The following is a 288,358-nucleotide window of genomic DNA, read 5'->3' as shown; positions in this document are numbered from 1 at the left end:
ATTAGAGGTGCAATCAGGAAGTCCTTTTTTATACACAGGGGGAAGTGAAAATTTAGAAGCCATTCTCACTAAAGGCTACAGATCAATTGAAACTTCCATGTCAAGTTCAATAGATTATTGTTAGATAAAAAATATCAACGAACACGGAACAAAAGCAGGTAAATGGAACTGAGGTACAGATCAGCCCTGACTGAATGGCACAAGAGATCCAATGGCCTGAAAGGCCTATTCATGTTTGAGTACTCATTTAATGTTGCTAAAGATTTGAAGGGGAACACGTCTCCTTAAACTGAAGCTGAGATCATTGGACACCGAGAGAGCAGTAGTCAGAGCTATGCTACAATCCATTTAGAATGTTTTTATTAATGATATGATTTATACTCAACAAAGCCATCATGCTACTATAGTAACTCAATGGGAATAGTGTTAACTTCAGATGATAGTGTAAAATGCTTGACAAAAGTGTGATGACAGCTTCCTGGGTAGTGGTATAACATGTAGAGAAGGTGATTGGCATCACACACAAGCTGTACATTCATTGAATGAAAACATTTGCTATTCATAAAACTTAAGGGGTTGTCACATAGGGCTTTTAGTGTCATGTGTTTTCTTTCACTTGTTCCATATGCCTTGTCAGTCTGTAGAACTGGATAGCTTTCTCCTTATCAAGCTCATTAAGAAAGAAATGGGGGGGGGGGGGATTCTCCCAGCTCACTGCACTGTTTTTGTAGTGCTGTAGGCCAGGACACTCTAGCGGAGGCCATTTCGTGGGCTTCTCATTGGGCACCATGGCCACTGCACATCTCTGGCAGCCGGATTTTCCAGTGCAGTCAGCTCCACGCCAGAAATTGGCATGGAGTTGCATGGTGTATGCAGGCTCTCATTTTAATATAATTTAAATTCCATTAGTGGACCCGGGACTGAAATCTTCGGGGCCGCTACCCTCTCCCCCTCCCCCCGCCAGGAGTGGTTCACTCCAGCGGGGTTTAGTATAGTTCCCCACTGGCGAGGAGCTGGCGACCCAACCCCGCTGGAGTAAAAGTGGGGACAATCCAGGCACCCCCCCAAGTGTCGGGTGCCATCTGCGCATTACCACCTTGGCAGTACCAGCCTGCCCCCTGACACTGCCCAAGGGGCAAAGTGCCAATGCCGAGGGGGCATCTTGGCACTGCCCATCGGGCATCAGGCAGTGGCAAGGGATGGGGCATATTGGGGTGGGGCCTGCTGGGTAGGGCTCTGGGGGGGCGGTGATCTGTGGGGTTGCAGGGTCCCACTACCACTCTGCACTTTGGGCTGAGTGACAGAGAGAGGGAGGTCAGTTATCGGGGCTGGCAATTGGGGTGCGCAGCCTTCTGGGGGGGAGGTTGGGGCTGCAGCGATGGGGGGGAGGGGTTGGGACCACGGGGGGCTGGGTCAGGGCTGCTGATGGGGGGGAGAGGGGGAGGGAGTTCGGGGCTGTGAGGGAGTGGGAGGCGGGAGGATCAAGGCTGCCCCGGGCATGTTCGGGGGGCCAGTGATCAGGACATGGGGGGGGTGCTGCACGGCCGGCGATGCAGGGATCGCAGGGCTGGCCAGCAATCGGGAGGCCAGTAGACATGGGCCACTGCATATGCGCCAATCTCAGCCCTGCAAATCGCCGCATGCAGAGTGGATTGCTCAGCGTTATGCTGCTGGATTCTCCAGCGGGGATTGGCCCCACCCACTGCTTTTTGGACTGATTCACTCTTGTGCACTCAGCAGTGCACAGAGTTTGGGAGATTCATCTTGAAACTCGCACTGAAAAAAACAACAGGATTTCCTCCAGTTTTTATGCAAAATTCAACATTTATGGGGGAATTTTACCATTTTGAGCCTAAGTGCCGAATCTGGGCGTCAAATAGATCTGCTCCTCGAATCCTCTTTCCAGCGCGCCCATACGCGTTTTGCCGGCTCCGGTCCGATCCGCGCTGTGGGCGGGGCTTAGCGCTGCCGGACCAATCGGAGCTCTGAACTGTGCATGCGCAGTTCGAAACAAATCTGACAGAGCGCACCCGGGCTCGAAGAAAAAGGCAGAACGCGGAGAGAGCGGCTCTCTGACATTCATCCTCTGGTCGGGTGGGGGGGGGAGGTGGGGTGGGAAGTGAGGGGGTGTGACCGATCATCCCCTGGGGGGGGGATGGGAGGGGAGGGGGTGTGACGTCTCATCCTCTGGTCAGTGGGGGGGGGGTCGGCTGCCAGTCTGCGGCCGATGCCTCCTGCCAGAATGGATGTGCGGCCATGCCATCCCATGAAACCTTCAGGATGGAGTGATTCCTCGCTAAGAAGATGAAGCAGAACCGGCCGATTCCACAGTGGCCAATTCCACAGTGTAAAGGGATACACCATCACTGGTACACTACCAACCACAGCCATCTCTCCCGCTCTCTCGCACCTGCAGGGAAGAGTAATCTCTGGCTGGTAGTGAACCAGTGATGGTGCCAGGAGGCATCGGCCGCAGGCTGGCAGCCGACCCCACCCCGACCAGAGGATGAGATGTCACACCCCCTCCGCTCCCACCACCATCCCTCCCCCCCGCTCTAGGGGATGAGACATCACACCCCCTCTCCTCCTCCCACCCCCCTCCCGCCCTGACCAGAGGATGACCTGGGTCAGAGAGCCGTTGCAGTCTCTGACCCCGCTCTTCGGAGGCTGCAGCGGTGACTTCGGACTTTTATTCAGCAGGTCGGTAACAGCGCAGACGCAGATCGGGCCAGAAGACGGTAAAGTGGGATTTGGCGGTAGAGTTGGGCGCGCGGTTCATTAAGTCGATTTAAATGCATGCAAATGCATTTAAATTGTCGCGCCGCCCGATTCGGGTGCGGGCCGGACCCGCGCCCAAATCAGATGTCGGTAAAGGCGCGATCTGCTCGGATTCGGGTGCAGATCGCGTTAAAGGCCCGACGCCCAACTTTACCGTCATTTCGCGCCCGAAAATGGGCGTGAAGTTTTGGTAAAATCAGGCCCTTAGAATATTTTTGGTAGAATCGTCCCGATGAACTGTACATCTCACCTGAAGAAGGCATAGGGATTTAATTTATATAGTGAAGAGTTATTGTCCACCTTATGTGGCAAAAGCTTTTGTAAAGGGTAACATCAAGAGCACCTGGTATTGATGTAACTCACGATGAAACTATAATGCAATGTCACATTGCTAAAAGACTGAGATCTGGTGGAAATCAGGAATACAATCACGTGTACGGTACTCAGATACATCTGTAAATAAGCAATGTTTTTTATGGATAGCAGTCCATGGTATCAGTTTTGGGGTAAAACCCCAAAGAAACCCCATCTAGACCCTAAATCCCAAACAAAACATGATGGCCACTGGTGATTTCTGGTCAACTGTTCACGTGCACCACCTGAAACAGAGAGCATAATGAGCCAGAAAAACTGTAACAGAAGACTGAAAAACTACGAACAGTTGGAAAAAGGACAAGAAGAAAAAATGATTGGAGATTCACCTGGGAACGGAGCACAGTGAGTGCTGCAGAGGCATATAGACCCAGAGTCCAGACAGCAGAGTCATCAGGAGTCTAGAAACACAGAGGGACCTAGGTGTGCAAGTCCACAAATCCTTGAAGGTGGCAACACAGGTGGAGAAGGTGGTGAAGAAGGCATATGGTATGCTTGCCTTTATAGGACGGGGTATAGAGTATAAAAGCTGGAGTCTGATGATGCAGCTGTATAGAACGCTGGTTAGGCCACATTTGGAGTACTGCGTCCAGTTCTGGTCGCCGCACTACCAGAAGGACGTGGAGGCATTGGAGAGAGTGCAGAGAAGGTTTACCAGGATGTTGCCTGGTATGGAGGGTCTTAGCTATGAGGAGAGATTGGGTAGACTGGGGTTGTTCTCCTTGGAAAGACGGAGAATGAGGGGAGATCTAATAGAGGTATACAAGATTATGAAGGGTATAGATAGGGTGAACAGTGGGAAGCTTTTTCCCAGGTCGGAGGTGACGATCACGAGGGGTCACGGGCTCAAGCTGAGAGGGGCGAAGTATAACTCAGACATCAGAGGGACGTTTTTTACACAGAGGGTGGTGGGGGCCTGGAATGCGCTGCCAAGTAGGGTGGTGGAGGCAGGCACGCTGACATTGTTTAAGACTTACCTGGATAGTCACATGAGCAGCCTGGGAATGGAGGGATACAAACGATTGGTCTAGTTGGACCAAGGAGCGGCACAGGCTTGGAGGGCCGAAGGGCCTGTTTCCTGTGCTGTACTGTTCTTTGTTCTTTGTTCTTTGTAGCAGTAAGTACAGATCATAGTCTAAAATCAAACAACTGAAACAGCAGCAGATCCAAAGTTTAGGGTAAGCATAATGTCCACACCCAGAACCATTCCAAAGCAATGAAAGCTCACAACAGAGTAAACACTGGAACAATTGGTGGAAGAGATTCTCCACATAGAGAACAGCTTCAGCTTTGCATAAAAAGAACCAGAAGGATCAGGTCAGTACTTTACTCTATGCAGTAGGGGCCATAGTGGATGGTGTTATTGCAAGACATGGTGTTGATGAGACTTTGAACTCATATGGAGAAGTCTTTCAGGCAATCAACTTGTACTTCAGAGTTCAAAAAAATGATCATTGAGCAAGCAAAATTTAATAAGAGATGGAAAACAATGGGCAAAACCATGGACTCATTCAAAGATGGCCTGTCCAGACTCATGGAGAATTGCAACTGTAAGCTTCTCAGAGTTAGAATTTCATAGAATCCCTACAGTGCAGAAGGAGGCCATTTGCCCATCAAGTCTGCAGCGACAACAATCCCACTTCGGCCCTACCCCCGCAGCCCCACGCATTCACCCCGCCAATCCCTCTAACCCATGCATCCTGTGACACAAAGGGGCAATTTAGCATGGCCAATGCACCTAACCCACACATCTTTGGACTGTGTAAGGAAACCAGAGCACCCAGAGGACAGACACAGGGAAAACGTGCAGACTCCGCACAGACAGTGACCAAAGCCAGGAATCAAACCCAAGTCCCTGAAGCTGTGAGGCAGCAGTGCTAACCACTGTGCCACCTTGGTTAGCACAGATATTCCAAAGAATGATGTCTCAGTCCCGAGACAGCATGGAAGGGGTAATATGCCATATGGACAACATTCACAGTTCATCAAGGGAAGAACATGACCATTGAGTGAGAGCAGTCCTCAGTCTTACAAGAAACAGGTTTGACATTAAACAGCAAATATGAATTTGCAAAGCCTATGATAAAATTCTTAGGGCACATTGTGAAAATTTCAGAAATTATTACCAACCCACAGAAAACCAAAGGAATTAGACAATTCCAACAGTATAAAAACATCAAATAATTACAAAGAATCCTTGGAATGGTCAATCAAGTAGGCATGTTCCTCCCAAATTTGGCAGAAATCAATGTGCTGTACGACAGTTGTTGAGACAAGGTCAACAGTGGTGTTGCAACGTGGACCAGCTAGAAGGACAAGGGCAGCAAAAAGTCCTTCTGACAAGATCAAAAACTTCCCTAATTAAATCAGTGATTCTAGTGCACTGTGATCTAGAGTTGCTAATAATTGTAGTAGTGGATACATAATCTAAAGGATTGGGCACAATGTTATTTCAAGTTAAAAAGACAGACAAAGAAAGCCAGTTTATTACTCCGCAACATCTCTCACAGACACAGAGAAGAGGTAGGCAATCATTGAGAAAGAAGCATTAGCAACGATGTGGGCTTGTCAAATCCAGTTATGTCAAGGGATTAAGGTTTAAAATTGAAATCAACTCCAAATTTTTGGTTACTTTTCCTAACCTGAAGGAAATTTCAAAAATGCTGCATAGAATTCAGCATTTTAGAATGAGACTTCTGAGATACAATTCAGTTATGGAGTATGTTCAAGGGAAGTACCAGACAACAGCGGAATGCATTGCCATGAATACCAGTGGAGGAAGATTTAAATTTTATTGAGGAAGTGGAAGCATATACTTCACTGATAATCAAACACGTAAGAGCCACTGAGATGGGATTACAAGAAATCAAGCAAGCACAACAGCAGGATGACAAATGCATCAAAATAAAAGTGTGTTGCCAGAACAGATTTTTTTTTTACTCTTTCGTGGGACATGGGCATCGCTGGCCAGCATTTATTGCCCATCCCTAGTTGCCCTTAAGAATGTGGTGGTGAGCTGCCCTCTTAAATCGCTGCAGTCCATGTTCTATGGGTTTACCCACAATGCTGTTAGGGAGAGAATTCCAGAATTTTGACCCAGTGACTGTGAAGGAAGGGCGATATATTTCCAAGTTAGGAAGGTGAGTGATTTGGAGGGGAACTTGGAGGTGGTGTTCCCATTTATTTGGTGCCCTTGTCCTTCTAGATGGAGGTGGTCGTGGGTTTGGAAGATGCTGTCTAAGGATCTTTGGTGAATTGCCGCAGTGCACCTTGTAGATAGTACACACGGCTGCTACTGAGTGTCGGTGATGGAGGGAGTGAATGTTTGTAGATGTGGTGCCAATCAAGCGGGCTGCTTTGTCCTGGATGGTGTCAAGCTTCTTGAGTGTTGTTGGAGCTGCACCCAACCAGGCAAGTAGGGACTATCCCATCACACTCCTGACTTGTGCCTTGTAGATGGTGGATAGGCTCTGGTGAGTCAGAAGGTGAGTTATTCGTTGCAGTATTCCTAGCCTCTGACCTGCTCTTGTAGCCATTGTGTTTATGTGGTGAGTCCAGTTGAATTTCTGGTCAATGGTAACCCCAAGGATGTTGACAGTGGGGGATTCAGTGATGGTTACACCATTGAATGTCATGGGGCGGTGATTAGAGTGTCTCTTATTGGTGATGGTCATTGCCTGACATTTGTGTGGCGCGAATGTTACTTGCCACTTGTCAGCCTAAACCTGGATATTGTCCAGATCTTGTTGCATTTGAACATGGACTGCTTCAGTATCTGAGGAGTCACGGATGGTACTGAACATTGTGCAATCATCGACAAACATCCACACTTCTGACCTTATGACGGAGGGAAGGTCATTGATGAAGCAGCTGAAGATTGTTGGGCCCAGGACACTACCCTGAGGGACTCCTGCAGAGATGTCCTGGAGCTGAGATGACTGACCCTCCACAACCACAACCATCTTCCTATGTACCCGGTATGGCTCCAACCAGTGGAGAGTTTGCCCCCTGATACCCATTGATTCTAGTTTCGCTAGGGCCCCTTGATGCCATGCTCGGTCGAATGCGGCCTTGATGTCAAGGGCTGTCACTCTCACCTCACCTCTGGAATTCAGCTCTTTTGTCCATGTTTGAACCAAGGCTGTAATGAGGTCAGGAGCTGAGTGACCCTGGTGAAACCCAAACTGGACGTCACTGAGCAGGTTATTGCTGAGCAGGTGCTGCTTGATAGCACTGTTGATGACCCCTTCCATCACTTTACTGATGGTCGAGAGTAGACTGATTGGGCGGTAATTGGCTGGGTTGGATTTGTCCTGCTTTTTGTGTACAGGACATACCTGGGCAATTTTCCACATTGTTGGGTAGATGCCAGTATTGTAACTATACTGGAAGAGCCTGGCAAGGGGAGCAGCAAGTTCTGGAGCACAAGTCTTCAGTACTATTGTCGGAATGTTATCAGGGCCCATTGCCTTTGCAGTATCCAGTGCCTCCAACCGTTTCTTGATATCACGTGGAGTGAATTGAATTGGCTGGAAACTGGCATCTGAGATGCTGGGGACCACTGAAGGAGGCCGAGATGGATCATCCACTCGGCACTTCTGGCTGAAGATTGCTGCGAATATTCAGCCTTATCTTTTACACTGATGTGCTGGGCTCCTCCATCATTGAGGATGGGGATATTTGTGGAGCCTCCTCCTCCAGTGAGTTGTTTAATTGTCCACCACCATTCGCGACTGATGTGGAAGGACTGCAGAGCAGAGATGGCCAGATTATATTTCTAATAACCAGTACCTCAACAATACTTCGACCAGAGAAAATATCTCACAATCATTGATAATTTCTTAGTTGTAAATGACAGACTGATCATCCTTAAAAACTTCAACATGACATTCTCCATAAAGGACATCAAGGTCACTTGGGAATAGTGAAATGTTAAGCAAGAACACAACAGCCAGCCTAGTGGTCAGGTACCAGTCACTCCATTTAATCATTACTGGCTTTATACATGCAGAAAATAGCCGCCAACAGAGGAGACCATTGGGACCCTTCACTTTTCCTTTGAGGCCATAGCAGCACCTGGGAATAGATTTGAGTTCAAAGGCAAAGTTTTCATCGTCGTCATTGGTTACTACTCCAGATAGTTTGAAGTGAGTAGAATGCATAACAATGCGACAGAGGCAGTCATTACATCACCACAAAAAATCTTCATGACACAGGGAACCCAGGGCATTGGTGTGATGTTACCCAATAGATTTCAGTTGGCTATTCCACAACTTTGCTCAGCAACATTGTTTTGTGCATGTTACTAGTTCGCCTAGATATCCTCAGTCGAACGAGGAGGCGGAAAGAAGAGTTCAAAACAATCAAGGAGTTGATGAAAGAGAACAAAGTGATTAACCTAATCCTTCTTAACTACAGAACCTCATCACCAAAACATCAGCATCAGAATGATTGATGAGAAGACCGCTGTGGACACAACTTCCAGGGTCTACAACAAACACTACTGCTGGAATCTTACCACCGTTCACGCCAGCGGGATTTTCCCATCCGACTGCAGTGAATGGAGATTTGGCTGGCTGCCAAATTCTCCAACTTAGCTGCAGCGAGAGCATGGCATGAACAGCTGGTAAGATCGCACCCTACAACATATCATTACCTCAGATGATCACAAGAGAGTTAGAAAGCATGAGAAGAAACTAAGAGACAGTTAAGCTGGTAATTTTAACTTCAGGCGCAGAGCATGAAACTGGAAAATACAACAGCCTGGGGAAATAGTATGGATACAAGAGCAACAGAAAGAAATCATTCTAATAGAACTCTATGGCTGATATCTTACAGAATTGAGGTGGACCAGGGAAATTTCAAAAGGAACTGAAAATACTTGATATCATTGGGAAGGAAATCAATGGAAGCTTGGACATACTATTTAGATCCGAATGAAAAGAAGGAACCAAAACTGGAAAATCTCCAACAACCCAGGTGGAAGACACTCCTATCAAATGACAAGAGAGTGCAGTTCATCCACAACCTGGAAATTAAATCAGGAGTAACCATGTGAGGTCTGAGATGTTGGGGGAGATGTCGGAGTATGTGTATCACTGGGATTAAGACCAGGGGGGGAGATGTAAAGATAAAGGTTAGCATCAGGGAACACCTGATACTGATGTAACAATGATGCAATGTCACATGATTAAAATATCTGGTGGGAAGCAGAATTACAACCTTGTGTACAGTTTCTGAGGTGTATATAGATCTGTAAATAAACAAGAATAAATAAGAAGGGGATGAAGTAGAAAGGGTCGAGAGCTTCAAGTTTTTAGGTGTCCAGATCACCAACAACCTGTCCTAGTCCCCCCATGCCGACACTATAGTTAAGAAAGCCCACTAACTCCTCTGCTTTCTCAGAAGCCTAAGGAAATTTAGCATGTCAGCTACGACTCTCACCAGCGTTTACAGATGCACCAGGGAAAACATTCTTTCCAGTTATATCACAGCTTGGTGTGGCTCCTGCTCTGCCCAAAACCACAAGGAACTACAAAAGGTCATGAATATAGCCCAATCCATCATGCAAACCAGCCTCCCATCATTGACTCTGTCTACACTTCCCGCTGCCTCGCCAAAGCAGTCAGCGTAATTAAGGACCCCACACACCCCGGACATTCTCTCTTCCACTTTCTTCCGTCGGGAAAAAGATAAAGAAGTCTGAGGTCACGTGCCAACTGCTCAAGAACAGCTTCTTCCCTACTGCCGTCAGACTTTTGAATGGACCTACCTCGCATTAAGTTGATCTTTCTCTATGAATGTAACACTACATTCTGCACTCTCTCGTTTCCTTCTCTATGAATGGTATGTTTTGTTTGTAAAGCACGCAAGAAACAATACTTTTCACTGTATGTTAATACATGTGACAATAATAAATCAAGTCAAATCAAAGAATGGTTTTATAAATAACTGCCTATGGTAACATTCTTAGGGTAACAGGCAAACCCTAAAGAAACTCAATCCCAAGGCAAAACAGTTACCTGATATTACTTGCAAGGATCCAGCTGCAAAGAAATTCAAGGCAGTTGTGACTTTAACAGGTACTGATATGTTGGTCTCCTGCAGGAGGTGCACTGCTAGTCTTCAGCCAGCACCTGGCTTATCGTCTCAGAAGTCGGGGTTAGGGGCTGCAATATACAGATAAAGGTAAGTAAGACCCTTTGGCCTATGTACCCTGCTGAATGGTTATCTACTCTAACAAAACAAATATCTTCTGTGCTGGCTCACATAAAAAGTTGCCAATCTAGTTTTCTCCATATTCTCCACATCATCTTCAAAACATAGAAAAATTGTGATTCCCAAACTAAAGTAGCCAGAAATGTTCTGATAAATGTGTTGGAAATTTTGAATAGTGTCAAGATAGATAAGTCGCCGGCACCGGATGGGATGTACCCCAGGTTACTGTGGGAGGCGAGGGAAGAGATTGCAGAGCCTCTGGCAATGATCTTTGCGTCATCGATGGAGACGGGAGAGGTTCCGGAGGATTGGAAGATTGCGGATGTGGTTCCTATATTCAAGAAAGGGAATAGGGATAGCCCAGGAAATTACCAACTGGTGAGTCTAACCTCAGTGGTTGGTAAGTTGATGGAGAAGATCCTGAGGGACAGGATTTATGAACATTTAGAGAAGTTTAGTATGCTGAAAAGTAGCCAGCACGGCTTTGTCAAAGGCAAATCGCGCCTTACGAACCTGGTGGAGTTCTTTGAAAATGTGACTAAACACATTGACAAAGGAAAAGCGGTAGATGTGGTTTACATGGACTTCAGCAAGGCGTTCGATAAGGTCCACCATGCAAGACTTCTCGAGAAAGTGAGAGGGCATGGGATCCAAGGAGCTGTTGCCTTGTGGATTCAGAACTGGCTTGCCTGCAGAAGGCAGAGAGTGGTTGTAGACGGGTCTTTTTCTGAATGGAGGTCGGTCACCAGTGGAGTGCCCCAGGGATCTGTTCTGGGACCCTTGCTGTTCGTCATTTTCATAAATGACCTGGATGAGGAAGTGGAGGGATGGGTTGGTAAGTTTGCCGACGACACGAAGGTTGGTGGTGTTGTGGATAGGTTGGAGGGATGTCAGAAGCGGCAGTGTGACATAGATAGGATGCAAGACTGGGCGGAGAAGTGGCAGATGGACTTCAACCTGGATAAATGTGTAGTGGTCCATTTTGGCAGGTCAAATGGGATGAAGGAGTATAATATCAAGGGTAAGACTCTTAGCAGTGTAGAGGATCAGAAGGACCTTGGGGTCCGGGTCCATAGGACTCTTAAATCGGACTCGCAGGTAGAGGAGGTGGTTAAGAAGGCGTATGGTGTGCTGGCCTTCATCAATCGAGGGATTGAGTTTAGGAGTCGGGAGATAATGATGCAGCTTTATGAGACCATCGTCAGACCCCACTTGGAGTACTGTGCTCAGTTCTGGTCGCCTCATTGCAGGAGGGATGTGGAAATGATTGAAAGGGTCAGAGAAGATTTACAAGGATGTTGCCTGGATTGGTTGGCATGCCTTATGAGGATAGGCTGAGGGAGCTCGGTCTTTTCTCCTTGGAGAGACGAAGGATGAGGGGTGACCTGATAGAGGTGTACAAGATGTTGAGAGGTATAGATCGGGTGGATTCTCGGAGGCTTTTCCCCAGGACTGAAATGGCTGCTACGAGAGGACACAGTTTAAGGTGCTGGGGAGTAGGTACAGAGGAGATGTCAGGGGTAAGTTTTTCACTCAGAGGGTGGTGGGTCAGTGGAATCGGCTACCGTCGGTGGTGGAGGCAAACTCGATAGGGTCTTTTAAGAGACTTCTGGATGAGTACATGGGACTTAATAGGATTGAGGGTTATAGGTAAGCCTATATATAAGCCTAGGTAGGTAGGGACATGACCGGCGCAACTTGTGGGCCGAAGGGCCTGTTTGTGCTGTATTTTTTCTATGTTCTAAATTCGGACCATTAAACTTTTCATTTACTTACGTGTGATAAATCAAAAGGGTTTCATTTTCACCACCGAGGCAGGTAGCTCAAGTTGGAAAATCTCCTGGCTTACAGGACCTGCTTGATAAAAAGTACCCCAAGTTATATGATTTGCACTGTGGGGTGTGGGGTTGAGGGGTGGGGGATGGAGTTGAGCTCACGCAGAATGTAGGCAGACACAGAGGCAGTTGAGTGCCAAGTGAGGCTGGTGAGATGGCCCACCTCAGTTCTCCAGGATTCTGTCCAAGTTGTTTCAGAAGCTGATAGGCCCTCTGGTCCTCACCCCTCACGTTCCTCACCATCAGTCCAATACAGCTCTCACTCATACACACTTGATAGTGAAAGGAAACTCTCATTTATGAAACCCATCCCAATCTTTTAAATCTCCTGAAGTAATTAATCTCTTATAAAACGACCAGTCTTCTATTCCAACTGCATGTCAAAAAGAACTAATCCTTTAATAGCCTCTTTGAACTGTCAGTTAAACTGTAAACTCTCATGCTCAGAGAACTTTAGATTTTAAAACTCAGCCAAGCATTCATTAATAACACCCCTTGGGGAAATGTCAGCAATGAACTCTATTGAAACTACACAACCAGATGCTACTTTTCATCTGACTTACACCAGATGGCCTGTCAATCAAAGCAGTGCAGCAGAGGATTTCTTTTAATTCTCAGTGATAGCTGCAGCCTTTTTATTTAAAGTTAATGAGCAGGGAATTCAAGAAAACTTCATATTATGACAGTTATACAGACATTATCTGCCTTTCAAGAATGTTTACATATGCTCCATCATTTCATGGCTCCCACCCTGCCTTTGTGACAGCCAAAATAGAAATCATAGAAACCCTACAGTACAGAAAGAGGCCATTCGGCCCATCGAGTCTGCACCGACCACAAACCCACCCAGGCCCTACCCCCATATCCCTACATATTTACCCACTAATCCCTCTAACCTATGCATCTCAGAACACTAAGGGCAATTTTTTTTAGCATGGCCAATCAACCTAACCCGCACATCTTTGGACTGTGGGAGGAAACTGGAGCACCCAGAGGAAACCCACGCAGACACGAGGAGAATGTGCAAACTCCACACAGACAGTGACCCAAGCCGGGAATCGAACCCAGGTCCCTGGAGCTGTGAAGCAGCAGTGCTAACCACTGTGCTACCGTGCCGCCCCAGCTCCACTTGAGGGTTGGTGTAGGTCTGTTTGAATGCAGCACTGAATTAAAATGGCCTCCTGAGTTTGGTGTATTCATTCAGCATGAATCATGCCTTGCCCCCCTTCCCACCACTGGCAAAAATTTAGTCTGGCGGAAATGGAATGGGGCTTCCACATCCTGGTCCCACCCACCATTTTTAAATGTCCACATATTCTTCCTAACTCTGAAAAGTCAGCCCATAAGATTTTATTCTCAATCCTTCATTTAGCACTGATACACTGTAATACTTAATATCCCAGCAGCAGAAACATATTTTACATTACAGTATGGAATTAGGCACTTCTAGGTCAATATTTAAAGTTTAATTTAAGAGCATTTTCAGTAGGCTTTAACAGTGCAATGAATGTGTGTCAATGGCAAAATATAATTACCTCAAGATCCCTTTTCATGGTACGATATTATCAATTTTAAAAACCTGTAACAGCATGAATGCTATTTAAAATGTTATCAAGGTAAGAGAGGCTTTTTGACATTGTAGTTTTCAGTTTAAAAACTTGAATATGGAATCAGTGAAAATGTATTAGTACTATGCTGCTTCACATGTAGCATGATGTGTATTTTTAATCCTTATCCCTTCCTTAAGTACTGCAGCGCACCAAACATGTAGCACCATTAACAACACAGGTATCATATGCCATTAAGATTAAAACAATTAAATTAGAATATTGAGACTGTCCTGAAGTCATTCATTCCTCTCAAGGATTTGGCACCATAGGTATCATTAACTTTCCAATACCTTGGTCAGGTTCATGTGTGGACCTCCACTGTAGGCTATTTAGAATCATAGGTTGGAATGTTATTAGGCCTTTGGTGACAAGCTGGGAGGCAGGAAAGTTGTCAAAATGGCAAGGATGACATTGGGGAAGTGACCAATACCTTCCAGCCACCATGACAAGTTATCAAACTTACCATGTCCTGCAAACCCAGACATATTCCTGTAACCCATGTTGAAATATAAGATCGTGAGGGGACCTGACAGGGTGGATACTGAAAGAATGATTCCTCTAATGAGAGATGAGAACGAGGGGACACAGTTTGAAAATAAAGGGTCTCCCATTTAAAATGGAGATGAAGAGAATGTTGTTTTCTCTCAGAGGGTTATTAGTCCGTGGAATTCTCTCCCCAGAGAGAAGTGGAGGTATTTTTAAGACTGAGTCACTTTTGACAAAGAAGCCGAAGTGGAGTTGAGGCTACAGTCAGACCAGTTATGATCTTATCAAATGGCGCAGCAAACTCAAAGGGCCCAATCACAACTCCTGCTCCTAATTCTTATATTCCTATGTTCGTATGACCCCCATTTTATCTTCTAAAAGACTGTGACAGCAACCCAGCAGCACCGTACTCACATAGCAAGAAATAATTCTTAGTTGTGTACATATTGCTAAAGAAATAAAAATGCTGGTAAGTCATCACACAATAAAGCACAAATTAATCTGTTGTCTATGGATTGAATTCTGACAGAGAAGGAAGGAATGGGCCTCCGAGTATTTAATGTTGACTCAAGACCATTTCTCTCCAGGACACACTGTTATCCTTTATCATTACAACCATTCTTCTTCCTTTCTTTCCTTCCTGATCTTTCCTGAACACTGTGATTCTAGGAATATTCAGGACATGGCCCTCTCCCTTTTTGAGCCAGATCTTCATCACTGTCACAACATCATATTCCCATGTGCCTATGCTCCTGCAACTCACCAACCTTATTGCCATGCTTTGTGTATTTATATACATGCATTGTAAGCCTATTGCTGACCTTATTGTATTCCTTCTAAGTCTGACTCCATATGTTTCTTACTCTAGTGCTACCTGTTTCTCCCAATCCTTTATGCACCTTGTTCCTAAGTTCTAATGCTATCTCCTGATTCCTATCCCCTTCTTCAGCAGCACTAGCAAACTGCCCGTGAGACTATGGGTCCCAGCTCTGTAGAGATGCAACGCTCCAGTGTATGTGGATCTCATTTGCCCCTGAACTGGTTCCAATGTCCCAGGAATCTAAAGCCCTCCCTCTTGTACCATCTCTCCAGCCATACAATCCTCTACTCAATCTTCCCAATTCTATTCTCACTAATACATGACAGCAGAAGCATTCAGGAGATTACTACTTTTGAAATGTTGCTTATTCATCTTTTTCCTATCTCCCTAAAATCTGGCTGTAGACCCTTATGCCTCTTTCTACCTATGTCATTGGTACAGAAAAGGACCACAGCCTCTGGCTCAGAAAGTTCTACAGCTGCTCAGAAACACCATGGACTTTGGAGACTGCAGGGAGGCCACATATCACCCTGGAATTGCATCTGCAGCCAGAGAGCCTGTTTCCCTAACTATTCAATCCCCTATTACTATTGCTTTCTGATCTTCCTCCTTCCCCCTGTACAGTTGAACCACCCATGGTGCCATGGACTTAATTGACACTGGCTGCACACCCCAGAGGAACCAACATTCTACTAGTTGGCAAAATTGAATATCACTTAGAGAACAGGATAGGTGCAGGGACGCCTGCATTGTCTGTCTGGTCCTCTTTGACCCCTTTCCACTCTGCCTGCACACTTTGAAGCTCTGGGGTAATCATCTCCAGAAATGTGTTATCCATTTGGCTTTCATACTTGTGGATGCTGGGGTGGCATGGTGGCACAGTGGTTAGCACTGCTGTCTCATAGCCCCAAGGACCCAGGTTCGATTCTAGTCTTGGGTTACTGTCTGTGTGAAGTCTGCACATTGTCTGCGTGGGTTTCCTCCAAATGCTCCTGTTTCCTCCCACAATCCAAAGATGTGCAGGTTAGGTGGATTGACCATGCCAAATTGCCCCTTGGTGTCCCAATATGTGTAGGTTAGGGGGATTGATGGGGTAAATATGTGGGATTACCCGTGGATAGGGTCTGATGGAGAGTCAGTGCAGACTCAATGGGCTGAATGGCCTCCTTTTGCACTGTAGGATTTCTATGATTCTCAGTAACAGCAGCTGCTGCTCAGGGTCTGAAGCCCAGAACTCTTCCATTTGACAACACATTGAGGTTATTCAGGGTATGCGAAACACTATTACTAGAACAAAAACTGACTTAGCAGAAGTAAACCTATGACTCATATGAAAATATTCACCAGCTTCTGTAGGTAGAAAGGAAAGAAATAAGCAGCACTTCCTTCAACTTCCCACTTGTACCAAATTTCCAACTTGAGCACTCTGTTAACAATGTACTCTGCTCTGTGATCACTCTCTGTTCCCCGCCCTCCCCTCGATTTATTTTCCAATGAAGCACAATGTTTTGGTTAGGCTCTTCATGGCCTTCCTGACTTAAAATTCAGTTTAACAATTTCAGATCATAACTTCTGCTGCCATTTTGTGGAACAGCAGCCTTTGGTAATGTTCTGCTGTTCCAATTTACACCTCCCCTAGATCCATGGCTTGTTTCAATACTCACCCCTTTGCCTCATTCTCCATTTGCCTCAGACTATCTTCCCTTTTATCATTTAATCTCTCCTGTTTTCCACCCCAAACAGGCCTTCCCTTTTATTATTTTGCACCTGCCTTCTCAGTCCTTGCACTTGTGGAAAGCAGTTAAATTTGTAACATTTTCCAGTTCTGATGACCCGAAATGTTAATTCTGTCTTCCTCTCTCCCTGTCTGCGTGGGTTTCCTCCGGGTTCTCCGGTTTCCTCCCACAGTCCAAAGATGTGCGGGTTAGGTTGATTGGCCATGCTAAAAATTGCCCCTTAGTGTCCTGAGATGTGTAGGTTAGAGGGATTAGTGGGTAAATATGTAGGGATATGGGGGTAGGATTGTGGGATTGTGGTCGGTGCAGACTCGATGGGCCAAATGGCCTCTTTCTGCACTGTAGGGTATCTATGATCTAGATGCCTGGTCTGTCGAGTATTTCCCCTATTTCCTGTTTTTATGTCAGATTTCCAGCGTCCACAGTGTTTTATTGTTATCCTGAATGCCTGTTGTACTGTTGTGTCAGTGAAGATCACTTTAACACTCAATTTCTACGCTACTGGAGGGCTTCAAAAGGGCTGCTGAGATACAACTTGTGTATATGGGTGCGTCCACCATATCACAGTTGCCTTGTTAATCAGAGCGAATCACTACATCATGTTGCCCATTGTTGCCAGGAAGCAGCAAACATGTACACTTGGCTTCTACTAACTTACTGGCTTTCATAGCATTGATTGATAGGAGCATATTGGCCTACATGAATCTAAAGGGGTACTTAATGTCCAGGTTGTGTGTGTGATCACTGAATTATGCAGGTGAGTACCAGGATCCCTGACAGCTCACACAGTGCCTTCATCCTCAGACAATCCATCATTACAGAAGGACAAACGTTAAAGAGCTGGTTGCTGAAGGACCACTGTTGCTGTGGTTAATGACACCCTGCAGACTCCATCTTTTGATTCAGGGAAGCAATATAATAAAACTTGCACTACTCGAGTGACCCAGTGAGAACACCATTAGCTTTCTGAAACAAAGTATTCAGTGCCAATGTAATCCCATGGGTGTTCTGTAAAATAATCTAAGGAGATTATCCAGGATTGTACAAACATGCTGTAAGCTTCACTATATAGAATTGACAAGGAAATCCACATTGATGATCAAAAGGTGGAGTGAGCAGACGAGAAACAGGGGGCTATGATAGTTGAATACAAGGATCCAAACAAGCTGGAGAGAGGAGAGGCTTCTAATGGCAAGAACTATCGGAGAAATCGCATCTTGAAATCTCCCCAATACTGTATCATCCAGAAGAACCTCTTCATTCCATCCTTTCCTCTTTACCTTCTCCAACAATAAAGATACTATTGGAAAATTCTGAATCCATCCAGTCCCTCTCATCATCATTTGATCTTCTAAAATACTCTCAACTCCCAGTAACATCAAAGGGATTTTGCACAATGCATAATTTGCTGCCAATAAATTTATTGGTTGAGCACCTAATTGTGATTCTCAACTTAATGCTTTCCATCATGGTGCTTCATCTTTATAATAGTGAGTGTCTTTTGTGCGTCTCAGACCAGTCTGGTGTTTCTCTGTGATTCCCCTGAGGCAGAGGAAGGCAGCAGTATGGGAACTGTGTCTATTACTGAGGTGGCTCTCAAACCTTCTGCAACTCACAGATCAGACAAGTCAGCTGCAAGCTTCAGCTCAGTTTCTGCAGTGGGGACAGTCTGGCCCTGCCTGCTTTCAGATCTTTGTCTAGTGAAAGAGGTAGGTTGTCAAATGTCAAAGTTGAGCCTTTTGGAGGTAGAACATCAATATGTCCTGTCTGTTCCTCTCTGCCACTGTCTGCCGATCTAAGGATTGACAGATGCAATGGCAGAAGTGGCATTGAATGGGTATCCATTATGTGTGGGTTAGGTGGATTGGCAATGTTTAAAATAAGTTGCCCCTTGGTATCAGAGAACTAGCAGGATAAACACGTGGGGTTCTGGGGATAGGGCCTGGATGGGATTGTTGTCAGTGCAGGCTCGACGAGCCAAATGGCCCCCTTCTATACTGTAGGGATTCTATGATTTTATATCCCTCCTTTTACACAATCTCATCACTGAGTCTATTTAAAGGCCTATACTACAACAATCTGATCATTCATGAGCAGCCCTAAGATTGGCAATAAGGCCTCAGCTACGATGATCTGCACTGGATATGGACATGGCCCTAGAACTGCCTCTCATTCTAAATGACTGTATGTCATAGCAACATCCAAATAGGATAAAGATCTATCAATGCTGAAACTGGGCTGATAGTGAATCAACAATCCATTTAACATTATGCCTGAATTTCATTCCCTTTGAATTCTACTGGGCACACCATCCAGAGACAGCCACAGTTTACCATGCTCTGCTCTCATTCTTCTTTTCAAAACAGGCCTCAGAGATCTCAGTCTACTGCCTATGGAGCTGCACGAAGAGGTGCTATCCTTTTTCAACCAAGAGGTTTCCTCTTCATCCTTCTCCTGCATCTCTTGCTCCTGCTCCACTGTGCTAGTCACTCTGCTTTAGTATTCCCCAAATGTTCTTATCTAGCTTTCCCTGGGCTGTATGGAACTGGCTTGCTGCGTGTCAATCTAGAGTGACAGGATGCCAGATCCACTTATTGTGGATATCTAAAGGAACAGCCATAAAAGCAAGTGTTAAATGAAATTAAGGTAAGGCTCTATCTGTACCATAATCTGCCAGGAACAATCATTGGAACAGACATAACGTTTGACAATTACTAGGATTGGAAGGGAGCAAAGATAAGCGAATCCTCATAAGGATTGGCCACTGGAACACCTCTCTTGAATCACATTGTTGGATCCTGTCCTTTCTTTGAACAGGATCACTTTATGGATTGTAAGAAATCCTCTCGGTAGCGGTGGCCTCTTTGCTATTTGGTGCCACCTACGTCTGGAGAGACATATTTAATGGGTCTTTTACTCTTGATCAGGTCATGTTCCAATGTTAGTTGAAACATCTCCTTGTACCAATCTAAGAAGGAGTAGTCACAGATTTGAAGTTGCTGCGACTTTATTGTTCTTTCATGCATTACTTTTTCCAGGTTGGAGGGTCTATAGATTATGCTAGAATGAACACTTGACTTTGGATGATCACATACCATACTGTGATAGGAAAAGGCAGGTCACACTCATCTTCCCTCTCCTGGTAAAGTCTCCAGGCAATTAAGGGTGACAACTACTGATCTAGTCAACAATGCCCACATTATGTGGAAGAATAATAAAAGTCATTGAATGACATTCAATGTTGGACAATGCTTCCAGAGCTGATGGCCTTAGTGACCTATTGCCAATCTTTACTTCAGGACCTTCTTCACCGAAATTAGTCTGTCAGTAGGTTGTAATTGAACATTATTTCTATTAACAAAGCAAAGGTGTCAAATAATTTTCTTTCTTCCCTCATTTTGGCATAGTTCCAATAAAATTAAACCCATTATCCACTACATGTTCATCAACAATTTAGATCTGAGGTGGGGCTGTGGGTTACTACATGCTATTCTTTATCTAAAGATGGTTTGACTAATCAAATTTAGAAACAAAACTTGCAGTAAGTGCATTAGCAACCTACATCTGTCAGAAATGAAGTGATATACGTAAGATTTTAGAGTTACTGAGCCATGGATTGTTTACGTTGTTGTACATCTGAAAAAGCAGTCATCAAACCACTCAGGGATTTTAGTTGAAAGGTACCTTACATTCGCTACTCCCTGATGCTCTGTAGGTTCTCCATGTGCTTTCAGCCATAAAACCATGATGGTTGATTTTAAGATTCTCCCTGAAAAACCTCTTTTCTGTTAAAGTCAATCTGCCTAGAATGTCATACACACAATTTGAGTAAATACGATGGTTTCTGTGGATGTCCAAGTAATAATGAGGTTTTCGCTGAATTTTGTGTTGGAGCTAAGATCTAAGAAGGCCATTTATTTCTTAGGTTGACAGTCTAATTATTCTAACCTCAGTCATTTCTCACATATTGAAATTCTTGGTACAACCACAATTTTCTCATCTGCGACCCCTCTTTCTTTTAAATTCAATAGTAATTCTAGATGGTTAGAATGTTGTGACTTGTGTTTAATTTCTGTAAGCTGAGGCTGAAGCAGAAATGGATAACTGTGTGAATTGTCCTTCAGATGCATTACTATGAGTGAGCAAGTTGCAGAGGTAATTAGCTTCAGAATGTAACATCTTCTTGCAAGAAATTACCAAACAGTTATTTGATAGTACAGAACTTTAATATTGCTGAAAAGAGGTATGTTGCTGAAGCTTTTCATCTTGCACTCATCAGGACAAATAACCACAACAATTTATACTGCAGGAGAAGAGGGTCCTGATTGGTTAACAAGATGTCTTTGGCTGAGGCATTGCCTTGGATAAAGCAACAGGGAACTATAGATTCCCGAAGTCCACCAGGATCTACCTCTAACACCTAAATGAAAAAGTGCAGCAGGCGCATGGGAGAATCATCATCTATAAATTCTCCTTCAAGTCAGGCACATCCTGAATTGGAAATACATTATCATGCACTGGTACTAAGTCAAAGACCTGGAACCCCCACTGCCTAAGAGTGCTATGGGTGTTACCTACAAGTACTGCAGTTGTTCAAGAAGGTGGCTCACCAGCACCTTCGCTGGTACAATTCAGTAAGTGCAATAAATGCTGATCTTGCCAAAAACTCCCACATCCCATGAACAAATTAAAAGAACCTTTGTTTAGAAACTGAATTCCGAGTTTGAAAATCTATGGCCTAAGGGCGAAGTTAGATACAAAAGATTCCATACTGTTCAAATGTGGATACATAAAATTGTATTCGCCGCAAAGGATGTTAGATACTAAGCCAAAACCTGAAGCTTTACAGCACATGCTAATATTTGATAATGCACTAGCATATATATTCATGAGGTCAAAGTCTAGCTATAATGATCACTGTGTTCTTCAAAACTGGCAGTAATAAAAAAAAATTCTCTCCAGTCTTTACTTAATAATGACTTAATTCTGGAAAATGCCATCCTTATTCACACCAAATTACACCAACTTTTTTTAAATTAAATTTGATAGTTGCAACATTAACAATGAGAATTATTTTCTTTCCAAAGATATTTTTCAATTCAAATGATTGAAAATTATAAATGTGATGCTCAGTGGTGACCTGAAAAAAACATTGCTGAAATAGAAAAGATGTCTAAATTTAAGTAACATTTTAATCATTTGAAAAAGAGTCTGTGCAACAAAATATTTGTATGACTGGCGTCTGCTGGCTATGATTTAGAATAGGACAGCTGTTTCGATACTGAGTGAACATTGTGGAGCAACTGTTGCTATTATTGTGGACAGATAATGCTCCATTAGAGCAGGTTCAAAACAAAAGCCAGGTGGTTCAGCAACTCTGTTGCAAAGTATTAGTTAGTATAGGTCCTCTTATTCTAGGCGACTGGCATTTGAAATAATCCCAGCCTTAAATGACAACCAAACTGCTTAGCTCAATGGAGCAATAAAAGAAAGTCCAATCCAACAGAAGCACACATCATGTAGGCTCTTCAGATGGCTTTTGAAGAACGCTGAATACATTTCAAACCTGAACTGGTCCACCTTTCCGAGTTGAGTTAGGGATTGTGAACGCCGACAGAAATGTGAGAGCAGGAATGTGAGAAAGTCAAAATAAATATTTGCAAGGCCTTCGTGGGAAGAGTTGGGGAGAATGGGACGAATTGAATGGCTCTTTCAGAGAGCTGGCACATGCATGATGGGCCGATTGGCCTCCTGCTCTGCTTTGCAATCCTATGATAAATAAAGACAAAACTAATCAGCTTAAGCCAGTAGTAACTTTTAATACTAGCCACAATGGAAATAATTACTACACCTCACTGTAAACCTGTCAAAAAAACTGCAATCATTGAAACGTATGGTTGTAATTTGACGACTGAATTTAATAAAAGATCACACATATGCTCGGACTGTAGTTTCAAAGCGTGAAGGGTCACATCTCTAACAAATGATGCAAGCTATGGTTGGAGTGACTCTTTATTTTGTCCAAGAAGGAGATATTTTAATCTGCAATTATATTTGGAAATTTATACCTGCAGTTTAACGACTGCAGTGGTTGAAGAAGTCTAACAACACCAGGTTAAAGTCCAACAGGTTTATTTGGTAGCAAAAGCCACTAGCTTTCGGAACAGGCTGTTCCTTCGTCAGGTGGGTGGGAGTTCCGATCACAAACAGGGCACAAAGACACAAACTCAATTTACATGAATAATGATTGGAATGTGAGTCTTTACAGCTAATCAAGTCTTAAAGGTACAGACAATGTGAGTGGAGGGACTCACATTCCAATCATTATTCATGTAAATTGAGTTTGTGTCTTTGTGCCCTGTTGGTGATCAGAACTCCCACCCACCTGACGAAGGAACAGCCTGTTCCGAAAGCTAGTGGCTTTTGCTACCAAATAAACCTGTTGGACTTTAACCTGGTGTTGTTAGACTTCTTACTGTATTTACCCCAGTCCAACGCCGACATCTCCACATCGTGGTTGAAGAAGGCAGCTCACTGACACCTTCTCAAGAGCAGTTGCGGATGGCCTCGCCAGTGAAACTCACACCCTGTGATTCCTTTTTAAATCACAACACAAACCATGGTACTCATTTGATTAAAACATTTCATTTCTGTTTCATTTTCTCAGCCCCCCTTCACCCCAGACTAGTTAGCGTTCAACATTTTCTCTTCTTCTTAGCAAGGAAGAGCAGTGATGTTTATGAGTATTCTCACAGAAATTGAATTCACTTGGCAGATTGGAGGATGAGCTGGATCTATTTCAGGAAGGACCTCTTGTCCCTTTGTTTCCAACAACCCAACCAAAAAGTGCTTACCTTGAGAAAAAATCTCAATATAACTGCAGAGGGATTTTCTCTTTTTCAAATAGAAGTCTACTCATGCCATATTAATTATAATTTAATTTACCATAATAGACAGTGTACACAATGCCACTTTGGGGGCTAAATTTGATATATTCCTAAATTGGCTTAGGGTTCGCGATGGGCAGTTAACTTGCAGCCATTTCAAGTGATAAAGGCAGCATGTCAACTTTGTACTGCTTGCTCATTACCATGTTTGTAGCATGCAGCCAGTGTTAATTGTATTGCTAAGTGACAGCATATCTCAGCAGGAGGCCCCCAACTTTGTAAGGCTAGCACCAGTTAAAGCATCACTTTAAACCAATCTGTGCCCCTTAAAGGGGAGGAACATTAAAGGGGAGGTACATTAAGGATTGAGCAAGTGCTGGAAGTCATTTTACAATTGATTCTGACCTGGGAAAAAACAAAAGCATGGCACAAGAGAGAGGAGATGTAAGTATTTTTGGTGGAGGATGTGGAAAGTAGGAGAAACATCCTGCCCCCACAAGAGGCCAGAAAGGTCTTTAAAAATATGTTCAAAAGGCAGTGGGAGCAGATAGCAATGGAAGTCAATGGCAGGAGTCAAGACCCGAGGACCTGTGCCGCAAGGAGTTCAATGATCTCATATAAGTGGTCAAGGTCAATGGGATATCATATCTCACTAGCTACACTACTAGCCTCATACGCTAATCAATTCACACAACTCCATCACTCATCTCCCAACAATTTCCATCAATCAAGACTCAAAACAAACATTAATTGGCTTCACCTCACTGTCACACACTGTAAACCTCACAATCACACCTGCCAGCTATTCAGTCATGACAGTCAGATCACCAAACACATTACACAACACTCACTGGTACAATTCTCTCTCTCTTTCCCTCTTGTAGGACAAGGTGGTGCACAACCTGAGGCAGCAACATCTAACTGGTGGGGGACATCTGGAACTTACATGTTCTCACCCTCAAGATCGTGGTCATCATTGGAATGGCCATTGCTGAGATGGAACCAGCAGTGAGGTCGAAAACATTGATAATGATGGTATCCTTATATCTAATCCTCCTCATTTCCTATCGCATCCTCCATCATCCCTCATCCAACACTCTCCTGGTTTAAAAGCTGCAGTGGTGTACTTCCCTTCTTCTTTGCATGACACCTTACTCCAGAACCTTCTCCTTCCAGATAGCCTACGAAGTGCAGCCTGGTCTGGCAGAGGAGGAAACACGAGAGAGAGAGTGATGATGAGCCATAGCACCTTCACTTGACTTTCTCCTCACAGCCACAAGTTCACTTACTGATATTGCGTGTCTCTTAGAGAATAAATGAGAGATGGAATTTACATGTGATGAGACACTGGGCACAAGAGCACAGCAGTTTGAGCTGGGCACAATGATAATGCAGATGCAGAGCTTGCCAGAGGGCAGGATGACACATGGGTTCTGCTGCAGAGGACTCAAATGTGCACTTCAACGGGGCAGGCTTCAGAGGAAGTCTACATTGAAATGCTTGGTGCAATGGGAAGTGTACCGGAGAGCCAGTGGTCGATATTAAGGAGCATAGAGGATTTCGCAATATCTGGACACAGGGCTTTCGTGCAGAACTTAGAGCATAGTGGTGGTGGCCAACTCTGTTTGCAAACCTTTGGATCTATCCCTGATGCACTGTCTGATGTCCAGTGTTGCAGCTCCCATTGCAGCACAAGCAGCTTCCAACCAATGCTTGGGTTTTGCAGTGAAGGTCACATTGCCCTAAAGAAAAATCAGCTTTCTGCCATACAAGCTGAGAACCTGTGGATTATAGTGTGCAAATGGGTGTTTCATTTCTAAGCAATGCCATATAGGGGAATGTCCACTTGTGCATTCATGTACGGGAGCACTACCTTGTGCAGATGTCTTGAAGTCAGCAAAAAGGCCTCCTCCATCTGCCCCTGTAGACTTTTGCAACTAGAAACAACTATAGAGAACACCAATAATAAAAACAGAAAATGCTGGAATAACTCAGCAGGTCTCAAGTTTAGCAACATCTGTGGAGGGAGTGATATAAGAAGTGCCAAATCGGACTGAAGACATTAACTCGCTCCACAGATGCTGCCAGACCTGTTGAGTTTTTCCAGTACTTTCTGTTTTAATTTCAGATTTCTGGCATCCCACAGTACTTTTACATAAGAACATAAGAAATAGGAGCAGGAGTAGGCCATCTAGCCCCTCGAGCCTGCCCCGCCATTCAATAAGATCATGGCTGATCTGAAGTGGATCAGTTCCACTTACCCGCCTGATCCCTATAACCCCTAATTCCCTTACCGATCAGGAATCCATCTATCCGTGATTTAAACATATTCAACGAGGTAGCCTCCACCACTTCAGTGGGCAGAGAATTCCAGAGATTCACCACCCTCTGAGAAAAGAAGTTCCTCCTCAACTCTGTCCTAAACTGACCCCCCTTTATTTTGAGGGTGTGCCCTCTAGTTCTAAACATTTAGTTCTACATTTATAAAAAGCGCCAAAAACTTGTAGGATCATAAAAACAGCCAGAAAAAATCAACCAGTAACTAACCTATAAGGAGTTGGTGATCCCTTTAAATGGTCCTGGTGGGATGTTCAACCATGTAACATTAAGACAGGGTTTTAACTGGAGACTTAAGCTCCGAAATTGCACTGCAGATGTCAAATCAGCATGCCAGACTGAATTATGTCTCTCCCTGGCTGCTCTGCTTCCATCCACTGGCTATTTACTGCAGACACGCTAATGCCCTCACCAACATGGCATCTTGTGTGATTTAGAACAGAATCTCTACAGTGCAGATGGAGGCCATATGGCCCATCGAGCCTGCACTGATAACAATTCTACCCAGGCCCTATCCTGTAAACCCACGCATTTAAGAACATAAGAACTAGGAGCAGGAGGAGGCTCCCTCGAGCCTGCTCCGCCATTCAATAAGATCATGGCTGATCTTTTTGTGGACTCAGCTCCACTTACCCACCCGCTCACCATAACCTTTAATTCCTTTACTGTTCAAAAATTTATCTATCCTTGCCTTAAAAACACTCAATGAGGTAGCCTCAACTGCTTCACTGGGCAGGGAATTCCACAGATTCACAACCCTTTGTGTGAACAAGTTCCTCCTCAACTCAACGGTGTATTTACACCGCTAGTCTCCTCAACACTACGGGGCAATTTAACATGGCCAATTTACCTAACCAGCACATCTTTGGACTGTGGGAGGAAACCGGAGCACCCAGTGGAAACCTACACAGACACTGACGTGCAAAATCCATACAGACAATTACCCGAGGCCGGATTGGAACCCACATCTCTGGCGCTGTGAGGCAGCAGTGCTAACCACTATGCCTCACAATTGTGCGCATTAGGAGCACTAAGGACAATCGTAGTGTCGATTCAATGAGTTGAGTTCAATTTCTCACTCTTTGGGCAAGGATCTTCTGGCCTCGCCCGCCTCAAAACCGGAAAGTCCCGCCCGAGGTCGACAGACCTTTCCATGGTCCTCCCCTCACCTACTTCTGATTCCCGTGGTGGGCGGGTCAGTAAAATTCTCCCCTTTATGTTTTTCTCACAATACTGTGCCGATAATTACTGTGAGTTGCATATTCATACACTTGCAATTACAAATATTTTGTATGCTAATTCTGAACCTTCAACATCTGTTGGCCATTATTACCGTGACCAGTGCTGCTATAGAAACCTCCTTACTGGTGAGCTCAGAGAACCCTAACACGTACATCATCCTGATTATTTTGGGTGCAATTACATGCAGGGAAAAGTGCTTATATCAAAATAACAGATGGTTTGGATGTATTACAGATGTGTATGGGCAAAGACCTTGTTGATTTGGTGTCTCTTTGTGGTTTTGGTGTACTTGTACATACTTGACTTAAACCAACTTGAGACCACATTCACATGTACAATTCACTTCTCACCATCTGTTCCGCATGCTCTTTTACTGCAGTGAATTGGCTTATCCCCGAGCAGACAGGCTGATATGCATTGAATTATCCTTTATAACTTCATTCAGAGCATCTTGTGATTGAAGGAGGGTTCACATTATGCTATGTTTTTTCTAATTCTTCAGTTCTGGCTAGAATTAATCATTTTGCAGAGACCAGAATGTGTTCGAGAAGTGTAAAAAAAATTAGTTCTCTGAAGGTTTTGTACAAGAAGTTATAAAGCTTGGCAAATCCATTAGCACGAAACCACACAGTAGGCAAATTGTTAATTAAAAAGAATGGCATGTGTTTTCCCTTGAGTATTGTTAATAGATTTTACAAGATAAAGTGCTGATTATCTAATATTAGCCTGATTGTGCTTTATTGGTTTCTACCATCTTCATGTGATGAGTGAGGTTTGACTGCCCCCTGCTGTTAGGTGCCATTTACTACAAACAGCAAATGACAAATGCAGCGAGGTTCAAACCTATGAAAGGATGAAAAGTATTACAGTATACATTAACATCTCAGATGAGAGAGGATAATGCTGTTGAAAATTAGTAAAATAAAATAGTTTGAAAAACTCACTTTTGTTCAGCACATTTAGGAAGTAGAGGAATAAAAATGGTAGATTCAAAAATTCAAATGATTTATCAGTGAAAAGATTTGAGGATCTTCTCAAACTTGAAAGTATTAGTTCAGCTTGATGAAGTCAAATTGAGCCAGTGGAGTTTTCCTCATGAGTAAGACAAAATGATTTTCTGGTGTATTGGACATGATTCATTCAAATTGGCTCTAAGTGCCCATGCCAGTTGGAAAACCAAAGTGTTTCCTTTTGGTGTTAGCAATGGTTGTGAAGTGTGTTTCTCCCACTTGGTCAATGCATATTTACACATTGTGTGAAACACCCCCAAGATCAGAGCGCCATTTCTAAAGGGCACCCCGATTTCCATGCAGACAGCCACCGCCCCACCCCCACAACGGAAATGGTGACCACCCCACCCCCCCCCCCCCCCCCACCACCCCCAAACCATATAGGCATGAGGGTGACCCGATCCCTGCTCCATCCAGAGACCTTGATGGCCCCAACCCCCCATAAGAGAGACACTCTCCCAGATGGACCCCCCTTCATGACCGCCTGATGGCCCCTCCACCCATCAGGACTCCTAGTGCCAACCTCTGGCAGTGATATCCTGACCTTGTACTTTGTATTCCAAGGTGGGTCTGGGAGGTAAGTGCAGTGCCCTGTGCTCCGCTATCACTGCAGGCTGCAGATGGAGGGTCCTAGGGGTTGAGTGGACTTGGACTGGTGGCAAGGGGTCGAGCTCAGCACTCTCTCCCAGAATGGGAGTCTTGTGGCTAGACTGCCCCTTCTCGGAAACCTGGGAAACCTGAACATCACTTTTGGCTTGTTAATTTCTGTCATCTTTCTGATCAAAGTCTTCATTCTGGTCTGTGTACTGTGAAAACTTTGATGTGGGTTGATCACTTGAATCTCCATGTTTTCTGGACACCTGGCAGGCTTCCAAATCACAGCAGCACTCCATTCTACAGAAGGAATTCACCTTTCTCTCTTTTGGAAGCTGAAGGTGTGAGAATACCGCTTTGACTGACAAGAAAAGTCACTTTCACTGGGGAGGGGAGATTCGCTTCTCCACAGCTGTTCATTCAGCCCAATTTTTTTAACACTGCATTTATTCCTAGTCTCAGAGCCTTCCTAGAAAGCACACATCCTTGGAAATCATTTGACGTCCTTAGCTTTCCCTAGAAAACCGTTTTTATCTTTCCCTTCACAGCTGAATGTATCTGAATTATCCCCCACCACCATTGTTCCGAACCGCAATGTTTACACAAGACAGTACTCAATGAATGGCAGGACATTAGGAAGTTCTGTGGAACAAAGGAACATTGGCATGTTTGCCCACAGATCTCTGAAGGCAGAAGGGCATATTAGTAGGGTGTTTAAAAAGGCATATGGGACACTTGCCTTTCAAGGCATAGATTACAAAAGCAGGGTAGTCATGTTGGACTTGTACAGAACTTTGGTGAGGCCACAGCTAGAGTACTGTGTGCAGTTCTGATCACCACATTATTGGAAGGATGTGATTGCACTGGAGGGGGTGCAGGAAAATCTCCTGGGGGCATTCACCAGGATGCTGCCTGGGATGGAACATTTAAGTTATGAAGAGAGGTTAGGTAGGCTTGGGTTGTTTTTGTTGGAGCAGAGAAGACTAAGGAGCGACCTAATTGAGGTGTACAAGATTATGAAGGATATGGACGGAATGGATAAGGAGCAGCTGTTCCCCTTAGTTGCAGGGTCAGTCATGAAGGGACATAGGTTCAAAGTGAGGGGCAGGAGGTTTAGGGGGGATGTGAGGAAGAACCTTTTTACCCAGAGGGTGGTGACGGTCTGGAATGCACTGCCCGGGAGGGTGTTGGAGGCAGCTTGCCTCACATCCTTTAAAAAATATCTGGTTGAGCACTTGGCGCATCATAACATTCAAGGCTATGGGTCAGGTGCTGGTCGATGGGATTAGGTGGGAGTTCAGGTGTTTCTCATGTGTCAGTGCATACTTGATGGGGTGAATAGCCTCTTCTGCACTGTATGATCCTATGATTCTTTCATGTGGAAAGCACTGGTATAATCAAAATATGGTTACGGGTCAAAAAAAGGAGTCATTAGGAAGGGAGACCAAAAACTTGGTGAAATGAGTTGGTTTTAAGGAGACTGTCCAAGAAGGATTGGAGAAATGAAGTGGTTTCAAGAGAAAATTCCAATGCTTATCGCCAAGGCATTATCACCATTGCTAATATTAAGCTGATGGAAGATGACATGCACACAAGAGAGAAACAGAAAGTTCATAAAGTGGGTTGTAAAACTGGAGGAGGTTACAGAGAGAAGGAGTAAGAACAGCTTTAAGTATGAATATGAGAGGCTGGAGTTGCTGTCTTTAGAATGGAGAGGGATGGGAGGAGATGTGATAAGAGATGTTTCGAATGACTGTGAATCAGAGCATACAGATTTAAGGTGATTGGCAAACCCAAAGAAAACATGAGGAAAAACTTTATAGGAATTCCTAATGGGTGTTGGATATGCTTTAAGAGTTGTCTTCAAAAGGGAATTATAAAAAGACTTGAAGCAGAGATAATTTCAGGGATATGGGGAAAGAGTAGGGGAGCGGGTTGAACTGGTTGAACATTGAAAGTGCCGATACAGGCAAAATAGTCCTTTTGACTTTGTTTGGTGCTGTAACATTCCATGATCCTATATTTTCTTTTATTTTGAGCTTGTGACATTTGAGCCAGAAGCAGTATAGAAAGGAAAATTTATAATTTCTCTAAAATGCCTCTGTAATGTGTAATTGGTTTTAAGAATGTTTGAAAGGGACATTTAAGACTTTGCATCAGTTGTAAAGGGATCAATTGTAATTTTCTTGAATAATTAGAAATACTGGTCGATGTGATGTGGCAACCCTTGACCTGGAAGCAGTACCAAAAGGAAGGAAGTTCACATAGGAAAGTTGTGTGACCAAACACAAAGGTGGGCTGCAGCAGATCGGAGAACATAGAAGGCATTCTTACAACAAATGGGTGGTGGATATGCAAAGAGGACAATTTAGAAAGTGAACTGAACAATTTTACTGCTGCTTCATCAATTTTGCCAGAGCCAACCAAACCATTAAATGGGGTTTATTAAAGGGAAGGGATAAAGGAGTCTCTGGGGAATCTGTGCCATCAAGACTTCCGTGAACCTAGCTAAGGAGGTTATGCAGGAGTGTGCCATTTGGGTGATGACCACCTCCGAGGACCTTGGATGGAATAGAACCACCAATGAATGCAATTTGAGTGCTGAATCATTTGAGTGGGAAAGTGAGAGAGCCTACATAACAGAAGCGGAGTTAAAGAACCTTGGAATTGCACATGGTGCCTCATGCCTCTGGGGTGTGATGTGGGTGCTTTTATAAGGTATCTCTTGGTATCGACTATTTAAAGAAAAATTTATATTTCTTTTGAAATACGGTTTGTCTGTTAATTAATGTTTAATTACATTGGTTCTGATAAAGTAAAGCTAGTGTTAAGTGAAATCTTGTTGGTGATTTTTCTACTTGGAGATTGTTTGTTTGGTTATTTTGTTGTGGTATTCCCCACTGGGACTGTATCAGACACTCTGGATTGGGAACCCAGGGAATCAGTGAAGTGGGGTGATGGGTGAACAGGACTTGTTACAAGATAGGGTACAAGCAGCTAGCAGATCTTTAAATGACATATCTATATAACATTGGAAAATGCAGTACTTTTATTTCCTTTGAATTAAAGTTAAATGATGCAAAATGACTTGGGAATGAAAACAATGAAATAATTTCCTTATGTATATCCCTGGGGTGGTGTTATGGAATGGTGGGGTGGGCAGAGGATGTGGTTGAGGATTTCATACAGCAATACATGATGTGTACAGACAAACGTTATTACCAGCGCTTGTGTCAATTGATACAATTTCAGGATCACAGTCAGTTTACAGGAGTGAGGGCTGGGTTGTCAGTCTTGGCACAGTCACTTCCTGATGAAGGTTTCAGTGACAGACAGCTTGAGGTGGGGCAAGGCAGACAATATTATACAGATATAAGTGTGCAGTGTTTGCAATGGAGAGGAGATCGCGTTGGAAACTTGGCTCAGTGTCAAGTTCAATTATTAGATTGCAAAGCAACACATGGAAGGAGAGAGGCCAAGAATAGGTCCATGAGTGAGTCCCAGGTACCAGCATGGAGGGACCAAGACAAGATCATTGCTGAAGAAACTCAGGGTGAGATCAGATCAAATAAGGGCAGCTGTGTTGAGTTAGACCATGGAAAAAGCAGCTTGTAACCATGAACGCTGTACTTTCATTTCCCTTGAATTAAAGTTAAATGATGCAAAATGACTTGGGAATGAAAACAATGAAATAATTTCCTTATGTATATCCCTGAGGTGGTGTTATGGAATGGTGGGGTGGGCAGAGGATGTGGTTGGGGATTTCCATTTTGCAATACATGATGTGTACAGGCAATGATTATTACCAGCACTCATGTCAATTTATTTAATTTCAGGATCACAGTCACATTAGAACACCTCAATTAAAAGCCCAAGTTGGGGATGCCAGGTTCAGCAAGTTGCAATGTTTTGTAAATCTAGACAGCACATATGTGAATTTATTACCTCACTTAATTTGATGCAATCCTGTGCAACAGTCTCACACCACAATTAGCAATCTTTCACCAATTCAATTAAACTGAAAACAAAATAGCTGACAATTAAAGTTTGCATATTTAATCAAATAGGCTTATTTAAAGTACTTCAACAAAGTAATTAATTGAGTTTAACTTCAGGCATAAGCGTATGCCCTACTTGTGATCCAATTCACAATGCGGTCTTTCACCCATGCCACCCACTGACGCACAGGGAGAACTCCTCAAATTGACTGAACTCTCAGTCTTGCCCTATTAACTCCACTCTCTCTCTCCCGAGTCACTTCACTCCACTCTTTGCCTCACACTATTCACTCCACTCAGCCCCACCCTATTCGCTCCACTCCCAGTCCCACCCTATTCGCTCCACACTCAGCCCCACCCTATTCGCTCCACTCCCAGCCCCACCCTATTCGCTCCACACTCAGCCCCACCCTATTCGCTCCACTCCCAGTCCCACCCTATTCGCTGCACTCTCAGCCCCACCCTATTCGCTCCACACTCAGCCCCACCCTATTCGCTCCACACTCAGTCCCACCCTATTCACTCCACTCAGCCCCACCCTATTCGCTCCACACTCAGCCCCACCCTATTCGCTCCACACTCAGTCCCACCCTATTCGCTCCACACTCAGCCCCACCCTATTCGCTCCACACTCAGTCCCACCCTATTCGCTCCACACTCAGTCCCACCCTATTCGCTGCACTCTCAGTCCCACCCTATTCACTCCATCTCAGCTTCACCCTGTTCACTCTGCTCCAGATAGATTTTTGAACAGTAAAGGAATTAAGGGTTAGAACATAGAACATAGAACATTACAGCGCAGAACAGGCCCTTCGGCCCACGATGTTGCACCGACCAGTTAAAAAAAAAAACTGTGACCCTCCAACCTAAACCAATTTATTTTCGTCCATGAACCTATCTACGGATCTCTTAAACGCCCCCAAACTAGGCGCATTTACTACTGATGCTGGCAGGGCATTCCAATCCCTCACCACCCTCTGGGTAAAGAACCTACCCCTGACATCGGTTCTATAACTACCCCCCCTCAATTTAAAGCCATGCCCCCTCGTGCTGGATTTCTCCATCAGAGGAAAAAGGCTATCACTATCCACCCTATCTAAACCTCTAATCATCTTATATGTTTCAATAAGATCCCCTCTTAGCCGCCGCCTTTCCAGCGAAAACAATCCCAAATCCCTCAGCCTCTCCTCATAGGATCTCCCCTCCATACCAGGCAACATCCTGGTAAACCTCCTCTGCACCCTCTCCAAAGCCTCCACATCCTTCCTGTAATGTGGGGACCAGAACTGCACACAGTACTCCAAGTGCGGCCGCACCAGAGTTGTGTACAGTTGCAACATAACGCTACGACTCCTAAATTCAATCCCCCTACCAATAAACGCCAAGACACCATATGCCTTCTTAACAACCTTATCTACTTGATTCCCAACTTTCAGGGATCTATGCACACATACACCTAGATCCCTCTGCTCCTCCACACTATTCAAAGTCCTCCCGTTAGCCCTATACTCAACACATCTGTTATTCCTACCAAAGTGAATTACCTCACACTTCTCCGCATTAAACTCCATCCGCCACCTCTCGGCCCAACTTTGCAACCTGTCTAAGTCTTCCTGCAAACTACGACACCCTTCCTCACTGTCTACCACACCACCGACTTTGGTGTCATCAGCAAATTTGCTAATCCACCCAACTATACCCTCATCCAGATCATTAATAAATATTACAAACAGCAGTGGCCCCAAAACAGTGTAATGGTGAGTGTAAGTGGAGCTGAGTCCACGAAAAGTGTTATGGTGAGTCCACAAAACAGTGTTATGGTGAGTGTAAGTGGAGCTGAGTCCACGAAAAGATCAGCCATGATCTTACTGAATGGCAGAGCAGGCTCAAGGGGCCAGATGGCCTACTCCTGCTCCTAGTTCTTATGTTCTGATGAGGGGTGGATGTACAAAGCTTGTCAAAGGAGACATGAGGGACAATAGGGTTGGGCGAAAGGGCAGAACTTGGTACCAAGGGAATGAGTAGCCATGGGACGAGGTGAAAGTGTAGAGCTTGGCATTAGGGGGCATGAAGGGACATAAGGTGGACATGGGGAGTGGGGTGTGGGGGTATGAGGTGGCACGGATGGGGCATGGGGAATGTTTGGAGCGTGAGGGAATGAGAGTTGAGGGCTGGAGGGCCTTTGTGTTTTTATTTTAACTGGGACAAAGTCGCACAGCTGAGTTGTGGGCCTTTGAACAGCTTGCGTCCTTACCCACATGCAGCAGCTCATGTGGCTGCCTCTAAACTTCTTCCTGGGTCAGCGAGCCCGATTCCAGCCTGCAGCCACCCCTGCCCTCTGGCAATGAAGATCCCACTTTGCGGGCACTTTCTCCCAAGGCAGGCAGGTGGGCCGAGGTGGGAATCTCCCTAATCCTGCTACTGGCTTTGAGGATGAAAATCTTTGCCCCAGCCTTTCCCTTTTTACTCTGCACTCAGCCTCACCTCTTTCCTGCTTTGCTCTGTTCCTGGTCTTTCTTTAGTTGCTCCTGCTGACCTATCCTGTTATCCCAATAAACTGATATTTTAACTGTAAACTGGAATCTTATTTGAGGAAAAACAGACAGAAGCCATCCAAATAAATTACTTGGTCTCACAGGATGTTAACAATAATTGTTAGGTAAAAATAACCATGTGAATAAAGGGCTGGCCATTATGTTCCAGATGTATCGATGTTCCGGGACGTCCATATTGAGGCTTTTCATCAATTGAAGAATCTCAATTTCTCAGCTTTCTCACAGCTTTCCAAGTCCGCATTGGTTTTTCTAATGCCAATATGCCTCTAGTAAGCACCAGTCTGCAGACAAGTGCATTTTACCTGGCTCAGTAGGGGAGCAGGTGTGGAAATGATGGTGATGTCCTGTGGGACAATGGTACTGGGTTTGTGCTAATAATGTGAGGATTGCACCACTGACTCCAGAGTTTCATGCTGTGTTTAGCACTCTGAGCTGTTTGCTGTTCCGTAGACATAAATAGTTGGCTTGATGCAAGAAACACGTGATGGTATTCCACCTTTAATTCAATTTCCGGATGGGACAATTCTACTTCAAGGAACCTAATTCCCTCTGGTTATGCACTAGTTGATGTGCTTGCACAGAGTTCCGATCTATGTTCTTTTAACGCAGTCATCAATCCATCTATTTTAAACCGTAACTAACAATTGTAATGGTGCTGTCAAGTTTCTACTCAATTGATAGACTGTTAAAATGAGACTTGACACTGACCCTTGGCTCCAAGTCACAGCATGAAATTATTTTCTGAACAAATGTCTTGAGTTTGGGGTTTCATTGCACCAGGTGGATTATGGCAGCTTTACATTTTAAATCTTTATTCAAAATGCCTGAAATTTCAATTATTTTGGTATGAGTTTGCACCTCTTGAGCTGCTACAGGGGGGAGTTGATTCATGCACAACTTCAGTAAAAGGTTTATTCTCCACGTCGTGCTTTTAATTCTTGAACATGACCATTAATATGAATACAAGGTAGTTTGCATAATTTATGTAAAATATCTTTTGGTTCCTTTGATATTAATTTTAATAATTTAAATCATGTTGTAGTTCAATAAAGAACACTTTCAAGTCTGAATTGGACATTTTCATTTACGTAGAGTATAAACTCTTCCTTCACAGATCAGAAAAATTACAGTTGAAAAGATGAGAGCAAACTGACCCTCTATAATAATAGTTGTATTAAAACTACATGCGCCTCAATCTGATAGCATGTCAATTCTTTCCAGTGTTTGGCAACTATTTCATATTAACACCCATCGATAAGCTACCCTCTGGTTTCAATAAAGCTTTGCACTTTGGTTTTTATTTTTCTTGGAGGAATAATGTTTGCAAAGCTGCACACCCCAACAGGATCTCGCTTTCAATTAGAGGGGATTGCAAAATGGTCAGTGGGGAATACTGATCATAATATTACAATTTAGTATGTAGCCTGCTTCTAATCACAAGATTGAGATCCTGAAATTCTATGTAGATCATTTAATCTTAGAATATAATTTTAACAGAAGACCCTTGAAACTTACAGAGAAATAGCATAAATGGCTAATACACTCGTGTTGGTGTGTGTGTTTAGATAGCAGTAGGCGAAGAGCACAGGACTGGCGAACAGGAGGAGGTGAGAGAGGCGGAGGCAGCTGTTGGCAGTCCTCCTCGATGGATGGAAGATAGCCCTGCTCAGTTGAGTGTAATTTGGAGAATCACGAGGAAGGAAGATCTAATAGATCAGCAACGACGGATGTGTCCCCACGTGTCCGGCTTTCCTGAGGGTCATGGGCTGAGAACAGAGGAACACATCCAACTTGGGTGCATAACCGCGGCTCTGGCATTTGTGCATATGAGCTTCTGCATGGAGTGGCCAACCACATGGAGAACTGTCACAACCACATTAAAAAGGCATTCATTTGGGTCCATGAGCCAAGAATTTGTTTGTGTGTATGTAATGCCCTTGTTAAAAAACTTGCAAATGATTCGATTTAAAATTAACCAGCAACAAAGCTTTATCCTTAAATAAATTAAAGGTTGGTTTATTATGAAACTACTGCTCAAAGTTATTTAGGTAAAAATGTTAAAGTTATTATCTAAAATAAAGACACAAGGATTAAAATGCAAATAAGGGAAAAAGACACTTAAAACTGAGATTTTAAATCACTCTCTGAAACATTGGTGAGGGCCCATTGCTTGAATTCCTTCTTTCCCAAGTGAAGGGATTGAAACTTGAAGTCCTGGAGATGTTCATCAAGCCCTGTTGTTAAATCTGACACACTTCCAGGAAACTCATCCTTCCCAGTTCCTAGCCAATAAACCCCGATCTCCTTCCCCCAGCTCTACCCCACATCGTGCTCCCTGTAAATTTCAGGGCCTTTTTTTTCACTCTTGGCACTTGCTAGGGCTAGAACACCACATCTGTAACCTTCTTCATTTGAAATTTGCATGGACACGTTCCTTTGTACTTAGCAGCTTATGGTTGCATTACTTCAATAAGTCCCTCATTACCCCTTGGCTAATTATGTTATTTCTCATAGTTTCATAATCATAGATATAAACAGCCCACATTATAATCTAATTTATTTTATTACCCACTCTTGTTTAAGATTATATTATGGTTAATGACAAATTATAGCCCTATCCTTCTTCCTGATCTCATTAAGGGTTGCAACTTCACTAACTGCGAAGAATGTTTTATCAGTGTTTCCTTGGTAACCTGCCTGCAACAAAGTGCCTGTCTGAGTTTCTAACTCAGGCTAACTCCATGTTCCCATAATGAATATTAAACCAGCTATTATGTCTCAAAGTATATTTGCAATTTGATGTTAATATCTCTCAAACCTATAATGATGCAATCAAAGATTTCATACAATAAACATGTGGACTTATCTACTAATCAGAACAAATAACGTACAGCCTGTACATGGAGCTGGAGGAATACTAGAAAATAAAGTCTCCCTTCCTGAAAGCTGGGATCATTCCTAATTAGAGATTTACCTGTAAATACTGTAGAATATGTGCAAAATGTGCAAATAGAAGAGTGTTTCTCCAGCCTGTACATTATTTGTTCTGATTAGTAGATAGTCCACATGTTTATTGTATGAAATCTGGTGAACTGGTGCGACGACAATAATCTCTCCCTCAATGTCAACAAAATGAAGGGGATTGTCATCCACTTTGAGAAGCGTAGTGGAGAAGATGCCCCTGTCTACATCAATGGGGACGAAGTAGAAATGGTTGAGAGCTTCAAGTTTTTAGGTGTCCAGATCATCATCAACCTATCCTGGTCCCCCCATGCCAACGCTAGTTAAGAAAACCCATCAACGCCTCTACTTTCTCAGAAGACTAAGGAAATTTGACATGTCAGCTACGACTCTCACCAACTTTTACAGATGCATCATAGAAAGCATTCTTTCTGGTTGTATCACAGCTTGGTATGGCTCCTGCTCTGCCCAAGACCACGACAAACTACAAAAGATCATGAATGTAGCCCAATCCATCACACAAACCAGCCTCCCATCCTTGACTCCGTCTACACTTCCCACTGCCTCAGCAAAGCAGCCAGCATAATTAAGGACACCACGCACCCCGGACATTCTCTCTTCCACCTTCTTCCGTCAAGAGAAAGACACAAAAGTCTGAGGTTACGTACCAACCAACTCAAGAGCAGCTTCTTCCCTGTTGCCATCAGACTTTTGAATGGACCTTCCTCACATTAAGTTGATCTTTCTCTACACCCTAGCCAAGACTGTAATACTACATTCTGCATTCTCTCCTTTCCTTCTCTATGAATGGTATGCTTTGTCGGTATAGTGCGCAAGAAACAATACTTTTTACTGCATACTAATACATGTGACAATAATAAATCAAATCAAATCAAAAAAGCAGTATTGTGTAAAAGACCATGTCTTAAGAACATGTAAACTTATATAAATACAATAGCAACATTTAAGGAGACGTATTAGAAGCAAGATATACACTGGTGAGATTTTTTATTTCCCTCTTTTTTGTTTCTTGAGTATTGCTGAAAAGAGAGACATGTCAAAGCATTTCTTAACTGTTCTTCATTGCTCACTTTTCCATCACCTTCACTTTGCTCTTTTATTCTGCCTACCTCCACAAGGCGGCACAGTGATTAGCATTGCTGCCTCACAGCACCAGAGATCCAGGTTCAATTCCAGCCTTGGGTCACTGTCTATGTGGAGTTTGCACGTTCTCCCTGTGTCTGCGTGGGTTTCCTCTGGGTGCTCTGGTTTCCTCCCTCAGACAAAGATAGAGAAAGAGATACAGAGAGCCAGGTCAGCCTTGAAAAATAATCCTCACAACGTCTGGGGGAAATCCATCTCACAGATTATTCAGAAAACTGTTTGATGGAGTCATATTTACAGAATAATTGGGCCATAATGCCCATGTAATGGCAATCACAGTCGGACTGGCACTCTGCTCCTAGTTACTTACCCTAAAATGCAGCCACACCTTTCTTACCCGACCTTCCAACTTAAGCCAAATGAGAACAGTGCTGTCCATGGGTACCTCAGGCCTTCTGTTGAGTGCAGGAGAGTTGAGGGAAATGAGGACATGTTCTTTTTTTTACAGCACTAGCTGCCATGAGGTACATTTCAAGGTGAAGCCAGGGAGAAGATAAGTGAGTATGGTAGGTGGGTAGAATTGGGCTGTGGGATCGAGGTGTTCAGTGGGGGAAGGAAGAGGGTAATAGGGGTGGGTGGATAGTCTGGGGGGTGGGGTGACTAGTTGAGGAGGGGGGTGAGAGAGTAGTCTGGGGGTGAGAGGTGGGGTTTCCCCAGTGTACATATGGGACCCCAGATACAACGTTCCAGAGATTGGAAGTTATGGGCCAATATGTCACGGTCAATATCCCAGGCCAAAATGATGATTGTTTTGATATGGCCTATCCCATTGGCAGAATAAACCCACCAGAGCTTGGGGATAAGTGATATGAAGCCAGGTGGGACTATCCCTTGGAATATTCTACATTAACTCCAACTCCTGCAAGGCCAAGGAAATATCCAGACGATCATCATCTCTTAACTGATGAATTAATACTCCTCAATGTTGAACATCACTTGGAGGAGACACTGAGTGAGATAAATGCATAACATTTGCACTGAGTAGGGGTCTTCAGTGCACACGATTAAGAGTGTCTCAAGAGTACCCCGTTAGATCAAGGTGACTAAGTCCTGCGAGACACTGTATCTTTGCCAGCATGAAAAGGGAATCAGCATGAGGAAATAATTACCTTGATTTCATCCTCATAGAAACATAGAAACTAGAAGCAGGAGTAGGCCATTCGGCCCTTCGAGCCTGCTCTGCCATTCATTTTGATCATGGCTGATCATCAAATTCAACATCCTGATCCCCCTGCCTCCCCCCCACATCCCTTGATTCCTTTAGCCCCAAGAGTTGTATCTAATTTCTTCTTGAAATCAGACAACATTTTAGCCTCACCAACCTACATGTTGCCAACATGGTCATGTAGGATAGCATTTTTAGAATTGACTGCCGCACCATCCTTACGAAGACTAAATGCCAAGTTCACTGCAAAGATATCCATTATCGTGTGATGTGGCATTACCATTGTCTTCAGCCAAAAATGCAAAGTGAAAGATCCTACCTCTATCCCCACTATCACTGATATCAATATGCTTCACTCCCTATAGAATTAAGAAGTTATGCAATACATTAAATATAGCAAATGCCATGGGCCCTGGAAACATCCTGATTGGCGTGTGAAGTAATACATTCAGTATAGCTATGACATTGGCATTTATCTGACTACAGAAAAGACTGTTCACATAATGTCCTTTTCACAAAAACTGGATAAATCTAATTGGCCAATTACCACTCTTTTAGCCTCCTTACAATCCTCAGTGAAATGATGGGAAATGTAATCCATAGTACGATAAAAAAAACTTCTACTCACCAATAACGTGCTCATTGACATTCAGTTCAGTTTCAGTCAGAGCCACTCAGCTCCTGATCACAGTCCTGATCTATATGTGGGTGCAAGAATGTCTGCCCTTGTCATTAAGACAGCATTCAACCAAAAATGCTACAGTAAAGACCTAGCAAAACTAAAACACTTTGGGTCAAGAGAAAACAATTCCTGAATATCAGTTTTTGGCTGTCAGAGTGCAGGTAGAGTGCAGTCATCACTGTAACCAGGACAGAATTGCAGGATTGTTCATTTTTTAAAATATTGGATGGCATGGTGGCACATTGGCTAGCACTGCTGCCTCACAGCGCCAGGGACCTGGGTTCAATTCCCTGCTTGGGTCATTGTCTGTGTGGAATTTGCACATTCTCCCTGTGTCTGCATGGGTTTCCTTCGGATGCTGCAGTTTCCCCCACAGTCCAAAAGAATTGCTGGTTAGGGGATTGGCCATGCAAAATTGCCCCTACGTGTCCAAGATGTGTAGGTCAGGTGTATTGGCCATGGTGGATGCACAGGGGTACGGGGAGAGGGCAGGGGAGGGGGTCTGGACGAGATGTTGTTTCGGAGGGGCGGTACGGGCTCGGTTTCTGCATTGTGGGTATTCTATGATTCATGGGATGTGGACATCACTAGCATTTATTGCCCATCCCTAATTGCCCTTCACCGAATGTCTCAGCCATTTCAGAGAGCATTTAGGAGTCAACCACATTGTTGTGGATCTGGAGTCATGTGTAGAGTCATAGAGTCATAGAGGTTTACAGCATGGAAACAGGCCCTTTGGCCCAACTTGTCCATGCAGCCCTTTTTTTTTAAACCCCTAAGCTAGTCTCAATTGCCTGCATTTGGCCCATATCCCTCTATACCCATCTTACCCATGTAACTGTCTGAACGCTTTTAAAAGACAAAATTGTACCCGTCTACTACTACCTCTGGCAGCTTGTTCCAGACACTCACCACCCTCTGTGTGAAAAAATTGCTCCTCTGGACCCTTTTGTATCTCTCCCCTCTCACCTGAAACCTATGCCCTCTCAGTTTTAGACTCCCCTACCTTTGGGAAAAGATAGTGACTATCTAGCTGATCTATGCCCCTCATTATTTTATAGACCTCTATAAGGTCACCCCTCAGCTTTCTACACTCCAGAGAAAAAAATCCCAGTCTATCCAGCCTCTCCTTATAACTCAAACCATCAAATCCCGATAGCATCCTAGTAAATCTCTTCTGCACTCTTTCTAGTTTAATAATATCCTTTATATTATAGGGTGATGAGAACTGTACACAGTATTCCAAGTGTGGCCTTACCAATGTCTTGTACAACTTCAACAAGATGTCCCAACTCCTGTATTCAATGTTCTGACCAATGAAACCAAGCATGCTGAATGCCTTCTTCACCACTCTGTCCACCTGTGACTCCACTTTCAAGGAGCTATGAACCTGTACCCCTAGATCTCCTTGCTCTGTAAATCTTTCCAACGCCCTACCATTAACTGAGTAAGTCCTGCTTTGGTTCAATCTACCAAAATGCATCACCTCGCATTTATCTAAATTAAACTCAATCTGCCATTCATCAGCCCACTGGCCCAATTGATCAAGATCCCGTTGCAATCCTCACAGTGCCAGCGACCTGGGTTCAATTCCGGCCTCGGGGTGACCGTCTGTGTGGACTTTGCACGTTCTCACTGTGTCTGCGTGGGTTTCCTCTGGGGGATTAGCAGGGTAAATATGTGGAACTTACAGGGATAGGGCCTGAGTGGGAATGTTGTCAGTGCAAGCTCGATGGCCTGAATGGCCTCCTTCTGCACTGTAGGGAATCTATGATTCTATGAAATATGTTTCACTGTTCTGGTGTCAGTCTTGATTCAGCAGTAGCACTCTCATCTTTAAGTGCGATCCCACTTCATTTTTGGAAATTGAGCACATAACCCAGGCTGAGACATCAGTGTGGCTCTGGGGGCATGTTGGGGTGCTGTCATTTCATAAAGTGAAGCCCCCCACACCCTGTCAGATGAATACAAGAGATACGGTGGCATTATAAGAAGAATGGAGTTTTCCTGCTGTCCTGTATAACATTTATCCTTCCATCAACATCATTAAAATAGATTACCTGGTCACTCTGCTCACTGTTAATTTGGTGCTTTGCATAATTCATTTGCTGTGTTTGAATTTAACTGAAAACTATTACATTCAGTCATGTATTTCATCCACTGGAAACGACTTTTACAGTTCACCATTCACCTCGTCTCACCATTCTGCACATCAGTTCATCTTCCAGAAGATAGGAGAAATGCACTGAGGGCAGGCACAAGATTTCACAACCCAGGTCTTCTGTTATTACCACAGTATCACACTATTGTGTGCCTGGAAACTAGGTGATAACAGTACTTTCTTTCTTGTAGGAGATGCACGGTTCATTTATGGGTGTGACTATATCAACTGCATACCTGAATTTTTGAATATATGCATCAGTTATTTGGAAATGCAGATCAGGTTGTCTGTTTATTGCTACTCACTGGTGGTTTGATATTTTAGTGCCGAGTCTACCATAACTCGAAGAATTGTGTCGTGTTGTTCTTCAGTTATTTTTCCAATATACAAGCTAAGCTGTATAACATTGTAAGAAATTTCACAACACCAGGTTAAAGTCCAACAGGTTTATTTGGTAGCACGAGCTTTCAGAGCGCTGCTCCTTCATGAGGTGAGTGGAGAGTTGGGTTCACAAACAGGGCATATATAGACACAGACTTAATTGCAAGACAATGGTTGGAATGCAAGTCTTTGCAGGTAATCAAGTCTTTACAGGTACAGACAATGTGAATGGAGAGAGGAATAATGACAGGTTAAAGAGGCATGAATTGTCTCAAGCCAGAGCAGTTAGTAGGATTTTGCAAACCCAGGCCAAATGGTGGGGTTACGCGTAGTGTGACATGAACCCAAAACCCCGGTTGAGGCCTTCCTCATGTGTGCGGAACTTGACTATCGGTTTCTGCTCGGTGATTCTGCTTTGTCGTGTGTCGTGAAGGCCGCCTTGGAGAATGCTTACCCGAAGATCAGAGGCTGAATGCCCTTGATTGCTGAAGTGTTCCCCGACAGGAAGGGAACACTCCTGCCTAGTGATTGTCGAGCGATGTCTGTTCATCCATTGTCGTAGCATCTGATGGTCTCTCCGATGTACCATGCCTCGGGGCATCCTTTCCTGCAGAGTATCAGATAGACAACGTTGGCCGAGGCACATGAGTACGTATCATGTACCTGGTGGATGGTGTTCTCACGTGCGATGATGGTATCTGTGTCGATGATCCAGCACGTCTTGCAGAGGTTGCTGTGGCAGGGTTGTGTGGTGTTGTGATCGCTGTTCTCCTGAAGGCTGGATAGTTTGCTGCGAAAAATGGTCTGTTTGAGGTTGCGTGGTTGTTTGAAGGCAAGTGGTAGGGGTGTGGGGATAACCTTGGTGAGATGTTCGTCTTCATCGATAACATGTTGAAGGTTCTGAAGAAGATATCGTAGCTTCTCTGCTCCTGGGGAATACTGGACAACAAAGGGTACTCTATCGGCCGCATCCTGTGTTTGTCTTCTGAAGAGGTCAGTGCGGTTTTGCACTGTGGCGCTCGATGAGTCGAGCGTCATATCCTGTTCTTACGAGGGCATCTTTCACTGTCTGTAGGTGTCTGTTGCGTTCCTCCTCATCTGAGCAGATCCTGTGTATATGGAGGGGATGGCTTCTTCAATGTGTTTAGCGTGGAAGTTGGAGAAGCATCGTGAGGTTATCCGTGGGCTTGCGGTACAGTGAAGTGATGAGGTGACCATCCTTGATGGAGATGCGTGTGTCCAAGAATGCAACCGATTCTGGAGAGTAGTCCATGGTAAGTCTGATGGTGGAATGGAACTTGTTGATGTCATCATAGAGTTGTTTCAGTGATTCATCGTCGTGAGTCCAAAGGAAGAAAATGTCATTGATGTGTCTAATGTATAGCATACGGTGAATGTCCTGTGCGGTGAAGAGGTCTTGTTCGAACTTGTTCATGAATATGTTGGCATATTGAGGTGCGAATTTGGTCCGCATGGCTGTTCCGTGTGCCTGTATAATATTGACATTTGCCCCAAAATATGGATGATTATCCAAAATAACAAATTATCTCAAAATTTAAGAATAAGCTAAAGATCCAAACAAATGCAATCCTGAAATGTGATAGAGTAAGGTGAGAATTGAAGATAAATTTCTTCACACAGAGAGCTGTTGGAGTAGGAAAAGCTTTGCCACAGGGATTACTTTTTCATCATTTGTTCATGAGATGTGAATGTTGCTGGCATGGCCAGTTTTTTTGTCCATCTTTAATTGCCCTTGAAAGGGTGGTGGGAACCACCTTCTTGAACCGCTGCAGTCCATGTGGTGCAGGTACATCCACAGTGCTGTTAGGAAGGGAGTTCCAGGATTTTGACACAACAACAGTGAAGGAATAGCAGTATAATTCCAAATCGGGAGGTGATTGATTTGGAAGTGAACTTGCAGGGGGCGGTGTTCCCATTCCCCTGCTGCCAGTACAGGTGATAGAGATTGTGAGTTTGGAATGTGCTTCAATGGAGCCTGAGTGAGTTGCTGCAGTGCATCTTGTAAATGATACATACTGCAGCCAATAATGTTGAAGGTGGTGGATGGAGTACCAATCAAGCAGGCTGCTTTGTTCCTGAAATGGTGTCGAGCTTCAAGCGTCCTTGGAGCTGCACCCATCCAAGCAAGTGGGAAGGTTTCCATTATGCTCATGACTTGTGCCTTGTGTATGATAAACAGTTTGGTGCAGTCAAAAGGAGTTATTTTACTTGCTGCAGGATTCCGAACCTCTGACATGCTCCTGTAGCCAGAGTATTTATATGGTTCATATAAAAGCCAAATACTGTGGATGCATGAACCAAAAACAGAAAATTCTGGAAAATCTCAGCAGGTCTGACAGCATCTATGGAGAGAGAATAGAGTTAATGTTTTGAGTCTGAATGAACCCTTGTCAGAGCTGAGAACAAAGAGAATCAGCAGAGATTTATACTATGAAGGGGGGGTGGGGGGTGGAATTAGTCAAAGGGAATATAAATGAGGATACAGAAGATCTGAGAAGATGCTAAAAGTGTCCATTAAGTGATCAGCATGTGTGAATGGCAGAACAGAGGTGCAGATTGTTAAAGGACTGCCTGTGGAATGTGACAGTTGCCCTGAGAGGGGTTGGGGGGGAGGGGGGTGGGAGGGGGCAAGGAAGAAGGAAAGCTGGAATGGAGAAATAGAAAAAATGGAAGTGATAAAGCAGGATGATAAAACGGATGAATGAGATGAAATGAAATGAAATAAAATAAATAGAAATGGGGTGAAGGTGGAGTTCATGCTCTGAGGTTGTTGAACTCAATGTTCAGTCCGGAAGTTCTGTAAAGTGCCCAATCGGAAGATGAGGTGCTGTTCCTCCAGTTTGCGTTGCGGTTTGCTAGAACATTGCAAAAGGCCAAGGATGGACATGTGGATAGGAGAGCAGGGTGGTGTGTTGAAGTGGCCAGCGACAGGAAGGTCTGGGTCCTGCTTGTTGACAGACCGAATGTGTTCAGCAAAGTAGTCACCCAGTCTGCTCATGCGCTGCTTTACATGACAGGGGTTTAAACATAGGCGTGTTTCCCATTGGTGCTGGCAGCATCTTTCACCCAACTAAAAGACGCTAATAAGCTCGTTTCAAGCAACCCGTCGACCAGCCCCACCGTTCCGAGACCAAGTGCAGCCCATCTCAGAAACAGGCCCCTCTCCCCGCAAACAATGAAATAGTCCCTCCCCCCACACTCCGGGGGAGCACCACCACCCCCAGTGATCTGATTTCACTGGCATGTCCAAAATGAATCTCACTGGTTTCCTCACCCTGGCATTGCCAGGGTGAGAACTGACATTCTCTCCCCCTTCACTCCCCTCACCCACAAATAATGGGTCACCCCCCCACACGCACCACGCAGGCATGAGAGTTGCCCAACCTGACTCCCTCCAGCACCCACCCAGCACTCCCCACTGAGGCCCCCTTCCCCCTCTTATCCCCCACCCATCCCCCCTTCAGGCCAGACACCTTGGCAGTGCCAGCAGTGCACTGCCCACTGGCACTGACACCCTGGCCTGGTGCCTTGGGCCCTGATAGGCACTGCCCGGCCATGCCCCTGATCACTCAGGGGCTTCAATGGCCACTGATCCCCCCGCCGTGGCCATGGCACCTGGTCTCCCCTACTGCAAAGCAGTAGTGATTCTTGCTGGCGAGTTGGGAAGCATTGGGAGAGGGAAAGCAGTGTGCCAGTCTCCCTAATAATATGGAGATCCAGGCAATCCCATGGTGATGAGCTTTATGCCCTTTCTGGGCATGAAGCCGTTCTTGCCAGTAAAACGGGGCAGTGAAGGTAGCAATTTCTCTCCTCTCATGTTACCTTCCCAGCTCACCGTACTGGTCAACAGGTGCAGCAAGCTGGTAAGATGGCATCTGATGAGTCCATTCAAGGCTGGATTTTCCCTGCTCCTGGGATTTTCCGACCCTCGGGTGCAGTTGGAGCCCAGCGAGAATCACTACTGATCTTCACAAACGGAGACTAGGTGTGATGGCCACGACGGGATTGTGGGGGGTGGGGGGGGGGGCTCTCGGAGGCCATTGAAGCCCTGCTGGTCAGAGTCCACCTTCCACCTTCTTCCTTTGGGAAAAAGATACAAAAGTCTGAGGTCACGTACCAACCGGCTCAAGAACAGCTTCTTCCCTGCTGCTGTCAGACTTTTGAATGGACTTACCTTGCATTAAGTTGATCTTTCTCTACACCCTAGCTATGACTTCTAGCTATACATTCTGCACTCTCTCCTTTCCTTCTCAATGAATGGTATGCTTTGTCTGTATAGAAAGCAAGAAACAATATTTTTCACTGTGCACTAATACATGTGACAATAATAAATCAAATCAAATCAAAAATCATGATTGGGCATTGCACACCTGGCACTGCCAACTGACATTCTGACAGTGCCAACCTAGCACTGCCAGTTAGCACCCAGGCACTGCCCAGGTGCTGTTGACAGTGCCAATGGGGATGGGGCATGAGGGAGGGTGGAGCCTGAGGAGGCTGGGGCATGAGCAGAGGATCATAAAGGGGGGAATGTGGGAGGGTCATTAAAAAGGGCATCTAATCTCTGTGAAGTCGGGCTTATTGGTGTGTTTAGGGCTCACCCTTCTCAGAACTGGCGCAAAACTCACCACTCTCCCAAAAGACGATGATGTGTGGGAAAACAGTGATCTGATTTCGCTGGCATGTCCAAAATGAATCTCACCGGTTTTCTCACCCGAAACGACACTCAAGTCATTTTTTGGAAAAATTCCACCCATTATGTTTAGGTTCACATTCTGTGCCGATCAACCTTTTGCATATTTCTGAACTTATCACCTTAAATATCATACTGCACTCAAGCCAGATGTGTCCTGTGTGTTATATTGGTGTCAGACTAATCATCACCTATTCAGAGATGTCTGGGGTATCAGGCTTTATTGGATGGAAATGGCCTCATGGAATGGATGCGTGTTTAGGATGATGATATTGCCCTCTGGCGTTGTGGGAAGGCATGTCAGCCGATCTGAAGAACTGCTGAATCAGCGCATTCCTGGTGTCTCTGCCCCGTGGATGTTTCTCATTGCATCCTTGTTGTCCTCGCCCTCTGGCTGCCTGACATCAGCAGAGGAGCCCTCGACTGTGTACACATGAGTGGCTGGAGTTGTGCCAGGCCTCCTTGATGCCATACTTAGTCAGATGTCAAGGACAGTCACTCTCACCTCTGGCTTTCAGTGCTTTTGTCCATGTTTGAACCAAGACTGTAATGAGGTCAGAAACTGAGTGACCCTGGTGAAACCCAAACTGAGCGTCAGTGAGCAGGTTATTGCTGAGCAAGTGTTGCTTGATAGCAGTGTTGAAAACCCCCTAACAACACTTTACTGATGATCGAGAATAGACTGATTATGCAGTAATTGACTGGGTCGAATTTGTGCTGTGTTGAACCTGTTTGAAGGGTTTTGTCTATGGCAAGGATTTTGTTTGATTGGAACATTTTAGATATAGTTGTTGAGGGTTATACATTTTTTTTAATTTTTTTTATTTTTTTAAGCCACAGCACAAACAGGCCCTTCGGCCCACAAGTTGCGCCGATCACATCCCCACCTCTAGGCCTATCTATAGCCCTCAATCCCATTAAATCCCATGTACTCATCCAGAAGTCTCTTAAAAGACCCCAACGAGTTTGCCTCCACCACCACCGACGTCAGCCGATTCCATTCACCCACCACCCTCTGAGTGAAAAACTTACCCCTGACATCTCCTCTGTACCTACCCCCCAGCACCTTAAACCTGTGTCCTCTCATAGCAACCATTTCAGCCCTTGGAAATAGCCTCTGAGAGTCTACCCTATCCAGACCTCTCAACATCTTGTAAACCTCTATCAGGTCACCTCTCATCCTTCGTCTCTCCAGGGAGAAGAGACCAAGCTCCCTCAACCTATCCTCATAAGGCATGCCCCCCAATCCAGGCAACATCCTTGTAAATCTCCTCTGCACCCTTTCAATGGCTTCAACATCTTTCCTGTAATGAGGTGACCAGAACTGCGCGCAGTACTCCAAGTGGGGTCTAACCAGGGTCCTATAAAGCTGCAGCATTATCTCCCGACTCCTAAACTCAATCCCTCGATTAATGAAGGCCAGTACGCCGTACGCCTTCTTGACCGCATCCTCCACCTGCGAGGCCGATTTAAGAGTCCTATGGACCCGGACCCCAAGGTCCTTCTGATCTTCTACACTGCTAAGAATGGTACCCTTCATATTATACTGCTGCTTCATCCCATTGGATCTGCCAAAATGGATCACCACACACTTATCCGGGTTGAAGTCCATCTGCCACTTCTCCGCCCAGTCTTGCATTCTATCTATGTCTCGCTGCAACTTCTGACATCCCTCCAAACTATCCACAACACCACCTACCTTGGTGTCGTCAGCAAACTTACCAACCCATCCCTCCACTTCCTCATCCAGGTCATTTATGAAAATGACAAACAGCAAGGGTCCCAGAACAGATCCCTGGGGCACTCCACTGGTCACTGACCTCCATGCAGAGAAAGACCCCTCCACAGCCACTCTCTGCCTTCTGCAGGCAAGCCAGTTCTGGATCCACAAGGCAACAGCCCCTTGGATCCCATGCCCTCTCACTTTCTCAAGAAGTCTTGCATGGGGGACCTTATCGAACGCCTTGCTGAAGTCCATATAGACCACATCCACCGCTCTTCCTTCGTCAATGTGTTTGGTCACATTTTCAAAGAACTCAACCAGGCTCGTAAGGCACGACCTGCCCTTGACAAAGCCGTGCTGACTACTTTTGATCATACTAAACTTCTCTAGATGATCATAAATCCTGTCTCTCAGGATCCTCTCCATCAACTTACCAACCACTGAGGTTAGACTCACCGGTCGGTAATTTCCCGGGCTGTCCCTGTTCCCTTTCTTGAATATAGGGACCACATCTGCAATCCTCCAATCCTCCAGAACCTCTCCCGTCTCCATCGACGATGCAAAGATCATCGCCAAAGGCTCCGCAATCTCCTCCCTCGCCTCCCACAGTAACCTGGGGTACATCCCATCCGGTCCCGGCGACTTACCAACCTTGATGCCATTCAATAGTTCCAACACATCCTCTTTCTTTATGTCCACATGCTCGATCCTTTCTGTCCACCGCAAACCAGCAGTACAACCACCCAGATCCCTTTCCACCGTGAATATTATCGTGGTTGTTTTGTTTTTGTTTGTAATTGATAAAAGTTATTGCTATTTTTCTTTCCATACATGTTGACTATATTCTTAAATAAACTTTGTTGGATAAAAGTTCCCAATGGGTCATTCGAATCATACCTGAAGTGAAACATATCACCTAGCCAAATGCAAGGTGCAAAACTTATGATCCAGGCGAGCTCCATAAAACACTTTGGAGTTTCTGACCTGAACCATAACACCAGGTAAGAATGATGGATTTCCTTCCCTAAAGGTTATTAGCGAACCAGATGGGTTTTGGATTTTTACGACAATCAATAAGGTTTTCCTGGTCATTGTTGCACTTTTTAATTCCAGATTTTAATTAAATTCAAATTCCACCATCCGCTGTGGTGGCATTCGAACTGGATTACCATTCTAGTGACAATAGCACTGGTGCCACCATCTCTGGTCGTTGCTGGTCTCTCGGTCAGTGTCTGCTGGTTCCTGTTGCAGTATCTCTGGTCTCTGCTGGTGCATGTGCGAGTGTCTCCGGTCATTTCAGGTTCCAATGAGAATGCCTCTGGTCTCTGTTGGTACCAGTGAGAGTGTCTCTGGTCTCTGCTGGCCCTGGTGGCAATATCTCTCCTCTCTGCTGGGTCTGTTTCAGTGTCTCTGATATCTGCTGGCCCCTGTGGCTGTGTTTCTGTTTTCTGCTCGTTAATTTGGTAGTGTCTCTGCTTTCTGATGGTTCCAGTGGCAGTGTCTGCTGTCTGTTGGTCAATATGTCTCTGCTTCCTGCTAGCTTCTGTGGGAGTGTTTCTTTCCTCTGCTGGCTCCAATGAAAGTGTGCTTATATCTTCTAGTTCCCTTGGCAGTGTCTCTCTTCTCGGCTGGTTACTGTGTGAGTGACTATGGTCTCTGCTAGCTTCAGTGGAAATGAGTCTAGTCTCTGCTGGTGCCAGTGGAAGTGCCTCTGGTCTCTGCTAGATCAGGTGGTAATGTCTCTAGTCTCTGCTGGATCAGAAGCTTTTTTCCAGGATGGAAGAGTCAATTACTAGGGGGCATAGATTTAAGGTGCGAGGGGCAAGGTTTAAAGGAGATGTACGAGGCAAGTTTTTTACACAGAGGGTGGTGGGTGCCTGGACTTGCTGCCAGGGGAAGTAATGGAAGCAGATATGATAGTGACTTTTAAGGGATGTCTGGTCAAATACATGAATAGGATGGGAATAGAGTGATATGGTCCCCGGAAGGGTCGGGGGTCTTAGTTCAGATGGGCAGCATAGTCAGTGCAGGCTTGGAGGGTCGAAGGGCCTGTTCCTGTGCTGTAATTTTCTTTGTTCTTTGTTCAATGGCAGTGTTAGCAGTCTGGTGTCTGCTAGTCAATGTGGGAGTGTCTCTGGTCTCTGCGGGATCCAGAGATAGTATCTCTGGTTTCTGATGCTTCCAATGGCAATGTCTCTGTCGAACCCAGTAGGAGCGTTCCTGGCCTCTCTCTTAGTTCCAATTGGAGTGTCTCTTGTGGTTCCAGTGGGAGTGTCTCTGGTTCCAGTGGGAGTGTCTCTGACTGCACTTGGAGTGCCTCTGGCTCCAGTGGGGGTGTCTCTGGCTCCAGTGGGGGTGTCTCTGGCTCCAGTGGGGAGTGTCTCTGGTTCCAGTGGGGATGTCTCTGTTTGCTGTGGGAGTGTCTCTGGCTCCAGTGGGGGTGTCCCTGGTTCCAGTGGCAGTGTCTCTGTTTGCTGTGGGAGTGTCTCTGGTCCCAGTTGGAGTGTCTCTGGTTCCAGTTGGAGTGTCTCTGGTTCCAATTGGAGTGTCTCTTGTGGTTCCAGTGGGAGTGTCTCTGGTTCCAGTGGGAGTGTCTCTGACTGCATTTGGAGTGTTTCTGGCTCTCGTGGGGAGTGCCTCTGGCTCCAGTGGGGGTGTCTCTGGCTCCAGTGGGGAGTGTCTCTGGTTCCAGTGGGAGTGTCTCTGGTTCCATTGGGGATGTCTCTGTTTGCTGTGGGAGTGTCTCTGGCTCCAGTGGAGGTGTCTCTGGTTCCAGTGGCAGTGTCTCTGTTTGCTGTGGGAGTGTCTCTGGTTCCAGTGGGAGTGTCTCTGGTTCCAGTTGGAGTGTCTCTGGCTCCAGTGGGGTGTCTCTTGTGGTTCCAGTGGGAGTGTCTCTGGTTCCAGTGGGAGTGTCTCTGACTGCATTTGGAGTGTTTCTGGCTCTCGTGGGGAGTGCCTCTGGCTCCAGTGGGGGTGTCTCTGGCTCCAGTGGGGAGTGTCTCTGGTTCCAGTGGGAGTGTCTCTGGTTCCATTGGGGATGTCTCTGTTTGCTGTGGGAGTGTCGCTGGCTCCAGTGGAGGTGTCTCTGGTTCCAGTGGCAGTGTCTCTGTTTGCTGTGGGAGTGTCTCTGGTTCCAGTGGGAGTGTCTCTGGTTCCAGTTGGAGTGTCTCTGGCTCCAGTGGGGTGTCTCTGGTTCCAGTGGCAGTGTCTCTGTTTGCAGTGGGAGTGTCTCTGGTGCCAGTGGGAGTGTCTCTGGTGCCAGTGGGAGTGTCTCTGGTTCCAGTGGGAGTGTCTCTGGCTCCAGTGGGAGCGTCTCTGGCTCCAGTGGGCGGTGCTGTCGTGTGGCTGCGCTTTCTGTAGTGAGGCCCTGGCTGTGTTTTCCGGAGCTGATGTCGCTTTCTCCCAATGGCTTTTGTGAAGAAACAGCAGCAGCAGCGCTGCAGGGAGAGGTGGGTGCCTGGCGGCGCGGGCAGCTGTACTCGAGGCTCCGGCTTGGGGCAGAAAACTAGGCCCCAGAACTGGGACAAACTTTGAGGAGGGGTGCGGGGAAGGGGATCAGGGACCGGCGGCTGGGGGTGGGTATCTGGGGCGGGGTCTGCGGGGGGTGGCAGGGTGTGTGGGGAGAGGGGTTGGGTGGGGGGGGGGGGGGGGGGGTATCAGTGTCGGGGCCTCCCGCTCTGAGCCCCGCTCCTGCGGGGGGTGGGGAGGGGGGTTTGGGGGGGTATCTGGGGGACGGGGGTATCAGTGTCGGGTGCTCCCGCTCCTGCGGGGGGTGGTTTCAGGCTGCAGCTGTTGATTGGAAACTCTATTTTGTTGTTGATTGAGCCACAAGATGTTGCGGTTGGAGAGGCTTCTGTCTTTAGCCGGTTCCTGTTGTCAGGCTTGGATCATTCACGTTTCTTGCCTTAAAATCCCCTGAGTGTTTTGTCTTTGCTGCAACTTACATTCTTTTTCCTTTTTTTTGCAAGTTGATTTCCTTGTCCAGGGCATTACAGTTTGAAATGATTTCAGTTTCTTGACCTGTTGTTGTGTCACTGCTATTTCAGTTTTCTCAATGTGGTGAAGGCTCCTCGGCCTTCACTCTGGCTGTTCTGAACTAACTGCTGCTGCATCTGCCCATGGTCTCTGCTGTCTTTCCCACATTGGTTTGAACAAAATCAACATTCAATCCTGCGAAGGATCATAGGAAATCTCTGAAGCTTTTTGTGGATTGTGTTTGTTAGATTGTAAATAGATATTTATCCAGTGAATAACTGAGCCACAGAGACCAGGGAGAAGCCTTTATTTCTTCATGGGGCATGAGTGTCACTGGCTAGGCCAACATTTATTGCCCATTCCTAACTCCCCTTGAGGAGGTGGTGGCGGTATGCTTGCCTTCTTGAACCACCGCAGTCCATGCCAAGTTTAATAAAATACTTGTGGCAGTGTCTCAGATGCCAAGTTTGATAGCCCCTCGTAGCCACAGCGGTGACAGCGATTACATTTTCTGTGCTTCAGGGTTAGAAAGCAGGAACTCAGACTTGCTTCATGCTCTTAATCACTATGCAGGAAATTATGTTCAAAGTGCGGTATGCAGGCAGTGAATAAGAATAGTATTGTTTTGGCTCTTGTACTTAAATAATTTGCTGATGTCCATTGTTGAAGCTCGGAGGTGAATAATGGGTACCATCAGTTGGACATGATATCAACTTTGGCCTAGTGCTTATGAACTGAATACTTGTCAGGAAGGGAGAATATTTTTTAAAGGTGCAAGCCATAAGCTTGCAATTTAATAGCCTTCTGATTGATGTCTAGCAATAGTTATTTGTAATTTAAATCGAGTATTGCGTTGCATCATTTACTTTGCTGATCTGCTGAGTAAAGTGTAGAGTGACTTGTGACTCCTGCGCTTGCTGCTACTTAACTGAAAAATACTTGTCTTAATTTTTGCCATGTTGATGTAACTAATTTCTTCTGTGGTCATTTTGGGAGCCACTCTGAACTTGAAACCATTACATTGCTATCTCTTTTTCCCTACTTTTTTTTTCCTACTTTTTTTTAAAGTTTATTTATTAGTGTCACAAGTTGCATTAACACTACAATGAAGTTACTGTGAAAATCCCCTAGTCGCCACACTCTGGCACCTGTTCAGGTGTACTGAGGGAAAATTTAACATGGCCAATACACCAACCAGCACGTCTTTTGGACTGTGGGAGGAAACCGGAGCACCTGAAAGAAACCCATGCAGACACAGGGAGAATGTGCAGACTCTGCACAGACAGTGACCCAAGCCAGGAATCGAACCTGGGTTCCTGGCACTGTGAGGCAGCAGTGCTCGCCACTGTGTCGCCCAACTTGCACTCCTCTTACTGTCTCCTTTCACTCGGTGTCTACTTTTAGATGATGATGTTCTGTGTTTTCCTACCTTAAATATGCTATATAAATGTCAATTGCAATAATTGAATACAAGGCATGAAACATTTCTGGCCTTGTGTGAGTTCTATTTGTGTAAGTCCACTGCAACTATTTGTTGGTAGTTTATTTCTTTCAAGATCTACCAATCTTTAGATGTTATATTAAATTTTAAAATGACAAAAAAGTGAGAATGATGCACGTTCCTGTTTACTGCATCAGAATTTCACTATTTTCATTTAGTGTTCATTCCACAGTTGTGTAAAATATTATCGCAGAACAGGAACTAGATTAAAGTTCGTGCTTTAAGTATGTTGGATTCTTTGAGAAGCCCATGCATTCCTTGTGATTCACTGCATAGTATTGTAAGAAAATTGATTTGCAGTTGGAAGCAAAGCTATAGGTTGCTTGTGATTAATTATATATTGGAAAATACACAGTACAATGAAATATGCTAATGTGTCCATATTACTTCACGGTGTGACTGTAATGAGTTATTGAATTATTAAAGTTGCTTTCGAGACATTAGGAAGCACGTCTACACATAAAGGGTGGTAGAAGTTTGGAACCAAGTTCGATCAATTAATTTTAAATTTGAGTGATAGAATTTTATGAGGCAAAGGTTTTAAGGGATGTGGAGCAAAGAGAGGTCTGTGGAGTTAGGTTAAAGGCCAACCATTATCTTGGTCAGCAAAACAGGTCTCGGACTAAATGGCCCTACACGTGTTCCAATGTAGCTACAATCTATCTTTTGTATACAACTATGGATGACCCCACTGACCTACAGTGTCATTGTAGGCGGCACGTTGAGTGCTTCAACTTGCCCTTGTTTAGGCATCCTCAGCATTCTGAGTACTACTGTTGAGCAGCGGCTTGAACAGGTGACGCCCCATCATCAGTGACCTCGGTTCCATAAATACCTCTAAGCACCTCACTCAATTACCCTATGCTCGGTCTCGACCTGTGCAGTCTCCCATTGGCTGTGCTGTCAGTACCCCAAGTCTGAGTGCTGCATTCCCTGACTTTGTGCGCAATCAGTCTTTTGAAGTACAGTTTCTCACCCAGTCCTGGTTCCAGCACTTTCCTATTGAAATACTGCTAACTCTTTAAGCTGAGTTGCATATTTCTGCTGAGTCCCCCACCTCTTCATTCCCTTGCACCCAGACCGTATTCTCAAGGTACTAAAATAAATTGAAACCAAATCTCTTGGGTTCAAACTATTTAATGACTTTTTTTTTCCTTTCTTGTGTTTGAGTTTCCATTGACTTAACCAGACAATGCATCCCCTCATTGGTTTTAGCCTTGTGCTGCAATGACCCAAGTCCCCTCACACTTCCTTTTTTCATCAGTAAGATTTCTTTCTTTAGTTCAACTTCCTTTCAATCCAAGTTCTCTACTATGTAGAGTTCTCTTTTCTGTATCTAGCCCATATCCCAGTATTCATCTCTGACAGTTGGCCACCCGTTACCAAAAAAGGTACAAGATGTGAATTGAATAAATCAATAAAATGTTTATGAGAGATTTACATGTCGACAGGAGAGGAAACTGAATAAGAGACATTATAGAAAGTTGATTTGTTGTAAAGGGTCATAGGGTGTCAAATATACAGAGGGAATAAGGAAACACCCAAGCTGTATAGCGAGTGGAAGGCAAATTGAATATGGATCGGTCTAGCTACTTGCTCCTGAGTGAGTGGGAGCCCAACTTAAATCCAAGCCAGGAGTCCTGAGTGCATATTCTTTGTCAGTGGGGGAAGCCTGGCATCCTTCATTAGTGGTCAACTGAACAATGCGGCAATGAAAAACATTCTCCATGCTGCAAAGCAGCATGTCTGCCAGGTCCAGGCTGCCTATCAATGTTAAATCAGACTGAGAAAGAGGAGACAAATGGACTGACAAACTAGGCTTCAGCATCATAGCCAGGGATCCTTGATCAAACATAAGCTGAGGAAATATAGGATAAGCCCCAAAGTAAAAATCATACAAGGCTATGAGGATGCCCTAATTTCTTCTCTATTATTATTATTTTTTAATATAATGAAGTTAATGCTGGTAGACTCAATGATATGTACTGAGGAAGGTTCACACAGTAAGAAGTTTAACAACACCAGGTTAAAGTCCAACAGGTTTATTTGGTAGCAAAAGCCACACAAGCTTTCGGAGCCTTCAGCTCCTTCTTCAGGTGAGTGGGAATTCTGTTCACAAACAGGGCATATAAAGACACAAACTCAATTTACATAATAATGGTTGGAACGCGAATACTTACAACTAATCAAGTCTTAAAGGTACAAATAATGTGAGTGGAGAGAGCACCAAGACAGGTCAAAGAGATGTGTATTGTCTCAGACAGGGAAACCTGTTGGACTTTAACCTGGTGTTGTTAAACTTCTTACTGTGTTTACCCCAGTCCAATGCCGGCATCTCCACATCCTGAGGAAGGTTGGCCGAGTAAGTTCCTGGTCCTGTTGTGCATTTAGTGACAGCTCTGAGAGGCCCTGTTTGCTAATCCTTTGAGCAAAGTGAGCCAGAAATTCAACAGCATACCTATGAGTCATAGGCTATTTTTACCACACTTCAGAAACATAGCTATAGCAATGAACAACTGTTTGCCACATGCTGGCAATTATATATCTCTACAAGTTGTGATTTCTGCTCCAAGCAGGAAAACCTTTTTTTGCTTGTTGCTTGTCTTCCTAATTTTATTGTAGTGTTCTATATTTTGGCTAAATTTGGAAACAACCTTTTGCTGATATGGTTTTGTAAGTTTGAAGAGCTGTTCATACAAACGTACTTATTGTTTAAATATATTGAATCCACCCTAACACCTGTTTCAGCTTGCCATTGCTTGGAAGTTTCTTATTAAAGACAGATTCAAGTGAAAGGAAAAGGGCTAGACCAATTATGTTTTAGACCTGATAAAGTACTAAAATTGCTAACAGCTTGGGTAGCCCGTAGTCTAGAATGGTGGTGTCCTTCCACAAACATATAAGCCAATGGGCAAACCTCTTGACTGCCAGAAACATCAGCCATAATTTCTTTGATCCAATTTATGCCAAAATTTACCCTGGTTTCTTTGCTGATTACACGAGTGGCAGCTTGCACAGAAATTTATTGAGAATCTTAGTAGTAGACAGTAGGATGCAAAGACTAATGCAAAACAGGCCTAAAGTGGGGCTCATGGGAAGCATGGGGCATATGCCATATTCCTTGTTTAGGTCCCATTTAATCACAGTGATATGAAAATTGAAATTTGAAGACCTCAAACCATCATTCTTCCACATTAAGCATGACATGTTTAAAAATAAATACACTCATGATCAATTTCTGACATAATAAAACATTCAAGGATTTAGAAAATACTTCGCAGGTCTCTTCTTTTAGAAGAACACAAGTAGTGGCTTTGGATTCTGCTACAGCTAATATATTTAACATAACTTTTTGCTGTTCAGAATTGGTGTAAGTGCATGAAATCTGTGTTTTCTGGTCTTTTGCTTTGGGGCTGAGCAATATTAACCAGCTGATTTGGGTTTTGGTGGATGTAACGGGGAATGTGCCACCGATAAAAGAAATTTGCGCACATTGATGTTGGTATAAATTACTTGCATGTAGAATTCTGAAGTGGGAGATAAGACACAACTCCATCATTGGGGGTAGTGTGTTAAAGTGGATTGGGGACTGGCTATCCGACAGGAAGCAAAGAGTCGGAATAAATGGGTGTTTTTCCGGTTGGAGGAAGGTAACTAGTGGCGTGCCGCAGGGATCGGTACTCGGGCCGCAACTGTTTACCATTTATATAGATGATCTGGAGGAGGGGACGGAGTGTAGGGTAACGAAGTTTGCAGACGACACAAAGATAAGTGGAAAAGTGAACCGTGTGGAGGACGGAGAAGATCTGCAGAGAGATTTGGACAGGCTGAGTGAGTGGGCGAGGATATGGCAAATGGAGTATAACGTTGAGAAATGCGAGGTTATACACTTTGGAGGAAATAATAACAAATGGGATTACTATCTCAATGGAAACAAATTAAAACATGCTACCGTGCAAAGGGACCTGGGGGTCCTTGTGCATGAGACGCAAAAGCCCAGTCTGCAGGTACAACAGGTGATCAAGAAGGCAAATGGGATGTTGGCCTATATTGCGAGGGGGATAGAATATAAAAGCAGGGATGTCTTGATGCACCTGTACAGGGCATTGGTGAGGCCGCAGCTGGAATACTGTGTGCAGTATTGGTCCCCTTATATGAGGAAGGATATATTGGCATTGGAGGGAGTGCAGAGAAGGTTCACCAGGTTGATACCGGAGATGAGGGGTTTGGATTATGAGGAGAGGCTGAGGAGATTGGGTTTGTACTCGTTGGAGTTTAGAAGGATGAGGGGGGATCTTATGGAGACTTATAAGATAATGCGGGGGCTGGATAGGGTGGAGGCGGAGAGATTCTTTCCACTTAGTAAGGAAGTTAAAACTAGAGGACACAGCCTCAAAATAAAGGGGGGTCGGTTTAAGACAGAGTTGAGGAGGAACTTCTCCCAGAGGGTGGTGAATCTCTGGAATTCTCTGCCCACTGAGGTGGTGGAGGCTACCTCGCTGAATATGTTTAAAGCGCGGATGGATGGATTCCTGATCGGTAAGGGAATTAAGGGTTATGGGGATCAGGCGGGTAAGTGGTACTGATCCACGTCAGATCAGCCATGATCTTATTGAATGGCGGGGCAGGCTCGAGGGGCTAGATGGCCTACTCCTGCTCCTATTTCTTATGTTCTTATTACGTTTTAGAACATAGAAAAACTACAGCACAAACAGGCCCTTTGGCCCACAAGTTGTGCCGAACACATCCCTACTTTCTAGACCTATCTATAACCCTCCATCCTATTACGCTCCATATACTCATCCAGGAGTCTCTTAAAAGACCCTATTGAGTTCGCCTCCACCACCCCTGACGGCAGCCGATTCCACTCGCCTACCACCCTCTGTGTGAAAAACGTACCCCTAACGTCTCCCCTGTACCTACCCCCCAGCACCCTAAACCTGTGTCCTCTCGTAGCAGAAGTTTCCACCCTGGGAAAAAGCCTCTGAGAATCCACCCGATCTATGCCTCTCAACATCTTATACACCTCTATTAGGTCTCCTCTCATCCTTCGTCTCTCCAAGGAGAAAAGACCGAGCTCCCTCAGCCTATCCTCATAAGGCATGCCACTCAATCCAGGCAACATCCTTGTAAATCTCCTCTGTACCCTTTCAATCTTTTCCACATCCTTCCTATGGTGAGGCGACCAGAACTGAGCACAGTACTCCAAGTGGGGTCTGACGAGGGTCTTAAAGAGCTGCATCATTATCCCTGGAGTCCTAAACTCAATCCCTCGATTGATAAAGGCCAGCACACCATACGCCTTCTTAACCACCTCCTCCACCTGCGGGGCCAATTTTAGAGTCCTATGGACCCAGACCCCAAGGTCCTTCTGATCCTCTACAGTACTAAGAGTCTTTCCCTTTATATTGTACTCCTTCATCCCATTTGACCTGCCAAAATGGACCACGACGCATTTATCTGTGTTCAAGTCCATCTGCCACTTGTCCGCCCAGTCTTGCATCCTATCTATGTCCCTCTGTAACTTCTGACATCTCTCCAGACTATCCACAACCCCACCAACCTTCGTGTCGTTGGCAAACTCACCAACCCATCCCTCCGCTTCCTCATCCAGGTCATTTATGAAAATGACAAACAGCAAGGGTCCCAGAACAGATCCCTGGGGCACACCACTGGTGACCGACCTCCATTTAGAAAAAGACCCATCTATACCCACTCTCTGCCTCCTTTGGGCAAGCCAGTTCTGGATCCACCGGGCAGCAGCCCCTTGGATCCCATGCCCTCTCACCTTTTCTAGAAGCCTTGCATGGGGGACCTTATCGAACGCCTTGCTAAAATCCATATAAACCACATCTACCGCCTTCCCTTCGTCAATGTGTTTAGTCACATTTTCGAAGAACTCCACCAGGCTCGTAGGGCACAATCTGCCCTTGACAAAGCCATGCTGAGTATTCTTGAGCATACTAAACCTCTCTAAATGCTCATATATCCTGTCCCTCAGGATCTTCTCCATCAGTTTACCAACCACTGAGGTTAGACTCACCAGTTAGTAATTACCTGGCCTATCCCTATTCCCCTTCTTGAAAATAGGAACCACATCCGCAATCCTCTGGCACCTCTCCCGTCTCCATCGACGACGCAAAGATCATCGCCAGAGGCTCTGCAATCTCTTCCCTCACCTCCCACAGTAACCTGGGGTACATCCCATCCAGACCCGGCGACTTATCTATCTTGATGCCATTCAAAGATTCCAGCACAACCTCTTTCTTAAAGTCCGCATACTCAACCCTTTCAGTCCACCGCACGCCCACAGTACATCCACCCATGTCCTTCTCTGTGAAAACCGAGGCAAAGTACTCATTGAGCACCTCTGCCATTTCTACTGGTTCCGTACAGACTTTCCCGCCTTCACCTTTTATTTTGGAATGCTAAATTTGCCAGGAAATTCAGATCCAATGTTTTACTTTTACAAGAGTAATTCTTACAATATTTTTAGTACATTTCTTAATTTTCTGGAGTAATTTGCTGTATGTTGTGTATATAATTGACTTATTGGTAGAATTTTCCCCTGGTATTTTATACTGTATACATAATATATGCTATTGTGAGTCTGACGGGCACATGTTTTGCATCTGTAATGTTAAGGCTACATAGTTCTTGAATACTGTAATTTGTTTGATTTTAAAACTGCAATGACTTAGACACACTAAGTAAATTGTGTATAAATCTAATAACCGTTCCTCTTAATATCTGCTAAACAATTGCCTAAATTTATAGCTTTAACTTTTGGCAATGAAAAATAATTTCTTTTTTGGTGCTCCAGTTCATTTTCTTTATATATTGAACAGGTTTTCTCTGCTGATGCTTGACCTCGAAGAGTATTACTTTGACCATCACACATTTTATTATGTATTTACCAACAACAAAGGAGAAAAAAGGTACTGTATGAAATTTGGAAAAGTCAATTCAAGTAATTGTGTTGCGTGATTATTGTCTGCTTCTTACTATTTATAAGCAACAAATGGGGAGGCTGTGTGAAATATAGCTGTAACGTGAAAAATTGTACACGAAGAAAGAAACTACAGCGCATTTGGAGAATAGTATTCTCTGAAGTTAGTTCTGAGTTGGAAAATTCCTTTAATTTTAAGCTTGCCGAGGGCTAAAGATTTCTAGTCCTTGATCCAAAAGGTCAAAGGCCAAACACTTTGGCCCATGTTCTTTTATTTAAAATAATTAATTGATGCAATTTTTATATACAACAGAGATGCTACAATTGGGTCTCTTTCACCCAGAGTTAGGGATGAGACTCAATATTGTCACCCTTCTGATTGACATCTGGTGACTGTAGCTGCAAGTGGATAAATATGAACATCAGCTGAGGCCGGGTTAAACCTGGTTGTGATGTCCTTCACAGATACTAGACTGCCACTATCTACACATGATGGATGGCCACTTGGGTGGGGGCTGTCCGTACTTATGGTATAGTTTCAATCATAAAGTCAATTAACATTTTTCAACATTTATCTCTAATCTTTTTTCTGGTGCACAACCTAACAAAAAGTTCAGATCCAGAGAGATGCTTCTACTTGTCTATGAGAAGAAATTTTTAATGAAAAATAACTGTATCCTCCAAAACTTGATGCTAATTTTAAATATCCTTTCCAGTTTGTAAGAAACTGAACCTGGTCAACTTTGTGTTGTTTTAACAACTACAGAAAACACGTACTTTGGTGCTCATCTTTTATTAGAGTCACTTGGAAGCACCGCTATGCATTCCTTTCTCTTTACCTTTTTCAGTGTGTTCTTTTGTTTCATTAGCTAACATCGGTGTATCCATGTTATAGTAACACTTTCAATGGGGGAAAGTAATTTTTTCCAACACATTTGTGCACTGTTTTGTGCTATGGGACAAAAAAGAGATGCGTAGGCCTGAGCACAGTATGATTAGTTTTCTATTCTGATATGTTTGCCTGGATATAGAACTTATAATGCCTTAATTTGTTGCAGATCGATTAAAGGTTCTTTGAAGATTTGTTCAAAATCCCTGATCTTTGAACCAGATCAAATATCAGAACCTGTTTTAAAGGTACAGTCAGCAAGAACTGTTTCACATATATACAATACTTGGTGTTTAGTTATCATTTATGTATCTTTACGATATTTGGAATGTTTTACATATCCCACACACTTATTCTTCAAGAATAGATATTAGGTGTACACTGGAAAGGATTAAATTTGCCATTTACAGATATTTGCCTTTCAGTTCTTTTAACTCCTAATTTGCATTTGCAATGTCAGTGGTGTGACCTTCTGTAGCATCACTGTGCATTTTCTTTCCTCTGATAATCTCTGGCCTCAGATTTAGAGCTTAGTCACTAGCCTGATGAACAAGAGCTGTGTTCCCTCATCAAGTATTTGGCAAGTGGACCCTTATTTTCTTTATATCTTTTACAGTTGACGAGAAACTGAATTTGTTCAATTTTGGATTGTGTTTAAAAGCTGCAGTGACCAAGTTATTTATTACTTCAGTTTTCATGTTTCAAATCTTGAATTCAAATCACTTGGAAAACACCACTGTTTGTTTTTTTTCTCTTTCTCTATTTTAATTATGTTCTTTTGTTTCATTGATTTACATTTGTGAATTCCTGAAAGATTTTCTTCAACACTTGTCCCAGCCAACCATCTGCACCCATTAATTGAAAAAAAAATGCCCGGCACCCCAGAATCTACTCCAATCACCACTTGCTGCGCTGCCTGCATCTGCAGATAATGTAGCTCTTGATGGCAACCTTACATCCCACACCCTACCATATCATCCCACTCCACCCATCAGCTCAGCTCCCAGTCAAAAATGCAGAAGTGAAAGGAGAGAAAGAGAGAAAAGGAGATGTAACATAAGAGGAAATAGGAGGCAGAATAAGAGACACGCAAGCATAAGAGGAAAAGGAAGGCAGAAATGGAGAGGTTGGCGAGAGAGAGAGAGATCAGGAGAAATCGGGACAGCAAAAGAGGAAATGAAACAGAAGAGAAAAGAGCAACAGCAGATAGCTGAGGCTGAAAGAGGTTTTCTTACCAACTATATCACATGGTTTCGATAATGTATATATGGAATTTCAGGTTAGCTCAGTTTGTATCTTGAATTTCAAGTAGTGTATAGTCAAGTAGCATATTGAGACATTTTGAACATTTATAATGCATTTTGTGGGACAATGGAGCATTAATTTTCCAAGTGTATCCAAAGAAAAGAGTAAATTATCACATTTACCCTAGCAGAAAAGCTAATTGAGCTGAGGAAATATTTGTCTTATGAGCGATGCTTCTGGCCTGAGTTGACTTTAGAGTTGTACATTCAAAAGTTACAGTATGGTTTCTGTGTTTTTGGCCAGGATTGGCATTTTAACAAAAGTATTCATTTAAAATTGTTCACCTAAAGGATTGTGAATCTTTGAAATTCTCTTTCCCGGAGGGCTGTGGATGCTCAGTCTTTGAGTATACCCAAGACAGAGAGAGAGATAGATTTGTTGGATACAAGGTGGATTGAAGAATATGAGGATAGGATGGAAAGTGAAGTCGAGCTGGAACTTTACCTAAATGCAGAGAAAGCTCAGAGGGCTGAATAGCCTACTCCTGTTCCTATTTTATATGTTATATTTTGTATCTAAATGTAAGAGACAAATAGCCACTTGCAAGAGAGCATGCTTAAGAGACAGTGCAGGAAAGAGAAAAAGCACATGTGAAAGAAATAAAGATGGAAAGATTGCAAATCTTATCATTTAAATTTTTCAATGAGTTTCATTGAAATAGGTGCAGACGCTGTAAACAGACGCTATGCTATGAAATTCCTTAGTACGCAACCCTTTAGTGCAAAACATAGCAATAATCAGAAATATGCATCTATATTTAATTATAATAAAAATGTCCATAAGAAATAAAAACAGAACAGTATTAATGATTCAGGACTGTCACCTTTAATCAGAACCAGTTGTTAACTGTTTCTCACCACAGATGTAGCCTGATCTGTTGAGTATTTCCAGGATTTTGTGTTTTTATTTCAGATTTCCTGATCCACAATTATTAACTGCTTTATAAGAGTTGTTTTCAAATTTTGTTAGAAGCTTTCTGCAAATATTGGTATATTTATCACTGATTGCTCATGCAAAATTTCCAAAAATCACCTTCAATGAACCAATATTAAACGGTACCAATAGTGCAGGCATTTTTCAGTATCCAGTGTGATTTAACTTGCTCAACAACTACTCATTTATACAGAGTTAAAATTGAGCCATTGTGTGTGAATTCTAATCTGTTGAAGCTTCAGGTCGTGAACAGAGATCTGGATTTCACATTATGACTCATGAACCCTTTGGCAATGTCCTGTTCACCCTGGGGTATGCAAATTTTAGTTTTAAAAAACATTACTGGAAGGATCTGCTACATTAGTGCCCAATATGTGAAATAATCTTATGCATATATAATTTTGAACCAAGATGGAAATGTTTCCACTTTTAGTTGTGAAGACTGCAATTACCTGTCCGTGTGCAATGTTTTTACATTTTTACTGAAAAATAATTTGTTGCATTTGAACTCAAGTCCTTGTTTATAACTTGAGAGTGGAGCTTTTTCTGTATACTAACCTTTGGAAATTTGCAGTTCCCTTTCAGAGAGTGCAGCAGAATTGAAGAGATAGAAGATAAGAACAGTAATAATCCTTTTGAAGAGTGAGTTTCGGCTTTTGCATATACAGGTTTTCAATTTTATTTGAAGTACAATACTCAGAGTGGTGGATTCACATTTATTCCAATTAAAACATGCTTTTCCAGAAATCGAATTTGTGGATTTTGCATCACGTGCTGTCAGGTAAGATTCTTTCAATATTGATTTGCCCTGTGCCTTTTCACTTAGTGTTCTCTCTCTGGTGCACACTTTCTCTGTCTTTTGCATACGGTAATTGTCTGTCATTTCCTTCATTCAATTTATCAATTTTGTTACTTGCTTATTCTTGTGTCCTGGGGCTTGCTCATTGCCTCCTTTCTCTACTTCTGTTTCTCTCTATTTCTTGCTTCCCCTGCTGTATTTCATTTCCCTTTTCTTTCTGCTCTCATTTTAGTCTATCTTTTTTTGTCTTTTGGACCTAAGGCTGGGAAAATTAATAACATTAGCCTCTGGCAAGCAGATTAGAGGCTGCCACATTGGGTGTTTGGTGGGAAGGGGCTATCTGCTATGGTGGGAAGGAGTGCTGAGAACATTCTCTCCATTTGCAGCATTTAATTACATGAATTTGATGCGAGTGCGCATGTAACAAAACTCGCGTTGGAGGATGCTCTGCAACACAGCAAAATTAAACTTACTAAATGTTTTTGAAGGGCGAATCTCTCAAGATTTCCTGTGTCACAAAACAGGAATAGCGCATTATTACAAGAAAATGACTTTAGCTGAAGTGAAATTCATTTATTTGGCTTTGTGGATGTGAGGGCTCTGAACCTGTTGATCTAATGTATATCATTTTATTTTCAAGGCATTTGTATTTACATGCAATAACATAGTGATTCCAGTGGATTTAATATGTTAAAATGTGGATGGGAATTGTGCATAGGGAGAATAAAGCAGACTGACATTCAAAAAAGCCCAAATGTCCTACATACAAAGGCTTAGCTTCATTGGAATGTCAGGACAGCAGTATCTCTGCTGCCTGACTCTATGTAGGCAGGTGGTTGCTGACCTATGCAGAATGTTGGAAGAGGAGTTGTGGTCATTGGGATGTGGTAGGCACCCACTTTTGTGCATCAGGATTGTTTCAGGAATCGTCTGGAACAAACAGCTAACTGGAACTCTGACAGATTTCCACACATTACACACTGTTGTTCCAGTATCTGCCACTTTGATGATGACTCCCGAGGCTTGCCATCAGTGGGAAGCTGAGCATTGCTAGCCCTACCCTCAGTCCTCTGATGGAAAATGGCCAGAGCAGTCACTGCCTCCATCACCAGCTGCTGAGCATCTGTGCCAAGTGCACTAGCTGGTGCATCTTGTTCTAAATATGTATCATTGCCCACTGACATGAATGAAGGCTTTGTGCCCAAGACCATCGTTTTTCTCATCCTCCCTGGGCTCCACATTCACATTGTCCTCGACAGGCTGGCCTGCTGCAGCTCATCCAATTTCCATCGCATCTCTCGTGATCTGTGTACAGTTCTGGTCACCCTATTATAGAAAGGATGCTATTGAACTAGAAAGAGTGCAGAAGAGATTTACTAGGATGCTACTGGGATTTGATGGTTTGAGTTATAAGGAGAGGCTGGATAGGCTGGGACTTTTTTCTCTGGAGCGTAGAAGGCTGATTTTATAGAGGTCTATAAAATAATGAGGGGCATAGATCAGCTAGATAGTCAGTATCTTTTCCCAAAGGTAGGGGAGTCTAAAACTAGAGGGCATAGGTTTAAGGAGAGAGGGGAGAGATACAAAAGTGTCCAGAGGGGCAATTCTTTCACACAGGGTGGTGAGTGTCTGGAACAAGCTGCCAGAGGTGGTAGTAGAGGGTACAATTTTGTCTTTTAAAAAGCATTTAGACAGTTACATGGGTAAGATGGGTATAGAGGGATATGGGCCGAATGCAGGCAATTGGGACTAGCTTCAGGGTTTAAAAAAAGGGCGGCATGAACAAGTTAGGCCGGAGAGCCTGTTTCCATGCTGTAAACCTCTATGACTCTATCTGTATGACTAGAGCAATCAATACTACAACACCTCTTGTGTGTCTCTGCTCCTATGCATTATGAACTTGTTTCTCCTGCAGCAACAGCAATGCACAGTGTCATGCTTGTTTCATGACCCAGCAGTGCTTGTCAGACAGTGCAACTTTAAATGTCCATCATTGTGTCACTTGGAGGCCATTGACTCAGACTATTGCAGTGAGCAAGTGTGTGGCTCACTATGCATGGTGGTCCTTGGAGATTCTCTATGCTTAGGTCAGCCACCTCGCCTCATATTACATTGATATCATACAAGACATGCAGGGTTGCCACCTTGCTGTTCTGCATTTCACTCACCGTACCAGATCTCTGAAGGTTATTGAATCACTGCACCCATGTTCATATGACAACCCTATAGCTATTTGCTTTTTTGAGCATCTCCAGCCATGCTTTCTTTGTGATGCTTGCTGGCCTCCTCTTCCCCTCACCCATCCATCATCCTTTCTACTAGAAACAGATCCTCTCTACATTCCCTTGTTGCCTGCAGGAGTACAATCAGGAAGACATCACTGAAATATAGTGCAACTCTTCCTCTCACTGAAACCATTCTTCCACAGGCTCACTTCTGCTGCGCCCCTTCCTCTACCCTTTGTTTGCAGCCTTTAACATGGTATTGTCAAACCACCTGTCAACGCCAGCTCCCACCTGCCTTCTGTAATTTTCTGCTCTCCTGGCAGGATGCTAACTGGCTGCCTATAGGAAGTCCTGCCAAACGACCTGCAAATGGCCTCAGCGTCAGGACATGGATTCCTTTTTCTATTCTTTGTCGGAAGAGAGTGTTGCTGGTTAGGCCAGCATTTGTTGTCCATCCATAATTGTCCTTGAAAACTCAATTGGTAAAATCATTGGAAAAGCTGTGAATCCTGGATAATATACAGCAGTGGATAATTTTCCCTTTTTGCAAAATGTAAATGATTCAGAATATTCTTTTAGAGCAAAATGGCACCGTTCACATTCTAAAGTTAACTTATATCCTTGCCAGAACAGATTTTTAACATAGGTGCTATGTTTTTATTGGTTACACAGTAAGAGTTTTAACAACACCAGGTTAAAGTCCAACAGGTTTATTTGGTAGCAAATGCCATTAGCTTTCGGAGCGCTGCTCCTTCATCAGATGGTTATTGGTTACAACAGAGGAAAGCATGAAAACATATAATAATCCTACAAAAACATTTCTTAAGGCTTTCGATTTTCTTATAATTTAATTACAGGGGACAGATCAGCACAGCAGTTGTGATAGAGTAGTTAAGAATGTGGGCTCATTTCTTTGCTTGTAGTGAGCTTCCCATCCTGGCTGTGTTAGCTCGGCATGGCACAGGGTAGAAGAGGAAAAAAATGATAGCTTCAGAATGCCATTGTTGGAAGTCTGAGAACAAAACCCACTTGCCTGTCATTTTGAATGTGGGTATTTGAGCATATTTCAGTGACCGCTTTGGGGAAATGGAGGAAAGATAAAGGCTGGGATTCTTTGGTCCTGCCGGCAGTGCACCCCCGCCCATGGGTTTCCTGCCGGCGTGGAGTGATGTCAGTGCGAATTGCCATTGACAGCGGTGGAACCAGAGAATCCCGCCGCTAGCAAGCAACACGCTACCTCCCGCTGACAGGAAACACGTGGCTGGGCGGTCGGAGAATCTTGCCCAAAGACGTTGTATATGTCAGGATTTCACACATCCGTAAGCTACCAACTAAAATCAAGTTGATTGTTGAAGTCTGAAAATTTGGGAGGATTTTTGCATTTTGCTGCGGCAGTAATTGTGTTTTGTTTTCTCTTTTAGATCTGTTTAATCAAAGAACAAAAACTCGTGGCTCCATATAAAATTGAAAGGGTAGGTTAATCTCTTTAGTTATTAAACTTTGTTAATGTGCTGTTGAATTTGGTGACTGTGTGTACTAACTTTAGCCCTGTGAAAGAATAGACTTTGCACTAAAATATATGCTTGCAGCAAACTCTTACTTGATGTGTTGTTTTGCTTGTAATGATCTTTTCTCACATAGTTAAGTGTGATCTGCTCAGAAGTTAAATGTAACCCTTTTCAAATTAAATTTCATAGCCTGTGGCCTTTGAAGATGTGGTATTTGTAGACCTAGTGTCAGCCACCTTCTACATTGAAATTGCATCAGCTCCAGTTTGTTTTGTAAATGTGCCAAGTGGGTTTATTGCTGTGGACCCACCTCATCAAAATGTGGTTGGATAGAGGAAATTCTACTAATCCATTAAAAAAACATTTTTCTGTGTGTTTGTTTTTCAAAATCGTATTGTTTTTGTTCGGCTGTTACTCTGCAGTATTTTTGTCATTTTTATTTATTTGCTGGAACTCACGTTGCTGTACTTAAAGTTTCTACTATTTAACAATACTGGACAAGTAGTGATGCTTCTCCCGTGAAAGATCGCAATATAGAAGGAGATAAAAGATCAGTTATGGGCGTAAGTTAGATGAAACTTTGCAATCCATGCAAACACTTTTTAACTTTGATTTTCCAAAAAAAAAAGAGACAAGGTTCCTGTGAACCAAAGTCTGCGTTTTTGTACGAATCACTTTGCAAGATTGAATAAGTTAACATGAATGACAGTATATTGGTCATTGAAGAATATACTGGATGCTTCCTTCTGGCATCTCATTTCTTCTCAAAGTTGGGCAATGACACCGTCAGATCAGGATGCAAAAGCTTAAACTGCTTGCAACAAAAGAAACAGAAAATACTAAAATTAGTCCACAAGGGGTCAGTATATCTTTTTTCAAGTGGGGTCCTTGCCAGATAAGCAGCAGCAAGACTTGTTAATCTCAACAGATTTGTTTCTTGATAGATCTTCAAAATGGGATGTTTGTGAATGATGCACGTGTTTGTTTGCCCAAGGAAATTTGGTGTTTTTGCAGAACTAAAGCTTTGCAGTTGTGTTTTATGCCTCAATATTTTCATTTTGAAACCATTTGTTTGAAGAAAACAAAGTGACAGCTTTAACAATTCTTCTGTATTGTGAGGCAAGGCGTTAATAACTGGATAGAGTAATGACTAATGGTTTCTTGTGAAAAGTAAGGATTTTGTGTAGCCTGACGTGCTTTGAAACCGGAACGCAATGAAACCAGGGGCACAAAAGTAACTGTTAGGAAAGACATTTATTGGATGCAATGTGTTGGTCTAATTTTATGTGATCATTCACATGTATTACTTACCGCATAATCAACTTTATCGAAGAACAATGAGATCTTCATATTAGACTGCAACCCACTCCCCAAAATGTAGCTGGCTGAGACCATTTGTTTCTTAAATTGAACTTAACCTATCTAAAATCACACAAAATAGAAATGTCTGCTATTATGAAATGATTCAATTTTCCTCATATTGCGCAGTTTAGTTAATGTATCATTGACAGGTTAAATAAGTATTGGCATTTTTAAGTTGAACTCTATAGGAGATATTTAAAATAAACTAATTGAAAATAATTTGAGTAATGTAAGTAATTTCATCTTTTTAACCAGGGCCCGAAGGACTATATTTTCAGGATAGACAACATTTCAAAAGCAGAAGATGTTGTGCAAAGTTTACTTCAGGTAAAATGTTATGAGATGAAAGTTCTGAGCCACACTGTGATTCCTTGTAAAAGGTTTTTTTTTGTTTCCATGTATAATTGCAAAGTTAATAGAAAATAGTTGATGTGAGATCAGGTTTGGCAATGAATAAATCTCAGCCACCTTTTATAATCCATTCCAGACAATGGTGTGATGATACACATGCAATTAATACAAAGATACATATTGCTTTTTTTTCTTGTTTAAGAGGAATGTTTAAAATTTCAGATTTAGTCTGCCAGCAGCCAGTGTGTCTGGAAAACATTTAGCTCAGAATGTGAAAGTTAACAATTCATTTTCAGCTAGGAATTTGTTACTTAGTTAGAGCTAATAGACTTGTGTTGTAAAGAAGTTCCTCTGGGATTTCTGATTAAAGTTGATTAACGGGGTCATGTGATAAACTGGGTCTGTAGCGGAGAGAAATGAGCTTTTGCAGTTTTTAGAGTTGCAGTTCTGCATAAAAACTAGATGCAGGAGTAGGCCATTCGGCCCTTCAAGAATTCTTCTGTATTGTGAGGCAAGGCGTTAATAACTGGATAGAGTAATGACTAATGGTTTCTTGTGAAAAGTAAGGATTTTGTGTAGCCTGACGTGCTTTGAAACCATTCATTTTGATCATGGCTGATCATCGAATTCAATATCCTGATGCCTCCTTGCCCCCAATATCCCCTGATCCCTTTAGCCCCAAGAGCTATATCTGATTTTTTTTCTTGAAATCAGACAACATTTTGGCCTCCACTACATTCTGTGGTAGTGAATTCTACACATTCACCACTCTCTGGCTGAAAAAATTTCTCCTCACCTCAGTTCTAAAAGGTTTACTCCTTATACTCAAACTATGACCCCTAGTTCTGGATTCCCCCACCATTGGGAACATTCTTTCTGAATCTACCCTATCTAACCTTGTTAGAATTTTATACGTTTCTATGAAATCGCCTTTCACTCTTCTAAACTCCGGTGAATATAATCCTAACCGATTTAGTCTTTCCTCATATGACGGATCTGCCATCCCAGGAATCAGCCTGGTAAACCTTCGCTGTACTCCCTCTATAGCAAGGACATCCTTCCTCCGATAAGGACACCAAAACTGCACACACTATTCCAGATGTGGCCTCACCAATGCCCTATCCAATTGCAGAAAAACATCCCTACCCCTATACTCAAATCCTCTCGCTATAATGGCCAACATACTATTAGCCGCCTTTACTGCCTGCTGTACCTGTGCGTTTACTTTCAACGAGTGATGCCAGGACGCCAAGATCTCGTTGAGTAGCCACCTCTCTCAATTTACACCCATTCAAGTAATAATCTGTCTTCCAATTATTGCTACCAAAGTGAATAACCTCACATTTATCTACATTATACTGCATTTGCCATGTAGATGCCCACACACTCAGACTGTGCAAATCACACTGAAGCATCTCTGCATCTCCCTCACAGTTCACCCTCCCACCCAACTTTGTATCATCTGCAAATTTGGACTTAATACATTCAGATCCCTGTTCCAAATCATTAATATATAATGTGAATAGTTGGGGTCCTACTACAGATCCCTGTGGAACCCCACTAGTCACTGACTGCCAATCAGAAAAATGCCCATTTATGCCAACTCTTTGCATCCTATTTGCTAACCAGCTTTCTATCCATCTCAAGACATTACCTACAATCCCATGTGCTTTAACTTTGCATTGTAGTCTGTTATGTGAAACCTTTGTTGAAAGCCTTCTGAAAGTCCAAACAAACCACATCCACTGGTTCTCGGTCAACTCTACTAGTTACATCCTCAAAACATTCTAATAGATTCGTCAAGCATGATTTCCCTTTTGTAAATCCATGCTGACTTTGTCTGATGATACCACTGCCTTCCAAATGCCGAGTTATGAAATCCTTGATAATAGACACTAGCAACTTCCCCAGTACCAACGTACTGGCAGTTACCCAGGCTCACTGGTTGATAGTTCCCTGTTTCTCTCTACCTCCCTTTTTGAATAGCGGGCTTACATTAGTTACCCTCCAATCTGTAAGAACCAGTCCAGAGTCTGAAGAATTTTGGGAAATAACCACTAATGGATCTTTTCCAGGGCTATTTCCTTAAGTAATCTGGGATGAAGATTATCAGGACCTGGAGATTTACCCACCTTCAATCCCATCAATTTCCCCAAAACCACTTCTCTTCCTTCCTTCAGCACCTAACTAAAACATTTTTCTCTCAGCACTTCTGCTACATTCTTTATGTCTCCCTTTGTGAAGACTGAAGCAAAGTACAAATTTAATTCCTCAGCCATTTCTTTATTCCTCTTCATGAAATCTCCCATTTCTGACTGTAAGGGGCCGACATTCTTTTTTGTCAATCTTTTTCTCTTTACATATCTAAAGAAACTTTTACAGTCAGTCTTTATGTTCTCTGTTAGCTTACTTTCATAGTCTATTTTTCTCTTAATCAATCCCTTGGTCCTCCTTTACTGAATTTTAAACTGCTCCCAATCCTCAGGTCCATTGCTTTTTCTTGCCAATTTGTATGCTTCTTCCTTGAATCTGATACTATCCCAAATTTCCCTTGTAAGCCATGGTTTGGCTACATTTCCCTTACCACTTTTGCGCCAAACAGGAATAAACAACTTCTGAAGTTCATCTTTTCGTTCTTTAAATGCCTGCCATTGCCTGTCCACTATCTTTCCTTTCAATAAGGTTTCCCAGTCCATCATGGCCAATTCATGCCTCATATCATCATTGGTACCTTTATTGAGATTCAGGACCCTGGTCTCAGAATCAGTTACATCATTATCCACCTTGACACAGAATTCTACCATATTATGGTTACTTGTCTCTCTCAGCTAGATTGCCTACTAATCCTTTCTGATTGCACAACACCCAGTCCAAGATGGCCTGCTCCCTTGTTGGTTCCTGCTCCAGAAAACCACCCTGTATGCATTCCAGAAATTCCTCCTCTATTGTGCTGTGACTAATTTGACTCTCTCAATCTACATGCAGATTAAAGTTGTCAACAATCATAGATGTTCCTTTAATACATGCATCTCTGATTTCCTGTCTAATGCTTTTCCCAACATTACCATTACAGTTTGGTGGTCTGTATACCATCCCCACCAATGTTTTTTGCCCCTTGTTGTTTCTTAACTTGAGCCATGCAGATTCCACATCATCTGTGCTAATATCTTTCCTCAATATCGTATTAATATCTTCTTTGATCTACAATGTAACTCCACCACCTTTTCCTTTCTGTCTGAGCTTCCTAGACACTGAATAGCCCTCAATATTTAGTTCCCATTCTTGCTCACTTTGGAGTCACGTCTCCATAATGCCAACTATATCATACCCCTTTATCTGTGCAACTAATTCATCCATTTTGTTTTGAATGCTCCAAGTATTCAGGTACAAAACCTTAAGGTGGACACTTTTAACATTTCTTTTCCCATTCCTACTATTTTTTTACTCTGTCCTTATCTGACTCTGGCCATTGATTTCTCCACCTGTCACTTTCCTTATTTTCTTTACTCTCTTTTCCTCTTGTTATTAATTCCCCCTGCTCTGAACCTTTGCAAAGGTTCCCATCTCCCTGCCATATTAGTTTAAACCCTCTCCAACCACTCTTGCAAGTACCATCCCAAGGACATCAGTCCCAATCCTGCCCAGGTGTAACCCATTCAGTTTGTACAGGTCCCACCTCCCCCAGAACCAGTCCAAATGTCCTAAGAATCTGAAACCCTCCCCCTCACACCATCTTTTCAGCCATGTATTCATCACCTGCTGTTTCTACACTGACTGACTAGCACGTGGCACAAGTAGTAATCCTGAGATCGCTACCTTTTGAGGCCCTACTTTTCAGCTTGCTTCCTAACTCCCTATGTTGTTTACACCAACATGTTTGCGCCCCCCCCCCCCCTTCAGAATGTCCTGCGGCTGCTCTGAGACATCCTTGACCCTAGCACCAGGGAGGCAACATACCATCCTGGAGTCTCATTTGCAGCCACAGAAATACCAATCTATTCCCCTTACAATTGAATCCCCTATAACTATTGCATTCCCACATTTTTTACCCCTCTGCCGTGCAGCAGAACCAACCATGGTGCAATGGATTTGGCTGTTGCTCTTTTCCCCTGAAGGCCATTCCCCTCAACAGTATCTAGCTGGGAGTCTGCTGAAGACAAGAGTTCTGTAAGCTGTTCTAAAACTCATTTTTTCTCTGAAAGCTTCAAAACTGTTAACACAATTATAGCAAGGAGATTTATGGTTGCTGACTGTATTTAAAGTGGTATTTTAGTCCCTCAGAGGAAAGTTGCTGATAGGGAACTTAAGCAGTCATAAGCCAGAAAGTAAAGTTCCTTCCATAGAATTTTAAATATTGTTCAACTGTTAATAGTTAAGCTGCTTCATTTGTTACAGCTATTTTTAAATTGTATTAAATAAAGTTTGTTTTCTTATAAAAGATCCCTAATTTGCCAATGGAATCATTCCTGGAAGGGAGTATCCTTTCTTCACATTTATGCCAAAATACAAAAATTGTTGCAGTCTAGCCTGGCTTCCTAATATATCTTGGGGTTCGTCCAGGATCCTAACAATGGAATTCGTGGTATAATATTCTTAAGACAACATGACTAACTCCAATGGCGACTCTTTTCCTAACTAATATAGACACATTGTATTTGTACGGTCTGCAACAAATATGGAGGTCAAACATAAGTTGCAAATCTTCAAGTATGTCTCTACATTGCATCAGTAATATCCATTTTTTAAGCTTGCATACACCAAAGTAATGAAAGGTAAACTGAAGGATTTGATTCTAGCTCCCTTGCACATTAACTAAAGGTTAAGCCTTGACAGAGTTTTTAATGAGACTGAGTATCCGCCATTGTCTGGGTTGTATGATCATTACAAACTCCTCTTGTATGGATACCTCATGATCCAAGCTTGACACTGCCAAAGCAATCACCACCAAGCCACTACCAAAATGGAAAAAGCCAGACAAGGACAACAATGTACAAGTGCTCTTTAACACCAGGGTCCTTACTACTAATGAGAACAAGTGAGTACCCTGAACCATAACAGTTGAAAAAAACTGGTCACCCTATATATTCGCTATATATCCAATAACCATTGGATATAATGTCCAATATTAATAGTTTGTATAATATCCATTATCAGCCATGGAGAAGCCCTCTAAATGAAAACAGCCTTGCATTGGTCATGGCAAGTTGATTAAAAGATGGCATATAGTATAATTGAAGTAATTTGCTTTGTTCATTTTAACCAATAATTGTAGTTTTGATTAAAATGCTTCAGTTCTATAAAGACTGACTAAAATTCTTAATTTATGAATGTTTCTTTCATAGCTTCACAGAGCTTCTCAGTTGGACAAAATGGCAGACCAGCTTGCCATGGTAAGTGGCATTTCTAAACGAAGATAAAAGTGCATGTTTTTTTAAACCACTGATATAGCTCTGTTTTATTCAATTTAACTTGAGACCAGTGTTATGGTAACTGGTTATTTGGATTCTGAGCAGCAAAACATTCCAAACAAAAATTGACTCTTGTATCACTAAATTTGTATTTAAGTTCATGAATTGTAATCAAATGAATGGAGAATTTGTAAATTTTAGAAAGGTGAGCGTATATGTTTATTACTAAGTAGCTTCTACATATTGAGCTTTCTGTACATGTCATTTAATTTAGTTTATAAACTTTAAAACCAAGCTCAAATAATCCTAACCCAAATAACCTTAACCTAAACAATCCTAACCCAAATAAAGTGAATGTACTAATATTTTTTGGTATGAACTTGACTTCCTCCTCTTACTCTTTCTCTCTCTTTTTCTTTCCCCCACCCCCCCCCCCCCCTTCCCCCTTTCCCACTGTAGGTCACAGCTATTTTGCAATCTCGATTGGCTCGGACCTCATTTGATAAAAACAGGTACTGTATCTGAGCTATCACAGTTTAACACAAAATGCTCAAAGCCTAGAAATATGACTATTGAATGCTATTTCTACAGCACAAGATTGAGAACAGGTTTCCAGTATGTAAATAGACATTTCCACTGCTTTTAGTTTTGAACAGTATTGGTGGGGAGTCCTAATATTGCTTGGTGATGACACTTGATTTTTGACAGTACAGTGCAGTGATTGTATTACTGGAATATGCTGAAGCATATTTCTCGGATCCTATCTCATAAAATCAATTTTCAAATTATCAGTTAAAAATGAACACTGGTTTAAATAGAAGTATTTGCACAGCACCAACCTCCCCACCATTATCCCTCCCCACCATTATCCCTCACCACTGCTATAACAGCCTGCATTTATATGTTGCTTTTGATGTGCCAAACATCCCAAATCCTTCACAGAAATCGACAGAATGAGGAAAATTAGGGGAACCAGCCAAATGCATGATTCAAGTGTCTTAAGGTCATTTGAAGCTGACAGGATTTTGGGAGAGTTAAAGGGTGCAGTGTTCAAACAATGGAAAGCATGCTTCTTTGTTCTGAAATATTATAATGCATATATGGTCTGTTTTTATATTATGCACATTGTTCTTAGGATGATGTTAACTCTCCCTTTATTTTGTCAATCAGTAGTAACTGATGTCTCTTGTAGATTTCAGAGCGTTACTGAAAGGCCCCACATGGAGTGTGAGGCTGAAATGGTAACTCCTTTGGTATCTAATCCGGGACATGTCTGCATCACAGGCCAAAACTTGTACTTTCAGCCTCTGAATGGCTATCCTGTAAGTTACTTGCTATGCAGTATATAACTTCAAAATTTTGTTTGGAACCTTGATGTTGGATATTTATTAAAATTGATTTCCTCCCACTAGTTGAGCTAAAAAAAATTGCAGATATCCCTTCATAATTCACTGAGTATATGTCTTGCCTTTTGTTGTGGTGAGCTATACAGACCAAGGAATCCCGGATTTAATCAGTGACTGCTGGAGATGTTTAACATGTTAAAAACGCTGAGTCATGCCATCTCACCATGAGGATGGCTGCTGCACAATCAGTGATGGCTGTACACTCCTTTTTGCAATCTGTTGTATTCAACCTTGTTAGAATTATTTTCTACTTTTCTGAAAAAAAATTCCTGTCACATTTTTAAAAAAAAAACAGCATTTCAGAATCCCAAATAATGCACCCAAAGTACAAAAGATTTTGGCCGGGATTCTCCCGAGAAAATTCCAAGTCTCTAATCTGCGTGAAAATGGGAGTACCTCCCACAGGTTTTTTCAGTCTGATTTCTAGAGCGAATCTCCAACACTCTGCATCACAGAGTGCCCTAGCGGGATTCCCTCTGAAAATCTGAGGGTGGGCCTATTCCCACCCAGGAGGCCAGCAGCATAGTGCTGAGCGGGCCACTGTGCATGCACCGATTTGTCAGCGCCAAGATTGGTGCGTGCGCAGTGATCCCACATTGCCAGTCTCCCGATCGCTGGCCAGCCCTGATCTCCTCAACTGGATCAGGCCCGATCTCCTGACTTCAGTCATGGGCCTTGCTAATGATATGGAAATGAAGTTTTCCATATTGTAATCTGCTCCGCACTGACCATTGATGTACATAGGGGCATGTCCTCCACTATGCTTCCTGAAGTCGATGACTGTCGCCTTCATTTTATTGACATTGAGGGAGAGAATATTGTCGTCTCACCATTTCACCAGATGCTCCACGTCTTTCCTGTACTACTACTTGTCATTGTTTGAGATCCGACCCACTATGGTGGTGTCATCAGCAAAGTTGGAAATGGAGTTGGAGCGGAATTGGGCTACACAGTCATAAGTGTATAAGGAGTATAGTAAGGGGCTGAGGTCACAGCCTTGTGGGGCTCTGGTGTTGCGGGTAATTGTGCAGAAGGTATTATTGCCTATCCTTACGGATTGCAAAAGGCTTTTAATAGGTTTTTTTCACATTTGGTTAATATTTGTAAGAAAAAATGAATCAGTTGATAATAATTTGAACTTTTGGAAAATAAAGTATTGGCTAGACTGTTAATGGTGTACAGCTTCTGAGGTTGCATTTAATAGTGCTAATTTAAAGTTGAAACGTAAATACAGAGTCCCGAGTGGTGTGATTCATGGAGAGCCTAAATAAGCAATCCATGACTGCAATGTAATTATGGCCGTCACCAGTTTTTGTTGTCAAATCTGGACGGTCTTGTTAAGTCATCACATCAAAATGCCACATGACATGAAAGCTGGCTTCAAAAAGAGGAAGTGAGTGGATTTGGAAGAGCCAGCGCAAAAACATTTAGCTGTATGACATGGAAATGCATCCCGAGTCAGCCTGTTGAATGTGATGCTGTTTAATATTGACTGAATTAAATTCAGCCAACTTGATCACTGACTTAAATGTGAGGATGCGTAGGTTATTGTGAGAAACATCTCTTTACAAGGTTCATCTCTGAATCTTAATAACCTCCCTATTCTCCATCGGATTGTATGGAGCAGGCAAGCCTGGGTTGAGGCAAGTCAGGGATTGTGATTGGCAAAACTGCTCCAGAGCAAGGAATCTTTTGTCAGCCTAGTAGCAACAGGCCTCGGTGAGATTTTGCTTCCCAAAATTGTTTATGGCACGATGAAAGAGATTCATGTCAGCTGACCCCTTTCGAATATATGAACTTCATAAAAGCTGCTAGGGATCTTTGTTTACAGAGGAGCTTTGTGTGAAAATGATTTCTCCCCAACCTAAAATTCTGGTTCTTTTTCAAATCTAATATGAAACAAACTGACAGGAAAAATAGATCTCTGAACAATCAGATGTGTTTGTGGTCAGAAAAGGGACTGATATCTATTTTCATAGATATTTTCATATCTATTTCTATATAGAGATATATAGATATCTCTATATCTATAGATTAATTTATAGATATAGATCTATATCTATAAATCATATATAGATTTATATATCTATAAATCAAATCAAAGACGGGCATATCTTTGATTTGATTTATTGTCACATGTATTGGTATACAGTGAAAAGTATTGTTTCTTGCGCGCTATACAGGCAAAGCATACCGTACATAGGAAAGGAGAGAGTATAGAATGTAATGTTATAATCATAGCTAGGGTGTAGAGAAAGATCAACTTAATGTGAGGAAGGTCAATTCAAAAGTCTAATGGCAGCAGGGAAGAAGCTGTTTTTGAGTCAGTTGGTATGTGATCTTAGACTTTTGTATCTTTTTCCCGATGGAAGAAGGTGGAAGAGAGTGTGTCCGGGGTGCTGGGGTCCTTGATTATGCTGGCTGCTTTTCCGAGGCAGCGGGAAGTGTAGACAATGTCAATGGATAGGAGACTGGTTTGCGTGATGGACTGAGCTTCATTCATGATCCTTTGTAGTTTCTTGTGGTCTTGGACAGAACAGGGCCATACCAAGCTGTGACACAACCAGAAAGAATGCTTTCTATGGTGCATCTGTAGAATTTGGTAAGAGTTGTCTAGGACATGCCAAATTTCCTTAGTCTCCTGAGAAAGTAGAGGTGCTGGTGGGCTTTCTTAACTATAATGTCAGCATGGAAGGACCAGGACAGGTTGTTGGGGATCTGGACACCTAAAAACGTGAAGCTGTCAAACATTTCTACTTCGTCCCATTGACAAGGGCATCTTCTCCACTATGCTTCCTGAAGTCGATGACAATCTCCTTCGTTTTATTGACATTGAAGGAGAGATTATCGTTGTCGCACCAGTTCCCTAGATGCTCTATCTTTTTCCAGTACTCTGTCTCGTCATTGTTTGAGATCCGACCCACTATGGTGGTGTCATCAGCAAACTTGAAAATCGAGTTGGAGGGGAATTTGGCCATACAGCCAAAGGTATATAAGGAGTATAGTAAGAGGCTGAGGACACAGCCTTGTGGAGCACCGGTGTTGCGGATGATCGTGGAGGAGATGTTGCCTATCCTTGCTGACTGCTGTCCGTGGGTTAGAAAGTCTAGGATCCAGTTGTAGAGGGAGGAGCCAAGCTCCAGGCCATGAAGTTTGGAGATGAGTCTCATAGGAATAATGATGTCGAAGGCTGAGATGTAGTCTATGAATATGAGTCTGACATAAGTGTTTTTGTTATCTAGGTGTTCCAGGGTTGAGTGTAGGGCCAGGGAGATGGCGACTGCTGTGGACCTGTTGCAGCGATAGGTGTACTGTAGTGGATCCAGGCAGTCTGGGAGGCAGGAATTGATTTATGCCATGACTAACTTTTCGAAGCACTTTTCGTGCCGCCCACTGTGCTACCGTGGGCGGCACGGTAGCACAGTGGTTAGCACTGCTGCTTCACAGCTCCAGGGACCTGGGTTCGATTCCTGGCTTGGGTTACTGTCTGTGTGGAGTTTGCACATTCTCCTCGCGTCTGCGTGGGTTTCCTCCGGGTGCTCCGGTTTCCTCCCACAGTCCAAAGATGTGCGGGTTAGGTTGATTGGCCATGCTAAAATTGCCCCTTAGTGTCCTGAGATGCGTAGATTAGAGGGATTAGCGGGTAAAATATGTAGGGATATGGGGGTAGGGCCTGGGTGGGATTGTGGTCGGTGCAGACTCGATAGGCCGAATGGCCTCTTTCTGTACTGTAGGGTTTCTATGATTTCTATGATAATGATGGACATCAAAGCCACCAGACGATAGTCATTAAGGCACGCTGCCTGGGTTTTCTTTGGCACCGAGATGATGGTTGTCATCTTGAAGCAGGCAGGGACCTCAGGTTGTTGTAAAGAGAGGTTGAAGATGTCTGCGAATGCCCCCACCAGCTGGTCCACGCAGGACCTAAGTGCTTATTGGGGTATCCCCATCTAGGCCAGTTGCTTTCCATGGGTTGACTTTTGAGAAGGCTGCTCTGATGTCAGTAATGGTGACTTCGGACACTGATTCGTCCGAGGTCTGGGATGGAGGGCATACTCTTGCTGGCCTCTTGCTCAAAATGGGCATAGAATGCATTGAGCTCATCAGAAAGGGGTACATTAGAGCCAGTGATTTTACCTGTCTTCATCTTGTAGCCTGTTATGTCTTGCAGACCTTGCCATAGTCAGCTGGGATCGTGTGGCTAGCCTGGGATTCTAGCTTGGTTCGGTACTGTCTTTTGGCATCTATGATGGATCTCCATACATCATATCTGGCTTTCTTGTATAGATCAGGGTTTCCTGACTTGAACGCCTCAGACCTGGACTTCAGCAGGCAGTGGATATCCCCGTTCATCCATGGTTTCCAATTGGGAAACACATGGATTTGCTTCTTTGGCACACAGTCTTCTACACACTTACTAATGAAGTCAGTTACTGTAGTAGCATACTCGTTCAGGCTGGTCGCAGAGTTAATCTGTTGAATAAGAAAGCTTGAATACAATAGGGCATTTTCAACTGAAATTGCTGCAGTGTATTTTTGGTGCAGGAAAATATTGCAAGATCCGAACAGACTTACTCAAAACTGAATTACAAGTTTCTTATGATAGAAGCCGTACTGCATCATCTAATATACTTGATACCGTTCAAATCTTTGCAAGTTCTTTAACCATTGCACCTCACAAGCATGGTTTTGAATTTCTTTATAATAAATTAAGTAATTAGTGAATCTTTTAGGATGAACAATGGAATATCAAAGAAATTAGCATATAGATTGCACTATGTGTGCCAGATTACATATTATGCTAAAAGACAAGAACAAACTAAACATTAATGTGACACATGGATGAATAAAGACATAAGGAAAAAAAAAGATAGACAAAGACATTAAAAACACAGATATCAGGGGAGAAGAGCATGACAAGAGAGAATACAAAGTGATTATGAAAGAAGTGGAAAAAAGGAAGGTAAAGAGGAACCATGAAATTAAAATATCGAGGAACGTAAATCAAAACGTGTGAAATATTCTACAGGGAGATGAGTAAAATCACAGGCAGCTATAGAAAAATGGCAGAAGTATTAAATACCAGGGAAAGGATCTTTTTCAGTGACATCAGAAGTGAAATTAGAAATGAGTATGCCCATACTTAAAGTAAAAAAACAGCTATTAAGTGAATTAATCAAACTCGAAAGGAGTTCCTGAACAGGGTGAATTGCATCTGTGCATCTTAATTCAGGGAGGAGATAGCATTATTACAAATATTTAATGGCCCAGAATTGGCAGTTGCAATGATGGTGAAACTGTCAGCGTTCTTCATCATCACTGTCTCAAATCGACTGCGAGTTCTGACATCTGCATATGCACAGTTAAACACAAAAAACTGAGTTTTCTATCAGGATTCGCTGCTGAGGTTTGCGCAGATGTAAACAGCACAGAAATCAATGCTTTGGTAACTTCAACTTTTCAGGTACCATTCTCACAATGCAAACCATTGAAAGCGTAATGCTTTGTTGAATGACATGGAACTTTTTAAATGGTGTACTAAATAACAATTGCTGCTGACCAGCTTCTTTGGCCCCGAAAAGCTTATTTTTTAAAGTTTCTTTTTGCACATGGGATTAAGGACAAAACAGAAATGTTTGTCCCAACCTTTACTCCGCACTTTAACATGAATAAAAAGTGAATAGTTGTGCATTTTACTTCCTGCTTTGCTCTTGGTGAGAATTTTTCAATCTGATTGGCTGCTCAGCTGCTTGATGACTTCACTGTTCCTGGAGACCAGAGGTCCCCTTTAAATGGCAACAAAATGAAGCTGACACTGTAATAGAGAAAATCGCTTTGTAGAACTTGCTCAGACTTCATGAGCAGGTTTATTTAAGGTATTTTCTCCTCTAAAGCTATTGGTCTCTATAGGGATCACAACATTATGACCAGTCAATCTGGACCAGATGGGAGGGAAAAATAAAAACTATTAAAACAGCAAAAGCATCCAGAAGTCAAAAATAATATAATGAATAGTTACCATGGATTTTAAACGGGGAATTCTTTCCTATCTAATGTAATTAGATTTGTTGAAAAGTATCAGAGTAGTCAAGGGCAATGAACTTGAAGCAATTTATCCAGATTTCCAAAAGGCCTTTGATAAAATGCTGCATAATGAAGTAATGAATAAGGTCTGTGCATGTGGAGTCAGGAGACAAGTAGCAGAATGGATAGCTAGCTGGGTGCAAAACAGAAAACAGAGAGTGGGGTAAAGAGTAACTATTCAGATTGCCCAAAGTGGGTAACTTTATGATGAGACCACTGTTCACAATTTATATTAATGATATAAACTTTGGAATCTAAAGCATAATTTTTAAATTTACAGATAACACAAAATTTGAGGGGGTAAGGAGGAGTATTTGATGCTGAGAAGACTGAAATAAATTGCAAGGAAACATTAATATGCTTCATCCTTGGCATTTAATTGACAAATGAGCTTCAACATTGAAAAGGATGAAAATGAGAAAGTCACAGATTACTTGGAAAATAAGAGTAAATTGATGAGATGGAGGGTCAAAGGAATCTGAGAGTGCAAATATGTCATCCACTAAAAATAGTGATGCAGGTTAATAAGGATGTTGAGAAAAAAAAACAAACCAAGCATTCAGGTTTAATTCTAGAAACATAGAATTGAGAAGTGATTGCTAACTTGTATTGAATCTTTTATTCAACACACTTGCAATACTGTGCACTGTTCAGGTCACCACATTATAAAGAAAGATATAGAGGTACTGGAGAGGGTACATAAAAAGATTAAAAAGGATGCTAACAGAAATGCAAGGTTATACCTATCAAAAACGATGAGTAGACTGGGTCTCTTTCCACTTGTAAAGTGAAGACTGAAGGGTGATCTAATGGAGGTATTTAAAAGTATTCAATGTTTAGATAGAGTAGACACTGTGGGGGCGATTTTACCATTTTTTTTCTAAGTGCTGGGCGGACTTGAAACTAGGAGAGTTTCAGAACCGTCTTTTCGGCGTGTTTTCAGCCCCCCCCCCCCCCCCCCCCCCCCCCCCCAATATGTACTCTGCCTGCAAAAGATTGAGCGAGCCTGTCGGTAGGCTTATTGCACCTGAAAGCATGCAGAGAGAGGTTGTGCGCATGTGCAGGCCTCTGATGCTGCACATTAGCAGTAGCAGGGGTCTGACAGAAAAGAGAGAGCTGTCAGGCCCCTGCGAGTGCAGGCAGCCTGAAGCAGCTCCCCCAGGCCCCCTCCTGCAATTGCGGGGCCTGCGGCCCAAGATACAGCCCCCACTGAACCCCCTGCTGCCCTCTCCCCCAATGATCGCTGCAGAGTGGCAGCAGGCTCCTGCCCTGGCATTGCCCAGGTGCCAGGGTGACACTGCCAATCTGGCACAGCCCAAGGGGCACCTCCCCCTTGCCCTCCGCCTCCGGTTCCACTGGTGGGGCCAAGTTCATGGGGAGCATGTCTATTCCTCGCCGGTGAGAACCTCTGCCGACGAGTTCATAAAGGGGGGCGGGCCCGGACGATTGACTGCTGGGCTCACTAAGCAGATGTTAAACAGCATTTAAATAGATTTCCATACATTAACCTGCCTCTTACGGGCTGACCACGTCGGAAATCCAACGTTCGGAAAATGGCACCGGTTGTGAAAACCGGCGCCAATCATGCTAAGCGCTTTACGCCCCACTTTACCACTGCATTATGCTCAAAAATGGGTGCAACGTGATGGTAAAACCGCCCCCTTTGTGTTTCCATTTGTGAGGCAGTGCATAACCAGAGACCATCAAAAGATGACAGCAAGAAATCCAGTCGGGAATTCACAAGAAGCTTCTTTACCCAGAGAGTGATAAAAATGTGGAACTCCATCACATTAGTGGCTGAAGCAAATATTAGAGATTTAAGCTGAGGCTTGATTCGCCTAATGAGGGAGAAGGAATTAGAAATTTATGCTAAAAGAATTAAGAGAAAGAGGCTCAAGTGGACCATTAAAGCTGCATGGACTGACAGAGACAAATTGTTTGTTTATTGTACTGTATATTCCTGCCATCTATTATAGAAGCTGTGTAATGTATTATTTTATGATACTCCCAAATAACTGATGCATATAACGGAATGTCATGTCTCTTTAGGAAACTGTTGTACAAGTAAAGTTGCACGAGGTGAGACGCATTTACAAAAGGCGGCATGGATTAAAGCCTTTGGTGAGTAGCTAATGACATTAATTTGTGTGAATTTTGGAACAATTTACAATTGATGTACACGATTTCAAGAAACTTAAATCATCATTCAGTGTTATATATTTGCCTAATATCATCCACATTACAATAAGGTGTCTGCTTTTAAAGTGAGGTGTTCATTTTAATTTCACCATAGAACTTTGGTGTGCTGTCATTATAGGTTCTCCTGGAGTTGTAATGCAGTGACATTAACACCTTTTCTTGTTCACTCCTTTGTCTCTCCCTTTAGGGTCTTGAGGTGTTTTGCACAGAAGATGATCTTTGTTCTGATATCTACTTGAAATTTTATATTTCCAAAGATCGTGATGAACTCTACTACTATATTGCAACATTTTTAGGTTAGTTATTCACAAATATGCTGACATCTATTTAAACTGACTACCCATTTAATTATTGAACATCAAATACCAACTCTATGGGAGGAGAAAAAACATCTTTTCCCAATTCTACTTGAAAACTGACTATCTTTTTTGAACTGAGATAGGATGATTCAAGTGTTAGTCACCTTTCAAACTTGAACTAGTTTGCTTTGGTCTGGGAAAAATGCTACAACATGCTCTTTAATTTGTTGACATGTCTAAGGATTATTTTCTCAGATTACAAATTAATTTAGTAAAACCCATGCCCAGATTTGTACACACTAAATTTATACATGATTCTTTTTCAAAATTGTGAATCACCATATGGTTGTTCTCCACCTTTCTGTTTATTTGGTGAGTGCAATGTTCAGGGTTAGTCGGGGCTTTGTGAAATCCTACAGTACAATAAACTGAATTTATGTGTGATAATGATTCAGCTCCACCATTCTCAATATGATTGTCCTCAAACCGAACTTCTTGTTTCAGTCCCTGTTTAACTAAGTTCTTATCAGAAATACATTTAAAGGACTGTGTGACGATGACCCTGCTTCTCTACAGTGTATTTTATGGTCTATTGATGTGAATTTACAGAGTTTTAAGCAATAACACTGAAAAGTAGCTTTATTTACTACTTTGGCCATGTCTTAACATTAATTTACTTTTATACTTTCAACATTGTGGAGTGTCCTGAAAGTATCCTCAGTTTAAATATGTTTAGCTGCTGATTAGAATCATAAAGTAACATCTTGTTGCTCGGTTTGTCATTTTTTTGTGGTTTGTCCTAAGCCGCATTAGTAAGGTTGAATTGAACTGTGAAAGTGGTTAAGAGGTAGGATTCCCCGTGCGACTTATTGCTAATCTCAGTGGAAATAGTAAAGCAATTAAATCCTTTGTCAACAGAAGAAAGGAAAACAAGTTAGTCACAGTTAGAGTTTTGTGCACCTATTGCCCCTCCTCCCAACCACATGCTTGGCCTGCCAGCATGGTCCCAGTGTCCAATGCCACCTATAAAACTTAGCCCAATTTGTTGGGGTTGACAAATGACCAAGGTACTTGTCCTGAGTCCCTTCTGATAAAAGACATGAGTGGGATGGGTGGTAGCTAAGCTCACTTTATGAATGGTCTTATAGAAGAGGGAAGTAAGTGAAGTTGGTTATTTGGGTTTAATTTAACCTCTTAATTATCTACTCTTCCAACTGCTTAAGTATCTGTCCCTGTCCACACTCCTTTGCTGTGGTTAAAGATGCCATAGAATTGCAAGCTGTTCTTGGGCTTGTTTCACACACCATGGTTGGATTTTATGGTCCTCGGGTGGGTTAGCAATTGGCGTGGTAGTGTATGGCCGTGAAATTGGACATCATGCCATGTGCGCTGTTTCTGGTGCCTACCTGCCTGTCCCAGTTATACAAGCCTTTGGGGAGGCATTGAGAGGCCAGACTACCCATGGGCCAAAGACATGTAAGTAGCCAATAATTGGCCGCATAAGGCTTCTTGTTGCTGGAATGTAGTTTGCAGTGGGAGAAGCCCATTCTGAATGTGTAGCAATGGCAGTTTTGATTGCTTGGGCTGGTGTCCAGGCAAAGTTGAAGTGCCTCCTTTGAGTTCCCTGAGCCCATTGGAGGCACCCCCTGCCCTACCCCCCAACCATCTGCTTGGCCTGCCAGCATGGTCCCAATGTCACTAGAAAACCTAGTCCCATTTGTTGGGGTTGGCAAAGGACCAAGGCACCTTTCCAGTCTCCCTTCTGACAAAAGATAGAGTAAGATGGGAAGTAGCTAAGCTCACTTTTTAAAAACTTTTCCTCTTTGTTTAGAAACCATTCTCTAAGAGGGCATTATGGACTTCCATTAGATTGGTCCATGAGTATGTTTGGCAAAGTACTGCAATGGTTTGCCATTGCCCTCTGTCATGTGGCTGACCAGGAAACTCTCCCACTCTTGCTGTTTGCCATCAAGTCTATTGGAAGGATGTAGAGGCTGATAATCAACCTGCTTGGCCACATTATGAATGCTCCATCCATGGCCATCAAGTCCTGAATTGGGACTTGAACCTGGAGCTTCTGTCCCGGAGGTAGGGACACTGTGCCACAGGACCACCCCGTATTGAAACTATGTGCCAATAGAAAATTGAAATTACGTGCCATTCTTTTCTAATTTAAAACAAGATTATATGGCGATCCATTTTATTTTGCAAACTACATATAATTTTAAAAAATAGATCAGAACCGAATTACTTGCTCGCATATGGAAAGAAACAAATATTTAGCTGCATTATGAAACAGTGAAGGTTTTATTTCCCTCAACATTTCTTTCTACAGAAAATCATGTTACTGAGCACACAGCTGAAAGCTATATGCTACAATGGCAAAAAGGACATCTCTCAAATTATCAGTATCTCCTGCACCTCAACAATCTGGCTGACCGCAGTTGTAATGACCTGTCCCAGTACCCAGTCTTTCCCTGGATCATAGCTGATTATACGTCCTCAGAACTAGGTAACACTGTCAATTACTATTTTCAGAAAACAAATGATCCATTTGTATCTTAAAATGAGCGTGCTCTTTTAAATGGTGTTATGTACATTTACAGGCAGAAATAATAGCATATCTCTAACTTTTGTTTTGTAACAGACCTGTCAAATCCGGAAACATTTCGAGACCTCAGGAAGCCAATTGGTGCCTTAAATAAAGAGCGGCTTGATCGATTGTTGGTATGGTTTCTTTTCAAATGGATAAATCATCTTTGGTGAATTCTCCCGTATACTTTGACAACTTTTCAGTTGAAAATATTTTGATAACAATTAGTTAACTATTGATAGTTATTTCAGAAAAAGTGCTAATAGCTTTAAAAGCAATTTAGTAGAAACAATATCCTTCCTGGCATTTTCCATCTTCATTTATTTAGTGCAGGCTACTTAAAATAGTGATGGTTAAACATAGCTATTAGCTGTACATGCGTTGAGCCCAAAGATGAGACTTCTCATTACCATGTCACCACAAGTCAACAGTTCACGCCAATCCTAGTTACTGCTGACTGGAGGTCTCGTTCACCATTGTTTGGCTGATTTAATTTTAAATGTTTTGGCTGTACAATGGTGAATCCTTCAGGCCCAAATTTAAGTGGTATGAACACAAGTAATGTTGACTGCTTGACTGCATTCCTATTTCTCTCTTATTTATGATTGACACTACTGTATTTTGCTATTTTTCCCTCAGCCCTATGTTTTAATATCCCTGACAGTAAACAGTAAAACGATTTGGTTGTAGACAGAAATTTTGAGGAAAACAAAACCTTTGTAATTACTTCAGAATGTAACTAACTATTAGTTTCAAGAGACAAATGTAAGTCAATTTGTGAGTTTATCACTTATGGTTACATCTAAATCAAATCAAGTAAATATGGACAAACACAGCAAATAGACTCTCAATGTTCTTTCGTTTTAGGCTCGCTATCGAGAAATGCCCGACCCAAAGTTCATGTATGGAAGTCATTATTCTTCCCCAGGATATGTCCTCTTCTATCTTGTGAGAATTGGTAAGATTACTTTTTTTAAAAATTACTATTTGGTTGAAAATTATCTCTGACTTTTTTAGGTAGAATCACAGTGCATATCAAAGCAAATAAGCACAACTTCCTTTGCAGCTAAACTGTAATATTGTGAAATCTAGTGCTAACGTTATCCTATACTTTACATTATCTATAATGTTTTTTAAAATTGAGTGTCCGTCAGGTTTCCAGGTTTTTAAAATGGCCTGGATTTTCCAAGCAGCAGCACCAAATTGCTGCTGCACTTGGGAATTTGCTCAACTCTGTGTTACTGTGCATTTCTACTGGGGTCTTTTGAGTCCAGCTTTCACAGAAATGCACAGTGCAGTTTCACTGAAGGAACTCCAGCAGACTGCAGTAGAGTCGGGGGAAAGACAGGATACCCCCACTTTTTTATGATACTAGCTGCCACGTGGCCAGTTTAAAGGTCCAGTTTGAATGTTAGTGAATGGATAGGTAAGAGAGTGACGTGAGTAAGTGAGAAGGTGAGCTAGTGGGGATATTGGGTAGTTGGATTGGGCATAACTGGGGGTTGTCAGATCAATTAGGGGGGGAGGCGGTGAGGAAGAGTCAAAAGGATGGTAGGGTCGGAGGGTGATTGCGGTGGAATGTGTATGTAGTCAGGTGGTTCTGGGGTGTAAACAGATTAGGGGGTGATATTAACAGATTAGGGGGTGATATTTGGGTGTCGGGAGGATACTCTGATGAGGAGGTAGTTGGAGGTCAGGACAGGTAGTCAGGTTGGGGGAAGGGGTATTTTGGTGCATGCAATGGGTAGTCAGGTCAGCTCTGGGAGGGTAGGTCAGGAGGTAATCAGGGGTTTGGGGGATTGATTGAGGGGGGTTAGTTGTGTAGTAACTCGGGTGTTTATCACATTTTATTTACTATTCACCATCCTATCAATTCACCAAAGTCAACCAAGCTGTGACCGTAGCACTGCTGGGTCATCAGGAAACTGCCATTGAAAAAGCAGTCTTCAAAATTGTGTTTCATTGCTGAAGTCTTGACTTGACCAATAGTACCACCACTATAGAGTTGCATCACCTGCATTTAAGTCACTAAAGCCAAACAGTTGAGAAGTGAAAGGGAGAAAAGCAAGGTAAAGATTATAATTTTTAAGTGACCTATTTCCATTGGATCCTGTCTCCTTTATTCTTCCATTATTCTGTATAGTACTTTCTAGTAATAAATTTAAAGGTGAACATCATAAATGTGTGCTCTTGTGTTCGAGCCTTGATGACAGGTCCTTATCTTGTTTCCCCACTGCACCTTTTAAATCAACTAAGGTTAATAAATGAAAAAAATGAACATGTGTGGTTTCATGATATATGCTCCTGTTAGGCTTATTTTCGTTTCTAACTTGAATAAATGTTGCATATTAAGTGTATGCTTTTAATTAGCTTTTTTCTGAGAGCTTCAAAATAAACTAATTTATAAATTAAATATTAAAAATCTTCAAATCCAAGAAATCTTAAATATAAGCTGTGAATGCAGGCAATACACAGCACAATATATTAACTGGCGCTTACTCTTTAGAGATACTGACAGACCTGCTGTACATTTGCAACATTTTCTGTTCCAAATTGGAGGATTATGCATGGAATTGTTTTTGAAAAATACTGATTTACTGTTTTCTTTTTCAGCCCCTGAGTATATGTTGTGTTTGCAAAATGGAAAATTTGACAATGCAGATAGAATGTTCAACAGGTTAGTATTAATTCCTTTGGGACAATCTGTCTCCTCATTATGAATATTTGTAGTGTTTGTGAGTGGATATGTATATTTACACTAAATATCTATGATGTGTTTAGTCTTGCAGAGACCTGGAGAAATTGTTTAGAAGGTGCAACAGATTTCAAAGAGGTAGGAGGTGAATGTCATATTTATTCTAGCTGCATCTGCAGAATGAAGTGTCTGAATTCCCAACCATCTGCTAATCATTATTTCACTTTCTAGTTGATCCCAGAGTTTTATGGCACAAATTCCAGCTTCATTGTGAACAGTTTGAAGTTGGACCTTGGGAAGAGGCAGGGAGGCAAGATGGTAGACTCTGTGGAACTTCCTCCATGGGCTTCAGGTACTTGATAGAGATTTTTAAGTTCTTTCTTCCATTCCATGTATATTTTAATACTCAAAGTCATTATTTGTGTTCACGTATCTGGGCATTAAAGGATTTATTTCCTAAAAACTACAGCAAGTGTTGTTGAATTGGTCAAAAGCTTTTTTCTGATAGGAATGCAAATCATGAAACTCTACTTGAAAAATCTCAGAATTGTCCTACATAGAAGACAGCCATTTGGCTTAATGTGTCCATGCAGTTATCCAATTGCTCACTTATCTCGCCTTTCCCTAGACTGTTGCAATTTTTCCCTTTAGAGACCTTTGATCAATCTTTTCCCATGCCAGCAGAACCCACATCCGTGAATGAATTTTAAAAGAATGAGAATAGAGAATAGTGGAGGAATTAGAAACAAGTATAAACTCAAATAAAATACATGCAACATATAACACAATATATTGTTATTGTTAAAATTACCTGAGCCTGAAGTGTAACAATAATGCTGTGCATTTGATTACTAAATTAGGGATTACTAGTTAGAATGATTCTCTTGATTTTATTTTTTAATGTACAAGTCTGTGTCACTCCACCCCACTGCCTACCAGCATATAAACTTGGGGAGGGGGGGAGGATTTGGTAACTTGCTCAAATTGTTTTAAATGTTTTATGTATTTCACTTGAGTGCTTGTAATCAGGTAATTATTTTATACTTGCTTCCAAATTCTCCACTATTCTCTATTTTAATTATTTTTTAATACACTGACAGGATGTGGGCTTCGCTGGCTAGGCCAGCATTCGGTCCATCCATAATTGTCCTTCAGAAGGTGAAGGTGAGCAGCTTCCTTGAACTGTTGCTACACCCACAGTGCTGTTATGGAGGGAGTTCCAAGATTTTGACCCAGTGACAGTGAAGGAATGACAATATAGTTCCAAGTCAAGGTGGTGCGTGGCATGGAAGGGAATTGCAGATAGTAATGCTCTCGTGCTTCTACCACCCTGTCCTTATGAGTGGTAAAAGTCGAGGGTTTGTAAGTTGTTGTCAAAGGTGAGTTGCTGCAGTGCATTTGTAGATGGTGCTTTCCTGGACCCTCGGGGTCCAGTACAACATGTCCCCGCTTGTGATTAGCAACACCAAAGCCCGCTGGGGGGCAGGGGACTGGCCAAACCCACTGATTGTGTTAAAATTAACAGGTTTGCATAATTATCGGGTTGCTGCCTGCTGGGGACGGGAACCCTGATCGGGGCCAACGCTGATCAGGTGAATCCCAATTGACTTATCTATTGGGAATCCCAATTTTCGGCTGACACCCCATTCTGTGGGACATTCTGTGCTGGCAATCTCATGAAGCTGGAGAGTCCCACCCAATGTCTAATATTAGATGATTGGACAGCAGTTGCTGAATAATCCCAAGTGTGCTAAAAATTACTCTCACAGCAAATTTTAAGATTCAGTTGGGCCTACAATGTGGTTCACTTGCACTTGCTAGTAGCTACATATATTCATATGTAGAGACCCATCCTCTGCAGGCAGATGGAACATGTCAAGTCTAAGGGACGATATATCCCCGGTGCATTCTCCACAGCAACATGACCAATCAGAGTTGAGTTGTCAACCAATCAGCATCCCTTTATCAATAGGCATCTGTTGCTGCCTTTGAAAGACTGATTCTAAACTTGCGTAATACAATCAAATACTAGGCACTGCAATTTTGCAAATTATAATGTTCCTTTATCATTCTTTCATGTGCAGTGTAAAATAGAATTTAATTTCAGAACTTAATTTTCAATTAAAATTAACTGAAGTAAACCAGTATGATTATTCATAATTTTTAAGCAAAAGCACAATAATATCATAAAATGCAACTTAGAACACATTTTTTGTGTCAGAATTTTTAGTTACAGCATTACAGTGGCACAGCAGTCAACACTGCTGCCTCACAGCGCCAGGGACCCGGGTTCGATTCCTGTCTTGGGTCACTGTCTGCATAGAATCTGCACGTTCTGTCCATGTATGCGTGGGTTTCCTCCCAGTGCTCCAGTTTCCTCCCACAGTCTGAAAGACGTGCTGGTTAGGTGCATTGACTATGCTAAATTCTCCCTCAGTATACCTGAACAGGTGCTGGAGTGTGGTGACTATGGGATTTTCACAGTAACTTAATTGCAGTGTTAACGTAAGCCTTCTTGTGACACTAATAAATAAACTTAAACTAGTAATTATTGACATTTAATAAGATGACACCAGTGAAATGAGGTAGAGGTGTTTTTTTTAAGTCTTAAAAAAAATTGACAAAATTTGAACTGTTCAGCCAGTTTGAAAACAAGCACAATTTTTGAGGAAACATGTTAGATCAGTTGTTTTATCTTTTGTGCACTGCTGTGTAAATGTGGCTAATGAAGAGTTAAAATGAATTGTGTCCTTTAGACCCTGATGATTTCCTCCAGAAGAACAGTGATGCTTTAGAAAGCCAATATGCCTCTGAACATCTACATGAGTGGATCGATCTAATATTTGGTTACAAGCAAAAAGGGAGCGAAGCTATTGCAGCTTACAATGGTATGATTTTCCTAGCATTGTCAGAGAAAAATCAAATTTTAAAAAAAACTTCTGTTAGTGAGTCATTACAATATGTGGTTTTGGATAAGTAAATGCATATTTAAGTGTAAGTGCTCGTTTCCCCTTGCCACTTAATAATTTCAGTAATTGAAATGTCAGATATGTGAATTTAGAAGTATAAAATGTGTTTTACCTTCCTTTTAAAGTTGTTACAAAGTTAAGAGCTTAAAAAGTTCAGGAAAATTGGGAGTTGTAGTGACTGAATAGAAAGATAAAATTGTCTAATCTTCTCAATCTTTGATTTGGACATCAGATACAGGGCCCGATTTTACCAAAACGGGCGCGAAATCACGGTAAAGTTGGGCGTCAGGCCTATACTGCGATCTGCACCCGATTCCGAGCAGATCGCGGCTTTACCGACACCCGATTCGGGCGTGGGTTTGGCCTGTGCCCGAATCGGGCAGCCCGACTATTTAAATGCATTTTCATCCATTTAAATCGACTTAATGAACCGCACGCCCAACTCTACTGCCAAATCCCACTTTACCGTCTTCTGGCCCGTTCCGCATCCGCGCTTTTAGCGACCTGCAAAATAAAAGTCTGAAGTCATCGCTGCAGCTTCCGAAGAGCGGGGTCAGAGCCTGCAACGGCTCTCTGACCCAGGTCATCCTCTGGTTGGTGGGGTGGGGGGGGCGGTCTGCGGCCAATCGGTGTGGAGGGAGGGGGCAGGGGTGTCCGCTGCCAGTCTGTGGCCGATCCCTCCTCCCCACCGGAGGAACGAATCCCTCCTGCTGAAGTGGACGTGCGGCCATGCCATCCCACAAAATCTTCAGGATGAAGCGATTCCTCGCGAAGAAGATGAAGCAGAACCGGCCAATTCCACAGTGGATCCGCATGAAAACTGGCTACAAGATCAGTACAAGTCCAAGAGGAGACACTGGAGAAGGACCAAGCTGGGCCTGTAAAGGGATGCACCATCACTGGTACACTACCAGCCACAGCCATCTCTCCCGCTCCCTTGCCCCTGCAGAGAAGAGTAATTGCAGAGAAGAGGTAACCAAGAAGATAGATGAGGGCAGTGCAATTGGTGTTGTCTACATGGACTTTAACAAGGCCTTTGACAAGGTACCACATGGTAGATTGTTGCATAAGGTTAAATCTCTTGGGATCCAGGGTGAGGCAACCAAATGGATACAAAATTGGCTTGATGACAGAATGTGAAGATGCCGGCGTTGATGACAGAAGCCAGAGGGTGGTTGTAGAGGGTTGTTTTTCAAACTGGAGCCTGTGATCCCTGAGGTGTGCCTCAGGGATCGGTGCTGGGTCCACTGTTACTTGTCATTTATATTAATGATTTGGATGAGAATATAGCAGGCACGGTTAGTATGTTTGCAGATGACACCAAGATTGGTGGCATAGTGGACAGTAAAGAAGGTTATCTAGGATCGCAATGGGTTCTTGATCAATTGGGGGAGTGGGCTGACGAATGGCAGATAGAGTTTAATTTAGATAAATGCGAGGTGATGCATTTTGGTCGATCTAACCAGGGCTGGACTTACTCAGTTAATGGTAGGGCGATGGGGAGAGTTACAGAACAAAGAGATCTGGGGGCTCATAGCTTCTTGAAAGTGGAGTCACAGGTGGACAGAGTGGTGAAGAAGGCATTCAGCATGCTTGGTTCCATTGGTCAGAACATTGAATACAGGAGTTGGGACATCTTGTTGAAGTTGTACAAGACGTTGGCAAGGCCACACTTGGAATACTGTGTACAGTTCTGGTCACCCTATTATAGAAAGGATATTATTAAACTAGAAAGAATGCAGAAGAGATTTACTAGGATGCTACCGGGATTTGATGGATTGAGTTATAAGAAGAGGCTGGATAGACTTGGACTTTTTTCTCTGGAGCGTAGAAGGCTGAGGGGTGATCTTATAGAGGTCTATAAAATAATGAGGGGCATAGATCAGCTAGATAGTCAATATCTTTTCCCAAAGGTAGGGGAGTCTGAAACTAGAGGGCGTAGGTTTAATGTGAGAGGGTGGAGAGATACAAAAGTGTCCAGAGGGGCAATTTTTTCACACAGAGGGTGGTGAATGTCGGGAACAAGCTGCCAGAGGTAGTAGTAGAGCCGGGTACAACTTTGTCTTTTAAAAGCGTTTAGACAGTTACATGGGTAAGATGGGTATCGAGGGATATGGGCCAAATGTGGGCAATTGGGACTAGTTTAGGGGTTTTTTTAAAAAAAAGGGGGTGGCATGGACAAGTTGGGCCAAAGGGCCTATTTCCATGCTGTAAACCTCTGACTCTATCTTACTAAAGTCTCTGCATTTAAATTGATTGTGACTGGGACAAAACGAGCAGTCTCTGTTTCTATTTGTTTTGCTATACAAATATATTTGAATATGATTAATGCCTTGCCTACTGAGTCAATATTTGTAAGTACATTCCAGCTCAATTGCCTGTGGCTGCAGACAAAATTTAAAATGGTCAGCCATGCCTCATAAATAGGTATTAAATATATCAGAGACTTTATGAATTAGAATATGACAACTCTCCCCATCTGTCGCAACCAAATAGTTTTCTTAAGACCCTGTTCACTTCCAAACTGTTAAAACTCAAATCTGTAGCAAAACGCACAAACAAGTAGATTCATAGCATGTTTACAAAAGCAAATGCTGCAGATGCTGGAAAGCTGAAATAGAAAATTCTAGACGTATTCAGCAGGTCATCGACCTGAAAGGTTGGTTCAATTGCTCTTTCTCCAAAGATGCTGCCAGACATGCTGAGTATTTACAGAATTATATGTTTTAATTCCCCAGAATTAATAATAAAATAAATCGTATTACAATATACTACCCTTAACTTAAACTGGTCCGATGCTTCAGTGTAGTTTTTAAATTGTGATAAGTTTCACTAGGCACTCCTGTGTCTGGTTGCCAACCCCCATGGACATGAGCACTGTAATTTCTTGTGCTAATCCATTCATGCTTATGCATCCAGATATTTTATTACACAAGTCTTCTTCTATTTAAGCTTAAAAATATTCAAGGTAAACTTCAGTAAAGATCAAAATTTTATCTATTTTGAAGTTAGTGTCACTTTAAAAAGATGGTTTCACACCGATGACTTAATTGCTATTTGCTCACATCTGATACTAACTTCAGTGAAGACTCGTGTTACAGAGTTGTCAGGTATCATGTCATCAGTCATTGTTCATTTATGCATGCACCTAGAAATAAACAGATGCATTAATAATGTAGCAACCCAATGATGTCAATTGTTTTCTGCTCAATTCTTTCTTCTTCTTGTCTCCCCCACCAAGTTTGACTTTAGTCATTGTTATGGCGCGTTGGATGTTGTATGGTACCATTTTCCTCTGCTTATTTTGATCATGCAAATTATGAAAGTACACTTCCTCAAAATAAGTGATTCAGATTGTTGTAATGCCTGCATAACTAGGCTTGCTGACACTTGCAGGATGTATTCTTGAGCATTTCATCACACAACTTCCCATGCCTATCCACTGTAAAATCTTTCTCTTGGCTTGCTCACAGTAACTGTTGCGAGTCTGTAGGACAATCCTAGAAGGTTGGCGACTCTGCACAAGATTTGAACTCGCTCAAAATCCATTCACTTACTAAGAGTTAAAATCAGGCCCTTTATCTCCAAAATACCACTTTAACAAAGTTTTTCAAGTTAAGCATCTCATTCACATTAGGTAAAAGTTTTGGAATTATAGAAACTTACAGCATGGAAAGAGGCCCTTTGGCCCATCATGCTTATGCTAGATCTTAGAGCAGCCATGGTTAGTCCCACATCCTAACTTCTTCAGACTCCTATAAGTTCTGCCTCTTCAAGTACCCTTCCAACCTCCTTTTAAAACTGCTTACAGAATCGACTGCTATGACCTTTTCAGGTGGAATACCTAACTCTGAGGGAGAAAATTTCTACTCATTTCCTTTCGCGATTCTTTGGCATTGATTTTGAATAGCTTATCAGAGGGAATAGTTTTTCTCCATTTACTTTATTAAACCTCTCATCATTTTGAAAACCTCTGTTTTAGGTCACCTCTTAATCTTCTCTGTTCCAAGGAGAATACAGTAAGAAGTTTAACAACACCAGGTTAAAGTCCAACCAAAAAAGTTGGACTTTAACCTGGTGTTGTTAAACTTCTTACTGTGTTTACCCCAGTCCAACGCCGGCATCTCCACATCATGGTTGGACTTTAACCTGGTGTTGTTAAACTTCTTACTGTGTTTACCCCAGTCCAACGCCGGCATCTCCACATCATGGTTGGACTTTAACCTGGTGTTGTTAAACTTCTTACTGTGTTTACCCCAGTCCAACGCCGGCATCTCCACATCATGGTTGGACTTTAACCTGGTGTTGTTAAACTTCTTACTGTGTTTACCCCAGTCCAACGCCGGCATCTCCACACCAAGGAGAATAGTCATAACATTTCCAAACTCTCCTCATATCTGAAGTCTCTCACTCTTGGTGCATCCTGGTAAATCTCCTCTGCTGCCCTTGCTTAATTCCTTTGCATCGCTCGCAATATTCCGGCTAAGGCCTAACCAGTGATTAATAAAGTTCTCTGATACTTCAGCATGGACCCAGTGGGCTGAAGGCCTCCTCCTGTGTCCTCATGATTCTGTGACTCTAATGTTCTATTTGTCTATTTACAGATCCGGGTAAACCACATACTTTTCTGACTATCTTATAAACTTGGCATGTACCTTTAAAAGTTTATGCATTTGGACACCAATGTGTCTCTCTGTTCATAGACATTTTTCAAAATTCTGCCTTTTATAGTGTACTGCCTTTCCTTGTTAGTATTCAAAAAGTACATCACTTCAGACTGAACTCAGTTTGATATTCTTCTGTGCAATTCACCATTCAGTCTATATCATCCAGAAGCCTATAACTAACCTCATCGCTATCTACTACTTTCCTAAGTGTTGTCATCTACAATGCTGCTACCTACATCTCAATATAGGTAATTTTAAAATGTGTAAAGATTAATGGTTAAAATAATCCATGGGGAATGCCACTGCAAACCTCCCAGTCTGAAAAATATCCATCTGCTATCGCCCTTTGCTTCCTGAGCTGTTTTTGAATCCATACTGCTCGTTTCCCTTTAATTCAAAGGTTTCCATCTTATCAGTCAGCCAGTGTGGCACTTTATCAAGTGCCTTCTGAAAGTTCATATATAAATTGACTGTACTGCCTTAATCATCCTTCTGTTACCTCAATACACGATATATTTAAGTTAGTCAGATGCAATATGTCTTCTGTGCTCTTCTAGTTACAGCTTGCCAACTCTAAAATGACACAATTATCCTGACTGTTTTCTTACTGCCCATTGTCTGTTATGGGACTAGAGGGACTAAGTCTGTTTCCTTGAGTAGGAAATAAAAATAAAATGGGAGTTGGATTGAAAGAGATGGGGTGCTGAAAATATTGAGGTTTAGAAAGCTTAGAGGGTTTTCAGGAAGCTGAAGGCTGGTAAAATCCCCAAGGTGCAGTGCCTACTATAAGGTTCACTTGTTGGCACTGCCTGATTTTTTTTTTATTACACCCCATAACAAAACTGAGTCTTGGAATGTTTGAGGCTCAAACCAGAGAATCTAAGCATAAAATAGATACTGTGTTTGACCTACATGTTCCTTAAAACTTCTTATTTTAATCTTTGTTACAGTGTTTCATCCTTTGACTTACGAAGGAGGAGTTGATTGGGGCAGGTAATGAATATTCTCAAGTCACATAACTTTGTAGAAGTCGCAAGATATCAGGATAAAGGATGTAATTGAAAATGAATAGTACTGTGCATTAATTGTTTTGAGCCAATGTGGGACTAAAATGTTGCTGTCTTCATAGTAACTTTCATTGAGCGGTTGCAAATGCAGCAACTGGATCCGTTCAATTCCCATATTTACAACATTTGTCCACAGCATTGAAGATCCAAATCAGAAGATAGCAATGCTAATTCAGATACTGGAATTTGGACAGACTCCAAAGCAGTTGTTCACCAGCCCACATCCACAAAGGATAATGCCAAAGTTTCAGAGTCTTTCCAGAGGATGTAGCCGAAGTACTTCCATCACAGAGTTGCCTCCAGGTAAAGTTGTATATATTAACTGCAATTAAAGCTACTGTGTACTAATTAATGATGAACAAATCAGGGATGCAGAGGCTAGCATTCTACCATGGGGTCATTTCAGTGGTTTCAATACCACATTTACTTCAATGCTTTGCCACCCATTTTCAATCTTATGTTTGATTGCAAGTCAGTAAAGTAAATCAACTGGTGTTTGTCTAGCTTCCCCTTAAATTTATCTATGCTATTTGCATAGCAAGTTCCATTTGGTAGCAAGTTCCACATTTTTACCAGTTTTTGAGTAAATATATTTCTTCTAAATTCCCGACTGAATTTACTGGGGATGGCATGTAGCCCCTAGTTTTGGTTGTCTTCAAGAGTGGAAATATCTTCTGTACTTCATTGTTTGTTTCTATTGGGGCTAATGGGATCAAGGGATATGGAGGGAAGGCAGGATATTGAATTTGATGATCAGCCATGATCAAACTGAATGGTGGAGAAGGGCTGAATGGCCTACTCCTGCTTCTGGTTTCTATGTTTCTATCTGCCTTATAAAATCCTTCATAATCATAAAGACCTCCATTACCTCCAATGTGACTAAACACGTTGACGAAAGAAAAGCGGTAGATGTGGTTTACATGGATTTCAGCAAGGTGTTCGATAAGGTCCCCCATGCAAGACTTCTCGAGAAAGTGAGAGGGCATGGGATCCAAGGGGCTGTTGCCTTGTGGATCCAGAACTGGCTTGCCTGCAGAAGGCAGAGAGTGGTTGTAGATGGGTCTTTTTCTGAATGGAGGTTGGTCACCAGTGGACTGCCCCAGGGATCTGTTCTGGGATCCTTGCTGTTTGTCATTTTCATAAATGACCTGGATGAGGAAGTGGAGGGATGGGTTGGTAAGTTTGCCGACAACACGAAGGTTGGTGGTGTTGTGGATAGTTTGGAGGGATGTCAGAAGCTGCAGCTGCAGCTGGGCGGAGAAGTGGCAGATGGACTTCAACCCGGATAAATGTGTAGTGGTCCATTTTGGCAGGTCAAATGGGATGAAGGAGTATAATTTCAAGGGTAAGACTCTTAGCAGTGTAGAGGATCAGAAGGACCTTGGGGTCCGGGTCCATAAGACTCTTAAATCGGCCTCGCAGGTAGAGGAGGTAGTTAAGAAGGCGTATGGTGTATTGGCCTTCATCAATCGAGGGATTGAGTTTAGGAGTCGGGAGATAATGATGCAGCTTTATAAGACCCTGGTCAGACCCCACTTGGAGTACTGTGCTCAGTTCTGGTCGCCTCACTATAGGAAGGATGTAGAAATTATTGAAAGGGTGCAGAGAAGATTTACAAGGATGTTGCCTGGAATGGGTGGCATGCCTTATGAGGATAGGTTGAGGGAGCTGTCTTTTCTCCTCGGAGAGATGAAGGATGAGAGGTGACCTGATAGAGGTGTACAAGATGTTGAGAGGTATAGATTGGGTGGATTCTCAGAGGCTTTTTCCCAGGGCTGAAATGGCTGCTACGAGAGGACACAGGTTTAAGGTGCTGGGGAGTAGGTACAGAGGAGATGTCGGGGGTAAGTTTTTCACTCAGAGGGTGGTGGGAGAGTGGAATCGGCTGCCGTCAATGGTGGTGGAGGCAAACTCGATAGGGTCTTTAAAGAGACTTCTGGATGAGTACATGGGACTTAATAGGATTGAGGGTTATAGGTAAGCCTATATATAGGCCCAGGTAGGAAGGAACATGACCGGCGCAACTTGTGGGCCAAAGGGCCTGTTTGTGCTGTAGTTTTTCTATGTTCTACATTACCCCTCAACCTTCTCTTTTCTCGAGGAACCAATGTTTCCTATTGGGCATAACCTCTCAGCTCTGATATCAACCTTGTAAATCCTTTTTGTATGTTCTCCAATGCCTCCATGACCTGAGTTTTATAGCCAGTTGTGAAGCAATGGCATTTGCCACTCGCCTTGAAAAATGCTGTTCACAAACATGTAGACTGAGATTCTCCCATCCCTCTGCACTAAAAAACCAGCTAGGTGAGAGTGGGAGGGGGCAATCAGTGGAGGTAGGGGGGTTCCTGCTGCCACTCTGCAGATGGGATCGGTGGGGGAGGGAGGCCAGCGATCAGGGCTGATGTGGGGGGAGCAGTCTGCTGAGAGGGTCTGGGATGTGGGGTGATGGGTCGGGGCTGGGCTGGGGAATGTTCAAGGGGCCGGTGATTGAGCCGAGGTGGAGGCTGAGTGGGCCAGTGTTCTGGGGGTTGTGGGGTTGGCCAGCAATCAGCAGGCTGGAAGACGGGCCACTGCGCATGCGCCGAACTTGGCGCTGACAGATTGGTGCAAGCGCAGTGTCCCCCTCAGCGCAATGCTGCCAGCCTCTCCAGCAGAAATAGGCTCACCATCTGAATTCTGGAGTGAATCATGCTGGTGCTCCCTGCTGTGCACGGAGTGTGGGAGATTCTTCTCTGAACACCCACATTAAAAAAACCAGGATGATTCACTCCAGTTTTCATGTGAATTGGACACGTCGATTTTTTGGGGAGTATTTCATCCCTGGTGCCCTCTGTGATGGTAATTTATCTGCCTTGACTTTTGAATCTGGCATCAAGTCAAAGAGATCTTCAGGTATCCACCGAAACTGATGTCATCAAGCAGAATAAACTGCCAATCACATTGAAAAAATCTCAGACAGTAAAGCTGGAAGTAAAATCCATCGATTTAACTTTCACCTTTTGTAAATAAAGAGAGTCATAGAGGTTTACAGCATGGAAACAGGCCCTTCGGCCCAACTTGTCCATGCCACCCTTTTTTTTAAAACCCCTAAGCTAGTCCCAATTGCCCGCGTTTGGCCTATATCCCTCTATACCCATCTTGCCTATGTAACTGTCTAAACACTTTTTAAAAGACAAAATTGTACCCTGCCTCTGTCAGTTTGTTCCAGACACTCACCGCCCTCTGTGTGAAAAAATTGCCCCTCTGCACCCTTTTGTATCGCTCCCCTCTCATCTTAAACCTATGCCCTCTAGTTTTAGACTCCCTTACCTTTGGGAAAAGATATTGACTTTTTAGCTGATCTGTGCCCCTCATTATTTTATAGACCTCCATAAGATCACCCCTGAGCCTTCTACGCTCCAGAGAAAAAAGTCCCAGTCTGTCAAGCCTCTCCTTATAACTCAAACCATCAAGTCCCGGTAGCTTCCTAGTAAATCTCTTCCGCACTCTTTCTAGTTTAATATCTTATCTGTGATAGGGTGACCAGACTGTACACAGTATTCCAAGTGTGGCCTCACCAATGTCTTGTACAACTTCAACAAGACGTCCCAACTCCTGTATTCAATGTTCTGACCAATGAAACCAAGCATGCCGAATGCCTTTTTCACCACTCTCTCCACCTGTGACTCCACTTTCAAGGAGCTATGAACCTGTACCCCCAGATCTCTTTGTTCTGTAACTCTCCCAGCGTCCTACCATTAACTGAGTAAGTCCTGCCCTGGTTCAATCTACCAAAATGCATCACCTCGCATTTATCTAAATTAAACTCCATCTGCCATTCGTCAGCCCACTGGCCCAATTGATCAAGATCTCATTGCAATTGGAGATAACCTTCTTCACTGTCCACTATGCCACCAATCTTGGTGTCATCTGCAAACTTACTAACCTTGCCTCCTAAATTCTCATCCAAATCATTAATATAAATGACAATTAATATAAATATTATGAAATAATATTATAGATAATAGTGAAGAAATAAAGGTTGGGACATGCCATTAAAAGCTAAAATATCATATTTTAAATATGCATAAAAAACCTATGGAATTCCTATATTAATAGAAACAGTTTATATTAAACAGATTTAAAATTGTTTCCAGGGCCATAGAGGTGGGTTAATTTTGCTTAGTATGCCATTTAAAATCCAGTTACGCATTGTTAATAAGGTGCAATTATTTCAGGAGTTTTAACAGCTATACTGCAGCATAAAAATCCTAGTTCACTGACTTCTAAAGCTTCCTTTCTGTGGGGACTTCATTTGTGTAACCTGTGGACAAGCAGGGAATGACTGACAGCAGCTTCAGGATTTCCATGTTTTACTGCACAGGTGGGAATGCTCGAAGTTGCTGGCAGTTTCACAGTTGTAATGATGGCAGGTGCTGATACTTCTACTGTCGTTACAACTGCAAAATCTGATCCTATATATTATTTAACATAAAGAGACCAGACCTGTGCACAGTGCTCCAAGTGTGTTCTAACCAGTTTTTTATGCATATTTAACACACATTCTTTTCAATTTATTCCTTTAGAAATGCTTGTTTTTTTAAAAATGATTTTATTAATCTCTATAAACCACCACCTCTGAATGAAACCTATCACTGACAATCATCTAAGTCATTGGACCAGATCGTATAACTGCCTAGGTGGTCACACTTTTTTGCCCTGCATGTTGTCTTCTCCAGGCATTGCAATGTCTCATGTTAAAATGTTGATTTTTTTTTTGTTGGAGTAACTGTTGTGTGAAATAGCAGTTTCTGGTTTTAAAGCTGAAAGGAGCTGCTTTGTGGAATTGTGTCTTGGTTGTTTTGCAATGAGAGCACAGTACTATATAAGGCAAATTATGTCTGTTACCATTCTGCTCTTCTGCAGACTGTTCATTAATTACAATATATTGCACTTAGAAAAAGTTGTGGGGAGAAAAGAGGTCTGCAGCATAAATTTTGGGCTGTTCATTAAAAAGCTGATACAAATAATTGAATTGTCTCCTTCTGTATTTGAAGCTTATTAGCTATGAGGAGAGATTGAATAAACTGGGATTGTTCTCCCTGGAAAGACAGAGGCTGAGGGGGGACCTGATAGAACTTTATAAAATTATGAGAGGTATAGATAGGGTGAACAGTTGGAAGCTTTTTCCACCAGGGCAGAAATGACAACTACAAGTTGTCATTTCTGGCAAGTTCAAGATAAGGGGGGAAAGGTTCAGTGGAGATGTGTGGGGGAAGTTTTTTAGACAGAGGGTGGTGGGTCCTGGAATGTATTGCCAAGTGAGGTAGTTGAGGCAGTCACATTAGTCACATTTAAGACTTATCTTGATAGGCATATGAACAAACGGGGAATAGAGGGGTATAAGCAGTTGGTCTAGATAGGACAACGTGATCAGCGCACGCTTGGAGGGCCGAAGGGCCTGTTCCTGTGCTGTATTGTTCTTTGTTCTTTTGTTCTTGTACAGCAATGCAGGTTATTTCATTATGTCATGGAAAACTATAACTCTGAAAATGGCTGTACCTTTTTGGTACTTCTATTTATTAAATTAATACAGATTTCAAGTAGTATCATGACATAAACTCATTTCAACTAGGAATGTGATTCTTAAAGTTGGAAAGAGTGATAGAGAGTACAAATGCATTTCATCAAAGAGCGTTTAGAAATGGATAACCTCCTTTATAATGGGTTTGGATTTTAGGTACTGCTCGATCCTCTTATCAAGTTAATTTTTATTTTTAAATCAAATTAAATTATGTTTAAGTATTGAAATAAAACAGTATACCACTTTCTTGTTTGATGCTGGAGCTTCCTGTACTACAGTATTTTCTGTATTGCAGTTTCTTCTTGTGAAGATTCCTCATTTGAAGATTTGACCGAAGAAAGCATAAAATTAGCATGGAGCAATATCAACAAACTGAGTATGGTTTACCAGCAAAAGATTCACAAGGAGTAAGTTGTGTGTGTTTACTCTGTGCAACTGAGTGACTAACAGGATAGCAAAGATAAGCTTATTAATTTATGTGCCGATATAAATATAGTTGGATTCTAGCTCTGTACTGATATTTATGTATCCAGGAAGAGAAAAAAAATAAATATTTTCTCCGAACTGATGTCATCCATACGTTCCACATTCACACCCTTCCCATTTCCTGGGAAAGGCAAAAGAAAGAGAACTAGTCAATTCAGAAGTTTAAAAAAATCCTTTCCAGCTCCCCGCAAGTGATTACTTTAACTCCTAAATGCCCCAAGTCCACAAATTATTTTTCAGAATAATTAACTCTTGCCTTCCATATGCCTTGATCATCTCATTTTCCAGAACTCGGTAATATTAATATGGTGCATTTCACGTGATTAAAATATGCCAAAGTGCTTAATAGTGTTAAAGGCAAAATTTGACACATAACCATATAAGGAGATATTAGAGCAGATGGCCAAGGAGGTACATTTTAGGGAACATCTTAAAGTTGGAAAGAGAGATAGAGAGACAGACAGCTTTAGGCAGAGTACTTCAGAGTTCAATGCCTTGGCAGTTGAAGGCATGACCACCGTTGGTGAAGCAGTTAAAATCAGAGATACTCAAGAAGCAAGGAATAGAAGAGTGTGGATTGGAAGGTTGTGAAGCTGGAGGGCATTAGAGAAATGAGATCAAGTATGTAGTTAATAAACGTATGGATGAGGACTTCAGCTGAAGATAAGCTAAGGCAGCCAAGTCAGGTAATGGTAATGGAGGTGGAAATGTGCAGTCTTAGTAATGACTTGACTACGTAGCAGTTCTCATCTCGGGTCAAATATCGCACCATTGTAATGAACCGTTGCTTTAGCCTCATTTGCCAAGGAGAGGGATGATGTTGATGGCTAAGGAATCAATTTTGTCATGGGGATCAAAGATGTTTCACCTTCTCAATGTGTCATTGGAGGAAACTTCTGCTTATCCAATGCTGGATGTCATTCAGGCAGTCTGACAGTTTACATACAATAGAGAGGTCAGAAGAGGTGGTAGTGAAGAAGAGTTGGGTGTCTTCAGCATACATGTGGAAATTGATGCTGTATTTTTAGAAGATGTTACTGGGGGCAGCACATAGATGAAAAATAGGAGCCACGGATAGATTCTTGGAGGACATCAGGGAAGAACGGGGGAAAAAAACCACTGCAGTTGATTCTCTGATTGTGATTAGATCGATAAGAATGTAATGGCGTGCAGCTGCACACAGCTAGATGACACCCTTTGGAGAAGGATGGTGTGCTTAACCACGTCAAAGACTATGGACAGTCAAGAAAGATGTGGAGAGATAGTTTGCCTTTGTCACACTCGTATAGGGCAGAATTTTTCAGATGGCAGGTTTTGCCCCTAGAATGCACCCCACACCTTATGGCTGACCTGCACTATTTAACACCCATTACTTGGCTGGAGATAGTTCCTCTGCCCATAACTCCTACCTCTGCCAGCTACCAGCCACCTGATTGGTCAGTGCTGTGGCCACTGTTGGGACTACATTTTGTACCACAGAAAAAAGTGCTGGGGCACAAGATGCAATTAAGTCCAGGGTACTCTTGTTGGGCAGAGTAGAATCCCAGTGGCAGGGAGGGGAGGTTGTGTGGATTGGGGAGAGAGGAGGTGCAGCAAGATGGGGAGGTTTTTGGGTTGAAAAGACAGATGGGGGTGGTGAAGACCTGAGGGGGGAAGGGGGGTCTGGTCAGGAAAGGGCCTATGAGGGAGTCTCTCCCTACTTGAGGCCCATGCAGGCTAACCTGCTGGGCTTCCCTGCCATTATCCCTGACCACCTCCTGCTGGCCTAAAAATTGCAGTTTGGCAAGAAGCATCCTTTAAAATGTCCTCCTTTGCGGCGAGGGCTGGCAGGCCACCCCAAGCCTCGCCTGCATTCCCAACTATGTAAAATTGCTGCCAGGTTGAGAATGGGCGAGTTGTGACAGGAAGGATGCCAGCAGAATTTTACAGGCCCCTCCATCTGTAAATCAGCCAATTGAGGACCATATAATTCTGCACACATCCGCACTGTTGTTTATTTGACTTTGATAAGAACTGTTTGGGTACTATGGTAGTGGCAAAAATTTGATTCAAGGGATCCAAATGTGGAATTCCTGGAAAGATGGGCATGGATTTCAAAGGCAGGAACAAGTTTGAGGACTTCAACACCCTTTCCCCTCTGAAGTGAGACAGTTTGTAAGGATGGAAGAACCAAGGATTGATTTTTTTTTAAGAGAACAGTGATGACAACAGATCTGAAAGAGAGGCAGACACTATTGAAGAGAGGGAACCATTTAAGATATTAACTAACATGGGGGCCAGGAAAGGAGGCTGGGTGGTTATCTAACAGGGATAGGGTTGAAGAAGTTCTTTGTCTTATGGACAAGATGAGATCAGAGAGGGCATGAAGGGAGATAGCAGAGAAACTAAAGAACAATGTGGGTTCAGGGGTTGACTGTGGGGGAACCTGAGAGAAGGTTTGGTCCAGTGGGTGAGGAGAAGAAAGGCAGCTGGCAACAATAGCTGATCAGATTGTTTCAATCTTAGTATCAAAGAATTCCATGAGCTCCTCAAACTTGTTGGAGGTGAAGCTGGAGGAGACAATGGTTTGAGAAAATCTTTTGCAGTAAAGAAACAAAACTTATCTTTGCATTCCAGGATGATCCTGAAATGATGAATAGGTTTGGCAGATGAGAGAGCACAGGATCCACTAGTGCTTTCTGTGGTCTAGCCAAATTTGGCATAGAATAATTAAATCAGTTGTTCTCCATCTCTGTTCAGGTTTTGTTTGCCTTGAACTTAATGGAGTGGAATTGAAGGCTGTCCCACAAGAACGGCTAGGGTGAGAGAGAACAATGTTTTTTTAAAAATGGGGATTAGGGTATTAAAGGTGGATATGAGATTGTGGTTCAACAGATTGATAACTACAGATCTACTGTGGGGATCGGAGGGCCAAAGTATAGACAACAGAATTTTGAAAGTAAACTCCATCTTAAAAGATCATAAAGAATCAATGTGGATAATTTTAACATTTCTTTAACAGAATAAAACACGGATGAGAACATTATTATTGTGGTCTTACTTTATTTTCCATAATCAATTCATTCAATGCCATTGCCACTAATTTTTGCTATGAAATAGAAAAGCTCGGCATTATATAAAATGGGCTGTCAATCCACTAATGATGTAGAGGTGCCGGCGTTGGACTGGGGTAAACACAATAAGAAGTCTGACAACAGCCGGCATCTCCACTAATGCCCATTCCTTTGCTTAGCAGTGAAAGATAAAATGATGTTGCCAGTCTTCACTGTCTCCTCGGAAAGTTTAACTGTGATTGTTGTGGCTTCTGATTGTCTTTGGATTTTATCTTGGCTCCTTTTTTTTTACAATTAGGGCAGTGACTGGCATCGCTGTAGCAAGTAATGGAACTTCAGTCTTTACAACTTCTCAAGGTAATTTACTAAACCTCTTAATTTATAATCACCTGTTTCTAGGAAAACGTTTTCTCTGTTCAGTTTACAAATTTAGATTTGTGTAAAAGCCAATTTTTACAAACCTTTGTTTTATTTATTAGTGACACAATTGTATGGCAGTGACCCTACAGTCTCTCAATTTCTGTATCTGCAATGGTTTGATTTACACAGCCTCTCCATTAAGTTACGAATAATATTCCTGATTTAAACTGTAAGATGACTTTTTAAACATTTTTCAACAGTTTGTGTTGCTGACTAGTATAATATTCCATTTTTAGTACATTTCTCTGTTTTTGTTTGCATTCTGTAATGTCTGTATATCTTTAATTCCATACCCATTAATTTATGTTATACTTTCTTTTAATTCAAAACACAGATTCAACACTAAAAATGTTTTCCAAGGAAAAAAAAATGTTACAACGGAGCATGTCCTTTTCAAATATGGTGAGATCTGGTGCTATAGAAAAAGAATAATAGCCAAACAAAAGTATCCCCAATTGGAGTTCATTGCTCCTAAGGGTAAAGTAACAGATAATTTTAAACCAAACAGAGTATATGTTTTTGTCACGGTCTATTCCAGAGGCTCAGTGGGATACTGTGCTGAGACATAACCTGGAGTTTGCCAAATCTGATGCATTTGTGGTGTGCTGAGTTAGGTGGTCTCGGAGCTGAGAGTTCTGCACTATATGTGTTCCTGGATACGGGCAGGCACAAAGCAGTGAGGGTTTTCCTATTAGTACCTTTTTGGTAAGCTGCACATGTGACCATTGGGTGACAGTAGGATTGAGCTTGGCAGTAATGGTCCTACAAGAGGGAATAGCTTTTGATCATTACGTAGCTTCCAACTGAAGAATGGATTCTGTGATAAAGTAATAGAGGACAATTAGTTTAGTCTTTCATGCAAGGTACCAAATCCGTATACCAACTGGAGGATATTAAATATATTTTTGTCCATAATTGTGTCCCTGTTTTCACTGTTTTAGGTCATATGGATCTCCATCAATTTCAAATCTGGTCATTCTGTGTGCATTCCTAGCGAAACCTCACTGTTGGATTCTCATTAGTATTTCACGATGTAAAATAAGTAATTACTTGTTTCTGTGTTTTTGAGGGCTGAAAACTCTTTACTAACATTTTTGTCTTGTGCTAAGTTAGGGAGGAAATGTCAATATGAGAGCCTATATTAAAATGGTTACAAAATTTAAAATCATTAAATAAATAAACAACATTTTCAGTAATTTCTGCAGGGCTTTCTTGATCTATCTGTAACTTTGGCAGGAGATTAGAGGGAACCCGAGAGAAATGGCCATAAGCCTTGCTTTCAGGTTTTACTTCAGGTTTTCCACCAAGTGTCTGCCATAGTTACATCATGAGATTGCTGTGTTATATTTACCCTCCTATATTTAATTAATTGGTCTGCGAATAGTCTGCCAAACTAATCCCTCAATCTTTTATTAGGCCCTGTCATCTTGTTTGCTACTGGAGGATACGACTGTCCTGTGTTCATCGTGGGACAACAATGTGTATGTATCAAATTGTCTGCTTAACATGTTGTTTGTGCAATATTTTTTGAGCAAAATTTCCATAATGTATCCAGGTGGAATAGGGAATATGGTAGTTGCGATCAAGGGTAATATTGCAGTTCCACAGAGACAATATGCTAGAGGCTTCAAAGACTATTTGGCTAGTGCTAAGGAGCAGAAAAGATGTTGATATATTGCTAGGTGTAGTTCCACAAATATTTCGAAGGAGATGGACAGAAAATGTGTAGGCAAATTTCAGAAAAATGTGAAAATATTAGACAGTGATGCTGGGTAAGATAGACTGGGGAAGAAAGTGTGTTAAGGTGGTGAAGAATTATCAAGTGTGTACAAGAGAACTTAATCGTTATGTTTCTAACCCAATGAAGGAGGCAATACTGGACCAATTCTGAGGAATGTGGTTCTAATGGAGTCCATTTCAGTTGGAGAGCACCTGCATAATAGTGATCATTATATATTAGAGTTAAAGTAGTTAGTCATTGAGTCATTATGGGATAGAATGCCAGCTCTATCCAGAGCAATCTAATCCATCCCACACCTCCACTCTATCCATTAGCCCTGCAAGTCTATTCCCTTAAAGTGCTTATCCAAATTCCTTATGAAATTATTGGTCCTCTCCGATTCTGCCATCCTCATTGGTACTTAGTTCCAGGTCATTACTCACTGTGTAAATACATCATTGCTCACATCTCTCTTGCAAACCTTGCCCAAAACCTCAAGTCAGTGTTCCTTTGTCCTTGTATAATCAGCTAATAGGAACAGCTTTTCTTTGTCTATCTTATCTGAACCTGTCATAATCTAGTGCACCTCTATAAAATCTCCCCTCAAACACTTTTGCTGTAAGGAGAACAATCCCAGTTTCTCCACCCTAACCATCTAAAGTCCCTAACAGTAGAGTCAGAGAGGTTCAAAGCATGGAAACAGGTCCTTCGGCCCAACTTGTCCATGCCGCCCTTTTTTTAAAACCCCTAAGCTAGCCCCAATTGCCCGCATTTGGCCCATATCCCTCTATACCCATCTTACCCATGTAACTGTCTAAATGCTTTTTAAAAGACAAAGTTGTACCCACCTCTACTACTACCTCTGGCACCCTCACCACCCTCTGTGTGAAAAAATTACCCCTCTGGACACTTTTGTATCTCTCCCCTCTCACCTTATGCCCTCTAAGTTTAGACTCCCCTACCTTTGGGAAAAGATATTGACTATATAGCTGATCTATGCCCCTCATTATTTTATAGACCTCTATAAGATCACCCCTCAGCCTTCTATGCTCCAGAGAAAAAAGTCCCAGTCTATCCAGCCTCTCCTTATAACTCAAACCATCAAGTAGCATCCTCGTAAATCTTTTCTACACACTTTCTAGTTTAATATCCTTTCTATGATAGGGTGACCAGAACTGTACACAGTATTCCAAGTGTGGCCTTTTTGGTGGGGGGAGCGGGGGATGGTTGAATTAGACTTTGTGTCCGTGTCAGCTCTTGCAAGAGCTGCTCAGCAACTCAACTGTCTCACTCCCTGCTTTCCCTATAGTCCTGTAATCTTTTCTCTTCTGATAATTATCCAGTTCCCTTTAAATCTGTATCTGCCTCCATCCATACACAGGAAACACATTCCAGATCCTAACCACTCGCTTGATAAAATATATTTGACTCTCCTCACTCCTGGTTCTTTTTGCATTTGCTCTAAATTGGTGTGATCTCTGCTTCTCAACCCTTCCACTAATGGAAAGTTTCTCCCTATTTGCTGTGTCAAACCCCTTTGAACAGCTCCATTAAATCTCTTCTCAACTTTGTCAAAGGAGAGCAACCCCACTTTCTCTACTCGATCTTCATGAGTGAAGTCCCTCATTCCTGGAAGCATCCTTGTAAGGTTTTTCTGCATTTTTACAAAGGCTTTCGCATGTTTTTTAAAGTGTTGTGCCTAGAATTGAACATGATACTCCAGTTGAGGCTGAACCTATGTTTTAAGATGGCTCACCATAACTTCCTTGCTTTTGTATTCTGTTGATTTACAAAGCTCAGGATGTTTTTTGACTGGAGAGAAGTTTACACTATGTTCAACAGGAGTTGTATTCGAGCCATTGTTTATCTTATTATGTATAAATGAAATAAACTAGATAGACCATTGAAATTTGCAGGTAGAGACATCCAAAATTTTCAAGGGTTTTGCCAGAACAAGTAGGCAAAGACTTCAGCTGGCAAGTGATTAGTAATAAGAGGTCATAGATTTAAAATAATTGGCAAAATAACTAGAGGGGTGTGGAACTATACCTCTTTTAAAAGGTACAACAGGTCAAGTGGCTTCATTCTGTGCTCTAAGATTCTATGATTCAAGTAAATATGTTAAGTTGGCACTGTCATTAGGCAGCCTATGATATTTTTCTGGATTCCTTGTTATAGATATTTTTACTCAGTAGCTTATGGACGAAGACAAGATACACTCATGGGTCATGATGATGCTGTTAGCAAGATCTGCTGGTACAATGACCACTTATATACCTCTTCTTGGGATTCTACAGTCAAGGTTAGTGCTGCTGTTTGAGTGATACTTGATATTTTGTGACTGCGGATGTGAAGTCCAGCCCAAGTGCCGTCTTCAGGTGCCGGCTGATTAGAGGAAAGGGAATGATTGGACCAGAGTATGTAATTATAATGCAGATCTAGTGATTACATTTTTAGCACCCAGCTGTGACTCAATGGTGGCACACTTGCCCATGTAATCAGAAGGCTGTGGCTTCATGCCATATTCGAGGGTGATTTGAGTTCATAATCTGGCCTGACACTTCAGTGTATTACTGGGCGATGCTGCACAATCTGAGATGCAGTTTTCAGATGAGACATAAACTGAGAAAATGGATGTAAAAGATTCATGGCATTGTTCAAAGAGCATGATACTTCTGGTGCCCAGCCATATATTTATTCCTCATTGAGGATTGTTGCAATCTCAGTAGTAACCAATAATGTTTCTGGTTTCTTTTCAGAATCCAATTTTATTTTTAAAGTTATTCACTAAAAGATTGAAGTCACAAGGTTAATGGTTTAAATTTACGACACAAAAATCAAGGAACATGAACTATAATAACGACACAATTTTAAATGGTCAGTTAATTCAAAGATAGAAATACAATGAACACAATTACTCGCATACCAAATCAAAGGGCCCACTTTTACCATTTTGATTCTAAGTGCTGAATCTGGGTATAATTCCGATCCAACTTGTAAAACTGTTCCCAGGCACCCCATACGCACTTGGGCTGAAAAACAAATCGTGGGTCTGAATCGCACTGTGAGCGAAGCTTATCGCGCCCGAAACGCTGCAGCTCCGATCGGAGCTCTGAACTGCGCATGCACAGTGAGGAAAAAAAAGTTGAAAAAATGCGGCCCTGTCACATTGCTGTCGGGCCGCAAAAAGCAGATAAAGCCCCCACAGACATCGTCCCATCCCCACAACATAACCCCCCCCCCCCGCTCTGAACTTACCTCTTCAGAAGCTGGAGCGCCCGAAACAGACCTTTGCCAAGCATGTCTGTTTCGTGTCGAATCTGGACAAAGAACAATACAGCACAGGAACAGGCTCTTCGGCCCTCCAAGCCCGCGCCGCTCCCTGGTCCAAACTAGACCATTCTTTTGTCTCCCTCCATTCCCACTCCGTTCATGTGGCTGTCTAGATAAGTCTTAAACGTTCCCAGTGTGTCCGCCTCCACCACCTTGCCCGGCAGCGCATTCCAGGCCCCCACCACCCTCTGTGTAAAATATGTCCTTCTGATATCTGTGTCAAACCTCCCTCCGCCCCCCCCCCCCCCCCCCTTCACCTTGAACCTATGACCCCTCGTGAATGTCACCACCGACCTGGGGAAAAGCTTCCCACCGTTCACCCTATCTATGCCTTTCATAATTTTATACACCTCTATTAAGTCTCCCCTCATCCTCCGTCTTTCCAGGGAGAACAACTCCAGTTTACCCAATCTCTCCTCATAACTAAGCCCCTCCATACCAGGCAACATCCTGGTAAACCTCCTCTGTACTCTCTCCAAAGCCTCCACGTCCTTCTGGACGGGCGAACGCGATGGTAAAGTAGGCAGTGCAGATAAAGTTGGGCAGGCAGCCCATTAATTCAATTCAAATTAATGCAAATGCATTTAAATCGCTGTTGTGCCCATTTCGGGCGTGGTTCGGATCGCGGCCATTTTCGGGCCTTGGTAAAGAGGGCATCTGCGTGGGCGTGGATCGCACTAATCGCCTCCCGCCCGACTTTTCAGGCGCAACGCAATGGTAAAATCAGGCCCAAAGATTTTAACTCCACTTTCTTTCTACAATGCTTAGATTCGCACCTCAAAACCCTCAAGTCAGATACTTATTAAAACTCAGAAGAATAACTGCTTGTTCTGGGTATTGTCTTAACAGTTCAAATGTAGGCTGAGTTTCCTTAGGTGCTGCATTTACATCTGGCAAGGTTGCTGATTAAAATCTCCTCCAATCTCCTCCTAAGATTGTAAACTCCTCGTTCAACATAGGTGTTTCTGATATAATCATCTCAAGTCAGAACTTCTAGTTTTAATGCACTCCACTCCCCCCCACCTCCTCCTCCTCCTCTTCACCCCCCTCCAGCTCTCTTCGCCCCCCTCCAGCTCTCTTCGCCCCCCTCCAGCTCTCTTCGCCCCCCTCGAGCTCTCTTCGCCCCCCTCGAGCTCTCTTCGCCCCCCTCGAGCTCTCTTCGCCCCCCTCGAGCTCTCTTCGCCCCCCTCGAGCTCTCTTCGCCCCCCTCGAGCTCTCTTCGCCCCCCTCGAGCTCTCTTCGCCCCCCTCGAGCTCTCTTCGCCCCCCTCGAGCTCTCTTCGCCCCCCTCGAGCTCTCTTCGCCCCCCTCGAGCTCTCTTCGCCCCCCTCGAGCTCTCTTCGCCCCCCTCGAGCTCTCTTCGCCCCCCTCGAGCTCTCTTCGCCCCCCTCGAGCTCTCTTCGCCCCCCTCGAGCTCTCTTCGCCCCCCTCGAGCTCTCTTCGCCCCCCTCGAGCTCTCTTCGCCCCCCTCGAGCTCTCTTCGCCCCCCTCGAGCTCTCTTCGCCCCCCTCGAGCTCTCTTCGCCCCCCTCGAGCTCTCTTCGCCCCCCTCGAGCTCTCTTCGCCCCCCTCGAGCTCTCTTCGCCCCCCTCGAGCTCTCTTCGCCCCCCTCGAGCTCTCTTCGCCCCCCTCGAGCTCTCTTCGCCCCCCTCGAGCTCTCTTCGCCCCCCTCGAGCTCTCTTCGCCCCCCTCGAGCTCTCTTCGCCCCCCTCGAGCTCTCTTCGCCCCCCTCGAGCTCTCTTCGCCCCCCTCGAGCTCTCTTCGCCCCCCTCGAGCTCTCTTCGCCCCCCTCGAGCTCTCTTCGCCCCCCTCGAGCTCTCTTCGCCCCCCTCGAGCTCTCTTCGCCCCCCTCGAGCTCTCTTCGCCCCCCTCGAGCTCTCTTCGCCCCCCTCGAGCTCTCTTCGCCCCCCTCGAGCTCTCTTCGCCCCCCTCGAGCTCTCTTCGCCCCCCTCGAGCTCTCTTCGCCCCCCTCGAGCTCTCTTCGCCCCCCTCGAGCTCTCTTCGCCCCCCTCGAGCTCTCTTCGCCCCCCTCGAGCTCTCTTCGCCCCCCTCGAGCTCTCTTCGCCCCCCTCGAGCTCTCTTCGCCCCCCTCGAGCTCTCTTCGCCCCCCTCGAGCTCTCTTCGCCCCCCTCGAGCTCTCTTCGCCCCCCTCGAGCTCTCTTCGCCCCCCTCGAGCTCTCTTCGCCCCCCTCGAGCTCTCTTCGCCCCCCTCGAGCTCTCTTCGCCCCCCTCGAGCTCTCTTCGCCCCCCTCGAGCTCTCTTCGCCCCCCTCGAGCTCTCTTCGCCCCCCTCGAGCTCTCTTCGCCCCCCTCGAGCTCTCTTCGCCCCCCTCGAGCTCTCTTCGCCCCCCTCGAGCTCTCTTCGCCCCCCTCGAGCTCTCTTCGCCCCCCTCGAGCTCTCTTCGCCCCCCTCGAGCTCTCTTCGCCCCCCTCGAGCTCTCTTCGCCCCCCTCGAGCTCTCTTCGCCCCCCTCGAGCTCTCTTCGCCCCCCTCGAGCTCTCTTCGCCCCCCTCGAGCTCTCTTCGCCCCCCTCGAGCTCTCTTCGCCCCCCTCGAGCTCTCTTCGCCCCCCTCGAGCTCTCTTCGCCCCCCTCGAGCTCTCTTCGCCCCCCTCGAGCTCTCTTCGCCCCCCTCGAGCTCTCTTCGCCCCCCTCGAGCTCTCTTCGCCCCCCTCGAGCTCTCTTCGCCCCCCTCGAGCTCTCTTCGCCCCCCTCGAGCTCTCTTCGCCCCCCTCGAGCTCTCTTCGCCCCCCTCGAGCTCTCTTCGCCCCCCTCGAGCTCTCTTCGCCCCCTCGAGCTCTCTTCGCCCCCCTCGAGCTCTCTTCGCCCCCCTCGAGCTCTCTTCGCCCCCCTCGAGCTCTCTTCGCCCCCCTCGAGCTCTCTTCGCCCCCCTCGAGCTCTCTTCGCCCCCCTCGAGCTCTCTTCGCCCCCCTCGAGCTCTCTTCGCCCCCTCGAGCTCTCTTCGCCCCCCTCGAGCTCTCTTCGCCCCCCTCGAGCTCTCTTCGCCCCCCTCGAGCTCTCTTCGCCCCCCTCGAGCTCTCTTCGCCCCCCTCGAGCTCTCTTCGCCCCCCTCGAGCTCTCTTCGCCCCCCTCGAGCTCTCTTCGCCCCCCTCGAGCTCTCTTCGCCCCCCTCGAGCTCTCTTCGCCCCCCTCGAGCTCTCTTCGCCCCCCTCGAGCTCTCTTCGCCCCCCTCGAGCTCTCTTCGCCCCCCTCGAGCTCTCTTCGCCCCCCTCGAGCTCTCTTCGCCCCCCTCGAGCTCTCTTCGCCCCCCTCGAGCTCTCTTCGCCCCCCTCGAGCTCTCTTCGCCCCCCTCGAGCTCTCTTCGCCCCCCTCGAGCTCTCTTCGCCCCCCTCGAGCTCTCTTCGCCCCCCTCGAGCTCTCTTCGCCCCCCTCGAGCTCTCTTCGCCCCCCTCGAGCTCTCTTCGCCCCCCTCGAGCTCTCTTCGCCCCCCTCGAGCTCTCTTCGCCCCCCTCGAGCTCTCTTCGCCCCCCTCGAGCTCTCTTCGCCCCCCTCGAGCTCTCTTCGCCCCCTCGAGCTCTCTTCGCCCCCCTCGAGCTCTCTTCGCCCCCCTCGAGCTCTCTTCGCCCCCCTCGAGCTCTCTTCGCCCCCCTCGAGCTCTCTTCGCCCCCCTCGAGCTCTCTTCGCCCCCCTCGAGCTCTCTTCGCCCCCCTCGAGCTCTCTTCGCCCCCCTCGAGCTCTCTTCGCCCCCCTCGAGCTCTCTTCGCCCCCCTCGAGCTCTCTTCGCCCCCCTCGAGCTCTCTTCGCCCCCCTCGAGCTCTCTTCGCCCCCCTCGAGCTCTCTTCGCCCCCCTCGAGCTCTCTTCGCCCCCCTCGAGCTCTCTTCGCCCCCCTCGAGCTCTCTTCGCCCCCTCGAGCTCTCTTCGCCCCCCTCGAGCTCTCTTCGCCCCCCTCGAGCTCTCTTCGCCCCCCTCGAGCTCTCTTCGCCCCCCTCGAGCTCTCTTCGCCCCCCTCGAGCTCTCTTCGCCCCCCTCGAGCTCTCTTGCCCCCTCGAGCTCTCGCCCCCTCGAGCTCTCTTCGCCCCCCTCGAGCTCTCTTCGCCCCCTCGAGCTCTCTTCGCCCCCCTCGAGCTCTCTTCGCCCCCCTCGAGCTCTCTTCGCCCCCTCGAGCTCTCTTCGCCCCCCCTCGAGCTCTTCCCCCCCCTCTTCCCCCTTCGCCCCCCTCGTTCGCCCCCCTCGAGCTCTCTTCGCCCCCCTCGAGCTCTCTTCGCCCCCCTCGAGCTCTCTTCGCCCCCCTCGAGCTCTCTTCGCCCCCCTCGAGCTCTCTTCGCCCCCCTCGAGCTCTCTTCGCCCCCCTCGAGCTCTCTTCGCCCCCCTCGAGCTCTCTTCGCCCCCCTCGAGCTCTCTTCGCCCCCCTCGAGCTCTCTTCGCCCCCCTCGAGCTCTCTTCGCCCCCCTCGAGCTCTCTTCGCCCCCCTCGAGCTCTCTTCGCCCCCCTCGAGCTCTCTTCGCCCCCCTCGAGCTCTCTTCGCCCCCCTCGAGCTCTCTTCGCCCCCCTCGAGCTCTCTTCGCCCCCCTCGAGCTCTCTTCGCCCCCCTCGAGCTCTCTTCGCCCCCCTCGAGCTCTCTTCGCCCCCCTCGAGCTCTCTTCGCCCCCCTCGAGCTCTCTTCGCCCCCCTCGAGCTCTCTTCGCCCCCCTCGAGCTCTCTTCGCCCCCCTCGAGCTCTCTTCGCCCCCCTCGAGCTCTCTTCGCCCCCCTCGAGCTCTCTTCGCCCCCCTCGAGCTCTCTTCGCCCCCCTCGAGCTCTCTTCGCCCCCCTCGAGCTCTCTTCGCCCCCCTCGAGCTCTCTTCGCCCCCCTCGAGCTCTCTTCGCCCCCCTCGAGCTCTCTTCGCCCCCCTCGAGCTCTCTTCGCCCCCCTCGAGCTCTCTTCGCCCCCCTCGAGCTCTCTTCGCCCCCCTCGAGCTCTCTTCGCCCCCCTCGAGCTCTCTTCGCCCCCCTCGAGCTCTCTTCGCCCCCCTCGAGCTCTCTTCGCCCCCCTCGAGCTCTCTTCGCCCCCCTCGAGCTCTCTTCGCCCCCCTCGAGCTCTCTTCGCCCCCCTCGAGCTCTCTTCGCCCCCCTCGAGCTCTCTTCGCCCCCCTCGAGCTCTCTTCGCCCCCCTCGAGCTCTCTTCGCCCCCCTCCAGCTCTCTTCGCCCCCCTCCAGCTCTCTTCGCCCCCCTCCAGCTCTCTTCGCCCCCCTCCAGCTCTCTTCGCCCCCCTCCAGCTCTCTTCGCCCCCCTCGCACTCTTCGCCTCTCTTCGCCCCCCTCCAGCTCTCTTCCGCCCCCCTCCAGCTCTCTTCGCCCCCCTCCAGCTCTCTTCGCCCCCCTCCAGCTCTCTTCGCCCCCCTCCAGCTCTCTCCGCCCCCCTCCAGCTCTCTCCGCCCCCCTCCAGCTCTCTCCGCCCCCCTCCAGCTCTCTCCGCCCCCCTCCAGCTCTCTCCGCCCCCCTCCAGCTCTCTCCGCCCCCCTCCAGCTCTCTCCGCCCCCCTCCAGCTCTCTCCGCCCCCCTCCAGCTCTCTCCGCCCCCCTCCAGCTCTCTCCGCCCCCCTCCAGCTCTCTCCGCCCCCCTCCAGCTCTCTCCGCCCCCCTCCAGCTCTCTCCGCCCCCCTCCAGCTCTCTCCGCCCCCCTCCAGCTCTCTCCGCCCCCCTCCAGCTCTCTCCGCCCCCCTCCAGCTCTCTCCGCCCCCCTCCAGCTCTCTCCGCCCCCCTCCAGCTCTCTCCGCCCCCCTCCAGCTCTCTCCGCCCCCCTCCAGCTCTCTCCGCCCCCCTCCAGCTCTCTCCGCCCCCCTCCAGCTCTCTCCGCCCCCCTCCAGCTCTCTCCGCCCCCCTCCAGCTCTCTCCGCCCCCCTCCAGCTCTCTCCGCCCCCCTCCAGCTCTCTCCGCCCCCCTCCAGCTCTCTCCGCCCCCCTCCAGCTCTCTCCGCCCCCCTCCAGCTCTCTCCGCCCCCCTCCAGCTCTCTCCGCCCCCCTCCAGCTCTCTCCGCCCCCCTCCAGCTCTCTCCGCCCCCCTCCAGCTCTCTCCGCCCCCCTCCAGCTCTCTCCGCCCCCCTCCAGCTCTCTCCGCCCCCCTCCAGCTCTCTCCGCCCCCCTCCAGCTCTCTCCGCCCCCCTCCAGCTCTCTCCGCCCCCCTCCAGCTCTCTCCGCCCCCCTCCAGCTCTCTCCGCCCCCCTCCAGCTCTCTCCGCCCCCCTCCAGCTCTCTCCGCCCCCCTCCAGCTCTCTCCGCCCCCCTCCAGCTCTCTCCGCCCCCCTCCAGCTCTCTCCGCCCCCCTCCAGCTCTCTCCGCCCCCCTCCAGCTCTCTCCGCCCCCCTCCAGCTCTCTCCGCCCCCCTCCAGCTCTCTCCGCCCCCCTCCAGCTCTCTCCGCCCCCCTCCAGCTCTCTCCGCCCCCCTCCAGCTCTCTCCGCCCCCCTCCAGCTCTCTCCGCCCCCCTCCAGCTCTCTCCGCCCCCCTCCAGCTCTCTCCGCCCCCCTCCAGCTCTCTCCGCCCCCCTCCAGCTCTCTCCGCCCCCCTCCAGCTCTCTCCGCCCCCCTCCAGCTCTCTCCGCCCCCCTCCAGCTCTCTCCGCCCCCCTCCAGCTCTCTCCGCCCCCCTCCAGCTCTCTCCGCCCCCCTCCAGCTCTCTCCGCCCCCCTCCAGCTCTCTCCGCCCCCCTCCAGCTCTCTCCGCCCCCCTCCAGCTCTCTCCGCCCCCCTCCAGCTCTCTCCGCCCCCCTCCAGCTCTCTCCGCCCCCCTCCAGCTCTCTCCGCCCCCCTCCAGCTCTCTCCGCCCCCCTCCAGCTCTCTCCGCCCCCCTCCAGCTCTCTCCGCCCCCCTCCAGCTCTCTCCGCCCCCCTCCAGCTCTCTCCGCCCCCCTCCAGCTCTCTCCGCCCCCCTCCAGCTCTCTCCGCCCCCCTCCAGCTCTCTCCGCCCCCCTCCAGCTCTCTCCGCCCCCCTCCAGCTCTCTCCGCCCCCCTCCAGCTCTCTCCGCCCCCCTCCAGCTCTCTCCGCCCCCCTCCAGCTCTCTCCGCCCCCCTCCAGCTCTCTCCGCCCCCCTCCAGCTCTCTCCGCCCCCCTCCAGCTCTCTCCGCCCCCCTCCAGCTCTCTCCGCCCCCCTCCAGCTCTCTCCGCCCCCCTCCAGCTCTCTCCGCCCCCCTCCAGCTCTCTCCGCCCCCCTCCAGCTCTCTCCGCCCCCCTCCAGCTCTCTCCGCCCCCCTCCAGCTCTCTCCGCCCCCCTCCAGCTCTCTCCGCCCCCCTCCAGCTCTCTCCGCCCCCCTCCAGCTCTCTCCGCCCCCCTCCAGCTCTCTCCGCCCCCCTCCAGCTCTCTCCGCCCCCCTCCAGCTCTCTCCGCCCCCCTCCAGCTCTCTCCGCCCCCCTCCAGCTCTCTCCGCCCCCCTCCAGCTCTCTCCGCCCCCCTCCAGCTCTCTCCGCCCCCCTCCAGCTCTCTCCGCCCCCCTCCAGCTCTCTCCGCCCCCCTCCAGCTCTCTCCGCCCCCCTCCAGCTCTCTCCGCCCCCCTCCAGCTCTCTCCGCCCCCCTCCAGCTCTCTCCGCCCCCCTCCAGCTCTCTCCGCCCCCCTCCAGCTCTCTCCGCCCCCCTCCAGCTCTCTCCGCCCCCCTCCAGCTCTCTCCGCCCCCCTCCAGCTCTCTCCGCCCCCCTCCAGCTCTCTCCGCCCCCCTCCAGCTCTCTCCGCCCCCCTCCAGCTCTCTCCGCCCCCCTCCAGCTCTCTCCGCCCCCCTCCAGCTCTCTCCGCCCCCCTCCAGCTCTCTCCGCCCCCCTCCAGCTCTCTCCGCCCCCCACCCCTCTAATACTTTGAATAGGGGATACCTAATTTCAGAATGATTAATGCTGATAATACAGTATTTCGTTTGGATTGCACTGGAATAATGGCCTCAGGTTATGTGCTCAAATTGTGCAGTGGACTTGAACCCACAACCAACTAAGGCAAGCTATCACTTCAAAAAGCATTTTAAAATTGTATGCGTGAAGTCAAGTTATTGTTAGGTGCTGTGCATCTTTTAGTCCGAAGTGGTAAAACTCTGATGTAGTGATTCCAAAGTATGAGTTGGCTGCTAAAGATGAAATACTGGAAAGTTAGTTGACTCATTGATGACTCATGTCTGTCCCAGCCTTCAAAAACTGTGAAATAGTCTATTTTGACCCATTTACTGACTCAAGACATTGTGAAATTTCTGACCAAATTAAATATCAAAAGTTTGTGTTTTTTCAATAATAACATACTTTTCTAGTATTTGTATGTTTCTATTCTAATCCCATTTCTCTGCATTCAAAATAACCCCAGTGGTGAATGGGCACTATTTAACCTGCTGGAAGTTTCCACTTGAATCATGTTTTTCACTCACACAAATTTATTGGTGAATAAAGGTTTATCTGCAAAAGAATGTGAAGGTGGACTACAAATATATTTTCCTGAATGGAATCTCTTGTGCTGTTTTAAAAAAAAATTAAAGCCCGGTTCTTTCACTGAAAGTGATTCCAGAAGTCTCCCCTGTTCGCTCCCCTGCTTTCCCTCCTCCTCCAAGTCTGCAATGATCAGATCTTTGAAAGCTTTCTAGAATGCAGAGAGCACTAGCAGCATCAGCCATAGGCCATTTTACACTGAATTCAGTTGTCTCTCCGTGCTTGTCGTTTGACTTGTGAAACAATTTGCACAATTATGCTGCTGTCAATAGATTGTTGGAAATGGCACATATTCCAGTGGCAACAACTTTATACACAGAAAATAAGTTTGCACTTGCAGTCTCCTCTGCATTAATAGTATGCAAAAACAACAATATTTCCTTTGCACAAATTTTGCAAAAAGCTTTGATAAGTTTGAAATGAAGTTTAAGTTTTATTTTTAAAATAATAAACTTTAGTTTTTTTTTATTCTCCCAATTTCTGCTGATCAGGATTTTCCATAGGTATATATGCACTCATCAAATCATCTTCAGTTTTGATGACACTGGTACCCGGTTTTGAAATCTGAAATATTTTTTGTGGTTCCTCCCTAGTGATTAACATCCATGACATTTGTTAGCTTCTACATCGTGGGGAAAGAATTAGTTAGCCAGCAAGCAGATTCCCGCTATGTATCCAGCAGGGATCTGTCAGAGTGGCTACAAACTTTGCAGATGTGTTTGGTCTCAGACTTGCCTTGGAGTTTCCTGTGCTTGTGTTTAGGAGTCCCTGCCTGCCTAAAAAAGGTCACTAACTCAAAAAGGGTGGCAACTCTCCAGCTTGCAGATCCTCTTTCTGGCTTACAGGGAGCTAATGTATTTTGGAGGCTGGTAAATTAATTAAACCATGGTGTACTGGCCCCTATGATGGACACAAGGGACACCTGTTAAGTATAGGGGAAGGAAGGCTAATATCACAACCTGGACTCTGAAGAGAAGATAAACAAAGTAGCCTCCTTGCTTTCAAAGAATCCCTATGGTGCAGAAGAAGGCCATTCAGTCCATCAAATCTGCACTGACTTTGTGACAGAGTATCTTACCTAGGTCCAACCCCCTGTCCTTTTCCATAATCCCGTGCATTTACCATGGTTGTTCCCCGTTACACGTCTTGGGACACTAAGGGGCAATTTAGCATGGCTATTCCCCCTAACCTGCACATCTTTGGACTGTGGGAGGAAACTGGAGCACCCAGAGGAAACCCCCACAGATACTGGGAGAACATGCAAACTCCGCACAGTCACCCAAGGTTGGAATTGAACCCAAGTCCCTGGCGCTGTGAGGCACTGTTGACAGTATAAATTAGCATTTCAAAATGTGCCTCAACACTCATTCCTAATACCCAACTCATCTCGATCCTGTAGGCAGGCATCTGTCCTCAAAACCGCAATGAAACCCTAGTAACACATGCCCCTGCCTAACATATATAAATGGGCTGATCTCATAATGTGGAATTCTCCAAATGCAAAGCTTACCCCAAACTTAGCAAACAATGGCAACAGCAATTATTTGCATTTATATGCTGTCTTTACGTTGCTAAAAAGTCCCATGGTACTTCAAAAAAGTGGGGTTGGGGATAGAACTTGTGTTTGCTGAACGTAGTAGTACTGACACTATCTGAGAAAATTGCGAGCACACAGTGAGTAATCTTAAAATCTAGTTTCTCTTGGTATTTTCCAATATCCCATTTAGCATTTAAAATGCCCTAGTTGAGCAATATTATATTGGCTTCCACTTCCATGTATAGTTCGGACAGAAGCACAAATAGATGTTTGCTGATACCAAACTAGGAAATATGTTAAGATGTTTGGAAGGAGGATGAAGTCATGCAAGGCAGACTAAGACCAGAGTCTTCCTTTTTGGTGTGTAAATTTGGTGGCAGGAGCAGAAGTGAGGGTGATTTCTGTTGGGTAGTGGGCAGCTGGCCACTTCCAATCTTATGCTGTTTAGCTCATTACATATTCATGCATAAGAAACACAGTGGATCACATGGCAGGGCCAAGCAGGATGTTGCTGTCCCACCCTTACTCATGGGCATCAGTGGTCATATTTAAAGGGCATTTGGACAGCCTGCACTATCCCTTCCACCTTTGCCCAGTCGCTGCTCCACCCTTCCCCGGTAACCCTTCCTCCCTCTCGAGCCCTCACTCCACACAACTTGCACTGCCACCATCCAGTTGAGTGTAAGCTGACATTTACAGATGTTCCCCAAAGTGGACAATGCAGCGGCAACTTGCAGGTAATAATGAAAGGAGTCAACCTTGCCCGGTACACACTATTTGTATGTAGTCATGAATGTGAACGTTCTAATTTCACACTGGTGGGGAACTCAATTTGGAGGGGATTTTAATTCTAGCAATCTGGCCTTTTAATGAGCATGCCTGACATGCTAATACAAAGGGGCTTCCTGATATTGTTTGTGGGGAAACTTGACCCACCTTTTAAAATCCCGAGAACATAATTGCTAAAGTTTCTCCCACCTCGAGGAGACTGATTTCTGTCCTCACACCAAATTGACCTCTCCCACCGCCGAGCTTCCTGCTGCCAGTAGATCCCGAAGACTTTGCCCTGTGATGTGGTGCATTTTCCCTTCTCCGACATTTCTCCTCCATTGTAAAGCTCAGTGGGACAATTCTCGTTTGGTTTCCACTCTTGCTTACCCAATCTTAGCAAAAGCACGTCCAGAAATAGCTACTCGTTTAATCCCTTACACCATTATATTTAGAGACGCCAGGGATCTATTTTTAACCACTCACTGTTATTCACCTGAAAGCTGCCAATTGGTGATAGCTTCACAGACCATGGTGGTAACTTTCAGATCTTCTGATACCCAACTCTACCTCTCCCCTGCCTCGGTGTTGGTAAACTGATGTTTTCAATCTTGGATGAGCCGCAGTTTCCTCTGGTTAAATATCAGGAAAACCAAAGCCAGCGTCTTGTGCGCACACAAACTGTGTAGCCTTGGCATTGCTTTCATTCCCCTCTCTGGCTGAAACAAATTATTTTAAATCTCTGCATCATATATTCAACCCTCAGCTGCATTCTCAACTGGATATCCTCTCCATTATAATGACTAGCTACTATCAGTACTGCAAGATTGTCGACCTCTTCCTCCACCTCAGAAATCTGTTACTGAAAAATTCACCAATGCACTTGCAATATTTTTACCTTGATATTTCCCATCTCTCCTGGCTGGCCTCTACTTCTGGAACCTCCTGTAAATTTCAGTTTACCCAACACTTTGCCTGTAACGTATCCAGCATTGTCCTGCTCACCCTCACACCTGTTCTCACTGACCTCAGGTGAATGTTTATTCAAAGAGGAGCAGGGGAGTTAACCTCAGTGTCCTGGCCAGTATTTATCCCTCAGTCAACATCATAAAAAAATAGATTATTGGATTGCTGTATGTTGGTGTTTACTGCGCTGGATTGGCTGCTGTGTGTCCTACATGACAACGGTGACTACACTTCAAAACTACTTAATTGGCTTAGGCATGTCCAGCGGCCATGAAAAGGACCAAATATATACAAGCCTTTTTTTCTCTTTAAATCCCCTTCCAGTCCTTCAGAATCTCAGTGTTCTAAATTGCAATCCTCATATTTTAATCATTTTATGACATTGGTTTTACTTATCTCTGTAATGTCCAGCTCTACAGACTACCTCCTCATGTCCCCCACAACCCCCAAACTCTCAGTTTTTCTGTTCTCGTGCATCCTCTCTCTTCACCCCCTACAGCTGCCTAAGCCACTGCAATTCCCACCCAACATCCCTCCTTTAATACGCTGTTTAAAATCTTCCTCTTTGGCCAGAGTTTTGGTCAGTCCTCTCTCATAACATTCCCTTTAATTTGGCATCCAGTTTTTTTGATAAAATCTCTGAAGTGCCTTGAGGCATTTTTCTGTATTAAAGGCATTAAATAAATGCAAGTAGTTATTATGTAAACCAAGATTCAGATAGAGCCCCAAAAATACATACGCCAGCAGGGAGTTGAGGTGCCAGTGTGTAATGAAAGTCATCCGTGTTTGGTGCATTTTGACTCCTCTTGGAGCTACCAACACACTTAGAAATATGCTTTATCATCATTCTATTGAAAATTGCTCCAACTGCATTGAAACAATATCCAGTAGTACTTAATTTCTATTTTGGTCTACTTTTGTCCTGGGTCAAACAATGCATTTCTCAACATGTCCACTTTATTACCTAGAGTCAAAGAGGTTTACAGCATGGAAACAGGCCTTTCGGCCCAACTTGTCCATGCCGCCCTTTTTTCTTAACCACTAAGCTAGTCCCAGTTGCCCGCGTTTGGCCCATATCCCTTTATACCCATCCTGCCCATGCAACTGTCTAAATGCTTTTTAAAAGACAAAATTGTATCCGCCTCTACTACTACCTCTGGCAATTCATTCCAGGTACTTGTCACTCTGAGTGAAAAAAATTGCCCCTCTGGACCCTTTTGTATCTCTCCCCTCACCTTAAACCTATGCCCTCTAGTTTGGGAAAAAATGTTGACTATCAAGCTGATCTATGCCCCTCATTATTTTATAGACCTCTATAAGATCACCCCTAAATCTCCTATAATGAATATCGCTTGGCTCCTATTGGTTTATTATGCTTATGTAATGAGAAGCCCCTCAGAAAAGAAGATAGATGTGACTTTATCATAAGTTCTAATCTGAGATCCATTAAGTGCTTAAAGTCTGATATTTCAAGAGTATCCATGAAATATCCTTCTGTGCCAACATAAGGTAGATCACTGTTGTTTGGGGATGAAATTATTTGCTTTGTAAAAATAAAATAGATCCCTTTCCAATATTAAAAGTTCTTTTTGAATTTAATAAAATGACCTAACTAGCTATAAATATTTTTAATTTCTAATCATGATCGAGTTTCAGTAGCTAAGTAAAATTACGTTTGATCTTTTGGTTGGCTGTAGGTCTGGAGATGTGCCTCTGCTGATCTCTCTAGCTCAAGGAAGAATAGTTGTGAACTAATGGCTGAATTGGAACATGACGCAGGTGTAAGTACACAGTCTTTCAAATATCTTGTTATCCATGCATGAATAACTCCGTGGTCAAAAGTGTGTTTCTATTTGATGTGATCAAATCTTGTGAAAGGGAAGAGAACTTTCTCAATGGAAGGAACATGATCAAAATACAACATTTATGCAAGCTTCATCTAAATCGAAATTTGGGGGACAGGGCAAACTTGCAGTTTGAGGAAAAAAAATAATCAGTAACAAAGAAAAGACTTGCATTCATATTCCATCTTATCACATTGCAGAAACATACCAAGCACCTTGTGGCATTGAATCATATCAGCTGTTAGTTAGGCTAAAGCGGGAACCGTATTAAGCACAGCAAGAGCACTGAGGTAAATTTGAAGTTAATCTGTTTTTGGTAGTATTGTAAGCAGCATAGATAGAAGTGTAAAGTGACAGTGTTGTGGACAGATAAATGTTACGGATGCAAGGTGTTGTAAGATGATTATGTTTTGAACTGTCTCTAATTCAAGGTTAAATGGAGGAATGAAGAGAGTCATGTGATTTGCTATGAGTTCCAGGTATGCTCACCATTAAAATGTCAGGATTAGGTATAGAAAAAAACAATCAAGAAGGCTAATGGAATGCTTGCCTTTATATCTGCAGGTCTAGAATACAAGGGGGTGGAAATCATACTTCAGTTATACAAAGTCCTGATTAGACCTTAGGAAGGTTACATTGATCTTGGAGGGCATGCTGTGTGTGGAGTCTGCCAGGTACACCAAGGCTCTCCGCTACACAACTGCCCCGCCCCCCCACCCCCACGGTTTCCTGGGGGGAGCCTCCCAGCCTTCCTTATGGGGCTTCGTGTCCCTTGGTGATGGTGGCCGCCCCTGCAGCTCCAGTGTTGCATCTGGAGAATTCGGTCCTCAGCTCACCAGTGTCTGCCAGTTTGGCTCCAGCCTGTTTATCTCTCTGGCATGGAAGCACCCTCTCTTCTTTGCAACTTCAGCAGCTGCCACTCCTTATTGGTGGAGCTGCCAACCCCCTGATTCCATTGACAGATCAGAGAGACGAGCTGCCATCTTTAATGAGATGGCAATGCTGTCAGCTGCCTCTTAGTTGGTCTATTCATGTGTCTATGGTCCCATGTGATTGAGGAAATAATATTGTTCAGGAAACTAGGAATTCTGTGCTTTAAAACAGCGAGATATCCATTCCAAGCTACAACAACAGGTCAAAAAGCCTTGATTATCTTATCTGAAGGATAGCAGATCTGTCAATAAAAACATTCTTTATTACTGCTTGGAAGTGCCAGCCAAAATTGTGGTCAAGTCCTAAAATAGTCGTGAAACCAAAACTAGTGACTCAAGTAAGCAACTGACTCAGACTGACACACAACTAATTGGGCACATTTATCAGATTGTTTTGTTATGTATCTCCAGTCACGTATTAATCACTAAATATTTTTGCTTCCTAAACTAGTAATTACACAGTATTTAGGAAAGTACCTATGAACACTAAATAATAATTCCACCACATATTCTTTAATTTTAAAAAATTCTCACTCCCCACCCCCTACATGCAGTCTCTCTTTCCCAATTTATTTGTTTGTACTTGGCTGCCTATCAAGCGAATACTTCAGATGAAAAATGCCAGATTTTGATAGTGCCATAGTGCCTTTAAGGTTGGAAAACTCAAAAGCTAAGTTAAGGATTAGTGATCTAATCTAATTTTTAAGAACATTTACGTTGGAAGTGGAAGGGGGTACTTAAGAAACTGAAGTCCTGAGAAGGAATGTGTTTACCATCATGACAAGCACTGATTTCAACAGTGAGAAGGAAGTATATGTAGAATGCAGTTCTGGCAAAATGTCAAGAGAAGACATTCCAGTGACTGCAGCAAGACATTTACAGTGCAGGGAAGGAATAGGAAGTTTCTTGCATATCCAGTCATGGAAAATGAAATAATCTAATTACCTTAGGAAGACCATGCTGAAAATAATTTGCTGCTTTATTTTGAATCCTGGCATTCAAGTGGCTCTAATGAGGAAGGTGACAGAAACTCAGCATCTACAAGTAAAATTCCTAATTAGTAAGTCATTTAGTGTATGGTAAATTAAAAATTCCTTCAAGTTTAGGTACCAGGCTCTATTCTCCTGGCAAGTAATACATGTGTTTATTTTAAGGCAAAACCTGTTCGACGAACTTGTGTAACCAGACGTGCTCTGCAAAAGTTCAAGATGCATCGTTTCATTTTGTGGTGCCAGACAGACTTTAGAATTAGGCCAATATGTTTGAAGCATCAGTCAGGCCTTGCTTGCTGGAGGTGTCTTTGTTGCATGAAGGGGAATTCTGTACTGAAGCCATTTTAGAGTGAAAGTAATTTGGTTTGGATTTTCTTTGACAGGTAAATACAATCAGCCTGAATCCTATAGGCACAATGCTTGTTTCAGGCAACAAGGAAGGGACTGTTAATATTTGGGACCTCACCACCTTAACTGTTTTACATCAGGTCCATTGTCATCTGGGTACTATCAATGATGTTGCCTTCAGCCCTGGTATGTTTCAGACTTAAAAGTATTTTTTATCAAATGTAAACCTCATTCCATAGTCTTAGGTTTTGGAATGTTTTTCTGGTATTTGATGGTTGTTTTCATTTTCTGTGTATAGACAAATCCTTATCATACTATTAAAATAATGCCTTTTAGGCCAAATGTCTTCTGAATTATGATTACTGTAATTTACATTAAGTAATTTCAGAACATTTTTTGGTATTTGATTACCACACTCAATGGTTAATTTTAAAAATGCAACTTGACTTTATGTTGAAGTAATGAAAAACGGTTTGAAAGTTTGTCTAATTAAACATTTCAGTAAATTCTGATAGATAATCAAACTTACATACTTACTTGCAGATAGTCGACATGTCCTCAGTGCAGGAGAAGACTGTTGTCTGAAAATTATCGATGTACAGACAGGGATGCTGATCTCTTCTTTACCTACAGATCAGCAACAAAGGTAACAGCTGCTGCAGTTACATAACATTTATATGAAAAAACAAGAGAAGTGCCATATTCCATTACAGATAGAATAACAGTATAATTTTTGTTTTAAGTTGGAGATTACATTTTGCCACAGAAATAAATTTGGAATTTTAACAAATACAAAACTCTATTTACAGGTGTTTTTGCTGGGATGGAAACACTGTTCTTTCAGGCAGCCAGTCTGGTGAACTTTTAGTGTGGGATCTAATGGCTGCAAAAGTTACTGAAAGAATCATTGCACATTCAGGTATGACCTCAGCATCGTTTTCCTATATTTGCTTAGCCAAAGTCTGTCATTTTTCCTTGTTATAGAATATGAACTCTGTGAAGTCATCTGATCATTTGCATTACCACATTTTATAACTCCCATCCTCTAGTTTCTATTTTATTTCCCCTTCTATAATCAGTCTGTATTGGGGTCTTCATTTGAAAAGGCATTTCTGCTTTGGAATTGACCAACTTATGAAGCCTCAATGTCCAAGATGTTTCCACATCACAAGTTATATTTTTAAATTCTGTTATGATAGTAAAATTATGATGATGGAATGGGAGCAGCTCTAAAGAAATTCCCAGCGTTTGAAATTGGGAGCAGTCCAAATCTAAATAAAACAACCACATCACTCTGGACCAGAAAGATTTCTCTAACATAGACTATCATAAATAAGAACAAAATACTGCAGATGCTGGAATCTTAAACAAAAACAGAAAATGCTGGAAAAACTCTGGTCTGGAAGCATCTGTGGAGAGAGAAAATAGAATTAACGTTTTAAGTCTGTATGACTCTTCAGAGCTAAAGAGGGGTAGAAATGTGATGGATTATATATTGTATAAGAGGGGTGGAGTGGTTGGAGTTGTACAAAAAAAATCTGGTGATGTTGGTGTTGCTGGCAGGACCTAGTTACCCAATAAGGTGACAGTGGCCTTACTTCTTGAGCTGCTGCGGTATGTGAGGTGAAAGTAACATTTCAATACAAATAAGCTGCATGCTCAGAGGTGGTTGACAGGACAGCTAAGAGTGAATCACACTGTGCAGAATAGAAGTCTCACACAGGCCAGACTGGGTAAGGACAACAGGTTTCTTTATCCAAAGTCACCCATTCCTCAAGGATCATCCTGGAAAGTGAAGATAACAGTGGCTTCTTTTCACCGTTACTGAATGTCTTCTTAAGCCCCTCCATCCTTTCCCCTCATCTTTTGCAAGAAGCAGAGGAATTCATGAGCTTTTTTGTCACTGAGAGAGACCATCTGTTTCACTGTTGCTCTCCTTTCCATTGCTCACCAAGCCTTGGAGCATAATATCATTTCAGGATTGAGAACCTTGCCCTGGTTCTCCATCCCAAAATGATATTAACGAAGGGAAGTTGTTACTTTCTTGCTGGTGTGCAATTCCCCAGGCACTGATCACTCTCTGAATCCTTGACTATTAATCAGATGTGAATCTTAATGTGAATATCTTTAAAGGCAGAATTTCATATATGATTTATTATATATTGATATAGTGAATGTTACTGCAGTGCTCTATTGCTACTTAATGTCTGCTGATCTCTGGGGTCATCTTCTGTTTCAAGAGTTTTTCAATTTGTGAATATATGTGGGGATGTGGACATTGCTGGTAAGGCCAGTATTTGGTGCCCATCCCTTTTTGCCCTTGAGCAGGTGTAGATGAGTTAAAATGGGGCCACATTGGAAAATGTGATGCCTCATAAATAAAACACTGCAGATCCTGTGTATTGAACTAGACCAGCAGGGATGTTTGGTGGAATTCCAACTTTTAGATAATGAGCGTCTTCCTTTTAATTTTTTCTTGATTTCCATCTTCCCTTGGCCGCCTCCAAAATGTGGAAAACCAGGAGAAAAGAGTCTTTAGCCAGAAATATCTCCTCCAATACCGAGAGCGGGAGCAGGCCCGAGGTGCGCCGCCACTCAGGTGTGTGCTCCCTGGACCTGGCTACCTTCATCCATCCCACGAGAAGGATGTACTCTTCTGCTGGCCACTTGGTGGAACAGCAGGGCTCAGCAGGCAGGTTGGGGATGAAAATGAGAGCAGCTGAGCCTGAATTCTGACTGTTGTATTGAATTGGCATTAGCTTCCCGTCATGGTGGCCTGTCCATGAAGCGGCCTGTGGGGCCCCAGGGTGGCTCAATGTTGCTGGGAGTCTGTTGGAAAGATCAGGCTGCCAAGTGACTGAGTGGATGGGTGGTGTGTAAGGGGTATGGGAAGAGGGGCTGGTCTGTATATGTGCATGTGTGCATTCAGGCTGATTACAATGTATGAAGCATAGCGTGGCAAGAGGCACTTAATTAAGTCTTCTGTCACCAGCGAATACAGAGAGCTTTGTTGAAACCTACTTGAGGATGTAAAATATATTTACAAACTACTTTAAAGGCAGAATTTCATATATGATTTATTATATATTGATATAGTGAATGTTACTGTAGTGCTCTATTGCTACTCAATGTCTGCTGATCTCTGGGGTCATCTTCTGTTTCAAGAGTTTTTCAATATATTTGTGAATATATGTGGGGATGTGGACATTGCTGGTAAGGCCAGTATTTGGTGCCCATCCCTTTTTGCCCTTGAGCAGGTGTAGATGAGTTAAAATGGGGCCACATTGGAAAATAGTTTTTGAAGAACTGCTGTGCTCCTTTGCTTTGTTTCACATGAACATAATCTAGCATGGTTATGTTCTGGTGTTAGTATGGACTCCATCCTGTACTAAGTGCACTAACTGCATTGCTGAAATATGGAGATCACTTTGGTGATGATACAAATGCATTCATCCACAGTATTGACAGTAATAGAAGATGAAATTAATTAATGTTAAATTAATTTTTCAACGCACTTGAAATCTAATAATTCCACCTATTTGAAGTAGTCAAGAAGCTTTGCATTTTACTACAGATCACTATCATTATATGATTCCCTGTCATAAAACCTTTTCACGCTTTTTGTCTTCAGCCACATCCTGGCACACATGGCTAAATGCCCAAGTTGCACAATCAAATCTGCTCATTGTATAAATGTGCCAAAACAAGATTCTTCATTTTTTGGCCATCACATTTAGTCATCAGTGATACAGGATAAGATCATGATCTCTGTTGATCACGGTTTAATCCTGTACAAATAAATCGGCTTTGTCATTGTTGGGCTGGATTGTATCCCTACTATATTATGAATGCATTTAGGCGATTATCTAGATGTAGCTTTGTTGTACATTTTGAATAGAAATCTCAGTTGACTGATCATTAAATACAGCTTTTAGACACAATAGAGCCAAATAATATTGAAATTTTAGTACAGTAAAATAGAATAGTGAGGCATCAGTTCAACTTTGAGAAATGTGTTAATTTTGAGCAGTGATTTTGAAAATAAGCTAACAGATATTGATCTTGCAAAATCAAAAGCTTGACTACTTCATGTCTCAGTCTTTGCAATTTATTGAAACTGCTGCATAATGCCTCTGTTTGAACATTGTAAATTACCAAAGGAATTTGCTTTTTTAAAAAAACAACATTTGACATAATTGGTTTTCTTTTGTTTTTGTCAGGTGCTGTGACGTGTATTTGGATGAATGAGCAATGTAGCAGCATCATAACAGGAGGAGAAGATAAACAAATTATTTTCTGGAAGCTGCAGTACTAAGTGCCTTTCTTTGGAATCCCACAAGACTTTACCTTCTAGCACTTTAAAAAAAACATGAAGCAGGAATTATTCTAAAGATGCATTGTCCACAATCTATAAATAGTTATCCTTTAGAAAGAAACTAATGCAAAAGCAAAATCTGCAGGTGGTGGAAATCTAAATTTAAAAAATGCTGGAAATACTCAGCAGATTAGGCAGCATCTGTGGAGAGAAACCGTCAACATTTCAGGTCAAGGTGACTCTGTCAACCTGATATGTTGACTTTGTTTTGCTCCATAGTGCTGCTTGGCCTGCTGAGTATTTCTAGCATTTTTTTGTTTCTATGATAAGCAGATTAACCTCCTCCTCCTCATAGGAATACTGCCCTCCACTCAATAAACCTCCCAAAACAGCAGCAGCATGTGTAAACATTAAACTTGTGTTTTGATAGCTTGTCAGATCTTGCATTGGGCCTTCCAGCATGTTGTGTCACAGTGCAGTGTAAAAACAAAAGTGTTTTTGAGTGTTTCCATTTGGAAAATGATAGTTAAATATGCGGAAATAGTGATTTTACTTGGATTTGACCAAATTTTATACTGTTAAAGATATTTATTGTGTTTTAGTTGCTGTATAGCCAAGTGTTTTACATCAAGTACATTATACAATAATATGATTTATCATAAATTTGTGATGTTCATCTAGTATTAAGAATGTATGTGAACCTGGTCAACTAGATTGTGTTAAGATTAGTCATGAAGTAGAAGAATTATCTGTCAAAAGAGGAATTCTTGAACCTGAACCTGAGCTGAGCTAAGGTTTTACTTTTGTTACAAACTCATTTTCACTTCAATGGACTGGAGTCCATGCCAGACCAAGTTGTGTCTGTCAAAACGGATGTATCTACAGAATCCAAGTGCTTTTATCTTGAGGCAAATTGTGAAATTTAAAAAAATATTCCGACACAATTAATGTGAATTTTATTCGATGTCCTCAGTAGTTTTTTAAAATTATAATTGTGCCTTGATGCCCTTTAATAGTTAAGAACTTTCCTGAGAATGTATACAAGTTGCGCTAGTTAGTGGAAGAAAAATTAAAGGTTATGTAAAGTATTTAAAGTAGTGCAGAAGACAAAATCATTGCCAATGACTAAGTCCTCTTGAGTAAATGATTTTGGAGGGACGTTGTCATTACCAATGTGGCTCAGTAAGCTACCATTCCAGGGAGTATTTCATCACAAAATAAAATTCTCTGTATGTGGCATCAAAAGTATCCATCAACTGAAGTTATACTAGATAATCTTTACATTAACTCTACAGATATAAAATAAAGATTATAATAATTTGGGAAATATGGGTACAATTGGATTTTTTATCTGCTAATAGGTTATATATTCAAGATGGCTGCACATTTACATATTTTTTGATTTTGTTCTCCACAACAGCATGGCAAGGCATAAACTGTCACTAAAACTAGATAGTTAACCAGAATTGGAATGTCTCCCTGTTTCTGGAACATTATTTTAACAACAGCAGACCAGTTGTTAGATTTATTTATGTAAGAACCTTTATACTACCACTTCCATCATAGGTTTGGGTAACCCTTGTTTTTTTAATTGTCTAATTCCTTGTAGAATGTTAGTTAAATCTCTTCACCAATTGGTATAAATGACCATAAAATTTCTCCATAGGGAAAAGACAAATTGTTTATTGCAAGGCTAATTTAACTAGTTTATTTATGCTAAAGCACAGGCCCTGTCCATCTCCTGAGCTAGGTTGTAATCATTGTCCCTTCCACACACATACTAAACATTGCTCGTGTATTTCTTGCTCGAGATAAGATGGTACACTGCTAAGGGGGTTGACTTAAGAGCACCAATATTTGAGTGTAGTATTTCAATTTAGTTAGGTCACCCAAAAGGAAGAGAAAAATGAATGTGGAAATTGAAAATTATCTTGTACAAATGTTTTTTCAACTGGAAATAAAGAATTGCTATCAATTTACATCTTTCCGAACTCATGATTTGTTGTGTTTTTGGCGATGCATAACTTGGAGCTGTTTATGCTTGGTTGGCAGATGGTATTACATTTTACATTAAAGCAACAATAAAGAAGCAAGTATAAGTCAGAATTTAACAGTATATACTGTAATCTTTCTGGTCCCGAAATCTATTAAGAAACATCACTCATCAGAAACTTTTTGAGCAGACCCTCAATTGTCAGAATAATTTTAGTAGTGCTTTGAGTGGAAACATGGAAGATAGTGTTTGGGTATGTAAAACAATTTTTCTATTGCTGTATAATTTATAAATTATGTTTCAGATAAATATTTATATCTGTTTTCTGGTACACACATTTGTGGTTAAGGCTTTTTAATATAATTTTATAACCCAGAAGATTCTAAAATCCAAAACTAACTTGGTTCCAAGTATTCAGGACTGGAGCAGTTAGTGTTGAAAAAATGTATTAATTTTGTGTAATTCCAGATGTAGTTAAATGTGGTATTTGAAAACTTTTCATTAAGACCATATATAAATTAAATTGATTTTTTTCAGTTTGCACATTGGTTTCAAGTTTGTCACTTGTTATTATTAAAACATATTAAAAAATATATAAACCAAATACTTCATCTAATGGACAGTCTTAACTGAAGCTGATCATAGCTAATCATGTAGCCACCATAAACATATACTGTATTACAGACAAGGAGTGTTGCAGGCTTATTCTCCCAACTCAAATATAAATACATTTACTATGCAACTTATGTAGTTAACTCATCCCATCTGATCATCCCAAACTTGAAAACCACATGACCAGTGCTCCTGCTAAGCTGCATAGCAACCTAAAAATTCCCATGTAGGCTGAACTGAACCACTTTAAATTTTCTTGCACTGCAGCACATGCGTGGTAATTTAAAGGGCCCCACACACACTTAAATAGGTGGTTTACAAAAATATTAGAGTGAACATTGAACCTGTGGCCATGAGCAATCAGCACTCTGGTGCTTAAGTGCTGTGAATATTGTATTTTCAATTTTGCTGTAATAGCAGAGATGATGTCAGTGATCACAGTGTAAATCTGGCTAATTCTGGTCTCTACATGTTAAATATGGAATCCAGTGCTGCTGTTTGAAATATCCTGCACCTCCACACAGTTATGGTCTTGATTTTCCAAAGTTCCCTAGATTTTAGAAGGTCCCATTGGATTGCAAATGTAATATCACTGTTCAAGAAAAAGCAAGGGCTGAAAGGCTAGTTAACCTGACATTAATCATTTGGAACACAATGGAATTTATTAAAATCTTAATGCACCACAAGGATCTGCACTGGGGCCTCAGCTCACCACAATCTATATTAATGACAGATTGAGAATAATGTAACTAAGTTTGTTGGTGATATAAAGGTGAGAATATAAGCTCTGAGGAAGATGTAAAGAAGGAAGACTTGTATTTTTTGGAGCACTCTTCATGACTAAGTTGGGATTCTACAGACTTTTACAGCCATTACAATAGTCCTGAAGTGTAGTCGCTTGTAGTAAAAAAACTAAGCAGCTAATTTATAACTGAAAGCTTCCATGATCAGCAATGTGATAACCAGAATTTCATTTTTGTGGGAAGGGATAAATATTGGTCAGAACCCCAAAGATAACTTCAAAATAGTGCTAAGGCTTCTTTAACATTTATCCAAACAGGCAGATGAGGCCCTCAGTTTTACATATCACCCAAGCTGCGCTGGAGTGCCCATAAGAAAAAGGAACAGGTGTAGGCCATTCAACTCTGAGCCTGCACTACCGTTCAATAATTCATTAAGTCCACTTGCTCTGCCTTAATAAAACCAGCCTTGATTTTTGTGCTTAACCCTTGCAGTGTAACTTGAACCAAGAATTACCATAATGGACTCAAGCAGCTGGAGAGACAGGCAAGTGGTGATTGGGCAAAATGGCAGATTAAGTATCATGTGAGGAAGCATGAGGTTATTTTACTTTTATAAAAATAGCAAGCAGAAATGTCTTCTAAATATTTATGGTAAGAACCTTTGGTGTACTTGCACAAGGAACAGAAAATTAGTATGTAGGTACAGCAAGCAATTAGGAAACCAAATTGAATATTGGCTTTTATTCCAAGTGTATTGGAGCAAATTAGGCAATTTGGTTACTTGAGCTTGCTCTGCCATTCACAGCTGATCTGATTGTGGCCAGAGTGCCACTTGCTTGCCAACACCCCATTACATAATGGAAATGATTGATGTCCCAGCACTGCAGCACTCCCAGTAATTAGTTTGCCAACCTGAAAATGACATTTATCCTGTTTGTAAGCCAATCGTCCATCCATGCTAATATCAACTCCATGAACTTCCCTTCTGCAGGACAGCAAGAACATAAGAACATAAATAGGAGCAGGAGTAGGCCATCTAGCCCCTCGAGCCTGCCCCGCCATTCAATAAGATCATGGCTGATCGGAAGTGGATCAGTCCCACTTACCCGCCTGATCCCTATAACCCCTAATTCCCTTACCAATCAGGAATCCATCTATCCGTGATTTAAACATATTCAACGAGGTAGCCTCCACCACTTCTGTGGGCAGAGAATTCCAGAGATTCACCACCCTCTGAGAAAAGTAGTTCCTCCTAAACTGACCCCCCTTTATTTTGAGGGCTGTGCCCTCTAGTTCTAGTTTCCCTTCTAAGTGGAAAGAATCTCTCCATCTCTACCCTTTCCAGCTCCTTCATTATCTTATAGGTCTCTATAAGATCCCCCCCTCAGCCTTCTAAATTCCAACGAATACAAACCCAATCTGCTCAGTCTCTCCTCATAATCAACACCCCTCATCTCTGGTATCAACCTGGTGAACCTTCTCTGCACTCCCTCCAAGGCCAAGATATCCTTCCGCAAATAAGGGGACCAATACTGCACGCAGTATTCCAGCTGCGGCCTCACCAATGCCCTGTACAGATGCAGCAAGAGATCTCTGCTTTTATATTCTATCCCCCTTGCGATATAGGCCAACATCCCATTTGCCTTCTTGATCACCTGTTGCACCTGCAGACTGGGTTTTTGCGTCTCATGCACAAGGACCCCCAGGTCCTTCTGCACAGCAGCATGTTGTAATTTCTTTCCATTTAGATAATCCAATTTGCTATTATTACTTCCAAAGTGAATAACCTTGCATTTGTTAACATTATACTCCATCTGCCAGATCCTCGCCCTCACTCAGCCTGTCCAAATTTCTCTGCAGATCTTCTATGCCCTCCACACTATTCACTTTTCCACTTATCTATGTGTCGTCTGCAAACTTTGTTACCCTATACTCAGTCCCCTCCTCCAGATCGTCTATATAAATGGTAAATAGTTGAGGCCCCAGTACCGATCCCTGCGGCACGCCACTAGTTACTATCTGCCAACCAGAAAAGCACCCATTTATTCCGACTCTGCTTCCTGTCGGATAGCCAATCCCCAATCCACGCTAACACCCTACCCCCAACTCCGTGAGACCCAATCTTCTTCAGCAGCCTTTTGGAAATCCAAAAACACCGCATCCACCGGTTCCCCTCCGTCAACTGCACTAGTCACATCTTCATAAAAATCCAACAAGTTCGTCAAGCATGACTTTCCCCTCATGAATCCATGCTGCGTCTGCTTAATCGAACCATTCTTATCCAGATGGCCTGCTATTTCTTCTTTAATGATGGATTCCAGCATTTTCCCAACTACAGACGTTAAGCTAACTGGCCTGTAGTTACCCACCTTTTGTCTATTTCCTTTTTTAAACAGCAGCGTAACATTAGCTGTTTTCCAATCCGCCGGCACCACCCCAGAATCGAACTAATTTTGATAAATAACCACTAACGCATCCGCTATTACCTCTGACATTTCTTTCAGTACCCTGGGATGCATTCCATCCGGGCCCGGGTACTTGTCCACCTTCAGTCCCGGGAGAAGAAGGGAGTCTGGTTACACTTGCACAATAAGAGTTTTAACAACACCAGGTTAAAGTCCAACAGGTTTATTTGGTAGCAAAGCACGATTTCAAAAGCTAATGGCATTTGCTACCAAATAAACCTGTTGGACTTTAACCTGGTGTTGGTAAAACTCTTACTGTGTTTACCCCAGTCCAACGCCGGCATCTCCACATCATGACTACACTTGCACAAGGCATTGATGAGAACACACCTGTGCAGTTTTGGTCTCCATATTTAAATTGGATGTATAGCAAAGGCTCACTAGATTGGTTCTTAGGATAACAGGGTTGTCCTATGATGTCAAGGTTAAGTAAATTGGGCCTACATGGAGTTCAGAATCTATAGAATACCTACAGTGCAGAAAGAGGCCATTTGGCCCATGTGTGCACTGGCTCTATGCACCAAATGGTGACCTCCTGCACTGTTGGGATTCTGCAGACTCTCACAGAGCATCCCACCCAGACCCTTGCCTCTACTCTATATGAAAAGCAGACAGGAAGGCAAGTTGAGGTAGATAGAGATAGTTGTTACACCACTTAAGAAATCCTTTGCATTTCTAAGTTTTTCTCATTATCAGTGGCTATGATGGGGAATTGAACACAGATTGAGACTGCTGCTGAAAGTGAAGGTTTGGGAAATTATTTAAACAGGTTTCATTACCATGTTAACTTGTTGCAAATTCAACCAATCAGGGATACTTAAGTTTTTTCAAATATTTTATTTTGTTACATTACGACACTGCTATACACAAGATTGTAAAGTACTCGCATCAAGTTCAATTGTTTGTCCTCAGTGTGGTTACATTTTACATTGCAGCATGAAAGAAAATGACACTAGGGAGAAGTGAATCTAAAAAATGACACCATTAAATGTTCAAGATTCTTTATTTGTCGTAATCAAATTAAACTGCATTCAGATATCTTAAAAAGGTATTTTAAGGACAACGATAGTCTCAAGTGACTAGCAGGCTATACAGAATAAATGTACTAATATAAATCAGGACCAAAAATAACCGATTAAGTACATGGCATCTCAGTCACCTACATAGATATTGATTAGCTATAACATGGAAATCAAGGTTCACAATTTTCCTGGAATTAACTGCTCAATACTGTCAAATCACAATTCCACACCATGTATAAGTGATCAAAGGATATGGAATGATGAAATGTACAAATGGAATGATCAGAAACATAATGCTAATGCACCATTTCTTTGCCATGTAAAGAGATAGTATTGAGTAAAACAGCCCATAATTTGTTGTATATTAGTTTAACAGTAAGTATGCAGTTAGGCAGCAACAGTTAATAGCCATTTTACACTTAAAAACAGCTTTGATGTGCAAGCTAGGTACTATCCAAGCTGCTGTTTTAACTACTAAGGCCATCTAAGAGGCTAATAGGTTGAATCACTGTAAAATCACTGCATTTATGCAGGGAGACTTTACACCTCAGGAACACCGTGATCCATAAGGGACTTGACAATGCTTGAAGCCATCCTAGAAAAGACAAAAAGAGAAAAATAACTTCCTTGGTTTACAATTACAAAGCATGAAAACATTCTTGCGCCATTAGTCTTTCAAAAATGTTTCTAAATCTAAAATTTAAAACATGCATACAAGTTATTATAGATATTTGTGCACTGATTTATGGATTACATTTTGGTGTACAAATCAGAAAGATGAGCACAACCAGCTTGAGTTCAAAATACAGTACTAAACTACTGTGGTTTGCATCCAAATTGGCAAGCCCTTACATCTGGATCTATATATAAAACACAGTTGTCTATTTAATGTCTAGTTATTTATCACTGCCATCCTTACACCATTACGCTATCATGTAGGGTCTATGTAATTTACATTCCATCGGAATCCAGCAGTTCTTGTGATTTTGATCACCTTCCACATCGTTACCATTGCATATAATTTTAAGGGATGCAAAAATGTCAAATCAAAAGTTCACTTCAGGCCATCTGTAGTCAGTAGGAAAATTAACAATAAACTCCCAAGATTGCGACAGTTCAGTGAAACAAACAGAACACACCAACTCTACAAAACACTAGTACAAGGGCAAAAAGTCTAGATTATATCTGGTTTTGTACATAGTATTAAAAATGAGGCCACAATCCTCAATTTCAGCTCCCCAGTTTATTATTCATAAATTGACCTCCACTCAATTACAGAAGGCTACTGAAGCCATAATAAGTATGAAAAAATAGCATTCAATTTTTTTTCAGTGTTAATTTGAAATACCAAGTTTCCATTTGAGTGATTGTTTAACAATTTAACACTTAAAAGTCTACCTCCAGGGAAATTCCAACTAATAATTTTAAATCACTTGCTGAATTCAATAATCTAATCTTATTACTCTTCTCCAGCATGTAAGAAATCTTTCTGGGGATAGAATTCCATAGAACCCAACAGTACTACAGTGAAGTGGTTATTCTTTGAGTGAATTTATCAGCAATAGTCGTAGATTGTTGTTCTAATGAAAGATAGACCTGAAAATTAACTTTTCTTTTCAAGGGTTGGGAAAATTAAATTTGTCATAATAGTGTGCAGGCCAAGTTAATGAATACATTCAAGATAGTTTTCTAGATCAGTACATGAAGGAGCCAACTAGGAAGGAGGCTTTTTTAGATCTAATATGAAGCAAGGTTAGTTCAAATGTTGTATGAGGAAACTCTTGGGAAGAGTGATTATAATATGAAATTCAAAACATTCTCAAACTTGGTACAAAATTCAAGTACGTAAGTAGGGTCGTAAATTTGAACAAAACAAACTATATAGATATGAGAGTTGAGCTGATCAAGAAAAATAAACAATGCTAAGATTTTTAAAAATTCAGAATTTGCAACAATTTCACTTATCTCATTTATGACTGAGATGAGGAAGAACTTCAAGGGTGGCAAATCTTTGGGTCTAGAAATCTATGGACACTCAGTTGTTTGAGCATATTCAAGCCACAGAACATAAGAACATAAGAAATAGGAGCAGGAGTAGGCCATCTAGCCCCTCGAGCCTGCCCCGCCATTCAATAAGATCATGGCTGATCTGAAGTGGATCAGTTCCACTTACCCGCCTGATTCCTATAACCCCTAATTCCCTTACCGATCAGGAATCCATCCATCCGTGATTTAAACATATTTAACGAGGTAGCCTCCACCACTTCAGTGGGCAGAGAATTCCAGAGATTCACCACCCTCAGAGAAGAAGTTCCTCCTCAACTCTGTCCTAAACTGACCCCCCTTTATTTTGAGGCTGTGCCCTCTAGTTCTAGCTTCCTTTCGAAGTGGAAAGAATCTCTCCAACTCTACCCTATCCAGCCCCTTCATTATCTTATAGGTCTCTATAAGATCCCCCCTCAGCCTTCTAAATTCCAACAGCTCGAGGGATATTGGCATAGGGTGGTTAGGTGTAGCTTAGGTAGATGATCAGCAATAATCTTATTGCATGGCAGAGTGGGTCGAAGGGCCAAATAACCTAAACTTCTGCTTTTAAAGATAAATAACCTGCAGCGTATTTCCATCATTTCCCTATTTTCCTTTTCAATAATGGACCATTCTGGGAACCACAGAGATGAACAGCTGCTTTCAAAAGTACAATTCCAACAGAGCTCACTTGATAATCAAGATTAAAACTCTGTATATGGAGGGGAAGAATAGGCCAGAGGACAAATTATACCTGCAAATCTACCTCAGCTGCCATCAGTAAACTGAAACAATATTTAGACTATATTTCAATATCACAAGTGATGTACTTGCCAAGGGAGAGATTAACATCTTGAAGTTACAGCGAACATTTTTTATAACGTACTATATTTCAGCTAAACCAACCACTGTAAAAATGAAAGGGTGAATTCCAGTTAAGATGCAAGCACTTTTCTGTGGGTCAAGTTAAAATCTTAGTTAGACATTTTCCTAAAAGGTTCATCACATGACCTGCCTTCAACCATCCCACTCCCAGTCTCACTGCTGATCTGCCAACATGTTAATCCTGGCTGTGCACTGTCTTCCTATACTAATTAGAAAGTGAAGAGAGTCATTATCTGATTGACTGTTGAGAATCATCCGAACAGCCTTCTCTCCCTACCCCTCAAGTCCAATGTTTTCATAACAATGTTAAAAGAAAGTTATTTAATAATATTTATATACACCATGATTTTTTTTCCTGGGATGCTCACAGTAGAGTCCTGGAAATTAGAATATCCAAGACTCCAGGGCAATCTGATTGTTTGGCAGCCCTCAGACCAATGATTGGTGACAAACTGCATTAAAAAGTTATAGGCACTAAAACGAAGAGTCATATCACGGGGCTCTCTCAGTGTCTGATGGTTAAAGAAATTATATTTCCAAATAACATGCTAAATTTTGAGGACAAAACTACAGCTTTTAAAGTGAAATTTATTTGTAATACGTTGTGTCAGAATTGTAGCATATTAAACTGTGCATTAACATTTTTTGGCTGTTTGAAAATAAATTTTATTTACAGAATTTCATTTATGTTTTGAGCTAATTTTCAGAAATGATTGACATGTAAGTGCCATTGCTGAAGTTGCATTTATTGTTCATTCTCAGTTATCCTGTAATAGTGATGTGTCTTGTCCTTGAACAACCAGTTATCATGTTAAAAGCATTAATCTTGAAGTACACTGCTTTAGGGATTGATGCTATTGACAAATATGTCCTGTGAGCATACTGTAATCAGCATTTACCTTTTCATCATGTGCTCATGAATGTAGGAAGGCATGATGGTAATGGTTATTGCATTTCCTGCTGTGACCAGAATGTCAGCAATTTGTGTATCCTATTTAGACATCAAGAAAAAACAAACCATATTTAGCAATTTTATAAATTACTTCAGTTATTTTATGTACTTCAAATAAACACAATTATGTAAAAAGGACCAAGAACCTTTTGCATTCACAGCACTTGGCAGCTTTTTCTCCTGCTTGTACAGTTCTACATCTAGTTGTGTTTTAAAGATGGATGACAATCTACTGTGGGAAGGGTGCGGATGTCTCCCACATCCATTATGCATGATGGTGGACAATTAAAATTACTAACTGGAGGAGAAGGTTCCACAAGTATCCCTACCCTCAATGATGAGGGAGCCCAGCACATCAGTGCAAAGGATAATGGCCGGAATTCTCCGGCTGTTTATGCCTCGCCGCCGCAGCCAGCGAGAACGGAGAATTTGGCGCTCAGCCAAATTTCCATTCAGTGCAGTAGGACCAGAGTATCCCAGCAGCGAGTGAGGTCGGAGAATCTGTCCAATGACAAACTATTTGCAAACAGAAATGCCAAGCGAATGAACCATCTCAGCCTCCTTTTGAGATCCCCAGTATCACAGAACCCAGTCTTCAATCAATCCAATTCACACCATGTGATGTCAAGGCACTGGATACTGCAAAGGCTATGGACCCTGACAACACTTTTTTCAAAGTTTGTTCAGATGTGGTTGCCACTGGCTCGGCCCACAATTACTGCCCATTCCTGAAGGCATTGAAGAGTCAAGCACATTGCTATGGATCTGGAATCACATGTAGACCAGACCAGGTAAGGATGAGAGATATCCTTCCCTAAAGTACGTTAGTGAACCAGATGGGTTTTTACCACACGCGACAGTGGTTTCATGATTTAAGACTTTTAATTCCGGATTTTTTTTTTATTGAATTCAAATTACACGATCTGCCATGGTGGGATTCCAAACCAGGTCTCCAGAACATTATCCTGGATCACTGGTCCAGCAACAATATCACTATGCTGCTGCCCTCTGCTCCAAAATTAGCCACACCAACAGTCCGGCTGTTCCTAGTACAGTTACAACAATGGCATTGTTATGGTTCAGGTCAGAAACTCCTAAATGTTTTATGGAGCCCGCTTGGATCATAAGTTTTGCATCTTGAATTTAGCTAGGATAAACATGATAGGATTCACTTCAGGTATGATTCAAATGACCCACTAGGGAGTTAATAAAGTTTAATATAATTAACATGTTCAGTAAGAATATTAGCAATAAGTTCCATCACTTACAAACAACACTAAAACAACCATGAGAATGTTTAACTCTTAATGAATATAGGAGCTGTTCCCAATCAAACAAATCCTATAAATACCCTTCAAACAGGTTTAATACAGCATAGACTAATGCTCATGTGATACTGGAATTGAGTCCTTTGGATGAAGTCTGCAGTTCTCTGGATACATTCAGAACAGTTTGAAGTCAGAACAGCTTCCCAAAACACCAGGGACTCTAGGCAAGCCAACAGCGGCAGATTCCCCCCGTCAGAAAGGCAAGACCTTGCTTTCAGATGACCAACAGATTTCCAAAACCAGGGAGAGAGGGACTTCTTTTCAGCTTGATGCCCCTTCTAAAACTATAAACTCAAACTGCAGCTCCAAACTGAAAACGAAAGAACTCCTATCACCTGTCCTGCTAAGCAATTTTTCTCCTGACAATGCAGTCATAAACATCCCAGTAAAAATAAGCAAACCCCGTTTAAGCAGCAATAGACTCTCGTAGACAAGCCAGTGCCATAATGACATGAGTAAGGCTGTGAGCTGCGAAACACTGAAGCTGAGAGAAGCTTCAGAGATCATGATTTTAAAATAAAACATCTCTTAAAAGGTACACTAATGTCACAGCATCTACTCGGCAATATGGAAAATTGCTCAGGTTATGCTCTGCACACAAGGGCAACAGATGCATGGAAATACCACCATCTGCAAGTTCCCCTCTAAGCCACACACCATTCTGGCCAATCTAATGAATTCCAAGGGATGAAGGACCAAAAGGCTCAAGTATGGCAATTGTAGCGAACGAGATTACTTATACACAAGGGAAAATTTGAAATTATTCTTTGGAAATCTCTGCAAGGAAACTTTCAGATAAAACACATTGTTAGTAGTAGTGAAGTGACAACACATTTTTAAAATAACTGAAAAGTTAACATTTTAATTGAATTATTTCAAGTATAAAAGATTAAACAAACAACTAAGCTGCACAGTTCAATTACAGTAGACCATGGATCATTGGCATTGTTTAATTGCAAATACGTAGGAGCTAATCCTATGTAATGGGACTTCACACTATTCTCAGAGTTAATTTCTAAAAGCTTTTAAATGGCTAAACTCTGACCCAGAACAAAGGGGCTATTTGGCAGTATTAAATAAATTGCATTACGCCATGTTTTAAGAGACCCCAACAAACCCAGAGGGCCGCAGAGAACAAGTTCAAAGGGAACTATGCAAAGGCAATCTGCATTTCAGAATCCAGGCTGGCCAACTGGAGTCTCCTTGTCTTTTTGGACAGCTTCTTTCAATTCTTAACGGCTGGGATATTTAACAATACTTGGGAGCCAGATGAGGAATACACATCCTTTGTCAAAGGTGTTGTGGAGAGATGAGTCACGTGACATGAACCTCAAGCTGGGAGAACTAGTTACACTGTCTTGTTGTACTACAAAGTTCAGTCTGCCATTTTTTTCATCTACCAAGCGGCAGCCCAGTAAAGGGGATCTGTCCAGCTTTGAATGCCTAGCCCCCCCATCTACACAGTTTCTACTTCTGTACTCGCCTATAAGATAGATATGCAGAGATGAGGCAATCTCATTGCGGAAGTCAACTTTACTGGAAAGGTGAATTACCCAGCATCAGTTCAGTCTGTTAACCTCTGTGAAGGAATATACCATTGGACATTAATTTCTGGACTCATGTGAAACAATCATTCTTTTCTCTGTGGTCTTTGCCCTGCAAATCTTTATTTCTCTATCCTTTTTATACTGTGTGAAAAGGAGGCCATGTTGCTACCCTCCTTCCACATTCGAATGCATGCAAATAAACTAACCCTCAGTTCATTGTATCACAAACCTCAAGATTCCTTACCTTCAGTCCAATGACATTTTGCCCATTAATCTCACAGATGTTGTGTTCTGTTAGAAGTCCATTTCTGGCTGCAGAGCTGTCTTTTACAATTGAGGTAATTTTTCCATTTTTGAAAATGAAGCCAACATGTCCTGTGCTGTCTTTGTGCATAGTGAGGGTGCGTTCAAAGGGCCTACAGAAAAATGAAATTCTATGAGCGTATCTACACAATGAACTAACAACCAACTTCAATCTAATTGACCATTCCCAAAATAACATTTACTTTTCCTCTCCTGCTCTTTCAAATATACCATTGTACAGGTATTTGTTCCTCTGAGTCAAAGGTTGTGAATCTGTAGAATTCCCTGCCCAGTGAAACAGTTGAGGCTACCTCATTGAATGTTTTTAAGGCAAGGATAGATAAATTTGAACAGTAAAGGAATTAAGGGTTATGGTGAGCTGGCGGGTAAGTGGAGCTGAGTCCACAAAAAGATCAGCCATGATCTTATTGAATGGTGGAGCAGGCTCGAGGGGCCAGATGGCCTAGTCCTGCTCCTAGTTCTTATGTTCTTATGAGTCACATGAGACTGAAATTAGGATTTCCAGTTTTTGGATTAAATGTTAAATTGAGGTTCCATCTACCTCCTTACATTAATTTTTAAAAATGCACAGCACTATCTGAAAAGCAAAGTTCTCAACATTGGTCCTGTAATCAGCAAATCAAAGAGCAAATGTTCATTTGCGCTGTTTGTGATCCCGTAGTGCGCTAGCTAACTGGCTATAACATTTATGTGCACAACAGTAGTTGTGCTTCAAAAGCAATTCTTTAACCGTAAAGCACTTCAGGATGTCAGCAGCTTGCAATTAAGTTGCAACATAAAATACAAACATGTCCTTTGGCCCATTTTAAATCCATTCCTTTCCAGAATTTCAATCTCCCTAGTTCAATATTTATGACGAATAAACTCAACTGTCACTCATCTCACATTTCAACATTAATGATCCAATGCATTATAAATCTCGACCCTTCATACTGGGTTTTATTAAATACATAAACATGTGTTTCCAAGGATAATTTAAAAAATGATTAAACTCCTCTGGAATTTTGAAAGAAAGCTGCATCGCAATATTCTTTGAGCCCAAGCAAAAATTAGTTGGCACATTCATTGCTTGCAGCAGCTATCCTTAATAGTGGTGTATGTTCAGATAAGCTAAATTCTGCTGTAGACATTGGGAACCAGAGTATAACCAAACATCCTAATTCATCTCAACAGGCTTGATTCATCAGCCAAACAAAACTGTATTTAAAAAGCACCAGAAGGCAAAAGGATGGCATTTTGAACCACTTCAACCCATTTTTCTCTCATTTAGATCAACTATAAAAAAAACTATAAATCCAAGTGGCACAGTGGTTAGCATTGCTGCCTCACAGCACCAGGGACCTGGGTTCAATTCCAGCCTCGGGTGACTGTGTGGAGTTTGCACATTCTCCCCAGGTCTGCATGGGTTTCCTCCGGGTGCTTTGATTTCCTCCCAAAGTCCAAAGATGTGCAGGTTAGGCTGTTTGGCTATGCTAAATTGCCCCTTAGTGTCAAGGGGATTAGCAGGGTAAATACGTGGGGTTACGGGGATAGGGCCTAGGTAGGATTGTTGTCATTGCAGACTGGATGTGTCAAATGGCCTCCTTTGGAACTGTGGGGAATCTATGAAATCCAAGACATGAGATTGCTCAGAACAGACACCTGAATAAGGTGTGGCTCTTTTTATTGGAAATACTGGAATCACAAAAGCCTTTCAAAACACCACTTAACATATCACACACTTTCAGTGTGCTTCATGGGAACATGACCAAAAACTAATAAATGCTAAGCAAAGAGGCATAATAGAAGGGGTTGCCAAAAGATTAGTCAAGTAAGTGGATTTTAAGGAGGGCCTTAAAACAGAGGTAAACTGAGAAAAGGTGAGGTTTAAGCACTGAATTCTAGCACATCAAGGCATGACTAACAATGGTTTGGACATATGGCAGGCCAGAGTCAGCAAAATGGAAAGTTTGCAGGAAAGCAGGGGATGATAAAGGGAAGAGGAAGCCAAGGCATGGAGATGTTAAGAGATAGGGAGGAGAGGTCACAAAAATATTAAAACACGAGGATGAAAATTTTAAATCGGAGGCAAAGGACAACATGGAGCCAACATCAATGAACAGGAGCAGAGTTTTGGAATGCAATTTTGAAATTTTACAAGCACAAAGCTAAGGAAAGGAAAAAAAATTGATAGGTTAGGATGTTTTGTGGCTTATCAAATTAACTTTCAAAAACCTTTTCATCAGCTTGAGGTGGCATTGTCTTCCTTTGGTCTCTCCCAGAGGGGGGGTGGGGAGAAGAGGAAGAATGTGGATTCAAGCAAGAGTCCGGTAGAAAAATAAGGTTGAGTATGAACCTGATGATCTTTTTTCATTATGACTAACAGGTATACCCATCATTACTACCTCATTTCTATTAATTAGAAAAAGCAGCCAATATACATATCTAAACCTAGAATGGGATTTCGCTACGTAATAGTGGTAAGGACACAGTCAGGAATAACTGAAACTCTTGGAACCCCTTACTGAATGTAATCAGAGTGCTTTTTAGCCCCCACCTCTGGAACATGGTGTCAATTAAAATAGCAGTAGCAAACTTTTATAGGTTTAAATAAAGAGGATAATTTAACCATGTAGTCATCCGAAAAGTCTAATGATGATTCACACACTTGCACTTTTACAAGTTATAAACAAAAGCATAATTGGTACGTCACACGTTTGGCTCATAGTAGGAAAAACAGTTGTTGCGGACCCTTTGAAAGTGGCGTTTCAATCCGAGAGGGTAGTTTAGAAGGATTCAAAGCTGGAGTCACATCAGAGTTATTGCAGGATTCCTTCCAAGAGATGGATGTTCAGCAGGTCACGAAGTTAGTCACTTGTAAATTTTTCTCCATGAGGTCAAGTTTCTTTACAGTTGGACTTGGAATAGGAATCAGACTTGGAGGCTTGCAAGATGCAGCAGTCTCCAGGTTTAAAATGGCATAGGTGTTGCTTGCCTTGTTCAGCAGTTCTGCAATGGATGATCTTTGCAAACTAATCGTTTCTCTATGTTTCTGAGAATAATAGATTTGTCCACAGCCACTTTTTGCCACATGACGACAAATGTTGGTGCCTTCCATGGTTTACGTAATGAGTTGGAGACAGGATGATTGGTAAACAATGGGAGAACAATTGACAACCTATCTACGTACAGGCTACAGTTAGGTCATTTGAAGACCTCATTTGACATTCCATCTTCATAGCTCTGATGTCTCGCAGCCATTGCTTTATAGATCCCTTCCATTGAGCTAGTAAGGATGGTCGCTTCGTACCCGAGAAATCCATTTGCATTTGAGAACTTTCCAGAGGCTTGCAAAAGTCACCTGATCTCTGGCAGCCTCAAATTTGTTAGTGCCCATTTTCAAATAAAAGACAATTCATTGCTTGGTAGTGCAGAATTTGAGAATAGTAAAAATAAAAAAAGGCATGCAGTCGAAACATTTCATCTTGCACTCATCAGGACAATCGCAAGAATATCAAATCTCAAAGGGAACAATAATTTATACTGTTTGAGAAGCGGGGTACTGATGGATTGGCAAGTAGAGACTCGGTAGAAATGTTGCCATGGAGATTGCACCAGAGAACCATTAACTGCCAAGCTTTTAAAATTCAAACCAAGGGAGTAGATTCTGATTGGTCAAGGCATTGCATGGGGAATGAACCAAGGAATGACTGTCCCCCAAGCTTTTGTTGAAAAAGGCACAATGCATGGACATATCTGTTTGCATAGGACAGGACCCGTATGTGAATGATTGTAGTTTCTACCACATATAACTTTGCAGGCCCAACTGATATTTCTAAATAGGTTGTTAGTAAATCCTAATTGTGTAAGAATTATGCTAAGTGTTGCTCAATTGCAGTGTGTGCTCTAGCTTTGCAAGCATTGGCTGGTTGAGTAGGATCAGCACTTTGACTGTTGTGTACAGCAGAAATGGCATGCTATTTGATATGATCTATCCAGTCACTGAGACTTACACCCTACTTAACTGGTTACTCATTCATGGACAGGTGGTCTTTTTGGCTTGACAGTAGGTCCTATTAATGAAGAATACTACTTGTGTTGGTACTACATAGTAACAGGGCGGAATATCTAACTTGACCTGTTGCTCAAATTTTTGAGATACCTTACCCTTCTAGGATAATTTGAGGTAGAATGTGCATTTTTCAGGACCGAAAGTGGCAGCCCAAGGCTCTTTCATGAGTTTGCGCAATATACAGCAAGCAATCACCTGATTAGGGTAGATATTATCCCACATGATAGCTTTGAGACACCCTATTTTAGCATCATGCTTGTACAGTGGACAAATGGCTCCATTTATAAGTTGTTGTTAAAGCCAATCTTAGCTTGTGGAATTCCAAGCTTAGATTGGAATCTTTGCTGACCCTCAGACTAGGGTATCAACTGATGTGGCAGACAAAGAAACACTTACACAAGAAATCTTGTACAATTTATTCTTTGTTAATACTTAAAACACTAAGTAAACACCCATCCATTGACTCTGTCTACACTTCCCGCTGCCTGGGCAAGCAGCCAGCATAACTAAGGACCCCACACACCCCGGACATTCTCTCTTCCACCTTCTTCCATCGGGAAAAAGATATAAAAGCCTGAGGTCACATATACCAACCCACTCAAGAACCGCTTCTTCCCTGCTGCCGTCAGACTTTTAAATGGACCTACCTTGCATTAAGTTGATCTTTCTCTACACCCTGGCTATGACTGTAACACTACATTCTACACTCTCTCATTTTCTTCTCTATGAACAGTATGCTTTGTCTGTATAGCATGCAAGAAACAATACTTTTCACTTGTATACTAATACATGTGACAACAATGAATCAAATCAAAATCAAAGAACTGCTCTTTATTCCACTTGTTAGAGTACTGATTATTTGTTACAATGAATCACAAGACTCTCAGCTTGGACTCAGATACTACCCATTGCAAGGTGAAGCGATCAGCCTCCCTTTGATGGGTTATCACCTTCTCTTAAATCCTGGATCTTGGGCGGCCTTCGCGATGGTTGGTCCTACAGGTCTTCATTGCTGAGGCTGCTAACTTCTCCCTTTTTACGCAGTTTCTTCCAGTAGTGAATTTTCTTATCCACATACACACGGACAAACCGACGAAACTGTCATCGGTTTGTCCAGTACCAGTTTCAAAAACAGGACACATCTGCTGTGCTTTTTCTTCTTTATCTGTCCTTGCACAAGTCTTTGCAGCCACAGGAACTCTATGTTGAGTACATCTTATCCCACACTGCTTACTCAGCAGGCTGGTTCTACAACTACAGCTGTTCTATGTAATATTGGCTACTTTTTCCATCATGCTTTGTGGATGTTTTAGCTGTTAGCCATCTGACTACAGGTATATTTTCCAGTGAACATGGGCTGCTGTACACATCATTAGAAAATCCATTGGCAGATTTCTTAATTCACGTGTTGAGGAAAGGGAACTTATTGGACTGCTCCATTTCAAATGTGAATGAGTGCAGGACGGAGCCCATTAAGGAAATTCTTACATGCGGATGCAGATTCAAATTATAGCAAGCATATCAGCTACATAGCGAAATATGCAAAGAGTAGGTGGTATAGGGTCATTCCAACAAAGATGCATTTCTCGTGGAAACTGTTGAAGATGCAGAGCTGAGCCTACGGGGAATTCCATTACAACAACACCATCTATTTGGGCATACATTGTGTCGATAAAACTGAACTGAACTCATTTGTATGAACTATTAAGCTCGCAAGTTAATTGAATACAGATTCAGACAATGACAGTGAATCTAGAGCACCATGATATGTGACATTGTGCATTTGTCTACAACTTTCTTCAGCAGTACATTATTGAATGGGCTAGTAATGTCGAACAAGCGCACAGACATTGCTATCGATATGCAAATCCTGTATGGCCAAAGGTAAGAGAATCTTTCAGCGTATTTGTGGAAAGCTTGCTCAGAACTTGTATTAGCAGCTCGCTCAACCAATTAGTGTTGTGCAGAACCAGTCAGAGAAAACAGGCAGTAAAGGGACATCACTGTTAAGTATCTTGGACAGCCCATACATACGTGGAAGTAGTGAACTATGAGGACGAATCCCATCAAATTACTCTTACACAAGTCCAACAAGTGTTTTTGTAACTTGCTTTCGAGCAGGGCTGTGTGGTCATGCTTCGCATCAAGTCCAATAGATATGATTTTGGATATTAAAGATGGCTACATTTTGTCAATATGGTCATGCTGGTTAAGGATGACTATTCAACTTCCTTTTCATGCTTATAGATAGGCATGTCTAGGCTAGCCTTCAGACCTTAATGTTACCAGAAATCTATGCTGCATGTGAAAAATCAGCCAAACGTTGTGCACACCACAATGTGAGTGCACTAGATCAGATAGGTACACTTTCAAGTACTCAGCTTCTTCATTGGACACTAGTTTGTGGCGGGATAAATGGAAACAGGAGTTCGAACTCAGCAATTACCTCTTCTCAGTCCAATCAGAGTCTACTTGCCAATCAGCACACTCTTTGCATGCAGTATAAATTTCTGTTCCCTTTAAGATTTGGTATTCTTACGATTCTGTCCTGATGAGTGCAAGACAAAAAGCTTCAACGCATTTTCAAAAAAGGCAGTTCCAGAAAATTATATACTGAATGTAACCCCATGTTTAAAGTTACATAACAGAAGTTAAAGTTAAAGAACAGAACATGCCTTCACTGGGCATGACAATAAGCCATTGTGGAGATATACCACCTCATTAAATTCTCTGGAATCCATTCTTCACACAGCATGGTGATCCTTTGCTTCCACAAAAAATGGCTCTACAAAAATAAAGATCTCTTACATGGGATAACTAGATTCACAAGTGTATGGTTCAACCAACCAATAATTAAATTTAAAAATTTTTCGAGTTTTAAAACAAAATAAAAAGCAACTTTCATTAGAAATTCTAACAGTTTCAGCTGAAAGAGGGACACATTCTTACCTGTCACGAACTATGATACTAATCTTTTGATCAGAAGCTTGTTTCAGTACTTTATGACTCTTGTCGCTACTCCAGCCTGCACAATTCTCACCATTTATCTGTAGGACCTGGTCACCAAACCTTAAACCAGCCAGAGAAGCAGGCGAGTTTGCTTGTACGAGTTGGACAAAGACCCCCTTGCAAGCAAAAAGAAATGCAACTCCATTATACAAGTGAAAAAAAACATGTATTCTTCTTCCTCACTGCACCACAAAAAAGGATAACACTCGTGCTACCACTGGCCATAGACCATACAACCTTTACTAACCTATTTGCAATAGCAGGCATTAAGTTCTTAAAGTAAATAAGAATTCATGCAAAAACACATTACTGTAGCCTTGCATAAATTCAATTTATGTAAACTGGTGTAATTTTAACAAACCAGATACAAGTAATAATTCAGAAACATGGAATGCCCTTAAACCCCACCACATTTATTAAAAGAAAGTTCACAACATTTGGGAATCATCTGCACATTTTAACAAATGCTTCCTCTAATTCGATTTAAAAAAACAAATGTGTATCAGAAATTCAATCATAAGAAATAGAAACCATTTAAAAAGCAAATCCAAGTAAGGAATGTTAATTATTAATGGGATTTTCTTTGAGTGGAGTAAAGCAAGATCAAGGTCAGTGGAGAAACCAAGTCATATGACAACGGGTTGTCTGTTAAAATCCACTTCAATTCAGCAAAACCATGGGGCTACCATAACAGTAAAGAAAGAGACTTGCATTCAGTTCAATTTCTGAAAAAAATAGAACTTGATCGACATTATAGTTACTTTACTGAAAAGTAAAAAACTCAACTGGCTCAAAAAGAGCCTTTATGGAAGAAAACATGTTGTCCTTATCTGGCCCGCCCTGTACATTACATACATTTGCTTGAGCAACACAGAAACAGGGTATTCACCCCAACTGGTCTATGCAAGAATTATGTTCCAAAAGCCCCTGTTCAACATACTTCGTCACTGCCCATCAGATGTCTTTCTATCCTTTACATAAACTGTCTAGCTTTCCCTTACATTAATGGTTTTAATGAACCAACTGAATGAAGGTTTAAAACCAAAGGTGCCAAAAAGCTTAACAGTCATTGAAGCATTATGTAACTGGAGATGTTGAAACATTTCACAAATGTTTAGTCTTGCAGTAAACATTGCTTGACTGCTTAGTTCTTCATCCACAGTGGAATATGCTTCTGGTAGAAATTTTAGAAGCCATTAAACCACAAATAAAATCTCATGCTTTAAGATTTTTTTTAAAAAGGAGACAGCTTCTTTGTATACTTTGCTCTCATCTGGCATAGAGAGGCTTTTCAAAATTCTTTCAAGAAACATGGTCAAGCACATTGGATTTCACAAAGATTTTTGTTGGGAGCCAGGTGAACACTTTTTTTTAAGTAAAGGCATTACAAGTTCTAACAAAAGTTTGATCACAAACTTACTGTTGCAGGATTTCAAATGACAGTACATAATAATTTTGAATTGTGGTCAGTTTTCATTATTTTCTAACCCCAGCAGTCTTACAGTTTTTTGGATTAGCAATTGTTCAAGATTTGGTGCTCAACTGTCTGAAGAATAGCATGCTTATTCACTCAAGGAAAAAAACTGTAAAGACCAAAAAATTTAAAAGAGATGTTTACATTTTTTTTAGTATTCCTAATCCAAGGACATTCCCAATTCCCTGAATTCAAACCAAAGAGAGAATAGTTATGAAGTGGAATTAACTGTCTGAAAGAGTTACAGAAACAGATTCGAGACACTTTCATAAGGGAATTGGATATACATCCAAGGAGGGAACATTCAGAGTCGTCATGGAGAAAAGAATGAGCTGTGTTTGTCAAGTGGGCAGCCATTCAGTGCAGGCACAATAGGCTGAAAAGGCTTGTGTGTCAAAATGCTTAAAAACAAAGTTTTATCCTTGTCTTTTCAATCAGCTTTCACACACACAGCAGGTCAATGCAAAGAATAAATACCATCTTTCTGCTGGCAGCTATTTTTCAAGGTTAGCAAACAATTACTACAATATTAAGTTTTCTCCCCTGTTCCTACATGTTAAATACAAGAAACAAACACCACTACTGCTTCCTCATCAACTGTCATTGGCACACAGTCTGTTAATATTAATTCGTGGAATGTGGGTGCCACTGGATAAGCCATTAAATATTGCCCATCCCCAAAAACCCATGAGCTGGCTCTGGTGAGCTGCCTTCTTGAACTACTGTAGCTCATCTGGTGTAGATATACCCACAATGGCTGTTAGGAAAATAGTTCCAAGATTTTGATCCAGCAACAATAGAGTGTCGGTGATGTAGTTCTAAGTCAGGGTGGCGTGTGACTTGGAAGGGAGCTTTCAGGTGGTGGCAGTGTTTCCATGCATCTGTTGCCTTGCTGAGTTCCTGCAGTGCATCTTGTAGGTGGACACACAGCTAACACTGTGGGCAGCACGGTAGCACAGTGGTTAGCACTGCTGCTTCACAGCTCCAGGGTCCCGGGTTCGATTCCCGGCTCGGGTCACTGTCTGTGTGGAGTTTGCACATTCTCCTCGTGTCTGCGTGGGTTTCCTCCGGGTGCTCCGGTTTCCTCCCACAGTCCAAAGATGTGCAGGTTAGGTTGATTGGCCAGGTTAAAAATTGCCCCTTAGAGTCCTGAGATGCGTAGGTTAGAGGGATTAGCGGGTAAAATATGTATGGCCTGGGTGGGATATGTAGGGCCTGGGTGGGATTGTGGTCGGTGCAGACTTGATGGGCCGAATGGCCTCCTTCTGCACTGTAGGGATTCTATGATTCTAAGACTGTGCACTGGTGGAGGAGGGATTGAATGTTGAAGGTGGTGGGTGGAGTGCCAATCAAGCAGCGTGTTTTGTCCTGGGGTCGAGCATCCCAAATGTAGTTGCTGCTGCACTCCTCCAGGCAAGTGGAAAGTATTCAATCATGCTCCTGACTTGTGCCTTATAGATGGTTGCAGGCTTTGGAGAGGCAAGAGGTGAGTTACTTTCTCCAGAATTCCCAGCCTCTTATCTCTTGTAGCCACAGTATTTATATGGCTGGTCCTGTTCAGTTTCTGGTCAATGGTAAACCCCAGGAAACTGATAGTGGGTAATCCAGCAATGGTAATGCCAAGGAGAGCTGGTTAGATTCTTTCTTGTTGGAGATGGCCATTGCCTGGCACTTATGTGGCATGAATGTTACTTGCCATTTATTAGCCTAAGCCTGACTATTATCAGCTCTTGCTGCACAAGGACTATAGCCCTTGCCATAACATCAATTAATATATTGCTGTGTGACTGGCTGGTAAAGAGCATACTTGCAATGGTATCAGCTACTTACAATCATACCAGTCATTCATTTCTTCATCCCCATCAATAGCAGCCCTCAAAATCAGCAATGTCATCCAAGGTGTATTTTGTGCACGGTAACGATTTCAAAGACTTTTGGGAGGATGAAAAGTACTCTCTGCTTAATATTTGTGCAAATATTTCAGGGAAGAATAGAATCCAAAAATTCCTGCAAGTTAGCCCAGCTTTTCTACAGCAAGAACCATCCCAATACCATCCCCTCCTCCACCACCACCCACTCTAAACTGAGGGAAACAATAAAACCTGAATGAAACCACCCTTTTTCAATAAAAACTTTGCATCATTGCCAATGTGAAGAAATATGAAACATCTCTTGGTACATTTTGTTTACTCTAATGGGCTCAGCATTACAAACCTCTGTGGGGTTCTAAATTATAGTAAGTGGCACTTACATTGTCGATTGATTTGAGGCGAATGCCAATCTTTCCATCCTGATCCTTGCAGAGAATTAATTCTCGGATTCCTTGTTTGATTTCAGCTCGCTGAAAACCCAAATTGTTTCCAGTCACGGGTGCCACCATGTAATTTATGCTAGACGGTCTAGCAACAGTTTGCTGTCAGATATAAAAAAGTATATTGTGATTTTTAAACATCTTTTAAAAACATTATACGTCTCTTCACGCTATGCTCTGGGATCTTTTCCATTACCTAAATAGTTCTATGCTTACACTGATGAGGAAACTAGAGATGATGGTGATCTGAGTGGCACTTTTCTGGTCATGTTCTGCAGATTCCAACTTGGTTACAGTATGTCAATTGAAAATTAACTGCTACTTGTTTTTGGGTGGGGTGGAGGTGTTGGCAGAGAGGGGTGTAGTGATAGTGGAAAAATACAATTTCTCAAATCATGTCATATGGTAATATTAAGATATGCATCATCACTTACGTCTGGTACTGCAACCATAGCCATATTCTTTTGTATCTCTTCCTCATTCAGACTAAGTCCCATATACTGAGACAGTTCAGGGTACAGGCGGGGGTAAAGGTCTGCAAAAAAATTCAAAGGCTTTTCAGACTCTGCAGTTTATTCCACAGAAATGCAGTTGAACTGCAAAAAATGACCAACTTTCAAACCAAGCAATATAGGTAATAGTTTCAAAGCTGAACTCAAATCTAGCTTCACTGGAGCCTCAGCACCAATTATCCACAGTTACACAATGACTTTCATGTAGAAAAAACTCTTGACACAAATTTTTAAGGATAAGGGATGAAAAATGAATGTGCATCGTATCATTTTGAGGACCTCTAGATAGATATGTGATCGACCTACATGGATACATCTATAGCTACCAGACACCATATCTGGGAAGTTTAGACTGGACACATGCCAGATTTTGGGTTCTCGGCCGAGTGCGTACAGATAATACACATAACGTATTAAAAAAATACAAGGGCTTTATTCAAATTGCTACAGGGCACCAGCTTCGAACGTAACCAGTTTGAGTCCTTCCAGATAAGGGGTCTGCATCTGTACATATCTATATACCTGACAGATATACAAATGCCATGGCTGGGTATTTCTATCAAGTAAATAAAACCATCCAATAAAAAACTATTTTCAATTAATTTCAATATCTATATAATTTTTCTATCACTGGTTCTATTTCTCATTAATTTGATTGTTTAAAAACATTGTTTTTATACGCAAACAAAAATTGCTGGCATAATACATTCTTAACTTTATTCGAGTCTTATGTACAAATACACTAACGTGGAAATAGAGCTTGTAAAGAAAAGATGTAAACACCCCAAATCAATGTGAAATACTGAGACACGAACTGAGTCCACTCCACACCACACATGCCTTGGAGGTCCACTGGCACTGCTTTCAAGTTAAAAATGCCAGTTAGTACAAATTTATTGTTCTGCTGTCAGGATTCAATTATTTCCAAGGCCATAGATGGTGAAATTTAAATTTAAATTCAATAAAAAAATCTGGAATGAAAAGTCTAATGATGACCGTCAAATCATTGTCAATTGTCGTAAAATCCCATCTGGTTCAGGAATGTCATTTAGGGAAAGAAATCGGCAATTCTTCTCTGGCCTACACGTGATTCCAGATCTACAGCAAAGTGGTTGACTCTTAATGCTTTCCGAAATGGCCTAGCAAGCCATTTGGTGCATCAAACCTCTATAAAGTCTCAAAGGAATAAGACCGAATCATCCAGCAGAAACAACAATGGCACACGCAGCTCTGACGATTCTGCAAAGTCTTCCTTACTAACATCTAGGGGCTTGTGCCAAAATTGAGAGAGCCGTCTCAGATTAATCAAGGAACATAGTCAGACTCATTGAATCATACTTTATAGAAAATGCCCCAGATACATCTGTGTATGTCCTACCCCACCAGCAGTACAGATCCAGCAGCGGTGATGACATAGTGGTATGTAGACGGGAGAGATTACCACATACCAGTCCCCCCCTCCGTTGAGGATTTATTAATCTTCCATGTTGAACACAACTTGGAGGAAGCATTTGGCAAGAGTGCAGAATGTGCGATGGACTTCAAAATCCATAACCGAAAGTGGCTTGGTAGCACCACTGCTATCGAGCCCAAAAGGACATAGCTGCTTAACTGGATCCGCAGCAAGTGATGAGGGAACCAACAAAAGAGAAAAATATACTTGACTTCATCGTTACCAACACATCTGTCTGTGGCTATCAATAGGAGTGACCACCACACGGTCCTTGTGGAGACAAAGTCCCATCTTTACAATGAAGATGCTCTCCATCTTGTGTGACATGACCGTGTTAAATGGGATGGAATTCAACAGATCTGGCACCGCTGAGTCAAAATTCTGGAACTCCCTTCCGAAAGACACTGTGCGTGCGATTACATAGATGGACTACAACAGTCGAAGGCGGCAGCTCACCACCACCATCTTGAGTGCAATTACGAATGGTTACTAAATGCTGCCTAGTCAGCAGCACACGCATCCCATGAATTAACTTTAAAAATTAAACTCTGAACAGACATGCATTTGCTTAACAGTAATTGAACTTGCAGCCTTAAAAGAAAATAGCTCCACATTATTTGGCATATTGCCCTCATTGTTATAAGTGATGCACTGTTTATGAACAATGCCACGTTGCTCTTCCTGACTCTCTCCCACAATGCCATTAACTTACCACCATCTGAAGGTGGAGAGGTTGCAGTTTCAGACAAAATTGCAGGAGTTCCAGAATTTGCCACATATGAAGCTTGAGCCTGTAAAACATGTTGAAAATATGCTTTATATTCTTGTTGGGTACGTGAAAGGGAAAGGAGTAAAGCTTTCATAAATAAGTACTTTTTTCAATAGTGAAGACACTTTAGAAGTGGAAGTTTAAAAATGAACTTCAATACAATTAAAATAATTAATTACAAGATAGGTGAAACAATCTAATAGGAAAACTGTGTGATCCAAGTGTAGTCAACAACCAAGAAAAAAGATTTGCATGCGTTCCAAAGGATTGAAAAGATACACAATTAGCAAATCCACTGCAATAGTTGTCAGGGCCGATGTCCAAGAGTGTAACATTATCAGGATTGGCCAGAAGTAAAAGTGAATTCTCAACTTTTTCTGTTTATTTCCCTTCCGAAGTAGAGTGCCTGGTCATCCTTTTTGGAATGCGAGTCTTTACAGGTAATCAAGTCTTAAAGGTACAGACAATGTGAGTGGACTGTCCAGGCTGGAGACAATACACACCTCATTAGCCTGTGTTTAACCCTCTCTCCACTCCCATTCCAACGATTATCTTGTAAATTGAGTCTGTATCTATGTATGCCCTGTTTGTGAACACAACTCTTCACTCACCTGAAGGAGCGACACTCCAAAAACTTGTGCTACCAAATAAACCTGTTGGACTTTAACCTGGTGTTGTGAGACTTCTTACTGAAGAAATAATGGCCAGGCCAGCTTCAAATAGATACAAGGGATCTCTTACATCTACTCAAATTGGTATCAGCACTTGATTCTACAACTGATCCTGAATCTGATGCATACTGCATCTGTATTGTAGTTTCTAACTAAACCAGATTATGTGAAATCTTGGAGTGAGTTTTACACATACAACTTTCAAAGACAACCTTGAATAGTGTATTTGCATGCTCTTATGAAACAATGCGTGCAAGCATGATGAGAAATTTGCTCAATCACAAATTTAAGGAATGATTGATTTTAGCTAGGCATTTGATACTTCTCATCTGTACAATTAATCCACATGATTAGAAGGCATGGTACAAGAAAGATTCTGAAGAATTGACAATTAGCTAACCCAGAAATAGTAGCTGTCAACAGAAATGAATCAATCCGACCAGAGCCTAATAAGCCAAAGGGTTGCACTCAAAAGTTATGTATTCCAGCACTGTTTCAATTTCATCATTTACTATTTCCCTCCAGTTTTATTATAAACTCAAATGTATTTGGAGTTTGGGCTCGTGTAGCAAATGCAGTTTAATGTGAACTATAAGACTATAGAAGTAAACAATGGAAACATAAACAAATGGTTCTATGCTGCAAACAATAGCAGGAGATATGAATGTACAGTTCACTGAAATCAACAGCAGTGTGTAAAAGAGGAAAGAAAACTGAATCTTATAATGTTTTGCCAGCAGGAAAGAGTACAAATTGTAAATCTGTACAAAATATTGGCACGATTACATCTGGAGTACTATGTACAATTCTAGTCATACTACAGCAAGGATAGCCAGGCACTGAACCCAGTGGAGAAAATGGCAAGCAAACTGACATCTGACTAAAAACATCTCAACTGCAAGGAAAGACTGAACAGCCTGGCATTTGTTTACTGAAAAGAGAAAAGCCCAGAGGAGAGATTATTCAATATTCTTAAGGGAACAGGAATTTGAACTTCAACAATATATTTTTGAACTTGGTACAAATTCTACAGCCAGGGGAAATGGTTAGAAAAGTCTAGACATAACTCATTTAAGAAGATAGTGAATGTGTCGAACAGACTGCCCAGGGAGACATTGGAAACAGTACAGAAACAAGGACATGATGGACTGCAGTTTCAGCTGGTCCTATTCTTTACTATAGTCCTATGCAAGGAAAACTGCATGGTTCAGCACAGATCAACACACTTGAATCCAGCAGAGGTCGAATGAAGAGTCCTCGGCAAAACGAGTTTGAGAAGCCTCATAGTGTGCATGGATCCACAGCTTAATACTAACCTTAATTATCATTGAAACTGGCAACATAACTGAGAAAACTCAAGGATATCTATGTAATGTCACTCATACAATATAGGTTGATGGTGAGTGTCAAGACAGGTTACAAAAAAAACTTATGAAACTGGCTGTACTCTCCTTACTTCCATTCACTTAAAAAATAGCATTTCACTTTATTTTCATACATCTGCCATGTTCCTCCATTTCTTTCCTCAGTTCACTTTACTTTTGGTGACCCAAGAGATACAAGATATGTGAAATAGAAACAATACTGGAATTAGCTAGCAATCAGCATCTATTGAGTTCTAATGAAAGCTATACATCAAAAATAGCACAACTAGTCTTTCCACTTTACAAATAATGATGATCACCCTGCTGTATATCTGCATGACTTTTTTAGAAAAAAATAGTGTTGCCAATCAAAGAAAAATAAAGGCAGCAATTGTGACATTATTTCACCGAATACTGATCAAAAATAACTAAACCAGGTTTTGGACAAATTTCTATGAATGTAGTCTAATTAATAATCCAATATTAACCTAAACTCAACTGAAATGATTAGAACTAGGCTCACATTGAAACAACACAAAAGTCTGTGTTAATAATCTCTGGAACCAGCTCCAGTGCAAGAAAATATCACTTTGAAAATTTCTCTATTCCTTGGATTCTGGCCTCTTGTGCTCTAACCCCATTGTCTCACCATTAAAACTACACCACCAGTCTTTCCCAGACCCCAAGCTTTGGAATTCTGACTAAATGTCTTCAATTCACCGCCTCCCTTCTCCTTCAAATCTTTTCTTAAAACCCACTCATGATCGAGCTTTCGATTAATTTTCCTGAAATATATTCTGGCTTCTTGTCCTTCTTTGCTTTGTATTTATTGACTGGTATTAAATTCTAGCCATGCCACTTCACATTTAGACTCAGGTTCTGCACTTAAGTTTGATTATTTGATGCATGGTAAAAGGAACCTTGACTGACAAATACTATCTATTCCACTTACCTGGATCACCTTGTCTACTTTAAGGTCTTCTAAGGATGGGTACAAAGACATCTTTGATCAAATGTAAAAGCCTGAAAAGGGAAAAAGAAATATTTTGTTCAGCAAACATTCATGTGATTTGAAATATTGCAAATTACCCCATAGCACAATGCACACACTTTAAATATTGTAGGAACAGATTACTTGTTATTTTCAATGGTGAAATGTCATAGTGGTGGCACTCTAATGCAAGTAATTATCTTTCATCCACTAAACTACCTTTCCTTATTCTCCGAGTGTACATTAAGAGAAAATATAAGCATAATACAATTTATCATACTTGTACTGGATAATGGGGTCAAAATTATCACAGACATTTTGTCCAGAACATTCTTAGCATTTAAATGAATAGTATATATCTGACTGAACTGGTGCAACAATAGTTTTGCCATTGTAGAAGGGCTAAAAGTCTAGTTCAGAAATAATTAGAAATGCAGAAGAAACTGCAGCACTTTTGGACTGGCTAAGGATGCATATGTCATTGTAAGAAAACGGGCTAAGAAACAAATGTATTTTGGTATATGAGGATCATTCAAACATGCATCGTGAATATATTCCCTGAAAGACAACATACATTTTACCTAACTCCTTGAATGCCAAGTTTATTTTGGGAGAGTCGGGGGTGGAAGGGCTTTCAGTATACCAAATATTTTAAAAATGCACTGGTGTGAAAGATGATCTACATTTGCTGCTATTTGTCGACAACAAGTGAGTAACTCTTATTAATAAGTCCACAATGAGTGAAAATATCACTTGCAGTGGCTTCTCCACCTGCTTTCACAACATTGTCACTCAAGATTACGATCTTTAGCCCCCTCAGCAACATCCTCTAAGCACACACATTTTCACATACATGCCGATGACACCCAGCTTGACCCAAGGACTTCTCTTGACTCCTCCACTGTTGCTAAATTATCAGACTGCTTATTCGATATCCGGTACAAAGATTTCCAGTTAAACACTGAGTAGACTGAAAGCTATTGGTTTCAGTCAGCAATCCAAACTTCGCTCTCGTCCTTCTTCCTGTCAACCATCTGAGACCATATCAGTGGTATCACATTTAACCAAGGAGGACAGAGCACCGTTAGAATCATTTTTCAGTATCTGTACAATCCTGGTGTGATGGTCTCAGCAGCCTGCACAACCACCAACTGATTCCATAATTTAAGATCCATATTAAAGAAAAGTTGGTGAGACAAGAGACAGGATGCAGCACAGGTTCACTAGAATTCAGCTTTGAATAAAAATACTGAGAGAGACTTGAAAAAAAACCCAGCTTTTTTTGCTAACACAGGTTAGAAAGAGGTATTTGAAATTATGGTACAGGGAAGACGGAAACACTTTCTATATTTAAATACAAGGTTAAATGGGAGAGATTCAGGACAGAAAACAGAGAAACCACTTTTAAACGTACATATCGTATGAGGCTGTGGAACTACTGGAATTTATGACTGAAGCATGTCAACATTTAATGTTAGAGAGATATGAAAAGTCAGCTACTGAATTTTTTAAAAACTACTCAATCGTAGGATAAACATCAATGCACACTGGTTGGGCAGAACAGTCTGTTTCCACTTTGTAATTCCAATAGACAAGTTGGAGGGGTGAGACAAAGAGAAAGTTGAGGAAAAAAAGGAAAGAATGTCAGCCATATCTCAGTTGGTAGCACTCAACTCTCAATGGCAAATCCTAGTCCAGGACTGAGCACAGAAATCTAGACTGACACTCTAGTGCATCACCCACCTGCACCTTACTCCCAGTTGGTATATCACCCAAGTGCAAAACAACTGATATGTTGCCAGACACAGCAAGCAAGACATATTAAGGGAAGAAAATAAAAATTGATACTACACCATCATGCTGTGCTATCAAATTTACATTCAACTTTTTTTTGGATAAAAGACTTAGAAGATTTTTCAAATGATTCCATTTGTAGTTTTGGGGCAAGATCACTTCCTGAAAATAACTGGTCAAGTCAATGCAACATTGGATTTATATAATACCTTTAACAGAAAAAAAATCTCAAGGCAGAGGCTGATTCAAAAAAAACTTACAAACCATACAGTCTGCAAACCTTTATTAATCGTTTTCACAACTTTCATACAAAATAGTACACTATCAGACTTAAAGTCATCAAATCACCAATTGGGCAAATGTGTCTTGCTTCAAATGCAAGCATGTCTCAGACATATTTTCAAATATTAATTCCTTGGACATAAGCATTTGTTGTCTATTCCTAATTGCCTGCCTTTTGAACCCATACAGTCCATGTGGTGCAAGTACATTCTCAGTGCTCCAAGGGAGGGAGTTCCAAAGTTTTGACTCCGCAACAATGAAAGCAGAGCAATATACTTCCCAGTCAGGCTGGTGTATGGCTTTGGACGGAAGGAACAGAAGGCGGTGACATGAATCTGCTGATTGAAGTCACAGGTTTGGAATGAGCTGTCAAAGCAGCCCTGGCAAGTTGTAGTGGCGTATACTGGTGCACAGCAACAGCAGTGTAACAATAATGCCCACTTAAATTTGCATTACCTTCAAGCTTTTTCTTAATGCTTGTTACACATTCTAACAATATTCATATCACAGCCATCTTTCATGTCAAACACTGATTTTTTTCTTCAACACTTTTCTATTTCAACCACAGCAGATTTTTTTTTGAAAAATTAGTTAGTCCGTATGAGCCAAACAGACCAGTTTAAACACACATAGCAGGCATGGTCTCTTTTAAATTACTTGAATGATTGGATTCTGCTTTCACCCCGATCTAATAAATTTCAGAATTTTGCTTCTTAAACTCCTTTCTCCAGCAATGAGCTTTCCATGAAGATCTATCACAAACCCAGTGACTCACTCTCGCAACCAACCAGATTATATTTTTCACCCATTACATTCAAGACCTCCTTTCCTTTCCTTCCTTCCAGTTTCACTATACTCATATCTATATTGATCATACCATTATTCACAGCAAAGCTTGTGAAATATTCGCGATCTTCCTGGTTTCTGTGGGCCTGGCCCCTTTTTAAATGCCGTTCCTTTGTTTTATCTTCCAATTTTGTGAGAGAGATTACACTTCAGGCACTATCCTGTGCCCCCTCCCCAATCACTGCCCGCTTCCCCCACCCCACACTGCCCTCCCGGGCATCAGGCTCTATAACCCCTACCCCATCACAGAAGGATGTGAGCTCCGGGCCCCCATAATTTAAACTAGTCCACTTCTTTCCGGGGACGGTGCGCTGCCCGGTTCCTGGTGCGACGCAAACGGCTCCTTCAGACCGTCCGGATAGCGGAAAACAAACGGGATTTGAACAAAGAGTGGATTGTAAATTGGGAGCAGCGGGCCGACGAAGGAGAGAACAGAGCAGGGTGAACCTCACCTGAACAGGCTGCTGCTGCTGCTGGCTGACTGATGCTGAGCGACTCTTCGGACACGGACAGCAGAACCCCCGAACAGAACAACCGCGCACACACCAAAGCTGCCTCCGCTCTGACTCGTGACGGGAGCTCGAGACACCGGAAGGAAACGCGTCACGGAACCGGGCGCATGCTCACGCCACCCTCAGCAACGCCGGATGGGGCCCTTAGCAACGGTTCAGCGAGGAGCTGCCAGCTTCGGCCTAAACTGTCAATGGGGCGGGGGCGGGGGGAGAGAGGCCTCATCCCACTGCCGCCCTCAGCCTGAACTGTCGATGGACTCCCCCCCCCCCCAGATATAACTGCACCCGGGGGGAGGCTTCATTCCACTGCCGCAAGTGAGTTCACCGCAGAACCGTCGCCTGGTAGATTGTCATCCATTTGAGTATCGGTTTCACTTCCAATCAGGCGTTTGTTACTAATATGTCAACTTTCACCAAATGTAAATAAAACAAACATCACATGGGTCCATATATATTTCACACAATACTGAACATCGAGAGGATGTGAACCTTTACATTTCTAATATGTAATAACGAATCAGGGAAATTCGACTTGTTCACTCAATGTCAACCTGGATGATACATTGCATAACACACCGGTATAAAATAGCGCATTTGCTAACTTATAAGCAATGCCACTGGGACTCTCGTTAATTGAAAGAGTGTTGACAATTTTCAGCTGTTTTCTTCAAGATAAAATGTTGAGAATTCAAAGATTTCTCATTTTTGAAAGAAACCAGTCTTCCGAGATTTGTCCAAGGTGCCTGAGTCATCATTGAATCGTAGAAAGAATCACAGAAAAAGGCCATTTGGCCCGTCCTGGCTTTACAGGAAGAAGTGAATTGGGCAGATACGTTCGAAGGACGTGCAAATGGAGAAAAGTGTTTCTGGTCTCCAGCACAGTTTGGGTGTACAGAAGGGATTTAAGTTATCAGCAGCACACTAACACGATATACTCTTGATTGTATGCATTTTTTAATATTTTAATTTTTTAAAACAAGTATCTGCTGAATATGTGTTTTTGCTGTGGGAATCTTGGTCTGTGCAACCACATAGTTATGTTAGATTAGTTGTTTCACAAAATCATTTCAGAGTAGGACCAATTAGGAACCATATAGATAATCTGCATGTAGGCCCGGAATGAATACGTTGGGCAGTATTTTCCCACCCCGCCTTCCCCAGGAATCGTAGGGGTGGAGGCAGACCATGCAAAGGTCCGTTGACCTCGGATGGGAATTTCTGGCCTTGGGGCGAGTGCGGCCAGAAAATCCCCTCCCTTTGTGTCACACAATCCCTACAGTGCAGAAAGAGGCCATTTGGGCCATCGAGTCTGCACCAAACCCTTCCAGGCCCTATCCCCATAACCCCACTTATTTATCCTGCTAACCCCCTGACACTAGAGGGCAATTTAGCATAGCCAATCAACCTAACCAGTACATCTTTGGACTGTGGGAGAAACCCACGCAGAAACGAGGAGAATGTGCAAACTCCACACAGTCACCCAAGCCAGAAATCGAACCCGGGCCCCTGGCACTGTAAGGCAGCAGTGCTAACCACTGTGGGAGTGTGTCGGTCTTCACAGTGGAAAAGGACAACACAGGTGTAAATATCTGGGTGGAAGACTGAAGAATATTAGAGGAAATTAATGTGGAGAGATGACTAGCAGATTTAGCAGCATTAAAAGTGACAAATCCACAGGCTGTTGGGAGACAAAGGAGGAGATGCCAGTAATTTTCAAATCCCCCCTGGCCACAGGTGAGGTCATGATGTGGAGATGCCGGCATTGGACTGGGGTAAACACAGTACGAAGTTTAACAACACCAGGTTAAAGTCCAACAGGTTTATTTGGTAGCAAAAGCCACACAAGCTTTCGGAGCTCCAAGCCCCTTCTTCAGGTGAGTGGGAATTCTGTTCACAAACAGGGCATATAAAGACACAGACTCAATTTACATGAATAATGGTTGGAATGCGAATACTTACAACTAATCAAGTCTTTAAGATACAAACAACGTGAGTGGAGAGAGCATCAAGACAGGCTAAAAAGATGTGTATTGTCTCCAGACAAGACAGCCAGTGAGAGATTGCTAACATTGTCCCATTATTAAAAAAGGGAGGTAGGGATAGGCCATGAAATTATGGGTCAGTCAGCCTAACCTCTGTGGTAGGAAAGTTATTAGAAAGAATTCTGAGGGACAGAATACATCTGCACTTGCATAGACATGGATTAATCAGAGATAGTCAACATTCATTTGTTAAGAGAAGGTCGTGTTTGCAAATTTAATTACATTTTTTGAGGAGGTAACCAGGAGTGTTGAGGCTGATGCATTTGATATGGTACACATGGACTTTAGCAAGGCTTTTGAAAAAGTCCCTCATGGCAGATTGGTCAACAAGGGCCCATAGATTTAAGGTAAGAGGTAGAAGACTAAGAGGAGAGCTGAAGAGAAACTTTTTTACCCAGAGGATGATGGGAGTCTGCAATTCACTGCTTGAAAGGGTGGTTAAGGTAGAAACTCTTGTAACATTTAAGAAGTACCTAGATATTCATTTATGCTGCTGTAATCTCCAGGGCTATGGGTCAAGCATTAGAAAATGGGATTAGTGTAAAAGAAATCAGTCTTTCTGAGATTTTTCCAAGTTATCATAGAATCGTAGAAAGTTTACGGCATAGAAAAAGACCACTTGGCCCATCCTGATTTTGCAGGAGGAAGTAACTTAGGCAGATGCATTCAAGGAACGTGCAAATGGATATGTATTCCTGGTCTCCAGCACAGTCTGGGTGTGCAGAAGGGATTTAAATTATGAGCACCATGATAACATGGTGTATTCTATTGATTGTAGCATTTTTTAATATTGTAATTTTTAAAACAAATATCGACTGAATATGTGTTTTTGCTGTGAGACGTCAATATCCTCACCCTCATAAAGCTCATTACTTTTGATGTCCTCCTCATTAGAGGAGACATGCAGCTTCTCCATATTTCCATCTAGTAACTTATCCCCCCCTTTGGAGTACCAGGTTGTGTAGGGCACAGCAAACAACGGTGATGCAGGACACCTTTTGAGGAGAGTACTGTGGAGTGCCGTCTGACTGGTCCAGACATCTGAAATACATCTGCAATGTTGTGTGATTTGTGTGACCCTATGACTATGACATGCCAGTGGTCTGCTCAATCAAAGAATATGTTCACAAATTCTCTCCTTCAACTTTCATGCCTCTCTACTCTTCTCTCACAAACTCTCTCCCTAAACCTCTCTGCCTCTCTACTCCTCTCTCCTCCTTCAATTGTTTCTCAAAACCTAGTTCTTTGACCAAGCTTTTGCTTAACTGTCTTAATAAATCCTAATGTGGATCACTGTCAAACTTGATTTGCAATGTTTCTGTGAAGCATCTTGAGATGTTTTACTGCAGACGAGATTTTCCAATCTCACCAGCGGTGGATATCATGGTGGGTGGGACTGGATAATTCGGAGTATGGCCTAAAGTCAGTTAGCTGCTGACGTAAAAGCAGGTTGCAACTTTTCCCTCCTGACACTCCTGGCAGAAGTAGTTACCTGCCATTCTATGTCGGGAACTGTATTTGCATGCCTTTACAACTCATGAAAGTTCATTAAAAACTCAGCTTGCCAGAAGCACGCTCCTACACAACCCTACTAGCCACACTAGTGGCTAATTGGAACTGGATATAACTGACATGTACCTGACAAACTGCACGTCAATCATGACTTTGAAGATTGTACATGCAGCATTCATCTACCTTTCACAGTGCTGGTCTCATGGTTGCTCTGACTCTGTGCCAAAGCTGCTCTGGCAGGACCAGTGAGAAGGGAAGGTTTAAAATGTATTTATTAGTGTCACATTAGGCTCCCATTAGCTCTGCAATGAAGTTACTGTTAAAATCCCCTAGTTGCCACACTCCGGCGCCTGTTCGGGTACACTGAGGGAGAATTTAGCATGGCCAATGCACCTAACCAGCACATCTTTCGGACTGCGGGAGAAAACCGGAGCACACGGAGGAAACCCACGCAGACACAGTGAGAACGTGCAAACTCTGCAGAGTGACACAAGCTGGGAATCGAACCAGGGACCCTGGCGCTGTGGGGCAGCAGTGCTAACCACTGTGCCACCATGCCTGGAAAGCACATGCTTGACTGGGAGGGGGCTGTTGACCTGACAGAAGGAAGAGGTGGAAGGCACATACTTGGTCAGAGGGAAGGAAGGAGTAGATTGAGATATGTGAGTTTGACTGGAGCCTGGGAGGGAAGAGTTGGACAGAGATGTGACTTGTTGGTGGGGGGAGAAAGTTAAAAAGCAGCATTGGAAAAAATTGTCAGGGGAGGGGAGGACTTGTGTTAGGAGTTGTTTACTGCATTTTTGGGCCAGTTGAAAGGGACACCTTAATAATTTCCCCTTCAGGCCATAGAGAGTAAGTCTCCGCTGAGACATGTTAGTAAGACTGAAATATCAATTGAAGGATTTCAGCAATTTAACTCATGGTGCACAGTTTACAAGAACTCTTCATGGTTTGAGGCCAAATGGTGAATGGATTTGAATGACCATTCATCCCTCTCATTGGATTGCGCAAAGGTCAGAAGGATCTTTCTGTAAAGGGGCCATAGCTAAAGTACATTTGCTCCAAAGACCCGTTTACATTGCAGCTGAGTGGTTCAGGCTTCATATGGCTCAACAATTTACCGTCATTACATTAGTGTAAGACTGGGCTCTAGTTGACTTCAAAGCAGGCAGTCCAACAGTGCCCTGACTGAGGTTGATAGTGCCAGGCTGTTACTGATCCAGATCCAATCCCCTTGTGGATTGACTGTTATCCCTGGGATGTTGGGGAGAGAGGGGGCAGATTCAGCTTTCAGTGATCCTTAATGCTGTGCTAGGGCTGCAAGGGAGGATCTAGGAATAGAATGCTTGGAATGAGTGCAGTACAGGGCTTCACAGTAACTCCCTAAGTTGGCAATAGAAGATGATCATTGCAGGGTTATGTTCAATCATGTCTGATCAATTTTTCACATACATGAAGAGGAATGCACAATGGAGGCAGCAGGCAACACTGCCTTTTTCATGACTATTATGCAACTGAGGAGGAGAAGAAGGCAGGGCAAAGGGAAGAGCCTCACCCTGAGGAGCATGGGCCAGTGGGGCTCCATGAGGCCCCACAAAGACCCAGAAGCTGAGGAGGAGGAAATTAATGCATTTGGTGCGCCCCAGGATATATAGAACATGCCTTTCACTTGCAGATGAGTGATAGTGTGGAAGATACCTTCACTTGTCAAAGGCGGTTCACATCTGCAAAATTATTTTGAAAGGTCTGATACTGTACAGATTGGGAGGCCATTCATTTTCAGTAGCTCTAAAGGTGACTGCCACACTCAACTTTTTGCAAGTTGTTTGCTCCAGGGCTCCACTGGGGACCGCTGTAGAATATCACAATATTAAGCCAACCAAGCTGCCAGAGCAGTGAGATTTGCAATGATCTCTGACTTCCCACAGGTGCAGGCTGCTATCAATGGCACAAATGTGGCATTAAGAGCTCCCTGGCAGCAGCCACAATGGTTCCTCAGTAGAAAATGGTTCCACTCTTTCAACATGCAGCCGATCACCAAAAGGAGATTAAGCAATTCTGTGTGAGGTACCTTGGGAGCTCACATAACTCTGACATCATGGCCAGAATTTTACCGTACCGCCTGCCATGGGAATCGAAGCAGGCGAGGGGCGGACCATGGAAAGGTCTGTTGATCTCGGGTGGGGTTTTCTGGTTTCGGGCCGAGCGAAGCCGAAAAATCCTGCCCCCTGAGTCACTCGCAGATGCTACACATCCTTGAGGGCCCCCAGCAAATTGTGTTGGCTCATCAATGATAAAAGTTACCCCCAAAAGACATAGCTAATGATGCATGGTTCAGTAGCCATGAAGTACTTCAGAGAAGAGGTACAATGCAGCATATTCTTGAACAGGTTCATAGAAACATAGAAGATAGGAACAGGAGGAGGCCATTTGGCCCTTCGAGTCTGCTCCGCCATTCATTACGATCATGGCTGATCATCCAACTCAATAGTCTAATCCTGCTTTTTCCCCATAACCTTTGATCAAATTCACCTCAGGTGTTATATCCATTCAACATTTTGGCATCAACTACTTCCTGTGGTCATTAATTCCACAGGCTCACCACTCTTTGTGTGAAGAAATGTCTCCTCACCTCCGTCCTACCCTGAATCCTCAGACTGTGACCCCTGGTTCTGGATTCCCCCACCATTGGGAATATCCTCCCTGCATCTACCCTGTCTGGTCCGGTTAGAATTTTATAAGTTTCTATGAGATCCCCCCTCATTTGTCTGAATTCCAGCGAGAACAATCCTAACCTAGTCAATCTCTTCTCATACATCAGTCCCGCCATCTCCGGAATCAGGCTGGTAAACCTTTGCTGCACTCCCGCGAGAGCAAGAACATCCTTCCTCAGAAAAAGAGACCAAAACTGCACACAATACTCTAGGTGTGGCCTCACCAAGGCCCTGTATAATTGCAACAACACATCTCTGCTCATGTACTCGAAACCTCTAGCAATGAAGGCCAACATCCCATTTGTCTCCTTTACCGCCTGTTGCACCTGCATACTTATCTTCAGCGACTGGTGCACAAGGACACCCAGGTCTCGCTGCACACTCTCCTCTCCCAATTTACAGCCATTCAGGTAGCAATCTGCCTTCTTGTTTTTGCTTCCAAAGTGAATAACCTCACATTTATCCAAATTATACTGCATCTGCCATTGATTTGCCCACTCACCCAATCAATCCAGATCATTCTGAAGGATCTCTGCAACCTCGTCACAGTTCACCCTCCCACCCAACTTGGTATCATCTTTGAGATGTTACATTTTGTTCCCTCATCCAAATCTTTAATATATATTGTGAATAGCTGAGGTGTCAGCACCAATCCGTGTGTCACCCCACTAGTTACTACTGCCTGCCAATTTGAAAAGCACCCATTAATTCCTACTCTTTGTTTCCTCTCTGCCAACCAGTTTTCTATCCATCTCAATACACTTCCCCCAATCCCATGCGCTTTAATCTTGCACGATAATGTCTTATGCAGGACTTTGTTAAACGCTTTCTGAAAGTCCAAATATACCACATCAACTGGGTCCCCCTTGTCAACTTTACTAGCTACATCTTCAAAGAATTCCAACAGATTTGTCAAGCATGATTTCCCTTCATAAATTCATGCTGACTCTGTCTGATCCTGCCGCTGCTTTCTAAATGCTCTGCTATAAAATCCTTGATAACAGATTTGAGAATTTTCCCCACTACCAATGTTAAGTTTACTGATCTATAATTCCCTGTTTTCTCTCTACCTCCAGTTTTGAATATTGGAGTGACATTAGCTACCCTCCAATCTGCAGGGACTGTTCCAGAGACTATAGAATCCTGGAAGATGATCACCAATGCATCTACTATTTCTGCAGCCACTTCCTTAAGTACTCTGGGTTGTAGATTATCAGGCCCTGGGGATTTATCAGCTTCAATGCCATCAATTTTCCCAGCACCATTTCTCTACTAATATTGATCTTCCTCAGTTCTTCCCTCTCAATAAATCTTGCATTCTCCAACATTTCTGGCATCTGATTTGTGTCCTCTATTGTGAAGATAGAACCAAAGTATGTATTCAGTTGCTCGGCCATTTCTTTGTTCCTTAGTAAACATTCTATTGTTTGAATACCAACAGCAAGACTGGACTTTTTCCTCACTGGTTTGCATATCTTTCCTAACAATATACCAAATCGCAAAATACACATTTAAGAACCAGTGATCCAAGTTACCCTTCTCCATCACGGCATCCTTTGGTTTGCACAGCAGCTCAAATGACCAGTGAGAGAATAGAGGATTTTAGGTGGTCTGGATTTTCCCATTTGAAAGAGTTGGAGCAGCCATGAGCACAGCATAGTGAAAGGTGAGATCCTAAATGAATATTTCTCATCAGTATTTACTGTTGAGAAAAGCATGGATGTTAGCGAACTTGGGGAATTGATGTCTTGAGGAGTGTACATATTACAGAGGAGGAGGTGCTGGAAGTCTTAAAGCGCACCAAGGTAGATAAATCTGCGGGACCTGATGAGGTATATCCCAGGACATTGTGGGAGGCTAGGGAGGAAATTGCGGGTCCCCTAGCCGAGATATTTGAATCATCGATAGTCACAGGTGAGGTGCCTGAAGATTGGAGAGTGGCAAATGTTGTGCCTTTGTTCAAAAAGGGCTGCAGGGAAAAGCCTGGGAACTACAGGCCAGTTAGCCTCACATCTGTGGTGGGTAAATTGTTGGAAGGTATTTTGAGAGACAGGATCTACAGGCATTTAGAGATGCAAGGACTGATTAGGGATAGTCAGCATGGCTTTGTGAGTGGAAAATCATGTCTCACAAATTTGATTGAGTTTTTTGAAGGGGTAACAAAGAAGGTAGATGAGGGCAGTGCAGTTGATGTTGTCTACATGGACTTTAGCAAGGCCTTTGACAAGGTACCGCATGGTAGGTTGTTGCATAAAGTTAAATCACACGGGATCCAGGGTGAGGTATCTAAATGGATACAAAATTGGCTTCTTGACAGAAACCAGAGGGTGGTTGTAGAGAGTTGTTTTTCAAACTGGAGGCCTGTGACCAGCGGTGTGCCTCAGGGATCAGTGCTGGGCCCACTGTTATTTGTCATTTCTATTAATGATTTGGATGAGAATATAGGGGGCAAGGTTAGTAAGTTTGCAGATGACACCAAGATTGGTGGCATGGTGGACAGTGAGGAAGGTTATCTCCAATTGTAGCGGGATCTTGATCAATTGGGCCAGTGGGCTGACGAATGGCAGATGGAGTTTAATTTAGGCAAATGCGAGGTAATGCATTTTGGTAGAACCAGGGCAGGACTTCCTCAGTTAATGGTAGGGCACTGGGGAGAGTTACAGAACAAAGAGATCCAGGGGTACATGTTCATAGCTCCTTGAAAGTGGAGTCACAGGTGGACAGAGCGGTGAAGAAGGCATTCGGCATGCTTGGTTTCATCGGTCAGAATATTGAATACATGAGTTGGGACGTCTTGTTGAAGTGGTACAAGACATTGGTAAGGCCACACTTGGAATACCGTGTGCAATTCTGGTCACCCTATTATAGAAAGGATATTATTAAACTAGAAAGAGTGCAGAAAAGATTTACTAGGATGCTACCGGGACTTGATGGATTGAGTTATAAGGAGAGGCTGAATAGACTGGGACTTTTTTCTCTGGAGCGTAGGAGGCTGAGGGGTGACCTTATAGAGGTCTATAAAATAATGAGGGGTATAGACAAGGTAGATAGTCAATATCTTTTCCCAAAGGTAGGGGAGTCTAAAACTAGAGGGCATAGGTTTAAGGTGAGAGGGGAGAGATACAAAAGTGTCCAAAGGGTGGTGAGTGTCTGGAACAAGCTGCTAGAAGTAGTAGTAGAGGCGGGTACAATTTTATCTTTTAAAAAGCATTTAGATAGTTACATGGGTATGATGGGTATAGAGGGATATGGGCCAAATGGGGGCAATTGGGATTAGTTTAGGGGTTTAAAAAAAGGGCGGCATGGACAAGTTGGTCCGAAGGGCCTGTTTCCATGCTGTAGACCTCTATGACTCTATGAGGTAGGCAAATGTACCTCGAAGTGATGAGTGAAGTGCACATTGCCAAGTGCACATCACTTATATCCGATTGCAAATCATACCCGTCTAATTAGACACCAGTGTGGGCTTCTGATCAGGAGCGAGGGCATGATTCTGGTGAACTAGTTTCATAATGAGCAGTCATGATATTGAAATCCAGGCAAAAGCCGCTCCTGACGTAATACCTAAACTGCCATTAAAGTCCAGAGGAGACAATTGCATCCTGTTTTTATGCTGACAAGACAGACATTTCACCTTCCTCCTCACCTGTCGCTGGTGGGACCAGAATATCCCGCCCATTGTTCCAGGTCAATGACCTTTCATCAGAACTAAAGAAAAATAGAAATGTAGGACTTTCTAAGCCAGTGGAAGGGGAGAGGGGACAGAAAGAACAAAGGAGAAGATCTCCGATCAGGTGGAGGCCAGGAAAGATTAAATAACAAGAGATTCATGATGCAACAGTCGAAGTGAGTGACAATGGAAAGAAACAAAAGTTGTGTCCAAATGAGGTGCAGATTGCTAAAACCATCTGAATGCAACATGAGTAACACGAAGACTGGCCTAGCAAAATAAAAAAAGAAAAAAAAACATAGAACAAGATGGAGGCAATGGTTATGATCTAGAGCTGTTGAACTCAATATTGATCCCAGAAGACTGTAAAGTGTCAAGTTGGACGATGAAGTGCTGTTCCTCAAGCTTGTGTTGGGCTTTACTCGAACACCTTCGAAGGCCATGGACAGAGAGATCATCAGAATGGGAGGTAAGGAACTAAAATGACAAGCAACGGAAGCTCAGAGTCATGCTTGCAGCCTGAATGGAGATGTTCTGCAAAGCAATCACCCAGTCTGCATTCAGTTTAACCAATGTCGAAGAGACCACATCCTGAGCAACGAATATAGTATGCTAAATTGAAAGACATGCAAATAAATCGCTGTTTTACTTGGAAGAAGTGTTAGGGCCTTGAAGGAAAAGAAAGGAGGTGAGAGGACCGATGTTGCCTCTCCTACGCTTGCACTGAAAAGGTGTCCTCAGAAAGGGAAAGCGATGCTAGACTGAGGAGTGGATGAGGGTGTCGTGGAGGAAATGGTCTTCTGGAATACTGAAAGAGAAGTGGAGGGGAAGATGGAGGGCAGGAGAAGGGGACAGGGGACAACGTGGACTAACATGGTGCAAGCAGGAGGCAGCACATAGTCATCAAGGTAAAAGATAAAGAGATGAAGCAGGAGGCCTGAGCAGGACTCTCGCCATGAACTGGAAAATTTAATTGATTTTGTTCCAACTTCCATCCTCTCTCACCTTCACCTGGTCCATCTCTGACTCTTCCCTTCCTCGACTTCTCTGTCACCATTTCTGGAGATAGGCTATCTACTAAAGTTTACTACAATTCATGGATTCCCACAGCTAACTAGATTATATTTCCTCACACCTTGCTTCCTGTAAGGACTCCATTCCATTCTCTCAGTTTGCTTTTCACCATCCCATCTGTTCCAATGATGCAACTTCCACATCAGCATTTCAGATACATGTTCCTTTTTCCACAATCAAAGATTCCCTCCCAGTGTGGCTGATATGGCCCTCCAACATGTCCAATCCATTTCATGCACCTCTGCTCTCATCCTTTACCCTCTCCCACAGAACCATGATAGGTTCCTCACCTTTCACGTCAACAACCGCAGAATTCAATGGATCTTGCTCTGCTGTTTCCACCAGCTCTTGCATGATGCAACCACCATACATATCTACCCTGTCCGCTCTTCAGCATTCTGTAGCTATCGTTACCTTCACAACAAGTCCAGTCCGCTCCTCAGTCACCCAACACCACCTCCCTTCCCTATGGAATCTTTCAGTGCATGCGCAGGAGATGGAACACCTGATTTCACCTCTCTTCTCACTGGGCATGGCCTCAAACACTCTTTCGAATGAAATAGCAATTTACTTTTACTTCTTTTGATTGAGTGTACTGTATTCAATGTGGTCTCCTTTGAACTGGGAAAACCAGACATAAACTGGGTCATGGTTTTTATGTTCAGTCCGCAAGCATGGCCTTGAGCTTCTTGTTCCTTGTCATTTTAATCCTCCACTTTGCTCGCACACAGATCTTTCTGCCCATGACCTATTACAATGTTCCAATGAAGCCAAGGACAAACCCAAGGGACAGCACTTTATTGTCTTGGCACTCAACAGCCTACTGGATTCATACTTAAGTTCAACAACTTTAGATTATAATGAGTGCCTTCATCTTGTTCGACGAGTTTTGTTTTCCTTTTGTTTTGCTGGTCAGTCTTTGTCTTGTTTCTTTCTTTGTGCCTTCTATTTGGCTGTTGCATATTGAAATCCTTTGTAATTTTTATTTTCCTGACCGCCATCCTATTACAGACTTTCGTCTTTGTTCTTCCTGCCACACCCTCCCCCCCCCCGACTTAAAAACGCTTACATTTCTATCTTTATTCAGTTCTGATGAAAAGTTATCAACCTGAAACATGAACCCTGCTTCTCTCCACAGATGCTGTCTAATCTGTTGATTTTATTTCATTATTATTTCAGCTTTCCAGCATCCACAGTATTTTGCTTTTGTTTCTCACTGTTACTTTGCAAGGTTATGGTTCATGGGTTTGGGGGTTTCCCTCCAGTACTTTGCTCAAGTATCCACTATTGATTTGTGAGCCTTGATGGTGAATATTGGCACTGAAGTGAGGAATTACAGTTAAGCCCGATCCAGTCTTTACCACACATGAACTTTCAGCAGGAGATGCAAGATCAGGAGTAGAAACCTTGACCATTTTAACCCCTTCCAAATCTCAGCTTCTTGGAATTCAATCATTACAGCCCCAGCTAAGGATAGCTAACAAAGCAACCACGAATGAACCTGGAACTTTCAGATCTAAATGTGGATACATTTGCTGAGTACAATTTTAAATACAGTATTTCATTAAGCCCTTAAAATCAGATGCTGGAGTACAGTTATCTCTTTTAGGCCTTATATAACCAATTTTCATAGTTATTTAATTAATTTTCCCACATATTCAATCTTGAGAAGTATATTTTCCTGATCTATCTTGATGGGAAAACCAAAATGATAAATATAAAAACATTCTTATAAACTTTGATATTCTGGAAATTATTTTTTTAAGTCAAATGATTCATCCTAATATTGCAATTTATTTTAATTATGCAAATTTTTGGCTTTCATGAGTTTGCTGTGTCATTATTTCATCCATTATTGCAATGGAATATCAAGCAATAGCTACACAATTCCAAGTTCTGCCTTTCAGCTGTCAAAGCTGTCGGAGGCAACAAACAATTCAGGAAATAAATGACAAAGAAATATTTTATATCTTAAGATGTACATCATTTAATGATTGCCATTTTGAATTACAATGACCTTATTACATATTGAACATACCATGCATAATGGATACATTTCAAAGTAGCGTGCACTTGCATTGCTCCAGTGCAGTAAAAATAAGTGAATATGCATGAATGCAAGTGTTTCAAAGCTGGCAATACAAATATTAACAAAGCCAAATTTTCATACATTTGAATTAGTATTTTCTTCCTATTTTTCCCACAACAGTTGTGCATCACAATGGAACATCATTCAGCCAAAAGAGAAAGATAATCAGTGTGATGCAGTACTTGATGACCACTCTCCAGATGGTTTACAGTTCTAGGCAGGCTGCATTAATTATTGTTGTTTCTCTTCCTCAGATGGAGAATTTAGCCATACTGTAGCATTCCATCAGCAACCAAGAATTGGTAAAACTAATTTCAAAAAAGTGCAGCATACTCCATTTACCTTAAAATCCAGTGTACAAATTTAATATCCTCTGTTTTGTCCGGGCCGTTACAATGCAGAAAAGAAAACTAGGACCCAAAGTCATACTGCAACTTTTCTATTGTTCTTCAGTGAGATAGCTAACAGTGCCAATTAGTATTAAATTAACTTCTGAACTAGGGTGTCCAGGAACTGAAGTGATGAAGATGGCAGGTATGTAGTGGCGACAGAGGGAATAAGAAAGCTACCGAGGAGGTGAATAGTAGGATTGTAAAAGCACCAGAAAAGGGCACAGAACAGTTAGAAGGGAAATCAGTGAGTATGGTTCATATGGATTTTCAAATCACACCTGATCACATACCACTCAGGAAACAGTTGTAAGGATAGATCTAAAACATGGAATCAACATGATCGTAGTCACATAGCTAGGGAAATGGTGTAGGACAGGTGAAGGGAGATGGTGTAGGGCAGGTAACAGGATATGGGTTAAAAAACAATTCTTGTACTGTTACGAACAGTATTCTACAAAATTCTGTTAGAACTGCTTTTATTCATTTGATACATAAATTATCTGGATTTAAGAATTAAGAGGACAATATTCAAATTTTCTGATGGTAGCAAATTTGAGAGTGTGGCAAATTGTGACAAAGACTGTGAAAAGCTCCAGAACAGATCAACGCATTGATAAGGTGGGCAAAAAATGATAGATGCAGATGAGTATGGAAACATGTGAAATAATGCAAGCAACAATAAGGATGGATTTTAAAGAGAGTAGAAGGATCTTGGTGTCCAACAACAGAGATGATTACAGGTGACAGCACAAGTAGTAGAGGCTAGATTTTATGTATTGATTGGCATAAAATGCAAAATCAAGGAGATAATATTTAATTTGTTCAAGACTTTAGTTAGGCTGCAGTTAGAGTATGGGCCTAAGTTTCGCAATGAGGGCAACAGTAAGGCTAACAGCACTCGCAATTATTACATAGTAAATGGGACGGCAATTTCTGAAGTATGCACATCTGCAATTAGAAGTAGAAATCTGGAAGCTGTGGCATCCTGCTGATCCACAGGCTGCCCTATTACAATACCTTGCTAAGGGTAGACTTGGCATGCATGCAAAGATGTGAAGTAGTTACCCACTAACAACAGATTAAGTTAAGGCAAGTGAGGTTTTAATGGCATAGTAAGCCAAGATTATTGCCAACACAACCTCCCTGACACTGAAAATATAATTTTACAAGTGTGGAGTCTCTTAAAATTATTTTGTTTCACTTGGTGGAATTTTCCGGGTTTTTTTTCAGTGTTAGCTCAAGCGTGAAAAGTGGTAGGCAGCTCATGGGCTGCACTGCTTTTCCTTATTAAAGGATGCCACAATCTCTGAAAAAATTGACCTCCCACCTCTCCATGCACATGGAAACCCTCCTGCACATACATGGGCAATCATTCCCCCAAAGGCTCCCTTGAACTTGGGGTACCCCCTCCCTCCCAGAGGCAAGGGAACTCTACCAATGGAGCGCCGCTGAGAGGTTTCTTGGCACTGCCCCCTGGCACTGCATTGCACTGCCCGTCTCCTCCCAGGGGCTATACTTGTGCCCCCAGCAAGTTACCTTCACCTGGTTCTCATTTTTAAATACTTGTTGTAAATGAGGGGAATTCCCAAATGTGAGGGATGCACACGGCGGGGAACCTTAATTAGATGTTGATTTATAGAAGTGGGCAGGAACCTTGTTTTGCCACTGGCAAGCGGCAGGCAAAATTGGAAAACGAGATCTCACTGGGCATGAAAAAATATTAGCTAGTAAAATCAAGGAAAACCCAAAGATCCATGAAAAGCATGAGAAGTAGGGTTTATTAGTGACTAAAAGGGTATCCTGTATGTTGAGGGTGAAAGCTTGGGCATGTGTCTCAGGAATACTTTCCATCAGTCTTTACAAGAGTGGGGGATGATGCAGATATCATGGTTAAAAAGGAGGAGTGTTAAATATGGAATGAGTTAAATATAGGGAGGGAGAAATATTATAAGGTTTAACATCCTTGAAAGTAGATAAGTTGTCAGGCCTGGATGATATGTATCCCAGATAAGGATGATGCCAGAGGACTGGAGGACAGCTAATGTTGTAAAGTTGGCTAAAAAGGGAGGAAAGGATAGACCAAATAATTACAGCCAGTCAGCCCAACTTTAGTTGTGGATAAATAATTAGAAAAATTCTGAGGGACTGTATAATCTTCACTCAGAAAGGCATGGATTAGTCAAGGGCAGTCAGCATGGATTTGTAAAGGAAAGATTACAATTCATTGGCTTGATTGAATCTTTTGAGCATGTAACAAGGAGGGTCAATGAAGCGAGCTTGGTTGATGTAGCCTACAATGATTTTAACAAGGCTTTTGACAAGGCCCCACATAGCAGACTGGTCAGAAAAGTAAATGCCTATGGAATTCAAAGAAGAGTGGCAAATTAGATCCAAAATTGGCTCAGTGCTAAGAAGCAAGGGGCAATGATCACCATGTATTTTGTGACTGGAAGGCTGTTTCCATTGGAACTCAGTACTAGGTCCCTTGTTTCTCATGGCATATATCAATGATTTAGACTTAATTATAGGGGCCTCTATTTAAAAATTCGCATATAATACAAAAATTGGTTGTATGGTTGGTAGTGAGGAAGAAAGCTGTAGACCACAGCAAGAAACCAGTAGATGATCAGGTGAGCAGAAAAGTAGCAAATGGAATTCAATATATAGAAGCGTAAGGTATTGTATTTGGGAGGGCAAACAAAGCACAAGAATATGCAATAAGTGGTAAGATGGGGAGTGTAGAGAAACAAAGGAATCTTGAATTGCATGGCCACAGATTTCTGAAGGGAGCAGGAATGGTAGATAAGATAGTGAAGAAAGCATATGAAACATTTTCCTTTATTAGCCTAGACATAGGCCAAAAGAACAAAGAGGTTATGCTAGAACCATATAAAATCTTAGGCCACAGATAGGAGTACTGCATACAGCTCTGATTGCCAGAGAGGTACAGAGGACATTTACAAGCATGTTGCCAGGAATTATAACTTTTCACTAAGAGGAAAAATTGTATAGGCCATAGCTGTTTTCTTTGGAACAGAGGAGTCTGAGGGAAGATTTAATTGAGGTGCATAAAATTATCAGAGCCCCTGATAGAGTGAGCAGGAAGAACCTATTTACCTAAGCAGAGAGGTTAATAACCAAGGTGCATAGACTTAAAGTAATTGGAAGAAGGATTAGAAGGGAGCTGAGGAAAAATGTTTTCATTCAGAGGGTGGTGAGAGTTCGGAACTCTTTACCTAAAAGTATGCTAAAGGTAGAACTCCTCACCATGTTTTAAAAATCCTGGAATCTGAAGTTAATAGCAGGGCTATAAACAAAGGATCCGATTCTCAGGAGAATGGGAGAATCGCGTGTTGGCCATTTCGCGGGGTTTGCGCATGCATTCCCGACGCAAGTGCGTCTTCCACAGCCGGACAGCAGGCACAGTTGGGACCCTGCTGGAAACAGGCGGGAAGAGGGGCAAGTCATTTAAATCTATTTTCCATGTATTTTAAATGTCATTATTGGGCCTGACCCAGAATTCTCCGGGCCTGATAGCATTTCCCACCCCACCAGGTGTATTTCACTCTGGTGGGATTTAGAGTAGCTCCCCACTTGTGGAGAACTAGCAGGAGTGAGAGGGGGCAATTGGGGCCCCCAAGGGGGTTGGGCAGCAGGGGCTGGTGCCCCCGGACATGGGCACCCTGACAGTGCCAGCCTGTGTCCCCTGGCACTGCCCAAGGGACAAAGTGCCCATGCCCAGGGGGCACTTTGGCACTGCCCACCAGGCCTCGGTCAGTGTCATGGCAGTGGGGCAAGAGGGGGGGGGGCGATCAGTGGGGGTGGGGGGGGTCCCACTGCCACGCTGCATTGGGATTGGTCAGGGCTTGAGGGAGGCCAAAGATCGGGGTGGGGTCTGCCTCCGGGGGGGGGGGGGCAGGGTGTTTGGGGCTGGCCCGGGAATGCTTGAGGGCACCGCAAATTGGGCTGTGGGGGTTGCTGAAGGGACGACACCGAGGGTCCAGGGCTGGTCAGCAAACTGCGATCTGACAGATTGGGGCCACTACGCACACGCAGAGTTCCGGAACAGTCAGATTCCGGCGTGAATAGGCCCCACCCCCTGAGCTTTTAATCAGATTCATGATTGTGACCTCTGTATTGCACCGAGTATGGGAAATACGAGTGCGAACGCCCACTGAAAAACCAATTGTGATTTACATCATTTGTCCCGCGAATCAGCACTTAAAATTTCTTTGGGAGAATTGGGGCCCAAAAGTTGAAAACTGGCGTAAGGCTAGATATCTCTTCTTCATCCTCTTTCTATGCCTTAAATTTTCTTTGTTTCTAGGTATTATTTTTCACTTAGGCTTCAACAGGGAGACACTGATTTTTTAGTACTTGGCATTTTGTCAAATTTCAACTTTTTGTGAAATCATTATGCCATTATTATTTCATCCGGTAGCGAAATTGAACATCATGACATGGTTGCAAAATTCCAAATCCAGCCCTCGAGTTATCAAGGGCTGGAGTAGGTGCTGAGGCATCAAGCAGTTCCATGTCATAATAACAGAGCAGTAAAGCCAAACACTGTTTGATCTCATTGATAGCAAAAAAACGACCAGGACACATACTGACTCCAGAACCAAAAGGTGTGAGATAGTACTTCAGCTTTCTACCATTTTTGTAGAATGTAGTCTTCTCCTTTCCATTTTCATCCAAAAATCTGTCGTACTTAAATTCCTGAATGGTAAAGAATGATAGTTTAATAAATGCACTAAAAGTATGAGAAATATTTGGAATATTTCAAGGACAGAAAAACCTTCTTCATGTACATTTATTTTCTGTAGAACAAGAACGTTATATGGGGAAAGTTTCACCTTGGCACCAAAGACCACAAAGGCTAACTGAGCCCAGTTCACCCTGCAAATCCTCCTGGCTAACATCTGGGAACTGGTCCCACAGACCAGTCAGGCAACAGCCTGACATATTTTTTTCCTGCAGAATCATCTTTTAGCCAATGTCTCAAACTCCTTCACCATTCTTGGTACCTTTATATCCACCTCATTCACCATCAGCACACATGGCTGTAATCTGCACCATCCATGGGATGCACTGCAATAACTCACCAAGTTTTCTTTGTCAACATCTCCAAGTCCCATGAACTCTACCACTAAAACGAATCAACAGCAACATTATGGAAATACCATCATCTCTAAGTCATCCTTCAAGTCACGCACCACACTGATAAGTTGCATATGTTAATTTTTCTCACACCAGTACATCATCCCCAAAGCCCTGCAGAGGAACATTACAATGCTGCATACTGATCAACAATGCATTCATAGAGCAGACCATAGGATTGCTCAAAATGCACTTCTGCTGCCTGACCAGACCAGGGGAGCTTGACAATACGCACTGCAGAGGATTCCAGGAATGTCATCACCTGCTGAGCCTTCATAATGTGACATTGGAAAGGAGAATAGAATTACCTTTTTTGAGTTGCTGTCCTCCTCATCTTGCTGCCCAACTTCCTCACCGAAGGTGGTAGCTTCTCCATGCCAGCACATGGAGGAGCTACTAACCGCCTTAGATAAGGAAATCGGGCAGCAAGATGAGGAAGAGGACAGAGTTCTCACGGCAGAGGGGTGGGACCCAAAGCAGTAGGGAGACAGAAGAGGAGGTTGAGGACAGCACAGAAGTTAGAGAGAGCATATTAAGTAGTAAAGGCAGTGTCAGTAATCCTAATACCAGAAAGATCAGGCAAAAGCAAGACAGAGAGCAAGGGAAGTCCAGATTAAATTGCATTTATTTCAATGCAAGAGGCCTGATGGGCAAGGCAGATGAACTCAGGGCATGGATGAGTATGTGGGACTGGGATATTATAGCAATTAATGAAACATGGCTAAGGGAGGGACAGGGCTGGCAACTCAATGTTCCAGGGTACAGATGCTAAAGGAAAGATAGAACAGGAGGTAAGAGAGGAGGGGAGTTGCACTTTTGATTAGGGATATCGCGGCAGTACTGAGAGGGGATATATAAGGGTTCGACCACTGAGTTTATATGGGTAGAACTAAGAAATAATATGGGGGAATCACTGATTGGGTTGTACTATAGGCCTACAAATAGTCAGCGGGAAATTGAGGAGCAAATATGTAAGGAGATTACAGATAGCTCCAAGAAAAATAGGGGTTTTTAACTTTCCCAACATTGACTGGGACAGGCATAGTATGAGAAGCTTGGATGGAGAGAAATTTGTTGAGTGTATTCAGGAGGAATTTCTCATTCAGTATGTGGATGGCCTGACTAGAGAGGGGGCAAAACTTGACCTCTTCTTGGGAAATAAGGAAGGGCAGGTGACAGAAGTGTTATTGAGGAATCACTTTGGGACCAGTGACCATAATTCTATTAGTTTTAAGATAGCTATGGAGAATGATAGGTCTGGCCCAGAAGTTAAAATTCCAAATTGGGGCAAGGCCAATTTTGATGGTTTCAGGCAGGAACTTTCAAAAGTTAATTGGGGAGACTGTGGGAAGGCAAAGGGACGTCTGGTAAGTGGGAGGCTATCTAAAGTGTGTTAACCAGAGTTCAGGGTAAGCACATTCCTCTTAGAGTGAAGGCAAGGCTGGTAGAAGTAGGGAACCTGGATGACTCAGCATATTGAGGTCCTAGTCAAGAAGAAGGCAGCACATGACATGCAGAGGCAGCTGGGATTAAGTGAATCCCTTGAAGAGTATAGGAGTGTAGGAGTAGAGTTAAGAGAGAAATCAGGAGGGCAAAAAGGGGACACAAGATTGTTTTGGCAGATAAGGCCAAAAGAGTATCTATGGAGAGAGCAGGGCCTCTCAAGGATCAACAAGGTCATCTATGTGCAGATCCACAAGAGATGGGTGAGATCCTAAATGAATATTTCTCATCAGCATTCACTGTTGAGAAAAGCATGGATGTTAGGGAACTTGGGGAAATAAATAGTGATGTCTTGAGGAGTGTACATATAACAGAGAAAGAGGTGCTGGAAGTCTTAAAGCATATTAAGGTAGATAAATCCCCGGGACCTGATGAAGTGTATCCCAGGACATTGTGGGAGGCTAGGGAGGAAATTGTAGGTCCCCTAGCAGAGATATTTGTATCATCGATAGTCACAGATAAGGTGCCTGAAGATTGGAGAGTGGCAAATGTTGTGCCTATGCTTAGAAAGGGCTGCAGGGAAAAGCCTGGGAACTACAGGCCAGTGAGCCTCACATCTGTGGTGGGTAAGTTGTTGGAAGATATTTTGAGAGACAAGATCTACAGGCATTTAGAGATGCAAGGACTGATTAGGGACAGTCAGCATGGCTTTGTGAGTGGAAAATCATGTCTCACAAATTTAATTGAGTTTTTTCAAGGGGTAACCAAGAAGGGAGATGAGGGCAGTGCAGTTGATGTTGCCTACATGGACTTTAGCAAGATCTTTGACAAGGTACCGCATGGTAGGTTGTTGCATAAAGTTAAATCTCATGGGATCCAGGGTGAGGTATCTAAATGGATACAAAATTGGCTTGATGACAGAAGGTGGTTGTAGAGGGTTGTTTTTCAAACTGGAGACCTGTGACCAGCGGTGTGCCTCAGGGATCAGTGCTGGGTCCACTGTTATTTGTCATTTATATTAATGATTTGGATGAGAATATAGAAGGCATGGTTAGTAAGTTTGCAGATGACACCAAAATTGGTGGCATAGTGGAAAGTGAAGAAGGTTATCTCAGATTACAACAGCATCTTGATCAATAGAGGCAGTGGGCTGACAAATGGCAGATGGAGTTTAATTTTGATAAATGCGAGGTGATGCATTTTTGGTAAATTGAACCAGGGCAGGACTTATTCAGTTAATGGTAGGGCATTGGGGAGAGTTACAGAACAAAGAGATCTAGGGGTACAGGTTCATAGCTCCTTGAAAGTGGGGTCACAGGTGGACAGAGTGATGAAGAAGGCATTCGGCATGCTTGGTTTCATTGGTCAGAACACTGAATACATGAGTTGGGACATTGTGTCAAAGTTGTACAAGACATTGGCAAGGCCACACTTGGAATACTGCGTACAGTTCTGGTCACCCTATTATAGAAAGGATATTATTAAACTAGAAAGAGTGCAGAAAAGACTGACTAGGATGCTACTGGGACTTGATGGTTTGAGTTATAAGGAGAGGCTGGATAGACTGGGACTTCTTTCTCTGGAGCGTAGGAGGCTGAGGGGTGATCTTATAGAGGTCTATAAAATAATGAGGGGCATAGATCACCTAGATAGTCAATATTTTTTCCCAAAGGTATAGGAGTCTAAAACTAGAGGGCATAGTTTTAAGGTGAGAGGGGAGAGATACAAAAGGATCCAGAGGGGCAATTTTTTCACACAGAGGGTGGTGAGTGTCTGGAACAAGCTGCCAGAGATAGTAGAGGTTGGTACAATTTTGTCTTTTAAAAAGCATTTAGACAGTTTCATGGGTAAGATGGGTATAGAGATATATGAGCCAAATGCAGGCAATTGGGACTAGCTTAAGGGTTTAAAATAAAGTGGCATGGACAAGTTGGGCCGAAGGGCCTGTTCCCACGCTGTAAAACTCTGATTCTATAACTCTCCCAGAGGTCATGGTCATGCAAGGACGTGCCTAGGCTCTCAAGGACAAACTCATCTTCAATCATTTTGATGCACCTCCCTGATCATAATTTTCTCACCTGCAAACCTTTGCATGCTCCTATTGTGCACCCACTTCTGCCAACCTCCACCAGGGTCTCTCTCGTTACACACATCCTCCACCTCCTAGAAGATCAGGGGGAGTTCACTGTTCTCAGATAGGATGGGAAGAGATGGCCCCCTGATAAAGATATCAGATTTGCAGTGACATTGAAGTCAATGAAGCTATCATGAGCTCTCTCTCCTTTTCTTGCCCTCATTGTCCAGACCATGATTGCATGAGCATAACATCGCTTCTCATGCTCACCGGTGACTTCTGCCAATTTTCTTGGAAAGTCATTCATGGGTCGGTGAGCAGATACTGTATTGAGCAGTCATGTCGCATTGCCTTGGGAATAGAAACCACACACATTACTATCTGATAAAGCCTAACCTCTAACATACTGCCACATTGTTGCTAACAGGCGAGATGTCCCTCAGTCCCCTTCATTCAGCAATGACTGCCAAACATGAAGCATGATGGTACAATATGCCCTCTGAAAGAAGACATTCCGACACATAAACATCGTGTACACAGTAATCAAATGAATAAAATATGTTGACATTGGTATTTTCTTGAGAAATGTCCTGATGAGTACAAGACAAAAAGCATTTTTCAGGAATACTGAAGTTCTGTACTATCAACCAACTACTTGAATAAAATATATTGTGATATCCAAATACATGTGCATTCTATAAGAGTGTCTCAGCACCCCGGCACCATTGTGCCCTCAGTATTTCTTTCCCTTTAACTACCTTAATTTTTCCTTTACAGTCTTGTTGTGACGCTGACAGCAGCTCTTGGAAGAAACAGGCTGCTGAGTGCAATTTCCCACCTTGCGATTGAACGTGCGACATGTGCCCAACACACACTTTAATAATTTGAATTGTGATTGTAGACTTTGCAGCTTCTGACATTAAAAAGGACATGGTGCCTGTTTCCTGTCTCGTCATCAGGACCAGCACTCTTCTTCCTAAATTGTGTCTCATTGTGGAGGCATAAGACAGAGAGCTTTGATAAAGCCCCAAAAATTGTTCTCAAAAGACTAAAATCCATGATAATACTTAACTCGAGTATGTTTTGGAAATGTAATATTCAACATTTTTCACACTAGAATTTAATGTGCACAATTTTGATAATTTACTTACCAAGGGATCCTCATAAATCTCTGGATCTAGATGCAGTTGTTGAGGATATAAACCAATTTGGTCTCCTTTCCGAATGGCCAGCTTTGTACCCTTATCCATAGTTAGTACAAAGTTCTCAGTGGCAACACGCAGCATGATTGATGCACTGGATAAGCGCAGACTTTCATTTATTAGGCTTCCTGTTCAATTATTTCAGAAGATTGTTTAGCAGAGATTCAAAAATCATGACACAAAAGAAAGCCAGAAAGTCAAGAAATATTACAAAAAAGACTGATTAAAATGCAAGTTTATTTCTAAAATTGGCTACAATGATAAAGGATAATACAATCTAGATCTGTAATGGGCAGAATCTAGTGAAGTTCTCTAAGGCAAAAAACAGGATAGGCAGGGACACTTAATTGTGTGGGAGGTAAAGTGTCAGCTTCTTGATGGTGGGATGAAAGTTGGGAAGCAAATTGGCAGCAGATTAAAGGTGCATCATGGTTCCTGATGGCAAGTGGTAGGACCCTATTTTTAATGCATTATCAGATCATGCATACACATTAAAACACATGGTCACTCAATCAAATTATACCCGTGCAATTAAGTTGGCAGGAAATGAGGAACAGGTACCTCCCAATTAGTGACTGGTCAAAGGTGTGTAGCAGGCGAGGTTGTCTTCCTTGGGAATTTAGAGTGAGTAGGAGCTGCTTTTTTTGTATGGGGATCTTTGCTGGACCAGGGGAGAGGAGGCTGACCTGTTGCATTGAGGATGTCTATGGAGGTCCAGACATGACTGTTTGAGGGAGAGAAGGTGGAAGCAGCTTCAGGGATCCAATTGTGGCAGCAGTTCTAGTTCAAAATTCTCTCCACAAACAGGCAGAATGGCTGCACGGAGTGGATGCCTGTCTGGGTGCCATTTAAAAATGGCACACTGGCCTTTGACTCCATTATGTAATGGCGGGTCCTGCCCACCCGCACTGAACAATTGGTTGGGTCCCTCGACTGTGGTTGTTTGCCACATGACTGCAGATGGCCAGCCAATCCACCTCCAAGCGGATGTCCCGTTCACTTCCAATCCTGCTGCTGAAACACCCATCGCTGCGACAAGGTTCCGTCCAATGCTTCTAATAACATTGTTGCTATAACTAATTAAGGCATCTTGTGAATGTCACTGGAAGCACAAGATTGATTTGCTGTATTAAATTTCTTGTTCACTGCTGACACTAAGCTAGATGGCACAGTAAATAGTGTAGATGTAGAAAGTTTCAAAGGGACGTTGATAGATTAGAAGGATAAAACTGTAGCAAATGGAGTTCAATGTGAGGAAAGTGTAAGATCATCCACTTGGACGCAAGAAAGGTTGGTCTCAGTATTTTTAAAATGGTGAAAAGCTAGAAAGATTTGTGTCCAAATACAGCAATCACTAATAGCTAGTTGACGATACGAAAATAATTAAAAAGGCTCATGGAAAGTTGTCCTTTACCTCAAGAGGGTCAGAGTACAGATGGCTGGAAGTTATGCTCCAGTTGTATAGGTCTCTGGTTAGACCCCAACTAGAGCATAGTGCTCAGTTCTGGGAATGACATCTCGTAGTTGGAGAAAAGCAGATTGATCGAATTGATGCAAAGATTAAATTATGAGAACTAGTTGCATTGATTAGGCATGTCTTCCTTTGAATGTAGAGGATTAAGGAGTGATCTAAATGAGGTTTTAAGATGATCAAGAGAGTTTATAGGGTCGACAGGTAATTTTCCCTGTGGGAGATTTCAAAACAAGAGGGGCATAACCTTAAAGGAAAGCTAGGCACTTCTGTGGTGATTCAGAAAGCATTTTGTCACACAAAGGGAAGTGGAAATCTGAAACTCTCTTCCTGGAAAAGCTCGAGGCTTGGTCAATTGAAAATTTCAATGCTGAACCTATTGCTAATGATGGGGGGTGGGGGGGGGGTGGAATCTGATTGAGGTATATGAAATGCTAAAGGGGATTGATAAGTTGGATATTGAACCCTTGTGTCACAATCTAGAACAAGAGGTCATAGATATAGGGCTGGATTTTCCGGCTGCGCTTGTCACAAAACCTCGCCCGAGGTCAACGGACCTTTGCACAGTGCGCCCTCTATGATTCCCTTGGCAGGCTGGATGGGAAAACGGGTAAAAACTGGAGTAAATCCCGCTGGTTTTTTCAACGGGATTTTCAAAATGAATCTCCCACACTCTGTGCACTGCAAAGTGCTTAAGCATGAATCAGGCTGAAATTCAGGGAGTGGGGCCTATTCCCGCTGGAGAGGCCGGCAGCTGCACATGCGCTGATCTGTCAGTACCGAGATTGGTGCATGCGCAGTGGCCCCACACTGCTGGCTTTCCGATCGCTGGCCAGCTCAAACTCTGGCCAGCCCTGCGATCCCTCATTGATGGCCCTTCAACTCCCCCACGACCCAATCACTGGCCCCCCCAAAATGTCTGGGCCAGCCTCGACCCTCACCCCAACTTAATGTCCCCCCTCTCCACCCCCCCCGCCCGCTCTGATCTCCTGATCCTTCCACACACAGCCCCGACACCACCCTGTAACTCCGACCCCCCCTCCCCCACCCACTCAAGCAGGCTGATCCCCCCCATCCCAATGCCCAGCCCCAATTGTTGGCCTCCTTCCCTCTGTCACTCATCCCCGAGAAGCCCCACCCCACATCAGGCCCTGCCCCATTAGGCCCCACCCCCTTGGCACCACCCAATGTCCGGTGACAGTGCCAAGATGCCTCCCGGGCATTGCCACTTTGCTCTTTGGGCAGTTCCAGGGGCCCAGGCTGGTACTGCCAAGATGGCAATGCCCAGGGGGCACCCCTCTCCAGCATCCGACTCTCTGGGAAGCCTCAATGGCCTCCCTTCACTCCAGCGGGTTCGGGCAGCTAGCTCCCCGCAAGTGGGGAGCTGTACTAAACCCAGATGGAGTGAGCCAGTTCTGGCAGGTGGGGAGGTGCTTGCGGGCCCGGTGATTTCAGTCCTGGGCCCACTAATGATATTTAAAATATATTAAAAAATAGAATTTAAATAGTTGATGCAGCCCCACGCCAGAAATTGGTGCGAAGCTGATGGTGCCGGAAATCTGGCTGCCTGAGACTCGCGGAGACCTTGGTGTCCAACGGGGAGCCTGCGAAACAGCCTCCACTTGAGTCTCCCAGCCCGTGTGCTACAACAATAGCGCAGCTGGCTGGGAGAATCGCCCCCATGTTTCTGATGAAAAGCAGAATAAAGGGCAATGGGGAGCAGGCAGGAAAGTGGAGTTGAGACCAGATAAGATCAGCCATGATCATGTTAAATGACAGAGCGGGTTCAAAGGGCTGAATTGCCTACTCCCACTCCTAATCCCTATGTTCCTATGAACCATGGCAGATAGACTGAGATAATGTACCCATTAACCATAATCTCGTTGAATGGTGGAACAGGCTAAAGGGCTTGAATGACCTGCCTCATTCCTATGTAGTGAAAAGTTTGATTAAGCTAATTTTTTTACCGTTTTAGCAATAATATTGAGTGCTTGTTATGTTAATAAGAAGGAAATAAGTAAAATCAGTCGTCAAATCCTTGTCTGGTTATACAAGGTTCTGTTTGCTCTAATACCTAGTTGTGAATATTATTTCACATCATGTGCATTACTATTGCAAAGATATATATTAGAATAACAGATGTGATCATGTTCTTACCCATCGCTGCCATGCTATCTAATTGCTCTCTGGTGAAGATAATCGGATTATTAATGTCCCCCGGCTTCTGATTTGTCATACAAAGCAAATCTTCAATTTCATTTTTCACTGCTTTCAATGCTTCAGGAGACCTGCAGATTATGTAGAACCAGATAAATGATGGTGTGAATAATATGTCACAGACAGCAAGTATGATAGTTCTCTATCCAGTTATTAAAAATCTGATGCATTCCCTGTCACCAAACCTTAGTGGTCCCAGAATTTGCTGCAAAACAATAATGACATGCTAGTGACACATCTCATTATTAGTGTGCAAATTAACCTTGTGGCGAGAAAGAATTGCAAATCGCCACAAGTTGTTGCACAAATTGCACTGCTCCATCACCGGCTTTACAGAAATGGAATCTCACCTTTAATCTCCCTGTCATTTTCATGAAGTTGCTACATTTTCAGATCAATTGAAAATTAAGTTCAACAGGTTTAGAAATTAACACCTTAAGCATCATCCCCAGCAGCCCCTTGTTTAACAACATGATGATCGTTAATGTTTGCAATCTATCTCTCTGGCCCAGAAATTGAGCAATTAATGAACAATTGGGGAGGCGGTGGTGTAGTGGTATTGGCTCTGGACTGGTAATCCAGAGACCCAGGGTAATGCTCTGGGGACCCAGGTTCGAATCTCACCATGGCAGATGATGAAATTAGAATTCAATAAAAATCTGGAATTCAGAATCTACTGATGACCATGAAACCATTGTTGATTGTTGTAAAACCCATCTGGGGTTAACTAATGTCCTTTAGGGAAGGAAATCTGCCATCCTTACCTGGTTTGACCTACACATGACTCCAGATCCACAGCAATGCCCCCACGGATGGACAAGAAATGCCGGCCCAGCCAGCACCATTCAACGAATAAGTGCATTCTTCTGTAGTGAGTTGTTTTGGGATATTTTATTAAAATTAAAATTATTTTTCTTACTTTTCCTGTCTATCACTTTTTATCTCACTTAATCCAATCATTCATTCCCTTTAAATACCTGATTTGTCCCCAAATTCGCCCACTCTTAACTTACCATCCTTCTCAGACCATCCTCTGTCTATTTCTGAATTCTTAATTCCATTGGTTAGGGAGATTCACTCAGAGAAATGCTTTGAATAACTGGCTGTCAATAGCTATAGTTGCAGCTCTTCAGTGTAACTGATCAAAGGCTTCCAGCTTGTCACTGAAAAAGCCCCTTCCATTGTACATTCACCTTGGAAACCCTGGGATGTTGCTGATAAGCTGGAAAGGCTAGGATTCAGGCTTGAAGCAGGTCTTAATTGCCCTCTTAATTAGCTGAAACATTTCCATATTTCTTACCCAACAGATCCAAGGCAGGATTCCCACTCACCTTCAACCACCCTGGGGAAAGCCAGAATTAGGTAGAATGATGTCAGGATCCTGATCCAATGTCATTTTCTGGGACTTTCCTACTCCACACACACTGGAACCTACCTTTTGTAGGCTGGGAAAATGGTTGTGAGCTTGTGGAATACATTATCAGAGTTTGTGATTCCAGCAGAAACCATGAAAAAAATCCTTGTCTTCACCACTCATAGTATTCTGGCAGAGCAGATTGCCCACCCATTATAGTACCTGCCTGATTTCACCCTATTTACAATGGACAGGCTATCCATTGCAGCAGATTACAGACAGGCGGTGAAGGTTTAAAAAAAAGCATAATTCCCATGTCAGCATGAATTCATTAGAAAGCTGGTTGAAGCAAAGAGGCATAAATGATTATGGCAATAAAACAGACAGATTATGTTCAGAGTGTTCAGGTTTAAAATTGCTACAAGTGGATCAAACTTCTATTATGAAAGTTGAGAGTAACAGTACCTTATTAAATAATAAACACTCCAAAAGGTAGCTGGAAGCGTATTAGCCTGTGAAGCCCACAGCATTGTGACATGAGTCTTCCCCTTGCTGAGTTCATCAAGTGCAGGTGAACGATCAAAAAGGTTCATTCTTTCCTCTATGAGGTCAGATTTACTGTCATTCTGCCGTAGGTTATTGTGCAATAATGCTTGTGCTAGGGCCATTCTTGATTGCTTGGCAGCTTTGACAAACAATAACGGAATGCCACCAGCTAAAACAGGAAATAAATTGTCAAACACTGTAAAATTCTTCATGACAGACTGAATGGCAGCACACTGTGCCTTTACCTTTTCAGTATTGTTTTCTTTCATTGCTTTTTCATTTTTTCCAAAGAGTGTTAAGTACCCAGCTTCAAACATTATCCTGTTTGAAAATGCACAAAGGCTTTCGGTGGTCCATTTGCTGGAGTCTGATGATTTCTTGTTTTGTAACATTACAAACTGAAGATTTATCATCATACTTGAAGTCAGAGGGCCCAAGGAGAATCCCTGTAGGGTCCTGTTGAAAATTTGATGTATCTCTTCATAACTTACCCCATATTTAGCATCAGTAAAATCTACATGACCAAATACCTGTGGAAGACAAAATGGAATATTGTTTTATGTTATACAGGGAATTTAAGTGAAATCAATATTTACCATTAGCATTCTTGCTCATCGTAGCTCAGAAAGAATTGCATTTGTCTCAGTATAAGCAAAAATACCACTTTTGCGAGCAATGCAAACAAATGGGAGCTGTCTTTAACACATTACTGTTTTGTGCTGCACGTATCCATTGATACTGTCTACACTTCCCGCTACCTCGGAAAAACAGCCAGCATAATCAAGGACCCCATGCACCCCAGACATACTCTCTTCTGCTTCTTCCGTCGAGAAAAGGATACAAAAGTCTGAGGTCACGTACCAACCGACTCAAGAACAGCTTCTTTCCTGCTGCCATCAGACTTTTGAATGGATTTACCTTGCATTAAGTTGATTTTTCTCTATACCTTAGCTATGACTGTAACACTATATTCTGCACTCCCTCCTTTCCTTCCCTATGTACGGTATGCTTTGTTTGTATAGCACGCAAGTAACAATACTTTTCGGTTTACTAATACATGTGACAATAATAAAATCAAAACAAAATCAGGGAAGAATAGCTAAAATCAACTATTCTGAGCCTCTAAATGCTTAGCTCACAATGTTAACTCATGTCACACATGCTAAACTGCTTTTCTTCTGTTTCCAATTAAAAGTTTATCAAATGTTAATTTACAATGAAGAAGTCAAAAGATTCCTTTTGAACTAACACTGTTTGGTTCACTGATTTAAAACACTAATAGTTGCGTGGAAATCACAGGAGTTTCCTGTGAGTTGAATAAACTAATTCTACACTAAGAAACAACTTACATTTATTTAAAAAGAACGGCTGAAAGCAGTTTACAAGGCAAAGAAGTGAAGGCATGAGAATGGAGGCATTTATAGGCTGTGCGAGACAAACAGCACATTTGAAGAAATGACTAGGAGGTTTCTGAAACTAGGAGGTTAACTGGTGGAAGTGTTTTCATAGAACCCCTACAGTGCAGAAGGAGGATATTTGGCCCATCAAGTCTGCACTGACTCTCCCTCTCCAACAGAGCACCTTACCCAGGCCCACCCCCGACTCCCCTGCCCTATCCCTGTAACCCCCTGCTAATCCCCCTAACGTACAGATCTTTTCCCAAAGAGAATTTCAGAAAGATGTTTACTACAACAGTAAGGTTTTCCTCTGATGGTGGAGTGGAAGGAATGAGAATGAGTAGTAATCCACACTCATTTTGAGGGTGGTTCCCAACCTTTTCGGTAACACGGCACACTTCAATGAGCCAAACAATTCCACGCCACACCCATTTTCTTTTCAGCTGAATCGATTACTCATGAATGTCACATTTATTATGGTTACGGTCTCACTAGAGATGTTTGCAATTCTGCTACAAGCTCAGCCACCAGATAAATAGCCTCTTGAACTCACACTCGCACACATCATCAGACGTTGGGTCTGCTTCATGTTTTGTTCTTTAAAGCACTGAATACCTTTGTTTGCAAGAGATAGATGTTTTGCCTGCAAATGGCATTTTAACTTGCTTTCTACCACCACAGTGTTTGCCAACTTCTCTCTGCAGGTGACACATTCAGGTAAGGGGCAAAGCGCCGTCTCCCATCCATGAAAATCCAAAGGCCAGATAGCTCTCATTTTAATGTCTCTTGACATTTCTTCCTTTTTGTTTTGGGGTTCAGATGTTTAATCAATGACTGAATAAGCAAAAGAATCAAACTTATCCATTTCTTCTTAGATTAGGGGATATAAAATAGATATAGCAAAGAAATGCAGATACAGTCAATTTTGCTGCATCTGCTAACTTGTTTTGTCTTATGGAAAAGGCACACAAATGCCATTGCTTGGTTTCTATGGTGACCAGTAAAAACAATCACATCACCTCAATTTCACCCTTTGGTCACCTGCGTTTAGAATGTTCACATTTTGGAATCGAAAGACTGATAACCTCACCTTTAAAGTATCTGATGATTAATATTCACAAGTTTTATGAGTTGTAATTTTGGCTGGATTGAATATTGTTTAAGATGAAACATAGGGGCGATCTTGCCAAAACAATTCTAAGTATCGAACGAGCGTGTTAACGGGAGAGAATCACACTGTTTCTTCAGGTGACTTAAAAATTGAATCTTATTGAATCATTCTGTGAAAAAATAATGGTAGATCTGTTTCCCACCAGCAGGGAGAGGAGCCTAAGCTCGCCAAAATTTGGCAGTTTACAACAGAGGGCACAATTGCACCTGCACCCATCTCTCGCTTGTGAACATCGTCACACCTTCCCTTTTCTTTTGTTCCTAAAACACAGTTACTTTTCTCTTAAACTAAGTTTCAGCTACTCATCAGGTAGACGTCATCTCATTGGTACAATTAATTAATCTTAAACTATCAAACTGTACTTAAGTTTTGTGATGAAAAGCCTCATTTTGTATGCATCATTTTTATGTGGTTATTGAGTCTTAAAGTTGCCATCTTTTTAAGTGTCAGATGTTATGTAACTTTAAGGGGGGAAAGAAAACAGGAGTGAACGGAGGTTGTAGCTGGGACAATTTGCACATTTGGGCTCAGTGAGCCTACCATTAGATGTAAACAGAAGCTAAGGCTGAATGGCCCCAGGGCTAGATGTACCAGGGCATCTGCTTAGGTTGTTGAGGAGAAGTCAGGGGAACTCTTTCCATTGGTCACGAGTTGCAAATATTGGGTAGGAAGTATTTTGGTTGTGTTGATTTTAGGTGTATCTACTGGAGCTAAATGTTGCAAAAGCTACTTGCTAAAGGGATATACTATTGGCATGCGCAGTGAGGACATGCACAGGACACTTACTTCAGGGAGTGAGGGGTGTTGGGGCGGGGGGGGAGGGGCAGTTGTTAGGAGAGTGAGCTAGGAGTAGGCACTTGCTTGGAAGTTAGTGATTACATAAGCCATTGTCAGTTAATTGGTATTTGTCACAGTTTGAGGGGTTGCTGTAAGAACTAGTATCAGGCTTAGTTAGTGGCTAATGTAATTGTCACAGGGCTGATGTTTGCCATAATGAGAGAGGGCAGAATTCTCCCATCTAGGGACTTAGACCTGTGGTGGCGGTGTGAACGTGGAGTGTTTCCCGCTGCAGAGGTCAGTGTTGGAGCCACTAGATCGCTTGCTATAGCTCATAATAAAGGCTGGTTTAAAACTCTGAAACCCACATCTGATCTCTCGAGGGGAGCAAAGAGCAGAAGAGCTGCACAGTTTCTTTTTCTCCCTAACATACTTAGGCAGTACTTCAGAAAACAAGCAGGATCTCTTACCCTTCTTGAAATCTTTATTGCAATGGTCTGGAAATCAAGATTTTTTCCGTGTCGAATTACAGAGCTGTATGAGAAGGGGTCAGTGATGAAAGTGATGAAGTTCCCAGCTATTTTACATGTAAAAGCATCACCGTATTTCTTCTGGCGAGTTTGCAGAAACTTCAGAGGATCTGCACCAAACTCTAAAGCACAACCGATATACGGAATCCAGCCATTTTCAACTGGAGGCTCTCCCTCTTGTCTGTGAAAAGGAAACATTGAAATAAAACAAGAGAAATGCATACTCACTGCACATCTTTCAACTGTAGCAGACAGGTATGAAAACCCACAAGAAAATTCACCTCAATAGAGTATTTAGGAAGGCTGCTACTAAATTTTTAATGTTAAAAAAATAAGCAATCCAACCAGCTTTAGATTGCTAAGAGTGCCAGTAGAAAGCTGTTCAATCAAACTGTTGCACAAGGCATCCATATATTTGTGCCACTGGCTGAAAGCTGCCACATCAGGGCAGCACGGTGGCACAGTGGTTAGGACTACTGCCTCTCAGCTCCAGGGACCCGGGTTTGATTCCTGGTTTGGGTCACTGTCTATGTGGAGTTTGCATGTTCTCCTCCAGCTGCTCTGGTTTCTTCCCACAGTCCAAAGGTTAGGTGCATTGGCCATGCTAAATTCTCCTTCAGTGTACCTGAACAGGTGCCGGAGTGTGGTGACTAGAGGATTTTCACAGTAACTTCATTGCAGTGTGAAAGTAAGCTACTTGTGACTAATAAATAAACTTTATAATTCTCAGTTTCATATTCTATGCTTCTTATGAATGATACTTCAATCTAATTGGTAAGAAAGTCGCAATTGCTTGTCTCATTCATGGTGTAGCGAGCACTGTACCAAATGGCTTTCCTTTCACAGTAAGCTCCAGTGCAAAATCCCACAGAAAGTTTGCAGAGAGTACAATGAATAGTTGGTACCACTTGTTCACTACTGAAAACAAAAAATGCAGCCTAATGTGTATTTAATCTATTGGGGGTAGATCCTCAAACACCAAAAGAACACAATTTGAAGCTGAATTCACTAAGTGCCAAATGCCAGTAACGTGCAAAAGATACTCACAACAGCACTGAAATTAATAGAAGTGAAAGCAATCAAATACGTGAAGCATCAACCAAAATGACCTGCAACAATATGCATGGTGTATTAGGCAAATCCATAGATGTCACAAAAGCTTTAATTAATTAAGAAGACATGGTTTAGCATATTCGGGATAATGATGGCAGAATTGAAAAGATGCAATGTCCATTATAAGATCCTACAGAACGAGCACCTTAAGCAGTGATGTTTCCAGTTCAGGAATGAATGCATTCCCATTACGTGAAAACCAACGCAGAGTGTTTAACTCAAGTGTTTAAACTAATCCAGTGCAGTTACATCCTAATAAATCAAAAACTTGCAATTGCAAGGATTTCAACTAATATGTATATCCATGAGAACTGGATAATAAATCTCTTGGGACAATTATGAAAATGATGCTTCATAAGATCCTACCTTCAGAGCATCTTACTTTAATTGCAACAGTACGGCTTCACATTAAAGTACAAGTTATGTACGCAGCTGCATGTAGCAAATACGCTGAGTTGTAGTTACATAACTAAACCCAACAATGCAAGTGACAGAGATTATTAAGTAACTCTGTAGGTGGTATCCTGATTCCTAATGTCACAACGGATAACAACTTGCATTTATATAGTGCCTTCTAATTCTAGAAACATCCAAAGGCCATTCACAAATAATGGAGTATTTGGAAAGGATGGGTTCCTTATCTTTTCTTTTGTTCAGTTTGAGCAGTTGTAAAACTCCTTTGCTATGGTTGGATTGGATCATCATCCTAAAATGGATTTCATAATATTGAAATTATAACAAAGAAACAGCCATTTGCCCCAATCTGTTCAAATCAACGATTACCCCTCATGCTTGTAAATACTTACCATAGAATCTGCCTTGACCACTAACTTCATGTGTAAATTCCACAATCTCAAATCTCCATGGAAAAAAATTTCTCCTGCTCTTAGTTCCAAAGACTCATACAATACACCGTGTTTTGATAGAAATATAAGTTATCTCCTTCATCCCATACTGTCAATTTTTTTAAAAAATTCTAGGATACTATCCCCTAAACCATGTTGCCTCAACAAAAAATATTGAACTTTCCAAACATTATTTGTGTTTGTATTTCTTCAAAGCAGACAGCATTTTAATGAATCTTATGTCCACTCTAAAGCCTCAAGTGTGTAAATATTGCACACAGTTCTCATTTTAACTAAGGTGCTATTAAGGTTTTATATAGGCTCATCAATAACTGTTGGCTTTTATATTCTATCTATACTTCTTGCAATAGACCCTACAATTCTAATATGTTTATTGATAGTCATTAAAGATCGAACGTATACTCCAAAATGCTTCTGCTCTGCCACAGCACTTAGCCAACTTCTATTCAACAACAGCAATTTACATTTGTATAGCACCTTTACAAAATAAAACTCCACAAGGTGCTTCACAGGAGTGTTATAAGGCTATATTAGTGCAAATGGTCAAAAGCTTGGCGAAAGATGTAGGCTTTAAATAGTATCCTGCAGGAGAAATTGAGATAGAAAGGTATCAAATGTTCAGGAACAAATTCCAGAGCTTAGAGCCTAGGCAGCTGAAGGCATGGTTGCTAATGGTGAAGCAATTAAATCCTCATGCTCAAGAGGCCAGAATTGGAGCAATGCAAACATCTCGGAAGTTGTAGGGCTGAAAGATGTTACAAAGCTAAGGAGGCCATGTAAAGGCTTGAAAATGTTGAGAACTTAACAGACTGAGATGTGGCTTAATTGGGAGGCAATGTGGGTCTCTGAGCACAGGGATTATGCATAAATAGGACATGGTACAAGTAAGGACATGGGCAACTGAGGTTTCAGGGAGGGTAGAATATGGACAACCACCATGAGTGCACAGGAACAGTAATGTCTATGGGTAATAAAGGCATGGATGAGGGTTTCAGCAGCAGATGAGCTGAGGAAGGGGCTGAGTAGGGAAATGTTAAAGAGATAGAAATGGGTGGTCTTATTGACAGTATGAACATGTGATTAGAAGCTCATCTCAGGCGCAAATACAACACCAAGGTTGCAAAATGTCTGGGTCATTCACAGACAGGGAGAGGAATGGAGTTGCTAGTTAGGGAACAGTGTTTGTGGCAAGCGGCTTTAGTCTTTCCAATATTTAACTGGAGGAAATTTCTGCTCATCTAGAAATCATAGAAATCATAGAAACCCTACAGTGCAGAAGGAGGCCATTTGGCCCATCGAGTCTGCACCGACCACAATCCCACCCAGGCCCTACCCCCACATATTTTACCCGCTAATGTACGCATCTCAGGACTCTAAGGGGCAATTTTTAACCTGGCCAATCAACCTAACCTGCACATCTTTGGACTGTGGGAGGAAACCGGAGCACCCGGAGGAAACCCATGCAGACACGAGGAGAATGTGCAAACTCCACACAGACAGTGACCCGAGCCGGGAATCGAACCCGGGACCCTGGAGCTGTGAAGCAGCAGTGCTAACCACTGTGCTACCGTGCCGCCCAGTATTGGATTTCAGACCAGCAGATGATAATTTAGGAATAGTACTGAGACAGAAGTCGAGAGTGATGGTGCTGGGGTAGAGCTGGCTGCTGAGAGTGTACCTGTGAAAATTGTTTTCAGATGATGGTGCTGAGGGGCAGCATGTGGATTAGAAATAGGAGCGGCCAAGAACAGCAGGAGCACCAGAGGTAACAATGGGATTGGGAAGAGAAGCCATTGCAGTCCCACCCCACTGGATGACAGGTGGACAGGTATCGGAGGAGGAAGGTGCAGTCAACTATCAAATGCTGTGATGCGCGTTATCAAACACGAGGCTAGATGCTCGGGAAATAAAGGCTTTTATTTACTGTAATGAAGCAGCCAATAATTATATACACGATCCCAGACTGAGGGGTCCCAGCCAGAGCAGGGACTTTTATACCTCTCCCAGGAGGCGGAGCCCGACTGGGATGTACCACAACACTACAGTACAAAGGTGTAACAACCCCACCCTAACCCCAACAGCAACAAGTAACCCAACAGTAACATATGTACATCCTTGTAGTACTGGCCAGACCCTGGCTCAGTACTATCCAGTGGGAACCAACGATGGTTCACCACATTCACCCCTCCTTTGAGAACAAAGGCCGGCGGGGTACAAAAAAACAGAATAAAGTGTCATCAGTCTATAAGTTCATCATAGATTTGTCAAGTCTATGAGGCTTGGCCTGGTCCAGGATGTTCGACGCCACCGTTGGTTCATGAGCGCCACTGCAGGCAGCTGAAATCGACGAGGAGGACCCCTGCTGGTCGTTCGCGGTCGGTGCCGACCAACATGGCCGCTCCCATAAGTCGCACGTGGGTGATGGCGCCAAACTCAGCGACCCCTGGTGGTCACACACCTCCGACTCCGTCGACCGTAATGGCGTCGTCCTGGCCTCGCACGTGGACGAACCCCTTGATGATTTCGACGACAAAGAGCCGAGCTCTGAAGAATCGCAGGCCACACTGCCGTTCCTAGATTTAGATCTGCACACTTTCGAATAGTGCCCTTTCTTACCGCAGGCGGAGCACAACACAGCCTTAGCGGGACACCATTGCCGAGTGTGCTTCGCTCCCCCACAGAAGTAACACCGCGAGCCGCCCGGATCTGCTGCCGTCGTCTGGCCCGAGTGTGAGCACGCCATTACGCAGCATTTCGAACCCGAGGGACGAGGAGGGATTGGCGACTGCTCCTGCCACGTTGTCTCCACGTGGTCTTCCGGATACAATACTAAGCTTTTGGAGGCCGTCTCCAGCATCTCTGCTAGCTCGATTGCCTGGGTAAGGTCAAGGTTACCTTTCTCCAATAGTTTAAGTCGAATGTACGACGATCCGACTCCCGCCACAAACGCATCTCGGGCGAGGTCGTTCATGCTCTGCTCAGCCGACACAGCTTTGCAGTTACAGCCCCTGGCTAGCTGTAGGAGCTCGTTCGCATATTCCTCCATCGTTTCGCCAGACTGCCGTCGTCGAGTGGCTAAGAGGTAACGAGCATGTATTTCATTGGGCGGTTTGATATAACGCTTCTTCAGAAGCTCGAGGGCCTTTGTATAATCGGTGGCCGCGCGGATCGCGAGGTAGACAGTGTCGCTTACCCTCGCATGGAGGACCCGGAGTCTGTCATCATCTGTGGTGACCGCTGCGGAGGCTGCCAGGTAGTCTTCGAAGCACTTCAGCCAGTGGTCGAAGGTGTTAGAGGCGCCCACCGCATGTGGATCTAACGTAAGGCATTCCGGCTTCAGGATCTGCTCCATACTCTCTTTTTTTTTCTTCAAGGAGAGTTTAACAACAGTAAATAAAATTGATGCGCGTTATCAAACACGAGGCTAGATGCTCGGGAAATAAAGGCTTTTATTTACTGTAATGAAGCAGCCAATAATTATATACACGATCCCAGACCGAGGGGTCCCAGCCAGAGCAGGGACCTTTATACCTCTCCCAGGAGGTGGAGCCCGACTGGGATGTACCACAACACTACAGTACAAAGGTGTAACAACCCCACCCTAACCCCAACAGCAACAAGTAGCACAACCCAACAGTAACATATGTACATCCTTGTAGTACTGGCCAGACCCTGGCTCAGTACTATCCAGTGGGAACCAACGATGGCTCACCACATGCTGTAGACAGGTTGAGAGGGATGGGAAGGGTTTACCTTTCCCACAATCACATAGGATGTCATTTGTGTCTTTGATAAGAGCCATTTTGTGACTGTGGTAGGGGCTGAAACATGATTGAAGGGATTCAAAGATAGAGTTCTGGGAGTGATGGATACAAAACTGAGAGAAAGCAGCCATTCAAAGACTTTGGAGAGGAAAGAAGGTTTGAAGATGAGGCAGAAGCTTGCAAGAACAGGGATGTCAAGCAATGATATTGTGACAAGAAGGGATGATGATAGCAGATTTGAAATGGGGACAGCAGCTGAAGAGAAAACTGTAAATAATATTAGCAAACATGGGACCCAAGATGGGGGGGTGAGTAGGAATAGCGTCAAAGGAGCTGGAGGTGGGTTTCAATGAGAAAACAAGCTCAGAGGCCATGAGGGGAAATAGGAGAAAAATTCGAGAAAGATGTGAGTTCAGAGCGAGGGAAGGGGAGACCGTTGGAGGAAGTTTAGCCCAGTGGGCTAGGGGAAGGGACTGGTCAACTTATTTATTGTCCTACTCTACCTTGGTGCTGTTTGGTATGAGTTTGAGGTATTGAAATATCGTGATAAGGTTGTGTTGAATAGCAGATGTTGAAAATATATTGTAGTGAGAGGAAGAAATCAACAGAGCTTTGAGGCTTGCTGATCAAGAAAACACAGATATGATTGTGAACCATCCAGTCTTTGTCCTCTAGCCTCTTAAAGTTGTACCACACAGAGACACCAGAGAGCTGGGACCTGAGGGCACCAACGCTTCTTATTGACAGTGAAGGCATATGTTGCGCAATCATTCCATTTTGTTGCTCAGGAGCCATTTGATCTTTCTACTGTGTGAAGTTAGTGATAAAATAGAATCCCAATTGTTATAACCCTTGTATGAAATAATTATATTGAATAATATTATGCACCCAGGCAGGAGAAAGTCTTCTTTCTACAGAGTGGAAAAGATCTTGTGTTGTTTAAGTAGTTGGAATCATTTGAAAATCAGTTGTCCCTGTTTAGTGAATGGTTACCATTAAGTTCTTACTGCGCTCTGTAAAGGAGTCCAATTTATGATTCATAAAAGAGGGAATAGATTGTGAAATAGACTGACTAAAATACATTGGCAGAAGCATTCTGGGGTTAACTCCTCTCTGAACTGAGTAAAATTTCTAAATGCGAACAGATTAGAAAGACCTTCACGCAAAGTGTAAACATGGGACAGATGAGGCACTGTGTGAAGGTGAAATATTTATTTGCCACAAAAAGTATTTGGAAGTGGCAGCCATCCATGGATGATCAACTGGAAAAGCAATGCTTGGAACATGACTCAGCCACCTCCTCCGGTGTTTGTGGTATGTGAAGCTTGAAGATATTCTCAGTAACAACACGGAAATCAGCAAATCAGACATATGGGGGAGATTCTCCCATCCCGTTGCTTTGCTTTTTGAGCGCAGCAAGCCGGGAGACCCTAGCGGAGGCGGTTTCGCAGGCTCCCTGCTGGGTGCCACGGCCTCCGCGTGTCTCCCAGCAGTGGATTTCTTGCACCGTCAGCTCTGCGCCAGAAATCGGCGTGGAGCTGCCTAATGTATGCAGCCGCTAATTTTAATACAACTTAAATCCTACTAGTGGGCCCGGGACTGAAATCTCCGGGTCCGCTAGCCTCTCCCCCCGCCGCCAAGAGCATTTCACTCCAGTGCGGTTCAGTATAGCTCCCCACTTACGGGGAGTTGGCGGCCCTACCCTGCTGGAGTGATAGGGAGGCAACTGAGGCCCCCCAGGAGGTCAGGGTGTGCCCCCTGGGGATTGCCACCGTGGCAGTGCCAGCCTGGCACTGCCCAAGGGGCAAAGTACCAATGCTCAGGAGGCATCTTGGCACTGAGCCACCAGGCATGGGGCAGTGCCAAGGGGCATGGCATCTGAGGGGTGTGGAGGGTCCCGTTGTCACTCTGCAGTCGGGATCAATGGTAGAGAGAGGGACACAGTAAGAAGTTTAACAACACCAGGTTAAAGTCCAACAGGTTTATTTGGTAGCAAAAGCCACACAAGCTTTCGAGGCTCTGAGCCCCTTCTTCAGGTGAGTGGGAATTCTGTTCACAAACAGAACTTATAAGACACAGACTCAATTTACATGAATAATGGTTGGAATGCGAATACTTACAACTAATCCAGTCTTTAAGAAACAAAACAATGGGAGTGGAGAGAGCATCAAGACAGGCTAAAAAGATGTGTATTGTCTCCAGACAAGACAGCCAGTGAAACTCTGCAGGTCCACGCAACTGTGGGAGTTACAAATAGTGTGACATAAATTCTGATTCTAGGATCGCATGATAAAGACTCAGGAGGAAAAAAGCAGAAATATTTATGTGAAATAGTGTGACATAAACCCAATATCTCGGTTGAGAGAGGGACGCCAGTGATCGGGGCTGGCCATCGAGGTGTGGGGGAGGGGACAGACAACTGGCGGGGGAGGGGGGGGGGTCAGGGTGGAAGATCGAGGTGCTGACAGATCAGCGCATGCACAGTGTCCTGTTCAGAGCTATGCTTCCGGCCTCTCCAGTGGGAATAGGCTCCGCCCTCTGATTTCTGGAGTGAATCACGCTAGTGCACTCTGCAGTGCACACTCAATCTGAAAAAAAAAGTGCGATTTACTCCAGTTTTTACGCAAATTCGACACTTAGAACTTTTTTGGGAGAATCTCCCCCATCAGCTCCACACTGTTAAAAAATGTTTCATAGGGAGTCTAGCAAAACAAATGACCATCTGTGATCAATCACTCAAGAACCTATTTTGAATGTTGATACAAAATTCTTAAAGTCAGAAAAAAGAAAGTCTTGGATTTATATCGCAACTTTCATGACAAATGGATCACCTCACACTTACCCATGTAAAACTCCATCTGCCAAATTTTGGCTCACTCATCTAACCTGTCCATATTCATTTGTAAATTTCTTATTTCCTCATTGCAACTTGCTTTCCCAACTATTTTCGTGTCATCTGCAAATTTGGCTATAGTACATTCCATCCCTGCATCCAAGTCATTAATATTTAGAACATAGAACATAACAGCGCAGTACAGGCCCTTCGGCCCTAGATGTTGCGCCGACCTGTGAAACCAATAGATTGTAAATAGTTGGGGCTCCCAAGGACCAAATCCTGTGGCATATCACTCGTAACAGCTTGGCAACCCAGAAAAAGACCCATTTATCCCAACTCTCTCTTGTTTGGGTCAGCTGACCTGGTATAAATAGAAAGCAGACGGGGATTGTGAGAAGCATGTGTGGCCCAGGGCATGGCCCAAGTGGTGGTGCAATGGAGTTTCTTTATTAAACATTTTCTTTGATTTACTTTGTAAAGTTAGTTCTTTTATTGCTTGCTACAGGTGTATCCTTACTGCTGGATGACCACTCTCTGCTTTCTGTTGGTTAGACAATACTCAATCCAAGATAGTATATTGCCCCAATCCCGTGGGATTATTCCTTGTATATAAACCTTGTGTGGCACCTTATCAAATGCCTTTTGGAAGTCCAGATACACTACATCTACAGGACCCTCATTATCCACTTTGCTTGTTACATCTTCAAAGAACTCCAGCAAACGAGTCAAACACGATTTACCCTTTATAAAACCATGTTGACTCTGATGGATTGTATTTTGACTTTCCAAATATCCCATTACTACTTCCTTAATAATGGATTCCAACAGTTTCCCAACAACAAACATTAAATTAACTGGTCGATAGTTTCCTGCTTTTATAACCAGGCGCATTACATTAGCCTTTTTCCAATCCACTGGAACCTTGGAATTTGGGAATATTATAACCAATGCCTCCACTATTTCTGCTGTCGCTTCCTTTAAGACCCCAGGATGTAGGTCATCAGGTCCTGGGGATTTGTCTGCCTCTAATCTGAATAGATTGCTCAGCGCTTTTTCCCTAGTGATGGTGATTGTTTTAAGTTCCTCCTTTTCCACAACCTCTGCATTACCTGTTACTATTGGGATGGCTCTAGTGTCCTCCACTGTGAAGACCAAAGCAAAATATTGATTGAGTGTCTCTGCCAGTTCTGTGTTCCCCATTATTATTATGTCTGTTCCTCTCTCCCTCAGGCTGATTGGTGTGCAAAAATCATCTGGCACTGCACTTCCATTTTGTGTATGAAAAAGAAATGAACAAGTGAATGAACAGAACAACAGTGTCGGTGTGCTGCTGAGGGCTATCTTTTTTTGAAATTGGCAAGACTTGCTGAATGCAATCTACTGGGGAAAGCAATGAGACAAGACCGTGCATTCGGTTCCCAAGTTTGTCATTGTTCCTCAAATCAAAGGTTCTCTTCCTCTTGCCATCTAAAGACAGAATCTATGATTGGAGGTGAAGCAAGGATAGGGGAACCTATGATTGGATGGGCTGGATGAGTTATTCTGGTCATTCCCATTCACCACTATACAAGAATCTTTCAACTGCACATAACTCTTTATGACAACATCTCCCGAGAGGCCAAGGAGAAGAAATAGAAAATTAAAGAACAGGAGTGAGTCTCTGCCGATAGAGGCCAGAGCAGGCCCGAGGAAGCTTTCACTTAGCCTGACACCGGGTCTGACCCAGCCAAGCCACTTCTAGGGAACTGAAATGTTCTTTTAGCGGTAGAGTTATCTTGATCGAGGTGAGTACTGTGTACAGGGAGGGAGAAGGAAGCTCAGACAATGGCAAGTGAATGGGATTCTGCTCCTCCTCCCGTACTCTTTCCATTTCACAACAATGAAACAATGTGAGCTGCAGCATGGAAGTGGTCTTGCTTTTTTATATAGAATGGGTAGTCAAAATATGTAAAACAAAACCTGAAAGGTATCCTTGAAAGCTGGATTGAGGCGATTGAATGTTTCCCTCAAACATGTATTTATTGTCACTCCGTACATATGGTGCAATGTGCAGGACATCTGAGGCACTCACCAGGGTCAATGTCATCATTGTCACAGTGTTATAAATAACTGAGGAGATCAAATTAACAATATAGCATGATGCTGTTGAAATAAAATCTGTACTGTGGCTTATTTAATAATCATGGTGAGATTACCTATGGGGTGCACTCAAACTAAAAGTCCTTTCTATTGTTGCTGCTCTCAATACTAATGATTCACCAGGCTGCATATATATTATTTGTAACCAGATGTCAAGAATGGGTATTATCATTTTACTATGATCTTTCTGTGATTGTTGGGTAAATTGACTGGTGAATCTCAAAAGGACAAAGGTAACATGTATGACTGAGGGGGAAGGGAGAAGGTTAAAGGGAAAATTTTGTGGGGGTAGGTAAGGGGCCTGGAAAAAGGAGAGCACCAGGGCCTGAGATTTCTTTCTCTGGCCCTTGATTGAAGTGGCACAGGAAACTGATCAAATGGTTCCAATCGCAGCGTTAAAGAAGTTCTTAAACCTCTCACACTTAGTGTTGAATGCGAGGGTGGATGCTCCTGGAATAGTGGAAATTTTTAGCAGATTTGTAAATACTGCTGTTATTGCTTAACCACAGACATTAAATTCCATCTGGCACTTTTTAAGCCATTGCTCCATCCTGTCAATATCCCCTTCGCAGTTTCTTTGGAACTATTAACTACACTCTCTATTTTGATATAATTTGCCAATGACAATTGCCGTCCCCTGAGGTTTATGTCCAAATCATTAGTCCACACCGTGAACAGAATCTTCCCAGTATGCTGTGGGACATCACAACCCTATTCCAATTACTTTGTAAACTGCTTTAACTCCTCCTCTGCTTTCTTCCGTCTAACCAACTTTAATCCTGTTTGCGAACACTTACTTACAAATGACTTAATCTTCTATGGTAATCTTGCATGTGGTAACTTGCAAAACACTTTTGTAAAGTCTATGCATGTTCCAGCCACTGTACTTATACTGTCTATTACATCAAAATCTCTTTGGATCTGTGTACATTGATAAATTGTTAAAGCTGAAGGTTTTATTTACCTTGAGCTTCTACACCTTCCCTTGTAATTTAAATGGTTTCTAATTTACAATATATCTTAATTTTGCTATTTCTGTTCCAGTTCATTTGTCGATATTGCTGCAAAGTATTTCAGTTCTCCGTAACTTCTAGGCCAAGTGGCTCAAATGTTAGAGAATCTAATAAGGGATATTTAATGAATTTTGTGACTCATTTTTACTTTGTCATTATAACAGTGTAAATGACAGGGAAGAGAAAGAAAAAACCTCTTGCAAAATATCCTTATGCAGCTAGTACAGAGAACAGATTACTTAACAATTCTGATTGGACCTTAACAGTTATGCAAGTCAAATTAATCTGAAAATAGGCTTTCTCTAAAATAAATGAAGTCCTGTGAATCTTTATAGCTTTTTTGGCCATCAGCGGTGGAACATTAATTAAATCAAGCTTAAATAGGTGCATTAGGTTAATTAGAAAATGGACTTGCCTCAATAAATCATAAATCTTATGACACAAGGAGGGCAAATAAGGTCATCCCAATACTACCTTTAGGAAATAAGGTTTCAGGGTAACATACAAGGATAGTGAGATGGATTGAAGGATGGCAGATGGAATTCAAAGTGGATGCACTTCGGAAGGACGAACATGATATCATGCAAATGGCAAGGGTTTGGAAAGTGTAGATGAGCAGAGAGAACTTGGTGCCCATATACAAATCCTTAAAAGGTGACACAGCAAATTGATAAGGTGGTTAAAAAAGTGCATTGACAACTTATGTTCATAAATAGAAAAACAGAATATAGAAATAAAGAGGTAATGTGAGAATTTTGTAGGGCACTGGCTTGGCCTCAGCTGGAGCATGGTGGACAATTCTGAACACCACACAGCAGGGAAGGTGACAATGCCTTAAAAAGGGCAGAGAGAAGATTTAGTTTAGTTTATTTATTAGTGTCACAAGTAGGCTTACATTAACACTGCAATGAAGTTACTGTGAAAATCCCCTAGTCGCCACACTCCGGCGCCTGTTCGGGTACACAGAGAGAATTTAGCATGGCCAATGCGCCTAACTAGCACATCTTTCGGGCTGTGGGAGGAAACTGGAGCACCCAAAGGAAATCCTTGCAGACATAGGGAGAATGTATGGACTCCACACAGACAGTGACCCAAGTCGGGAATTGAACTTAGGTCCCTGGCGCTGTGAGGTAGCAATGCTAACCACTGTGCCACCATTTACTAATAATGAGGAGAGTTTTGAAAAGTTACATATATTTTCTTTAGAACAGAAAGGTTAAAAGGTGGCTTAATAGAGATCTTTAAGAAGATGACAGGTTTTGACAGAGTAGAGAGATACAAAAATCAGTCTCCCTGTTGAATGGGTGATGCATTTAAAATCATTGGTAATAAATCTGGGAGATCAAAAAGGAAATTTTCTTTTCCACGCAGAGTTCTCAGGATTTGGAATGCTGCATCCGAAAGGTGGCGATAATTGATTCCATAAATAATTTTAAAAGAGTGTTGGACAGGTAATTAAGGATGAAAAACCAGCAGAGTTAGGCACTAAAAGCTGGGATGTGGGACTAAACTTGGTTGCTCTTTCAAAAGATCAGTACGGGCATCACAGACTGAATAGCTTTCTTCCGTGTTGTAAATTCCTATGAATCCACAAACATGTTGCAGCACATCAGGAATTCGTAAAGACATTTCCCTCCAAACTTTCCCCTCTCCGTGAAGATAGACAGAGAAGATGGACGTAGGGAAGTTGTTTCCATTAACAGGGGAGACTAGGACGCGGGGGCACAGCCTTAGAATAAAAGGGAGTCACTTTAGAACAGAGATGAGGAGAAATTTCTTCAGCCAGAGAGTGGTGGGTCTGTGGAATTCATTGCCACAGAGGGCTGTGGAGGCCGAGACGTTGAGCGTCTTCAAGACAGAAAGACAGAAATTGATAAATTCTTGATTTCTCGAGGAATTAAGGGCTATGGGGAGAGAGCGGGTAAATGGAGTTGAAATCAACCATGATTGAATGGTGGAGTGGACTCGATGGGCCGAATGGCCTTACTTCCGCTCCTATGTCTTATGGTCAATACGACAATAATAAATCAAATCTAAACTGGCACAGAGTAAGTGATGATGTGGAGATGCCAGTGTTGATGCCAGTGATGATGTGGAGATGCCAGTGTTGGACTGGGGTAAACACAGTAAGAAGTCTCACAACACCAGGTTAAAGTCCAACAGGTTTATTTGGTAGCAAAATCCATTAGCTTTCGGAGCGCTGCTCCTTCGTCAGGTAAGTGGGAGCTCTGTTCACAAACAGGGCATATGAAGACAAACTCAATTTACAAAATAATGGTTGGAATGCGAGTCTTTATAGGTAATCAAGTCTTAAAGGTACAGACAATGTGAGTGGAGCGAACGTTAAGCACAGGTTAAAGAGATGTGCATTGTCTCCAGACAGGGCAGTTAGTGAGATTTTGCAATCCCAGACAAGTCGTGGGAGTTACAGATAGTGTAACATGAACCCAAGATCCCGGTTGAGGCCGTCCTCATGTGCGCGGAACTTGGCTATCAGTGGCTTCCTGGGCTTGCAAAATCTCACTAACTGTTAAGCACAGGTTAAAGAGATGTGTATGGTCACCAGACAGGACAGTTAGTGAGATTTTGCAAGCCCAGGAAGCCACTGATAGCCAAGTTCCGCACGCGAGGACGGCCTCAACCTGGATCTTGGGTTCATGTTACACTATCTGTAACTCCCATGACTTGTCTGGGATTGCAAAATCTCACTAACTGTCCTGTTTGGAGACAATACACATCTCTTTAACCTGTGCTTAACCCTCTCTCCACTCACATTGTCTGTACCTTTAAGACTTGATTACCTATAAAGACTCGCATTCCAACCATTATTTTGTAAATTGAGTTTGTGTCTTTATATGCCCTGTTTGTGAACAGAACTCCCACTCACCTGATGAAGGGGCAGCACTCCGAAAGCTTGTGGATTTTGCTACCAAATAAACCTGTTGGACTTTAACCTGGTGTTGTGAGACTTCTTACAGAGTATAGTGGCCAGACGAATCATCCCTGGAAAGCTTTGTCAGAAACACTGATGGGAGCAGAATTCATAATAGCATTTAAAAGGAAAGTGGATAAAGATGTGGAAAAAAGATGTGGAAATATTATGAGGAAAGGCCATGGGAATGAGACTAAATGAAAGCTTAGCTTGGGCTCTTTAGTCCCTTCCTGTGAAGTAAATTTCTATTATTCTAAGATTTACTAATGGATCTTTGTTTGACTGCAAAGGGACTACCGCTACAAAAGGTTTTGCCAAGAATCTAAAACAGAGACAGTAACAAAAATGTGCACTCGCCTTCTCCTGATCCTTAGCAGCAGGAACAAGCCGAGTGACAACCCCGCCAGCACACTCACAATCCAGACACTCAGATCTGCCATTGTTCGATAATGTGTCAGAAACAACAGGAGGGTGACAGACAGCAAGCAGAGCGGCTTGCAAACAAAAAAGCCGTCCCTTCGAAGCTCCCCGGTCCGCCAAAGTTTACTGATCTACTTCACTGAAACGAAGCTGGCAACCACACGAAGCAGCAGTGCAGATCGAACCAGGGTGAAGTCCTTTCGCGGGTCGGAAGCAAATCACAATCCACATGCACCGAGTGTGTGAACTTTGCACAGCACGTTCCGCACGGATGGGGAAGATGCCGAATGTGCAGATTCAACGGCGCAGCCAAATCGTTTTAAATAATGGAAAATAGGGCGTGGAGAGGAAGGGGCTGGAGGGACGTCAGCAGCTTCTGGTATGATCTGTTACACTTCTCAAAATTTACCAATTCAAAACATATATTGAAAAAATGTTTTCTGAATCGTTTTTCAACACTTTATATCAATACATTTTTAATAAGGAAAATTTACATTGATTTCACGAGATTGGTCATACAAAAATTCAGGATGGGGGAAGCCCGTGAAATTACCGTAAGAAATAGGAACAGGTCGTTCGGCCCCTCCAACCTGTTCTTCGGGATCATGGGTGATCCGACATTCCTCACGTCCACTTTCCTGCACTCCCTGTAACCCTTGATTCCCTGACTGATCAAAAAATCTACCTATCTCATTAAATATACACAATGGGCGGGAATTTCCGGCCACACACACCCAAGGCCAGAAATTTCCTTCCAAGGTCAATGGACCTTTGCATGGTCTGTGATTCCCATGGCAGGCAGGACGGGAAAAGTCCACCCAATGACTCTGCCCCCAAAGCCCTCTGTGGCAAGGAGTTGCAAAGACTCACAGTCCTCAGACAAGAAATTCCTCCTCATCAGTCTTAAATTGCTGCCCCTTATTCTGAGACTATACCCTCTGGTCTTAGATTCTCTCATGAGGAGAAACACCCTCTTAGCATTTAAGGATCCTATATGTTTCAGTGAGATCACCTCGCCCTTTCTGCTTGTGGAGTCTTAGTCTGCGGTGTGACCATCTCTCTATACGTGCTATCCACGATACTATGCACCTCATGGGTGCTCCACAGTGTCCCAAGTCGCTGCTCCAGCTCCAAAATCCAGGCTTCCAGGAGCTGCAACTGGAGACACTTCCTGCACACTTGCTGACTCAGGCACTGGAAATGTGTCTGGGTTCCCACAAAGAACAGGAGGAACAGACCAAAGCTTTGAACTATTTTGCCATAACTTACCCTTTAGATTAAACCTTTAAAGGCCTCTTGAAATTGAATAATACCAATTACTTCTTCCCTTCTTCCCTTGACCTTGTTAATACAGAATATAGCTCTTACAAACTATAAACCACAAAATAACAACTACTAAGTGATTATAGTAGTATAAATACTCAGAATATTATCCACCATTTACAAGGCACAAGTCAGGAGTGTGATGGAATACTCCTCACCTGCCTGGATATGTGCAGCTCCAACAACACTCAAGAAGCTTGACACCATCCAGGACAAAGCAGCCCACTTGATTGGCACCACATCTACAAATATTCAATCCCTCCACCACCAACGCTCAGTAGCAGCAGTGTGTGCTATCTACAAGATGCACTGCAGCAATTCACCAAAGATCCTTAGACAGCACCATCCAAACCCACGACCATGTCCATCTAGAAGGACAAGGGCATCAGATACATGGGAACAACACCACTTGCAAGTTACTCACCATCCTGACTTGGAAATATATCACTGTTCCTTCGCAGTCGCTGGGTCAAAATCCTGGAATTTCCTCCCTAACGGCATTATGGGTCAACCCACAGCACATGGACTGCAGCGATTCAAGAAGGCAGCTCACCACCACCTTCTCAAGGGCAACTAGGAATGGGCAATAAATGTTGGCCAGCCAGCAACACCCATGTCCCACGAATGAATGAAACAAAAGTCTGTACTCACCCAATCAGAGCTTCTACTTGCCCTTCGTCTCTTTTGAATCTTGACTTTACCTCAGGACCTCTGCCTCAGGACTGTGTGAAGGGGAAGGTTCGCTGGGTCGCTCCTTTTAAAGTTTTCCCGCTGCTCTGCTCAGCTGCTCCTCAGTAAGAGTTTTAACAACATCAGGTTAAAGTCCAACAGGTTTATTTGGTAGCAAATGCCATTAGCTTTCGGAGCACTGCTCCTTCATCAGATGGAGTGGATATCTGACGAAGGAGCAGCACTCCGAAAGCTAATGGCATTTGCTACCAAATAAACCTGTTGGACTTTAACCTGGTGTTGTTAAAACTCTTACTGTGTTTACATCACGGCTGCTCCTCACCAGACTTACTCTCCAACCTCCAGTGCTCTGTATTGTAAGAGCTACTTTAAGTCCTTCTTTCTCCTCATGATCCAAATTCCCCAAGACCTTACTTTTATCTTAAAGAGCAGGATTCACCAATTGGAGAAAAGAAAGGATCATCATCCCCCTCTTTCACCCAACTCCCTGTTTCACCAAACTCCAGCTGCATTCTAATACAGCAAGGCAGCACTGAAGGAGCCCTCCTTTTTGTGGCCCTAATTCAAGTTTTTATTTTATTTACTATTAGTTTTATTTATTATTAGTGTCACAAGTAGGCTTATATTAACACTGCAATTAAGTTACTGTGAAAATCCCCTAGTTGCCACACTCCGGCGCCTGTTCGGGTACACGGAGGGAGAATTTAGCATGGCCAATGCAGCTAACCAGCACATCTTTCAAACTGTGGGAGGAAACCAGTGCACCCGGAGGAATTCAAGGCTTCTGAAACTGGATTAAACCAGTTGAATAATTAACTAACTTCATCTGAGAATCTGTAAATTCCTGTTTTAAAGCTGCAATTGAACTTCACCCAATCAAAAGAGCAACTTTTAGTTAATTGCTAAAGTAAACAAACTAGAATTTAGATTGAAATTTAGATTGAAATTAGCTCTTAAATTATTCCTTAAAATTACCCCTCGAGACTTCTTGTTTCACCAAAGTTCAGCTGCACTCTAATCCAACATGGCACACCTTCATTCATCCATCAGAATGATCCTAAATCCCCTTTATATTAAATTGTCCAGTTGTTCACTGAATGATTTCCTGATGTTTCGTTACCATTACTCTAACACCGCGTCTATTCATGGGTCACATTTTGTGTACAAAGTAACTTCTGAAATTTATCCTTTACTGGTATGAATCTGTATTTCCTTTTGATACTTTTGCAATAAAATTTAAAGGAATTCAATTGCTTTAACAAGCTTATCTCACAGATAATCCTCAAGTTTATTTCTGACATTTTTCATTTTAAATAAATGACAACTTAATGGATCTGTAATTACACCTGACACCTTCGGAATATAGACACACATTGGCATGCGAGGTTATGAGGACAAAGGAATTTCAAAAATCAGGAGAGCTCACCATTTTTCATTGCATTAGTTTGAAATTTCTTATAATGGGCTCCGGTTTCCACTTGCTGGCAGTGAACACATTCACAACACGTGCTGCTGTGCTTCCACTGGGACTGCAGCATTGTTTAAACACTTTTTGAATTTGGTCCATTTCTGATTAAATCCCCACCCAGGACCTGATGGTGACTCAATTACAATGCGCTCTCTGTGCAGTTTTCTTCTTCGGGATTACACAGTAGACATAGTTCACACGAGTCTACATCATCATGAGTATGTGAATCAGAGGTTGGCGCTACCTTATAAAGCTGCTTCAGTGAATTGGAATAACTAGTTCATGACTCATAAATTTTGGATTGTGACTTTAATTTTAGTAATCATGCTTTTAACTGTAGAAAAATGGGGGCATCTGGTTGAGAAGCTGATAAATCAACTCTGATGTAAATGCAACTCAAGCAAGTATGTCCATGTGGAGTTTGCACATTCCCCCCATGTCTGCGTGGGTTTCCTCCGGATTGGCCATGCTAAATTGTCCCTTAGTGTCAGGGGGGCTAGCTAGGGTAAATGCATGGGGTTATGGGGATATGGCCTGGCTGGGATTGTGGTCGGTGCAGACTCGATGGGCCGAATGGCCTTGAAGGTAAACTAATATGTTTACATTTATGTTTGTGCCCACCCCAAAGGAAGGCATATTGCCATAAAGATAGTGATTTAGGGTGGAGCCTTGGTTAGAATGTCCTTTTGTTTGATCTATCTGTGTGTGTTTGCTGACAGAAGCAAGCAGCTCAGTGGGGGAACAGATAGAGGCAGTTGCAGATTTGGCCCTGTGGTATTGCTATGATCAGTAAGAAGTTTAACAACACCAGGTTAAAGTCCAACAGGTTTAGTTGGTAGCAAATGCCACTAGCTTTCGGAGCACTGCCCCTTCATCAGGTGGAGTGGAGATCTGCTCACAAACAGGGCATACAGAGACACAAACTCAATTTACAGAATAATGATTGGAATGCAGTCTTTACAGATAATCAAGTCTTAAAGTAACAAACAATGTGAGTGGAGACAGCATTAAGCACAGGTTAAAGAGATGTGTATTGTCTTCAGACAGGTCAGCCTGTAATTGCTATGATCACAGCAGATGCAATTGTATTGCTATGATCACAGCAGATGCAAATTGCTGGGCAAACCAAATCTCAGTGGGAAACTTGGCATATGGGCCACACTTTTTAAATGTTTTCTGAAAATGTACTCATCTCAGCAGCAAGAAGTCCAGTAACACTTTCGGGATTTTAAAAATTATAAGGTTTATTAGTAAGAAGGTAAGAAAATTTAAGCACACGAGATTACAGTTACACAGCGTCTACACTTCCTGCCACCTCAGAAAAGCAGCCAGCATAATTAAGGGCCCCACACACCCCGGACATTTTCTCTTCCACCTGCTTCCGTTGGGACAAAGTGTACCAACCGACTCAAGAACAGCTTCTTCCCTGCTGCAATCAGACTTTTGAAAGGACCTACCTTGCATTAAGTTGATCTTTCGCCAAACCCTAGTTTTGACTCTAACATTACATTCTGCACTCTAACCTTTCCTTTTCTGTGTATGGCATGCTTTGTCTGTATAGTGCGCAAGAAACAATACTTTTCACTGTATACTAATATATATGACAATAATAAATCAAATCAAATTAAAATTAATCTTCCAAAACATTGCCCTCAAAAGATTCCATACTTGGTGAGGCTCACAAGGCCCCTTATTTAAAATTGTTGCAAAGATAGCTCCAGCTATTACACACCTGTCAGTTTAACATCAGTAGTGGGCAAACTTCCAGAAACATAGGAAAATGTGGATTGGTTAAGAAGAGCCAGCATGGATTTCTAAAGGGGAAATCATGTTTAACTAACTTCTTGGACTTTTTGAGGAGGTAACAGAAAGGGCTAATGAGGGAAATGCTGTTGATAAGATGTAAATTTGCTGATGACACCAAGATTGGTGGAGTAGTGGATGAGGTGGAGGGCTGGTTGCAGGCTGCAAAGAGACATGGATAGGATGCAAAGCTGGGCTGAAAAATGGCAAATGGAGTTTAACCCTGATAAATGTGAGGTCATTCATTTTGGTAGGACTAATTTAAATGTGGATTACAGGGTCAAAGGTAGGGTTCTGAAGACTGTGGAGGAACAGAGAGATCTTGGGGTTCATATCCACAGATCTCTAAAGGTTGCCACTCAAGTGGATAGAGCTGTGAAGAAGGCCTATAGTGTGTTAGCTTTTATTAACAGGGGGTTGGAGTTTAAGAGCCGTGGGGTTATGCTGCAACTGTACAGGACCTTGGTGAGACCACATTTGGAATATTGTGTGCAGTTCTGGTCACCTCACTATAAGAAGGATGTGGAAGCGCTGGAAAGAGTGCAGAGGAGATTTACCAGGATGCTGCCTGGTTTGGAGGGTAGGTCTTATGAGGAAAGGTTGAGGGAGCTAGGGCTGTTCTCTCTGGAGCGGAGGAGGCTGAGGGGAGACTTAATAGAGGTTTATAAAATGATGAAGGGGATAGAGTGAACGTTCAAAGACTATTTCCTCGGGTGGATGGAGCTATTACAAGGGGGCATAACTATAGGGTTCGTGGTGGGAGATACAGGAAGGATATCAGAGGTAGGTTCTTTACGCAGAGAGTGGTTGGGGTGTGGAATGGACTGGCTGCAGTGATAGTGGAGTCAGACACTTTAGGAACATTTAAGCAGTTATTGGATAGGCACATGGAGCACACCAGGATGATAGGGAGTGGGATAGCTTGATCTTGGTTTCAGATAAAGCTCGGCACAACATCGTGGGCCGAAGGGCCTGTTCTGTGCTGTACTGTTCTATGTTTATGTTTATGTTTATGATGCTTGTTTGGAGAGCTGGTGCAGACGCGACAGGCCAAATTGCCTTCTTCAGAGCCATCACAACTCTGTGATTCTATAAGCACCTCCCAGGCAATACTCCCTCATTGATGTTTAACTATAAAAATCCAGTAATATTACCCAAGTAAACTGCTGCAGCTTTAATAGAGGCATACCACACAACATCTCAAACTCACTTCCACTCTGCTGTGGAAATTCAAGATTTTAGAACAAGACTTGTTTGCAGCTTAAGAGTTTTCTACTTGACAGATGGCTGATGCAAACTTCACATCTTCTTGTAGCTAGAACGGTTTCCATGAGGTTTTCCTCACAGCCAACAATAAATCAAGTCTCTCCTTAAAAATCATTTTGTTCTTTCATCTATGATTTCCATTATCCTCAGCATTTCTTTGAACGCAACTATTCCATGACATACAAATCTTTTTATTTTGTATCTGTTTTCGGGTCACTAAAACATAATATGCCCTTTTCTCTTTATTCACAGAACTCTGTCAGATGCAAATATTTCTTGTCACCTCTGACTTCCCTTTAATATTAAAACAATTGCTCAACTTATCTAAAACTGCAAATGGTGGATCCAATCTACTTGTATCTCAAACCCACCTTAATATCTCATTACAAATGCACAAACCTTTCATGTCTTTCCTATTGCCTCCACTTTTGGAATCAAATGATATTGAATAACTTTCCCTTTTTTACTTATGAAACCTTTGCACCCTGTAAATGCCATTTTCCTCCCCTCTGAAATTTAACAGCTGAACAAACCAGGTCCCTAATGAAAATTCCTAATCTTGACATATTTATTTGTAAAAACGTTTGAACCTGGCTTCATTAACAATGCATGCATTTAGCACTTGTATTCCTTCTCATCTCTCAATTATTCAATCAAAATGACTCCATTTAACCTATCCCCAGCTTAATTAAATAACACACACACAGCCTTATTTACAGAATGACACAATATTCCCCCCAAAAGCTTCAAAAAAGTAACATCCATTCTCACAATAGGCTGCAACTCTCTGAGTGGAGAGAGCCAAAGAAAATAAACGTTAGTCAGTGAAACCTGCACTTCAAGCAGAGAAAATACTAACTTAAATGTTTCACCACGTGGAATGTGAATTGGGCTTTATCTCAGTTTAGATCTTGTGAGGGAAACACAGCTGGAAGATTTGTTGTAGCTTGCAGCTAGTGGAAGAAATCCACAGTGATCCTCACAGAACCTTGTAGCAGAAAGCAGTTGGCTTGAATAGTTAGATTAGACAGGGCCATAGAGAAGCAATGAGAGCAGACTGGGAAAGAGCAGTCCATGTCCAAGCCCAGAACAAGGAGCTGAAGAAGCCACAGTCACAAATTCTTAAAAGAAAATTGGAGGGTCATGAGTTAAAAAGCTAATGGAAGGATCCCCATAAATATTGTACTTGGGAGAAATTTGGAACACTGAGAATAATTAATGAAAATTCTGGAAGGTTGTGGCATACATTTGAGTTGATCCCAGGAAAATTGAATGAACTTTCAAGATTTTGTAAGATAAGGGGTAAATAGAAAATAGAAATGACTTCATAGGCTATTTTTATAAGCTATAATGTTAGGTTCACTGACTTTGTTTAATTATTTTTGATATACAACAAAGTTTGTTTTGGTTTAAAAATGTGAAATCTTGTGGCACAGTGCTGTCAGTTAATTCCTGTGTATTTGGATTTCTTCTTTAAACATTAATAATGCTAACAGGAGCGTAACAAATCTAATAACTCTCCGCTCAAATTAAAATTTTCAGGGATGAATTTACTTGGAGACTTTGGTGGAAGAGCCCCAGGGACTGCTGTAGAAATAGAATTAACACCATTTTTCTGAAGCTTCCACAGTTTTCTGCCAAAATGTCAGCCATAAGCCCTCAAATTCCCTCCCTAAACCCGACAACACTCTACCTGTCTTCCCTCTCTTAAGATCCATGTCTTTGACTAAACATTTGGTTAGCCATCTTAATGTCTGATTCTTTGTCTTCATAGAATCATAGAATCCCTACAGTGCAAAAGGAGGCCATTCGGCCCATCGAGTCTGCACCAACTACAATCCCACCCAGGCCCTATTCCTGTAACCCCATTTGGGACGCCTGGCAGCTTTAGCTCCTCAGGATAGTGTCGAGCAATTTGTGCGGGGGGATGGTTGGGTTACAGCTGAACAAACCAGGTCCCTAATGAAAATTCCTAATCTTGACATATTTATTTGTAAAAACGTTTGAACCTAGCTTCATTAACAATGCATGCATTTAGCACTTGTATTCCTTCTCATCTCTCAATTATTCAATCAAAATGACTCCATTTAACCTATCCCCAGCTTAATTAAATAACTTACACACACAGCCTTATTTACAGAATGACACAATATTCCCCCCAAAAGCTTCAAAAAAGTAACATCCATTCTCACAATAGGCTGCAACTCTCTGAGTGGAGAGAGCCAAAGAAAATAAACGTTAGTCAGTGAAACCTGCACTTCAAGCAGAGAAAATACTAACTTAAATGTTTCACCACGTGGAATGTGAATTGGGCTTTATCTCAGTTTGGATCTTGTGAGGGTGGGGGTGTGATGGGACCCTACTTTACTCTTTGGAACTATTGGAGGCAACCTTCCTGAATGTTATCTCCCATTAATCACTTCTCCAAGGCCTCATAAACTTGCTACTTTCCTCACAATCACCCCCTGGGCAGTGAAGAAGGTTATCTAGGGTTGCAACGGGATCTTGATCAATTGGGCTAGTGGGCTGACGAATGGCAGATGGAGTTTAATTTAGATAAATGTGAGGTGATTCATTTTGGTCGATCAAACCAGGACAAGACTTACTCAGTTAATGGTAGGACATTGCGGAGAGTTATAGAACAAAGAAATCTAGGGATACAGGTTCATAGCTCCTTGAAAGTGGAGTCACAGGTGGACAGAGTGATAAAGAAGGCATTCGGCATGCTTGGTTTCATTGGTCAGAACATTGAATACATGAGTTGGGACGTCTTGTTGAAGTTGTACAAGACATTGGTAAGGCCACACTTGGAATACTGTGTACAGTTCTGGTCACCCTATTATAGAAAGGATATTATTAAACTAGAAAGAGTGCAGAAATGATTTATTAGAATGCTACCCAGATTGATAGTTTGAGTTATAAGGAGAGGCTGGATAGACTGGGACCTTTTTCTCTGGAACATAGGAGACTTAGGGGTGATCTTATAGAGGTCTATAAAATAATGAGGGGCATAGATCAGCTAGATAGTCAATATCTTTTACCAAAGATAGGGGAGTCTAAAACTAGAGGGCAGAGGTTTAAGGTGAGAGGGGAGAGATACCAAAGGGCCCAGAGGGGCAATGTTTTTCACACAGAGGGTGGTGAGCATCTGGAACAAGCTGCCAGAGGTAATAGTAGAGGCGGGTACAATTTTGTCTTTTAAAAAGCGTTTAGACAGTTACATGGGTAAGATGGGTATAGAGGGATATAGGCCAAACGCGGGCAGTTGGGACTAGTTTAGGGGTTAAAAAAAGGGGTGGCATGAACAAGTTGGGCCGAAGGGCCTGTTTCCATGCTGTAAACCTCTATGACTCTATGACTCTTCGCCAGGATCTACCAATCTGGCAGTGGTGACACCGCAGATTTACCTGTCAGACTGGACTCCTCGACATACTGGACTGCCTCCAGTCCCAGCAGTGGCCACCACTCCAAATGGTGCTGTGTGGACTACAGAGCTGCCTGCCATCCATTTGGTGAACAGATCTCTAAGACGAGGCTTCCTGCCTCCCAGCATTAAATGGCTGCAGGGCAGCCACCAGAATAGTGCACAGAGCCGCCTTGCCCCAACCTTTCCTGAGGTAAGGTATATGGCACTCTCTTAAATCAAGCCCATAGTGCCAATGCATTAATTTGATGAGTCCATGCAAAAATAGTTGAAGGGATTTCCTAAGGGAACAATAGAACTCAGTTGTATCCATAAAACAGCTAACAAAAGTACAACATGGACAAGACGCAGTTAACGAATTATCAATTGGATAAATTGAGCATACCAAGATCAAAGGTGCCCAAAGCCATTGCATGTGGAGGGCTTCTCTTAAACCAGAATCAAAAGAATATAGAAGATACTTAAGTTAATTGGGTTCCAAATTTTTTAAACGGAAAACCAAATGAAGGATTGGAATAATGGTGAAGCACAGGATTGGTGTTAAGCAAGGAGATGTGAGTCTCTTTGTTATGCCAGAAAGTTTGTAACCTGAGTTAATAAGCTTCTAGATTGACCAGCATGGTGATGATGATACCTCTTCTAAACAATAATGCAAGGCAAAATGGTTCAAGGTTTAATCTCTCAGTGAACAACAAACACAATAAGATTGTCTATCGTCCCAAGATGTTAGTTTGTAGGAAACTCAAAGTCTGGAAAACCTCAGATATCTCTACTGTCCCAATAAAAGTGTTGTTTGGATACGCAGGTGTAACATACTGTAGAGTTCATTGCCAGTTCTTGGCTTCATCCTGGATAAATAATCACCAAATTACAAGGTGAGAGGGGAGAGATACAAAAGTTGAAAATGAAGCTAAAAGCAAACTAATGTGGTATATTTAGAGAGGGGAAAGTATTGTGGCACTCCTAGAAAGAATGACGGCACCATTGAGCTCCAATGATCAACATTTAGCATCACAGCAACTGCAGTGTCTAAATTTGGGTATAAGATGCTGATAAAATCCCATAATGTGACTGACATACATACCTACCACCTATAATCAATCACCAGAAGGTTATAGTTAAAGTCAGCTTCCATATTCCACCATTATCTTTGAGTTTGACAGCTATAGTGCATAGATTGAGCACTTCTCAAAAACATGTATATACATCAATGCAATACCAAGGTTGATGATACTCTGCATCATTATACATGGTGGTAAGTTATTTATAATGTAGGACAACATCATTATAGAGTCATAGAGGTTTACAGCATGGAAACAGGCCCTTCGGCCCAACTTGTCCATGCCGCCTTTTTTTTAAAAATCCCTAAGCTAATCCCAATTGCCTGCATTTGGCCCATATCCCTCGATACCCATCGTACCCTTGTAACTATCTAAATGCTTTTTAAAAGATAAAATTGTACCCGCCTCTACTACTACCTCTGGCAGCTTGTTCCAGACACTCACCACCCTCTGTGTGAAAACATTGCCCCTCTGGACACTTTTGCATCTCTCCCCTCTCACCTTAAACCTATGCCCTCTAGTTTTAGACTCCACTACCTTTGGGAAAAAATATTAACTATCTACCTTGTCTATGCCCCTCATTATTTTATGGACCTCTATAAGGTCACCCCTCAGCCTCCTATGCTCCAGAGAAAAAAGTCCCAGTCTATTCAGCCTCTCCTTTTAACTCAATCCATCAAGTCCCGGTAGCATCCTAGTAAATCTTTTCTGCACTCTTTCTAGTTTAATAATATTCTTTCTATAATAGGGTGACCAGAATTGCACACAGTATTCCAAGTGCGGCCTTACCAACGTCTTGTACAACTTCAACAAGACATCCCAACTCCCGTATTCAATGTTCTGACCGATGAAACCAAGCATGCCAAATACCTTCTTCACCACTCTGTCCACCTGTGACTCCACTTTCAAGGAGCTATGAACATGTACCCCTAGATCTCTTTGTTCTGTAACTCTCCCCAACGCCCTACCATTAACTGAGTAAGTCCTGCCCTGGTTCAATCTACCAAAATGCATCACCTCGCATTTGTCTAAATTAAACTCCATCTGCCATTCGTCAGCCCACTGGCCCAATTGATCAAGATCCCGTTGCAATTGGAGATAACTTTCTTCACTGTCTACTATGCCACCAATCTTGGTGTCATCTGCAAACTTACTAACCATGCCCCCTATATTCTCATCCAAATCATTAATATAAATGACAAATAACAGTGGGCCCAGCACTGATCCCTGAGGCACACCGCTGGTCACAGACCTCCAGTTTGAAAAACAACTCTCTACAACCATCCTCTGGCTTCTGTCAAGAAGTCAATTTTGTATCCATTTAGATACCTCACCCTGGATCCCGTGAGATTTAACTTTATGCAACAACCTACCATGCGGTACCTTGTCAAAGGCCTTGCTAAAGTCCATGTAGACAACATCAACTGCACTGCCCTCATCTACCTTCTTGGCTACCCCTTCAAAAAACTCAATTAAATTTGTGAAACATGATTTTCCACTCACAAAGCCATGCTGACTGTCCCTAATCAGTCCTTGCGTCTCTAAATGCCTGTAGATCCTGTCTCTCAAAATACCTTCCAACAATTTACCCACCACAGATGTGAGGCTCACTGGCCTGTCGTTGCCAGGCTTTTCCCTGCAGCCCTTTTTAAACAAAGGCACAACATTTGCCACTCTCCAATCTTCAGGCACCTCACCTGTGACTATCGATGATTCAAATATCTCGGCTAGGGGACCCGCAATTTCCTCCCTAGCCTCCCACAACGTCCTGGGATATACTTCATCAGGTCCCGGCGATTTATCTACCTTGATGCGCTTTAAGACTTCCAGCACCTCTTTCTCTGTTATATGTACACTCCTCAAGACATCACTATTTATTTCCCCAAGTTCACTAACATCCATGCTTTTCTCAACAGTAAATACTGATGAGAAATATTCATTTAGGATCTCACCCATCTCTTGTGGATCTGCATATAGATGACCTTGTTGATCCTTAAGAGGCCCTACTCTCTCCCTTGTTACTCTTTTGCCCTTTATGTATTTGTAGAAGCTCTTTGGATTCTCTTTTGCCTTATCTGCCAAAACAATTTCGTGTCTCCTTTTTGCTCTCCTGATTTCTCTCTTAACTCTACACCTACACCCCCTATACTCTTCAAGAGATTCACTTGATCCCAGCTGCCTATGCATGTCATGTGCCTCTTTCTTCTTCTTGACCAGGGCCGCAATATCACGAGTCATCCAGACATCATTGTTTAGGAGCTGCATATATGTTGATTCTTGTTCAGATTGGACTTTCAGTTGTTATTTCTCTATGTTGTATGAGGTGAATCATGCATCAGTTGTGTGAAAATATAGACAACAATGGGACTACTTTGGTTCATAGAATGTTTAGTATCCTTGCTTGTTTCCTTTTCACTTTTCAGGTGAACATTTAGTTTCCTCTGCTAATGTGCACACATTTAATTACACATGAATTTCCATTTGACCCCTGTTGGAGAATCTGATAGTGATTTTGAGCTGGTCTTGGTGCTACAAAATCCCCAAAGTCCTAAAAAGGTGCTGGTTATGCTGCCAGTCATTTTTGATATGTCCTGCAAGCCATTCTAGCAGATTTGATGCATGCTTCATAAACTTGGTCTGCAAATGTCTACTGAATACAGGTACTAATCACCCTCAATTGAACATGAGTCAGCAGCACATCTCACTAGCTTTATTGAAGGATCAGGCAACCAACTTGCACTTGGGGTGCTTTTGATTTACTTTTGCTTTCTACTCTGACAGTGTTTGTGGTCGTGCTGTGGCTTGATCTTGGAGGTTTTTGGTGAGCTACCACATACATTCAGGGAGGCTCAAGGATCTGGTGACTCAACACTACTCAAGATACTCAAGGCTGTGGTTGCAATGCTTCTGGATTTGCCCCAAAATCCTGGTCTTCTATTCTGCCCCACATCTTCCACTCTCGTTCCAATTATATAATTCTGTACACTTCTACCTTGATTCAGTTCTGTGGAAGGATCATTTAGTCCCGAAACACTAACTCTGTTTCTCGCTACTGATGCTGCCAGACCTGTTGAGTTTAATCAGAACTTTCTGTTTTTATCCAAGTTTTGAAACTGCGTCATGCATCCCCAAAGGTCATTAATGTTCAACTGAGTTTGCACGGACTTTGACTCATAAAGTAGTGCATTGAACCGATGTTTCCTGAGTTAACTGGAACCTAAAGCTAACAATAATATTCAACCTATCTGCCATTAGTTAAATGTATTGGTCTAAATCTACCAGATTAGGAGGGGAATACTTATTTCTGACTCTGATCAGACATAAAAAAAACACTTACCTTCTTCTGATTTTTCAGGGAAAGCTTCCAATGGAGAATCCTGCAGAGCTCAGTCAGTGTGGGAAACCTCAGAGACATCAGCAAAGGGAATCCATACAGAAACCACACACCCTTCTTACGGCACGAGATGTTGTATTCTGTGAGCAAAGTCGCCATAGTCCCTGATGACCATAGGCTGATCTCCCCTTTGAAGAGGGAGAGCTGACTGGTGGTGATTTTGACCTGGGTATCACCACACCTCAGGCAAGGGACAAGGTTGAGAAGGCGGGGCTTTCATGAATAACCTCAGTGGGTACAGGAATTGGATCCACGCTATTGGCATCAATCTGCATCCAGCCAACTGACCTACCTGGCTCTCCCATGTCGAGATTAAATATTCCAAAGTTTCTTTGAAAAGCTGTGGCGAGAAATTAAGTGTGTAAGAGGGTGGGGAGATTAAGGAGGGAGAGTGAATGAGGTAATTGGGTAAGGTGAAAGGGTAGCAGCTGGGAAGGGTGGTATGTGGGCATTTCTTTCAACACCAACCAAGTAAACGAACTCAAATTAACTTAGGGACAAATTAAAAGGGGCAGCTCCCCAAAAGGAAGGGGGAACAGCCCGAACCAAAAACAAAGTCGAAAGGAAACTTAAAACATCAAACCAAAAGGTGATTATCAGGGTCGATAATACACCCCAGCCCCTGCGGTGCCCAGCGGTCGCGGAAGGGTATGTGGGCAGGGTAGCAGGATGGAAGCGAGCTATGGTGATAGGTGGATAGCGTGTCAGGTGCTTAGGTGGTAGATGGATGAGGTGGGTAGGATGCTAAGTGGATGAGGTGAGTAGGTGTGTAGAGTGGTAGATGAGTGAGGTGGCAGGGTAGCATGTGATCGTGTGGTGAGTGGGCAGTGTGGTAGGTCATTGGGAAAGCAGCAGGTAGGTGAAGTAGTAGGGTGATAGGTGGGTGAGGTGGTAGAATAGCCGCAGGTGGGTTGAGTGGCAGGGAGGATGATCATCATTAGGATGATGTGCGTAGGTAGCTGAGGTAATGAAGTGGGAGTGTGTAGGGTGGGAGGTGGGGAATGTGGGCTGGGGGTATTCAGGCCAGCTGGGAGGGCGATGGGGGCTAGTCAGGTTGGGTCAGAGAGAGTGAGATGGTGAGATTGTGTCAGGCCAGGTTGGGGGTCAGTGTGGAATCGGGTGATGGGGGCCAGTCAAGTGGGGTTGGGGCTAGTCAGGTCAGGTCAGTGCGGAGAGTGGGGGGGTCAGGGCTGTTGGGAGCAGGGAGTCAATGCACATCCAGTCTCTGACTCTCCGGTAATCGGAAGATCTAGACCATTCTTTCATATACTCCCTTGCTTGAGGTCAACTTGAGAGTTTGAGAGTCCCTCAAAAAAATGCATGAATTTAGGAAAGTACTTGCAGTAAAGTTACAAATATTGTTTATATACAAATGTTCCCTAATCCCTTACTGAATCAACACAGTCCGTGTCCTTTCTGAATAATAGCCATCTGGGGTGTCACCAAAATAGCCATTATTCAATTTGTGGGCCTTAACAGTGAGAACTAGCATGTTATGCAATTCGGGACAGTATTGCAGCCAAACGCAATACACAAACACTTACAGCACCAGTTGCTAAGCAACAAGTGGTTACCTTGGGTTATTTTCCTTTTCCTAATCTCGGAATATCCAGAGGCCAATTAAATGCCCTACAATAACCCCAGCTAAAACTCACCACAGATCAGGAATCAAACTTAGAACTCTTTAATATGCATACCAAAGGTACTCATAAAATAAGCTTCTGAATTGTCAAATAACCAAATTTCTAATATTAATACTTAAATAGTAATTCTTTTCCTTAAAGTTGTAAAGTACATAGGTTTTATGGCAGTTTCTTTTTACTTTTTTTACCCTTCACAGGCCCTTCCATAGAATGCATTATTACCTCAATTGAGATGCTGAGTTTAATTGACACCATGGAGTGATGAATCTGGAAGTGAAGACTGGAGCTGATTGAGTTGATTTCCAACTTTATTGTTTCCTTCTGGCCATGTGTGGTGTTAATTGCTTGCCCCAGGCAGTAAAATCAATTTAGAAACTCACAGGGGAAATCACAGATACAACTGTGCATTTTCCAAATCCTGGCTGGTAGAACACATTTATAGATTGTCTGTCCTGCCCTCATTAAACAGACAGCTTTTCAGCTCCATTGTAGCTGGTTTTCCTTCATTAAATGACATTGATCTTAAATATCCTTAAACTTGCCAATCAAACAAAGCTTTATAGACAGTTAATTATAGAAATGCTTGATGATCTTCAGCTATGTGACAGAGGGATTTTATTGTGGTAAATTGAAGGGTAGATAACAGCGAAGCTTTGTATTATATTAAGAGCTTTTACTTTAACATGGGTCCGTGGGAACTGTTAAATTCAGTGAAGCACAGCACTTAGCAGTATTTAAGAAACGCCTCCTGTGTAAGGTCTGGTGCTATGAAACTTTCAGAAAGGTTGGTTCATCCAAAAGAGATTTTAAAAATTAAAAATAATTAAAATAGTAAAGGTTTAATGAACAATAATAACTAGAAAAGCAAGAATATCCAAGTGTCACTGAAGAAAACCAGTGACCTGTAAATTGTGGTTCTCAAGTGTCATCTGGGTGTGACCAACATGTAGCAATAGGTCAAATGAATCCCAACTAATGGCCTGACGTATTGCAGACCTGCGGATTAAACATTTTCCCGGAGCAGGAGCAAACCTTGGAGGAGATTCACCAATTAATTCACCTAAAACACACCGTCACAAACACCATATGTGCTGAGGCTGAAAAAAAAATCAGGATTTGAAGTGATCCATGAACATTCTCTGAAAGTGGGAGATAGTTATCATGTGGTTAATGTGGTGTGTCGGCCACCTGGAGGATATGAGATTAAAGACAAAATAATCAATGTTGATATTTTTGAGGCCAATGGTGAGAGCAGTTCTCAAGTACACCAAGTGGTTTGGTCACATTACCTCAGCTAAATTCAACCCCATAAAATGTTTTGAAATTAACTTATGGGATGTGGACATCACTGCCTAGGCCAACATTTATTGCCCATCCCTAATTGCCCTTGAAAAGGTAGTGGGGAGCTGCTTGCTTGAACTGCTGCAGTCAATGTGCAGTAGGTACACTCACCACGCTGTTAGGGAAGGAGTTCCAGGATATTGACCCAGTAACAGTGAAGGAACGACGATATATTTCCAAATCAGGATAGTGAGTGATTTGGAGGGGAACCTCCAGGTGGTGGTGTTCCCATGTATCTACTGCTCTTGTCCTTCTAAGTGGTAGCAGTCGTGGGTTTGGAAGGTGCTACCTGAGGAGCTTTGGTGAGTTCTTGCAGTGCATCTTGTAGATGGTACACATTGCTGTCAGTTTATCGATGGTGATGGGAGTGAATGTTTGTGGAAGAGGTAGTAATCAGACTGCTTTGTCCTGGATAATGACAAGCCTTTTGAGTGTTGATGCAGCTGCACTCTTCCAGGCAAGTGTAGAGTATTTCATCACTTGTGCCTTGTGCCCTTATTTCTAACATTCACTCAGAAGGAAGTCCTGCATCAGAGCACTGCCAGCCATTTGATTTGATTTGATTTATTATTATCTCATGTATCAATATACAGTGAAAAGTATTGTTTCTTGCGCACCATATAGACAAACCATACCGTACATAGAGAAGGAAAGGAGAGAGTGTAGAATGCAGTGTTACACTCATAGCTAGAGTGTAGAGAAAGGTCAACTTAATGTGAGGTAGGTCCATTCAAAAGTCTGATGGCAGCAGGGAAGAAACGGTTCTTGAGTTGGTTGGTACGTGTCCTCAGACTTTTGTATCTTTTTCCCGATGGAAAAAGGTGGAAGAGAGTATGTCCAGGGTGTGTGGGGTCCTTGATTATGCTGGCTGCTTTTCCGAGGCAGTGGGAAGTGTAGACAGTGTCAATGGATGTGCAGACTGATTTGCATGATGGACTGGGCTTTGTTCACAGCCCTTTGTAGTTTTTTGCAGTCTTGGGCAGAGCAGGACCCATACCAAGCTGTGATACAACCAGAAAGAACGCTTTTTATGGTGCATCTGTAAAAGTTGGTGAGAGTCGTAGCAGACATGCCATATTTTCTTAGCCTCCTGAGAAAGTAGAGGCTTTGGTGGGCTTTCTTAACTTTAGCGTCAGCATGGAGGGACGAGGACAGGGTTGTTGGTGATCTGGACACCTAAAAACGTGAAGCTCTCGACCATTTCCACTTCGTCCCTGTTGATGTAGACAGGGGCATGTCCTCCCCTATGCTTCCTGAAGTTGATGACTTGCACCTTCATTTTGTTGACATTGAGGGAGAGATTATTGTCGTCACACCAGATTCTCTGTCTCTTTCCTGTACTCTGTCTCATCATTGTTTGAGATCCGACCCACTTAGGTGGTGTTGTCAGCAAACTTGAAAATCGAGTTGGAGCGGAATTTGGCTACACAATCATAAGGAGTATAGGAAGGGGCTAAGGACACATCCCTGTGGGGCACCGGTGTTGAGGGTGATTGTGGATGAAGTGTTGTCACCTATCCGTACTAATTGTAGTTTGTGGGTTAGGAAGTCTTGGATCCAGTCACAAAGGGAGGAGCCGAGCCCCAGACCACAGAGTTTGGAGATGAGTTTTGTAAGAATAATGGTGTTCAAGGCTGAGCTGTGTCAATTCTGGCCATTCTGATTGACCAGCAGATGTCGAGTCCCAGTAACACCAGAAGCTGCAATGGACAGAGATGGGACTAATAAGCTCTCACCATGATCTAAGTCCTGGAGTCCAGGACCAGGTAAGTATGGCGGTCTCAGGTCATGGAGGGGATGTTGAAAGGAGGCTGTTGATGGAGGCCAAGACCTGAGCAGGATGACTTTCTGCGTTTCCCCATGCCTCTGAACCCCCACCATCCTGAAAATTGAGGCTGCCTGGAAAATGGTCCTTAAGTGGTTATTAAATGGCCACTTAATGGCAATTGGAGCAAGGATGGTGTGCAAGCCTAGGCCTCACCCTTTCCGCTGTAAAATTGCAGAGAGGTCTGGGTGGGCGGGAGGCTGGAAGGAAGGTGAACCGAGGAATTATTAGAACCTTTCCGCCTGTAAACTTTCATCGAATGAACGTGAAATTCTGATCTTTGTTTTTTGGAAAATGAGCAAATGACTACAGGACATAAAATGCCCATAAGCTGAAAGCAAGCTTATACATGAAAAGAAAACACTTCTTTTTGAGACAATAGTGAACATATGGGCTCCCAGATAATATAATTAAATACATGTTGGTTAGGTGCACTAGCCATGATAAATTCTCTCTGTGTACCCGAACAGGCCACTAGTGGCGACTAGGGAATTTTCACAGTAACTTAATTGCAGTGTTAATGCAAGCCTACTTGTGACACTAATAAATAAATTAAACTAAAATCTGGTGTTAAGTATAAACAGGCTTGAGGGAGTGAACACTGGTGCTGTGTGCAGGAACACATACAACTACAATACAACGTCATCATATGTCTAAAGGTATTGCCACACCTGCATGTCACACCTCCTCATGAAATTTCCCTCATCTAATGTAACAGTGCAATCCAATGAGGACATCAAAACAAATTCCACTCTTAACACTCTGTTAGGTGTAAGTTACAAAATAGCAACAAGGAAGGGGACTGCATGAGAGTCTTGGATTCAACAATGGAAATGGCCGAAGCACAGTCAAAAACATTAAGGACAAGTATTAACTACTGAAATGTAAAATCACGAAAAAGCTCTTTAAAACTCAATTATCTCTTAAAGAAATCAACTAAAATACACAGAGATGTGGATTGGTAGTTACCAAACTCTTTTGGGAGAGATGAATGCTGAGAGTAGCTTAGACAAGTTTAATCAAATTTTGTATATTATTGTGATGACTTCAGCCAGGCTTTTGAGGTTGGCTTGCTAGAGTATGAACTGTCTCCCTAAGTTAATTTGAGTTAGTTTATTTGGTTGGTATGAAAAGAAATGTCTTAATTGATGGTTAAATCAGGGAGTCTTATGCTCCCTATTTAAAGCAGGTGTGTCAGCCTCCCAGCCTGCATTCAGCAGGGACCAACTGGAGAACTGGCTGTGTACAGATGTATGGTGTAAATAAAGTAACTTGGTGACGGGACTTTCGCCTCTGTGGAGTTATTAGTTATCTAGTTTGAATAATCTTTCCATAAAACTGTGCGTTGTGTTGTCATCAAGACAGCTGCCTCTCACTGACTAAAAATGTCAGTTGCCAAATCCAGCCTGTTGTGCACAGGTTTGTATCACTGATGTTATTAATTTTATATCCTGCAGCAAGATTGCACAGACAGCAGAACATTGGAAATTCACGACTCATAAACAAATTTAATTAAGATCCGTATTTTAAATGATAACACATGCTCATGCTGCAGCTAGGTATAAGATTTTTAAAACACGATGCATTTAAACTTCCTCGTATATCTAAATGTTTCAAATTAAACTCTTCACACCAGCTCAAGTTGTCAGAAGTGAAGAACAACTTACATTTACGGGTTATGGTCTTTGAGGACATCACTTCTTAATAAATCATTTAGATCTTGGCGGAGAATTTTTCTCAGAAAATATGTATTCTTAACCTTGATTCAAGCAAAAGGAAGAGAGTAAAAGAATACTTTGGAGTCTGTTTTTTCTCAAGCTAATTAATATTCAGCAATTATAATCACTGACTTATTTGCTAAATTGATCATGATCTTTCAAAGTTATCACCCATGGTTGAACTGATTATTTTTTGTCATTTTCCTATCTTTTTAAAGGCAGACATTGTCCCCCTAAATCAGGTTTTATGAAATTGTGACACAAATATTAACACAGTGGCACTGGCAACAGAGATGCAAGTTTGGTGTAAGAGTGAAGCTGGTCACAAAATATATCGTTTTCATAAATGTCAAATTTCCTTACAGTAGTAAGTCACTTTCTGAGAGGAAACTAGCCTTTAAAAATCGGGTGGGCCCCACTTTCATAATCTTGCAAGCATTGTAAATTTGCTTCTTTCAAGCTTACATTACATTAGGACATCAAAGGTGAGACTGGCAAGAGTTCCATTTGGTGACATCCTTCAGCCAGTCCTGCCTCTTTCCATGATGATGTGGAGATGCCGGCGTTGGACTGGGGAAACTTGAAGTCTGTGTCGATATGCGCGATCTTCTTGGAGATCCTCTCCACTTGGAGCCGGCTCTTTCCATGATGTCAGCCTGAGAAAGAGCTGATACAGGAATGGTGATTTTCCCCTCCCACACATCGGACAGAGGCCCGAGGAAATTAGATCGTGTTCCAAAATTCACCACACCCGCCCAAATTACACCATGAAACTACATATAAATGAAACAAAATAATAATAGAAATAAAATCATAGCTGATGTGATTGAAAATAATAAAAGACTCTGCTTCCACTGCTTTTTGAGGAATAGTTCCAAACACCCATGACCCTCCGAGAGAAAAAAATCCTCATCTCTGCCTTAAATGGGTGACCCCTTATTTTTAAACTGTGACACCTAGTTCTGGATTCACCCACAAGAGGAAACATCCTCTTCACAAATACCTTGTCAAGAACCCTGAGGCTCTGACAAAAGGTTATCCAGATTTGAAATGTTGCCTCTGTTTTCTCTCTCCACAGATGCTGTCGGACTTGCTGGAATTTTCTGTTTTTGGCCCCTTGGGATCTTGTTTCAATCAAGTTGTCTCTACTCATCTAAACTCCAGTATATATAAGCCTAGCCTGCCCAACTTTCCTCACAAAATGTGATGGTTTAAACTGACACTTGATATGAAAATAGGACTAAAAATGCACCCAGTATTAGAGTCAAGGAAACTTGAATAGTGTAAGAGAGGAGATTGGGAGAATGATAGTTCATGACCAAGCATTGAGGTGAACAATGAGGTTAATTGACAGACATTCAGGAAGGCAGCGAGCAGTAATAGTCGGGGGATTGACAGTGATGGACCCAGTATTAGAGTCAAGGAAACTTGAATAGTGTAATAGAGGAGATTGGGAGAATGATAGTTCATGACCAAGCATTGAGGTGAACAATGAGGTTAATTGACAGGCTTAGGGTGCTGATTGCCTGAAACCCTCTTGAATACCAACTGCTCAAATCCAAAGTAAGATGCTATTCAAGGAAGCACTGTGTGATTAACATACTAACATGACAAAAGGACAGCCTCATGTATGGAGATCAACTAGTGATATGTGAAATATAGACTGCAATTTGAATTTAAATCTACTGTAAGTTTGAACATCAGACTAGCCATACTGTTAAGTAAACTCAGCTTTGACTAACATATGGTGTTATACTTCAGTTGTTGTAGTACTTTTTAAAAAAGTTTCTGTTGATTGGTACTAAGGTTGAAAGATCTAACTTTGCTGTAATCATCAATTTGTAACCTTGTGAGATTCTGCTAAAGCAGCGTTAGTTGAAGCATTTCTGTCAGTTAAATCAAAATGTGGTCGAGAAAGGAAATGGTGAAATCCCTGGAATCATTTCAGAGACAATTGGATGCTGTGTTGGGGGAGCTTTTAAGGTCATTCTGTATGAATGAGATGAGCTGGGTCTTTATCATCCAGAGTCATCTTGCAGAGAGTACAATCATGGCTGGAGTTCCGTTTGTTTTATTGCCAATGAAATTTTACTGTGAGCCTGCTTTGTGTGGCAAAATTGCCAGGGATTTGGCCACGAGCTGCCACCCTCAGCCTATTTTCTCCCAATCTCCCCTCTTACACAAGTTAAGCTGTTTACTTTCCGAGCTCCAATCTGAGTGCATTTTAGCCTTAACTTCATGTTAACTGCTAGCCTAAACCATCACTGTCAATCCCTTGACTATTCCTGCTCACTGCCTTCCCGAATGTCTGTCAATTTTTTGTCCCTGGCAAATAAGAGTTATGTTACGCTCCATGTCATTTTGAAATCTCGCAGTGTACAGGCTTTGGCTAACATTCAATAGAACCGATAGTCATCCAATGTGTGAAATGCACTGACATTCTGAATTTAAAAGACTTCAAAAATGGGTGGAAAGTAATTCCGTCAACATTTCTCCTTCATTGTGCTGCATAAGTATTTAGGAAACCCCAGTCTGTACGTCAGAGGCATTGCAATGTGAATAATGTGGAAATAGGGGCAATCAACATCAAAATAATAAATGCTGCATTGGTTACTGACTGTCCTTTTAGTGGAATAGCCACAACAAATAACAACATGTGGAACATCTACATTCATGGACAGAATTAATCACTTTTGTAATTCCTTCATTGCAAGATAATCATCAGAAATATTTATTGTAATCTACATAATAAAATATTACACAATATATATAATTCCAACATATCAAAGTATAAATTAACAAGCAATATAACTTATATGCTATGTAAAATATTAGGTTTGTAAATATAAACAAAATAAATAATTCATAAATTATTAAAGGAATATGTTAACATAGACTTAGAAATCTGAACAATCATTATCCTTTAGAAGTAGGCTTGAGACACACCAAATACAACAACTTGAACCTCACTGCATCGGACCAGCCAGCCTCAGATTCTTGCTCAGTGTGCCTCAACAGCTCCTTGGCAAAGAGCACTGAATTTCAGCCATTGCATTGCCCCTTGAGTAGGGGATCAAACAGGGTTTAGGGAAAGGGGGTGCCCAAGGTGGAAAACACAAGGTCCTGGGCTCATTGTCATGTCTGTGTGGAGTTTGCACATTCTCCTCGTGTCTGCGTGGGTTTCCTCCGGGTGCTCCGGTTTCCTCCCACAGTCCAAAGATGTGCGGGTTAGGTGGATTGGCCATGCTAAAAATTGCCCTTAGTGTCCTGAGATGTGTAGGTTAGAGGGATTAGTGGGTAAATATATAGGGATATGGGGGTAGGGCCTGGGTGGGATTGTGGTCGGTGAAGACTCGATGAGCCGAATGGCCTCTTTCTGTACTGTAGGGTTTCTATGATTTCTTTCTATGAAATGGTGTCTTGCTGTTGTCCAGGCTGAGCAGCCAGCTTAGAACATGACCTATCCACCTCCTCAAACTGCCAGAGGTATGGAAAGCTTCAAGCTATTCTCTCAGTAACAACCCTGAAATCAGCCAATCGGACGTATCTCTAAAATAGAGTCAAGCAAAAATAATTACCATCTGTTATCAACTGCCCAAGAGGTTGTAATGAAACACACCATCAATGAGTTGAAATTTGTATCATGTATAATACAATGTGATGTTTGCATTTCTCGAGAGAATGTGTTAAATGTTGGTGCAAATTCCGAGTCAGATAATAAAGTATTGGATTTATGTAGCACCTTCCATGATCACAACACATTCCAAAGCATTTTGCAGTCAATGACCAACTCTTGAAGTGTCAGTCACTGCAGTTAAACTGACAGTTTTAAAAGTCAGTCAACTACAAATCTGTACAAAGCTCCTTCCTGCTCTCAACAACTGTGTGTTTTTAAAAAAGCTGTCAAATGCTGAGAGCAGGAATTGACAGCAGAGCACCGATTAGAGGAACAGCAGGTGTTGGAAAGACAGAGCTTCTCCTCCAAACACAGATTCTGTCTCTTACACACTGGATAGAGACAAGTTCTTCCTTTTGTTCTTTGATTTCAGGTAGTTTGTTTGTCAAGATGATTTTCTTGCCAAAGTGGTTTTCCAGTTGCTACATGTGATGCTATCTTTGCCAGTTCCTCTCTCCCTCATGCTGATTGATCTGTAAAGGTCATCCAGCACTGCTGCAGGTGTTCGTGTACTGCTGAGGGCTATCATTTGAAAATCTCATGCTATCATCTCTTAACGTTGCTCAGACTTATTGCATGCAATCTACTGGAGAAAAGAAGGAGACAAGATTATGCAGGCAGTTCCCGAGTTTGTCATTGCTCCAGTTCCTTGAATCACAGGTTCTCTCCTTTTGCTCTTGCCACTCATCCAGAGACAGGGGCTAATTTTCTAGCAACACCAGGTTAAAGTCCAACAGGTTTATTTGGTAGCAAAAACCACGAGCTTTCGGAACAGGCTGTCCCTTCGTCAGGTGGGTGGGAGTTCTGATTACAAACAGGGCACAAAGACACAAACTCAATTTACATGAATAATGATTGGAATGTGAGCCTTTACAACGAATCAAGTCTTAAAGGTACAGACAATGTGAGTGGAGCATTAAGCACAGGTTAAAGAGATGTGTATTGTCTCCAGACAGGACAGCTAGTGAGATTTTGCACATCCAGGCAGGTTGTGGGGGCTACAGATAGTGTGACATGAACCCAATATCCCAGTTGAGGCCGTCCTCATGTGTGCGGACCCTGGCTATCAGTCTCTGCTCAGTGACTATGCGCTGTCGTGTGTAGTGAAGGCCGCCTTGGAGAACGCTTACCCAGAGATCAGAGGCTGAATGCCCGTGACCGCTGAAGTGCTCCCCAACAGGAAGAGAACACTCCTGCTTGGTGATTGTCGAGCGGTGTTCATTCATCCGTTGTCGTAGCGTCTGCATGATTTCCCCAATGTACCATGCCTCGGGACATCCTTTCCTGCAGCGTAACAGGTAGACAACGTTGGCCGAGTTGCAAGAGTATGTACCGTGTACTGGTGGATGGTGTTTTCGCATGAGATGATGGCATCCGTGTCGATGATCCGGCATGTCTTGCAGAGGTTGCTGTGGCAGGGTTGTGTGGTGCCGTGGTCACTGTTCTCCTGAAGGCTGGGTAGTTTGCTGCGGACAATGGTCTGTTTGATGTTGTGCGGTTGTTTGAAAGCAAGGTGTGGGGATGACCTTGGCGAGATGTTCGTCTTCATCAATAAAATGTTGAAGACTCTGGAAGAGATGTCGTAGCTTCTCCACTCCGGGGAAGTACTGGACAACGAAGGGTACTCTGTCCACCGTGTCCCGTGTTTGTCTTCTGAGGAGGTCGGTGCGGTTTTTCGCTGTGGCGCGTCGGAACTGTTGATTGATGAGTCGAGCGCCATATCCTGTTCTTATGAGGGCATCTTTCAGCGTCTGGAGGTGTCTGTTGCGATCCTCCTCATCCGAGCAGATCCTGTGTATACGGAGGGCTTGTCCGTAGGGGATGGCTTCTTTAACGTGTTTAGGGTGGAAGCTGGAGAAGTGGAGCATCGTGAGGTTATCCGTGGGCTTGCGGTACAGTGAAGTGCTGAGGTGACCGTCCTTAATGGAGATGCGTGTGTCCAAGAATGCAACCGATTCCGGAGAGTAGTCCATGGTGAGTGGTAAGCGTTCTCCAAGGCGGCCTTCACGACACACGACAGCACAGAGTCGCTGAGCAGAGACTGATAGCCAGGTTCCGCACACATGAGGACAGCCTCAACCGGGATATTGGGTTCATGTCACACTATCTGTAACCCCCACAACCTGCCTGGATGTGCTAAATCTCACTAGCTGTCCTGTCTGGAGACAATACACATCTCTTTAACCTGTGCTTAATGTTCCTTTCACTCACATTGTCTGGACCTTTAAGACTTGATTAGCTGTAAAGGCTCACATTCCAATCATTATTCATGTAAATTGAGATCGTGTCTTTGTGCCGTTTGTAATCAGAACTCCCACCTACCTGACGAAGGGACAGCCTGTTCCGAAAGCTCGTGGCTTTTGCTACCAAATAAACCTGTTGGACTATAACCTGGTGTTGTTAGACTTCTTACTGTGTTTACTCCAGTCCAACGCCTGCATCTCCACATCCTAATTTTCTAGCGCAGCGGGCGGAAGATTGTCACAAGGGCCGATTCATGGAGTTCAAGTGTGCGTTCGCGCCCCACTAACATCTCCCAGCACCAGATTTCCGGTGGCGTCTGCTCCGCGCCAGAAATCGGCGGGGAGGCTCAAAGATCATTAACATGGTCATTTTAATCTCATTTGAATGTGATTAGCTTGGGGCTCAGGACTGAAGTCTCCGGGCCCGCTAGCATCTCCCTCCACCCCACCAGTGGTTCACTCCAGCGGGGATTACCGTACATCCCCACTTTTGGGGAACTAGCGGCCCAACCATGCTGGAGTGGAAGGAGGGGGTGCAATTAGGGCACCCCCAGAGGTTGGGTGATGGAGGGGTGGCCCCTGGGCATTGGCACCCTGGTAGTGCCAGCCTATGTCCCTGGCACTGCCCAGGGGGCAAAGTGCTAATGCCCAGGGCACCTAGGCACTGCCCATCGGACATGGGGCAGTGCCGGGGGGGGTGGGGATATAGGGGTGGAGCCTAATGTGGCAGTGCCAAGGGAGCGATCGGTGGGCGGGTCCCGCTGCCACTCTGCATAGGGATTGTTGGGGGAAGGAGGGAGGCCAGCGATCGGGGGGGGCTGGGGCAGTCAGGGGGACTGGGGCAGTCAGCACTCTGGGGGGCGGGGGGTTGGGGACTGCAGGGGTGGTAGCTGTCGGGGGGGGGAGGGGGAGCTGGAGCAGACTGGGAATGCGGGGGTTGAGGCTGAGCCCGGGAATGGTCAGGGGGACAGCAAACGGGCCATGGGGTGGAGGGTAGATAGCCAGCATTGCAGCGGTCGCAGGGCTGGCCAGCAATCGGGGGGCCGTTAGTGCATGGCCACTACACATGCACTGATCTCAACACTGACAGGTCAGAATGCACAGTGGCCCGCTCAGCGCACTGATTTCAGCCTCTCCCGTAGGAATAGGCTTCGCCCCCTGGAATTTAATGATATTCACGCTGGTGGCTTCTGCATTGCACAGAGTGTGGGAGATTCTTCTCTGAACTCCCACTGAAAAATCCAGCATGAATTACTCTAGTTTTCACGCGAATTCAACACTTGGAATTCTTCCAAAAAAATTCTACCCAGAATCTATGATCGGAGGGGCAGCAAGGACAGGGGGAAACCCACGATCGAATGGATTGGAGAGGTTATGCTGTTTGTTCCCGCTGACCACCGCACAGGAGTCTTTCAACTGCACTTAACTCTGTGGCCACATCTTCTGGGAGGCCAAGGAAAAGAAAGAGAAAATCAAAGGACAGGAGGGGGTCTGCTGCTAATGAGGCTGGAGCACATCAGGGGGTGACATCATTCAGTCTCATGCCAGGTCAGAATTGGCTGACCTAGTCGCAGAGAACTGGAATGTTCTTTTAGTGATAGTTATCTTGAACAAGGTGAAAGCAGTATCGGATTGTCCAGGGAGGGCAAAGGAAGCTTAGGCAGCAGCAAGTAAGTGGGACTTTCCCTCACCCACACTCATTTTCTCTACAGAACTGGTAGCCAAAACATGTAAAACACCTGGAAAGTTTTCTGCAATTTGAGTATTGAATCTTTCCCCAAATATAATTTGATAAATGGGGTATGAAACAGGTGTTCTGCATATGCTACAAGTCCTGTTAGGAAAACAAAGGTAGTTTGTCCATTTATGGATAAACATTAGAAATAAGGTATAGTTTTAAATGGGTTTAATATTTCTGTGCCTGGAAGGGTAAAACCTATAGTTAGATTCATGCTGGACAAAGGTGTTAGCATGTGTGTGGGGGTTGGTTCAATTCCAACTGTGTTTCTATTATGCTTAGAGTGGGCTATGGCATTAAAAGTAAAAAGTTTATTTACTAGTCACAAGTAGGCTTACATTAACACTGCAATGAAGTAACTGTGAAAATCCCCTAGCTGCCACACTCCGGTGACTGTTTGGGTACACTGAGGGAGAATTTATCATGGCCAATCCACCTAACATGCACATCTTTGGATTGTGGGGTGAAACCAGAGCACCTGGAGGAAACCCACGCAGACACGGGGAGAACGTGCAAACTCTTCACAGACAGTGACCCAAGCTGGGAATCGAACCCAGATCCTTGGCTCTGTGAGGCAGCAGTGCTAACCACTGTGCTGCCCCATAAATAAACTGCTTAGCAACTGGGGGTCTTTAAGTTAGAAAAGCTTTCAAGTTTTAGCTGGATGTATTGCAGTTGAAGAAAGACACCAGGGAGTGAGCAAAACTCAACTCTGCCAGGAGAAAGACTGGACAGGACAGGAGCTGCAAAGAGGCAGGTTTCCCAAGGAACCAGTGACTGTCCAGATAACCAGAGGAATTGGGACAAATAGAATGTCTTAAGACAACTGAAGCGGACAGAGACTAAAGTATTGTTCAGAGGAATTCAAGATAGAGTAAGAAGTGTTCTGAGTCGAAAAGATAACTGCATTAACCAGATTTAAAGTCGGAAAACAGACTTCATGAATAAAAAATCTGATGTAATTTTAATAGTCTGGGAATCGAGAGTTAAAGCAATTGTGAACAGTTTGTACAGCAGTCAAAACCTGGATACTAGATTCATTGTTAAAAGTGGAGCAGAGGCTTTCTTTAAAAGTCTCATTTGCAAAACATGGATTGAGTTTTGGAATGCAAAACACGAACGAAAAGTATTAATCTGAAAGAAGATTTTTAAGTGTGTTTTGGGAGTGGAGTTTGGAATCTCTCATGTGACAATCATCTCGGGGAATTTGGAGGAGAAATCCAAGGATACTAATCGGGTTCAGAGGGGTGTATGTTTTTGACTCCAGCCAATGCGTGTGCTTAAAGAGGCTGTATGTTACTGAGTGGATTGTAGTTTAAGATCTGCTTTGTAATCTGTGTTAACCTTAAAATCTGTGCTAACCTTAAAATCTGTGCATAGTTGTGAAGCCAAGGGGGGAATAAATGAGTATGGTATTTCTCTTGTTAAAAATAATTAGCAATCCTGAGACTTTGTTCCTCCACCTTTTATAAAAGTAAAAGCTCGGGACTTTTGAGCCAGAGTTCCATTCTGGAATCTTCCTGTCCAGTTATATCAACTGCGATTGTAATAGTCCCTAAAGCCTGCTTCAGGCACAGGCCCCATGGGCATCAATGAATGCTACAACAATGAGGTGGAAGATGCATGTCCAGATCAAAATGTATGCTGTATATCACCTGACATACTGGACAATTTGGCACCTATTTTGAAAGCAGACACAGCATCAAATTTCTAGGTTACAGTAAGATCATGCTGCTTCACCCAAGAGAACTCAGGAGTGAATTAATTAATCTTAATGGGGACAGAATGCAGCCATTTTAAAACAAATTGATCTAAGGAATAATTTGTATTTATATAGACTTTCCACCTTCCCTCACACAATTATGCATGGGGTAAGAAGAGGAAGGCAGGGGCAGACTGGCCATACTGGAAAATTCCCAAGCACCCCCACGAAGAGTTCCATTGTATTGTATAATCACCACTACCCCTCTCCATCTTGCAAACCAATAAGAAAGAATTTACTTTTTGGGGATTCTATTCTTCCTTAGAAGGGGTGGATAAGGGAAACAAAAGGCAGAGAAACGACATCAGTTTGGAAAAGTTGACTCCAATGGTCATGGCAGTAGTTAAAGTAGAGAACCAGCCTTTGCTTGCCCAAGCCTAGGTTTCAGGTTTTCAGTTCAGGCAGGGAGGTGATGAGTTCTGACTGCATTGTTTTGCATTCAAGCATTGCACAGCAGTGAATCATTGATCGGGTCTAAAAATGAGAAGTCATAGTTTATTAGCTATGGTTTAATCATCACTCGATACTTTCTCAGATTAAAAACTAGCATTTTTAAAATGTGAATTTTGAATGAAGCTTAACATAGTTTTATTATTTTAATTTCCATGGGTAATGCCCCAGTGGAAATTAATATGATCAGTTCTGAGGTTTCCACTGATATTGCTTGGCACCAACAACTTGGATGTTACAGTGCTCCCAAAAACTGACATTTCTGCCTTTCCTCCTGCATAGAAGCTTACATTTTGTTCAGTGATATTTAGGAAAAGGGCTGAAATCAGGAAGAGGAAACTGTGAAGGAATTATGGTTGCTAAGCCACATTTTATCACTCAGTGGCATTGCAGCACTATGTTACCATTGGCGGTTTAGTGAAATTGCTCGTTTAAGAAAGGAAGGATTTTGGTTGCAGGCAGAATATGGTGCATTTGTTACAGTGTTCAATTTCTATTGGATTTTGAACAATTTCTTCAAAAAGTATCTGACTTAAGATATACAAATTAGATCAATTCACCAGAAATCGAGCATTTAAAAATCCTGTAGTGCCCTGGTGTAAGATAAGAGTTATAAGGAATATAAAAATAAATAATTCTTCAAAGTGTCTGCTTACAGGATCAAATTTAATTGTTGTGCAAAAGAACATTCCATGAGGTTACTAAAATGACTGGTCCAGTTGGATCTAGTTATATTCAGAGTTGCAACATTAAATCTTCAAACATTTTGATGAAAATTAATGTAATTGACAATTGATACCATTGCTGAGACATTCCAATATTCATGACAAGTCTCCTTTAAACACAAAAAAAAGTAGATCTCTTAACAAAAATTGCCAATATGTGTCAATGAAGTTTGGAGTTTCATTATCAAGTTCTAGAACGCTAATTTTGTCCTTTCTTGAAGCTAAAGGAAAGGTTTTGGATGGAAATACAAAAGATTTAATAAAAAGTCAGTCTCTTATATACAGGCATACGTTTACATATGATAACCAAACATTATAAACTTTTCCAATACTTTTCATTTTAGTGAAAATTCACCCATTTCAGACATTATCAAGCAAGAACAAAGACACATCTCTACCAACTAAAAGGTTCTTTAATGCTTAAGATATAGTTGCAAAACTTCTGTCATTCACACAGCCAGCCAGCAGTACCATGAGATTAAGACCAGGCTAATCACTCAATTCTGAATAATATTAATTTTTCATGTTTTAAAATTGTGTTCGAAACGATGGGAAAAATTCACCTCAATGTTTTAAAGAATTTTCTGAGAACAACATTTGTGGACCAAAGCCACAGGATATTTTTTTTTAAAAAGAATTTTTTGACAGTGTATAGAAGTAAACAGATGATGTGTACAAAAAGAAAGCAGCATACTATCCTGTGTAAATTCAATCCAATGAAAAGTAGCAGCAAATACCAAAATTATAACTCTTCCCTGCAGAAGCAGAATGGAGCATATTCATCTCGCTTGCACTGATGTGACAGCCATTTCACAAAAAAGGGTTCTGGACCTGGTTGCTGTTTCAAACACAAAATGATTCTTGGTAGCCAATAATTTTATGATAATTAGTCAATGGTTCCTTCCTCCCTCATAGGTAGTACCTAAGTCATGTGTTTAGCACAATCCAGAACTATAGCTTATTTTCCTGCAACATTTATCAGAATTCATTACATACATAACCAGCTCTCAATATAAAAGTAAACAAAATAATCAATAACAATCTTCATACTATTAATGATAACTGCCTCATGGAATAGTCTGTTCATATCTTTTTAAGAAAAAGAGCACATCAATTTTTTGAGCCATCAATGAATTCCAAGGAAACTTTTTAACTAGCTTACAAATAGCTATAAAACATGCAGCTATTGCTGCAGCAGCCAATTTCAAAGAATCTATCAATTTAAAACATTTTTGACAGGGCTGGCAACTCATAGAATTCATCTCAAAAAAACAGCTGGAAGTGGCAACTGAAGCAGCATTCACCATGGCATAATTTCATGGAATACATTTCAAGAACATTTTATTCCACAATTGAGGTTACCAATAGTATGTACACTTTAGGTTTTTATACAGATCCCATAAAATGTCAATAATAAATGTAATACTGGCATACAACCACTATCATGCATAAATAGAATACCTGTCCTTACTACCTAGTGCATTTTTCATTTCCAAATGCAGTTTAAAATGAGTTTTGAAAAAATTCAAGTGAATCTAGCCCAAATAAAGTAGTGATTGTTTAAATCAAGTCTCAAGATTGCAACAGTTGTCTGAAATCTCTACTTACCATTGCAGAATGTTTCCAGTTACTATTACCTAGGATTCCCTATTTGAGAATTAGTAGACTTGTACATATTAACAGTATATATTTATTGTACAGATAAGTGTTCCGATGTGCCTTCATAGGAGAGTGATAGCTTCCTCCTGCAGATCCACAACACCTTTATTCCTTCTTCCAGTGCTAAGATAGTTTGGGGGTGAGCGTCATGGCAATTTTACCACCTTCTGACACGCAGATCAGACAAGGATACTGAAAGATTTGCAACGTTTGTTCTATCCTACACAGTCCTACAAAGACAAAGTTACTTTAGACGCTGAACAATGACTGCATTAAGTAACTTGGCTTCTTGCAAAGTCTGTTCTTCATCTGTCAGTTCTTTATTTGGGAAAGTGGTCATCAATACAAAGGAGGAAGTAGCAAAGGTAGGACGATGTTGAATGATAAATTGACGAATATCACGAATTCTGTAAATAAAACAAAAACTTGTGATGAATGCACATTAAAACTTCCTGACTGAGATTCAGAAATTCAAAAGGATTGAAAGAAAACAAGTACATCTTTGACCTCTAAAATATCCATTTTTCTCGTTTTTTTTCCAGTGCAGCAGGAAACAGGAAACCGGACGAAGGCCGCGGAGAGGCCTGTGAAGGTTTTTTTGGGGTTTTTTTTCCTTTAAAAGATACTTACCTTTGAGGTATCAACCTCATTGTTCGACTGGAGCAAGCAGAGAGGGAGCGATTCGTGTGAGGAGAGCTGAGGGTAAGAGAGTTTGATTTTTTACCTTACTTTTTCTCGTTTTTTTTTCCATGCAGCAGGAAACAGGAAACCGGATGTAGGCCGCGGAGAGGCCTGGGAAGGTTTTTTTTTGCCCAATAAATTTGAACAGGGAGGAAACCCGAGACACTGCACGTGTACAGTCTCCCACCCTCTCCCCTCCTCTAACCTAAAAAAAAGACACTGAGTGAGAGCAGGCAAGCTTTTTTTCTTCTCTCTTTCGTTTCTTAGTAAGGGAAGTTAGCAGGGATGTCAGTGCAGGCAGTGCAATGTTCCTCCTGTGGGATGTTTGAGGTGAGGGACACCATTAGTGTCCCGGCTGAGTACACCTGCAGGAAGTGCACCCAATTCCAGCTCCTTGAAGACCATGTTAGGGATCTGGAGCTGGAACTGAATGAACTCAGGATCATTCGGGAGGCAGAGGCAGCTATTGATAGAAGCTACAGGGAGGTAGTTACTCCTAGAAATGATGATACGTGGGTGACGGCTAGAAGGGGTAAGAAGCAGTCAGAGCAGCGATCCCCTGTTCCTCTGTATAACAAGTATTCCGTTTTGGATACTGTTTGGGAGGGGGGGGGGGGGGAAACTTAACAGGGGTAAGCCATGGGGTCTCTGGCACAGAGTCTGTCCTTGTTGCTCAGAAGGGAAGGGGGGAGAGGAGTAGAGAATTAGGTATTGGGGACTCCATAGTTAGGGGGACAGATGGGAGATTCTGTGGGAACGAGAGAGACTCGCGGTTGGTGTGTTGCCTCCCAGGTGCCGGGGTCCGTGATGCCTCGGATCGTGTTTTCGGGATCCTTAAGGGGGAGGGGGACCAGCCCCAAGTTGTGGTTCACAAAGGCACCCAAGACATAGGTAGGAAAAGGGATGGGGATGTAAGGCAGAAATTCAGGGAGTTAGGGTGGAAGCTTAGGGCTAGAACAAACAGAGTTATTATCTCTGGTTTTTTACCCGTGCCACGTGATAATGAGGAGAGGAATAGGGAGAGAGAGCAGTTGAACACGTGGCTACAGGGATGGTGCAGGAGCGAGGGATTCAGGTACCTGGACAATTGGGACTCATTCTGGGGTAGATGGGACCTCTACAAACGGGATGGTCTACACCTGAACCAGAGGGGTACCAATATCCTGGGGGGGAAATTTGCTAATGCTCTTCGGGAGGGTTTAAACTAATTCAGCAGGGGGATGGGAACCTGAATTGTAGCTCCAGTGTACAGGAGGTTGAGAGTAGTGAGATCATGGATAAGCTTTCAAGGTCACAGGAGTGTACTGGCAGGCAGAAAGGTGGGTTGAAGTGTGTATACTTCAACGCCAGGAGCATCCGGAATAAGGTGGGTGAACTTTCAGCATGGGTTGGTACCTGGGACTTCGATGTTGTGGTCATCTCGGAGACATGGATAGAGCAGGGACAGGAATGGATGTTGCAGGTTCCGGGGTTTAGATGTTTCAGTAAGAGCAGGGAAGGTGGTAAAAGAGGGGGAGGGTGGCATTGTTAGTCAAGGACAGTATTACGGTGGCAGAAAGGACGTTTGATGAGGACTCGTCTACTGAGGTAGTATGGGCTGAGGTTAGAAACAGAAAAGGAGAGGTCACCCTGTTGGGAGTTTTCTAAAGGCCTCCGAAAAGTTCCAGAGATGTAGAGGAAAGGGTTGCAAAGATGATTCTGGATAGGAGTGAAAGTAATAGGGTAGTTGTTATGGGGGACTTTAACTTTACAAATATTGACTGGAAAAGCTATAGTTCGAGTACTTTAGAGGGGTCCGTTTTTGTCCAATGTGTGCAGGAGGGTTTCCTGACACGGTATGTAGATAGGCCAACAAGAGGCGAGGCCACATTGGATTTGGTACTGGGTAATGAACCAGACCAGGTGTTAGATTTGGAGGTAGGTGAGCACTTTGGTGATAGTGACCACAATTCAGTTACGTTTACTTTAGCGATGGAAAGGGAAAGGTATATACCGAAGGGCAAGAGTTATAGCTGGGGGAAAGGAAATTATGATGCGATTAGGCGAGATTTAGGATGCATAGGTTGGGGAAGGAAACTGCAGGGGATGGGCACAATTGAAATGTGGAGCTTGTTCAAGGAACAGCTACTGCATGTCCTTGATAAATATGTACCTGTCAGGCAGGGAGGAAGTGGTCGAGCGAGGGAGCCGTGGTTTACTAAAGAAGTTGAATCTCTTGTGAAGAGGAAGAAGGAGACTTATGTAAAGATGAGACGTGAAGGCTCAGTTAGGGCGCTTGAGAGTTACAAGTTAGCCAGGAAGGACCTAAAGAGAGAGTTAAGAAGAGCCAGGAGCGGACATGAGAAGTCTTTGGCAGGTAGGATCAAGGAAAACCCTAAAGCTTTCTATAGGTATCTCAGGAATAAAAGAATGACTAGGGTAAGATTAGGGCCAGTCAAGGACAGTAGTGTGAAGTTGTGCGTGGAGTTTGAAAAGATAGGAGAGGCACTAAATGAATACTTTTTGTCAGTATTCACGCAGGAAAAAGACAATTTTGTCGAGGAGAATACTGAGATACAGGCTTTTGGACTAGATGGGATTGAGATTCATAAGGAGGAGGTGTTAGCAATTCTGGAAGATGTGAAAATAGATAAGTCCCCTGGGCCGGATGGGATTTATCCTAGGATTCTCTGGGAGGCTAGGGAGGAGATTGCAGAGCCTTTGGCTTTGATCTTTATGTCGTCATTGTCTACAGGAATAGTGCCAGAAGACTGGAGGATAGCAAATGTTGTCCCCTTGTCCAAGAAGGGGAGTAGAGACAACCCTGGTAATTATAGACCGGTAAGCCTTACTTCTGTTGTGGGCAAAGTTTTGGAAAGGATTATGAGAGATAGGATTTATAATCATCTAGAAAGGAATAATTTGATTAGGGATAGTCAACACGGTTTTGTGAAGGGTAGGTCGTGCCTCACAAACCTTATTGAGTTCTTTGAGAAGGTGACCAAAGAGGTGGATGAGGGTAAAGCAGTTGATGTGGTGTATATGGATTTCAGTAAAGCGTTTGATAAGGTTCCCCACGGTAAGCTATTGCAGAAAATACGGACGCATGGGATTGAGGGTGATTTAGCGGTTTAGATCAGGAATTGGCTAGCTGTAAGAATGATGTGGAGATGCTGGCGTTGGACTGAAGTCCAACACTAGCTGTAAGAAGACAGAGGGTGGTGGTTGATGGGAAATGTTCATCCTGGAGTTCAGTTACTAGTGGTGTACCGCAAGGATCTATTTTGGGGCCGCTGCTGTTTGTCATTTTTATAAATGACCTGGATGAGGGCGTAGAGGGATGGTTTAGTAAATTTGCGGATGACACTAAAGTTGGTGGAGTTGCGGACAATGCGGAAGGTTGTTGCAGGTTACAGAGGGACATAGATAAGCTGCAGAGCTGGGCTGAGAGGTGGCAAATGGAGTTCAATGCGGAAAAGTGTGAGGTGATTCACTTTGGAAGGAGTAACAGGATTACAGAGTACTGGGCTAATGGTAAGATACTTGGTAGTGTGGATGAGCAGAGAGATCTCGGTGTCCATGTGCATAGATCCCTGAAAGTTGGCACCCAGGTTGTTAAGAAGGCGTACGGTAGAGGGATTGAGTTTCGGAGCCAGGAGGTCATGTTGCAGTTGTACAAAACTCTGGTGCGGCCGCACTTGGAGTATTGCGTACAGTTCTGGTCGCCGCATTATAGGAAGGATGTGGGAGCATTGGAAAGGGTGCAGAGGAGATTTACCAGGATGTTGCCTGGTATGGTGGGAAGGTCTTATGAGGAAAGGCTGAGGGACTGGAGGTTGTTTTCGTTAGAGAGAAGGTTAAGAGGTGACTTAATAGAGGCATACAAGATGATCAGAGGATTAGATAGGGTGGATAGTAAGAGCCTTTTTCCTCGGATGGTGATCGCTAGCACGAGGGGACATAGCTTTAAATTGAGGGGTGAGAGATATAGGACAGATGTTAGAGGTAGGTTCTTTACTCAGAGAGTAGTAAGGGCGTGGAATGCCCTGCCTGCAGCAGTAGTGGACTCGCCAACATTAAGGGCATTTAAATGGTCATTGGATAAACATATGGATGATATTGGAATAGTGTAGGTTAGATGGGCTTTAGATTGGTTTACTGGTCGGCGCAACATCGAGGGCCAAAGGGCCTGTACTGCGCTGTAATGTTCTATGTCTCTTCACCTCCAAGACATTGATCTGAATTGTCAGAAAGTTCCCCCTGCCATCTCTTAGGGTCCTAAATAAAATATGCATTGGCAATCCTAATGGACTTCAAAATGAATGGGTTCATAGCATAAAACTGTATCCTTTATATTGTGGAGATGCCGGTGTTGGACTGGGGTGAACACAGTATGGTATTTGGTATGCTTATGGTATTTGCTACCAAATAAACCTGTTGGACTTTAACCTGGTGTTGTGAGACTTCTTACTCCTTTATATTGTACAGGAGCAGGTAGGTCACATGCATGATATTGCATGTTAAACTATTATCTACACTAAGACTTCTCGCATTGCGTTCTCAAATCCATCATCTTCCAGGGTAAGGATGTATTGGTTTCTTTTCCTTCTCACTCGCCTTGTTACTCTGTCTCTGATAACTCATTTACCGTTTTAGCTCTGCAGTTTGATCAGTATGCGGGGTATTTCCTATCAGTGGACTCATGTGGTTGTCCACAGCTTTTGCACCTCTTTCTCTCTGTTGCACATTTGTGTGTTGCTGTTTCACTGCATCACTCATGCTGCCCTTCTTTTGACTTAACTGAAGACTAGCTGCTTGGGTAGTCAGCATCTTCATCTATCTACTTGTGACTTTATGTACTCTCACAGGATCTAAGGGCTGCAATATTGTGAGCTTATCCTTTCCAATCAAATCTTTAATATATTTGGGTGTGCAGAACACCAAATGAACTGATCTATCAGCCTTTCATCTGTTTCCTTGGATTTCCCTTTTCTGGAAACATTTTTTTTGCCTCAAGAAACTGACTCTGAATGAGATGTGCTGCATTTTTCAAAACCTTTGTCTGGGTTTCTACTGTCGTCCTCTCATCTTCCAGCTATTAAATAAATGAAACCCTTTTATTCCCAAAAAAGGACGTAGTTGACCTTTTCTCTTCACTGGTGCCTTTTAAAAAGCTATTTGAATGTCATGCTGCATTTTTGTCTCAAATGCTTCCATGGGGCGGCACGGTAGCACAGTGGTTAGCACTGCTGCTTCACAGCTCCAGGGTCCCGGGTTCGATTCCCGGCTCGGGCCACTGTCTGTGTGGAGTTTGCACATTCTCCTCGTGTCTGCGTGGGTTTCCTCCGGGTGCTCCGGTTTCCTCCCACAGTCCAAAGATGTGCGGGTTAGGTTGATTGGCCAGGTTAAAAATTGCCCCTTGGAGTCCTGAGATGCGTAGGTTAGAGGGATTAGCGGGTAAATATGTGGGGGTAGGGCCTGGGTGGGATTGTGGTCGGTGCAGACTCAATGGGCCGAATGGCCTCCTTCTGCACTGTAGTGTTTCTATCTATTTCTATCACTTAATCAGCTTCCCAATTCCTTATGGCTGCAGCTGAACATCATTGCTGTGGCAGCAGTCATTTACATTTTGCACAATTTGTTTAGGCAAAAGACTGTAAAATATCAAGCAGTGGTTCTCTTCCCGGCAATCATTTGGATTTGTTTTTTGAATCAAATTCAACATTAAATAAATTTAAAATGTTCCAAGTTTTACTCACAGACAGTTGCCGCCACCATGTTTGCAGGGTGTGGGTTCTAACTAACACATTCCTGGTTCATGGAGACAGATGCTTATATAAATCAGCAGCTGCCTCTACTCATGTGATTTTGATGAGACATGTGTCTGAAATCTGCAGTATGCAGATTAGACCAGATCTGAACATGTGGATTCATTTGGACAGCAAGGGTACCTAATACCTTTAGGTATGGTCCCAGGGCACACGTGGGATAAGTGCCTATGGAAGAGGCAAGGCATGAGATTGTTAAAAGTAGACTTAATTGTGTGTAAAGTGTGCAGAAATGCAATGGAACTGCCAAAGAACTATCAAAGCTGTCAAAGATCTGTTAAAACTCATTGCAACTGTCAAAGCTGTCAAAGGATTTAACACTTTTAGGCTTTTTTTTAAAGAAAAGTGTGGCATTAAATAAAAACAGTGCTCGATATTTGACTCGTCTTTTGCCTGAGGGCTATCATTATGCGATTTATGCTGCACAACTGATATTACAATCTAATATTTGCATAGTGGAGCGCCTTTCAAGTGAGCAGTTTTATGTTTCATATAGTTATCAAAAATATTTGTTTGCATAAGAGATTAATTGAAGGAATGCATTATGAGTTTTTAATTAAATAGCAATGTCATCAATAGACATTTTATGTCATCATGGCTCTTGAGGTGTGCCTACAGTGGAGATAAGGCGAGTTAGCATGGTAAAGACAAAGGGTGGTGGCTGGGGTATGGGTTGGCATAATGGCTGTAAAGGGTCATGGAAATGAGTGGAGGGAATAGGCTAAGGGACCACTGGGGATGGATAAATGAGCATGAGGTGGCATTGGGGATATGAGGGTGTAGTTAAGAGCACCATAGGGTGGTGTTTGGGATATGAGAGGGCATGGGGGTGGGTATAGGGACATAGGATAGCTTTGTGAATGTGAGGGACCATGGGGATGGGTGGGCTGGCATGAGGTGGCATGGATCAAGCATGGAGAGTGTGAGAGAGTGAGGGCTGAAAGGATGTTTTATGATTTGTTAAATTTAAAAATAGCAAAGGGCCAGTGCACAAGAGGTTGGTTGGAACACCCTCTTTGTATTTGTTCTGAGGGTGGCGGGCCCCAACTCATGTGTGCTTCCCTACAACGAAAGTCCCAACCTTCTGGCCCTCTTTTCCCAGGTCTGAATCACAGACCCAGGAAATGTTCCAACTCTGTGCTCCCAGCCTGCAAGTGAAAATCCAGGCTTAACTATCACAGCTATTAGTATGCTTCTGGATACATATAAACTCACGAAAACGGGGCACTGTGGTAACATCATAACGTGAGAAGCATATCAAATCTTACCTATGAGTTTGATTGAATTTCTGTACCAAACGACTGCCATCTGCTAGACGAATCTGAACATTGGTTGTTGGCTCAGAATCATTTACATTCACAAAATTAACAAAATATTTGAACTCTTCTTCTGGAGAAGATGGTGTGCTAACTATGGTTGGAGTCGGGCTATACAAAGAGATAAAAGCAAAACAAAAATCATCATTGTCAACAGTACAGACATTTTATCATTTTGCTACAACTTGGGAAAAAACATGGTAAAAACTGTATCTTTATCATCCATTTAAAATGCTTCAAATACTGATCTTATTCTTTAAGTATCATCAATGACCAAATTGAGATCAATCTTACTTCATCCACCATCTTAAACATTCACTCTCTACATAATCAATGCACCATATCTGCAGTATTCTACCAATGAAATGCACCGAAGAAACTCACCAAGACTTCTTTGAAAGCACCTCTGTGGGCTTCTCTGTATGGTTTGCCCCAGTTAAAATGCTTCATTTTACTGTATTTCTGCCGAACGTAACTAATTGTGCTATGCTTTGAAGCTAACTTAAGCTAATTTGGCCACATTTTTAAAATTCAGCTTGGAATTCTGGGCTCAGCTTAGAAATTTGGCTACATCTGAAAATGCACTGTTAAGCAGAAATGATTCTTGTCATAAACAAGCTTCATGGTCACAGATGCAAGATGTTTTTCAAAAGTTACAGACATCGTTTGTACTGGTAATTTCATAACATAAGTTATAATGCTCTGTAAAACTATATGTTTTCTGTTCAGTTGTTGCTTGAATGCTGTACAAGCTTTTGAGGCAAGATCTCTCTCTCTTACCCGATCTCTTTCGTATTCTGTAAAATGCTAATTATAAAGGATGCTTAATAAAGAAGTTTCTACTTCAAACCAGTCGTGCTCAAGTTTATTCTGAAGAAGAAAATAGACCCTACAACCTCTAGTCTACTATGACACCAAGAATGGTAACAAAGGGATGGCCATTGCATAAAATTCAGAAAAGGCAAGATTAAAGGTATATCAAGCCATCAAAAAACACTTAGAATTTATTGCCCAGCAAGCCATTATGTGATTTTAAAGGGCCTTCTTTACCCAAAATTATCTTGTAATCTTAAAGAAATTTCAGATTTGACCCTTTATTTACAAATGTCAACTGTACATTCCTTTCAAGGATAAGAAGCTTAAGTAGTTTCGTTGTCAGAAGAGTAGCTGTTGGTATGCAAACATCTGTTTAAGGTTTGAGGACATTTACAAGTGCCAAATCTACTATATGGACGAACAACCCAACAAATACTCATCCCCACCTCCCCAGTTTTTGTCCATCTCCAGAAAATGCCTTGAACTTCAATTTGTGTTTCAAATATTCTTCACTTCTGTGATCCTCCATATCCAAACTGACTTGATTTCCATGAACCAATTTTTGTAGTTCAACAGGAATCTCCCTAGATGGAACAATGCACACAAAAACACAATATAATTGGAATATCATTTAAACAATGGACTTGTGTGTAAAGATAAGAATGCATAATTGAAGAGGAAGAAAGAGGACAATGAGGTGTATAGGAGAGAAACAAGAATGAAGGGGCAAGACAGTGGAGGTCGTGAGAATAAATTTAAAACAGCCACAAGAATCAGCATGCACAAGAGAGACAAATGGCATGCAATAATAGAAAGAGGTAGACTTGGCAAAGTGTATACACAAGATACAAACAGAACATACAAATAAGAGTTAACACATGCAAGGCAGAGGCTATCAAATTTCACAGGTCACATTTCTATTCTGGGTAAAGTTCTGTCCCATGTTTGAGCCTGTTGCAAAGTAACACATCATCGAAAACACATCAGTAAATTTATTTACAAAAAAGTTGAGATCACCTTATATAAAAAAAGTATTAATGGCATCTTACCCTCTGCTAACGGATTCCAAAAACTCAGCATTTGTAGGGTCTGTGTAGGTTCGGAGTTCTCCATCATCCAAGCTAAAGCCATTTTTCCACAGTTTCAGCAAAATCTGCACCTATCAAAAATCATGGATATATTTCCCACAAGTTAATTGGAAAATAACGCTGGACTCACCAAATGCTCAATTGATAAAACAGTCTGTTCATCAAGATCTCTTTTTTACTTAAAATAAAAACAGAAGTAAATAATTTGGATTAACTTTGATATCTTTTTTGGCGAAGGTCAAGCATCAGATCAGACCCAAGATCAGGTGTAAAGCCTTTTCTTGTCAGCTTGGATCTCGTATGTCTCTCTTGTGGGGGACAATGAATTGGATACAATTTGAATTTGAATTGGTTTTTGGAACAAGCAGGGAGATGGATTTGGGTTAGCCAAATTCACTGTGTGCATTGGCTTTGTAACTTTAAGAATGGAGTAACATTTAAAAAAGATAAAACCAACCAGAAACTACATATAAATTCAAAAGCTAAATTAAATCTTACTGTACCAAACCATTTTACTACTTATTCCTTTGCAAATTGAATGCTTAGCTGTAAACTTTTAAATGGATCACACACTTAAGTAATTGAGAGTTAATTCACCTAATACATTCCATTATACTGTAGTAAAAGGGTATGGGGTAGACAACATTTTTTTAAAAAATCACAAATTAGATTGTGAAACATGTCAGGAGCACCTAAACATATTCATTCCTGTAATTCCCCGTACAGCAATGTCTTGTCATCCGTTACATCAGGTCACTTTTGCAATCTGCCCATTTGAGATTGGACAAGGTTGACCACCATTTCAGCAATACCAGTACATGACACCAAAGAGAACAGCAAACCTTTTCTAAAATAATAAATGTTGCATATTCTTGAACAATAGATCATCGAATCCCTACAGTGTAGAAGGAGGCCATTCAGCCCACTGAGCCTGTGCCAACAACAATCCCATCCAGGCCCTATCCTCACAATCCCATGTATTTATCCTGGTAGTCCCCTGACATTAAGGGATAATTCAACATGGGCAATCCACCTAACCCGCACGTCTTTTGAGTGTGGGAGGAAACCGGAACAGCCAGAGGAACCAACAGACACGGGGAGAATGTGCAAACTCCACACAGACAGTGACCCGAGGCCAGAATTGGCACTGTAAAGCATCAGTGTTAACCACGCTCAAATATTAAGAAAAGACAAAACACATTGGCCCAGATTTTGCTGTGGTCATTTGCTGTAGACATTTCCACTCCATCTGACGAAGGAGCAGCGCTCCGAAAGCTTATGGTATTTGCTACCAAATAAACCTGTTGGACTTTAACCTGGTGTTGTGAGACTTCTTACCAGATTTTGCTGTCAGTGACAAAGGAACAGCATTTGCCATTCACTTCGCTAAAAGTCTGATTACTAAAAGTCTCTGCTCAAAAGCTCACAAAAGCTTTTGAGCAGAGACTTTTGGTAATCAGACTTTGCAGTCAGTCTTCAGTTTCCCCTAAAAGTTGGAGGGGTTGTTTAGGTGCCTGGAGGTGGGCACCTGATGGCAGGTCAGGGTGCCAGCTCTGGTGGGTCTCAATGCCTGCCTGGGTGCAAGAGCTGGCAAAGGCTGCCTTTTGGAGGAATCTACATCCCCTTCTCCGACATTCACAATGCCAAATCTATTTTTTAATTTCAATGCAAAAGAACTTGGAGAGAGTGCCACATGTTGAAACTTCCTCTTTGTTACTTGCCTTCCATTACAGTCTGCTGCACCAAACTGATTTGCCCTTCCAGATTCAAGAGCTTGCCCAGTGCCCAGAATCTGTCTCCATGCCAATTAAGGAGGGTCCATGAAAATGCTAATGAGTGACTGTTCTCGATCATCCCTGGGCTGGTTTCAAGCCCTGAAATCAGTCCTAACTTATGGTTCCTGGTTTTGGAAGGAAATTCCGGCCCCAGTTGCCTGTTCCAGAACACTACCGTCTGCAGGGGATCTGTGGCACTTTTCCACAGCAAGGGACAGAGGGACTCTTCAAACAGAGTGAAGAATCCAGAGAGACACAAGGCTGGGTTGAATGCAGCCCATTGCGGCTGAAGACATGGTGGCTGGGCGCACTTAACTGTGGGAGAGGTATCACTTCAGTCGAAGGTAAAACTTCCCCTGATTATGTGGGAGGGACAAGAGGCTGACATGGGATTCCTGGTCACCGGCAGCCAGATGTCAATTCAGCTCATCATTTAGCCAATTGGCATCCATTATCCGGAGCTCATTGCAATTTAGTGGTGTCTTGGAGAGAAAGGCTTACCCCATATGCTTGGAAGGCCACCAGCAAATCCTACCACGCATGCCACTGACCTGCTAGGGAGGGTTCCCTTGAAGTCAGGCACTCTGCACGATCAAGGAACGACAGCAGCTCTCGGCACTTCTGTCACCACAATGCTAAAGGGGCTCGACACCGACAAAGCAGCCTGCATGACCAGCACCTCACCCACCATCTTGAACATTCACTCCCTCTACCACCGTTGTAAGAAAGGTCATGTTTAGTAATTAGTTCATAGTTTAGTTCATAGAATCATTGAATAACTACAGTGCAAAAGGAGGCCATTCAGCCCATCGGGTCCGCATCAACTCTCCAACAGAGCATCCCACTCAGGCCCACCCTCTGCCCCATTCCCTTAACCCCACGCATTTACCCCACTAATCCTCCAATCTGCACATTTTGAGACACTAAGGGGCAATTCATCACAGCCAATCCACCTAACCTGCATATTTTTGGACTGTGGGAGGAAACCCACGCAGCCACATGGAGAACTTGCAAACACCATGCAGACAGTCACCCAAGGTCGGAATTGAACCCAGGGTCCCTGGCATTGTGAGGCAGCAGCGCTAACCACTGCTTTGACAAAGGGTTGTCTGGGCTTGAAACATCAGCTCTTTTCTCTCCTTACAGATGCTGCCAGACCTGTTGAGATTTTCCAGCATTTTCTCTTTTGGTTTCAGATTCCAGCATCCACAGTAATTTGCTTTTATCCAGTGCTAACCACTGTGCCAGGTTATTTACTGTGTAGGCTATTTGTCATGAGTAGGAATTGAAGTATAGTCATCAATTAACCCAATGTGATATTCTGCCTAATTATAATCAATGTAAAACATTAGTATCACACCTTGTGAGTCTTTGGATGTAGCTGCATCTTTATTTGACAAGTGAAATATGCCACATGGCCCTGATCCTGTTCAAAGTACACATTTATGTTTTAATTACAGAAAAAGTGCTGTGAAGTCAGTCATGGTTGAGTGGATCAGAATAAGGAACCGTTATACTTTTTAGCCATTAACACTTATCAGTTACACTTGAATTAGAAGGCCCTATCATCTGAAGAAAACTGCTGTGATTTTCAAACCTTCAGCCTTATGTCTTAAGTTAGCTTAGCCTTTTAACAAGTGTCTTAAAAGAGAAGTGATCATTTTCCTTCGAAGTATATAACATATCTATGTATTACTTTGGTCCTGTAACCTTGAGAATTAGATTCTGTAATGAGCTTTTGTAACTATGTAGTTCTCTTGTCTTTTACCTACTATGAACATGCATTGTTTGAGTGTATCATGGTGTATCTTGTATATATATCTGTTACCTAAGTTAACACACACTGGTTGTCTCCATGCCCTGATTTTTATATACACCTTGCATTAACTTTATGGTGAAGTAATTTTGTAATGTTGGTGCTAGATTAAAGTTGTGTACCAAAGGCAAAAGCAGTCATCATGAAGTCACGAGGTACTAAACGGTTCCTTCAACTAAAATCTGTCAACAGGCACTTGAACACTTAGATGTACCAATTAAACATTTGGGATGATGTGGCCAAAGTATTCATTATTAGGTAATGACAACACATATCCTCTTATCGCAAATAAGCAGACATACAAATTAATTTGCAGAGCCTCATTATCTTAGTGGAAAACGATAAACTTACTAAAACAACAGGGAAAAGCTGTAATGAAATGAACACTCCCACAAGTGACTATCATATAGAATGAGTCAGGAATCAACAGGAAGTGACTTCAGTAAGGTGACCATCACCTTTAAGAGACCAATCAGATGCTAATCATGCACAACCTAACCAGAGATGGTTATGTGTTGCTTGGTGCAATCAGAGCTCAGGGATGCCATTGAACATGCACAGAGCTAGTGGCTAGTAAGAGTTAATAAGCAGCTTCTTATCGCAGCCAGGCAAGGAAGAAATACGACTAAAGTTAAAGTTTATTTATTAGTCACAAGTCAGGCTTACATTAACACTGCAATGAAGTTACTGTGAAATTCCCCTAGTTGCCAAACTTCGGTGCCTGTTCGGGTCAATGCACCTAACCAGCATGTCTTTCAGACTGTGGGAGGAAACCGGAGAACCCAGAGGAAACCCATGTAGACACGGGGAGAACGTGCAAACTCCACATAGACAGTGACCCAAGCTGGGAATCGAACCCGGATCCCTGGCGCTGTGAGGCAGCAGCGCTAACCACTGAATAACATCTCCAGAGACAGCGCATCAATCGGCTGTGAGGCACTGTTTCAAAGTGAACTGACTACTTCCGCTGCCTTTGCTAAGTATTACATTTTTGTACTTATTGTAATTAACTTAATCTATTCCATGAAATTTGTGACAATTTACTCATATTCCGTGTGGTCTGTAGCTGGTCTAAACTAAGGGTCCAGAACTGAAATGAAAAAAATAAGCTCCCCCATCTTAGTCTAACAATTATAATCGATTTAAGCCTTATAATTCAGTTAAAGAGTACCCCAGATCTTATGCTGTCGCAACATTGCTGCAGTAGGTACCATCTGCAAGATGCACTTCTGCACTCCCAACCTACAGTCTCCATCAAGTAGAAGAACAAGGACAGCAGGAGGTTCAAGATGGAAGCTTACCACCACCTTCTCAATAGGCAATTAGAGACGGGACGGGCAATAAATGTCTGCCTTGCCAGTGATGCCCACATCCTATAAATTAATTTTAAAAATCTACTCTTCCCTCACTTTTTCAGTTGAGAAGTGAGGAAAACACCATTTTGAGAAATAAAATTCAATCTTTGTGTTCTGGAAAATCTGTCTATAACCTTTGTTCCATTTTACAATAAGAGTTAACTTTTATGGAGTAGCACTATTACCTTTTAAATAAGATATTGTTCACATGGTAGATGTAAAGCTAGGTGGTATAGGTTATCCAGTCAGATTCAGATTATGTAAATATAACAAATGTAAAATTATTCAGTGAATGCTGACACAAAATCCTGGGGGTTCACTTGTGTCTCCATAAATAGACTACCTGCATAAATAGACGGTTACCTGCAGATCCGACCAAAGAACACACCCGTCAACTCAACACTCTGATCAAGACCTTTGATCCGGATCTTCAGAACACCCTCCGTGCTCTCATCCCACGTACTCCCCGCGTTGGAGATCTCTACTGCCTCCCAAAGATACACAAGGCAAACACACCCGGCCGTCCCATCGTATCGGGCAATGGGACCCTGTGCGAGAACCTCTCCGGCTATGTCGAGGGCATCCTGAAACCCATTGTACAAAGAACCCCCAGCTTTTGTCGCGACACGACGGACTTCCTACAGAAACTCGGCACACATGGAGCAGTTGAACCAGGAGCGCTCCTCGTCACAATGGATGTCTCGGCACTCTACACCAGCATCCCCCATGACAATGGCATTGCTGCAACGGCCTCAGTGCTCAGCGCCAACAACTGCCAGTTTCCAGATGCAATTTTACATCTCATCCGCTTCATCCTGGACCACAATATCTTCACCTTCAACAACCAGTTCTTCATCCAGACACACGGAACAGCCATGGGGACCAAATTCGCACCTCAATATGCCAACATCTTCATGCACAGGTTCGAACAAGACTTCTTCACCGCACGGGACCTTCAACCGATGCTATACACTAGATACATCGATGACATTTTCTTCCTTTGGACTCATGGTGAACAATCACTGAAACAACTCATAGAAATCATAGAATCATAGAAACCCTACAGTGCAGAAGGTGGCCATTCAGCCCATCGAGTCTGCACCGACCACAATCCCACCCAGGCCCTACCCCCACATATTTACCCGCTAATCCCTCTAACCTACACATCCCAGGACTCTAAGGGGCAATTTTTTTTTTTTAACCTGGCCAATCAACCTAACCCACACATCTTTGGACTGTGGGAGGAAACCGGAGCACCCGGAGGAAACCCACGCAGACACGAGGAGAATGTGCAAACTCCACACAGACAGTGACCCGAGCCGGGAACTCTATGATGACATCAACAAGTTCCATCCCACCATCAGACTCACCATAGACTACTCTCCGGAATCGGTTGCATTCTTGGACACACGCATCTCCATTAAGGACGGTCACCTCAGCACCTCACTGTACCGCAAGCCCACGGATAACCTCACGATGCTCCACTTCTCCAGCTTCCACCCTAAACACGTTAAAGAAGCCATCCCCTACGGACAAGCCCTCCGTATACACAGGATCTGCTCGGATGAGGAGGATCGCAACAGACACCTCCAGACGCTGAAAGATGCCCTCATAAGAACAGGATATGGCGCTCGACTCATTGATCAACAGTTCCAACGCGCCACAGCGAAAAACCGCACCGACCTCCTCAGAAGACAAACACGGGACACAGTGGACAGAGTACCCTTCGTTGTCCAGTACTTCCCCGGAGCGGAGAAGCTACGGCATCTCCTCCGGAGCCTTCAACATGTCATTGATGAAGACGAACATCTCGCCAAGGCCATCCCCACACCCCCACTTCTTGCCTTCAAACAACCACGCAACCTCAAACAGACCATTGTCCGCAGCAAACTACCCAGCCTTCAGGAGAACAGTGACCATGACACCACACAGCCCTGCCACAGCAACCTCTGCAAGACGTGCCGGATCATCGACACAGATGCCATCATCTCACGTGAGAACACCATCCACCAGGTACACGGTACATACTCTTGCAACTCGGCCAACGTTGTCTACCTGATACGCTGCAAGAAAGGATGTCCCGAGGCATGGTACATTGGGGAAACTATGCAGACGCTGCGACAACGGATGAATGAACACCGCTCGACAATCACCAGGCAAGACTGTTCTCTTCCTGTTGGGGAGCACTTCAGCGGTCACGGGCATTCGGCCTCTGATATTCGGGTAAGCGTTCTCCAAGGCGGCCTTCGCGACACACGACGGCGCAGAGTCGCTGAGCAGAAACTGATAGCCAAGTTCCGCACACACGAGGACGGCCTCAACGGGATATTGGGTTCATGGCGCACTATTTGTAACACCCACAGAGTTTCACTGGCTGTCTTGTCTGGAGACAATACACATCTTTTTAGCCTGTCTTGATGCTCTCTCCACTCACATTGTTTTGTTTCTTAAAGACTTGATTAGTTGTAAGTATTCGCATTCCAACCATTATTCATGTAAATTGAGTTTGTGTCTTTATATGCTCTGTTTGTGAACAGAATTCCCACTCACCTGAAGAAGGGGCTTGCAGCTCCGAACGCTTGTGTGGCTTTTGCTACCAAATAAACCTGTTGGACTTTAACCTGGTGTTGTTAAACTTCTTACTCCATAAATAGACACAGATTGAAGCTGTAGCTGGTGTGTTAGGAGGTGCATGCCTGTAACATAAATGCTTATAAAAAGCGTGTATAGATTGGCTCTAGTTCTATCCTTCACCAATGTGCTTTCTGGAATATTAACACTCAAAACTTACATCCAGGTTAGAATCTTGGTTTTTATCTTGTGAAACATATTCAGATTGTTCTTGCGATGATGCTCCCAGTCGGTATCCACCACCAGTGAACGGCTATAAAATAAATCAGAAACCTTACAACAAATGCTATCACATTTTTGAGAGTTGTTCTACTTTCATAAAAACTTTATCTAGAAAGAAAGTGCATCATCACCTTATTTCACACTACAACAGGGTGGGAAATTTTGGTTAGTGGTGAAGCAAAGACAATTGCTATTGATCTCAAAGAAAATTGTCCACAAAGATCTAATAATCTACGTGGCATGGATTTCACCTTGCCCAGCAGTTTAAACCTGATACCAAGTCAAGGGATCTCCAGGCCCCAAGCACCAGTGAGGTCAGTAAGCAGGATAAGTAGCCAATCACATTGAAGTATTCTCACAGACTTAAAAGCACTTTATCCCCCCTACTTTTAATTTAAATTTTCAGATAACAAGTAAATGATTAAGTTTGAATAAGATAATCTAAATCTAAAGCAAACATTAAAAACGTGTAGAATTTTATCATAATGGAGAAATTTGACATGCCACAATATAAAATTAGATTTTCAGGCTAATGGATGTATTTAACAGTAATTATAAACTTAAAATACGATTTACAGCCCAGTCACATCTCATTCAAGAAGTAATATCTTTTTCCAAGAGTTTTCACAGCAAGGTTAACTGCGTAAAAGTGGAAATTTTCACTAAATTCACTAATTGCTTTGGGATTGCTCTAGCGGATGCAGGGAAGAGAGGCCTGAGCACAACTTAGAGAGAAGCCTAGAAGTGGTGACAGCAACTTCTGGATTTCTGCATCATTCTGTGTGGACCCCCAAAGCTGTTAGCAGTTTGCGTAGTAATGACAATGATCGCCATCATTACCATCACGAAGTCCAACAATTATTTATAGAACCAGACAGGGCAGATATCTCAATCCAAAGTCTCAGACAAGGAGTTACAATGTCATCATACACAGACTTAAAAAAAAACATTTTATCAGATCGGTTGAAAGCTGGATTTGTAAGAAGACCATACCAAATTCCGTGTGTTCTAGTTAACTAAGATTGTTGTCCTCGTCCTACTTTTTCTCCACTGGCTCCGCAAGCCAGTATATGTTTCAACATCTTCCATGGCCTCACCTTTGTGCAATGTTCTCCATCCTTGCATTCCTATTCTGCCAATTGACTCTCCTGTGGATCTGCACTCCCTCCAAATTCACCATTGGTGACAGAACCTCAGACATCGCATCTCTGCACTTCTAAAGTCGTTTAAACTTTTCCAACATGCTTCCCTGCTTTAAATGCCTCTTAAGGACATCTCTTTTTCATTTCCCCGAAGCATACTAACTCACCTTTAACATCTCAAAGCACTTCAACATGAGAGCAAATCACACATTTCACTTGTTTAAAAAAAAATCAGGTGGGTCTGAGAACTAACCGGTCAGGTGCTAAAGTTAAAGAATTACTTCTGAATGAAATTTTGCAAGAACCCTTTAGGCTGCCTCACCTTCTTCCACCACCACTCCCTCCCCTCTCATGTTAGATACTATGCTGAATACATTATTTCTTCATTAGTGTTTAGATATTTTCCATAGAAGGTAAGAAAGATAAACAATCTTTATTACGTACTACACATTTGTTAATTCAGTTTTACATATACTTCCAAGAAAATGACAATGGACACTTCATACCCCTAGTTTGGACAAATATCGTCCAAATTTTCTCCCAAATCTTTATTGGGAGAAATTCTCGCATAGTACATCAACACCCTGAGAGTATCTTTTTTTTGTATTTTATTTCCTTGGCTTGTTGCATCAGACCATTTGATGTTTCTTTCTTGATCTGCATTTTAATTGACTTATTGTATGAAAATTACCTCGCCACAGGTTTAAAATCAAAATTTGAAGACTTGGCTATGTGCCAGTATCTTTATCCACCAAGAAAGGTGCCCACAATTATGGCAGGTAATGACGGGTCTAATATCTTTACCTTGTGTTAAAAACTTAATTTTCCTACTTTAAAAAAAATGCAGCACTGTGACTTTCCATAAGAGCAAGAACACTATTTTGAGACACTGAAATCACAATGCTTCTATCAGCATTTCCCCATTCTCTTACCATGGCACTGTTTGACTCTCCGGCACCTCCTGTCCAGTGATCAACGGGGACTGCTCCATGTTCCTTAGCTCCCTTAAATAGATCATCCACAATTTCATTTAGATTCTTGTTCTTTGGAGGTCCAACTATCTGCTGGCCACTGTGTTCAGAACCACCTGCATAAAAGCTTAAAAAATTAATGTACAGTGAGTGAAACCAGTGCTTTACTATATAAACAAAACTAAAGTACATTATTAACAAGTATTTCTATTATCACATTTGCTCTTGCTCGTCAAGTAGAGAGGAAATGCACAACTCTAGTATTCCCTCATGAAACAATTCAGAGAAAAATAGACGTTTCACAGCTTTTAAGTCCAAATCAATTACTAAAAACGTGATGTATTCTACAAAGTAAAAGAAATCTACTTAAGTAGCTCCAACAATGCTTCAGAAAGTGAATCCATTGCCTTGAGCTATGCAAGTAATAAAGAGGAAGATAGATTTTTTTTTAAACGAGCAATTATGCCCTGAGGGTTCCATAAAGTGTTTTACACCTTTTACTTCTGAAATGTCGATGTTGTTATAATATATGCTAAAGCAACATACTTTATGCACCCAGAAAGGTCCCATAAACAGCAAATGAATAAATGACTGGTTAATCTGATTTAGGTAGTGTTGGTCGAGGGAGGTATGGTGGGCCAGGATGCTGAGAGAAGTGCCTCCCCTCTTCAGCACTGTCACGAGCTATTTTATATTAATGTGTAGATACATTTTCTTTGCATACAAATAAGGCTCTGTACGGATGGTGTAAGCCCACAGCCAATTTTGTTTTGTGACCCATTATCTGCTGTGGGTTCTCTAACTTTGGCTGAAGGGAATGGATGGCTGCTCATATATAGTTGCTCTGGCTATTCTAGGTGACAATTCATGGATTATGAGCAGGTTAAAGCCTGATAGTTTGTGCAGCCTGAAGCAATATGGCTAAGACCTTGTTTGATGTCATGCAATGGAGATGTTTTGGCACCTCTGGTATCTTTTCAATACAGTCAGCCATCTGCTGGAATCTAGACATGGTGTGAACAGGTTTGGTCATGTTTTATGAAACAGTACTGATACCTAATGTGGCCTTTCGCAACTAAAAATTTTGAATACAAATTCAATTAGAATTATACGCCATTCAATTCTATTAGTTTGCTCTCAACAGATCAGCCCACAAACTATCTTGATATGATTCCAGAAATCCAACAGTTGATTGACCTTATGGAAAATGAAGCATGATCTCTATTTATGATTAAGTCAGATTACCAAGAGTTATTTGACACAAGATTATCTTGGTGCAGCTACCAAGTGGGACAAGTTCCAATCTGCCAGAAATGTCAAAAGTACTTACCGTTGACCCTCATCAGCCGCACTGTCACTTCGTTCATTCTTCTTCAGGTCTTTCAAGCCTGATATTCTGGAAGTACCAGCGCTGGAAGAGGGGGAAAATATCTATTGTTTAGATTATTAGGATAAAAGATTTAAACAATCACTGATGTAATTTTCCAGTTTGTACTTGAACTAATGTCCACTAATCAAACAGCATAATTTAAATTTTAAACTCTCTAAATGAATTCATGAGCTTATAATGTTCACGGAAGTGCATCCTCAAATCCTTTTACCCCATGGTAGATATGCCTTCATCCATTTAGGCCCTGAGATGTGAAATTCTCACTTTAAACCTCGATAGCCATCCTTAGAATTCACCTCTTGAACCAAGCTCAGTCATTTTCCCTGCTATCTCCTTTTTTGACCTAGTGTCAATTTTTGTCCGATTAAACCTTTAGTGATGTGCCTTGGAAGTTTTCTCCAAGTTAAAGGTGATACACAAATGCATGATGTTGTTGACAGTTTCCAAAAACCTCAGAATGTATATGATATACAAGATGTTGGCAAATTGATGAACTTAACTACAATGACTAACAATTTGCATTCCACCAACGAATTCCTAATCTCCTCTTGAGCACAAAGATCACTTAGGGATAAAAAAGGCAGCAGGCAAGACTGGTAACCATGGAGAAAATGTGCTAGAGCAGATATCCATGATAGGGTTGACAAAACACTATTCAACAGGCTATGCAAGAATCTGAAGCTGTGGCTTTAGGAACTAATCTATGCAAATAGATTTGCTTCCAAAAGCTCTTACATAAATGTTACGATCCCTGTTCAGTAGAGTGTAACTTCTAGTTTTTGTTTAAATATATGGATGAATAGAGTCACAGGACTGCTGATTAACTTAACAAAACATTTATTAAACAAAAAAAGATTAGCTATGATACATTACTCCTTAGCCTACGCTATACATTTATTGATTTATACAGATTTATAAGGATTACACAAATTAATGCTTATATTCTAATGTTCTCAATAAGTACACAGTCCATGTAAACCAATTAGGCAAGATGTGGTCAAACACACCACATCCTGAAACTAAGTGACAGATGCCACCCAAAACAACTTGCGGATTTCTCATCAAATCCTCCCAGAAGTTTGTTACATTGTGAGCCAACTAATCTCGCTGGAACTCTGGTTTCTACACAAGTGTTTCCAAATTCCACTTTCGATCACCAACCTCAGCGCTCCTTTAGGTGTCTCTGGCTTCTTGATAGTCAACTTTGAGGTCTGCATCTTGCAACTGTCTTTAACTGGGAACCTTCCTCTGCTCCTTTAACTTCAATGAACAGTACCTTGTTCAGGTTCTGGGTCTTTGTCATTTTGACTTCAATCCTCCTAGGACTTTCTGTTCTTTAACCTCTGGGACCGGTCCTGCTTATATTGGCACTTTCTATGAGAACTCAAATGCTTCTACTTTTCTGTGTGGACCTCTGGTTGCTATGCAGCAGTTTAGTTTTTTTAAAGTCTGTAATTGTTTGTATGCCGTAAATCCTTAATTACAATGCAGAAAAAGTTTAATGTGAAACTATAACCTATAGACATGCAGGCACCTTTGTTTAACATGGAGCTAACTGAAGCTTTAGCCATTTCTTAGTCGACAAATACAGAAACACAAATCAAGCTTTAACTCATATCTTATTCCTAATACCAACAAACAAAACAAATTGTTAAACCAACTCTATTTCCAACACAAATTATAGCTGATTTGTGTTTTACCAGGAAAACTCAAAATACACTATCACATTAAAATCAGTCATATTAATTACTTGCTCAAAATATAAAGTTCATTAATAACTGATGTATACAAATGCAATATAGTAGAAAGCTTCCATAAGGTAATATTTTGTTTTATTATTAATTAGTCTACACAGTTTACAGTGCATAAAAATGATATAGAGCTAGGGTATGTTTAAGTTGCATATGCTGACAATTTGAAGGAAGGTTTAAGCAATAGGAAACAGACAAACTAAATACAAGGATCCAGATAGTTAGGGCAGCACAGTGGTTAGCATTGCTGTCTCAGTGCCAGGGACCCAGGTTTGATTCCCGGCTTGGGTCACTGTCTGTGCAGAGTCTGCATGTCCTTCTCGGGTTTCCTCTGGGTGCTCTGGTTTCCTCCCAGTCTAAAAGACGTGCTGGTTAGGTGCATTGGGCACGCTAAATTCTCCCTCAGTGTACCTGAACAGGTGCAGGAGTGTGGCAACTGGGGGACTTTCACAGGAACTTAATTGCAGTGTTAATATAAGCCTAGTTGTGACACAAATAAAATAATAAAAAGCTTGGAGAGCTGAGCTGCTGACTTGTAAATGGCATTTTATTTGGATAAATGTAAAGTGATGCTACTTGGAAATACACAGCTAATGCTAATTTAAAGCTAATGGATCGTTGAAAGAGGGTATAACACAGGGAAGCAACCTGGGGACACTGTTGGATAGCTCAGTGAGACTAGTAGAACATTGAGTGGTAGCAAGAAGGAAAACTAAATTGGCCTTGGGATGTATAATAAAGTTGAAGGAGAAGAGCAAAAATCCTAGATGGGGTCAATGAGTCTAGACAAGGAACTGATAAAACCACAAATGGAGTTCTGTATAGGATTCGGGCTGCCTTACTATAGCAAGGATATACAGGCACAGGAACAGTGCAGAAAATAGCAATCAAATCGATGATCTGTTAAGATGATCCTGTCAAGGAAATGGAAAGCATCAACAACACTGGTCACATATAGTTAAAAATGGAATCCAAATGTCACCTGAAGCATTAGGGAATATAAAAATATAAAATCTATCTGAATTTTTGAGTAGGAGGAGGATATCATTTTTATGGCTTTGAACATCAGCCAACCCCTGGTCCTTCTATTAATGGCAATACTCAACTACTTAATGAAGCAATTAAGACAGAATGATGAAAAAATACATATGCAACTAGACTGGCTGTAACATCACTGACTGTTTAAATGGTAAACCTACAAACATCGAAAGACAAATCATTTTACTTAGATTACATCAAGAATGTACTTCCACTTGCCCAAGTACTTCAAACTAACACCAAATTTTTTTTCAGCAATCAAAAAGTTAAAAGTTTAAAGCATGCAAAATAGTTCCTAATACAAATGCCCCATTCAACAAGGACATCAGGATGGTCCCCAATATCCCCAAATTTATGCCTCACTAAAGTAAGCTGTGATACACAATACATTGATTGGTGTAGAGATTAATACACTGGCTTGTGTACAGGGCCAGAATTTGGTGCCAAGTAATGGGTGATTTTAATGTAGATGCTGGAATTAGTACAGGAATTGTCCAGCAATTTGTGGCAAGGAAATGTGTTGCAAATTATCATGAATTGTTATTAACCTTGCAAAAATGTAAGCTCACCATCAAATTCACTGAGTTTCAAGATACTGCTGCATTTACACAGTAATTATCAATTAGACATGCTAAAGAAAGCCAAAGCTGGTACTTATTGGAGCAGCAGCTGAAACTGAGGTCCCCTTCCTGCAGACTGTGAATTTAGAATTTGACAAAAATTGCACATAAGCATATTTGCTTGCAGCAGAAATAACAGTTTTGTCAAGTTGCTCCTGACTCAAGGTGTGTGATCTTCTGGATCTTCATGGCAGCAGGATCTTCTGGTCCAGCCACCAGTGCACCCCTGCCACGTGTTTCCCAGCAATGTGGGGTGAAATAAATTGGAAACCCCATTGACAATGGTGGAATCAGAACATCCCACCTCCAGCCAACACTGTGCCGTCTCCCACCGCTTAGAAAGCAGAAAATCCAGGTGAAGATTTTTAAAGTTTTGACTTTTGTTAACATAGTGTGTTTAGTTACAGACAGGAGAGATGGTAGAATGGTTTCCCCCCTTTTCCACCCCTTGACTGACTGTAGATGTATTTCAAAAGTAGTGTTTTACACCCAGAATGCTGAAACTCACAAAAAGGTCTTAAAAAGTTTTCAAAAAAATCACTGTCAGACTTGTTTCCTTCAAGATAATGTCTTGATGTTGCAAGTCCTCAAATTCTTCTTTTTAATCCACTGAAGAAATTGTTTATGAAGATGGATTTGCAGTGCATTATTGATTGCAGTGGCAGATTTCTCTAGCTTCACTCAAGTTGAGGTGCAGTCAAACCCGTGCAGCGAAAACCTGATTTGGTTCCTCAAAGGGTAGGTGAGGGCTAGCCTGAATTCTCAGCTTCCTGATGGATTTTAGACAGGGCCCTGTTCCTTTGGTGTCTGGGACTCTTTTTCTTTCTTTTTCCTGCCTACTCTCCAAAAATGCGTCTGATTAATTGTCCTTTATTAGCAACTTGGTTTCTGTCATATGACCACAGTATCTGTTCATTCATTGTCCTCACAAATGGTCTCTGACATCTTGGCCATTGACACACAATGGTGTTCAAGTTTAATCCATTTACTAGTCCTTGTGGAAGAATGAAATCCTTCTCTCACCCATTTTTTGGAATTCCATTGCAAAGCCAAGATGTCTGCAAGCCCACTGTGAACAAACTTCTGTAACTATTTGGATAACGGCAGCCATTAATCCACAGGAAAGGTTTGTTGCATTTTAATGCCCCCTCAATGAAGTGTCCTGAAAGGTTGCTGATGTCTTAATGTAATGTACAAAGATGCAGGTTAGTTTCCGGTGTCTTGTCTAGTTCCATATATATTGACGTGAAAGAAAAAAGGTCAACTGACCTCTCAATTCCATTGTGTTTCAAAAGCAAACTGTCCATCCTTCATTTTGTTTTAGAAGTAATGTCCATTTTTCATAAATCCGTGAAAATATATTGCATAGTCTAACACTGTATTTCTGCGGATTGTGTGTTTACTATTTTCTAATGTCCCAGAAATTTCCTTTTATCAGAAAATACATATTAGTGAATATGCATAAAAAGGACACTATTTCTACATGGCTCCACTGCGAATTTAATCCTCTATTTTATACTGTTCATCTGAAAGCATCTGTATTTGTCTCGAACAAAGAGATTGTTCAGGTCACATATTTATCCATGCCTATAATAAATTGATTATAATCCAATGGTGGGGGAGGGGGTTATTTTTTTTCCAATGCAAAATGCAATATGATTCTTCCAATGACCACGATTTTTTTCAAAACTTAACTGAGAATATAAATGTCTCACAAAATTGATAGGACTGAACAGGCAACTTTATGAAACACAGCAAAAAAAAAGTGTTCTAAAGTACTAGAAGCATGTTTAGTAGCACAGTAACTGTAAATGGACTGGTAGCAAATTGGTGCTTAGGCCAATTTCTTCTCCAGAGTCAACAAAAGGTCATTAGTTACAGCTATGTTCTATTCAAACCAGAATACCTTTTTCCAGAATGAAAAATTGTTTGGACCACCTAAAATTTACAAAACAGAAGTTTTAAAGAAACCATGGTATACCTTAAAACACATCTGATATTTCTTACCTACGAACCGCAGGTTTGCTATTAGTAGTATTGCTAAACATAGGTGTCTCCTGATGAACCAGTTGATCCTTGCCCTCATTCTTGTAAAAATTAGCTGTTGCTAGCTAGATAAGAAAATAAGATAAAAATTATCTAGAAAGATACTTCACAATCTGTTAGCCTCTTAACAATATGCTGCAAGTAGATTTTGCAGAGATCAATAGATAGAATATACCTGCAAACTGTGTTCAATTTCCTCACACTAAAATGAAAACACAATTTAAAAATTCTCTCTGAAAGCACACCCCAAGTACAGTAAAACATAAGCAGCAAAACTTTAAATTCTGACGCGTATGGTTCTTTTAAAAACTAATTTTAACTACACCTTAAAAACAGTCGGAATTAATGTCATTGAAATGTTTACAATCAATGCTTCTCAGATAATTTGTTTAAAAATATTTGGAAGAGCACAATTTTGGGCAACTGATACAGACTTCAAGCATTATGATATATGAAGTTGATAAAAATTGCTAAAGATAAAAATTATAATAAATCTCCAAAGTTGCTTCATGCCACATGTGAAACATATTGAATGGTAAACTTTGAGAGGCGTCTCACTCTTGTTTAACTAACTAGGGGGCATAACTATAGGGTTCATGGTGGGAGATATAGGAAGGATGTCCGAGGTAGGTTTTTTACTCAGAGAGTGGTTGGGGTGTGGAATGGACTGCCTGCAGGGATAGTGGAGTCAGAAACTTTAGGAACATTTAAGAAGCTATTGGATAGGCACATGGAGCACTTCGGGATGATAGGGAGGAAATAGCTTGATCTGGGTTTCAGACAAAGCCCGGCACAACATCGTGGGCTGAAGGGCCTGTTCTGTGCTGTACTGTTCTATGTTTATATTTCTCATTCCAGTTTGAATGTCAAAAGCCTGTCATTTTAGTTGATATTTATTTTTCCCTCCATAGCTTATTTATAATTTGGTCAGATTCTCTAGTGATGATGGAGAAGGAAGAAGGAAACAAGGAGGGAAATGAGTTGCTATATTCTTGTACATTTCAATGACGTAACAATATTAGCAGAGACTTTACAGCAGGTCATGTTAATCAGCAAACTGCCCACTGACCTTTTTTAAACACAAGGTCAGATATTGTTGGACATTACATTGAACTAATTGACAGCAAAACAGTAACAGCCTCAAAAATATGCCAACTTCAGCAAGTCACCTGTGTACAGTCAATAGTCAGTTCCTCGAATTTTTGAAAAATGCCAAATGCAGTCACAGAAACATGGAGGTGAAACAATTAAGCATTAACATGAAAACTTCTCCTTTAATGCCCAAATGTCAATCAAACAATGCCTTCATCTTTGGTCAAATATCACACAGTTCTGTTGTATTTGTACTATCTTATGTCTGCCAGAAATGTTTGAAGATGCTATGTATGTTAGGAACTATTTTGAAGTGCAATAACTTTGTTGTAAATAATTCTGTGTAGACTTGCAACACATAATGAAATAATAAAAACATGAAGGACAACAAAAAAAAAATCACCAATCAGCTCATCCACAATAAATATTAAGTTTGTGGTGTTTCTTACTTTTATTTGATCTTCCACAGTATTTACATTAGTACAATGTCTTAGATAAATTTTCTTGATTTCTCATGTTGCCATTGAAGAATTTCCCAGGGCGAGAAGGTAGATGAAAGAAAGCTTTATGACACAGATGGCGAAATATCTAGCTATTAACTTATCTTCACCGAACCCAGGTTACAGCCATGATGCAATATTTTAAAAAATTTAGTAGACACTTTAATGACTTACTGAATTGAGTCTTGTAACCATTCTATCAAAGGAGGGAGTAGTATGGCATTATAACTTAGGTTATAAATTAGTTTCAACACAGCTGTAATGTTCTATGTTCTAATGAAGAAAAGGAGTAGGCAACAAATCTTTCCAAACGGGTTAGGAGGTGACCAAAAGTTTGCTTAAGAAAATGTGCTTTGAGAAGATATTTAAAATAGTGGAGTGAGGTAGGGAAGGCAAAAGGTTTGGGACACATTTCCATTGAGTTGGACTGAGGCACCTGAAAAGTTTGCCATTAAACGTGGAAGACAGCAGGGGATGCACAGGACTCCAGAGGACGCACAGGACTCCAGAGGACACAGTAATGGCCATTAGGCAGGAGAAAACATAGTTAACAATATGAGGATTTTGTGTTCAATCCACTCATTTTGGGTAGGTGACCAATGCACAGCAATGGGAACAGAGGTGATGGGAAAATGAAGCTTAGTAAATAGAATTCAGGTGGCAGAACATTGGCAATTTGGAATTTATGCACATTGATTTTAACATTTAAGGAAAACTTGGACGGGTTCATGAATGAGAGGGGTGTGGAGGGATATGGTCCAAGTGCAGGTCAGCGGGACTAGGCAAAAAATGGTTCGGCACAGACAAGAAGGGCCAAAAGGCCTGTTTCTGAGCTGTAATTTTCTATGGTTTCTATGATGGTCATGGAAATTCATTGGAGAATTTTCCCTTTGTCTACCTGGAGACTTAGATATTACAGCAACAGTGAGGCTAACATTGGAGTGGAGGCAGGTAATGCTGCAGAGATGGAAAAGCAATACTGGTATCGAACAGTGTATTGTAACAGATTGCTGTATGGTTCAACCTGAGTGAGAAAGCAAAGAGGAGAATGCAATCAAAGGTAAGGATGCAGAGACTGTAGTTGGGGCCAAAAATTATAATAATTCATCTTCCTGATGTTCAATTGTAGAAATTCTGATTCATCCATAACAATGGATATGACTATGGAATTGAAGAAATTGGGAAAAAAGTAGTCGAGAATCATCAGTATACTTGTGAGAGGTAACTTCATGTCAACAGATATGTAATTAAAAGATAGAGGAGCTAATCTATAGGAAACGCCAAGTGAAAATGCAATAACTAAAGAAGTCAACATTGGAGACGTATTGCAACAAAGTGGAGTGGGTCGATGCATTGGCAGTCTAACAGATGTTGATCATAGAGAGACAATGGAGGAAGACCGCATGATTGACCATGTCCAATTCCACCAAAAGGTTAAGAAGAACAAGATGTAATAATGAATTATAGGCACAAATTATATAATTGGTGACTTTTAAAAAGACAACCCCTATGTTGTGGACAAGACATCGCTAAAGAGATTCAAATAGTTCTGGGAGAGGACATTGCTGGGAGATAATGACATGGAAGTTGGACAAGGAGGGAATTACGAGTCTGAACAGTAGTTGAAAGGGACAATAAATTCAAGGGCGAGCTTTTGATGGAGTGTGATAATAGTTTTTCCAGGGTTAGATTAGAGGGAGATCCTGGAAAATTTGTACCATCATTCAAGCAAAAATAGAAGATCTAGATGAAAAGTCACAAACCTAATACATCAGAAAAGAAGCTCTTCCTGTTGATTACAGTAAGTAGTATTGCAGAGAGGTTTGGTGAAGATGCAATCTAATTTAGTTGCATTCTTAAGTTTTGGTTGCTTTATGTTCCTTGTAAAATTCTACCAACATGCTTATTGAGCATTGATAAAACTGTTTCTGTGGGAAAATAAAAAGTGTACATCTACACCCTTAACCTTCAGCTAACTAAAGAAGAAAAAGAGACATGCACACAGGAATACCAATGCATTAAGAAAAATAATGTAGATAAAATGCATTGTATTCAGATTTACAGTTCTGAATGCTCTGCTATTTGCTTCACACAGGTTCAACAAGTGTTAACAAACTTATAATACAAAAACAGAAAAAGCTGGAAAAACTCAGCAGGCCTTGCACCATCTATGTAGAGAGAAACAGACTTAATGATGACAGTCCGATACAACTCTTCTTTGGAACTAGAGAGAGGTAAAAATGTGATGTGTTTTAGAGAAAGAGTTATTTTACCTCTTTCCAGTTACAAAGAAGTCATTTGGACTTGAAAGATTAATTCTGTTTCCCTCTTCACAGATGCTGCCAGACCTGCTGAGTTTTTTAAGCCTATATTGTTATTATTTCAGATTTCTAGCACTTAGCTTTTATTTTAATAAATTTATAGCTCTTTTAACTTGTAGTTTCTATGCCAAAGTGGCCTGAACACTGCATTTTTATTTATCACAAGCAATGCATAGTTTAATCTCCAAATTAAAAAATCTAAAATGACAGTGGATTCATATTTAATTTACTACTGCAAATTCCATTCATAAATATATTAACACAATTAACAGATTTCTCACTGCAATACAAATAGATGAAACACTTCTTTATAAGCCCCTCAATCTGGACTAACAATAATTGAAAACTTCAAACTGCACATAAAATCCGTTAATTTTAATAATGCACCAAGGTATTGGTTTCTACTTAAGGTTATATTATTTAGGAATATATAGATGTTCTATCATACCATGATTATCCATATTGAAATAATTACATCTGCTCATCTGCTTGGATTTCCTGTCAGCAGTTCTATGGATAAATTCTTATGTTCATGTTTGCAATGTAAGTTGCGAATGAAATGCCAGCCCTGGCTGAAGAGTGCAAATAAAATTAGACATTTTTACATAGTTTAAAAGTAGGAATTTAGAACAGAAATATTAAAATATGAACAAAATGTAAATTAAAATGGGGACTAAATTATGCATACATGCTGTCAACCATGAGGCCTCAATTTTGCAGTAAAAGTAACAATGAGGTTGTGAGTAAATCAGATAACTTATTCTGATTTTACGCACATAAACAGGGAACTCAGAAAGCTGCTGTCTGATTTGTCGCAGTCCTTCAGAAGCTTTGCTACATCAGTACCTCACCAAGAGACTTGGAATGCAAATACGTGGAATGCTGTTAAATTTGGGTACTTGTGATAGCTAACCATAAACAAGCAAGATGTTAGAGCTTGTACATTCAAACTGTAAGTGAATTTTTAATGGTGTGGTATGTCTCAAGTACTACCAAGCAATCTCTCTGTCACTGAAAATGAACTTTTACAAGTACTTAATTTTTAAAGATTTTAATTATTGTTGGAAATTATTGTTTAAATGTAAGAAGTTAATTAACTTTGACATTTTCTTTCTGTCCCTTTTACCTCACTCATTTTCCTCTTATTTTCTTTTCTGTACATTTGGATTAACAATTCTAACTGGTTTAAACTCTGCATTCTGGATTATTAAACAGAGCAGGTTACATAGGCAAAAGGACAGGGGAGTTTTTTGGACCGCAGTATACTAAGTCCATGTTACGGACCTTCAATTCCACAGCTTGCATCTTCAGCCTGACTAACAAGATTGGTTTCCAGTCAGGGAGCAATCTGAAGCAGGGAGGCCCAATCCATGAACTGGGCACAGGAAAAACAAAAAGAATTCACTACCCAACCCAATATCTTTGCACAGGACAAGGTCTGACTGATAGTGTCAGGACAGAGGTGAGTGAAAGCTTGGAGGTTTGGTATGGCGGGTGAATACTCGCCATACCAAAGTACGGGTGAATACTCGCCATACCAAAGTATGGGTGAATACTCCTGCTCCACTGGCCCATATGATTTACTATAAACACTTTCCTGAGGTTGCACTTGCTTCCCTTGAATAACCAGGATCCCCTATGACTGGCCAGTTAAACCTACAAATTAGATTAAATTAGAGTTGCCTGCCTAATTAAAATATTTAAATTGCCAATTTGTTTCCTGGGAGTCAGGTAACTGCCCAACACTTGCCCATCCTCCCTCGCTTAAATCCATAAATGGGCGGGTTGGAGATTACAATCTTTTTTTACCTCCAACCAAACCCACCTGTGTTAAGGTGTTAAAATGCAGTCCAGTATGCCTCAGTGAGGATTCTTCAATGTGATTGGTTAAGGAGTTACATACATCACATATTCCTTAAAGAATATGCACACGGTTTTGGATTTCTAATCACCCCAACTTTTGGAGTAGAAGCCCATATAAAGTCTATGGTCAAGTGGAAGTGTAACCAATGGTTGGTGCTTTTTGCTCACTGCTGAAACCTAGATCATTGTCTCTGGTCTCAACGTGAAAAATGGGGTGGAGTAGGTCATACAGCCCCTTGAGTCAGCTCCGTCATTCAGTATTATTCATAGATCGTCTTGACCTGAACTCCATTCTCCTGTCCATTCCCCATAAATCTAGAGTCCTCTACAGTTCAAAAATCTGTTCATCATGGCCTTGAATATGTTCAACGAGTCAGCCTCCAATAAAAAAATTTCAAAGATTCACAAACTTCAATAAAGAAATTCCTCACCTCCACATTAAAGGGTAAACCCTTATCCTGAACTGTGCTCCCTAATTCTAGATTCCCCCAAAAGGGAAACAGCTTCTCAGAATCTACCCTTTAAACCTCCTCCGAATCTTATACATTTCAATATGATCATCTCTCATTCTTCTACATTCCAATGAGTATCGGCTCAACCTTTCCTCATAAGGCAAATCCTTCGTCCTGGAGTGAACCTTTGCTTAACTGCTTCCAAAGCAAAAATATCCATCCTTAATAAAAACAGATCATGCTTGAAAAACTCAGCAGTTCTGGCAGCACCTACGGGAGAGATTGTTAACATTTTGAGTGTGACTTTTTCAGAACTCCTGTTCTGAAGAAGTCATGTTGGACTCAAAATGTTAACTGTTTCTCTCTCCACAGATGCTGCCAGATCTGCTGCATTTTTCCAGCACTTTTTAAAAAAAAATTCCAGTTCTCCATCTTCCATAATATATTTTTTTATCCCTCCTTAAACAAGGAGACCAAAACTGGACGCAATACTTCAGGTGTGATTTGTACAGCTACAGCAAAACTTCCTATTTTTATACTGCATTCCCCGTGTATAGAGGCAAACATTCATTTGTCTTCATAATTACTGGCTATGCCTGTGTGCTAACTTTTTGTGTTTCAAGTATGATGACACCCAGATCTCTCTGCACTGTACTTATTATTCATTTGCAACATCACAGGAGATCAAGGGCCCATTTTAACTCTATGTGTGAATGGTATTTGAATGAGTTAAATCAGTCCCCTCAAGCTGTTAAAATACAGTTTTCTTTTCGTTCCTGGATTTTGGCATTGACCTTTCTTATTTAATAAAATGCAACTATTAATAAACAAATTTCAATTTATGTAACATGTATTGTGCTGGTAGGACTCAAATCGGGACAGTAAATCATGAGAAACTAGACTGCCTAGTTTCAGTGTGTCATAAGGTGACTGTGTCAGGACAATTAAACTCAGTAAAATATCAAAGATATAGGAAATATGAAATAAAACTTAAAGTGCTGGAAACATTCCAGTCAGGCGACATTGGTAAAAGGTCTCTAATCTGAAATATTAACTTTATTTCTCTTTCCACAGATACTACCTGACCTGCTCAGCATTTCCAATATTTGTTTAAGAATGATTTAAGTACTATTCAGGAGTGTGATATTAGCCTACTAGTTTTCAAACAAATCATAATCTTAATACTTCTGAGAGATATAGAGAGATTTTCAGACAAAGTGAAATGTTTCCATGATTTTGATTATTTCCTGGGAAATTTGAACTTACAATTTATGTATAATGGCTACTTTACACATGACAGAAGATTGAATAGGACTGCACAGTGGCACAGTGGTTAGCACTGCTGCCTCAGCGCCAGGGACCTGGGTTCGCTTTCCGGCTTGGGTCACTGTGTGGAGTTTGCATCTTCTCCCCATGTCGGTGTGGGTTTCCTCCCAGTCTGAAAGACGTGCTGGTTAGGTGCATTGACCCAGACAGGCGCTGTAGTGTGGCGACTAGGGGAATTTCACAGTAACTTCATTGCAGTGTAATGTAAGCCTTACTTGTAACTAATAAATAAAACAGTGCACAAAGATTTGAAAATGTAGCAAGCTGTACAAATTAAAAAGAGGGTTTTTGCTTTTATTGCTGAAATACACCATTGCACTCTGAAAAGCATTAAATCATCTTTTTAAAAAATCAATTTTAATTAAAAAAGCTGTAACATGAAGCAAATACTAAGTTGCCCAAAAACAATCTTCCAAGGTATGAGGACAGTCAGTAAAAGGCCAATAATCTGCTGAGCTAGATTTCTACAAGAGAAATAAATAATACTTAAACTGTCGATCCTAAGAGACTATAAAGGGGACAACTAACAGAAAATCAAATATTAATGGGACAGATTTTTTTTTTGTAGAAATAACAGTGATGCTAGCAGCAACTTCAAGTGACTGCACATACACAGTTAAGTGCAGAAATTTAGAAACTGCTGTCCAAGAAGTGATGTTCATAGAATCATAGAATGGAATCATAGAATCCTACAGTGCAGAAAGAGGGCGTTTGGCCTATTGAGTCTGCATCGACCACAATCCCACCCAGGCCCTATCCCCATCACCCCATGTATTTACCCTGCTAATCCCCCGACACTGAGGGACAATTTAGTATGGCCAATCCACCTAACTCGCACATCTTTGGAGTGCGGGAGGAAACTGGAGTACCCGGATGAAACCCAAGCAGACACATGAAGAACGTGCAGACTCCTCACAGACAGTGACCCAAGCCAGGAATTGAACCCGGGTCTCTGGCGCTGAGGCAGCAATGCTAACCACTGTGCCACCGTGCCATTCCTCCAAACAATGCCTTGGAATGGCATCTAGTTCCCCATTCACATACTTTGGAATTTGTTAAGTTGATGCACTTACATCAAATACCTAACGAAACTGGCCTGAAAACATTAGAGCTTGAACACCCCAATGGCAGTACTTTTTCATAGCGTGGCAAGTCCTAAATACTGTCAACATCTTTGGCAGTGAAAATTAAGTTTGTATGGATACTTTAAATATTGTTGCCATTAAAACTAAAATACTTTCAAAAAGATTATCTATATTTTTTTGGGGGAGGCTTGGTGGCACAGTGGTTAGCACTGCTGCCTCACAGCGCCAGGCTTGGCGCTGCTTCCCCCGCCCGCTGCTTCCTGGCTTGGGTCACTCTCTGTGCTGAGTCTGCACATTCTCCCTGTGTCAGCGTGGGTTTCCTCCGGGTGCTCTGGTTTCCTTCCACAGTCCGAAAGGTGTGCTGGTTAGGTGCATTGGCCATGCTAAATTCTCCCTCAATGTACCCAAACAGGCGTCAGTGTGGCGACTAGGGGATTTTCACAGTAACTTCATTGCAAGCCTATTTGTGATACTAATAAATAAACTTAATTTGGATGGAATAGACATTTGTTTGCTCTCTTCACAGGTTCCAGGCTGCCGTTTTGGTTAGGTGGCTCTCAGGAACTTCCAGCAGAAAAGCCTTATTATATTATCCAAACAAGTGCATCGAAAGGCTACTACTGTTCATTGACCACCCAGAGCAAAATCCAGCCTATTACCTACATTACAATGTGGCGAACAATGATGGATCGATAGTTTAAGTAGTATTCATTTCTCTAGTAGAACACAAGCATACTAAATTACTGAGCTCTTCTGCCCTTGTGCCGTAGCACATGATTTTTGGACTTCATATTTGTGGTGAACAGCGAGGGAACGGCTGTTGCCTTCTATTGCAGTCCATGTTGATAAGAGCTCCAGAATTTGCAGAGACTGTCAGGAAATCTAATTTCTGAAACCACTGGGATTGCATGCATTAAGGAAAATCCATGGATTGTCTCAATAAAATTTCCCAGTGAAGCATTTACACGAGCAGCAAGAAAAATAAATTGTATTATGGTAGTAATGTACAACAATATCAAACAGGTTCCTTTTCCGAGCATAAAAAAGTGAGTAAATCTCTGGTAGTATGGGTATTAGTACCATAACCCCAAAATCACCACCATTGTTGTGTTTAAGCAGCGGAAGTAATGGATCAAAATGTTGTCTGAAAGAAACAGGTTTCCTTTCAACAACAGGCCAGATGTGATTCATTATCATTCAGCCCAGATCCTCAGGGCAGGAGACCCTGTTGCACTGAATGCAGAGTGCTCACCCATATTGGTTAACAGCGGGATAGTGGAGCGAGAGGCCGCCAGGAGACTGCACCGACCCCAGGGAGCTGCCCAACGGCCGCACCGACCCCAGGGAGTTGCCCGGCGGTTGCCGCCTCCGCACAACAAAAACAAACCCCCAAGAGCGAGCCCATCACCTGCAAATCCCATCCGGCCGCCTCCAACTCAGCCCGGGCCCCTTCCTCCACCGCCCCCGTTAACCGCACCAACTGCCCTATCCTCTCCTCCCGCTCGGCGCCGTCCGCCATCTTCACACCGCCGCCTCCGCCACTTCCGGTCCTCGCCCGCCGCTTCCGGTCCCTGCGGGACACCCGCTCAGCAAGCGGTGGTTTGGCAGTTGGGCTTCTGCTGCCCTCAACTCGGCTGGAGCTGACGATAACAGTGTAAACCTGTGAGAGGAAATACCGGGTGGAGGCTGATTACTCCTCTGCTAGCCCAGAGGGTGTATTACTCTCCCCCCCCCAACTCTAAGTTTATTTATTAGTGTCACAAGTAGGCTCACAGTAACACTGCAATGAAGGTTCTGTGAAAATCCCCCAGTCGCCGCATTCTGGCGCCTGTTCGGGTACACTGAGGGAGAATTTAGCATAGCCAATGCGCCTAACCAGTGATGCACTATCAATTACGACGCAAAGACTTCTGAGAGTGAGGG

General features: G+C 42.7%; 4 protein-coding genes across 9 annotated transcripts; 1 reads left to right on the top strand and 3 right to left on the bottom strand.

Moving 5' to 3' along the window:
* The first annotated feature begins 53,704 nt into the window (after window positions 1–53,704).
* On the top strand, window positions 53,705–138,248 carry nsmaf (neutral sphingomyelinase (N-SMase) activation associated factor). Of its 3 annotated transcripts, XM_078216210.1 has the most exons (32): window positions 53,705–53,878; window positions 62,754–62,843; window positions 63,913–63,991; window positions 66,556–66,623; window positions 66,726–66,762; window positions 70,427–70,477; window positions 72,131–72,202; window positions 77,569–77,616; window positions 78,094–78,146; window positions 78,827–78,956; window positions 87,174–87,245; window positions 87,511–87,619; window positions 89,958–90,134; window positions 90,270–90,349; window positions 91,083–91,173; window positions 92,829–92,892; window positions 92,997–93,048; window positions 93,142–93,262; window positions 95,667–95,798; window positions 101,497–101,539; window positions 101,750–101,916; window positions 107,472–107,583; window positions 111,014–111,072; window positions 111,470–111,537; window positions 112,552–112,616; window positions 115,034–115,157; window positions 129,536–129,619; window positions 131,990–132,140; window positions 132,498–132,600; window positions 132,764–132,873; window positions 136,175–136,307; window positions 136,577–138,248. In XM_078216210.1, exons 1-31 carry the CDS (start codon window positions 53,835–53,837, stop codon window positions 136,267–136,269), a joined length of 2,751 nt encoding a protein of 916 aa, XP_078072336.1. In that variant the 5' UTR covers window positions 53,705–53,834; the 3' UTR covers window positions 136,270–136,307; window positions 136,577–138,248. The 3 variants fall into 3 exon arrangements, with proteins under 3 accessions (XP_078072336.1, XP_078072335.1, XP_078072337.1); XM_078216209.1 differs by having other exon boundaries at window positions 53,722–53,878; window positions 136,175–138,248; XM_078216211.1 differs by lacking the exon at window positions 53,705–53,878 and adding an exon at window positions 60,315–60,444 and having other exon boundaries at window positions 136,175–138,248.
* A 4,818-nt stretch (window positions 138,249–143,066) lies between these two features.
* On the bottom strand, window positions 143,067–170,568 carry LOC144495771 (syntenin-1-like). The gene is made up of 9 exons (XM_078216207.1): window positions 170,145–170,568; window positions 166,732–166,802; window positions 163,688–163,766; window positions 161,445–161,545; window positions 160,951–161,112; window positions 157,166–157,341; window positions 150,086–150,257; window positions 146,914–147,005; window positions 143,067–143,699 (listed from the first exon to the last, which is right to left on the bottom strand). The coding sequence occupies exons 2-9, from the start codon at window positions 166,780–166,782 to the stop codon at window positions 143,645–143,647; spliced, it is 888 nt and encodes a 295-aa protein (XP_078072333.1). The 5' UTR covers window positions 166,783–166,802; window positions 170,145–170,568; the 3' UTR covers window positions 143,067–143,644.
* Window positions 170,569–187,606: 17,038 nt separating this feature from the next.
* On the bottom strand, window positions 187,607–218,517 carry LOC144495768 (cytochrome P450 7A1-like). Its single transcript, XM_078216202.1, has 6 exons — window positions 218,060–218,517; window positions 202,980–203,220; window positions 199,084–199,694; window positions 197,205–197,335; window positions 193,526–193,704; window positions 187,607–188,416 (listed from the first exon to the last, which is right to left on the bottom strand). The coding sequence occupies exons 1-6, from the start codon at window positions 218,140–218,142 to the stop codon at window positions 188,123–188,125; spliced, it is 1,539 nt and encodes a 512-aa protein (XP_078072328.1). The 5' UTR covers window positions 218,143–218,517; the 3' UTR covers window positions 187,607–188,122.
* A 31,319-nt stretch (window positions 218,518–249,836) lies between these two features.
* On the bottom strand, window positions 249,837–287,997 carry LOC144495769 (NSFL1 cofactor p47-like). Of its 4 annotated transcripts, XM_078216205.1 has the most exons (11): window positions 287,844–287,972; window positions 282,158–282,281; window positions 281,152–281,316; window positions 277,758–277,861; window positions 272,282–272,362; window positions 270,913–271,078; window positions 268,777–268,869; window positions 261,001–261,110; window positions 260,398–260,535; window positions 259,088–259,246; window positions 249,837–251,738 (listed from the first exon to the last, which is right to left on the bottom strand). In XM_078216205.1, the coding sequence occupies exons 4-11, from the start codon at window positions 277,796–277,798 to the stop codon at window positions 251,576–251,578; spliced, it is 951 nt and encodes a 316-aa protein (XP_078072331.1). In that variant the 5' UTR covers window positions 277,799–277,861; window positions 281,152–281,316; window positions 282,158–282,281; window positions 287,844–287,972; the 3' UTR covers window positions 249,837–251,575. The 4 variants fall into 4 exon arrangements, with proteins under 4 accessions (XP_078072331.1, XP_078072330.1, XP_078072329.1 ...); XM_078216204.1 differs by lacking the exon at window positions 281,152–281,316 and having other exon boundaries at window positions 287,844–287,997; XM_078216203.1 differs by lacking the exons at window positions 281,152–281,316; window positions 282,158–282,281 and having other exon boundaries at window positions 287,844–287,982.
* Window positions 287,998–288,358: the final 361 nt, after the last annotated feature.

The sequence above is a fragment of the Mustelus asterias genome, chromosome 7 (genome assembly GCF_964213995.1).
Source record: "Mustelus asterias chromosome 7, sMusAst1.hap1.1, whole genome shotgun sequence".
Classification (NCBI taxonomy): domain Eukaryota; kingdom Metazoa; phylum Chordata; class Chondrichthyes; order Carcharhiniformes; family Triakidae; genus Mustelus; species Mustelus asterias.
Note: the sequence above shows the minus strand (reverse complement) of the source record. Positions and strands in the feature narration are given on the sequence as shown.

What these genes read in the sequence shown, in the direction of transcription:
- LOC144495769 (XM_078216203.1), bottom strand. Translation starts at nt 287,954, where the DNA reads ATGGCGGACGGCGCCGAGCGGGAGGAGAGGATAGGGCAGTTGGTGCGG. An exon ending in AGCAAACCTGCGGTTCGTAG is followed by an intron (nt 272,363 to 277,757) that starts GTAAGAAATATC and finishes CCCCTCTTCCAG; the next exon opens with CGCTGGTACTTCCAGAATAT. An exon ending in GAGAGTCAAACAGTGCCATG is followed by an intron (nt 268,870 to 270,912) that starts GTAAGAGAATGG and finishes TTTATTTTATAG; the next exon opens with CCGTTCACTGGTGGTGGATA.
- LOC144495768 (XM_078216202.1), bottom strand. Translation starts at nt 218,142, where the DNA reads ATGGCAGATCTGAGTGTCTGGATTGTGAGTGTGCTGGCGGGGTTGTCA. An exon ending in AGTGTTTATTATTTAATAAG is followed by an intron (nt 197,336 to 199,083) that starts GTACTGTTACTC and finishes CATAATCTGCAG; the next exon opens with GTCTCCTGAAGCATTGAAAG. An exon ending in AGATTTATGAGGATCCCTTG is followed by an intron (nt 188,417 to 193,525) that starts GTAAGTAAATTA and finishes TTTACCATTCAG; the next exon opens with GAATTTAAGTACGACAGATT.
- LOC144495771 (XM_078216207.1), bottom strand. Translation starts at nt 166,782, where the DNA reads ATGTCTTTGTACCCATCCTTAGAAGACCTTAAAGTAGACAAGGTGATC. An exon ending in CTATGGTTGCAGTACCAGAC is followed by an intron (nt 161,113 to 161,444) that starts GTAAGTGATGAT and finishes TATATCTGACAG; the next exon opens with CAAACTGTTGCTAGACCGTC. An exon ending in AGTATCATAGTTCGTGACAG is followed by an intron (nt 150,258 to 157,165) that starts GTAAGAATGTGT and finishes ATTTTTCTGTAG; the next exon opens with GCCCTTTGAACGCACCCTCA.
- nsmaf (XM_078216210.1), top strand. Translation starts at nt 53,835, where the DNA reads ATGGCTTTTGTGAAGAAACAGCAGCAGCAGCGCTGCAGGGAGAG. An exon ending in GCATGTCCTTTTCAAATATG is followed by an intron (nt 111,538 to 112,551) that starts GTGAGATCTGGT and finishes ATCTTTTATTAG; the next exon opens with GCCCTGTCATCTTGTTTGCT. An exon ending in TGATGTTGCCTTCAGCCCTG is followed by an intron (nt 132,141 to 132,497) that starts GTATGTTTCAGA and finishes ACTTACTTGCAG; the next exon opens with ATAGTCGACATGTCCTCAGT.